The sequence below is a fragment of the Suncus etruscus genome, chromosome 5, assembly GCF_024139225.1.
Source record: "Suncus etruscus isolate mSunEtr1 chromosome 5, mSunEtr1.pri.cur, whole genome shotgun sequence".
Lineage (NCBI taxonomy): Eukaryota > Metazoa > Chordata > Mammalia > Eulipotyphla > Soricidae > Suncus > Suncus etruscus.
In genome coordinates, this window is record NC_064852.1 from 96,575,265 (window position 1) to 96,837,764 (window position 262,500).

The window sequence follows — 262,500 nt, forward strand, 5'->3', positions numbered from 1 at the left end:
CAATATTAATATATATATATATATATATATATATATATATACACACACTAGGTATATGTCAGACTCATTTTTTTTGTTTTTTTTGGGGGGGGCCCACACCCATTTGATGCTCAGGGGTTACTCCTGGCTAAGCGCTCAGAAATTGCCCCTGGCTTGGGGGGACAATATGGGACACGGGGGGATCGAACCGTAGTCCAGATCCTTGGCTAGTGCTTACAAGGCAGACACCTTACCTCTAGCGCCACCTCGCCAGCCCCTCATTTTTTATCTGTCTAGTGGTTGATACTAACATTTCTTCTTCTTTGTGCATTAATGTGGCAGATTACATTGATTAGCATTTAAATGTTCACCAATCCTTCAATTATTTTAAAAAAATAATGCTGTGGTCATAATTTGATATGAAAATTTTCAAATAAAAGTTGAGAACTTCCAGATGCCAGCACGTCTATCTGACTGTCTCCTGTGCTGTGCTGCATTCTCTGCCTGATTTCATTCTGTGGTGGCTTCATCTGTGGACGGCTAGCCTTCCCTAGAGCCTTCCCTGGAGGTGAGTTGATACACCCAAAAAGGGGAAGCCACTGAACTCTGCTAAAACTCTGATGCCAGCACTTCTATCTGACTGTCTCCTGTGCTGTGCTGCATTCTCTGCCTAATTTCATCCTGTGTGTGGCTTCATCTGCGGATGGCTAGCCTTCCCTGGAGGTGAGTTGATATGCCCAGAAAAGGAGGAGCCAGAAGAGCGCGGTCACATAGTGAATCACTTAGCCAATGAATACAACCAAAACACATAGAAAAAACCCACAATACAAGTGTGACAATGAGGAAACAATGCAGGCTAGCATCAGACATAGAGAATGAAGATGGCAACTCTGATGACCTGAACATGGCCAACCAACTAGTCAGCCTCTCAGATAAGGAGTCGCAATATGGAAGATGTCCACAGAACTCAAAGAAAGTATAGAAGAGAACACTAATAAGAATCAAAATATATGAAGATAGAAATAAATAAACTCCAAACTGAAATTTCAAGTCAAATAACAGGTCTGAAAAAATCAGTAGATGAATTGAAGAAAAAAATGGATGAGCTTTCCCACAGGTTAACAGCAGCTGAGGATAGAATTAGTACACTGGAAGATAAGATGAATAACAACTCGATACAGCAGAAGAAATTGAAAAAAAAAAACCTTAAAGCAAATGATCAAACAGTGGAAAAATTACTCAAAGAATGTGAACAGATGAAAATAGAAGTCAATGATAAGCTCAACAAAAACAACAGAAAAATCATTGGAGTTCTAGAGACCCCAGAAGAAAATCTCCAGGAAGAATCAACAACCAAGAACATCATTAAAGAGAAACTACCAGAGCTAAAGAATACATGTGACCAAATACTGCATGCCTGAAGAGTACCATCTAAAAGAGACCCCAGAAAAAACACCTCAAGACACATCCTAGTCACAATGACAAATCCCATAGATAGAGACAGAATTCTGAAAGCAGCTAGATCAAAAAGAGAAATTACATTCAAGGGAACATCCTTGAGATTTACTGCAGACCTGTCACCAGAAACACTCAAGGCCAGAAGGCAGTGGTGGGACATAGTGACAAAACTCAATGAAATAAATGCTTCGCCTAGAATACTGCATCCAGCAAAACTCACTTTCAGGTTTGAAGGAACAATACATGGTTTCACAGACAAACAACAGCTCAGAAACTTTAGAAACTCAAAACCAGTTTTAAAAGAAAAACTGGAAGACCTACTATAAGACAAGACTGACCAACAGACAACCAAACTTCGAGATAAAGATGCTACTAAATCCCAGGACAATTCTTTCTCTCAATGTCAATGAACCAAATGAACCAGTTAATTGACACAGAGTGGCTAAATGGATCAAAAAACTCAATCCAACCTTCTGCTGCCTACAAGAAACGCACCAGAATAGTCAGAACAAACATAGACTCAAAATAAAAGGCTGGAGGAAAATCATCCAATCAAACAACACCCATAAAAAAGCTGGAGTGGCCATACTAATATCAGATGATGTAAACTTTATACATAGGAAAGTTGTAAGGGGCAAAGATGGACATTTTGTATTAATCAAGGGATATGTACAGCAGGAAGAAATCACTCTCCTAAACATATATGCACCAAATGAGGGGCCAGCAAAAAATTTAATACAATTTCTGACAAATCTGAAAAATAATACCAATAACAACACAATAATTGTGGGAGACCTCAACACGGCATTGTCAACACTTGACAGGTCAACCAGACTGAAACCCAACAAGAATATACTAGACCTGAAAAGTAAAATGGAAGAAAGAGACCTAGTAGATATATATAGGACACTCCACCCCCAGAAGCCTGGATACACATTCTTCTCTAATGTACATGGGACATTGTCCAGGATAGACTACATGCTAGCACATAAAACATAGCTCCAAAATATCAAAAGGATAGAAATTTTGCTGGCTACCTTCGCTGACCACAAGGCCCTGAAATTATATGTGAACTACAAAGGGACACAGAAGAAAAACTTTAATACCTGGAAGTTAAACAGCCTAATACTGAATAACCAGTGGGTCCGAGATAAAATCAAAGAGGAAATCAAAACCTTCCTGGAAACAAATGACAATAGAGACACAAACTATCAGAACCTATATGGCACAGCAAAAGCAGTACTGAGAGGAAAATTTATAGTTTTGCAAGCACACATCAAGAAATAAGGGGCATACCTGAATAGCTTAATGATGCAGCTCATAGAATTAGAAAGTGCTCAACAAAAGGAACCAAAAATAGGGAGACAGAAGGAAATAACAAAGCTGAGAGCAGAAATCAATGAAGTGGAAACACAAAATACAATCCGAAAAATCAACAAAAGCAGAAGTGGGTTCTTTGAAACAATAAACAAGATTGATAGACCACTGGCAAAACTAACAAAGAAAGAGAGAGAGAGAAACTTGATAACTCGTATTAGGAATGAAAAAGGAGAGATCACTACTGATATGGTAGAGATTCAAAGGGTAATCAGAAACTACTTTGAGAAACTCTATGCCACTAAAAATGACAACCTGGAAGAAATGGATAAATTCTTGGACTCTTAAAATCTTCCACAGTTGAATGACGAGGATGTAGCATATTAAACACCCTCATCATTATTGAGTAAATTAAGACAGTAATCAAATGTCTGCCCAAAAACAAAAGCCCAGGCCCAGATGGATTTACTAATGAATCTTTCAAACCTTTCAAGAGGAACTACTACCAATCCTGGCAAGACTCTTTCATGAAATCGAAAAAACAGGAACGTTTCTGAATAGCTTATGAAGCAAACATCACCTTGATACCTAAACCAGACAGAAATGCTATGAAAAAAGAAAATTACAGACCAATATTGCTGATGAATTCAAATGCAAAGATCCTCAACAAAGTCCTGGCAAATAGGATTCAATGCCTCATTAAGAAGATCATCCACTACGATCAAGTAGGTTTCATCCCAGGAATGCAAGGATGGTTTAACATCCGTAAATCTATCAACATAATACACAACATCAACAACAAGAATAATAAAAATCACATGATCATATCAATAGATGCAGAGAAAGCACATGATAAGGACCAACTCCCATTCTTGATCAAAACTCTCAACAAGATGGGAATGAAAGGAACTTTTCTCAATATAGTTAAGAACATCTACCACAAGCCAGTGGCAAATATTATCCTCAATGGAGAAAAACTAAAAGCCTTCCATCTAAATTCTGGTACAACACAAGTCCACTCCTATTCAACATAGCACTGGAAGTACTTGCTATAGCAATTAGGCCAAAAAAAAAATATAGCAAGGGAATCCAGATAGGAAAAGAAGAAGTCAATCTCTCACTGCTTGCAGATGACATTATACTCTACTTAGAAAACCCTAAAGACTCTACAAAAAAGCTTCTAGAAACATGGCAACATGGCAGCTACAAAATTAACACACAAAAATCAATCGCATTTCTATACACCAATAGTAATAAGGAAGAAATGGACATTAAGAAAACAACCCCATTCACAATAGTGCCACTCAAATATCTTGGAATCAACTTGACTAAAAATGTGAAGGACCTATACAAAGAAAACTATATAATCTGCTCCAAGAAATGAGAGGACACACAGAAATGGTAACACATACCCTGCTCATGGATTGGCAGGATTATCATCATCAAAATGGCAATACTCCCCAAAGTGTAACTCCACCCTGGATTTAGGTGTTCCTATCTGAGACCCACCCATTTCTGGGAGGGGTCTTGGGAACCGGATATTAGGTGTAACCTTACCTGCAAGACCTGGCCCATTCCTGGGAGGGGTCTTGGAATAGGTAGATAAACCCTGGAGCCTGGGGATGAGGGGCTCTCAGGAAGATGGCTGAATTATAAGATGCAGGGCTAAGAATGGCCGAATGCTTGAAAGGTTATGAGATAGGCCACACACCTGTGGTGGTCAGGGCATGAATAAAGATGATGCTTCCTAATGCCTGCATGTGAGTGAGTGATTTCGACTATCACCTGGGCCTGGGACTCGCCGGCTGGATGGGGTTGTGGAGCCACGTGGTCTGGGATGGCAGAGAGAAATCCATCGCCATCCACCGCCATTCAGCCCCATCGTTGATTATTTAATACAACACCAAAGCATTGTACAGATTTAATGCAATCCCTCTAAAGATACCCATGACATTCTTCAAAGAAGTGGATCAAACACTGTTGAAATTCATTTGGAACAATAAACACCCTAGAATAGCTAAAGCAATCATTAGGAAAAAGAATATGGGAGAAATTACTTTCCCCAACTTTCATCTTTACTACAAAGCAATAGTTTTCAAAACAGCATGGTATTTGAATAAAGACAGGCCCTCAGATCAGTGGAATAGATTTAAATACTCAGAGAATGTTCCCCTGACATACAATCACCTAATTTTTGATAAAGGAGCAAGAAATCCTAAATGGAGCAAAGACAGCCTCTTCAACAAAGGGTGTTGGCACAACTGGCTAGCCACTTGCAAAAAATTGAACTTAGACCCCCAGCTAACATCATGTACAAAGGTTAAATCCAAATGCATAAAAGACCTTGATATCAGACGTGAAACCATAAGATATATAGAACAACACGTAGGTAAAACACTCCAGGACATTGAGACTAAAGGCATCATCAAGGAGAAAACTGCACTCTCCAAGCAAGTGAAAGCAGAGATTAACAGATGGGAATATATTAAACTGAGAAGCTTCTGCACCTCAAAAGAAATAGCACCCAGGATACAAGAGCCCCCCACTGAGTGGGAGAAACTATTCACCCAATACCCATCAGATAAGGGGTTAATCTCTAAAATATACAAGGCACTGACAGAACTTTACAAGAAAAAAAACATCTAATCCCATCAAAAAATGGGGAGAAGAAATGAACAGACCATTTGACAAAGAAGAAATACAAATGGCCAAAAGACACATGAAAAAATGCTCCACATCACTAATCATCAGGGAGATGCAAATCAAAACAACTATGACGTACCACCTCACACCCCAGAGATTGGCACACATCACAGAGAATGAGAACAAGCAGTGTTGGCGGGGATGTGGAGAGAAAGGAACTCTTATCCACTGCTGGTGGGAATGCCTTCTAATTCAACTTTTATGGAAAGTGATATGAAAATTCCTCCAAAAACTGGAAATCGAGCTCCCATATGACCCAGCTATATATACCACTCCTAGGAATATACCCTAGGAACACAAAAATACAATACAAAAATCCGTTCCTTACACCTATATTCATTGCAGCACTATTTACCATAGCAAGACTCTGGAAACAGCCAAGATACCCTTCAACAGATGAATGGCTAAAGAAACTGTGGTACATATACACAATGGAATATTATGCAGCTGTCAGGAGAGATGAAGTCATGAAATTTTCCTATACATGGATGCACATGGAATCTATTATGCTGAGTGAAATAAGTCAGAGAGAGAGAGAGAAAAACACAGAATTGTCTCGGTCATCTATGGGTTTTAAGAAAAAGAAAGACATTCTTGCAATAATAATTGTCAGACACAAAAGAGAAAAGAGCTGGAAGTTACAGCTCACCTCATGAAGCTTACCACAAACAGGGATGAGTTTAGTTAGAGGAATAACTACATTTTGAACTATCCTAATAATGAGAATGTACGAGGGAAATAGAAAGCCTGTCTAGAGTACAGGCGGGGGTTGGGTGGGTAGGAGGGAGATTTGGGATATTGGTGATGGGAATGTTGCACTGGTGATGGGTGGTGTTCTTTACATGACTGAAACCTAAACACAATCATGTGTGTAATCAAGGTGTTTAAATAAAATATATATATATATTTATTAAAAAATAAAAGTCAATGAAGCACAAAAATAGTTGAGAACTTCCAATTTCAGTTAGTAAAAATACACATACTTTCTTCTGTATTATTGCTCATCCTTATCCAAGATTTTCTTTTAAACATCTCAGACAACATCACTATTTCCTATGTTTCCTGTGTTGCCCCAGAATTCTATCAAAATATTGTATTTGTTTATATGTGTTCCTTATACATAACTATTGTTGGTTATCTGTTTAGTCTGACCAATTTTTTCTTAACTCAGTTCAGATCATTTGCATTTAACCTCTAACTATTGTAACTATGGATTTAAATTAACACCTTCCTACATACATACATTCCTACCTACATTTGTTTGGTTTTGGTTTTTGTGAAACACATGGTAGTGCTCAGGGATTACTCCTGCCTTTGCATTCAGGGATCACTACAGGACATCAGTGATCAAACCTCATTGAGCTTCATGCAAGGCATGAACTATCATTCTGGCCCCCTTCCTACATAACTATTTTGTATTTGCTACATTTCTTTCTCCTTTCTTATTTGGGGTTGGTTTCCTATTATTCTAGTGTTTCTAAGCTATCAGCATTGGTTGTGGAAGCTCACTTTTCCTGATACTCTCTTGTTCTTTCAGCATGAACTTGTTTTCTTTCATTTGAAGGGAATTTCCTTAATGGCTTTTCAACTTTCTCATTTTAACTAATTTTTGATAAAAGTTTTTGTTTGTTTGTTTGTTTTTGGGTCACACCCAGTGGTGCTCAGGGGTTACTTCTGGCTCTGCACTCAGAAATCGTTTCTGGCAGGCATGGGAAACCATACGGGATGCCGGAATTTGAACCCACTGTCTGACCTGTGTTAGCCGCGTGCAAGGCAAACATGCCCTACCACTGTGCTATCTCTCTGGCCCATAAAAGAAAATTATATGAATAGTACAGAGATCCTATATATTCCTCATAGTTCTTTTCCAAGTCACATGATCATAGCAAAATTATCTAAATCAGAAATCAACATTAATACTATTAACTAGAGCTTATTTGAATTTTACATTTTATCACTAATTCCATTTTTGATATCAAGATCTTGTCCAAGATTTCACACTGAATTTGATTCATTTTCTTAGTCCCTCTGACACAGTTCTTCAATATCTTTCATTTTAACACTTTGGAGAATATAGATTCTTCTGTCGAATTCCTTTAGCTGAGTTTGTCTAGGTTTTGCAGGATTGTAATAAAACTATGAACTTTTTTACATAAACAATACTTTTCATTAAATTAAATAATATTAAAGGATTTGTGAAGTCTATATGCTTTTACTGGTTATACTACCTTTAATCGCTTGGTTAAAATGTCCACCAGGTTTCATTAATACAGTGTTACTTTTCCTTATGCAAATACTGTTCTTTCTTCAGCTTCTGCTCACTTGTTTCATTTTATTAATTTTTCACCAGTGAGTGTGGCTCCGAATGACTCCAATCTCTGGTCTCTCCTGGTCCCTCAATATACCAGGGTTGTTAGGTGTGACAGAACTGATCATAAGTTGATTGTAAGGTTATATTGTAAAGACACTGAAGCTTTTGTCTTGGGTGTGCTTTTATGTAGTCTAGCTCTCTCTCACTCTCTCTTTCTCTCTCTACATATTATATATATATATATATATATATATATATATATATTCTCCATCCATAGATAACAATTCTGATTTAAGTCACATGCTGTACTTAAGAGGCTTTGAAGAAGCCTTGACACAAAGCCTGCTATTTAAGGGTGAACTCATGGGCAAGATAATCAGTCCCATTCCTGCCTCTTACCTTATGTTTTATATCTCCTGAGCAGTATATCTCACAGTTATACTGAGAAAGGGAATCATGGTATTTTCCAAAGGCCACCTAATAGTACTAAGGTACAAATATGCTGGAAACAGGCATCTGCTGCTTAATGATGGGAAATACTTGTAAAAGAAACTTTTGACTTATTTTTCTGCCTGGAAAACAAAATTTGTGTAGTTATCTAGCAGCCACAAGAATAAATGCTATTATCAAAGAGCATAGAAAAGGAAAACCAGTGTTGGGATACATGACTCCTTTACACAGCTGCCTCCTCCCTACTCTATTAAATTCCTGGCTTCTTCAAGGAATCTATTGATTTCTCAAGCTATGATTTTTCAAGTTTTTGGTTGTTTGAAACAGTACTAAGACATATGAACAACAAACTAAAGTGAAGTAATTCAAACTCAGATTCACTGACTTCAACTCCTAGATATCGATGGTAAACACAACAAACATGAATAAAGCAAAACTGAAAGTAGGTTTGGAAGCAAACATGGTCAGTTGTCATAAAAACAAAAGAATTATGTTCTAATTATTCACTTTAAAGTTAATTTCTAGTTTTTCATCCCTCTTTCACATCCCCACTCCTAAACACCCCCATGTCTGTTCACCAACATTTTCTTTTAGGAAAAATGTTCTTTTTTAAATAAACTCAATGGTTTCTTAGCTCTCACTGTCTTTTTTTTTTTTTTTTTTGGGGGGGGGCCACACCTGGCGGTGCTCAGGGGTTTCTCACTGACTGTCTGCTCAGAAATAGCTCCTGGTAGGCACGGGGGACCATATGGGACACTGGGATTCGAACCAACCACCTTTGGTCCTGGATCGGCTGCTTGCAAGGCAAACGCCACTGAGCTATCTCTCTGGGCCCAGCTCTCACTGTCTTAAGCTCTCTGTGGCAGGTATATTTACAACTTTTTCTTTAAATATACTTCAAGAAGTTAAGTTTCTCTCGTCTCCTAATAACTTTTCTTCTTATCAGTCTTGTTTGTTCCTGGGCTCATCACCTGTTTTTTTGTTTTTGGTTTATTAATTTATAAAAAAAACAAACAAACCAAACTGACACATTCACTGTTGTATATAAACTTGGTGAATATTTTCATTTCTCCTTTTTTTCAGAGGTTGCATTTCTTTTTCGTTTTTTGGTTTTATTTTTGTTTTTGGGCCACACCCATTGACGCTCATGGATTAATCCTGGCTATGCGCTTAGAAATTACTCCTGGCTTGGCGGGACCATATGGAACTCCGGGGGATCTAACCGTCTTAGGCTAGCGCTTGTAAGGCAGATGCCGTACCTCTAGCGTCACCACTCCATCCCCAAGGTTACATTTTTTTTTATTATATCTTCATTTAAACACCTTGATTACAAATATGATTGTAGTTCGGTTTCAGTCATGTAAAGAATAACCCCTTCACCAGTGCAACATTCCCATCACCAATGTCTCAAATCTCCCTTCTCCCCACCCCATCCCCGCCTGTACTCTAGATAGGCTTTCTACTTCCCGCATTCATTCACATTGTTATGATAGATTTCAGTGTACTTATTTTTCTAATTGCACTCACCACTCTGTGGTGAGCTTCATTTCGTGAGCTGGAACTTCCATCCCTCCTCTCTTTGTCTCTGAGAATTATTGCAAAAATGTCTTTTATTTTTTCTAAAACCCATAGATGAGGGAGACTATTCTGCATCTATCTCTCTCCCTGATTTATTTCATTCAGCATAATAGATTCCATGTAAATCCATGTATAGGAAAATTTCATGACTTCCTCTCTCCTGATGGCTGCATAATATTCTATTGTGTATATGTACCACAGTTTCTTTAGCCATTCATCTGTTGAAGGGCATCTTGGTTGTTTCCAGAGTCTGGCTATTGTAAATAGTGCTGCAATGAATATAGGTGTGAGGAAGGGATTTTTGTATTGCATTTTTGTGTTCCTAGGGTCTATCCCTAGGAGTGGTATAGCTGGATTGTATGGGAGCTCAATTTCCAGTTTCTGGAGGAATCTCCATATCGCTTTCCATAAAGGTTGGATTAGATGCCATTCCCACCAGCAGTGGATAAGAGTTCTTTTCTCTCCACATCCCCGGCAGCATTGCTTATTGCCATTCTTTGTGATGTGCACCAATCTCTGTGGCATGAGATGGTACCTGCATTTCCCTGATGATTAGTGATGTGGAGCATTTTTTCATGTTCCTTTTGGCCATTTGTATTTCTTCTTTGTCAAAGTGTCTGTTCATTTCTTCTCCCCATTTTTTTATGGAATTAGATTTTTTTTCTTATAAAGTTCTGTCAGTGCCTTGTATATTTTGGAGATTAACCCCTTATCTGATGGGTATTGGGTGAATAGTTTCTCCCACTCAGCGGGTGGCTCTTGTATCCTGGGCACTATTTCCTTTGAGGTACAGAAGCTTCTCACCTTATTTCCGTCTGTTTATCTCTGCTTCCACTTCTTTAGAGAGTTCTGTTTCCTCCTTAAAGATACCTTTAGTCTCAATGTCATGGAGTGTTTTACCTATGTGTTGTTCTATATACTTTATGGTTTCAGGTCTGATATCAAGGTCTTTAATCTATTTGGATTTTACCTTAGTACATGGTGTCAGCTGGGGGTCTGAGTTTGCTTTTTTGCAAGTGTCTAACCAGTTGTGCCAATACCACTTGTTGAAGAGGCTTTTCTTGCTCCCTTTAGGATTTCTTGCTCCTTTATCAAAAATTAGGTGAATGTATATCTGGGGAACATTCTCTGAGTACTCAAAACTATTCTACTAACCTGAGGGTCTGTCTTTATTTCAATACTATGCTGATTTGATAAGTATTGCTTTATAATACTGTTTAAAGGTGGAGTAAGTAATGCCCCCCATATTCCTTTTCACAATGAATTCTTTAGCTATTCAAGGGTGTTTATTGTTCCAAATGAATTTCAACAGTGTTTGATCCACTTCTTTGAAGAATGTCATGGGTATCGTTAGAGGGATCGCATTAAATCTGTACAATGCTTTGGGGAGTATCGCCATTTTAATGATGTTAATTCTGCCAATCCATGAGCAGGGTATGTGTTTCTATTTCTGCGTGTCCTCTCTTATTTCTTGGAGCAGATTTTTATAGTTTTCTTTGTATAGGTCCTTCACATTTTTAGTCAAGTTGATTCCAAGATATTTGAGTTTGTGTGGCACTATTGTGAATGAGGTTGTTTTCTTAATGTCCATTTCTTCCTTATTACTATTGGTGTATAGAAATGCGATTGATTGGGCCCAGAGAGATAGCACAGCGGCGTTTGCCTTGCAAGCAGCTGATCCAGGACCAAAGGTGGTTGGTTCGAATCCCGGTGTCCCATATGGTCCCCCGTGCCTACCAGGAGCTATTTCTGAGCAGACAGCCAGGAGTAACCCCTGAGCACTGCCGGGTGTGACCCAAAACCAAAAAAAAAAAAGAAATGCGATTGATTTTTGTGTGTTAATTTTGTAGCTGCCATGTTGCTATATGAATCTATTGTTTCTAGAAGCCTTTTGGTAGAGTCTTTAGGGTTTTCTAAGCAGATTATCATGTCATCTGCTTGACTTCTTCCTTTCCTATCTGGATTCCCTTGATATTTTTTTCTTGCTTAATTGCTATAGCAAGTACTTCCAGTACTATGTTGAATAGGAGTGGTGAGAGTGGACAGCCTTGTCTTGTAATCAGAATTTAGAGAAAAGGCTTCTAGTTTTTCTCCATTGAGGATAATATTTGCCATTAGCTTGTGGTAGATGGCCTTACTTATATTGAGAAAGGTTCCTTTCATTCCCATCTTGCTGAGAGTTTTGATCAAGAATGAGTGTTAGCAGCTGGGCTCAGAACACTCCGCATGCCAGGATTTCTGGGTCTTTGGTATGTTGGGGGCTCTGGGCAGGACAGCTAGCCACAGGCCCCCTGGGCTGACCACCTAGTCCAGGGGACCAAGATCCCCCCAAACCTGGTGGGTCTTCAAGGCCACGCCTGGTTAATCAGGCCCTGGGGGGAGGGGTGGAGAAATTCCTCCCTATGCATCCAAAAACTACAGAACCGCGAGGGGGCTCGCGCCCCCGCGCGTACTTCATGTATGAAGAGTATTCCTTATGTTTATGTTATGTTTTACGTATCCAGAATCTTCATTTTGTATTGTGCCCTTTCCCACATCCCTACAAAGCTCTTTTTTATTCCTTTACTCTCTAACCCCCCCCAAACATCTCTAATCTACATTACTGTTTTTAACTTCAGTAGTGTACAAGCCTAATCACAAACCAAAGCCGTGTATTTTGTGTAACAACCCCAAACTGTTTCAAGATACATAAAATGGACACGTATTTCTTTAGAATATTTTGTGTTTTTTCTCTGACAGCTATAATTCTTACTAAATGTTGTCTTATATAGTGACGATTCTAACCACTTTTTATCTTCTCTTTTTGAGCTGTTTAACAAGGAATCTTAGAGAAAGAGTCCCCCAGATTAATGCTTATGATTTAACCATATCATGGGAATCGTTGGAATTGTTCTTATCACCCCCATATGCGCCAAGAACACCATGTGGCATTGCTCCTTTTTTGCATAGGCACATTAAAATGGGAAAATACTATACTTACAAATAAGATCCTATCTAATAGAGATTGGAACAGACAAATCTTATAGTGCAAAGGGACCTTACACCCTGAACATTGACATAACGACCTGGCAGAGACCTCAGAAGAAAGGGCATTTCCCTGAACCAGGGAAGCCATCCACAAAACATCCAGGCTGGTCTATAGCATCACCTGGAAGCAATCCTCTACCAAGGAAAACCCTACACTGCTCAGACATTGTCCTGCTCAAAAGAGACTTCCATTAACACTGAGAAGACTTAACAACAACGACCTGCTTACAGGACAGGGCTCCCTGCATTGCCCTTTGATTGTGAGGTGAAACCAGAGGACGCTCCACATCCTGACTTCAATGTAGGATATACAGATTCCAGGATCTTTAATACAGAAGCTTGATACCAACAACAGAGACTGTGTGAAAAATAAAAGTGTGTTGGCACTACAGACAATGTCTTGGATTGGACGATCTAGTTTGCCTGGAGCCTAGAGTTGGTCTTGTGCCAGGAACCTTGAGGGGTCGGGTCTTTTTGTATTTAGGCCAAGGTTATTTCTTTCCATGTCCCTCATATTTTGGTGGGCCTATGCAAACAACAATTGCCACTCTAACACCATTTTTACTGTGCTCCTTTGACTCTAATCCTTAAAAAGAACCCACTTAAGATTTGAGGTTAACTTAAGCTAATATGCATGAATATGGAAATGTAAAAAAATGCTATGCCTGTAATGTTTAAGGAGTTATGTAAGTTTTAAGGCTCTAGATTGCCTTATGTGCTGTTAAGAAATATTATAGTGTGTTACAATCTGGGGACTTGAGGGACAAAGTAATTGTACATGGATTCTGTTTTATTTATCTTAATGTTCTTTGGATGAAATTTCAAAGTTAAGATATCAGCAAGGGGACTTCTGAGAATTATGTTATGGATTGTCCTTCCACTGTAACTTTACCTTGTCCTCTTTCTTTGCATCCTTGTTCTCATAATTAAAAATAAAAAAAAATATATGGGGGAAGGATGAACAGAAACTTTCTCAAAGAAAACATTGGAATGGCCAAAATGGTATATCATAAAATACTTTGTATCATTTATCATTATGGAAATTCAAATCAAAATAATAATGAGATAGTTAAAATAAAATGAGTGTTAGACCGAATCAAATGCTTTCTCTGCGTCTACTGATATGATCATGCCATTACCTGTTTTCTAATGAAGACTCTCCTTTAAGATTTCTTCACAGGCCCTTGTCTCCTCAGAGGTTATTCATTTCTACAGCTTTTGTTAGAATCTGCAAATGAGAACTCTTCAATCTACATCTTTGTTCCAGAGCTTTATCCTGTATCCCCAGACTTCAAGTCCGACTGTTAAGACAGATGAACATTTTCATCACCTACTGGAATCTCACATTCAACATTATCAAAATCCCAACTTCACACCTTCTTCTCCAACTTTTTTCTTTCTCTTTTTTTTTGGGGGGGGGGGAATGGGCACATCCAGCGGCACTCAGGGTTACTCCTGGCTATCTGCTCAGAAATAGCTCCTGGCAGGCACGGGGGACCATATGGGATGCCAGGATTCAAAACAACCACCTTAGGTCCTGGATCAGCTGCTTGCAAGGCAAACGCCGCTGTGCTATCTCTCCGGCCCCCTCCACCTTTTTTTCTAACACATGAAACACATCACCAATCATCAAGCCAGAGAATGGTAAGTGGCTTCTGTTATTCCTCTGGCATAAGCCATCTTTATGTTATATGGCTTGTTTCACTTTTCAATCTTCTTGTTCTCTGCCCATTCTCAATTATCAACAGCTGACTGCTATAGCCCATAACTAGTTTTTTTTTTAATAGACACACACATTAATTTGTCTCTGGATGCTTTTGCATTACAATACAGAATTGAGTAACAGAAAATGTTTTGTCATTTGGAGAAAACTTTTGTTGGCCTCTGCTCTAAACAGTATCCCAATGGTCTTTATCAGTACTGCAAGCTGCCTGCTTATTCACTGTGCTTTTTGTTATTGTTATTGTTGTTGTTGCTAGAAAGTCTGACTTTCTCCTATAACTATCTTAGGACTAAAATTCTTAGTGTGTCTACAGATATCTGTATCTGACTATACTTCATGCGTTCTCTCCTGACAAATACACTCATTGCTGCAACTACGCTGCATCTCTTTCAACTTGAGTGGACTCTGCTCATGCTTATTTCTTTTTTTTTTTTTTTTTTTGGTTTTTTTGGGCCACACCCGTTTGACGCTCAGGGGTTACTCCTGGCTATGTGCTCAGAAATCGCCCCTGGCTTGGGGGGACCATATGGGACGCCGGGGGATCGAACCGCGGTCCGTTCCTTGGCTTGCGCTTGTAAGGCAGACACCTTACCTCTAGCGCCACCTTCCCGGCCCCTGCTCATGCTTATTTCAATGATTGTTAAGTGCTTCTCACTTAGCTCCTTCCAACCCAATTTATTTTTTTTAAATATTTAGATTCCATAGTTTAGAATAATAGTAAGATTTCCTGCATAAAACATTCCAATACCCCACCCTTCACTAGTGCCCCAGGGCTTCCGCTCTCAATCTCATTCCCCACTCCCATTCTTCTCCAACCAAGCTTTTTTATATCCCACACAAGAAACATTCTTGTCTGTCTCTTGTAAATTCACTCAGCATAATACTCTTCAAATTTATCCAGGTACCAGCAAAATACATTTAATATTTTTCTTGTTTGTTTTTGGGCCACACTTGACAGTACTTAGGAGTTGCTCCTGGCTTTGAGCTCAGAAATCTCTCCTGGCAGGGTCAGGGGTCCACATGGGATGCTGGGAATCCGGGTTCGTCCTGGGTTAGCTGTGTGCAAAGAAAAACACTCTACCCTTGTTCTATTGCTCCAGCCCATTTCATCTTTTCTTATAGCTGAGTATTAAGTATTCTGCAGTCCACTGTGAATATGTACAATAGTTTCCAGTCATCTGTTGTTTGGCACTTGTTTCCAGGTTTTGGCTATTATGAATAGTGCTACAATGTACAGAGTAGTGCAAATGTCCTTTCTGAATAATTTTTAGGCCCTTGCAGTAGATACCAAGAAGTGGAAACTCAATTTTTTAAAGTGTTCATAAAAACCATTTTTTAAAAGTGTTCATCAAAGTTTTCCAGAAAAACTTGACATTTCCATTAGCAGTGAATAGGGGTCCTCTTTTCCTCATATCCACACCACTAGTTGTTTTTGTTTTGTCCAGTCTCTCTGGTGTGAGATGATAGCTTCACTGTTTTTATTTGCACTTTCCTGATGATGAAAGCATTACTAATAAAAGTAAAAAAGGACATGAAAAAGTGGAAGCAAATGGATTAGTTGAATCAATATTGTCAAAATAACAATTTTACCCAATTCAGATTCAATGGGATCCCTATAAAAAAACACTCATGGAACTTTTTTTTTAAAGGCATAGATCAAACATTAAAATTTATATGGAATAGCACGAATAGTCAAAACAATCCTACGAAAAAATAGGAATTGTCTTTTTTTCCCCCATTTCAACCTATAAAAAGTTGTATTAATTAAAAAAATATGGCATTGGAACACAGACTCAGACCAACAGAACAGAATCGAGGGTCCAAGAGACAGATTCTCTGGTATATAAACAGTTCATTTTTGATAAAGGGGCAAAAAAAAAAAAAATAACATGAAAAGGAATAAGGAAAGTTTCTTTAACAAATGGTGTTGAAAAAAACTGATTGGTCACAAGTAAAAAAAATGAATTCAGACCCCGTAACACCAGTACAAAAATCAAATCAAAATGGATTAAAGACATTAGATTTGAATCCAGATTATATGAAGGAAAATACATATAAACTTTTTTGACAATGAATCTAGAAGTATATTCAATGATTCAATACCATTGGCCAAGCAAAGGCAACCAAAGATAAGTGGGACATCAAAATAAAACTTCTGTACCATAAAATAAATGATGCCCAAAATAAAAAGATGCCAAAAGTGAGAGAAAATACCTGCCCACCATTCATCTGATAGTTAATATTCAAAATATAAAGTACTGGTAGAACTTTACAAAAAAAATTAAAAATGGGGAGAAAAGATGAACAAAAACTTCATCAAAGATATAGAGTTGGGACTGGAGTGATAGATAGCATAACAAGTAGGGTGTTTGCCTTGCATGTGGCCAACCCTGGCATCTCATATGGTCCCTCAAGAACCATAGGAATGATCCCTGAGCGCAGAGTCAAGAGAAATGAGCACTGCCACAAAAAGAAACAAAAGACATAAAGATGGCCAAAAGGAATATTAAAAATGATTTCATCACATCATCAGGGAAATGCAAATCAAAACTCATATACCTTTAATGACATCACCCCAAATCAAATGAGTTCATTGATTCTTACTAACTTTCTGATTTACTTATAATATACCAAGTGTTATTTTCCACTAGACACTAAAAATTTGTTTTGTTGAATGTGGTATCGCCAGCATTGAGCTTAGTATTTTGCCCACAATTGGCAATTAACATCCCTTCCTCTCCTGGGCCCTCTCTGAATTCCCTTCTATGCCACAGCTCCCTCCAAGCTGAGTCAACCGATCATGTTGTGTTTTAACTCTTTAAGTAACACCAAGATGATCTTACCACTGAGGACTTTTCTCCAGTGTTGTCAGATTGACTTTCCAAATATGCGAATCTAATAATTGTCACCCTAAAAAGGCTTCCCAATGCTCTCCAAACAAAGCCTAAAACCTTTCGAAGGCTTAAAAACAACTTTAGTTTTTGTCCAGATCTCAAATTTCAGAGTCAGAATGATTCTCTTTCAGGCATGTACTCATTCAATTCAAGATATCTGCTATTCCCTTTACCTACCTCTACACACCTCTTGCACTCAGGTAATTTACCCAGTATTTCAAGAACAACTTCAATAAGTCTGGTTTGACGGCAGTTAGTCCACACCCCAAAATGCACATATGCATCACCACTCACCAAGAAACTAAAAGAAGGGACGAATCTAGCTTCTTTTCTACTGTATTCCACACAGTATTTAGCACATAGCTTGATCAATATTTATTGAATAATTCAATTGCTTTTACACTACAGCGATTTCTTTATAATTTCAAAACTTTTTTTTTTTTTTTTTTGTGGTTTTTGGGTCACACACAGCAGTGCTCAGGGGTTATTCCTGGCTCCAGGCTCAGAAATTGCTCCTGGCAGGCATGGGGAACCATATGGGGTGCCGGGATTCTAACCGATGACCTCCTGCATGAAAGGCAAACGCCTTACCTCCATGCTATCTCTCCGGCCCCATAATTTCAAAACTTTTGATGATTCATTTCTAAGACCTCTCCACTTCAGCCCTAATTCTACTAGAAGTAGGGAAGTTTCTATTGCAGCTATCTAATACTCAAGCCAACAACTGGGGTCATAACCCATAGTGCTCAGCGATTATATATAGCTCTGTGCTCAGAAATCACTGCTGTGCTGTGTTTAGAGATCAGTACTGAGCTCCCTTCAGTACTCAGGGGTCCATGCTATGCCAGGGACTGAACTAGAGTCAGCTGCATCCAAGGTAAGCATTCTGACCCCTATATAATCTCTCTACCCAATTAATAGTTTAATTCCTATCCTTCAGATCCTAAACTGTTTATTTCAGGCAGCATTAAGTATTATTGCCTCTAACTAGGCCCTCACGATGACTCTGCTATGACATTCTCATTCCTAGCCTGTCTAAACCCTTACTGCCTAGCTCAAGATCCCATATTCACAGTAGATCTGGTCACTCTCAGTTGCCAACCCTGCTCCTCTGTCAAGACAAAAAATGAATCAAATAAGAATCTTGTCTATTTTAGACTTGTTTTTCCTTTATATCTTCTTTTTTTCTTTCCCTGAAGCCTTTATCTGTGTTCTTATACCTATTATTTTATGCCTTCTGTGGCCTGGACTTGGGCTCTGTCACATCTTATATTAGTTGAACTCACACATAAGGTTCTATTATAACTCTTCTTTGTGTTGGATCAGCTACAGCCATATTCGTTCCACTGCTGGCTGATTGCTATACACTAGGACAGTAAAAAATAAAAAATAAAAAAAAGGCTTTCCATGCTCATACTTAATGTGGTGCCACATTAGCAAGGTAACTTAAATCATAAAAAAAATGTAATCATGTTACCATTCTTCTGCCCATTCCAGTTCATCCCCAATGAACAAGGCAGTATTTGATACCATCCCAACAGACCATAGAAAAGGCTAAAGAATCTTTCTGCTGTGAATGAGATGGAGACAGTGACAAGTATCGCATTATCAGTGATCATCATGTGTCAAGCATAAAACAGGATATGGTTCCATCCTGGTGACTGAATGCTAGTGATTCAAACCATGCTGTTTGTTTGTTATTCCCAAACATGATTTCACAAAGAAATCAATAACGGACTTTGATAGTTAACAATAATGGAGACAAAACAGGAATTATTGGGCCATATTGCTGTCAAACAATGGTTTCTAAGCTTTAGTACTTTTGATCAGCTTCTTCTAAATATTAAAAATCAATCCAAAAATACATTTAAAAAAAAAAGGTGGGGGGCCGGGCGGTGGCGCTGGAGGTAAGGTGCCTGCCTTACCTGCGCTAGCCTAGGAGACGGACCGCGGTTCGATCCCCCGGCGTCCCATATGGTCCCCCAAGCCAGGAGCGACTTCTGAGCGTATAGCCAGGAGTAACCCCTGAGCGTTACCGGGTGTGGCCCAAAAAAACCAAAAAAAAAAAAAAAAAAAAAAAAAGGTTTGAAAATACAAAAAAAATCCAAGCTGAAAACTAGCTGGTGAGCTATAGGATGGCAGGGTAGGGGCAAGGATTGTCAAATCAAAGAAATCCTCACACAGTGGGACCAGAGCCCTAGCATAGCGGTAGAACGTTTGCCTACCAAGCTGCCCACACAGGACCAATCAGGTTCTATACCCAGCATCCCATATACATGAGTGGGGCGATTTAATAAATTTGTGTATTCAAACAATAAAATCAGTGTTTAACTAGGGAAAACAAAAGGAATCCTCACACAAAACAAACACTACAACAAACGACTTTAGACTTCTAAGACTAACTAGGAATTTCAGAAACTAGCAGAACCATAGTAGTGTTCATCAGATCTTATATGCCCATTTCCTTCTCCACTCCCCTGCTAAAATTAAAGTTTTGTCTTTTTTACGCAATATGGACACAAGAAACAGCAGCTAGTTCTTCAAATGTACGTTAAGAGGAAAGCAAACCCTTTATATTTAACTTAAGCAACTATTTATAATTATTAGCTATGTTCATTTACATATAATACTTCACTACCTTGGGGGGGAGGAGAACCAGGTAAGTATCAAACATTTTAAAGATTTTTCACAAACCAATGACAGCAGGTTTTTATTAACATATCTTACAATGTGATTATTCCTAGTTTCATCATTTCTGCTTAATTATAAAGATTGATTTAGCTTCTACAGTAATGTACTGTATTTAAATGATCATTCATACAAGATATCACACCAGTACATTTTTCTGAATAATATACACACATCACTCTAACTTGGACCTGTTATTTTTAAAAGTGGGTTTATAAATGGGACTTATAAAAGTTATGGGGGGGGATTAAAGTTCTAATTTAGCAGCATGCATGTATGTATTCAAGTACAATTTTCAACCAAGTGCTTTTTTAAATTTACTGGTGACTAATTCACCAATATCAAAATAAACACTATCCAAATTTTAATGTTAAGGCTAATATTTTCACTTCACATCCATATGCACAACCATAAAACATTCCATTTTAAATATGTAATAATCAAAGTCTGAATACATTATACCATGTATTTATAGCATCAGAATTCCAAACTGTAGAATTATTCAAGGTCATGAGTCCTGTAACAGTATATACTAGAGATGTAAATTAGCATTTTGCTCTTCAACCACATGTACAAATGGCCTGGTATTCATAAAGACCAATGCAAAAAATGACAGGCTCAACTTATGATACAGTAATTTAAAAAGTAACAATGTGTTGGAAAAGACAGCTATGTAGTGAAACAGAATAATTTTAGTCTTTCAGAAAGTTATCTTAATGTTTTGGAAATGTATATAAAAATAGCAAGCTATTTCCATGTATCTTATTATAGTACTACAGGCAATTTTTTTACTTTTGAACACATCTGAATATTTGCTGTTCTCTCTAAAGCAAGGTCATTATTTTATGTCCATTTTCTATATGGAACGTTCCATATGTGATTATGTCACATTATTAAATAATTTAAATCATAAATTTGATTTTATTTTTGTCATTTGATGTCCTTTAGTTATTTTTACATGTAAAAATGCAATTTTATATAACAAGCCATGAAGTCCAAAGTACCAGGAATTGCTTGATAGCACTAAATATGAAATCATCATCAAATTCTGAATTATTTGGAGTAAAAATCTTGGTAGCAAGAGATAACATGCTCTTCTGTGATTTTTCTTCTCTACTTATAGAGTGGACAGATTTTAGTAGCTCAATCATTCCCATTCTTTCAGAATGAAAACCCCTACAAACATAAATTGCTTTTCCAAACAGCTTCTAAAAAGAATGCTAACGCACCACAGCTCATTCATCAGGGGCATTACCACTGAGACTTTTTCCCCTTCTGAAAACCAATCAGAAATAGCAGTGATTACACTGCACAAATACAATACAGATGAAACTCTTCAATGATAGGAAAGTTCTAAAACTATGCCTCATTAAAAGGGAAGTCTGAACATTTCCCAGCTAATCATCTGAACAAACACATGTTTCCTACCAAAAGGTGGGCATACACAAATCTGCCTGCCATGCATGCGTATGTTCTCAAACCTTTGATTGATCAAAAAATCTGTTACCACCTCTAGTAATCCATCCAACTAAAATGACAAATTTTTATTTTAAGGACTCCCCTCCCCAAACATTTGTCCACCCCTTCAATGTACTGTATTATATTAACAGTAGCTATCTACTTATTTTACAACTATTTTAATTATTTACCTGGGGAAAATATTTATGAAATTCCTGAGAATGAATTAAGTTTTCAGCAAAGCCTTAAACTTTTAACAGATTCCTCACAATAAGAAAAAATTTAAACTTCTACTATTAGACCAACTTTTACTATACAGTATTTCACATAAATCATGTTTTACATTTTTTTTCTAATTACATACAGCAAAAATCTCAAATCAACACCAGAATGGCAGGGGGAAAAGATGCATTATGTTTAGCAGATGCAAATTAAAACACACAGATATAAAGAAGCAATAAAACTTTAAATAAATCACACCCACTCTTAGAATCAATGAGCAACTGATATGCTTTGCTGGGAGAATTAATTTCAAATGATTTTGTAAAGAAGTTGTGCTTCTCAATTGTGGACTAACAAAAATGACCACAAAAGAATAATTTCATTTGTCGTTATGGTCTCCAGATATTTAAAAACAAATTATACCATTAATGTAATTACCAAGCACCTAATTTTGTAAAGGCTTTATAACATATATCTTTTTCCCCCTCAGCAAAAGCATTAATCCCCCAAATTAAAGCTTATTGTTGATAATTCTTAATGAAAATGATGATATAATGCAATGCTGATGTGACGAGTCACAGTCCATTGTAGTGTGGACCCCATCTTTTATTGATGTGGTCAAAAGTATGCGAAATCCACTGCTGTTCAAGAACTTTGTATCGTTCCTTACAAATATACAGAGGTTTGCCTCGCCTAGAATAAAAAGGAAAGAAAGTATTAAAAGTAATATAATGATGACTTCATATACATACTTCAAACTATAATTTTTTTATGGAACCAAATCTTCAAAGAACAGTTTTGGTTTTCTTCCCCATGTTTCCTTGGCAGGCTCTGGTAAAAGTAACTTAAAAATCAGAATCAGCTCTAGAGTAGCAACTTGTGTGTGTGTGTGTGTGTGTGTGTGTGTGTGTGTGTGTGTGTGTGTGTGTGCGCATGCGCGTGTGTGTGTAACTTCAACTTTAGGGGTGTGTATCTATATCTATATACATATATAGTATATATTATATCTATTTTTAATATATTACATTACTGGGGCTGGAGCCATAGCACAGCGGTAAGGTGTTAGCCTTGCATGTGGCCAACACAGGATGGATCCCGATTTGAATCCTGATATCCCATATGGTCCCCCGAGCCTGCCAGGAGTGAGTTCTGAACACAGAGCCAGTAGTAACCCTCAGCACCAAAAAAAAATTTTACATTACTATATTTATAGGATAATACAGTACTCTGACAAAATTTCAATGCAACACCAATGCATGCATGCACATCTAACCTCAGATCCCGGTCTTCTTCTCCATGAGCATCCAAGTACACGGAACCCCACAGACAAAACCGGTGGCCACGGATGATGATAATCACTGATGCGTTGATCAAAAGGAAAATTCCTGTTCCAGCACCACAGTTCTGAGAATGCTAAAAATTAAAAATACATCAATGAGCCTCAATGTCAAAAGAAATTTATAAGAAAGTCACAACTATCTTCCAGTGTATAAGATGACTGAGCGTATAAGACAACTTTCTACTTTTCCTGTTAAAATACAGGGTTTGGGCTATTTTCACCATATAAGACTGCCTCTCTTTTAATGCACACCAAATGGAAATTAAAAAGTGTAAGAGAAAAAGAGTACAACCCTCAATGGTTAATAAAGCTAGACTTTGAAGTATCAGCAATCATTTTACTTTTGTCATTTGTAGTGAGTGACTGTGATTTTTTTAACTGTAATCTACATTGAGAGCAGGGAGAGGGGGCTCCTCCAAGAGCAGTTTACTGGGGTGCAGTGATTAATAGGACAGCTAGAGGAAGACAGAGTGCCTCCTCTGTGTCCCATAAAAGCTGAACAGAGGACTGAGCACCAGAAAGTAGCATACCCGGTGGCTGGATGAGATTTGGCGCTTGTTAACTCAGGGCCTGTGTGACCTGAAAGACGAATCAGGACAAGCAGAGGACTGAGCACCGGAAAGCCACAGACCAGCGATTGATACCTGGCGGCTGGATGGGATGCACCATTTGATAGCTCAGCTCTTCTGTGTGCCCTGAACAAGCAGAGGGCTGAGTGATGATGCCTGCAGCTGGATGGGATGTGCAGTAAGAGGGGGGTGGATCATTCATCCCTGGATGAATTTCAGCAGCTGGAATTTCAGCATGCCGTATACCAGCATTTAAGATGACTCCCAATTTTTAAGAAGTTTTTCATGGGTTAAAAAGTCATCTTATATGCCGGAAAATATGGTAAATTATCTTCTAGGTAATGTAGGGTTCTTTTAATTGTAATAAATTCCAAGTTAAATTTATTTATTTGGTTTTGGAGCCACACTTGGTGGTGCTCAGGGATTACCTGCTGGACTATCACTCCAGCCCCCATGTTAAATTATAATTTCATTTGTAACACCTTATTAATAATTTATTAGGAAGAATATGGATAAGGATTATTGCAATTAAAAGCCAATTAAACCTAATTCAAAAGCCAGTAAGCACAACAATATCTATGACTAGTGTTTCATAGCTTAATACTTAAAAGTATACACCAATGAAGACTAGCGGGTCTAGGGAGAGAAACTGGGGATTGCACTTAAGGAAGTTTTTACTCACTTAAAGTTTCAGGACTTTTAAAAGCTTTCTACTAGATTAAAATTAGGAAAACAATAAATAAAGGAAGAATTTGTGGGATTGGAACAATAGTACAGTTGGTAGGGCACTTGCCTTGCTTGCAGTCAACCCAGATTCAATCCCCAACATCCCATATCATCCCTTAAGCACCTCAGGGAGTAATTCCTGAGTGTAGAGCAAGGGGTAAACCCTGAGCATCAACAGGTGTGACCCAAAAACAAACAAACAAACAAAAAGGGAGCAGAATTCCTGTGTATGTAGTATATTTAATCCAAAGAGTAAAGTTGAAAATCTGGTTTGAGTATATAACCATAATGTTATGTGATCTGAGTTTTACTAGACTTTGTATTATTTACTATTGCTTACCAATACACATTCACAGTAGCTTTGTTGCTTGCAGCAGAGTCCTTTCAGGCAAACAAAAGTGCCACAAACAAGACAAACAGCAGGATCTTTAGGCACCTTGGTGCAGACACTGCAGGTTTTTCTATGGTAGTACTGAAAAATGGTGTTATAATTTTCAGGCAACTGTAAGAGGTGTGGTAATTTCCATCTTGACTCTTGGATAAGCAAAGCCTAAAACATTCAAAAATTATTATTAGTCCAACACATTTTTTATATCTGTACTTAAGCACCATGATTACAAATGTTTGTAGTGGGGCCAGAGAAATAGCATGGAGGTAAGGTGTTTGCCTTCCATGCAGAAGGACGGTAGTTCGAATCCCGGCATCCCATATGGTCCCCTGAGCCTGCCAGGAGCGATTTCTGAGCATAGAGCCAGGAGTAATTCCTGAACATTGCTGGGTGTGACCCAAAAACTAACTAACTAAATAAATAAATAAATGTTTGTTTCAGTTATAAAAAAAGAACATTAACCCATTCACCAGTGCAACCTTCCCAACACAAATGCCCCTATCTTCCCCACCCCCAACCCTGCCTGTATTCAAGACAGGCATTCTATTTCTCTCACTCACTGCCATTGTCATGATAGTTGTCAGGGTAGTTATTTCTCTAACTGCACTCACCACTCTTTGTGGTAAACTTCATGGGCGGGTCCTTCCAGCCCTCATCTCTATTGTCTCTGGGTATTGTTACAATAATGTCTTTTATTTTTCTTAAATCCCATGTGAGTGACACTACACTGTGTCTATCTTTCTCTCTCTGACTTATTTCACTCTGTATAATAGTTTCATGTCCAACACATTTAAAAGCTACTTATTACTTGTTTGATATAGTTTTTTTAAGTACTAAAGATTCAACCCAGAAAACATTCTTAAGGCCTCAAAGAAAGGAAAAGCATATCTGAAATGCTTTTTTTCTTTACTAACATTTATCTCCTTCCCATTTTACCAATAACCAAAGTGGTAATTCAATGATCACCCTCAATTTAAATGCAGTTTCGTTACTACATAAGGTATTCTTTTTTTTTTTTTTTTTTTTTTTTGGTTTTTGGGCCACACCCGGCATTGCTCAGGAGTTACTCCTGGCTGTCTGCTCAGAAATAGCTCCTGGCAGGCACAGGCACATATGGGACACTGGGATTCGAACCAACCACCTTTGGTCCTGTATCGGCTGCTTGCAAGGCAAACGCCGCTGTGCTACCTCTCCGGGCCCTACATAAGGTATTCTTATGTATTAAAAGCACCTACATTTAAACATTATTTTAAAAGAAGAATATTAAATATAACTAAAGATGAATGGAAAACACATCTGCATGTACGTGTATTTAAATATGCTAAAACTACATATTTTTTAAAACCAAGTTTTTCTATTGATGATGTATTGAATATTTCTTTAGGAAAAATTGTAACTATAACTCATTTTTATTCCAACACTTACTAATCTACTTACTAACTTCCTACAAAAATTTAAACATCCAGTGATTAAGATCATATATATATATATATATATATATATATATATATATATATATATATATATATATATATATATATATATAAATGCCAAGATTATAACTTTTTTCCCTTTTATTTCTTTGGGGGACACCCCTGGTGGTACTCAGGATTTTTAATCCTGGCTCTGGGCTCAGGGAATACTCCCAATGTGGAGGTGGGGCAGATTATGGGATGCCTGAAATTGAATCTGGGTTGACAGCATACATGACAAATGCTACGGCTACAACTCGTGATAAATTTCCTGAGGTTCATATGAAGGTAGAATTTTAATTTCCACACAATATTGGTTACTCATTATTTTTAATTTCTAAAAAAATATGGTCAAGGACAGTGTTTAGTGGCAGAGCACTTTATTTGTAAACGAGTTTGATCCTTGACACTGTAAAAAAATATTGATAACAACATTAACTTTTTTTCTAGCTGCTATATTTACATTAGATAATACAGAGTTTGAATCTGGAGAAGCCACAGCTAAATTGGTACTTAACCCAAGTAGATCAAGTATCTGAAGCCTCCTGAGGATGGGGTCGAACAAGTCCCACCCTCTTATTAGAAGGCCCAGAGCTTCACCACACCTGACTTCCATATAAATGGCATATAAATGCATATAAATGGCCCAGCTGAGATTCCAAAGTGCCTAATCATCCCAGTTCTACAGCTCCTGGATTCTACAGCTCCAAATTCCACAGTACAGTACTGACAGCACAGTAGGAGCACAGGAAATTCGACAGAAAGTTACACAGAAACCCACTTGGCTCAACAAGTGAAAACAACAGGACAGAAAGACTCAACTAGGGGCCGGAGAGGTGGCGCTAGAGGTAAGGTGTCTGCCTTGCAAGTGCTAGCCAAGGAAGGACCGTGGTTCGATCCCCGGGAGTCCCATATGGTCCCCCCAAGCCAGGGGCAATTTCTGAGCTCTTAGCCAGGAGTAATTCCTGAGCATAAAATGGGTGTGGCCCAAAAAACAAACAAAAAAAAACACAAAAAAAAACAAAAAAGAAAGACTCAACTAACACCTAACAGCTTCATAAATTCTTGGACAATGACCTTAGTAACACCATCATAAGATATATGTTGTAACAAGCAACGTCAAGTCAGTTATTTTGTGCCTGCTAAGGAGGCACTTAACTGGGAAAGGGTAACTGGGGACACTGTTGGAATGAAGATTAGATTAGTAGGGGACTGGTGTTGGAACACTGAAAATTTGAAAAGATTGTATAATGAACAACTTTGTAAATTACAGTATTTAAAAATATTTTCAGGGCCCGGATAGATAGCACAGCGGTGTTTGCCTTGCAAGCAGCCGATCCAGGACCAAAGGTGGTTGGTTCGAATCCCGGTGTCCCCCGTGCCTGCCAGGAGCTATTTCTGAGCAGACAGCCAGGAGTAACCCCTGAGCAATGCCAGGTATGACCCAAAAACCAAAAAAAAAAAAAAATTTTTTTTCAATTTTCAAACCTTTTTTTTTTTTGGTTTTTGGGTCACACCCGGCAGTGCTCAGGGGTTACTCCTGGCTGTCTGCTCAGAAATAGCTCCTGGCAGGCACGGGGGACCATATGGGACACCGGGATTTGAACCAACCACCTTTGGTCCTGGATCAGCTGCTTGCAAGGCAAACACCGCTGTGCTATCTCTCCGGGCCCTAATTTTCAAACCTTTAATAAAGTAAAAAAAATAAAAATAATATCTTTCTGTGGGAAAAATATATATAAGATGAATCTATTACCTGGGAGGCTCATAAGCAGTTAATCAGGAACTTTGTCTTATAGTTCTTGTTTTGGTTACATTCTACTGATTTCTATTATCAGTATCAACAGCCAGATTTTCTTTTTTTTTTTTTTACGGCCAGATTTTCATCACCTAAGACCTCTCTCTCCTCTCTCCCTCTCCCTCTCTCTCTCTCTCTCTCTCTCTCTCTCTCTCTCTCTCTCTCTCTCTCTCTCTCTCTCTCTCTCTCTCTCTCTCCCTCTCTTTCTCTCTCCCTTTCTCTCTCTCTCCCTTTCTCTCTCCCTCTCTCTCTCTCCTCACTTCAATTAACCTCTTTTAGAAGTCACCAGAATTCCCTAAAATTATATTTTGATCAGATTGTCCCATTTCTCAAAAACTACCGTTCTACCTGTAAAATCTGATCGTAGCATTCACAGCCATCTACTGCTTCCCCTATTCTACCTTTTCAATTTATTCGCTTCTAACACAAAACCTTTTACTAGCCAAGCTGGTTGTATAGATCCAGTAAAAATTTTAAGTTAAAAACATGATCTGTTGAACCTACTATTCTAAATCTTAAAGAATTTTATATGACATTTTAATTAACAGTTCTTCCCTTAAACATATACATTTCTTGTCTATTGAAAAATTCCTGGCATCTTAAGCTTAGACTTACCTAGCTAAGCTGTATGATCTCTCTGGTCCCTATTAAAATTATTTAAGATACCTAAAGAAAAATCTATTAACATATCACCACTATAGCAAGGAAACACTAATCATTTTCATACCTTTCCTTGTTCTGCATGTTTTTCAGTAAAAAAATTTATCTCACAACACCACTGAGATATAATATCAAATGCTGGTACTGGCCAATCCAGACAGGAGGCACTGATGAATGGATGTTCAGTTTGATAAAATGTTGGCAGGAGTCCCAGGCAGTTAGAAAGAACTGAAAATTCTTCTTCTTCCTTTTAGACATGAAAAAAAAAAATTATCAATACAATTTTCCCCATTATAGATATCTTCAGTGTCATCTTCATTAATTACTTATAGACAGCAAAAAACCTTCTTAAACAAGTCAAATAAAGTAAAGTAAGCAGGAGGAGGAAGAGAAAGGACCACAGAGGAAGAGAAGGAGAGAGAAATAACAGTTTTATATGCTACTATATCCAAATAACCCTGTAATATTATTTCTCTTTAAAATTTAACTTATAGGGACCGGAGAGGTAGCATGGAGGCAAGGCATTTTCCTTTCATGCAGAAAGACAGTGGTTCAAATCCCGGCATCCCATATGGTCCCCTGTGCCTGCCAGGGGCGATTTCTGAGCATAGAGGCAGGAGTAACCCCTGAGCGCTGCCAGGTGTGACCCGAAAACAAAAAACAAAAAACAAAAACAATAAAATTTAACTTATAAATACTATAATGCTTCTTTTATGCATTTACTTATTTATTTTTTGGGTCACACCGGGCAGTGTTCAGGGGTTCCTCCTAGCTCTAAACTCAGAAATTGCTCCTGGCAGGCTCAGGGGACCATATGGGTTGCCGGGATTTGAACCACCTGCAAACACTCTACCTCCATAAAATTTACAAGGCAGTGCTAAAAATTTGTCTATACCCTGAATAAGTATGAAACAAAGTTCATTTTTAAAAAGGGTTTAAAAAAACTGAGGGCCCGGAGAGATAGCACAGCGGCGTTTGCCTTGCAAGCAGCTGATCCAGGACCAAAGGTGGTTGGTTCGAATCCCGGTGTCCCATATGGTCCCCCGTGCCTGCCAGGAGCTATTTCTGAGCAGACAGCCAGGAGTAACTCCTGAGCAATGCCGGATGTGGCCCAAAAAACAAAAAACAAAAAACAAACAAACAAAAAAAAAAACTGAGAGAACTAAGTGACAAGTAATCCAATGCTTTATTTAGGAACATTATAACCAAAATTATCTTGGAAGATGATATTTAAAGTATGTTAGCCTCATAAATACCAATGTATACTATCTAATCCCTCTTTATTTAAATAGAGACCATTTACAGGGCTGGAATTTTTTCTTTTCCCTATCCACTGGGTTAATTCCTATCATATTTCCAATTTCAACCCCATAGAGCAGCCTTCCATAATATCACTTAACATGGTCATAGACTACCAGTTCCATTTAATTTAAACCCTGCCTATACAAATGCAGTAAAAGATCACAGGTTTAATTATTTTGCTGCTGTAACCTACTATTGACAGATTGATTCTTTCTCACCCAGCAGAGCTGAACATCTAAATTTTACATGTATCCATCTGACTAATCACTATAAAGAGTCAGGCTTGGGGTTTACTAATTTTCTCTATTGTTTCTCTATCACTATTCCGTTGACTTCTGTTATTTTTATAACTTCCTTTCTTTCACTTGATTTGGTCCAATTTGTACTCTTTCTAGTTTTATAGATATTTAGATAAATGATTTTAGATATCTCTACTTTAAAAACAGAAAGCCAGAGTGACAATGCAGTGGGTAGGGTGCTTGCCTTGCACATGGCTTATCTGAGTTCAATCTCTAGCATCCCAATTAATATCCCCTAGACACAGCCAGCAATGATCCCTGAGCAGAGCCAGGGGTAAGTCTTGATCACCACTGGGTGTAGCCCACAAACAAATAAATAAAAAATATATAGGCATTTTTAAGCTGTATCTATCCAAGAACTACTTAGCTGCACTGCACTTCTATTTTATGCTTTCATGTCCACACAGTTTAAATATTTTCTCATTTCTATATGATTTCTGCTTTTTTTTTTTGATGATGATGATTTCTGCTTTGATCCAGGTCTATTCTACTGGACCAAGTACTGTCAGAAGTAACTTCCAAGACCCAAAACACCATTTGGGGGCTTTCAAATGACATACATTAAAACTTCTGTTCCCAAAAGGGTAAGGTATTCAAACATAAAACAATATCTGCAACAAATACAATGCACAAAACAAGAGCAAGATAATGACAGAAAATCTAATTATTAAAAATGAGTAAATAGACATAGAAAATATACAGAAAAATATTTTAAAAAACTAATAAGTACATGAATATATGATTGATTTTATTTATTATTAGAGATTGTGTACCCAACCATACTGTGCTACGATTAAATCCAAATTTGAAAAAACCTAATAAAGTATAAGAGCAAATAGCCGTATTTATAAATTATACATATATATTAAAAAACAAAATAATTACATACATAACAGAGTAAAGTTCTAGCTAAATCCTAATTTATTTTTCTCAAATCAACCGAATATAGCCACTTAAATGATCCCATTCTAAAAATTCCTAATGTGAATACATGCAAAATGCCTTCATTTCTTACCATCAAACCTGCTCCATTTTTCTTCCTTTTATTAACTGTATCATAAAAGTACAGGCCTGCCAGTTTCAAAAGCCAAGTACAGTATTTTATCTTTCTTCTCCCTTGATTCCTACATGGGTTTGATTCCCAGCACCACATATGATCCTCTGGGATCACCACCAAAAGTGAACCCTGTCTCCAGAACCAGGAATAAGTCCCAAGTACAGTCAAGGGTGGCCCCCAAACAAAAAACAAAAACACTGAAAAGGATAAATATACCAAATAGTGATAACTCACATCATGGATAGCATGACCCTGCTGTTTGAAATACTAACCATTTATGACTACTCAACTATCAAATATTTGTAACAGTATAAATGGATGGCACTAACAAATACAATAATAACAGTAAATACTCTAAATACTCCTTGATTTAGACTGACACATGTTCGTATGGTAGTTGTATACATAGATCAACTATTATATAGTATAGAAAATAGGGCTTTATTTAATTATAAAAATATATTTTCCCTACTTTCTACCCCAAATTATACCTGGCAGCTAGGTAAATCTTCCCCAAAAAGATGGTGCTGAAGAAGGCTGGAGATTCTGAGGAAAGGTAAGCAGAAGTCCTGTAAATATTTTTCCACAGATTCAGGAGACCAAGCAATCGGGCTAACCTACAGTAAAAAATAAATCAGAATAATTCATTCTATAATAGCGTAAATCTTATAATCATACCTAAAACAATACATTTTTTCTAAATAACCATTACATTTAGTTTTAAAGAGAACATACCATTGTACACTCCTGTGTTCCTTCTTCATGATATAACTTTCCTTTAGATAGCTCAGTTATTACAAAGCTCAACAATACTTCATAAGACTTTTCTGCATCACATGTATTCTAGAAAAATTAAAATGTTTCATTAGTTATACATTGGAAATAGCATTTTAATGAGTCTTTTAAATAATTGATAACTTTGTTTTCAAACATGTAAATTTCAATTTCCCAAATCTGTGTACAACAGTATTTCTCTGGATTTATCACTTAGGAAGAATGACTGAAACAATTTACATAGGTCTTTTTTGGGGAAGATGAGGCACACCTGGCAGCACTCAGGGGTTACTCCTGGCTCTATGCTCAGAAATCGCTCCTGGCTTGGGGGACCATATGGGACGTCAGGGGATCAAACCATGGTTTGTCCTGGGTCAGCCGCGTACAAGGCAAACACCCTACCACTGTGCCTTCGCTCCGGCCCCCCAATTTAGATAGTTTTAAGAAAAATAGCATAGTGGTGCCTTTCTTAAAATGGTGGAGGGAAGTGGCCACTTGGGTGGAGAGTTTAGTGCTGAAATGTTTTCATGTGTAAAACTTTACTAATGATAGTTTGTAAACAAAGTAAATAATTTATTTTAGGGGTTCACAGAGCTATCTCTGTGATGGGGCAGAGCCCGATGCTTTTTAGCAGGAAGCCCAGGTTCAATCCCTGCAGCAAAGCATCTCCCTCAAGCATCACAGGAATGACTCAAGTGACAAGTTAGTAGTAGTACCAAAATGTCTGGCCTCAAAACAAAACCAAAAATAGACATTAGTATATTGAATTTATCTTAAGTTAAATAATAAAGCACAAATCAAAATATGAGAAAGGTTTTGTTTTTTTTTTAACTAAGGCACTTTTTTTTTATTGAAACTTAGATGTGAGGGAAAGGAAAGGGAAAATGTACTCAGAGCACAGAAACATAGATAAGCGAATGAGATACATGTATGTTCAAGGAAAATGGGGGCTTGAAATATAAGCTTCCTGGAGGAAAAACATCTTTTGACTCTAGGAAAATTTTCCTAAAGAAATAATTCCAAAGGAAAAAATAAGCTAGAATGTAATACATTCATTGAGACATAGTAATTGTGAAAAATTAAAAATGACCAACAAAATTTAAATTAAGGTATATCAATGGACTATTTTGTAGACAATGAATATGATACATTTGAATAAAATAAAAAAATGTTTATAACACAATGTGAAAAAGCCACCAGAAGCATATATACACTCAATATAGTAATAAAAATTTATACATAAAATATAAAAATATATGGGTCATAATTTTTTACAATTTTCCAAATTCTTAAATAGGACTTGTTAAAACATTTGAATGTTAAAATAAAATAGGGCAGTATATTTATTACAGAATTTATAGATAAAAATTACATTAATTATACAAGTCAATCAGTTTAATAGCATATTTTATAGGAAAGTAGAAGTAATATTTATGAAATTTACTTCAAAATCTTTATGATCTTTACACATAAATAAGTATGCCTCTTTTATGTGCACTGAGATATTAGAGGTAGCTGTATATTACAAAATGTATATTACAATAAACCATAAACTGAGATAAAGTAATAACTGTTTATCATGTTTTTATTCTATCATTAACTCTACTTTCTATTTTTATTTTAAAGTATTTGGGGGCAGAGGTTTCTAGTAGTTCTCAAACCACTTCCAGAGATAAATTTCAGCCTTTTAGTGCAGTCCTGATGGCTAGGAACTTTAGGAACTTGACTGGTGGAGAGGAGGACACCAGTATAACACACAACTGGTGTGAAGGAAGGCACATGGTGCTGAGGTCAAATAAAGGAGCAAGCAAGGCCTTTAATTTAGCTTTTTGAGCTTACCTACAGACGAATGCTCCTTTTTAATTGGAAAACATAAGACATTAGCAAACATAGAATACAATTGTATCTTGAGATTTTACCACCTGAGTCTGAACCACAAGAGTTTTATTTGATCTGCACTTCCTCACTTTCTCATTATTTTGGTTTCTTACTAGATTGTAAATTCTAAAACATCAAGAACTAAGTTTTTCATTTTGCATATATCAATTCTTTTCCAATAAGCATCAGAGCAAATCAATGCCTCTTTTTATAAATTCTTATATTAGAATCTGCCTTAGAATTTAGAAATTCTTACCTTAGATAATCAATTACACCTCCCCTTTCTGCTTCATTCAGTCATGCAGTATCCTCAATTTCTATTTTAAACTACAAAAATGATACTCTAAAACCATTTTCCATTAAGTCTTGTACCTTGTTCCAATATAGACTAACAGGATTGTCACTTGTAAAATACAACTTGTATGTTACATAGCACTTATAAAAATAGCCCACTGAATATAAAAATAGTGATGTGATATTGTAAAATGAATTAAACAGAATAGTTCTAAAACAAACAAAGTTTGCTTGAACTCAAATAATATCAGGGATAAGCTAATTAGGCAAAATTCACTAAAATGCAAAATATTACTGAAGAGGCGGGCTAGGTGGAAGTGAAACTGAGGGTACTGGTGGTAAAGGGAAGTGTATACTGGTGAGTTGGAACACTGTACACCTGAAACTCAATCATGAATAACTATAAGTCACAGTGCCACAATTTAAAAAAACACAAACAGAACAAAAAAGCCTCTAACCTTTTTGAGAGCACCTGTGTTTTTCCAGGCTGACCTATCATCCTCAGTACATTTAATTGAAAGTGCCGTAAGAGCTTGTGTGTAAAGCAGGGTAAAAAGCACCTTTACAATGCAGGTAAAGTGATCTACAAGTGAAAGAGAAGATCGTTATTTCTTTCAAATCCAAATACTGTGTTCTAAGGTAATTTCAAATTTACGCCTTCTTTGCACATTTAACTGGATATTTTCCAATACTAAGATTACAATATATTGTACTTGCCACCCAACAAACCTGAATTAAGAAAACAAAGTAGTATCTTTATTCAGAATATGTAAATAAGAGGTACTTGGCATAGTAGAAAGTATGCTGTTTTAGAAAATAGGAGTGCTAATGCCATTCAGCTTTAAAACAGCTTATTACCCTGGAATCCCTTTACTGAATATCAGCTGAATAACAACATTGTCTGGCAGTATGAGTGTTTAATATTTCACCTACTTCTGAAATGCTGTTGATCTTATAAATACACCATAACATAATGTAATATGTAATGAAATAATGTTAATGGAATATAATACAATATAGAAGTTTCAATTAAATAAAGAAACCTGAATATTTCAGGCACTATGAATCTAATTTTTAAGAAAATAATGCTACATTATAATTTTATATATGCATTATTACATATGTAATATGCATTTTACATAAGTATTAATGAATGTCAACATGTATATATAAGCCCAAACCTTACCTACCATTCAATCTACTCTTTGCTGATTTACCTTCCCCTCTTCCCTTTTGGTAACCATAACTAACTGATCTCAGACTCTAAAGATGATTTTTGTTTTATTTAATCCATCCATTTTTCCTCTGTATTAATACTTAGTTGCAGGTGATAAACAGAAAGACCAGTGGGATTCAGAAACCCTGGTAATTTTTATATACATTTTATACAAAATCCCATTTTTATAAACTGTCTTTTGTTTGTACTGTTTTTGTGTTCTGGGCCACAACTTGTGGAGCTTAGGGTTTACTCCTGTTTCTGTTCTTAATGAACATTTTTAGAGTGTACAGAGTAAACCTTGACTACTACAGGGTGTGGCCTCAAAACAAAGAAGGTAAAACTATATTATAAATATGATTTCTACTATGCTAAAAAAATGTACTCATGTTGGGGCTGGAGTGATAGAACAGAGAATAAGACACTTGTTTTGCCTGTTCAATCTGGGTTTGAGCCTCGGCACCACATATAGTTTCCCCAAGTCTGTCAGAACTAATCCCTGTGCACAGAGCCAGGAGGAAGCCCTGAGCACTGTTGGGTATGGCTCAAAAACAAAACAAAAAAAGTGCACATATAAAAAAGGCTGAAGGAATTTAGGTTGACAGTTCATTCTATATTCATATTTTTACATTAATGTCATTTTTAGCAAGCACCCAAGCAATCAATGATCAGGGGGCCTGGGGTCAAATCCAGAGATACTCAGTCAACACAAATAACTGGGCAAAAGAGTTCAATATTCATGCCTGGCAATGCCATGCAGATTGCTGAACCACCAAGGTACCCCAAACATGCCAGAGGTCACCTGGACTATACCTAGAACAACATTGGGGAGCTACATGGAACTGAGGATAAAACTCACATCTCCAGAATGCAAGACATGCTTTCAGTCCCTTTAAACTACTTCTTCAGCCCCTTGATGATGATAATGATGAATAATGTTTTGAGGACACTCCCAGTTGTGCTCAGGGCTAACTCCTGGCAGTGCTTGGAAACCATAGGTGTTACCAAGGACATAATTGGTTTCAGTCATGTGCAAGGCAAGCTCCTTACTATCCCCTGTACGAAGTCTCTCGCCTCTGATAACTTGTCTTTCATTAAAAGTTTTCAATGATTTCTCTATGTCTGTACATTTTATAAAGCAGAAAAATCTTAAAAGACAAAAATCATTTAATTATCTTCATCTTTAGCTAGAACTAGTATTACTATGAACAGATAAAACAATCTACCTAAAAACATTTCCCTCAGGCTGAAGCTGTATAAATCTATGTCAACAAAATTTTAGATATTCATTTAAATATTCCATATAACCTAAGAATGAAAATAATGAACAAACCTTTTCGTAAGGGTTGTGGCATCATTAAGATTTGAATGAGAAGAAGGGAAGTAACATCATGATAAAGAATTGGAACTTCAGGCTGTTGCTCTTCATTTCCCTGTCTAAAAGAGACACACACACATTCACTATACAGCATTGTACACCCGAATTCAGTTTTTACTTAACATACATCTATACGGAATAGAAATCACTTTCAAAATCAACTGCAAAATTTGAGAAAAAGGGGCCATCATTTTATCAAAAATATAATCTCTCAAACTTATTTCCTTGACTCCCCCTGTTACCCCCACCCCCTATTCTTCCTGTAACCTTACCTCCTAGTAAGACCTGCCCATTTCTGGGAGGGGTCTTTGGGAAGTATGAATAGGATTACCTGAGGGGCAGGAGGAGGGATTGATTGGGAGAATGGGAGAGATTGAGCAAGAAAGAAGCAGCAGGAGAGGAGATGGCTGAAACATGTTACCATGACAGGGCCAATAATGGAGATGGCTTGAAAGGTTATGATAGGCCACACATGTTGGCCAGGGCTGAATAAAACTGATGTCTCCTGAAACCCAACTGCAGTGGATGATTTCCTCACCGCCACCCTGAACCCTCAGACCTGCCGGCTGAAGGGCATTGGAGACAAGTGGCCTGAGCTAGCAAAGAAAGGCCTCTTCCCTCCATCCATCACCATCCAGCCCCATCCAGGGCTCTTATACTTTAAACTTCGTTGCTATGGGAATATTAGGTTCCCGCCTTTGGCTATAGGCGGAAGCCAGGATAACAACGGATAACCTATGCTTATTTATTTATTTATTTATTTATTTTTGTTTTTGTTTTTGGGACACACCCCATGGCGCTCGGGGGTTACTCCTGGCTATCTGCTCAGAAATAGCTCCTGGCAGGCACAGGGGACCATATGGGACACCGGGATTCGAACCAACCAACTTGGGTCCTGGGTAGGCTGCTTATGCTGCTGTGCTATCTCTCCGGCCCCAAGCTCTTTTATTTTTATTTGCTTTAAGAAAGGGGCAGAGGGGGCCGGAGAGATAGCATGGAGGTAAGGCGTTTGCCTTTCATGCAGGAGGTCATCGGTTCGAATCCCGGCGTCCCATATGGTCCCCGTGCCTGCCAGGAACAATTTCTGAGCCTGGAGCCAGGAATAATCTCTGAGCACTGCCGGGTGTGACCCAAAAACCACAAAAAAAAAAAAAAAAAAAAAAAAGGGGCAGAATGTTACCCCATCCCCCATTCTTCCTTTGTAACCTTACCTGCTAATAAGACCTGCCCATTTCTGGGAGGTGTCTTTGGGAAGTATCAAAGGGTATTATTGCCTCAGGGGCAGGAAGGAGATCGATTGGGGAGGATTTGGAGGAAAGATAGAGAAAGAAGGAGCAGGAGAGGAGATGGCTGAAAGGGGTAGAATGCAGGGCGAATAATGGAGATGGCTTGAAAGGTTTTAAAGCTTAGGAGCCACACATGTTGGCTAGGGCCCTGAATAAAGCTAATGTCTCCTGAAACCTGACTGATGTGAGTCTTTCTTGCCACCACCTTGAACCCTCAGATCCGCTGGCTGAAGGGGGATTGCAGACGCATGGCGTGGGCTGGAGGAGAAAGACCTCCATCTGGCCCCATCCAGGGAGGTTATTCAACATCCCCCAAATATAAAAACATTACACAGAAAAAATAGATTTCTTGAGTTTAAGGATGATATGGAAGTAAATATTTAAGAAAAATAAATTTGTACCCAATTCTGACATGCCACCTCAATAATTAGGAATCCTTAATAAACTCAGCAAAGTGTAAAGCACCAAACCAAGATATTTTGTTTTGTTTTGTTTTTGAGCCACACTCAGCTATGCCTAGGGATTAACCCTGGTTCTGCACTCAGGGGTCACTCCAGGTAGGCTCAAGGAGCAATTCATGGTGCCAAGGAGCTCTTCTGCTCTGGCCAAAAATTCTTTATTTTAAATATTTAAATATTTCGGTGATTTTTTTTAGTAATGTTATACTAGGTTATCTAGTCTTTTAATTGAGTTTACTACCTTAGATTTAGAAATGATCAAAAATCTTAAAAAAAAAAAACTTTAGATTTTACTAAAGTAAAAAATTGGAAAGTGTTTTGTTTATATTTGGTTTGGTTTCTTGGTCATACCCAGCTGTACACAGGGCTTACTCTCAGCTCTGTGCTCAGGGTTCAATTCCGGAAGTGCTTAAGAGACCATAAAAAGGTGGCCTCACTGCCATCAATCATGTACAAGGGAGCAGCCTTAATCCTTGCATTAGCTCTCTTGCCCCAGAAAAATTTAACTTTGATTTTAAAATATGGGTTATAAATACAAACATCAGATTATGCATGGAATAGGTAGGCATTCAAAGTATGAAAACTAGAAAAAAGTCTGATTTGTCTACATAAAATATTTTATCATTTGGAGCCACACTGCCAGACTCAGGGTTTATTCCTGACTCTGTGCGCAGGGATCACTCCTGGCAGTGACCATTTGTGGTGCTAGGGATTGCATGGGAGCTAGCTGTATGCAGGGCAAAACCCTTAACCCCCATACTATCTCTCTACATCTCTATCTCTACATAAAAAGTTCAAATGACATTTAAAAACCATTATAAAATTTTTAAAAATTACCTTTATCTTGTAAAAAATGTTAACTTTGATGATCTAATATTTTAAGTTATGTAGTATCATTTTTCTTGAAAAATATTAATCATCTGATAAATCCAATCAAGCCAAGAATGTGGCTCAGAAGTAGAGTACATGTCTCACATTCAACTTCCAGAACTGTAATTAATCCCTTAATACTATTTATATTGCAACAAGGCCCAGAAGATGAATAAATAGTTTAAAGTACGTTCCCAGCAAGCACAAGGTTGTGAGTTCAAACCCCAGAGTCATCAGTACTTAGTGAGACTATTCTGACAACTCTAGTGTTAAAGATCCCTGTTGAGTGTAGGGCCTGGGTAGCCTGTATGAACACCACCCACCATGGCCCCAGAATGGCCAGGAATGGTCCCTTCTCAGCACCTTACTAAAAACGGCTACAAAAAAGAAAAAGTGAAGAAAAAAGTATAACATTGTAATCTTATACTGTATAACAAACACAAGAACTCAAAATCTTCCTAATTCTTTCTTTTTAATATATTTTTTATTTAAGTAGCATGATTATAGTTGGGTTACAGTCACAAAAAGAACACCCCCCTTCACCAGTATAACATTCCCCCCTCCCAATGCCCCCCTCCCATCTCCTGCCTGTATTCAAGACAGGCATTCTACTACAGTTATTTGTTTTTAAGTTCAGTAAATTGTTTTTTTTTTTTCCTTAAAGGATAAGGGTTAAAGAAAAAATATTAAAGGTCTGACAGTGGCAATCGCTGTTGTTTAAATAGGCCCAGGAAAATATGGGGAAAACGGAAAAAAAAATCCTTGGCCTGATTACAAGAAGGCCTCACCCCCAAGGCATAAGACCGACTCTGGGCTCCAGGCATACCAGTCTGTCCAACCCGAGTCATTCTCCGTGGTCCCAGTGTAATTTTTTCACACTTTAGCTGTTGTTGGTATCAGGTTCCTATAAAAATCTTCCTAATTCTGTCCAGTGAAATGATGACAAATGACCTACACACTACCCAGTATTTATGTTTACTCACTTAATACTCAGAGTGTGATTTCTGAATACCCTGTTCCATTAAAAGAACTATATGAATAAATGATTAATTCAGGGTATAGAGTAGAAAATGTACAAAATAAATATGGGTCAATTTGCTATGACAGAAAGTAGGGATATCCAAGCTACATAAAAAATGTCAGAGTAAAAAAAAAAATGTCAGAGTAAACCAACCTACAAGGAGTCCCACTAACTTAAAATAAATCAATTCCTATTAAAAACAACAACTGAAATGGAATGAAACACATTTAATACATAAAAATTCATGAGCTCATAAAATAAACAACCACAACTTAATGACCATCATTGAAAACTGCTAAGGCATCAACTAATTTATTGGAAAATTTATAAGCTGGCAAGATATAAGCAGTCAACCTGCTAACGTATATTCAAAGTAACAAAATAGTGGATATAGAGAAATTGTCCATCATAAAAATATTTTAAAAATAAATCTTTTAGGGGCCAGCAAGGTGGCGCTAGAGGTAAGGTGTCTGCCTTGCAAGCGCTAGCCAAGGAAGGACCTCGGTTTGATCCCCCGGAGTCCCATATGGTTCCCCCAAGCCAGGGGCAATTTCTGAGCGCTTATCCAGGAGTAACCCCTGAGCATCAAATGGGTGTGGCCCCCCAAAAATAAAAACATAAAAAATAAATAAATCTTTTATTTATTTTGAGTCAGGCCCAACAAGGTTCAAGGCTTACTACTGGCTCTATGATCAGGGATCATTCCTGAAGTGCTAGTGACCATACATGTGCCAGAGATTAAACCCAGATCAGCCACATGCAAGGCAAGGCAATAATCTTATCTGCTGTACTACTGCTCTGGCCCAGGAAATAACTCTTATGAAACATGTTTTTAAAAACTATATTGCCTTATCTAATGAAATATTGAACTATGGCAAGAATCCACAGGGGCTGCTAGTACACTTGTCATTTTTATTTCATATTTCTATGTTTCATAAGGAAAAAAAAATCACAAGAATTTCTGTTCTTGAGGACAACTTTTACTGGGACCATGAAGTAAGACTTTGGGGTTAGACAACTCAATATGCCTGGAGCCTATAGTTGGTTTTGTGACATACTTCATGGGTAGGGTCTCCCTGTTTTAGACCAAAGAGTTTTCCTTTCTATTTTCCCCAACTTTTACTGTGCTTATGGAAAAAAACTGCTCCCCTTTTTTTCTTCATCTTTTTAATTTTTTCTTTTTTATCTTTTAAATAGGGGCTCTTACCTTTTTTCATAAAACCTTGGGACACAAATTACTTTGTTTTATACATTATGCCTGCATTTTTCTATAAATTAAGAAGAGAAAAGAAAGCATGGGGGCCAGGATCTAAGTAGTCTCAGGTGCATTGGTGGAGAAAAAAAGACAGAACTAAATATTCAAGCCAAATTCAACAACAGTAGAATCAAGAGACCTAAACTTTAACAATCTAAACTTAAATGAACCTGTTATACTGGCAGGCCAGGGGGCAAAAGATGGTGGTATAGGATGCACTCTTGGGAACATTGGAGGGAGGTCGACACTGATGGTGAAATGGCTCTGAGTCACTGCTTATCTGAAATTCAACTATAAGGGGCTTTGTAAATCACAATGATTTCAATAAAATAAAATAAAATAAAAAGAATTTCAATCCTAAATTCATATTTAAAATATTTTTCAAAAGAGCTTTAATTAATTTTAATCTTTCAGTACTTACTGTGAACTCATCTCTTCTACTAACTGTGTAAGTTTTCTCCAGGGATTGTACTCAGAATCAATGCTATAAAGTCGCATATGCAAGGCTAATACATGAAAAAGCTGATCTAAAAAAGAAAACGTAATTAGAAAGTTCACAGAACTCTTCCAGAACAAAATTCAGACAAATTTTCTAGTTAACTCATTATAAAATGTTTCACAGCATTAATTATAATTCATCAAGTATGACTAAGTTAATGTTTTAACAGCAGACTAAAATATAAATACAATAATTTTTATTAGAATTTGACTGTCCTGGGCCCGGAGAGATAGCACAGCGGTGTTTGCCTTGCAAGCAGCCGATCCAGGACCAAAGGTGGTTGGTTCGAATCCCGGTGTCCCATATGGTCCCCCGTGCCTGCCAGGAGCTATTTCTGAGCAGAGAACCAGGAGTAACCCCTGAGCACCGCCGGGTGTGGCCCAAAAAACCAAAAAAAGAATTTGACTGTCCTTATGCTGTAAACTTTATATAAGGATAACTTTTCAAATCTTTTTGCAAATATACTTTTCTTTGCTTTATTGCTTCAACCTTGCCAAGTTGTGCTACTCAAAACTGTGGTCTCAGGGCCGGAGCGGTGGTGCAAGAAGAAGGGTATTTGCCTTGCATGTGCTAACCTAGGACAGACCTTGGTTCGATCCCCATATGGTCCCCCGAGCCAGGAGCAATTTCTGAGCGCATAGCCAGGAGTAACCTCTGAGCATTACTGGTGTGGCTCAAAAAACCAACCAACCAAACAAACAAAAGACTGTGGTCTCTACTTAATCAAAGTTTGTTAACACTTTTAACATACCAGTCAGAATAATAAAGACAACATGGGGCCAAAGTGATAGAACAGCAAGTAGAGCATATGCCTTGTATGCAGCCAACCTGGGCTTGATCCCTGGCATCCCATATGATCCTCTTAAGCCCTCGAGGAGTTATTTCTGTGCACAGAGTCAAGAATAACACCTGAGTGCCTCTAGGTGTGCTCCTCCAAAAAGACAACAGCATTCATAAAAATGATTTTAGGTAAAGTTCTCTCTTTGCTCATATTTTCCTCAAAATTATCTTTAAATTGACAGGGCTAGAAAGATAGCATGGAGGTAGGGTGTTTGCCTTGCATGCAGAAGGACTGTGGTTCGAATCCTGCATCCTATATGGTCCCCTGAGCCTGCCAGGAGCAATTTCTGAGAGTAGAACGAGGAGGAACCCCTGAGCGCTACCGGGTGTGACCCAAAAATCAAAAACAAAAAAAAAATTTTTTTTATCTTTAAATTGAATGATTTTTAACATCTTTTGATTCAAAATGAGAAAAATAAAACATAAATTTCATTTAGAATTATTCTATTTTTTATCTATATCATTAAAGATATCTACAGTTAATTTCACTGGTGATATTTAGAAGAAAAACTTTCATTTAAGAATTTTAATTACTAAACAAAATCCCGTTTTTCTTTCATATAAATGCTTCTTTTGGCATGAATGAAAAGGATTTGATTGGGTTAGTCTGACACATATATCCCAACTATTAGTCAATCAAAAGTCATTTTCAAGATAGTATCTGAAGTATCTGACATGACTTAAATTGATTATTTTAAATGATGAAAGCCAAAGAACACAAATATATTGTCATTCATTTTATAAACTAATGAAAACTAAGATTTTATATCCCTGGGCTTAAAATGTAGCTATTTGATTCTTTAGGGACAGGAGCAGAGGAAGAGAGAAAGCACTGTTATTATTGTTTTAGGAAGCTCTCTTAATACACATGAGAGGCTGTAAAATTAGAAAAGAAATCTATTCAGTAGGGTAGGCAGATTCAGGGGAGCCAGATCCTAATAACTTCTATGACAGACATTTCTGTCCATTTCAATCTCATTTTTCTATGACAACAGAAGAACTAAACGCCAAGGCTGGAGAGATAGCACAGTGGTAGGGTATTTGCCTTGAATGCAGCCAACCCAGACGAACATGGGTTGGATCCCTGGCATCCCATATGGTCCCCCAAGTCTGCAAGAAGCAATTTCTGAGCGGAGACCAGGAGTAAATTCTCTCAATTGTATCCTATTAATGGCTCACACTAGCTGAATATATATTACATGCCAAACACTGTATTAATAGTCCCATTACATGGGCTGGAGAGATAGCATGGAGGTAAGGCATTTGCCTTGCATGCAGAAGGACAGTGGTTCGAATCCCAGCTTCCCATATGGTCCCCGGTGACTGCCAGGGGCGGTTTCTGAGCACAGAGTCAGGAGTAACCCCCGAGCGCTGCCGGGTGTGACCCAAAAATAAAATAAATAAATAAATAAATTAGTCCCATTACAGAATCCGTAACTCAACAGGCTGAATACATCTACATGCATATGATCCCCTCAAGGACCCCCCGGGAGCTACACCCAAGCACCAGGTGTGCCCCAAACACAAAACAGAAAAGTGACTTTACGTAGGTCAAAATTAATTTTTATGAAAATTCCACCAGGTAAGTAACATTGTTAACTCCAGTTTTAAATTGTTTCCAAAGTTTCCACTGTTTTCAATAACGTGTTCCACTGGTAACACTGAAATAAGAACATTTTTAGCTAAGAAACTACATGCAGTTGTGCACAAGGATGACCTGAGTTCAATCCCTACAACCATATATAGTCCCCTGAGCACTGCCAGGAGTGACCCCTGATCATGAAGCAGGAAGACTATTCCAAAGCACAGTTCCAGGATTAAGCCCTTAGCATTACCAGATGTGACCACCAAACAAAATTAATTAAATAAAACAAATTTGTTTGTTTTGGGATGCTTGGGGGTTATTCTTGGCTCTGCACTTAAAATTACTCTTACTGGTACTAGGGGTACTAGGGGTAATATAGGATCATGGGAACTGATTCTGGATTGGCCACATGTAAACCCCAAATGCCCTACCTACTATACTATCACTTCTGCCTCCAAACTAATTCTCCTTCAGAAAAATATCAAGATTAAGCCAAATAGCAAGGCAAGAAGTTTTGTATTCTTTTCATGCAGCTAGTAACTGAATGAAATCTTTATTTCAATAATTTCCTTCAAGAATTTCTTGAATTATACCTTCAATTACCTAGAAGTTTATCTGATTTTATCAAAAGCACAAAAGATGCTATCTTAGTAACTTGTTTTGTATTGAATCCATGGCCAGCATAGAAATGAGTTTGCAATGTGCCTATTTTCCTAGTCTCTAATACAATTTAAAAAACGTAAATGTTAGAAAGAAGGGATTTGAGAGATAGTATAGCAGGTAGGATGCTTGCCTTGCACACGGCTGACCCTAATCAATTCCTGGCACCCGGATTTTGGCCCCTAAATGCCACTGAAGTGATCATTGAATGTGAAGCCAGGAGTAACCCCTGAGCATTATCAGATATGGGGACCCCCACAATTAAAAATTTAACATTCTTTCCTTCTACAAATTAGAAAGTAGGTGCAAATTCTGATAGGAAGCATTTTGTTAGGACATCCCAGAGTTTATTGGAAAAGCTACAAAAAGGATGCAAAATTTGCTGTTTGCTAGTTATTTTTTTTTTTTTTTTTGGTTTTTGGGCCACACCCTGTGACGCTCAGGGGTTACTCCTGGCTATGCGCTCAGAAGTTGCTCCTGGCTTCTTGGGGGACCATATGGGACGCCGGGGGATCGAACCGCGGTCCGTCCTAGGCTAGCGCAGGCAAGGCAGGCACCTTACCTCCAGCGCCACCGCCCGGCCCCTGCTAGTTATTTTTCCCACTCCAATTCTACCTAAGGCTCTCAGATTTCCTTTTACATACACACAGCTTTACATTTCTACAAAAAAAAAAAATGAGATTGGGGTCAAAGCAGTAGAACAGTAAGTAGAGAGTTTGCCTTGCACATGGCCAACTCAGCTTTGATCCCCAGCATCCCTGAGCCTGCCAGGAGTAATTTCTGAACACAGAGCCAGAAGTAACGCCTGAGCACTGCCGGATGTGGCCCAAGTACCAAAACAAACAGACAAAAAACTGAGATTATAACCAAAAGCATCTTCTACAGCCAATTAGTACATAACAAAAGTCTTTATATTGTTTTTAATTAGAACTGCATAGTTACATATCTACTTTTAAACTTAAAAGATAACCTCAATAAAGAAACTAAAAGTTGGACTACTAACAGTATTTTTCATTGTTTGTAAAATTCACCTTGTTTTTCTTATCAAAACTTAGTCTATAAGCCCTATCAGTGGGAATGAATTTAAAATGTACTAAACAAATATAATTGTACATATAGGAAGAGGAATACCTATAATCATGTTTTAAAAGTTACAAACTAAATAAAACACAATGAAAAGTATATTAAACTATGAGTACGAGGTTCATAAAGTAAAACTAATTTTATAAAGGCATAAGATTTTAAAACAATTACTAATACTTTACCCCATCTAACAAACTTCACCTTCAATGTAAAATTAAATTTTACAATTATGAATAAATTATAAACACCTATTATTTTGCTTGAAGTTTAGTTTTTGAAGTCTATAAAATCATCCAGCATACCTGAGTTCCAGCACTTTTAGCTATCACCATGGCCCCAAAGTTCAGAGGATTTTGTTTTGTTTTTGTTTTTCTTATTTTTTGGGGGGGGAGGGCCCACACCCAGCGGTGCTCAGGTCACTCCTGGCTATCTGCTCAGAAATAGATCCTGGCAGGCACGGGGGACCATATGGAATGCCGGGATTTGAACCAACCACCTTAGTTCCTGGATCGGCTGCTTGCAAGGCAAACACCGCTGTGCTATCTCTCCGGCTCCTTTTTCAGAGTTTTTTTTAATCAATTCCTTGCTTTGAAATAATTCAGATGTATACAATTATAAATGGTTTTAATTACTAGGCTTTTAGCATTTAAAAAATACTTTGTCAATAAATTTAAATTTCATTTTGCATTTCAAACAATTTTTATTTTGTTATCAATCACATTAAGTAGTATTTTAATTCCAATGATCTGCGATCAGTAATTAGCTCTATGTGACTGTAATACTAATTCTATAATTCACATTACTTCTGAGTAGATAGATGTATAGATAACAAAGACAGTGATAGTATTAAATATGTATATAAAATATCTACTTTAAGTTCCAAATTGACCTCATATCAAATATACCCTTACAAAATATACTGGGGAATAGATGCTCATTTTACAGTATAAGGAATATCCATTAAAAAAGCAAACATCTGGGGCCGGGCGGTGGTGCTAAAGGTAAGGTGCCTGCCTTGCCTGCGCTAGCCTTGGACGGACCTCGGTTCAATCCCCCTGTGTCCCATATGGTCCCCCAAGCCAGGAGCGACTTCTGAGCGCATAGCCAGGAGTAACCCCTGAGCGTTACCGGGTGTGGCCCAAAAACCAAAAAAAAAAAAAAAAAAAAAAAGCAAACATCTTTGCCCCTTGCACTGGCATGTGGTGGGCACTGGGCTGGACAGCTAGCCAAAGAACCCCCCGGACTGCCAGTTAGTCCGGGGGGCCAGATTGCCCCACGCCAGAATGGTCTTCATGGCCACATCTGGTAACCTGGGCCTTGGAGGATTGGATAGGACAGCTAGCCAAAGCAGATTTATCTCAACCATAGCAGCCCTTCTGCAGGGCTGGTGTCCTTTTTTTTTTTTTTTTTTAACCGATAACGATTTTCAAAAGCGCGCCGGCGCATTTGCGCCCACGTGACATATACCCTCTTTAACATCATTCAAAAATATTCTAATTCTTGATTATTTATAGGAAAGGAAATGGAATATCCTATATATGGAGGATAGCACTCAAATTGACCTCTGAAGTCAGTGTCTAAGTGAACGTTACTTTCTATACAGTTGTCCTCTCTGACTGCCAAGCCTTATCTAATATTTCATCTATACAATGTATATGGCCCCTCTTCTAAATTGCCTTTCCACACCCAAAGACCTTTCTACTCCCCCGATATCCCAACCTGAATTTGTTATCTCCCCCTTATTTAACCCTCTTTACCCTCAATTTTTAACCTGTTAGGCACCAAGACCGACCTCCTTCCCAACAGACCACCATCCAGCTCCTCAATGAAAGACACCCTCTCGATCCCTCATCTTGTGTCTCAGCAAGAAACCACAACCAATAAGCCTCTTGACTCAAGCTTGTGACCCCTCTCACCCCCATCAAATCGTGGACAGTTGCATACTGGATTCAGCTACAGCAAAACCTCCAATTCAAGGACACTACAGGACTCTGAAATGCCGCAAATCATATCTTAAACTCTATACCAAAGTCTATGATACGAAAAAGTACCTTGGCTTTCACTCCCCACAAGAATATCTCAGAAGACCTAATTGGGAGGCCTATATTGCCTATGTAAGCTTAATACTTTATAATAATGTATCTTAAGATAATGTATTCCTAAACATACAGACAGCCTCCCCCATTACTTTCTTTCTTCAAATACCTTTTTTTCCTTCTTTTTCTCAATTTCCTTTCTTTTTTTTTAATATCTCAATTTCATCTATATATTCTATTTATATACACACACACACACACACACACACACACACACACACATATTTTCTCTACCCTCACCAGTTTTGGTGCTGCTTTGTACAAAATCTAAGAAAACGTCTTGCTTGGGACAAAAGCTCAAACTATACCACAGATACTGTGTGTGTAGCCTGTCATCCTTATTTGGAATAGCACCAGCAATACAAAAGGACACCATATGTTTTTGTATAGGCACAGTTAATAAGGGGAAATCATGGACTCAGGCACAAGATCTTATCTTCTAAGGATAAGAACTCACACTTTTTATACAAGGGTGCCTCTCATCCTGGACATATGTCATGTGGATACAACTCAGTCTCCACAAGATTGGACAGTGTTAGTTCATTCTCCAATCCCAGATCCCAGACGTAGAACTGAAACAACCCCCTGCAACAATACCAGGAACTAAGCTCCGTTGGGAGATATACTTGTGCCAGTGTTAATATGACAATGAGGACAGCGAGGAAATGACAACTTGACCTAAGACCAGGAGGTCCTATCACATCACCTAACACTAAGTGGAAATCAGAAGATGTATCGTCCTTTGAACTATGAAAAGTAAGAGCGCTAACTACAGAAAACTGACTTTGACAACTGTGACTGGGCAGAACGTACCTTGAGACCATTAAGGAAAACCCTACCCTAAGCTATAGCCCAGGTCTCCTACAAAAATCAAGATTTCTTAGTGCAGAGGCCCAATTCTGACAACAGAGACTGAGCAGAACCTTTGGAACCATAATTTCCTAGACTTCGGCTTAGGGAATGAGCAAAAACAAGGAGCACATGATACAAAAAACGGAACACACCAACAATGTTGGAACAGTACCTCTTAGCCTTAAAGACTCTATCCTAGGCCTTGTCCTAGGACCTGTGCAAATACCAAGATTGCTTGCTACAGTGGCCTTATTTTCTTATCCACAACTGAGAGGAAAGGTTCCTGACACCACACACACAAAAAAAAAAAAAACAAAACCCTGGGACATGGCAATGAGAAGGTATGGAGCCAGTAGTTGTTCCCATGACAATATGCTTCAAGAGTGGAGAAACCCTGAATCTCTTAGGCCACGGGAATTTCCTTCCTTCCCCAATACTTACTGTGCCTATACAAAAAAAAAAAAAAAAAAGGTGGGGTAACACCAAGTCCTGCCACTGCACCACTTTTTCTGGTTTTGTTTTGCTTTATTTTTTTGTTTGTTTTTTGATATTATCTCACTTCTCTTTTTTCTTCCACTTTTTTCTTTCTTTTTCACTTTTGTGGATATTATGTGGTGATCTTTTTTCTTTCTATTTTAGTAGTTGATACCAAGTTTTTTCTTCTCTTTTCCTTAACCTTTTTATCTCCAACAGAATAGCATAACTTGAATCATTCAGCCTCATAAATTGAGGGGGGAAAAGAATGATACCAGGACCAATCATATGAACACGTAGTGTAAATAAAAAATGACCAGACTGGAACACCAAACAGAATAGATACCCAACCTATAACAAGCTGTAAGGTGGAGACCAGTTACACTAGGATTCTGGGGGGTAAAGAAGGGATATGTGGGAGACAAACTGGGAACAGGAGTGGAGGGAGGACAACATTGGTGGTGGGAAAGCCCTTCATTCACTGTCACTATGTACTGTAAATAATTCTGTATAATGAACTTCAGTCACAATAAAGAAAAAAAAGAAAAAAAAAGCAAACATCCAATTTTAATTTTCACAGCAAAATATATTGTGAATACCTTCATAAATAATAGCTCTCTCTATATAGGAAATTTGCAAGTAACACAAATTGCTTTTGGAAAATCTCCTTAAATCAAAGCATTAGCAAAATTATTTAAAATAATTAAAATTTTAATAGCTGGAAATAATAAATATTTTAATTCTGAATCAATGTAAATTGGATCAATTACGATATTTATTTGCCAAGTAATCACAGCAGAAAACAAAATACAGAATTTTTCTTGTTTTTGTTTTTCGGCCACACCCAGTGACGCTCAGGGGTTACTCCTGGCTATGAGCTCAGAAATTGCTCCTGGCTTTTGGGAACATATGGGACGCTGGGGGATCGAACTGAGGTTCGTCCTAGGCTAGTGCCTACACCTTGCTGCTCCGAGCCACCACTCCGGCCCCAAACTACAGAATTTTTCTAAGTACAAAACTGATCATAAAAACATTTAACCACTATCAAAACTGACACAAATATAATTTAAAGTACAATAAAAATAAAAAGCACAAATATAATGTGAAAGCAATTTGTATGCACATATTTTCACTAATGACATAATTTTTAGAATTTTAAATAAATTATAATTTTCAAATTTGAATCAGCACTAACACTTACTTAAACAAGACCTTTTGCCAGATGTGCTTGCACCACCTGAACATAAATTGCCTCCTCTGTGAATTAATTCAAGTTCCAAATTGGTTCTGTAAGAAAGCATTAAAATTACCTCAGTGATTAGGCTAAAGTGATATTTTTTTATTTTATTAATGTTTGAGCATCCTAATAAGGTTGAAAACTTTATTATTTAAAAGTTTGCTTGATATTAGTAAGTCATATTCTATCATACCTAAAACATTTTAGTGGAAATTTTCTATTATTATTCATATGTTCATAATTACTCCTGAAAAACACTGCATATATTACAGTATATTTGTTGCCAAGTTTTAACTGTTGGCAAAATATTAAAAGTCTCAGACTTTAGGAAAAGAAGGGAAATGTACCGTTTTTCATAAATCAGCATTATATATTATATATTATATATATTATATGTTATATGTTATACAAAGAATTTGTACCCCACACATTGCCACTGGATAATCACATCTAAATTCAAGGGCATGTCAATTTTTATCATAGAAATGGTTATCACTCATAGGAACTTAGATTGTATCTAGGAATCAAAACTAGCATTTGAAAATCATTTTAACATAAAATAGCTGTGAAAAACACATGAAATTAACAGCAATTTTTCATAAAATTTTAAAATGACAATTTGATGAAAACACTGTACATTGACATTGCAAAGCATCAGTATTACTTATACAGATCTAAAATGTAAGATAATCAGCAATCACTAGCTTACAGAATAGCATTTAATAAACTGACACTTTAATTATCAATATTTACCCAAAGATATAAACAGCAAAACAGATCATTTTGCCCAAATAAAATAAAATGAAAGTTCGTGATCATTTAAACTGTATTTAAAAACAGTATTAGTAAATTAAACACACCTTATCTGCCACAACTAAAACTGAATAAGCTGGTTTATATTCAAGATATGCATCTGATGCTAATTGTGCCTATCTTTAAAAAAAGGCAAAAATTTAAGCTTATTATTTGCAAGTCAATTCAAGAAAGATTATTAACCTTTTTAAAATTTAAAATAAAACATTTGAACTGTTTTTGGCATCACTTGGACACAATATTTTGAAATTTTATTTTCATATAGTTACGTATAAATGAATATTGTTAAAAATATTAACATTCCTAAATTTGTATGTTTGCCATCCTTTTCTAAAGGAATGCTTTAATCCTCTTTACTCTGGAGGGAAAGCAATTTAACATTGATAATGTTCCTGCTTAGAGCTCCATCTGGTTGCTGCTGATAAGGGCATCTGTGTGACAAGGGAATTTTCCACCCTTCAGGCGATTTGCATTGCTCACTGAACTTCTAAAAACCTACCAGCAAGGAAGCAGGGACAAGGATTTCATATTAGTGGACAGAAAGCGAGCGGAGACCAGCATGTGTTCCTTCATCAAGGGAATATAAATGAGATCAATACATTTTGTTTTCACAAATCTTCTGTTGCCTAATCTGTAGAAAAAAATTAATGGCTATATTCTCTTATAAAAACTAATATTTCCTAGACAGTACTTTCAAAAGAGCTAACCAGAAACACTGTCAATTCTTACAAATGTCAGAATTAGAATGCATCTTTTATTTAACATACGTTGTAAAAATATTAATTAAAATATAAATACAAGAACAATTCTGCTATTCCATCATCAACTATGACACTTTAAAGGATGACAAACATGTTACTAGGAATTTTAAAGATACATGAAAGAAAACTACTCAAAGTAATTTTTTTCAAATTTTGGTTGGAGTATCTCCTATACAACAATCTTTCTGAATTTAGGGGGGAAAAGTTAAAACTACCTCTCCAAAAATTTAGTAAGAGGTAATAGTATCTAGGATCTTTAAAAAAAAATCAGTTCTTAATCATTTCTACAGTCCTAAATATTGATTTTCCATATTTCACATCATCAAAATTGGGTCTTCAATTTGAGAATTGCTAGAGAAAACACAGAAATGGGCCATATCTGATCTTCCCCAAGAGAAAAAAAATCATAGCATAATATTTTATTTCTACCCTCCTGATTAGAGGATATGAAATAAACGGTGTGCTGTCAGCCTTTTTGTTCTGAAGGAAACTAGACTGCTTTCTATGTATTTTAACAAAGTACAGTCAGATTAGCTTGGAAGAAAAATGAAGAAAAAAATTTTTTTGAAAATAATAATTGAAGACTGCTGAAAACTGTCAGTCTGGACATCAGGACACACACACACACACACACACACACACACACGTGCAGTCAGAGTTGAAACCTACCACTTACTCAGCCTGAGTTTTGCAATTTCCCAAAGGAAAAACAATCTTCATGAAAACTGTCAGTCTGGACATCAGGACTGTCCCAAATATAAATCCTGTAACTGTTCTCTGGTTTCTTTTTGCAAACTATGCTTTCCCTTCTTCACTTCCTCCCCTAGATTCTAGTGTCAAGATTTAGATTTAGAATGATTGGAAACACACACACACACACACACACACACACACACACACACACACACACACACACACGCGCGCGCGCGCAAGCAGTCAGAGTTGAAACCTACCACTTACTCAGCCTGAGTTTTGCAATTTCCCAAAGGAAAAACAATCTGCATGTATTCCACAGTCAACTTTTAAACTCATCATGACCTCATCTGAGGTAACATTTTGAAAATTTTTTTGTAAAATAAATTTATCCATGACTTATTATCAGTAAGTGTTATACTTATGCTCCTATTTTATAATGTATATCTCCAGGGTTATGTAAAAAATTCCTTAGGCAGAAAAGGGATAGCGAGTGGGGGGGTGTGTGTTCTGTTTATTACTAAAACCCTACTACACTCATGTTTGTAATTATGGTGCTTAAATAAAGATTTTATGAATGAAAAAAGATAATAAAACTCAAGAATTTTTAAAAAATTGAAATTGAAGAAACTTAAAAAAAAAGAAGTCCTGTTGTACAAGACTCAGTTTAACTGAATCTCCTCAAGGATTTAAAGAGATCTGCAGGATTTGCTGGAGAAAATATCAAGCAGTTTCCCCACACACACCCCCAGTGGAGAAGGCCAGTTAGACCTGAGGACATGGTATGTTGGCTCACACCATAAGTGCCATGAAGAATGACTGCAAATGAATAAAGAACAAAAATGAGGGGTTGGAGAAATAGCATGAAGGTAAGGCATTTGCCTTGCATGCAGAAGGATGGTGGTTCAAATCCTGGCATCCCATAAGGTTCTCCGAGCCTGCCAGGGGTGATTTCTCAGTGTAGAACCAGGAGTAGCCTCTGAGCGCTGCTGGGTGTGACCCCCCCCCAAAAAAAAAAGAACAAAAAGGATGTCGGCCCATACCTTAAGTAATAAAGATGGTCATGAAAACCCATCTGAACTGCTTGTAGGGGAGATGGGAACTTTTAAGTGCCAAGAACACATCAGCATATACCTCTTCCCTGCCTTTTCCAGCTAGATGTAAACTATATAGATATAGATATAGATATAGATATAAAATCCTATTGTAAGCTGCCAGCAGGAATAATTCTGGCTTGTGAATAAAATTGATATATATTGTATATAACATTGATATATAATGAGTATTAGATTGATATATATTATTAGTTTTATCCCTCCAACTAAAAGTTTAATTCCGGAAGAACTGGAGTAATTTTCAATAAACCTTCTAAATTCTTTGTGATATCTAGTAAAGTACTCAAAAACTAATTAAGAACTAACAACCTGAGCCCAGAGAGATAGCACAGCGGCATTTGCCTTGCAAGCAGCCGATCCAGGACCAAAGGTGGTTGGTTCGAATCCCGGTGTCCCATATGGTCCCCCGTGCCTGCCAGGAGCTATTTCTGAGCAGACAGCCAGGAGTAACCCCTGAGCACCGCCGGGTGTGGCCCAAAAACAAAAACAAACAAACAAACAAACAAACAAAAAGAACTAACAACCTCTGTTTTGATGTGTAACCTAATGATAACATTCTCTTTAGTGCCTGAAACTCTCTTCCTTTTCAAAGACCTACTGCTATTATTTTTAACCCAACAATAACCTCCCCAAAGGAGAATTTCCTCTTTGTATGAAAGAATATGTTTTGAAAAGTTAATAATTTGGTATTTTAGCAACTATTTCTTTTAAATTTCAAACAATTTAATAATACAAATAGGATATAAAACAATATTTTTACTCTGTTAAATGTGATTTGGAAGTATCTTGTGTTGAGGGACAGGGATACAGCTCAGTGGCAGAACATTTGCTTTGCATGTGTCAGTACCACCAGAAGCAAACAAACAAAAACTATTAAAGATGTCTTATGACTCAAGGATATCGCTCCACTATATCTGTTACTCATGTTCTATTTTCTCTAATTTTGATGTTCCTTACTACACATAGATCAAATGCTACTTAATAATATCTCTTGGTGAGAAGATAAATGTCTGTCATAGAGGCAGACCAGGAAGCAGAGGGTTGGGAGGGGAAGTGGGGACATCGGTGGTAGTAAATGTGTGCTGGTGAAGGGATGTGTTGAACATTGTATGATGAAATCATAAACAACAAATCATGAAAAACTCTGTAACTATCTCATGGTGATTCAATTTAAAATTTTATTTAAAAAATATTTCTAGGTTACTTGTAATGGCTCCAGAATTCTTAGAAAAAAAATAAATTCATAACATTATTGTCATTCTTTGTTTCAATAATAAAATAATTTTTTATTAAAATGAATATAGCCCCCAAGTTGAACCTTTTATATTTAACTTGATATTAATATTTTCAACAGAAATTTTTGGAGACACATTAAAAGTTGCAAAAATGATTCTAATTAATTTTAATTCAACAAAAAGGTATCATTCCAACAATATCTTCTTTACTGTCCTCAAAAAATCCCCAAGACCTCATTATGTGAATAAAATTTTAAACAAAGGTATAAGAGTAGGTGGGACAATGAAAATGTAATTGGAGAAACTGATGGCAGAATATAAACACTGGAGATGGGATGGGTGTTGTGAATATTGTATGACTGATATTCAACCATCAACAACTTTTTTTTTTGTTTGTTTTTTGGGTCACACCCGGCTGTGCTCAGGGGACCATATGGGATGCCAGGATTCAAACCACTGTCCTTCTGCACGCAAGGCAAACGCACTACCTCCATGCTATCTCTCCGACCCCTCATCAACAACTTTTAAACTCTGTATCTTATGGTAATTTAATATAAAGAAAAATATATGTATATATAGTCAAATAACAAAAAACTATAAAATAATTATAAAAGAAAATAGCTTTAAAATCTGTTAGGAATACTTCACTTTTAAAAATAACTGCTTAAACTCCCCAAAGAACAAAGAAAATTACTCAGCTAGGAGAAACTCAATTCAGAAACCCTAGCTGCTGTGTTCTGTTCTAATTACTCAAGACTATATATGAATCAATTTACATGGTCCAATGAATACACATTTAATAACCATACATGTATGGTTACAAGTTATTTGATTTAAATTTTATTTCTAAGCTATTTTACTTAAATATTTTAAAACTTTAAATATTCCATATATTTTATGTCTACTTTTTAAGCATTAAAATAATCAGAGCCTATAATTTTTTGTATCTATGAAATAAAGTTTTATACTATATAAGAAATTAAGAAGACTGGCTTTCTATTTTGAGAAAAATTACATGTGCTACAAATAAAATACAACATACTTTTCCCTAAGTTCACTTTGTTTGTTTGTTTTGGTTTTGATTTGGGGACCTACCTGGTGGTGCTCAGGGTTTACTCCTGACTCTGCATTCAGAAATTACTCCTAGGAGGCTCGGGGGGACCAATGGGATGCTGAGGATGGAACCCGGGTTGGCTATGTGCAAGGCAAACATCCTACCTGCTGTGCTATCACTTCAGCGCTCTTTTATTAAATTTTGAGTCAACTGTTTTTTGTTTTATTTTGTTTTGGTCACACCTAGCAGTGCTAGAATTTAAACAGTAACCTCCAGGAGTACAGAGAGAAAATATTGTGGTGTAACCCAGGGATCCCACAAGCAAAGCATGAGACTTTGGTCCTTTAAGCTACTCCCCAGGCCTTACTTTCTTGTTTACGACTAAGTAAAATTTAGAGATGGCATGCAATCTGAGAATTTTACAAGCCTATATAACAGAACTAAAGGGTAGTAAGGTGTATTTCACTTTCATAATGATTATATTGCTGCCTTAAAATTTATCAGTAGGATCAGAGAAAGACAGAGCAAGAGAGAATTTATCTTACTTCTTCTCTACATACAATAAGTTAGTAATTTTACATCTGTCATAATTTGCTATTAAAAAATCCTAAAGATATATTGTTCAAAAAGACTATTATCATAGCATGCTTTAATGTTAATTTAACTCAATAAACAGGTATCTAAATTTACCACTAAAGTAAATTTGAATCAAAATATGTATCAAGCAATATTAAAATTTAACATTAAATTATTCCCATTCAACCAGGATGTCCTTAAAAGGTCAAATATAATTAAATAAAATTAATAGACCCAGAAGAGATGTAAATGCATTTTATGTATATGTATATATACTAAGTATAATTAAGCACACACATATATAAAGCATACTAAATTGTCTAACATTTATCCCAACAATCTATAACAAAGTTTTATAAAATCTTGAGACCTTGGAAAAGCTAAATGATATTCAATTTAGCTTTTACAGATAGTGTACTTTATTGCAGGATGCAGTAACTGGTAACTCCCTAGAGACAAAAATGTTAATTGCTATATCATCCTCCAAGTATTCCGGATAAATAACAATAGTCTAGAAATGTGCAAACCACAAAGTTACTTCCCAATTTATTAGATTCTTTTAAAACAATCCATGATCAACATTTTCATTCTCAGATCAAAGATTAATGATTCATTATCTTGAGCCCTAACTTGTTTCCTGTAATTTTTCTGTTTAGTTCCATTTTTTCCCTGGGTTCTAAAGACTACAAATAGTTCACTTTCTCTTGTTACTCTTTATTCTTGAGAATGGGGCACGATGAGCTGCATGTAACATTTGACTTGTAAAGCTAAACTCAGAAAAAGATAAAAGGAAGATAGTAATTGAAAGAATACTAGAACCAAAACAGATGTAACTACTAGTCATACTCTTAACACTAATCTGCTGTATGATTTTAACGCCACATTATCTAATCTTACCTCTTGTATAAAACACAAAAATAAGAAAGAATTTAGACATACACAGAACTCTACAAAATCATTGCCACAGAATATATATATGTTATTATGCCAGATCCTGACCCACACTTTTACTTTTTTTATATAAAGTACAATATATTCATTCAACTAACTAGTAATTCCAAAACCTCTATTTGGAACTATTCCTGAAGTTATGAATCCCTACTCATCTGGTTAGATTGATATTACCTGAAAAGTGAGTGTATATACTTTTATTTTCTTGCAGCTAGCTACTGAAAGAGTCTTAGAATCTTCCCCTTTCTTATTCGATTTTTCTAAAAAAAATCTTCCCCTTTCTTATTTGATTTTTCTTTGGGTCTTCTACAATATTATTAGATTTTACACTAGTTTAAAACAAGTGCTTTTTAAATGTTTCTCGAAAAAACTCTTCTATAGAGTGTTTAACATACTACATTTTAGTCCTCAGAACCAGTACAGTAATTTCTTAGTAACACATTCCTTTACATGCAAAACTCACATGTTGTGAGGGACATAACAGTTGCAAATGTTCATAAAGGACTCTTATCATCAGTACTCTCCAATGAATCATTAAAACTTCAGAAAATAAAGAAAAACTATACATTTAAAATGCTTCTCAAAGGTTCTATAACTAGTAATAACTTCAACACGAAAAGTATGCATCCTTTCCCCAAATAAATATCAATAGAAAAATAAAACCAACTATGAAGTAAATATGAAGGTATGCACTATATACCTACCTAGCAACAGAATACATAAAGAGAAAATCATTGTCTGGTGAGCCTGGAGTCTTGCTATAGTCTCTGTATTTCTTCTGAGTAGTATTTTTTATATCTTTCATTACAGATTCCATTTCTTTACTTAAATTGGTTTCTGACTGAAAAGAAATAAAAACAGAAAATTTATATTCATTTTCTCCAATAATAATCTCTGTGATATTTAATATATGAGTGCACTAGACAATTAAAAAGTCAAAATAGATGTACATTATCAGTGATATTTAGTGCACATAGACTAACAGAAAAATATTTTCTCTAATTTTAGAAAACTTTTATCCTAGTTCTATTTTGTGATCAGTAACATATATAATCACTCACTAATGGTTGATCTATATCTAAAACAAATAAATAGGTGTCATAAAAATATTTTAGAAGTTTCCTGACTTTTTTGTTTTTTTGGTTTTTGTGTCACACCCGGCAGAGCTCAGGGGTTACTCCTGGCTCTATGCTCAGAAATCACTCCTTGCAGGCTCAGGGGACCATATGGGATGCCGAGATTCAAACCACCATCCTTCTGCATGCAAGGCAAACACCTTACCTCCATGCTATCACTCTGGTCCCAAAAATTTCCTGACTTTTACTCAGTTTTTTCTTTTTCTTATTTTGGGGGAAGAGGGGTTGTTTTTAGGCCACATCTGGCTATGCTCAGTGGTTATTCCTGGCTCTGTGCTCTGGAATTAGTTCTAGCAGTGCTTCAGGGACCCCAGGGGATGCTAGGGATTGAACCTGGGATCAGACACAAGCAAGACAAAAGCCCTGCTGATGCTATCATTTTGGCCCCATTAATTAATTTTTTAAATACTTATGGTGTCCCTTTATGCATATTTTTCAATGGATGAGATTAACAAAAGAAAAAATGGCATATTGATTCTATAATTAGTCTTCAACTAAGAAAAGGAACTTCCATGACAGGAATCGTTCTCCTCAGATTTAAATCATGGATTACTTGGGGCTGGATAGATAGTACAGTAGGTAGAGCATTTGCCTTGCATGTGGACAGTGCGGATTCAATCCCTAGCATCTCAGATGGTCCCCAAGCACTGCCAGGAGTAATTCTTGAGTGTAGAGCCAAGAGTAAACCCCAAGTGTCACCAGATATAACCACCTCCCCCCCCAAAAAAAAACAACTATGAATTACTATTTCAAAAGCCAAATATTCATAGTTTCCATTAGTTTACTGCATAAACTAGACACAGCTATCACTATTTTTTTTTCTGGTTTTTGGGCCATATATGGCGGTGTTCAGAGGTTAGTCCTGGCTCTATACTCAGAAATTACTCCTGGATGGCTTGGGAGAGCATATAGGCTGCTGGAGATTGAACCCGATTAGCAAGGCAAATGCCCTATCCGCTGTACTTTCGCTCCAGCCCCACAGCTATCACTTTTTATACTATGATTTTAAAATGTGATGCTGTGATTTTACTATGATTTTTTTTACTGTGATTTTAAAATACTACTAGTATGGTTTAGTATACTAGAATACTATAGTATGGTTTCATATACAAAATATTTCAGCACTGCAGCATCCACCACTTCCCTCCACCACTGCGCTAGTGTCTTCCTCACTCCAAACCACTCCCCTAGTCCTCCTGCCATTGTATATCTATCAAATTTTTGCAGGATCTATATGATAAATAAAGATGAAACATCAAACTTTAAATTTTTTTTTTTTTTGGTTTTTCGTGCCACACCCATTTGATGCTCAGGGTGTGGGCATCTGGCTAAGCACTTGGAAATTGCCCTTGGCTTGGGGGGACCATATGGGATGCCGGGAGATTGAGCCGCGGTCCTTCCTTGGCTAGTGCTTGCAAGGCAGACACCTTACCTCTAGCGCCACCTCTTCAGCCCCAAAACTTTAATTTTTTAAAAATAAAATCCTGCTACATAGTGCTGGGTTGTCTTACACCAAATCACACCATAAGACAGACTGACATAGTTAATGGTCTAATCAATAATATAATATTGTTACAATTATACACAGATACATGTATGTTTAAATACAAAATTCCATATATACAAAGTATGTGTGTTTTAGAGTTTTAATATATTATACTAAAATACCTAAGGGGGCCAGAAAGATAGCACAGCGGTAGGGCACACAGCCAACACAGGACAGACCCTGGCTTGATTCCCGGCATCCCATACGGTCCTCCCAAGCCTGCCAGGAGCTATTTCTGAGTGGCATAGTGTGTGACCCAAAAATAAAAAATATATATCTACATGTTCCTAAGGGATATATATTTTTAAATTAATAGAATGTGCTTAATGTTTCAAGATAAATATATATATATACACATATAATTTAATTTTGTTTTAAAATATTTCAGCACCCTAAAGATTATGGAATTTTATAATCTAGAAATGCTTCTTAGAATTTTAGCCATTTGGGGCAGGCATGGTGGCGCTAGAGGTAAGGTGTCTGCCTTGCTAGTGCTAGCCTAGGAGAGACCTCGGTTCGATCCCCCGGTGTCCCATATGTTCCCCCAAGCCAGGAGCGACTTCTGAGGGCATAGCCAGGAGTAACCCCTGAGCGTCAATGGATGTGCCCCCCCCCCCAAATTTTAACCATTTGGGCCAGAGCAATAGCACAGTGGAAGGGCATTTGCATTGCAAATGGCCAACCTTGGATGAACTCCGGTTCCATTCCTGGCATCACATATAGTCCCCTGAGCCTGTCAGGGGCAACTTCTGAGCACAGAGCCAGGAGTAGCCCTGAGTGCCACTAGATGTGACCCAAAAACAACAACAACAAAAAATTTAGCCATTTATACCCTTCAGTAATTACTTTTTCTACTACTCTCAATTTGTTTTTAATAACCACAAACTGGAAGAAAAAAATCTAAAATCAATTTCCCCTAAAAATATAAATATCAGAGTAACAGAACAAAACAAAAACTGGGAATAGTTGAATTAACAGATATTTCTGCCTTACACTGATGCTTACTGGGAAAGCTCCCGGCCGGCCCTGCAGGTCTTTTACTTCCTTTATGAGATCTTGTAAGCTTTTGTTACTGGGACGTTGCCAGAGGTTATTTTCCATATTGCTTCCAGGGTAACAAGGAAGAACACTGTTAGCAAATTGCCTACAGAGAGGACATGTGAATTCTCCTTTGTCCACTGAAAAACCCTGGAGAACCTGGTCATTCTAAAAGATAAAATAAACAGAACTATGACATAATACTTCACAAAAAATAAAACTTGTACAACATTTATAGTAAATAAATGAATCATATAAAAAGGTGTCTTTAATATGTATCACAAAACCTAACACAAAGTCTCTCATTTATGTTACAGCTTATCAATTAATTTCCTCCATATCACTTATACCTCACTATTCAGTATCCACCTCTTGATGATTCAAGATTATTACTCTTACATTATGCTCTCTTTGTGACTCACCTCTCTTAGTGATATCCTTTTCCTGTTACCCATCTCCCTCATTACTAAGTTTTGGTATCTAGATGGTTCTCACCATCCCAAGCTACCCATTCTCCTATACATCTACCAATATGTCAGTACCTTAACCTTATAAATTCCTATTGCTTTGGACAATACTCCAGTACCTGTATGCCATAATACCCTTGTTCATTAATGACCCCAAATGATCTATATCTGAAAATATACTAAAACATTTTACATTCTAACTTCCAAATCCTATTTCCTTTACTCAACCCGCAAGGTTTGAAAGGTGTATCAATAATCTTTCCTATCCTGCCTACACACCATGAGTTACCACTTCAAAATATTTCAAGCAACCTTAACAAAATTTTCATTTGAAATGAATCCAGTGTGAAGCTCCCAATTCTGTACTTTGAGTGCTATTAAGGAAAATTGAAATAAGAACTTGCTAAAAAAAAAAATTATTTTCAACATCGACTAATCCCTGAATATTCCCTGGGAATCTTTCTCCAAAAACCTATGAGATTCCAAAATGTTTTTCCTAAACCTTCTCCATGTCAAACCTTCTCCTTTATCTACCCCCAATCTTGCCCCTTCACTCTGAGAGTTTAAAGCTCCTGCAGAAAGATGACTGTCTTAGAAGCCCATTTAGCTTTTTCCCTTCTCCCACTCCACATAACTACGGACAACTAATGAAAGAACTTCTACCTCCTTCCTTGAGTTTTCTTTGCTAACTTCTCCTAACTGGTTCATACCAGATACAGGGTAATCTGCTTAATATGAGACTTTGTGCCCACTAAGACCCTTTCAATAATCACCATCATTTCATCTTTCTTCTTCCCCCATTAAGTTCAACATGCAATCTCTCCCCAAGTCTAGAAGGCCCTTCTTCTATATATACTTCAAATGTTTAATTTCTCCATCATATCCTGGATAAGATTAAGTCCAAGCTGCCATCACCTTTTACCTCTAAAATGACAACCAGAAATATTCAGTTACTCTCTTGCAATTTCACATCAATCCTCTGCAATTAACACCAGCATTCTTCAGTCTTTTTTTATCTGTAGAGTGGCACTGCCCTGCATACCAGTATAGACCGGCAGTTATAACTAAGGTAATAGACCAGAGGTTTCCAACCTTTCTACAGCTGCAAATAAGTACCAGTTTATACATGGACCAGTAGCAGAAGAGCAATGGTCTACACAACTGCAGAGGAAGGGAAAGGGTAAAAAGAGTAAGGGAAATATGTGACTACACAGTTCAGAGAGTGATCAAAATTCACCCAAGATAAACTGGGATGCATTATTAAAATGTTTACTGTCTAGAAAGATACATAGATCCTTAAAACATTTCAATCAACTTACCCGTAATGATTCCATGTAAGATTTATGACAATCTATATGCAGTGTGTGACCACAGGTTTGTACATAAACACCTCCTTCCCAGCCAATTGACACTGCCAAAAGACACGAACTCTTTAAAAAAAAAAGAAAAAAATAATTTAAAACAAGTATATTTAAATATGTTCACATAAGCTCTTCACTAAGTCATTGCCATATTAATGTAAGGTTTATATTTTTATAGTATAAAATGTCTAAGACAGTCATAAAACATTATCTCTGCACTTAAAATGACATAAAGGTTTAGCACTCAAATACTGAAAATAAAAGAAAATAATTGTGTTTTTCCTCTCCATTTAATAAAACTCTAAATGTAATACTCTAAAAATTCATGGTACATTGTATTACACTTTATTATACTGTCTTTTCTATATGCTACTCTCTCTGTGATATCTGACATTTCCTTCTGAAAATGTCTCCTCTCATTTCCACACTACTACTCTCTTGGCTTCCTTCCAATTCTCTTTTCCCTTTTATTCTTTGTTTTCTTTATTTTTTTAACTTTTGCATAAAGTTTTATTAGAGATTCTCAATGAAAGAACACAACCATCATTCCAGGGACACTTGAGACTCTGCTCACCACCAGGTTTCAATGAAAATTGGGAACACACCTAGGATTGGGGGGGGGGGGGAATTGAAGAAAGGATAATAGGACTGGCTGGATAATTTCTATATCTCCAATAAGGGGCAATTCAGTAGGCCCACCAGATGAATTTTCTGAATTTTCCTGGTGCAGATAACTTGATAACCCCACAGAATTCCATCAAAAGGCCTGCTGCGGAAGCTTTACTCCTACGTGGAGAGTTGAGGAATTCCAAAGAGATATTTCTGAAATTCATGTCATGGTACTGACAATACATTCCTTTCACATTATTCGGCCTAAATGTTATTTCTCCCTTGTATATTTACCAGTCAAAATATGGCCTCAAACAAATTCTTTTGCCCAGAGAACTTTCAGTACCAAACAAACCAGACAATTTTCTTCTCTCTGTTATCCTTATTTACAACAAAAAGCCTGGTCAGAAAATTAGCTCTGAGTCATCAAAAATCCTAGCCAGGTACAAAATTTACATTTCTTTGACCTGGCTCTCTCTTGCTCAAAAGCAACTTTCCCCTGCTAGTCTGCAGGACCTGTCATACTGGTTTTGCTCCCAAATATCAGTCAAGCAGTTTCTGCTTTTTGATATGCTAATGTTCTCCCTTCTAACTCTGGACTTCTCAAATAGATCCTTTTCACCTGAGCTGCCTAGCCAGTTAAATTTTTTTGTATATCCAACAGGCCTGCTGTTAACATTTCTGTTTTTCTAAAACTCTTGCTCTTTGTCAATGCGGAAATTCCTCTTATGCCTAAGATTGTCATTTTACTCTTTAAATACTCCTAGCATGGAGATTAAATTTTGAGACGTGCTTGCCAGAATGTGTTTCCCCATACATTCATTGTGTGGTCTCATTTCTTCATATTTTTCCATACGCTGGCCTGTGTAATGCCCACTCCCTAAAGCAGATTCACTGAAGTCCACTGGCGTTGCAAGACAAAAGCCACCTGCAACAGTTTTTGCTTTATCGTTAGGGATAACTAACATGATATACAATATTGTTAATTATACTTTTCATATACACATTGACTCCACACTACACCCACCAGTTTGTTATCATATCCCCAACTTCCTGAATGCTCAAACCTGCCCACACCTAGGATAGGGGTGTATCTTGAAGAAAGGATAATAGGGCTGGCTGAAGAGAGTAGAGAGGGGAGACGCAGCTAGAATGAGTGGAGGGCAGTGAAGGAAACTGCTTAAAAAACTTAGAAGTTGGGGTAGAAGTGGTGGCACAGCAGTAGGGCATTTGCCTTGCATGCGGTTGACCCAGGATGGACAGCAGTTTGATCCCCCAGCATCCCATATGGTCCCCAAGCCAGGAGCGATTTCTGAGTGCAGAGCCAGGAGTAACCTCTGAGCGTCACCGGGTGTGGCCCAAAAACAAACAAACAAACAAACAAAAAGTTTAGAAGCTTAAAAGCCATACGGAGAAATGCACATGGTGGTTAGGGTCATGAAATAAAGCTGGATATGTCCTGAATCTTCAACTGATCTTTTTCTCTGCCATTACTCTGCAAACTTCAGACCTGCTGGCTGAAGGGGCTACGGCGCCGTACCATGCTGAGAAAGGCTTTACTTCCCACTACCCTAGCACTCTATTTTATATTAAAACAAAAAGTTTCCTCTAATCTTTTTAAAGATTTGGTTCAGACCTTCTTTTAACACTTGTCTGTCTTCATCTGCTCCTTCAAATTTATATGGGGCTTATTTATCTTGGGGCTTCTTACACACACACACACACACACACACACACACACACACACACACACACACACACACACACACAGTGGTGCTCAGAGGTTACTCCTAGCTCTGTATTCAGGAATCACTTCTTTTTTTTTTTTTTTTGGTTTTTGGCCACATCTGGCAGTGCTCAGGGTTTACTCCTGGCTATCTGCTCAGAAATAGCTCCTGGCAGGCACGGGGGACCATATGGGACACCAGGATTCAAACCAACCACCATAGGTCCTGGATCTTCTACTTGCAAGGCAAACACCGCTGTGCTATCTCTCCGGCCCCTCAGGAATCACTTCTAACAGGTCCAGAAACCATACAGTATTTCAGGACTGAACCGAGGCTGGCTGAATACCAGGTAAATGCCCTACCCACTGCATTGTCTTTCTGGTCCTCAGGATTCTCTTCTTTTACAAAGAATTATCTATAATGGTCTTTAAATGTATATAACTAACAAAAGAAAGATTTAGCTTTTAGAAAAAAATATTTTTTATTTACAAGTTTATAAAATTTAGATTGGTTTTATTTTTCTATATGTGTATAGGTGAAGAGAAAAAGAAGTCTATATATGTGAGAAAAAATAAACAATAAGAAAACAACAAATGGTTAATGTCATAGAAACTGAGGAATTTGTCTATCTGACTGAGCTTATATAAGGATTGTGGGGACTGTGAGGGGTCCTTGGGCCACTGGTGGAGATAAGTATGCTCTCTGTTGATATATCCAATATTAGAATGATGTATACATGCTAAGTGATTAACAGTATTGTAAATCCAGTACTTCAATAAAAAATAGCTAAATTGTAAAATTTTCTTCTTTTCATCAAAGCTGAACTCCAGGAGTCAGAGATACAGTATAATGTATAAGGCAGTTGCCTTGCATGTTGCCAAACTGGGTTTGCTCCCCAGTCTTCTAAAAGGTTCCTCATGCCTGCCAGGAGTGATTCCTAAGTGCAAAGCCAGGAGTAATCACTCAGCATCACCAGGTGTGACTCCAAAAACAAAAACAAAAAACCGATTTCCATGAGTAATTAAATAGTATTTTCAACTATCCTCCAATTGACATAGATACCAGAAAGAAATATTCAACTGATAACCAGAAATCATCCATTTGATATCCCTCAAATATAAAAACTGTCAAAATTCATATTTCTTTCATTAATTTATTTCACTCTTATTGTAAAGACATCCAATTTATTGAGTCACTAAACCAGAAAGCTAAGAATTGTTCTACTTTGCACTCTTTCTTTCACAGTAGATACCTGTTTCTAGATACTGTGTCCTAAATAACTCACAATTGTGATTCTTCATCATACCATACTCATGAAAATAATCACTGTATCATTTGTTATGCTCTAAATTAAAGCTTAATTGATCTAACTGACACCAATTCCTTCTCTCTAAATTCAATCATAAGGAAATTTTCTAAAAATTGTCAATGTTTGCAATAAGGAATAGATCCACATTATATAAGCAAATTATACCATTATATGAGATGTTTTAAAGAGGCTCTCAGCGCTTCCTCCTAGAGAGATCCCTACAGAACCAGAAATAGGCCCTGAAAGATACCAGGTGTGGTCCAAAGGTTATAAAAAGTTTTAAGTGGGGCCGGCCAGAGCAGTAGAACAGTGGACAGTGTGTTTGCCTTGCATGAAGCCAATCTGAGTTAGATCCTCGGTATCTCATATGGTCCCCCAAGCCTGCCAGGAGTGATTTCTAAGCACAAAGCCAGGTATGAGAGCCACTGGGCATGATCCAACACCAATAAAATATTTTTAAGTTACTTTCATCTCATCTTTCTCTTACATTTTCAATCACCCTTTTGCCAATTGCTTCCCTTCATCCTATAAAAAGTAATTTTCTTTAAATTTATATTTGGCCTTTATCAAATATCATCTGGGCCTAAACTTAACTATCTAAGGTCTGTAGTAAATAGATGACAAAACCACAACAACATTAAGCACAAGTTAAGTAAGGAGTGAAAGATTTGAGAAAGACTTGGTTAAAAGACTTGAGAGTCACTCTAAGTGAACAAACCATTATTTTTATATTGGAAAGAAATTCTTAAATTGTAAAAAAAAAAACCAAGTTATCTTTATAGTAAAAAAAAGTTTAATATTAAACCAAAACTCTTGATAAGCATGTGGAAGTGCAAAATTCTTCTCAGCTCGAATCAGACACCCATGACAGGAGAGCTATGGAGTCATTTCCACCATTACAAATAAGAAAACAACAGGGGCCTTCTCTTCTTTTCTCTAGTTCATGTTTCGGAGCTACTTGAAGCACAAGCAGATTTGGTTCTTGGCTCATTTAGAATTAGTTGGTCTTTGGCAATGTATTATTAAAATGTAATAAATTTTTCTTTTTAATAAAAGCAGCTATTGCTTAAAACTAAAAATATTAAGATAGCTATACAACTGTTACATGCTTTTATTTTAATCTTCTAGGGGGAGAAAAAAAGCAGGACATTTGTAGTTCAATATTAATGTTTTAGGATTTTGACTATGTGAACTAAGTGCCCACCACTGGGCATGAGCAAGTGCTTATTTGTGAATCAGCAGAAATCTCTGTTTATTAAAAACATCATGTAGTTTTTTCTATAATCTCTCTAGACAAGAAAATAAAATAAAAGGAAAGTTTATCAAGGCATAGATCAAATAATAAAAAGTTGGAGTTCAAACGCAAACCTGAAACCAAAACTCAGTTCCTTCCCTACTTGTCTATATGTAGAGATATTTTTTAAAAACTACATATTATGTGTATGTATATATATAAACAAAAACACTTCCAGGGACCAGAAAGATAATACAGGGGGTAAGAAGTTTGCCTTGAATGTGGACGAACTGGTTTCAATACCTGGTATCCCATATGGTCCTCTGACCACTGCCAGGAGTATTCCTGAGTGCAAAGCCAGAAATAGCCCCTGGGTACTGCTGATGAGGCCCAAAACAAAACAAAACAAATGCAATTCAGTTTCAATAGTAAATATGTTGCTTTATATCAGAATTCTTTAAATATTTTATAACTGTGGACCAGGGAAAGTAGAAGAAATGTTTTGTAGACCAGATGACAGTTGACATAAAAGCTCTGGAGGAACATAATCATCAATTTTGAAAAAAAATACAATTTGGCAAATAGAATACTTACATCTTTAAAATAACGCTGTAATAATGAAAGCCTCACATCATGAACTGCTGCACATGTATCCCAAGGGTAAATCTGCTCCTCTTCAGTGATAGGCAACTTTTTTGGTTCTATGTTGTCACGGCATTGCCCCAAAACTAGATTAACAGAAGTAAGAGTTCATTAAATAGCCAACATATAAACCTAATCATCAAGAAATGCTGAGTTAATCCCCACAAGCAACATTAAATGGTCCACTATTAGAAAACTTTTGAATAAATAGTGAAAAAAAAAAAGTAGTGTTCTAGTTTTCTTGTATAGGTAGAGACAGAGCTTCAAATACGCTATTTGTTTTTTAAATAACAGAACGAGAGCAGTAGTAGAGCAGGTAAGGAGCTTGCCTTACACAAAGCTGACCTGGATTCAAATCTTGGCAGCCCATATGGTCTCCAAGCATCACCAGAAGCAATTCCAGAGTGCAAAACCAGGAGTAAGCCTGGGTGTGGCACAAACACCAACAAGAGAAAAACAACCCACTGAAACAATGAGCATGACTGAGAATTCCCAGTGGGACCAGGGGCCTCCTGAGTCCCCTTGTTTGTGTTTTCCTTTACTGAAATACACACAAAAAAGGCAAAACAATATATATCTGGGGGAGCTGGGAGATTATTTCAAGAGATAGTGCAAGTTTGATCCTTAACACACAATGTCTCAATGAGCACCACTTGGTACAGGCCCTGATGGCTTCCAAACACCATATTGTTAGGCCTGAGCAATGAGCCATGAGGCCCACAACACAGGTCTGATCATCAGTAAGAGTTATAACCCCTAGCATTCACCCCATCGGTGCTGGAGGTCACCCCATTTACAAAGACACATAAAATTAGAAGATGGAAGAACCTGTAATAAGATGTCAGATGTAATTAATATTAAAACCCTTACATAAAATCACATACTATGGTTGTATACATTATACTTGTGTTATTTGAAAGGTATGACAAAGGAGTAACAAATAAACATGATTCTCATTATCCTCATACTAAAGTCAGATGAAGATGCCGCAAAAAAAGAAAATGACAGACCAATAAGCCTCATAATACAGATGCAAAAATTCTCAGCAAGATCTCAGAAATCAAAATCGAGCAACTAATTAAAAGTATTATATATAAGGGATAAACATAGTTCAGTAACAAGCATCAATCTCCTTGTTCTTTTGTTATTGCTGCTGTTTTTATCATTCTCAGTAAACTGAGTACATGCAATGATATGCCTAAATTGCCTAAGAATGACTCTTTCCCTGCATACTGCATCTTATATGGCACTATAGGTTAGTTACCCTCACCTCCCACCCAGCCTGCCTCTTTCTTTTTTTTTTTTTTTTTTTTGGTTTTTTGGGCCACACCCGTTTGACGCTCAGGGGTTACTCCTGGCTATGTGCTCAGAAATCGCCCCTGGCTTGGGGGGACCATATGGGACGCCGGGGGATCGAACCGCGGTCCTTCCTTGGCTAGCACTTGCAAGGCAGACACCTTACCTCCAGCGCCACCTACCCGGCCCCACCTGCCTCTTTTCTTAATAGTCACATTTTGAAGTTTGCTTGTTAGAGATTGAATCTCATGTTTTCAGTGTTCTATACAAACACCAGTGTACACCACCAATGTACCCAAGTCCCCTATATGCCTAAGCTCTATTACTTTCAAACTCTCTTCTACTGGGGCATCCCAGTTGATTTTGTTCCTTCTCATTTCTATGTTCTGGAGTTAAGCGAGATCTAGATATCACCTTTTTTTTGTTTTTTGTTTTGGGGCCACACCTGGTGACACTCAGGAATTACTCCTACCTATGCACTCAGAAACTGCTCCTGGCTTGGGGGACCATATGGAACACCGGGGGAATCAAACTTTGTCCATCCTAGTTCAGCTGTGTGCAAGGCAAACAGCCTACCACTGCGCCACTGCTCCAGCCCCAGGTATCCCCTTTTTAATACATTTATTTCCTCATCCAATTATTCTAATAGAATATATAAGCTACGAATTACTATCTCTAAGTGCAGAGCCAAGAGCACCACTAAATATGGCCCAAAAGACAAAATAAATATATATATATACCGTATTTTCTGGCGTATAAGACGACTTTTGAAACAAAAAAAAAGTCAACTAAAAATCGGGGGTCGTCTTATACACCGAGTATATCCCGAAAAATGTTTCAATATGCCGCTAAACGAAAATTGTCTGAATATTGCCACAAAACGAATTTTCCAACTTGATCCTACACCAATCACTGCAAGGCTGTTCGGACTGCCACTCTAACTCAGCCAATCCAAGCAGGCTTTTTATGCATACATATTATACAGTGTTCTGTACCCGAATCTACACTGTAAAAAGCCTGCTCAGATTGGCCAGAGTCAGAGAGGACGTCTGTTACAGTTTAACCTTGGACCTTTGCTTGTTGTGATTGGCTCACTGTGGTACATACAGTTGTAGCACAAGAACATTCGGACTCATACAGCAAATATAGGCCTAACCCTATGTTTTAACTGTAAAATTAGGGGGTTGTCTTATACACCGGAAAATAAGGTAAATAAAATATTACTAGGGGGTAGGAGAAATGGGAGGAAACCTGGAGAGACTGGTGGAGGGAAGTTGACACAAGTGATGGGCTAGAACTAAAATATAGAACTAGAGCTTTGTAAATCATGGTTCATAAATAAAAAATGTTTAAGATAGGAGCCGGAGAGATAACATGGAGATAAGGTGTTTGCCTTGCATGCAGAAGTTTGGTGGTTCAAATCCTGGCGTCCCATATGGTCCCCCGAGCCTGCCAGGAGCGATTTCTAAGAATAGAGCCAGGAGTAACCCCTGAGTGCTGCCAGGTGTGACCCAAACCCCCCCCAAATTTTTTAAGATAAAACTTTAAAAGGTCTTAAAAGAAAAAAATTGTTCCCACGGAAAAATTTACTCTGATATTACCTGAAGATGCTTGTAACAATACAACCAATCCCGTAGGTCGGTCTTCAGAAGAGGGGCCACTCTGTCCACAAATAACACAATCATATACTGCCTCGGAAACCTGTGGCTCTGCTGTGGTGATCTCCATAGGAAGATCATTCTCAGGAGAATCTGAGGTGGAAAGTTAACAGGTTTTTATTCTTAAAGGGAAAAAACTCTTATAAAAATGCAACCCAAAAATCAAGCATAAATAATATTGATCTTCAATATTAATAAACCTATGGAGGAAAATTAGTTTGTTAAGTAAAATACTCTCAAAAAGGCAGACCTAAAAAAAAGTAGTATAATAAAACTCTTTAATATGACTAAAAACACTTATGCTAACATTTATATGAACTTACATGTTAAGTTACATGTGTTCAAAGTGAAAACAAAGAGGCAGCAACATAGTGTCAAAAAGAAAACTTAAATGTAATATAATTTAAGGAAATAAAAGGAAAACCTATTTTAATTTATTTTTGTAAAGTACCTCAAAAGAATAATTTTTGTTAACAGAAAAATTCTTGGAAAGAAATAAATTTAAGTAGAAGTTAATCACATGTGACCATATACATTAATAAAAAAGTATTTGAGAAAATAATAATAAATCTCAAATAATCATTAACAACAAGTAATAAATTTAGCCAATTAAAATTTCATTATTTTACAATTCCATACCTTCAAACTCACATATATGTCTAAATTCATAAAGCACTGTGATGTAAGAAATAAGTAGCAAAGAAAAGAAGATGGAAAGCATTGCATTCCCTAACTTAAAACTATACTATAAAGCTAATGTGACAAAACAGTATGGTGCTAGAATAAAAGTGGACTCCTATACAAACAGAATAGAAGTGAGAACCCATATTTAAAGAAAGCTAATTTATGACACAGGATCCAAGAACAAAATTGGAGAAAGGGAAAGCCTCTTTAAAAAATGGTGTTAGATACTGATTAGCCACATGTAAAAAAATAAATAAAAAAAGAAAAGAAACTGGATCACTACTTCATATCACACACAAGAGCCAATTTAAGAAATTAAGGACCTTGATGTTAGACTGGAATCCACAAAACAAAATGAGGGAAAATACTGTGAGGCATAACTCTTTCCATGATACTGACTTCTCAATCATTTTCAATGATTCAACTCCATTAGCAAAAGAAGTAAGGCAAAAGAAACAAATGAATGGCCTCAAACTAAAAAGTTTCTTCACTAAAAAACTAAGGCTAAAATAATAAGTCTTAATAAAAAGGAATAAAATATCTGCACACATTTCTAACCAATGAACCCCACCACAACATGCAGGAAAAACCACACTACAAGTGTGACAATGGGGAAACCTCGCAGGCAAACACCATCCACAGAGAATGAAGACGAAAGCTCGGATAACCTAATAAATTCCAACCACCTGATTAACCTCTTAGATAAGAAGTTTAGAATAGAAATATGGAATATGTTCGTAGAACTCAAAAAAAGCATAGATTGATCTGAACAGAACACAAAGACAGAAATCAGAAAACTCCAAACTGAAATAACAGATCTGAAAAACACGGTTGCTCAACTGAAAACCTCAATGGATAGTCTCGCCAACAGGGTATCAGCAGCTGAGGAGAGAATCGGAGTACTGGAAGATGTGATGCAGAAAAACAACATAACAGAAGAAATTGGAAAAGAACCTTAAGTCAAACGAACAGGCAATGTAAAAAGTACTCAAGGCATGTAAACAGATGAAAATAGAAGTCTTTGATAAACTCAACAGAAACATAAGAATCATTGGAGTCCCAGAAACCCAGGAAGGACATCTCCAGGAAGAATCAACTGTCAAAGACATCATCAAAGAGATACTCCCAGAGTTAAAGACTACATGCAATCAAATCCTGCATGCCCGAAGAATACCAGCTAAAAGAGATCCAAAGAAAAACACCCCAAGACATATCCTCGTTACAATGACAAATCCCATAGATAGAGATAAAATACTGAAAGCAGCAAGATCAAAAAGGAAAATTACATTCAAAGGAGCATCCCTAAGACTTACAGCAGACATGTCACAAGAAACTCTCAAGGCCAGAAGACAGTGGCGGGATATTGTGACAAAACTGAATGAAATGAATGCCTCACCAAGAACACTGCACCCAGCCCAACTCACATTCAGGTTTGAAGGAAGAATACACAGCTTCATGGATAAACAACAGCTCAGAAACTTCACAGATGATAAACAAGCCTTAAAGGAAAAACTGACAGGTCTACTCTAAGACAAGAGAGACCAACAAACACAGCAAACTTATCTACAAAGATGACATTAAATCCTATGACAATCATCTCCCTCAATGTCAATGGACCAAACTCACCAATTAAAAGACACAGAGTGGCAAAAGGGGTCAAAAAGATGAATCTAACCTTCTGCTGCCTACAAGAAACACATCTGAATAGTCATAACAGACAGACTCAAAATCAAAGGCTGGAGGAAAATCATCCAAGCAAACAACACCCTCAAAAAAGCTGGGGTGGCCATATTAATATCTGATGACACCAACTTTATACTCAGAAAAGTGGTAAGGGACAAAGATGGACACTATGTACTAATCAAGTGATATGTGCAACAGGAAGAAATCGGACTATTAAACATATATGCACACAATGAGAGACCAGCAAATTATGTAATACAATTACTGACAAATCTGAAAGAAGAAATCAATAATAACACAATCATTGTGGGAGACCTCAACACGCCCCTATTAACACTTGATAGGTCAACCAGATTGAAACACAACAAAAACATACTAGCCCTGAAAAGAGTTATGGAAGAAAGAGGACTAGTAGATATATACAAGACACTCTATCCCAAAAAACCTGGATACACATTGATCAGTGGAATAGGCTTGAGTTCTCAGAGAACGTTCCCCAGACATACAATTACCTAATTTTTGACAAAGGAGCAAGAAATCCTAAGTGGAACAGAGAAAATCTCTTCAACAAGTGGTGCTGGCAGAACTGGTTAGCCACTTGCAAAAAAGCGAACATAGACCCCCAGTTAACATCATGTACAAAGGTAAAATCCAAATGGATTAAAGACCTTGATATCAGACTGGATACTATAAGGTATATAGAACAACACATCGGTAAAACACTCCATGACATTGAGACTAAAGGCATCTTCAAGGAGGAAACTGCATTTTCCAAACAAGTGGAAGCAGAGATCAACAGATGGAAATACATTAAATTGAGAAGCTTCTGCACCTCAAAAGAAATAGTGCCCAGATACAAGAGTCACCCACCGAGAGGGAGAAACTATTCACCCAACACCCTTCAGATAAGAGGCTAATATCCAAAATATACAGGGCACTGACAGAACTTTACAAGAAAAAAATCATCTAATCCCATCAAAAAATGGGGAGAAGAAATGAATAGACACTTTAATAAAAAAAAAGAAATACATCTTCTGTGGTTGGTGATCTTGGTCTTTGCCCTGAATCTAGGATGGCATCTAGGATAGCGTCTTTCTTTGTGCTTCCAGAAGCCCCTTTCCGTTACAATTGTCTCTGCCGGACCTTTGGGACTGGGGATCATGCTTATTGTGCAGGTCTTAGTTCAAACCCTAGACTAGGGCTTTTTTATTGGTCCCAAGATGTATACAGTCTGGTCGTGGTTCTAGTATCCAGTCATCTGTAAATCACGATCTTGGCTTTTGGACCTACCAAAGGGTGCCACGTCTTCTGGTTTTGTCTTGTCGTTAGCTGGTGAGGTAGGCTAAACTGCTCTAAGGTCAAGTTGTTCACAGTGACCAAGATCACCAACCACAGAAGATGGATTAAAATGGCGCTGAGGTAACAGAACCTCTAGATTCACAAAGACTGACTTCACCATAAGTCCCACCTCAGGATCTGTACAGATACTGAGACCTCTAAACACAGAGCTCTGATTGTATCACCCTGGACAGAGCAGAAGTCTTCCACACACCAAAAAAACAAAAAAAAAACCAAACAAACAAAAAAAAACAAACAAAAAAAAAAAGCAAAAAAATAACACCCACCACCGGAAGAGTAATGATCCTGAGCAAAGACTAGAGCTGATCCCATGACAGTTTACTCCAAGGACGGAGAAACCCCATATCGCATAGGGCAAGTGAATTCCTTTTCGAATGACCCCAATATTTACTGTGCCAGGGCAGGAGGGAAAAAAACAAAAATACAAAACACACAAAACCTTGGACATTTATATATATATATATATATTACCTTCATTTATTATTGTTATTATTATTTTTATTTACCTAGCTATTTTGGTCGATTTCTCTGTTTGGATGTGATTATTGAAATTGTTGTCCCCAATTATCCTTATTTTTTTTTTTCTCTTCCTTTCTTTTCTTTCGATATGTGCTATGCCATGTTTCTTATTTCAAGACCACGGCGTGTTTTTTTGTTTGTTTTTGTTTTTTGTTTGTTTTGTTTTGTTTTGTTTTTTATCTGTTTTTTTTTTTGTGGTGCTTATCGATATAGCTGGAGTCCTCACTGGATATTTGACACTTCTTTTGGTACTGGTGGAGTGTTTCACCTTCTTTTTCTCATTCATTTCCCAAATCGATGATGAGAACCTCTAGAAGGATTCAGCCCATTTTCGGGGTATTAGACTCTTACCCCCAGTTTATTTATTTTCTCTTTTTCAGGCAAAACCACGCAACTTGAACTAGCTAGCCCTGCCCCCACTTAGAGGGGGAAATAAGGGAGGCATCAAGACCAAACTGATGCAAGACTACTAAGTAGTAGGTTAGATACAGAGGGGACCACATATTCTAGACGCCCTGGAGGTGAGGGAAGAGGAAATGGGAGGTAGGACAAAAACGGAGGAGTAGGGAGGACAATTTAGGGATGGGAATCCCCCCTGATTTTATGTAAATATATACCTAAAATATTATTGTCAACAATATGTAAGCCACTATGATCAAAATAAAAATTATATTATTAAAAAAAAAAAAGAACAATGTAGTTGAAAAAAAAAAAAAGAAATACAAATGGCCAAAAGGCCCATGAAAAAATGCTCCTCGTCACTAATCATCAGGGAGATGCAAATCAAAACAATGATGAGATACCTCCTCACACCACAGAGATTGGCACACATCACAAAGAATGAGAACAATCAGTGCTGGCAGGGATGTGGAGAGAAAGAACTCTTATCCACTGCTGGTGGGAATGCCATCTAGTACAGCCTCTATGGAAAGTGATATGGAGATTCCTCCAAAATCTGGAAATTGAGCTCCCATTTGACCCAGCTATTCCACTCCTAGGGATATACCCTAAGAACACAAGAATACAACACAAAAACCCCTTCCTCACACCTATATTTATTGCAGCACTATTCACAATAGCCAGACTCTGGAAACAACCAAGATGCCCTTCAACAGACGAATGGCTAAAGAAACTGTGGTACATATACACAATGGAATATTATGCAGCCGTCAGGAGAGATAAAGTTATGAAATTTTCCTATACATGGATGTACATGGAATCTATCATGCTGAGTGAAATAAGTCAGAGGGAGAGAGAGAGAGAGAGACGCAGAATAGTCTCACTCATCTATGGGTTTTAAGAAAAATAAAAGTCATTTTTGTAACAATCCTCAGAGACAATGAGAGGAGGGCTGGAACACCAGCTCACTCCATGAAGCTCACCACAAAGAGTGGTGAGTAAGCTATAGAAATAACTACACAGAGAACTACCATAATCAGGTGAATGAATGAGGGAACTGGAAAGCCTGTCTGGAGTACAGGTGGGGGTGGGGTGGGATGGAGGGAGATTTGGGACATTGGTGGTGGGAATGTTGCACTGGTGAAGGGGGTGTTCTTTATATGACTGAAACCTAATCACAATCATTTATGTAATCAAGATGTTCAAATAAAGAAGAAAAAAACCAGACTATCATTAAAAAGAGATAGGAAAGCATATATATTTTATATTATATAATATCATCATAAATGTATGTATATAACATAATTATTGTATTATATAAATATTATTAAAATATTATATATTACTCAATATATTTTATTAGGCATTCCATCTCTGTATAAATTCAGTTCTACCAGTGAATTTTAAATGTTTTGAGTTTTACATAATGAACATCATGAGATTAAATCAAGCACAAGGAAAAATGATGCTACCAGGAGACCTGGCAAAAACAAGAAGCTGATTATAGGGCTATTGCCGATATTAAATGTTGGCAATCACTAGGCAATAGACATTTTGGAACCACTGAATATGTGGTTTGGTGGTGACCAAAGAGTTAACTGCACAAGTCTGAATGACTCTTCCTTCCAAAAGGTCTCATAAAGTAATACTAACTTTTTTACTGACTACTATTAGAAATACAGCCTCAATACTATCTGTGACCTAGAGTTGTACTTCAGAATGACTAAATAAAACAAGTCATGCTCTCAAAAAAAAAATAAGAAAGAAATATCTGCACACTACATACCTGTCAATGGACTAATACCCAATATACATCATGCTCTCATAAGACTCAAAAACAAAAATAACCCCATCTAAAAAAAAGGGAAGAAAAGCTGACGTATATCCAAAGAAGACAGACAAATGTCAAGACTCCTGGGAATATTGATGATGAGTGTCATGCTGTATGCCTGAAATATAAATACTACTGGAAATAAAGATACCTCATTAATTGTCAATGAACTATATCTTCCCATCTTACGAGAAAATCACCTGATATTACGGAAATACAATAACCATTAATTTTAAAATTATTTACATGAAAATTATATACTGAACATAGACTTCATGGTTTATTGTTAGCCAGTATTAGGCTGAATCTCAACTGATGCTCTCTTCATACCTTTTTTTTTTTTTTATGTTCATGAGAGCTCTGTGAACAAAAGTGCAGGAAAATGTGTCTCTGAAAGTACCTATGTGTGCATACTTAAATAAATACACTGGTTTTAGCACATTTTTGTGAGCAAGTTGTCCCAAAGTAAAGAATAAGATTTATTAAGTGCAAGTAGTCACAAGGGCAGAGTAACCAAAGACAGAGGTTAATTGAGTCTTTACTGTTTATAAAAGATATAGTAATCTACCATCACAGAGGAAAATATCAATCCCTCTCACCGCACAAATTCTATTTCCCAATGAATGTAAAAAAGTGTTCCAGATTTTGGGTGGTAGAAGTCATTAAAAGTATTTTAAAACTATAGTAAGAATTTTAGGCTAAATGGCAAGGGCTATAAAATCAAAACTTAATAAATGGAACTACATCAAACTAAAGTTTTTGTATGGTAAAAGAAACACAGGCTAAAATGAAAAGACAACTGAATAGGAGAAAATATTTGTACCTAATACATTAGATAAAGGATTGATATCTAAAATATACAAAGTACTCACAAAGGTTAACCTCACAAAACCTAACAACACCATCAATAGATGGGAAGAAATGAACAGAAACTTATCTGAGATAGATCAATACATGGCCAACATGCACATGAAAAAATGCTCATCATTACCTATCATTAGAGAAATTCAAATCAAGACAACAATAAACTATCATCTAATACCAGTAAGGACTCTCATCCACAGCTAATGCCTGGTCAAACTGATATGAAAAATAGTATGGAGGGTTCTCAGTAAATTAATAATCGATCTGCCATATGATCCAGCAATCTTGCTTTTGGATATCTATCCCCAGGACAGAAAAACAGTGATCCAAAAGGAAGTATGCACACTGCTATTCATGGCTGCATTCAGTACCATAGCTAAGAGTTGGAATCAACCTAGATGTCTAACAACATACAAGAGGATCATGAAGATATGGTGCATATATACAATGTATACTACATAGCTGTATAGAATAATGCAATCAGGCAATCTGCCACAACATGGATGAACTAGAAGGTATTATGTTAAATGAAGTAAGCCAGAAAAAGAAGGATAAATACAGAATTGCATCACTTGTATGTGATATTTAGAATAACTGCATGAAGAAATACAATGGTTTAAACAGGAGTTGATAAGAACATTCAGACTCCAGAATATAGTGAGGAGAAGGAAAGAAATTGAAGGAGGAGAAACACAAAGATGAAAGGATGGGGGACAGGAGCCAAGAGATATCAAGTGCATTAGTACTAAGTGTTTTAAAAGGATAGAACCAAATATCCAAGCCAGAGTGAAGAACAATGTAATCATGAGAGCCAAACTTTAACAATCAAAATTTAAACAGGCCTGTTATGCTGGCAGGCTGGGGGCTAGGGAGTGGTAGCATGGGATACACTCTGGGTACACTGGTGAAGGGAGATCGATATTGGTGGTGGGACTGGCCCTGAAATATTGTATGTCTGAAACCCAACTATAAAGAATTTTTTAAATCACAATAGTTTCAATAAGAAATTAAAAAAAAAAAAGAACTTAAGGCTAATCTCACAGGAAAACATCAAAGTAAGTCACCTTACCATTGCACCTCATAAATCTAGTGACAGAGGGAAGAGGACACTATATTGCTATCATCGATAAGTACTTTATAATTTCTGCACAACTCAACAACAGAATGGACTGTCATTTAAATAAAAACAAAAATAATTTCTATTACGTTGAAAGCTAATTTAAGATAGACTAGATCATTCATACGGTAATATGCAATTATGTGAGTTCTACAGTAATAAATTTTTACTTACCGACATCCATGGCAGTTTCCATGAAGCTTTTCTGTCGTGAAGCAAATTCTGCAAGCAATTTCTGTTGTCTCTCCCTAGCCTTTTGTCGCCTAGGTTAAACAGAAAAAGTGGTATGGGCTCGGTGTGCCTAAGATTAATCTGCCATCTTTCAGAAATATAAAATGTATAAAAAGTCAATGTATAAAAACTCATCTGAGATTAACTTATTTTCTGTTTTCTTAAATTTTACATAAGATGTGATTGCCCTTTAAAACACTTAATGCCTGAAATGACTGTATTATAATTTATTATTGGTAAATCATGGTGTTATAATAAAAATTAAGAAAAAAAGAAAAAAAGATGTGATTGCCTCCGAGGTTAAGGTGCTAGCTATTCAGGCAGTTGACCTCAGTTTGATCCCAGAGAGCACATGGTCCATCATATACCACTAGGAGTGACCCTAAAGTAGAGCCAAGAATCGCACACAAAGAGTCCCTGAGCAACACACACACACACACACACACACACACACACACACACACACACACACACTATCAAGAACTCAACAACAAAAAACAAGCAATCCCAGCCCCTGTCAAAGAAAAAAAGAGAACTGGGGAAGGGAAGAAAGGTGGAAAGAGGGACAGGGAACAAATTCCAGACTAGAAGAGACAGAGACAAGAGACAGTGGAAGGCAGTATGGTGGTGGTAGGGCTTAGCCTAGCAGTGATGGCTAACCTTTTGAGTCCAAGTGCCCAAACTGCCGCACAATGCCCAGTCCTCTCAATGGCCAGTCCGGCCCTGTTGCCAGGTGAGCTGCAAAGCAGACACTGGAACACTTGCCTCCCGCCACGCTGCATAGCTTAATTGCAGACCCCTTTTCGCATGCCAGCTGCAAGGCCTTCACATGCCACGGCTTTTGCCACGCATGCCACGCGTGCCATAGGTTCACCATCGAGGGTTAGGGTTTTTTGTTTGTTTGTTTGTTTGTTTGTTTGTTTCGGTCACACGCAGCAGCACTCAGGAGTTATTCCTGAATCCATAATCAGAAATCGCTCCTGGGCTTGGGGGACCATATGGGATGTCAGGATTCGAACCAATGACCTTCTGCATCAAAGGCAAACGCCTTACCTCCATGCTATTTCTCTGGCCCCGAGGGTTAGGGTATAATAACTTTAACATTGTTGTAGAGCTAACTAAAATTAATACATAACATTTTTTTCCTTTGGTTTGAGACCACACCTTGTGATTACACAGGGGTTCCTCCTGGCTTTATACTCAGGAATCACTTATAGTTGGCCCAGTAAACCATACAGGATACTGGATTGAACCTGGGTTGATTATACACAAGGCAAATACCCTACCCATTGTATTATAACTCTAGCCCTATATAAAATATTTTAATAAGATTTTTAATGAAGACATACATGAAAATAATGATCCATTACTACTTACCAGAGATATACAAATCGAAGTCCTGTCACTTCACATCTGCAAGAGTGACCATCTCAAACACAAGCCCAAAAACAACCATTAAAAGTGAGTATGTGAGGGGCTGGAGAGATATCATGGAGGTAAGGCATTTGCCTTTCAAGAAGAAGGTCTGTGGTTCGAATCCCAGCATCCCATATGGTCCCCCGAGCCTGCCAGGAGTGATTTCTGAGCATAGAGCCAGGAGTAACCCCTGAGCGCTGCCAGGTGTGACCCAAAAACCAAAAAGAAAAAAAAGTGAGTATGTGAGATGAGGGGATGTACTTATGATCTCACTAGCTTCTTTTCAAGTAATAGATTATTGTGTAGTCAGATTATGTTTTTATTAAATTATATTTAAATTTTATATATTATTATATAATTATGTTATATATAAAAGATTATGTATTTAAATATCTTATACTTTTATGTCAATTATATACCAATAGGGTTGATATTTGATTTCAAAGGCTAAATTTTATATAAGATGAGTAAATACAATAATGTTGAAATTTTTTTATTTATTTTTATTTATATTTATTGGTTTTTGGGTCACACCCAGGAGTGCTCAGGGTTTACTCTTGATTCTGCACTCAAAAACCACTCCTTAGCAGGCTTGGGGAACCATATTGGAGGCCAGGAATCAAATCAGACCTTTCCCAGGTCGGCCATGTACAAGGCAAATGCCCTACCGCTGTGCTATCTCTCTGGCCCTGCAATTATTTTAAAGAGAATTTACTGCTTTTAAAATATCATTTTAGGTCTTAGCATAGACATACTTTCTTTTTTTTTTTTTTTTCTTTTTTTTTTTTTGGTTTTTGGGTCACACCTGGCAGTGCTCAGGGGTTATTCCTGGCTCCAGGCTCAGAAATTGCTCCTGGCAGGCACAGGGGACCATATGGGGCGCCGGGATTCGAACCGATGACCTCCTGCATGAAAGGCAAACGCCTTACCTCCATGCTATCTCTCCGGCCCCAGCATAGACATACTTTCTAAGAGAATTTAGTTAGAAAGAAAAAATTGACTCAGAAATGTCGATTTTTGTTTTCCCAATAAATGAAACTTTATATAAAATACATTTGCAGGGGCTAGAGAGATAGCATGGAGGTAGAGTGTAGACCTAGGAGTAACCCCTGAGCGCTGACAGGTGGGACCCAAAAACAAAAAACAAGCAAACAAAAAATACATTTGTAAGTGTGAGGTCATAGATTTGATCCCTGGCTCTCACATACAAAAAATGAAATAAAAAAATTGTAAAAAAAAAAAAATTGGAGCCAGAGAGATAGCACAGTGGAAGGGCATTTGCCTCGCAAGAAGATAACCCAAGATCGACAGTGATTCAAATCCCGGTATCCCATATGGTCTCCCATGCCTGCCAGGAGCGATTTCTGAGCACAGAGCCAGGAGTAACCCCTGAGTACCGCCAAGTGTGGCCCAAAAAAAAAAAAAAAACAAAAAGAAGTTAGAAACTGTGGTTTCAAGTTTGTACATATATGAGTATTTGGGCTGAAAACTCTAGGATAGTCTTAGAATAGGGTGGCTGGGTTTCCCACACAACCTGCCACTGGGAAACCCAGCAGCCCCCACTCACATCCACCATTTTTCTTATCAAAGAAAAAAATAGCCCAGCTCCACAACTAAAAGGCATGATGATCACAGACTCTTCCCAGATAGAGTGAATGGTCTAGACTGACAACTCTGGGGCTTTCTTACAATGGGGCCAACAGATTCCCTTTTTCCTGCCTGAAAGCACAGCAGCCCCCAGGCATACCCATCACCCTCAGAGACATCCAGTATAGAACTGGCCCAGCTCCACAACTGAACCTTATAAAGCTGCCAAGCACCGAATTGTTTCAGATCTATAGATCCAGGATCTTGTGATCACATATGAGGCCACACAACACCTCACGGTAGTGTTAGCTCTTTATGATTATAACAAATCAGATGAGAAAGTTTTATAGAAGAACACTAAACTCAATAAACCTAAAGAATAACTATAAGGCTCAACTAGTACCTACCAGCCCAATAAATCCTCAATGACTTTAGTAACACTACTGAGAGATAGAGCAATTATTACAAACTGATTCTTATTGATCTAATTTTAATAATTCAACTTGCCTTTGTGTTGTAACAAACAATATGAAGTCAGTTTGTTTGTGCCCCCAGGAGGGATGTGGGGGTACTGGTAGAAAACTGGGGACATTAGTGGAAGAAAGGTTACACTGGTGGTGTTGGAACATTTAATACCTGGAACAACCACATTATGATCAACTTGATTAATCATGATGTTAAAATTAAAAATAATTAACATATGACTAAAATTTTGCTGTGGCACATTTACATTTTTAATGTAGTTGTTCTATATTTTTCAAAAGCTGAAATGCCTAACGTAACCAAAAATATATAAGAAATGGATAAATACAGATGCATTGAGACTTGATTCCACTGATTATTACTTTGTCTATATTTTTTTAAGTAAGAAGAAATTACTTCAGAAAATATCTCTAAAATACTTCAGAGATATTAAATGTGTATTGCGAGAGTTACTATTCATAGGGAAAAGGAATGATAAAAGACAAAATTCCTAATTTATGATAACACTGAGATGATCCCTTTAGAATCATAAAATTGCTGCTTTAGTAGAAAATTTTGTTTTAAATAGTAGAGATAGCAAACAACTAACATTGTATCATATAGGACTTGAGCAATCCCTATGTTGAATTTCATCTGAAAATTTTTTAATGTAGTGGACCATTTTATTTTTTTAATTAACTTTTGTTTTTGTGGGGAGATTGAGGTGGTCACCTGGCAGTGTTCAGGGCTTATTTCTTGCTCTGTGCTCAGGATAACTCCTGAATGTGCCCAGTTATAGGACCATGTACAAGGCATGTACCTGATCCCTGCATTGTCCATACCATCCCAAGCTTTTGTTCAAATGCTAAAAGGTATGCTTTTCATATATATAGATGTAATATAAATACAGATATCAACAGTTATAAATATATAACAATCACTGACACTTTGACAAGGGTTTGACAATTATCCTGTTTCATTCTCTCAAGGTTCACATATCACATTTATGAGAGCAAGGTAGGCAATGTTGGCAAGGCTCTTAGGAAACAACTGGTGACAAAGATAGTAATACAATGACTTTTTCTACCAAGCAATATAGCTAAAGTCATACTACATTCCCTTTGGCCCACAATTTGCTTACAAATATTTTCATGGCAAGAATATAAGAATATTTTGAGGGGCCGGAGAGATAGCATGGAGGTAAGGCGTTTGCCTTTCATGCAGGAGGTCATTGGTTCGAATCCCGGCGCCCCATATGGTCCCCTGTGCCTGCCAGGAGCAATTTCTGAGCCTGGAGCCAGGAATAACCCCTGAGCACTGCCAGGTGTGACCCAAAAACAAAAAACAAAAAAAAAAAAAAAAAAAAAAAAAAAAAGAATATTTTGAAATATTATGATTTAGAACATTATAAGCAACCTAAAATTTCCAAAGCTATAGCCATAAATTTTGTTTAAAATGAGATCTTTTTGGCTGAATTAATGAGTACATATTAGAGAGATTGAAAACACAAAAAAGAACTAATAGCCAACCAGTCAGATTTTTATTTTGAGAAATCTCTTATCTTTTAATTTTTCATTCTCAATCATACTGAACTGGCAATAGTTTTTTAAATAGTGGAAGAGAGGGGATGGAGTAATAGCATAATGGTAAAGCATTTGTCTTCCATGCGAAAAACCTGGGACAGACCTGGGTTCAATCTCCAGTGAAATCCCATATGGTCTCTCGAGCCTGCCTACCAGGAGTGACTTCTGAGTGCAGAGCCAAGAGTAAGCTCTGAGACCACCAAGTGTGGCCCCAAAACCAAAAATAAATAAATAAATAAATAACAGAAGAGGAGTGAGATTGCTCTACAAAATTGAGTGCATATTTTGTATGTGTGAAGTCTCAACTTAAAAAATGAGCATCAAATGGCCCATTAACATTGCTGAATGAGACCCAGGAGGTCCCTAGCACAGGGAACAGTATATGATCACCAGGTGTAAACACTGAGCCTTCAGGTTCCCACATCCAGGGAGTGTTAGGGAATCTGAGCAGGCCCTGGGGTCACTGTTTGTGAGGACCCAAGAATGAATGAATAAATAAACAAACAAACAAACAAAAATAAATAAGTTTAAATAGCAGGGGAATTTTTCAAACCCCTCTCTACCTAGTTTTTGTCTTTAGTTTTGGGCCATACCTAGCAATGCTCAATGGTTATTCCTGGTGGTACTTAGGGAACCATATGAAATGACAAGGATTGAACTTGGATCAGCTGCAGGTAAGACAAACACCCTACCCTCTACTATTACTATTGCCCCTCAACCTCCACAGTTTTTTTTGTTTTTTTTTGTTTGTTTGTTTGTTTTTGGGCCACACCTGGTGGTGCTCAGGGGTTACTCCTGGCTATGTGCTTAGAAATAGCTCCTGGCAGGCACGAGGGACCATATGGGATGCCGGGATTCGAGCCAACCACCTTAGGTCCTGGATCGGCTGCTTGCAAGGCAAACGCTGCTGTGCCCCAACCTCCACAGTTTTTTTTGTTTTGTTTTGTTTTTGGGGGCCACGCCTGTTTGATGCTCAGGGGTTACTCCCGGCTAAGCGCTCAGAAATTGCCCCTGGCTTGGGGGGACCATATGGGATACCAGGGGATCGAACCGTGATCTTTCCTTGGCTAGCGCTTGCAAGGCAGACACCTTACTTCTAACGCCACCTCACTGGCCCCAACCTCCACAATTTTAACGGGCAAAAAGTTTTCCAAGGTTAAGGCAGTAAATATAATGTCTGACTTAAAAACTCTGACCCTCTCAAGCCACAACTAACTCAAGCATTTTATATATATAAGCACAAATTGTAGGTTCTATTTCTCTTACAAACTTATCAGACTGCTAAATATCCAGATGCTTAGTCTCACATAGCAAAAAAATAATAAGAATAATAATAAAAAGAGGGGAGGAAAGATAGCAAATCTACACCTCTACCAGATAGGTTGAAAACACTACAAATACAAATACAAATTACCTTTCTTCTTTATCCAATGTTTTCTTTTCTGCAGCAGTGATTTTCTTGGGTGGCACAGGAGGGGTTACTTTTCTACATATCTCTTCAATGATGCGTTTATTCATTCTGCTTTGCAATGCAGATTTTAGTAAAATTCTTTCTACTGCAGTTATACCATCTCCATGACTGTATTTAGGACTTTCTGGTTGTATTAAAACTTCTATGTCATCAAGCCAAGGAGGATAATAGGAGTTCTGTTTTCCTGAGAGTTTGTGGTGAAGTTTAATTAGCAAAGACAATATGCTCTCTTTAATTTCCAAAATAGCAGTAGTTAACTGTGGAGCTGAACCAGAAGCAGACCATTTACTTGAAGATTTGGGACGAACCCCCTGGTTTGCTTCACTGCTGCTGCGATTGATGATCTCCTGAAACTTCTTCCTACGTTCTGCTACTAAGCTGAAAACTTGCGCTGTGCCAGAATTCTACCATTCAAAAAATAAAAGAAAAATCCTGATTAGTCATTCAACATCAAAATATTAGTACCGCATTTTACAAACAGCATGTTTAAAGTTTCTATGTTGATTTAATCCATTTACACTTTACGTAAATCTATCCCTTTACCTCTCTTCTCAAATCCCAAAAAACTCAGTTCCAAAAAACAGCAGTGAAAAGAAAGATCACTCACATCATCTCTTTTGCAATTTTGACTCTACCAGGGGGAGGAGGGAGAAAATGAGAAGTGTGCCAGAAGGATATCACAGCCAGTAAGGTGCTTGCCTTGCATGTAGCCTACTCGTGTTCAAGAATCCCATATGGAGCCCCTGAGCACCACCAGGAGTAATTCCTGAGTACATCAGCAGGAGTAACCCCTGAGCAGCCCAAACCTCCATCATCACCCCCAAAATTGAGTAGTATATAGTCATATTTTAAAAGAATAAAAATAGGGGCTGGAGAGATAGCATGGAGGTAAAGCATTTGCCTAGCATGCAGAAGGTCGGTGGTTCAAATCCCAGCATCCCATATGGTCCCCTGAGCCTGCCAGGAGCGATTTTGAGCGTAGAGCCAGGAGTAAGCCCTGAGTGCTGCTGGGTGTACCCCAAAACAAAACAAAATAAAAACAAACAAACAAAAAAGAAATGCTCTCTTAAATAAAAAAGAATAAAAATAAAGCCGCTCATCAGTTTAAAGTATGATAAACTGTTCTAATGAACCTCATATAGGAAGCTGCTACATTTTCTATTTAAGAAAACTGTTAAGTTAATGGTTTCAACAGATTAAATTAACTTGGAGGATGGTCCGAAGGTACTTAACCCAGAGCGTCACATATGCAAAATGTACTCCATCATCACATTACATCCTATCTGGATTTCATTAATTTTTAAAGCAAAAGTAAAGAATATAATCTAGAATCAGTTAAGCTTTCTGAGATAGTTTTAATACGTATTATTTTTTAACATTTAATCTTCTTTTCAAAGTATACCAGCAGAAGAGGAAAAGCTGCCTCTGACAGAGATTCCAATATTCTAATCAAAATTCTTCACGGTACTCACAACAAACATAATGACAAAAAGAATATCCTACCAGTGGGATATTCAATATTCTCTATTCACACACACACAAAAAAAACTAAGTAGCTTATTAACTATAGCTACTTGATATGACATTTCAAAATTTCATTTCTGCTTTTTAAAAATTAGTTAATTTGCTACATGCAATAAGAGCTGACTTTTCAAAATGAATTCAAATACTTAATATAGAGTACCAAATATTTGTAGGCTTTTTTCCTCATAAGTAATTAATTGCCTAAAAGCAAAATAATTATAAATAGGCATGCTGCCAGCAATTAAAGATTACATTTATTTTGACTTAAAGAATAGTCATTCTTTTTCAAAATGTTAGTAACACTGCTAAATATAAACATACCCAAATGTTTTGCTTATAATTGATCAAAAACGTTCTAACAACAACTTTTAATATCCACCATTAAGTACTACCGTATTTTCCGGCGTATAAGACGACTTTTGAAACAAAAAAAAAAAAAGTCAACCGAAAATCGGGGGTTGTCTTATACGCCAAGTATATCCCGAAAAATGTTTCAATATGCCGCTAAATGAAACAACAACAACAACAACAACAACAACAACAAATCAGGCCGCAGAGTTTCCAAATCTTTTTCTTGGGGGCTCCCAAACAGTACTCAGGAGATCTGGGGGCCACTTCTGGCAAAACCCAGCTAACCTTGTTGGTGGTTCAGTGCTAGGTCCGAGGATGGGGTGTTGTTTGGTTCATGTAGTGGGGGAGATTAACTGACACCACCAGGGAATTGCCAGAAAAGGTGCCTATGATAAGGGACCAATCACTGCAAAGCTGCTCGGACCGTCTCTCTAACTCAGCCAATCCAAGCAGGCTTTTCATGCATGCAAATTAGACAATGTTCTGGACCCGAATCTACACTATAAAAAGCCTGCTCAGATTGGCCAAAGTCAGAGAGGAAGTCTATTACAGTATAACCTTTGAACCTTTGCTTGTTGTGATTGGCTCACTGTGGTACATACAGTTGCTGCACAGGAACGTTCTGTCTGATACAGCAAATACAGGCCTAAACCTATGTTTTAAAGGCAAAATTAGGGGTCATCTTATATGCCCAGTCATCTTATACACCGGAAAATATGGTAAGTATTAATATCCTTTCAACAATATGATTTTGTTTAATGCCTAAATTACCATATAAAAATCACGCACAAATGAACTTTTTAACATATTAATTGAACACACACACACACACACAAACAAGTATTTCATTTTTGTCCCATTTTCAGTTAAAGTCACATTGCTAGTTAATGCAAATGTTATATACATCTACCTCTCTTTGAAGAACTTTGGGCCGTCGTGAACTCTGGCAGATTAAAGGAAAAAAAACTAGTGAGACAGAAGTTGCATAGATATATCAGAAGAAATAAAGCTAATTTTGAGTTATCTATAACCATGATTACTTTTCCTTAGATATACACTGTAAGATAATCTAAACTATATATCACATCATAACATAATGCTTTTTTTTTTTCTCTCCATTATTCTTACTTGAGAAGCAGCCAGATTATCAGAGCTGGTACTTGCAGGTGAATCTCTCTTCACTTCTGGGGCAGTCTCTGGAACTCTCACTCTAACATAGTTTATAAAGTGGCGCATGTTTGATACTAAGTTACTACCAGGAAACCAACTGTCATAGCAACGTTCTGGTCCACACACAGTCACCTAGGATATAAGCAAAAATGATTATTAAAGCTTGCCAAGTCAGACCTAAAGTACAATGAAGATATAACAAATCCAAATAATCATCCATTGAATGTTATATTCCTGAATCCCTACAGATTCATCAACATATTATGAAAGAATTAAAATGCCAAATACAAGCCTAAAATACAAAAGTTAGTTTCTCAGTACTAATATTTATTTCATTTAACTAAGTGAAATTTAGCTAAATTTCTCATAAAAACATATGGGCAACCTAGAAACAATTTATAACTTAATTTGTCAGATGATTTGCAATAACTGTGGAAAAATCTGAATAATCAAACAAAAGTTAAAACTAATATTTGAGGAATTATTTGGGGAGGGGAGCTATACTTAGCTGTGATGCCTTGGACCGAATTCAGATCAACCATGCAAGGCTGGTAAATCCTGAGCACCACTGAATAATGCCAAAAATATGTAAAACAAAATAGCATCCTACTTTTATTAAGGTATATCATAACTTTAATATTTTATTCGGGGGGGGTTTGTTTTTGTTTTTTGTTTTTGATTTTTGGGCCACACCTGGTGATGTTCAGGGGTTATTCCTGGCTCTGTGTTCAAAAATCACTCCTGGCTTGGGGGACCAGATGGGACACTTGGGGATCGAACCACGGATCATCCTAGGTCAGTCGCTTGCAAGGCAAACACCCTACCGCTGCACCACCACTCCAGCCCAAACTTTAATATTTTAAAGTAAGTCACTCCTGGGACTAGAACAATTGTACAGCAAGGTAGGGCTCTTGCCTTGCATGCAGCTGACTTGACTTCAGTCCACAGCCTCTCATATGGTCCCCCAAACCTATCAGCAGTAAGCCCTGAGCACCACAAGGTGTGTCCCCCAAACAAAAATAAATAAAAATAAGATACTACTTACTTCTTCATCTGATTCTTCTTCTGCTGAATTTTCAAGTCCTAATTCAATCAGATATAAAACCATGCAGAGAACATGCTCTGACAGATTTTGGTGATCCATCAAAATCTTCAAAAAGGAAAAAGATGTACATGAATGTTTTCATAAAATATATTTCATTTAGGACCCAAAAAATACTTTAAGTAAAAAAGCAATATATTTAAATGTATTTTATATTATACAATTATAAATACATAAAATGAAGTTATGTAAGTCAAGCTAGATCTCAGTTAAAAAATAAACTAAAACATGGGCCTGAGATATAGCAGAGAGGTAGGGCATTAGCTTAGCACGTGCCGATATAGGTCAGACCTGGTTTCAATTCCTAGCATCCCATATTGTCCCCCGAGCCTGCCAAAAGTGATTTCTGAACACAGAGCCAGGAGTAAACCTTGAGTGCCACCAAATGTGGCCCAAAACAAAACAAAACAACAAAAAAAAAAAAAAAAAAAAAAAAACAAGAGAGATAGCATGAAGGTAATGCGTTTGCCTTGCATGTACAAGGTCAGTGGTTCGAATCCTGGCATCCCATAAGGTTCCCCGAGCCTGTCAGGAGCGATTTCTGAGCATAGAACCAGGAGTAACCCCTGAGCGTTGCTGGGTGTGACCCAAAAACAAAAACAAACAAAAAAAAGTAAGTAAATAAATAATAAACTGAAACAAAAATAGATTCCCGCTGAAGACTGAACAATGATTTATATACTTTTTTCCAGGGGGGCCTCCAAAACAATGTTCAAGCAGCCGGGGAGGGGAAGGGCTCTCCTTGGCCAACCAAACCAGACAGTTCAAAGACCCCAAAGGAGTGGTACCTCTAAGCCCCAGTGGGGCTTGGAATCACCAGAACTGACAGCTACCAGACCTCATTGGCCAAGAATCACCAGTGGTCCCCCCAGATCTCCTGTATACAGCTGATGTGAACTGTCCCACCAATATATACAAATGATGCAAGACACTATTAACCAGATGACACCAAAAATATTGTGATAGGGGGGCCCGGAGAAATAGCACAGCGGCGTTTGCCTTGCAAGCAGCCTATCCAGGACCAAAGGTGGTTGGTTCGAATCCCGGTGTCCCATATGGTCCCCCGTGCCTGCCAGGAGCTATTTCTGAGCAGACAGCCAGGAGTAACGCCTGAGCATCACCGGGTGTGGCCCAAAAACCAAAAATATTGTGATATAAAATGTAGCCTTGGGGCTGGAGAGATAGCACAGCAGTAGGGTGTTTGCCTTGCATGCAGAAGAACAGTGGTTCAGATCACAGCATCGCATATGGTCCCCCGAGCCTGCCAGGTAGAGCCAAGAGTAGCCCCTGAGCGCTGTCGGGTATGACTCAAAAACAAACAAACAAACAAAAATGTAGCCTGGTAGCTATCACCAAAAAACCAACTGTAGATGTGGCTCAGAAAAAGAGCTTTGTAACCTGGAGACCTAATTTGATCCCTAATATCAAACAGCCCACTAAATCCCAAGCATCTGGCACTACTGGGTGTGGTATTCACACAATAGTAATAATAATGTTAATAATAATATAATAATAATAATAATCTGGCAAATGATGGAAAAAGAAAAGGAGATTCTAGAGGGTGAGGTATTATCAGCTACAGGTGAAATTGCAGGTGGTGGAAAAGAGGGCCACAGAAGCTGAGCTTCACAAAAATTGGACAAAGGGAGGGCCGTAGAGATGGCACAGTGGTAGAGCATTTGCCTTGCAAGTGGCCAACAGGTTCGGGTTCCATATGGTCCCCTGTGCCTGCCAGGATCAATTTCTGAGTAACCCCTGAGCGCTGCCAAGTGTGGCCCAACAAACGAAAGAAAAGAAAAGAAAAGAGAAGAGAAGAGAAGAGAAGAGAAGAGAAGAGAAGAGAAGAGAAGAGAAGAGAAGAGAAGAGAAGAGAAGAGAAGAGAAGAGAAGAGAAGAGAAAGAGAGAGAAGAGAAGAGAAGAGAAGAGAAGAGAAGAGAGAGAAGAGAAGAGAAGAGAAGAGAAGAGAAAAGAAAAGAAAAGAAAAGAAAAACTGGACAAAGGGCTCTAAGAACACAGAAAGCAAAACTAACAATCTAATACATTGTGGCTCAAAAACAAAGACTCAATTCACAATGCCTTTGTATTTATTTTGACGACACACAGCTTCTCCATTCATCCTTTTATGGGGTATGATGGTGAGAAGCAGACTTCCACAACAGTATTATACCTGACTTTTTAGCTACAGCTATTTGAATTTGAGCAACAGACTCCAGTCTTTGCTTTTGTTTGTTGGGGAGACAGGTGGCCTCCTGCGCACAGATTGTGTATCCAGCTCTTTGAGCTATGTCTCCCAGCTCTGATCTTAGTTTTCTGACCAGAGTACTATGATTATTACATGAGTTAGTATTTGTAATTTGCTAGTCCAGAGTCTGCATGTGGTGTTCAACAGTAATAAGTAGTTGAACATGGTGTGAGTAGTAGAAAGAGCCAATGGAGAGAATTGAAGGCTGAGAGGAACAGAGGTAATTTTTTCTAGACAACTACTTTACAGAGAGTAAATCAAGGTTTGGCCAGGTGGAGTTGGTGTGTGGCTGAATAGATATCAGGCTTTTAAAACCAATCATTACTGTACTCTCCCTCTTGATAAAAAAAAATAAATAAAATAAAACTTAAAAAAACATTACTAAATTCAAATAATTTGGGCTTGATCCCAGTCACAATAAAATTTGCAACTTTAAATGAGTAGCTTTTACTCAACAAACAGTTTTGTTGACATGTTTCCTCACTTAAACATAGTCTACATTAACTTTTTATATATGTAAGAGCCTCCTCCAGACATAGTTATGGGGCTAACCCCCAGGGATGCTCAGGAGTGATGTGGACCTAACAGTTGAGAGTTCAACCACAGAAAGTGTGGTAGTCAGGGACCACCAGAGCCATCCCTGGGGTGAGGGGCAAGGTGAGGATTGTGAACTGAGTACCTTGGTTCACACTAGGCACAGGCTCGGTCATCTGAGCGAATTCATCTAATAGACCCTTATGTTGTGGTTTTTTTTAACACTAAAATGGCAGGAGATTATATGGTAAACTAGAATTGATTTTGAGAAAGTTGATTTGTTAAATGTAATGTGATTTAAGTTTTTCCATTATGAGAACAAGGAAAGCAATAATAAAGTTGAGATTTGGGGGGGGGGTTTGGGGCCACACCCGGTGATGCTCAGGGGTTACTCCTGGCTATCTGTTCAGAAATAGCTCCTGGCAGGCACGGGGGACCATATGGGACACCGGGATTCGAACCAACCACCTTTGGTCCTGGATCGGCTGCTTGCAAGGCAAACGCCGCTGTGCTATCTCTTCAGGCCCAAAGTTGAGATTTTTAACACTATAATAATGATAAGAGGAAAATGGTCACTCTGGACAAAGTTTGGGTGCTGAAAGGAGGTAAAATAGTATGCTTGATGTACTATCAGTAACAGTATTGTAAACTACAGAGCATAAAAGGGATAAAGAAAAAAGTGCCTTCCATACAGGTAGGATAGGAGGTAGGAGGAAAACTGGGGTCATTTGGTGAAGGGAAGTAGACACTGATGAAGAGATAGGTGTTGAAAAACTGTACACCTGAAACCCAATCATGCATAATTTTGTCATTTACAAGAATTAAAAAAATTTAAATATACATTCAATTGGTAGAAATATTGGAATATCAACTCTGCAACTATAAAATATCTTTAATACAATTTTAAATGATGATGCTGCAATAAAAAATAAAATCATTTAAAATTAAATTAAAATCATGTTGGAAAATATATAAAATGGTTGAAAGATATAGACTAAAAACCAAAAGAAATTGTGGTCTTTGGTTATTAAATCATGTCCTTTACCTATCATTTATTATAGTAGTACTCATATCTTATTCATCATTTGAACACTAACTTTAAACCTCAATAGCTAAAAAATAATAGCAATTTTTATTTATAAATATTTTTTCTATAATTAAACAATGCAGTATTTATTTAAAATAAAACCTGGTAGTTTTAAAGTTTACTTAAAAAGAAATACGTGTGCATGAGAAACCATTATTAGTAACACTGTAAACCATAGAACATCAAGTAAAAAATAAAATAAAGTTGGAACTGGAATGAACAACAGCACAGGGATTAGGGTGTTCGCCTTGCACATAGTTGATATGAATTTGATAATAGCAAAAATATTCTAAACTATTTATTGCATGGAAAAGATTAAGAAAGAAAACTAAAGGAGCCGGAGTGATATTGAAAGTGAATAGGGCGTTTGCCTTGTGCATGACCGACCAACCTGGGTTCGATCCCCGGTATCCCATATGGTCTCGAACCTGCCAGGAGTGATTTCTGAGCAGAGGCAGGAGTAACCCCTGAGCATCACTGGCCGCTCGGTGTGGTCCAGGAACAACAACAACAAAAAAAGCCTAAAATGCCTACTTAACTGAATTTATATTTTAAGTAGATTTTAAAAGTTATTGGAAATATATAACATGAAATATATTACAAATATTTTTCATTTATTTTAATTTTCCAAATTCTAGTTTAAAAAAACATCAAATTATTTTTGTACCTAGTTGTACAATATTTGTATCTACTGTTTATTTTATCTATGTAACAAGTATGGGCTGTCTTTCATCCCATCAGTATTATATAACATACCTCTTTAGTATATTGTATTTATGTGTCTATGTGCATATTTTATGTACATAACTCCTGAATATAAAATGTTAGCCAAGTAGACAACTGAGAGTGAGAATTCCCTAAAATAAAACAATTACAAGGTAAAAAATAATGTCATATTTGAGTTTCTAAGATACTTAATAAAGCTTAAGTCCTTAATGGTGCCACATACGAATTCAATTAAACCAACCGCTCCATGTCACATTACTAATCAGGGAAAAAGCCAAGAGAACAATCCTAAAACTAATGGTCACTGCTCCTCATGGATGCCATCTAAATTTTGCAATTTCAGCAGATTTCGTGGTATTTTAGTCTTTTTTTTTGTGTGTGTGTGGTTTTTGGGTCACACCTGGCAGTGCTCAGGGGTTACTCCTGGCTTCATGCTCAGAAATTGCTCCTGGCAGGCACAGGGGACCATATGGGATGCCAGGATTCGAACCGATGACCTGCTGCATGAAAGGCTAACGCCTTACCTCCATGCTATCTCTCCGGCCCCTATTTTAGTCTTCTTTTCATTTCATTTATCCTCTAGTTTCACAAGAGTTCAGTTACTTTACTCTATACACCATTAATAAATATTCCTACTGGAAACTGGATTAAGATGACCTTATGTGGCGGGAGAGATAGCACAGTGGTAAGGCGTTTGCCTTGCATGTGCAAATCCCGACATCCCATAAGGTCCCCCGAGCCTGCCAGGGGCGATTTCTGAGTGTAGAGCCAGGAATAAACTCTAAGATTGCCGGGTGTGACCCAAAAACCAAAAAAAAAAAAAAAAAAAAAGACCTTATCCAGAAAGAATAGAGTACTATTATTATATATAAACACTACCTTTGGAAAATTATGTAAATAATTTTTTGCCTGAGTCTTCCTATTTACATTGCTACCATACCTTGTAAAGCAGAGTGAACAGCACGATGTGTAAAGTTTTACAGTGCAAAAGTCTCATGAGACCTTTATAGCTGGGATGGAGTGGTGTTCTTTTCTTATAGGGAGGCCAGGGATTTCCTGGGAACTTCCCACTTTGTTTTAAACTGTGAAAATAAAAATAAAATAGTATTAGATGACAGGCTTGAAATTAAACTGAGATTTGTATAAATTAGTTTTGTCACACTTTTCTATGCAGTACTATTTTTAAAATCAAATTGTTTAGAAATGCCAAACAGAGCACTATTTTCTCCACAGTGAATTTATTATTTCCTATCTGAGAAAAATAACTACAGAGCGCTAAACTAAAAACTAGTAATATAAAAGGGGTTACCAAAAGGAAAAACAAGAATACAAAATCAGTACTAAACAAATTACAACTGAAACAGTTGAGCAAAATAAAAATTCTTCCATTCCAATAGCAGGAAAAAGTAAATAAAATATAAACTATACTATTTTAATGCATGCTTATACTCATAAATAAAATTAAATTTCACGTGTATAATAAAAAGAAAAGGAATTAATAAGCTCTGATAGTCTGTCAACAGTTTTAAAGACGTTAAACAGGTACTGAGCTCACACAGTACTGAAAGACAGAACTAAGATCTAGAGAAAGCTGAAACTTTCTATAAAAATTTACTTACTTAGGGAAACAACTTAGACTCCAGGGAACTAGACACCGACCATCCAGCCTTGACTCCTGGACCCCAGACATAGAAACAACAGAGTTCTCCACAACAGCACCAGGAGCCCAATCCCCTCTAGGGCATTCATAATGATGCTCTGACGCCAACATGTGCCAGTGCTAAATTGATAACCTGACAATGAGGAAATGGGAACAACTTGATCTAAGAGCAAGTTGTCCTTCCTCATCAGCCAACGATAAGACAAAATCAGAAAACATGTCACCCTTTGATCTGTGCAAAAGCCAAGATTGCTATATACAAATGACTGGACGTTACAACCAGGACGGGAAAGTACACATCCAGGGACCACCAACAACAACAACAGCAACAAAAAGCTCTAGCCTAGCTTTTGGTCTACGATCTCTTCAACAAACAAGAGCTCCAATTCCAGAGGTCTGACAGAGATAACCGCAACTGAACCGGTCTTCCAGAAACAACGGAAGACTTTATCCCAGGCTCCATCCTAGGAGCAACATAATGACCAAGACCACCAACTACAGAAGATGGATTAAAACTACACTGAAAAAGCAGAACTGCTAGAACCACAAAGAAAGACTTCGTCTTATGACGAAGCTCCATTACTTGAGCTGCACAGTCACCAAGATCTCTAGATACAGAGGTCTGATTTTACCATCCATGATGAAGCAGAAGTCTTCCATACACCACGAAAACATCGAGGGGAGAGTAAATGATCATGCAAGGAGTCTATAGTTAATCCCATGACAGTACACTTCAGGGGGGGGAGAAACCCTGTATCTCCTAGGCCAAGGGAATTCCCTATATAATATCCCCAATAGTTACTGTGCCTATGCAGGGGGAAAAAGAAAGAAAAAAGCACAAAACAATCATTTTTCCACATATTTATTTATCGATTGATCAATTTTTTTGACATCTTTATATTAGTGTAGAGATTGAAGTTGATGTCTCCAATATTATTTTATTTTATTTTATCTTATCTTTCTCTTTCTTTTTGCACTCTAGCATGAGTTGATTTCAGAACCGAGACTGTTGTGTGGTGTTTGTCTTTATAGCTATGGTGCTCACTGGATATTTAATTTGATATTTCTTTCTGTGTAGTGGTGGTGTTTCAATTGCCTTTTTCACATCCTCTCTCAAACTGAAGTTGAAATCCTCTGGAAGGACTCCGCCTATTTTCAGCATATTTGACTTCTTTTTTTTTTCTTATTTTGTACCCCAATCTATTGCTTTTCTTTCCTTCAAACAAAGCCATATAACTCGATTTATCTAGCTCCACTTCTTAAATAGAGGGGGAGATAGGGGAGGGTACCAGGACCCAACAGATATACGATCACTAATAGTGAACTGGACAAAGAGGACAAAGAGGGGTATATGGGTTGCAGAAGGGGAACTGGGATGGGGGGAGGGCAAATTTGGTGATGGGTATTCCCAATTCAATGTTGATATGTACCTAAAATACTACTGTGAAAGATATGTAGGCCATTATGATCAAAATAAAAATTAAAATAAAAAATAATTTACTCACAAATAAAAACAAGGCTAATCAGTCACGGATGTATGAACAGCTCCCAAAAATAATAATTATAAACTTAGATGTAATTAACAGCAGATTCAAAACATAAAAAAGAAAAATCTGAATTACACAAAGAAATCTAGAAAATCACAACCATAATAAAGTTGTAATTATTTCTTTGCCAATAGGAAAAAATTAATTACCTACAATGTTCAAGATTTTACTAAAACAAAAGCACATTTTGAAATTTGAGGAAATCTACGATATAACGTAATCTCTAAAATTAACGAAAGAGCTGATATATGGGTCACAGCTATGTCTCATAAAGCAAATAAAACTAGAAAATGGAGCCAGAGAGACAGTATAGCAAGATAGGGCATTTGCCTTGCACTCAGCCAACCTAGGTTGGACCCCTGGAACTCCGTAAGGCCCCTTAAATCTGCCAGGAGTGATCTCTAAGAACAGAATCAGGAGTAACTCTGAGCACAGCTGAGTGTGGCATCAAAACAACACAAAAATAACAAAAGACCTAAAAATCAACTGAAAAGATACCCAAAACTCCAGCCATATAGATATTCTAAGTGTTTTACATTCTAAAACCCAAAACTAATTATAAATCAATGGAATTTTAAATAATTAGGATTTAATCTATAAAGGAAAAATGTGGCGTATACTGAAAGCAATACTTAAAAGATTGTTGTCAACACTTTTAAAAAAAAAAAAAAAGTATGCATCTGAAAAAGGAGACAAAATGCAAATGAAAGTGAGGAGATAATGAAAAAGGTAAAATAAAACACAAGGGGAGTCTAGCAGGAGGGGGTTTGGCAGGCCACTGCCAAGCCAGAGGCCTCCTTAACCAGGCCTAGTGGGAGTGCGGGACTTGGGTAACCCCAGCACCCCTCTACCACCTTGCTCCAGATCTCCAGGGCTTCCCCGGGCCACATGCCTGGGCAAGCCAGTGAGTTGGGCCCCTTGGTGGAGCTTGAAGGTATTCTAGGCATTCCCCCATTATCCATTAAGCTCCTTAGGGAGGGTCTGGGTGGGGCCCTGAACTTCTGGCCTCCCAGCTTCTTGAAGTCACTGGTAATCTCTGTCCAGTCTATATTTTCAAAATCGCGTGGGGGCGAACATTAATAGTACTCACTATCATTGAATTATGTTTTTATGTATGCAGAATGTCCATTTTGTACTCTGCCCTTTTGCATACCACTTCATAAGATCATATTTCTCATTAACTTCCTTAACTCCTATCATCATTACTCCTCATTTACCCTTTCTAACTTAAGTACTGTAGAGTCCTAAGTCACAGATCAAAGTGGTGCCCTGGAGTTAACACCCACCCTACTATTTTAAAAGGCATAAAAAGGACACTTATGTCTCTTCAACATTTTATGGGTGTTTTCTTTGACGGCTATAACTTTTGCTGAATATTTTCTTATACAGTGACGATTCCCCCCCCCCCATGTTTATTTTATCTTCTCTTTGTGAACTGCTCAATATGAAATTTGGTGTGAAAGAATCCCTCAGTTTAATGCTTATGTTTGAACCAAGCCATGGATATTGTTGGAAATGTTCTTATGCCCCCATATATCTGATAGCACCACATGGCTTTATTTCTTGTTTGCTTAGGCACACTAAAATGGGAAAATACTATACATACCAATAAGTTCTTATCTAATAGAGATGGGAACACACAAATCTTGTAGTGCAATGAGACCTTACACCCTGAACATTGACATAAAGACCTAGTACAGGCCTCAGAAGAATGGGCATTCTCCATTCACCCCTGATCTAGAGAAGACATCTACAAAACATCCAAGGTTGTATATAACATCACCTGGAGGCATTCCTCTACCAGGGAAGACCCTGCAGCTGCTCTGACATCGATCTACTCAAAAAAGACTTCCCTTAACACTAAGAAGACTTAACAAAAACAATGACCTGCTTACTGGACAGGGCTTGCTGTATTGCCCCTTAATTGTGAGGTTTGTCTATAACATCACCTGGAAGCAATCCTCTACCATGGAAGACCCTACCACTGCTCAGACATCGTCCTGCTGAAAAGAGACTTCCCTTAACAATGGGAAGACTTAACAACGACCTGCTTACAGGACAGGGCTTCCTGCATTGCCCTTTCATGGTGAGGTGAAAGAAGACACTCCACATCATGACTTCAATTTAGGATATGCAGATTCCAGAATCTTTAATACAGAAACATGATACCAACAACAGAGACTGTGTGAAAAGTGTGTTGGCACTACGGACAATGTCTTGGATTGGACGATAACTTGCCTGAAGCCTAGAGTTGGTCTTATGCCAGGAAACTTCAGGGGTAGGATCTCTTTGTATTTAGGCCAAGGTTATTCCTTTCCATGCCTCTCATATTTTGGTGGGCCTATGCAAACAACAATTGCCACTCTAACACCGTTTTTACTGTGCTCCTTTGACTCTAATCCTTAAAATGCACCCACTTAAAATTTGAGGTTAAATGCACCCACTTAAAATTTGAGGTTAACTTAAGCTAATATGCATGTACATGGAAATGTAAAAAATACTATGCCTCTAATGTTTAAGGAGTTACGTAAGTTTTATGGCTTTAGATTACCTTGTGTGATGTTAAGAAATATTATAATGTGCTACAATCTGGGGATTTGAGGGACAAAGTAATTGTACATGGATTCTGTTTTATATATCTTAACGTTCTTTGGCTGAAAGTTCAAAGTTAAGATATCAGCAAGGGGACTTCTGAGAATTATGTTATGGCTGATTGTCCTTCCACTGTAACTTTACCTTGTCCTCTTTCTTTGCATCTTTTGTACTCATAATTCAAAATAAAAAAATTTAAAAAAATTAAAAAAAAATAAAACACAAGAAAAAAAATTATCCTTTAATAAACAAAATGTAGGGGCCGAAGAGATAGCATGGAGTTAAGGTGTTTGCCTTGCATGCAGAAGGACAGTGGTTCAAATCCTGGCATCCCATATGGTCCCCCAAGCCTGCCAGGAGTGATTTCTGAGCATAGAGCCAGGCAGCAGTAACCCCTGAGCACTGCCGGGTATGACCCAAAAACAAAACAAAAAGAACAAAACAAAACAAAACAAAACAAAAAAAAAGAATAGAATGTAAAAAATGCAGAAGGACTTTTAATCATTATGTACATACAAATCAAAATATTTCTTAGAGGAGCTGGAGTGATAACACAGAGGTTAGAGTGCTTGCCTTACAGATAGCCAATCTGGATTCGAAATGCAGCATCTCATATGGTCCCTCAGGCACAGCCAAAATTTATTCCTGAGCAGGCCAGAGCGATAGCTTAGCACACTGCCGACCCGGGATGAACCCGGGTTTGGTCCCTGGCATCCCATATGGTCCCTGAATCTGCCAGGAATAATTTCTGAGCACAGGGTCAAGAGTAACCCAAGTGTTGCCGGATGTGGCCAAAAAAAAAAAAAAAAAAAACACCCTAATTCCTGAGGGCAGCGCCAGAAGTAATCCCTGAGCATTGCCGAATGTGGCCCAAAAATAAAACAAACTAACAAACAAAAAATGATTTCTTAGAAAACTATAGCAGCAATACCCCTCAAAATGAATCACTAAGCTTAAATTACAAAAGACAAAAAATATATATATCAAACATAGGAGAGTCAACAGTTTAGCTCTAACAAAACTTTAAAAAACATGAATAAAATTGGGAGGATGAGGAATTAAGCTAAGGTAGTTTAAACCCATCAAATGCCAACAATTTCTTTTCCCCTTGGCAGAGCCAGAGCTCAAACCCAGCACATCACTCATGCAGGATATATGCTGTAAGAAAAAAAACAATTTCCACTTGACCCAGAAATTCTGCCTACATTACCTTTGAAGACAATAATTTGAAGACAACATTTGAAGACATATGATTTTCAGGTGTGAATCTTACCAGGCCAAAAGAAATTTCTAAAGAAAAAAAAGGCCTCAACAAACCTTCCCACTCAAATCACCCTACATTTTAGTTCAGAATCACGAAGCTCCATTAATGCACTAAATTCTTAAGCATAAGCAGGCAAAATGATCTAAAGAATGTCACAAAAATAGAAGCTAGTCTAAGTATTTTTTTAAAAAAATCAACTTAAAGGTAACAAATATATCAGATGGGCGAGAGAGAGCTGACTTTTAAAACAATGATCACTGGGCAGGAAGATGTCAGAAGACTGGAATGACTGCCTTGAAGTCAGAACCCCAGGGTTTAATCGCCAGCACAACATAGAACTGCAAGGACCACTGTAATGCTGGACATCCTGATCAACTTTAGCCTGAGTTAACATCACACTGCCAGGTCAAACTAAGACTTCAGGCCTGCAATGGGCCCTCAGAGCAGTTTTGGAAGTCCCTTATAAAAAGAAAAAATACCATAAAAACCATTCTTCGCATTAAAAAACAAATTGCTTTCTATCACAATACCATAGTAATTACATGTTTATTTTGAAGGATAAGATGATAGTTATTCTATTTCAGTTAGCATAAAAGCATTTTTAGATTTCATTTTGTATCTTTGTTTTCATGAAGCACCAGTCCTTAAAAATGCAACACCTAGAATAATAAAGTGTTCTGAAATAAAGGCTATATATTTGTTCAAAGCAGTAGATTATACATCATTTTGACTGCCCTTTTCAAATTATTAATGGAATAATGCAAATGAAATGCTATATGACAGGGAAAAATAAGTGACTTAACTGGCATCTAATTATTGACTAGTCTGAAACAAAATGATATATAAAAACTCATATGTCATACTTCCAAAGACAGGGCAGCAACCATTAACCTTCAAGGATGGGAAATGAGAAACAACAGAAATAACCATTATAGTATACATACATGAAATTTTCCTATACATGGATGTACATGGAATCTATTATGCTGAGTGAAGTAAGTCAGAGGGAGAGAGAAAAACGCAGAATGGTTTTACTCATCTATGGGTTTTAAGAAAAATGAAAGACATTTTTAACAGTATCTCAGAGGCTAGAGAGATGAGGGCTGGTAGGTGCAGCTCATGACATGAAGCTCACCACATAGAGTGATGAGTGCAGTTAGAGAAATAACTACACTGAAAACTATCATAACAATATGAATGAGGGAAGTAGAAAGCCTGTCTTGAGTACAGGTGTGGGTGGAGTGGGGAGGAGGGAGATCTAGGAAATTGGTGGTGGGAATGTTGCACTGGTGAAGGGGGGTGTTCTTTACATGCCTGTAATCATACAACTATAAACATATTTTTAATCACAGTGTTTAAATAAAGATAATTTTTAAAAAATTGACTTTGCAGATGAATTTAAAACAGACACTGTATTTTTTGTTTGTTTGTTTTGGGGCCACACCCGTGACACTCAGGGGTTACTCCTGGCTCTGCACTCAGAAATTTCTCCTGGCTTGGGGGACCATATGAGACTCTGGTATCAAACCGTGGTCTGTCCTGGGTCAGCCATGTGCAAGGCAAATACCATGCCATTGTATGCTCCAATCCCAACACTGTATTTTTATTTTAATTTTTAATCTCATTTGTCTTTTTGAAAATGGCCCAACCTATGTTGTTTTATCACTGCAAATGATAAATTTCACTAAGTTTCACTAGGCCACACTATGAACTGAGTTTAGTGTTACATCCCATCTAAGGAAAGCTCGCACCAGACGTGGTCTTTTCCTTCCCTGGTGCAGGGCTTTCCTCTTCTAAAAGAATTATTTGCCAAAAGGCCCGCTTAGCGAAGTCAATCATTTGACCCTTTGCGTGGATCGTTGGCGGTAATTCCAACATGGCTGTAACATTACATCTTTCTCTATTTGGCCACTATAGAAATCTAGCCTCAGCTCTCCTATAGACAAAGAAATGTCAGTACCAAAGCCCGCCAAAAGTCTCCTGCTGAGCTCTTCTGTGATCTCTCTCTCCCCCCATTTCCTTAAAGGTATCTGGTTTCTCTTTACCTGTCTCTTCATATGCTAATTCTAGCTCTGATCTCATTGGTTCATCCCCTTTTCTTTTCTCCCTGGCTACGCCCCAAAAATCTGTCTATATAAGGCCGGATTAAAGAAATAAACTCTGGGCCGGAGAGATAGCATGGAGGTAAGGCATTTGCCTTTCATGCAGGAGGTCATTGGTTCGAATCCCGGCGCCCCATATGGTCCCTCGTGCCTGCCAGGAGCAATTTCTGAGCCTGGAGCCAGGAATAACCCCTGAGCACTGCCGGGTGTGACCCAAAAACCACAAAAAAAAAAAAAAAAAAAGAAAAAGAAATAAACTCTCTCTGGCCTCTTTCACCATGTAATTCTGTGTGGTTTCATTTATTTCATATTTCATAATTCATATTTCATATTCGTCCACTTGTGCATCCGCTTGATTCCCAGTGGAAAAATAAACCCACTAAGGTTTGCTTCAGGGACTTTTATCTAATCATGATAAAAGTCCGCAACAGTTTAGGGTTTCAGTTGAATTAATTATGAACAGCTTTCAAACTACTGATTGCTTTGTTGTTTTTTCTTAGGGTTTACTCCTGTTTACAGCTCATTCTTAGGGTTTACTCTGGTCCTGAACTCAGGGATCACTACTGAAGGGCTCTGAGGACCATATGTGATATCAGGGATCCAACCTGAGTCAGCCTCAAACAAGGCAAGTGTCCTACCCGTTGTACTATAGCTCCAGTCTCTTGTTATTACTGTCTTGATTTTGTTTTCTGTTAAAGAGTTGACTGCCCCACTCCAGAATAATAATGAGTGCAGGAAGCCGGATAAGCCATGTACATTCTCTCAGGCTTCCCCTGGGTATTGCACAAATCTTCTCCAAAGGCCCCTTAGTTATTTATACAGAAAGATAAAAAGATCTTGAAAGATTCATCAGGAATGTAGCTAAGGTGGCAGAGATGTAGGTAAAGGTTTTGCCTGGCATACAGAACTGGGTTCAACTGCTGTCAGCTGTCATAGCAAAAAAAAAAAAGGCGAACAAACAAAAAATATCCCCAAAAGATCTTGAAGGATGGGGCTGGAGTGGTGGCACAAGCAATAGGGCATTTGCCTTGCACGCACTAACCCAGGACGAACCGAGATTCGATTCCCCAGCGTCCCATATGGTCCCCCAAGCCAAGAGTGATTTCTGAGTGCATAGCCAGGAATAACCACTGAGCATCACCAGGTGTGGCCCAAAAAGTAAAACAACAACAACAACAACAACAAAAATAAAATCTTGAAGGATATTAATAGCACTAAGAGCCCAAGATCCTGAAACTCCAATAATTACACCAAATAAGTAGGTTGATTTCACTTACATTCTCTAAACAAAAATTTGAGGGAATTTATCTTTCATATTTAGGCATTACTGACTGTCCATATACCAAGTATCTAGCACAATCCTAGATTTTGAGAAGTCAAGAAATTTTATTTGTTCAAACACTTTCATTATCAGCCTTCAAAAGGTTTTTATTTGTTGTGTTGTTGTAAATATATATATATGTGTGTGTATATACACACACATATATTTATATTTATATTTATATAATCACATTTGGGGCCACAATGATAGTATAGTAGTTAGGATGTTTGCCTTGTACATGGCCAACCCAGATTCAATTCCCCAACATCCCATAAGGTTGCCTAAAACCTGCCAGGAGTGATCCCTGAGCCTAGAGCCTGGAGTAAGCCCTGAGAAAAAGATTCACACTTAGGGGCCAGAGTGATAAGACATTTGCCTTATATGTAGCTAACCCAGGTTCATTCCCCAGCTTCCCAGCTGGTCCCCTCACCAGCATGCCAGGAGTGGTCCCTGAGTGCAGAACCAGGAGTAATTACTGAGCACTGCCAGGTGTGGCCCAAAACTCAAAAGGAAAGGAAGAACAAAAGGAACCCAGATATGATTCAGTGGCAAAAACTCACACCTTGCAAGCCTATACACTGAAGCTCAATTGCCAGCACCTTCCATATGCACTTAGCACAGTCCTAGCATCTCAGCTGTTTAGAATTCCTGATGCCATAACAAAAATGTGCAATTTCTAGCATGTCACTGACAAGTGTGTGCAATCGCTTGTGAATCAATCAAAATGATAATGAGATATGCTCCACCACAGTGAGAATGGTCTACATCAAAGAGTTTGGAAACGTGCTGGTGGGGATATGGTTAAAAAAGAATTCTCAAGCCAGAGAGATAGCACAGCAGTAGAGCGTTTGCCTTAAATGCAACCTAGCTGGGAGGGACCCAGTTCGATTCCCGGCATCCTATATGGTCCCCCAGATTGCCAGAAGTGATTTCTGAGTGCATCGCCAGGAGTAACCCCTGAGTGCTGCTGGGTGTGGCCCAAAACCCAATCAATCGTTAAAGTTAAAAAAAAAAAGGAATTCTTATTCACTGCTGGAAGGACTGTAGATTGATTTAGCATCTTTGGAATATAGTTTGGAGTCTTTTTAAATAATTATAATTTATATCATGATACAGCAGTTTTACACCTGGGCCATATACCCTAAGACTCCAGCCAGTCGGGTGTTTGCCTTGCACACAGCTGACCCAAGTTGGATTCCAGACATCACAAAATGGCCCCCTGAACCTGCCAGAAGTAATTTCTGAGTGCAGAGACAGGAGTTCTCGAGCCTTGCCAAGTGTGCCCACCCCCCAAAAAAAGTGTTCTAAAAGAACATACATATTATTACGTCCATTACAACGCTAATTACAATAACCGAGGTCTGAAAACAACCCAGACTCCCAACAACAGATAAAAATAAAGAACTGTGATACATACACAATGGAATACTATGCAGCTTTAAATAAAGAGAAAAGTTTGCAGTGTACTACAAGTTGAAAGGAATTGGAGGGCATAGTGATTACATTAAAAAATAAAAGACAATCAGGCCGGAGAGATAGCATGGAGGTAAGGCATTTGCCTTTCATGCAGAAGGTCATTGGTTCGAATTCCAGCATCCCATATGGTCCCTGAGCCTGCCAGGAGCGATTTCTGAGCATGGAGCCAGGAGTAACCCCTGAGCACTGCTGGGTGTGACCCAAAAAAAAAAAAAAAAAAAGACAAGTACAAATATCAGATGATCTCATTAATTAGTCCATTATAAGAATCAAGGATAGGGACCAGACAATCCCCAGTGGAAACAAATACTGAGCCATGATCAATGGAACTGGAAAGTGAGGAGGCTATGGGCCCATGGGTCAGTAGTAGAGGGATCTTGAGACTGGAAAGAAATTGGTAGCAGTATTGAAAATGTAAACATTGTAAACTATGATACCTCAATAAAAATAATTTTTAATTACCAATGTATGCAATCCTTGGCAAGCACTGCAGTCAGAATGTATTCAAGCACCACAAAAAAAAAAAAAAAAAAAAAAAGAGTACAACTTGTAGTGAGTACATACAGAACTTGAAATCAAGTGTGTGTGACCTCCAGTAGTCATAACAAGAAGAGCAGAAAAGAGTAATGAGATTTTTTAAATATATATTTCAGTCAAGGAGATAGTCTAATTAAAATCTACTAAAAACATTTTTTAATCACATGAAAAGCATAAAAAGTAGGTTAAGAAAGAAAAACCTCAAATTATTTCCCTTAGTAGAAAAGTAATAGCTGAACTAGATTTTTCTTTTTTGTTTTTCTTTGTCGGAAACAGAAAGAAGGAAAATACTAAAAATCTTGATCATAAACTTTCTCAGCTATATGTGTAATGGATTTTAAATCCAACATATGTACTGTTGCTGAGTTGGCAAAAAAGAAGTTTCAAGTATATCCTATATCTATAATCCATAGTAATTTATACTTTATATTTATCTGGACTATTTTCTCATGATCAAAGACATTTGCATTATTCTAACTTGTATTATTGAAAACTTGTATTTACAAATTTTAACTTACTCTTTTTTTTAAACTTTATTTATTTATTGATTGATTTTTTGGGGGGCCATATATTGGGCAGTGCTCAAGGGTTACTCCTGGCTCTGCACTCAGAAATCACTCCTGGCAAGCTAGGGATCATATGGGATGCCTGGAATTGAACCGGGTTCCTCCCAGGTTGGCCGCACACAATGCAAACACTCTACTGCTGTACTATCTCTCCGGCCTCTGTTTAACTTATTCTTAGAAAATCACAAGTAAATTCCACCCAAAGATATTTAGCAATATATACTTACTAGTAAGATTTGAAAATATATAGAAAAAATACATTTAAAATATTCTACAATAACATCCAAAACTGAATTTTTCATAAAGCAAGTATCCTTCAGAACATTTTTCTTACACTCATCAACATTTTAACCTACTACTAATTTGATAAACATTTATTTTCTAAAAATGTTTTTCTTTGGTGAGGCCAGAGAGATAGCATAGTGGTAGGGCATCTGGCTTGCACACAGAAGGATGGTGGTTCAAATCCCAGCATCCCTTATGGTCCCCCGAGCTTGTCGAGGGCGATTTCTGAGCGTAGAGCCAGGAGTAGCTGCTGAGCGCTGCTGGTGTGACCCAAAAAACAAACAAACAAACAAAAACTTCTGTTTCTTTGGATGTTTCCTGGTTATAAAGAACAATCTCACCACACTTGATGTAGATAATGATTATCTCTGATGTCAAACGGCTCATTCTCTTTACTTTTGCCTCCTCTAGTGGTCTAACAGTGTAACACAAGAAAACCAAACAATTCCTTTGGTCAAATGGAAAATATATAAGCCTATTACTTTCTAATTTATATTTGTGATTATGTATTAAATGATTTATTTTTAATCAGATTAACATCAAATTTTATTCTAACTGAAATCATAAACCTCAGCTGGATAATTTTTTTATCTGAAATAATATATTTTTCTCTAAAGAGCACATATGTTAGAGCATTTGTAGTAATTGATATTTTTCTATGCAAAAACAAAACAGCTATTTTATACTAATCAACATAACAAACTTACAATGCTGTATATCTGTCCATTGCAGACTGCACATCTCTACGGTAAACTGTTCGAAGAATGACCATGACAGGGTCGAACTCCTGATCCCAGACTTCAGCTATTTAAAAGAGAGACAGAACACTGACTTCTTAGAAATAAATCTCTAATTACTATTTACATTTAAGTATATTAAATTTAAACAATGGGGGGTTTCCTTCATTCTATCATTGCTTTAATAAATTTGAGGTTTTGGCTAAATTTCTAAGTAAAAAGTTAATGCCATCCTTACAAATGTTCCAAATTCATCAAGAACTACTGAGCAAAAAGATTTTAGAATATGATAATGCTTCATTTCATAACAGAAATTTTTATTCACTGAGATTCTTTTCTAAAAATACCAACTGGGGGGCCGGGGCAGCGGTGCAAGCAGTAGAGGCGCTTTCCTTGCACGCGCTAACAAAGGATGGGCTGCGGTTTGATCCTTTGGCATCCAATATGGTCCCCCAAGCCAGGAGCAATTTCTGAGCACATAGCCAGGAGTAACCTCTGGGCATCATCAGGTGTGGTCCAAAAAACAATAAATAAATAAACAAATAAATAAATAAATAAAAATACTAACTGGAATATAGAAAAATAATACTTTTTGACATTTTCAAAAATAAAAATGTTTTATTTCAAATTAAAAACTAAAAGTTAGGGGCCGGAGAGAGTATGGAGGGAAGGCATTTGCCTTGCATACAGAACGTCAGTGGTTCGAATCCTGGCATCCCATATGGTTCCCTGAGCCTGCCAGGAGCAATTTCTAAGCATAGAGCCAGGAGTCACCCCTGAGCGCAGCCGGGTGTGACCCAAAAAAACAAAACTAAACTAAAAATTAATAAGCTATAGATTTAAAAATGTCACTTTACAACTTTTTTGTTTACAGAGTATCTTTTACTTTGCAAAAATGAATCATTCATCTCCTGGCCAATTCAATTAAAAACTGCAATCTGTGGGGGCCGGAGAGCTAGCATGGAGGTAAGGTGTTTGCCTTTCATGCAGGAGGTCATCGGTTCGAATCCCGGCGCCCCATATGGTCCCCCATGCCTGCCAGGAGCAATTTCTGAGCCTGGAGCCAGGAATAACCCCTGAGCACTGCCAGGTGTGACCCAAAAACCACAAAAAAAAAAAAGAAAAAAAAAACACAAAAAAAACTGCAATCTTTGGGGCTGGAGAAAAAGTGCAGCAGATAGGTCACTTGCTTTACATGTAGTCTACCTTTGATTGCTGGCATACCTATGGTATACTAAGCACTGACAGGAGTATTCCTGAGTGGAGAACCAAGAGTAACTACTGAACATCACTGAGTGTGGCCCCAAAACCCTTCAAAAAATACATCTTATGTATAAGTGTACCATAATTAATGGTACATAGGTTGCTTCTTTTTTGTTTGTTTGTTTGTAATGCAGTTAGGCCTTATACCCTGAACACTGGTATAATGACTTGGCTCAGGCCTCAGAAGAATAAGCATTGCCCATACACCCCTGAACCATTGACCATCTACGAAAACAACCACAATTGTCTACGATATCATCAGGAAGTAAACCTCTACCAGGGAAGACCCTACCGCTACCCTGGTATTGACTTTACTCCAAAAGTGTTCCCTTAATACCCAGATGATTCAGCAACAGCAACAATTTGCTTGCAGGGCAGGACGCGCCGAATCTAATGGTGAGGTGAAACTAGAGGATGCTCCACATCCTGACTTCAATGAAACTCAGAAACCACAGAAACCAGAACCTTTCTGGCACAGAAACCAGAATCTTTAACTACAGAAACGGGACACCAACAATAGCTAATGTGTGAAAAAATTTCACTGTGACCACAGAGAATGACTCAGAGGCTGGACAACCTAATATGCCTAGAACTCAGAGTCAGTCAGTCTTATGCCAGAAAACTTCAAGGATAAAGTCTCCTTTAGGCCAAGGCTTTTTTTTCATCCATTTTACCCATATTTTGCTGGGCCTATGTAAACAATTGCCTCTCTCATACCATTATTACTGTATTTTTTTAACTCATATCCTTAAAAAAAAAAAAAAAGAAGGGCCCGGAGAGATAGCACAGCGGTGTTTGCCTTGCAAGCAGCCGATCCAGGACCAAAGGTGGTTGGTTCGAATCCCGGTGTCCCATATGGTCCCCCGTGCCTGCCAGGAGCTATTTCTGAGCAGACAGCCAGGAGTAACCCTGAGCACCGCCGGGTGTGGCCCAAAAAAAAAAAAAAAAAAAAAAAAAAGAAGAGCTTACTAAACTTTCTGCTGATGCTTCAATGAATTCATTGTGAGTCAATAATTTTCAAAAATATTCTTTCCTTTCCCTTCCATCTCTTTAGTTTTTCTTTCAATTTTCTATTTTTTTTTAAAAAAAAATACGTTGCTTTTGGTCTTCCTTAAAAATGTATTATTATCCGTTATGTCAACTATGTGATGCATTTTCTTTAAATAAATTAATTAAAAAAAGAAAGTGTAAAAAAAAAGAAAATATAGTAGCCCTATATACTGCTATAATTTCAATTTCCTGGCATGATAAACTATTAACTTCTTTACTTTTTATGTTACAAATTAATCATCTTAAATGTGGATGTTATTGATCTTAATTTTAAATAATTTAATACTTTAAATATTTTAAAATATTAAAGTATTACAGGCTTTCAAAAATCTTTTATTATGGGGGCTGGAATGTTAACACAGCAGTAGGGCTGTTTGTTGCCTTGTACACTGTTGACCCAGGATAGACCCAGGTTCAATCTTTGGCATTCTATATGGTCCCCTGAGCCTGCCAGGAGTGATTTCTGAGCGCAGAGCCATGAGTAACCCCTGAGCGATGCCAGGCACCAAAAAAAAAAAAAAAAAACCTTTATTATTTATATTATTCAATTTAACTTATAAATTTGTATAATTAAAATATCAATGTTTTTATTGATTTTGGGGGGGGGGTCACACCCGGCGGTGCTCAGGGGTTACTCCTGGCTGTCTGCTCAGAAATAGCTCCTGGCAGGCACGGGGGACCATATGGGACACCGGGATTCGAACCAACCACCTTTGGTCCTGGATTGGCTGCTTGCAAGGCAAACACCGCTGTGCTATCTCGCCGGGCCCTTTTATTGATTTTTATAACGAATCACTTTAGTTACCCAAAACTAAAGGTTTGTTTCAACTTCCTTTTTTGCTTCGAGATTTTATCTTTATTTTTAAATTTGGTTTTGTGGCCACATCCACAGGTGCTCAGGGTTTACTCCTTCCACAGGTGCTCAGGGTTTACTCCTTCCAGGTTCTGTGCTCAGGAATCACAGTAGCTGATGCTCAGAAAAACCATAAGCATTGTCAGGTGTATAGGCTACATTCAAATCAAGCACCTTGCTAGCAGTACCATCTCTCTACCAGGGGCCTCAAACTCAATTTACCTGGGGGCCGCAGGAGGCAAAGTCGGGGTGATCCTTAAGTGCAAAGTCAGTAGTAAGCCTTGAACATTGGGGGCGTGACCCAAACAACTAAAACAAAACAAAACAAAACAAAACAAAAAAAAAGATTCCTCTAGGGCAGGGCCACAAAATGTTGTACAGAGGGCCACAAACGGCCCTTGGGCTGCGAATTTGAGACCCCTGCGTCTAGTCCCATTTTAACATTTTTTACAAAAGCTTAAAACCAATTCATCTATTCCAACTTCCTGACTTACAACTGACTTACAATTAGGTCAAATCCAAATATTATAAACCTAATTTCCCTAATATCACACAACTAATACAATGCAGTAATGCATTTAATGTATTTAAAAGACTCAGAATTTTATGACTCTAGTGCTCAGTGATTCATCTCAGTGTTCCAGTATTTACTGTACATGATAACCATGTGAACAGAGCATAGTTAAAAAGCAGATTCTGCGAACTGATCCCCAAAAATCTTCATGGAAGCAAATTAAGAGTTAAGCAAATTAAGACATAAGAGCCTGTATTTTTAATGAGAGCAGTGAGTTTGACAGAGCTAAACCTCACATTACACTTTATTTAATACTACCTGCACTAAAATGCCATTTTATGTCAAAATTCATCTAGATTTTGGGTACAAAACGGTCTGTGCAGTGGCCAGAACAATACAGTGGGCAGGGCACTTGCCTTGCATGAAGCCTACCCGGGTTGGACCTCTGGTATCCTATATAGTCCTCTGAGCCCAGCAGGCATGATTCTTGCACACAGAGCAGGAGTAACCCAAGCATCACCAGATGTGGCCCAAAAAATAACCCCCCCCCAAAAAAGATATGCACAGTGCATTTTCTTTAATAGACATTATTCCAATCAAAGATTCTAAACTGATCTGGCTAACATTGTTAACTCCCAAAAAATTTCAAAATGAGGTTTATATTTTGCTTAACTGTTACATGATACTTATCATGCTTCAAGTAGGCATTGGCTCTCATTTTTAAGCAATTAAAGACATATGATTCAAACATATAATTACTATTTTTTAAAATTATATTAGTAAAAACATAAAAATATGGGGCCAGAGCAGGGGAAAAGATGTTTGCCTTGCAAGTAGCCAACCCATATTTGATCCCTGGTCCCCCAAGCCTGACAAGAGAAATTTCTGAGTGCAGAGATAGAAGTAACCTCTGAGCACCAATGGGAGTGGCCCCCCCAAAAAAAAAATTCACTAATTATGAGGGCCAGAAGGGGTCTTAGGTGCTGTTATGAAAGGTCAAAACTAAACATCCAAAACAGAGTCAACAATAAGATCATGAGACCCAAACTTTAGCAACCACAATAAAATGGCGCCTGTTATGTTGGCTGGCTGTGTGGAGCACGGGGGTATGGGATGGAATCTAGGAACATTGGTGTAGGGAGATTAACACTGGTGGCAGGATTTATCCTGAAACATTGTATGTCTAAAACCCAACTATGAATACTTTGTAAATCACAATGGTTTAAATTTTTTTAAAAATTTCTAAAGAAAAGGGCAGAAAGATAGCTCAAGTGGAAGTCACATGCCATGTACTTGCAAGGCAAACATCTTCAAATTCAATCCCACATTGCAAGCCCTACCCTCAGCACTGTAGGACTTAAACCCTCAGGTCCTCACTAGCAAAATTAATAAGGAATAATGCTTCACCCTTCATCCCATCTCTACATTTTTGGGAGTAATCCCTTAAAAAAAGATCTGTCAAGTCTTTACCTACTTCTGACTCTAATCAAGTATATAAAGACTCAATCTGCCATGTACATGGATTAGTTTCCCACAACATTAAGTTGTCAAATTTAATTATTTTCCTGGAGAAAATTTTAAGCTAAAAGAAGGATGTATATGCAAAGTTCTGAAGAGGTGGTATAGTGATTGCTAGCTAATGTTTTGGAAGGATTTATACATTAACTTCTTGCCTCTTTTGTCTGTTTTACATCAATAAAGCTCCCACTGATTTTAGATTTGTGCTATTCGGTGTGAAAGCAGAGGAAAACTGCTTATTAGCAGGAAAACTTTCGGAAAATCAGGTACTTATTAAGACAAAGTTTTACATGTATCTACACAGATGAAACATATACAAAATATATTATTGTCAAAGTACATAGATTGTAATTTTAACTATTTCAAGTTAAAATTTGCACATTGAGTTCTATTTGGAAATCAAATGTAGACAGCAAATACAGTAAAAATTTAAATTTACATACCAATATAATTTATGTTTACTAATATAAATTTCATTTATAAAAATGAATTTATATGTAAATTTCATTTTCTGTTTTAAAATCACTGTGAAGCACTAACATTATAGTAAACCAGAGATTGTTTTTAGTAAGTTGATCCAATACCACTATTTTCCATTAAACACATACATTTATAAGGAAGTTAGGCTGGGGAAGTAGCAGAGCTGAATTTAAAAAAGCAAAGCATTTTGAGTATATCAAGTCTACTTAAAAAATTATATATTTTAATTATTTACATAAACTTACCTTTGGGTGTATACATGCCTTGTTGCATTGAACCTCCAGGTTCAAAAACTGGAGCCTTAAAATCAGCTACAGCTGATAATACTGATTCAAAGCTGTAACTGCCTGGAATAATGCCACTTTTTGGATTTGGGTTTTCTGGAATATGATGCATATGTCAAGAAAAAACTTTTGGTAATCAAAAGCCAGTTCTATAATTTTACCATAGCACTCCAGCTTGGGGTTTTGTTCAAATAGTGATTGATTATACAAAGTTGACCACAGGAGGGCTATATAAACAGTTCAATAATAACTTTAGTATTTCTTCAATATTTTAAATCTAGAAGCCTACTAACAATTGGGAGGTTCCCAAGTACATTTCCTGCAAAATCAAATTTCAGAAAATAGGGCCGGAGAGATAGCATGGAGGTAAGGCGTTTGCTTCTCATGCAAAAGGTCATCGGTTCGAATCCCGGCGTCCCATATGGTCCCCCGTGCTCGCCAGGAGCGACTTCTGAGCATGGAGCCAGGAGTAACTCCTGAGCACTGCCGGGTGAGACCCAAAAACCAAAAAAAAAAAAAAAATTTCAGAAAATAAAGAGGAAACATTTTTAAAATAATGCCCATTTTTAATGTGTAAACTTATACCTCATTTAAAAAGTCAAAGGGGCCAGAGAGATAGTAAAGCAGATACAGCATCTGCCTTGCATGTCTTTCGATCTCCAGCATCCCACAAGTACCATCAGAAATAATTCCTGAGAGCAGAGCCAGGAATAATCCCTGAGCACTGCTGGATGTGCCCCTTCCCCCGAAAAAAAAAATGCCACAGAACCCTTCCATTCCCTTTCCCATCAGAATCAAACACTGATCTTGGTGTTCATAAAAGGAGAAACAGTAATACTGAAGCTGGCATCAAGGGGACTCAGTCTGCCATATAGTACATAGGTTAGTTTTACACAATGTTAAATTGTCAAATTTAATTATTTTCCTGGAGAAAATTTTAAGCTTAAAAGAAGGATGTATATGCAAAGTTCTGAAGAGGTGGCATAGTGATTGCTAGCTAATGTTTTGGTGGGATTTTTGTATTAATTTCTTGCCTCTTTTGTCTGTTTTCAAAGGCCTACATCAATAAAGCTCCCACTGATTGTAGATTTGTGCTATTAGGTGTCAAAACAAAGAAAAAGTGAAAAATATAACAGGATATATCTATAATTAGTACCTTTTGGGGCTACAGCTCTTGTCAGGGGATAAACAAAATGAGTTCCTGCACTTTTAGGGGACTGCTAATACTGGCATATGACTTCAAAATGTAATTAAAATAATTAAAATAAAGCACTAAAAGTCAAAGGGGGGGGGCAGTGCAGTGACGCAAGCAGTAGAGGTGCTTGCCTTGCACACACTAACCTAGGATGGTTCAATCCCCTGGAATCCCATATGGTTCCCCAAGCCAGGAGCGATTTCTGAGCACATAGCCAGGAGTAGCCCCTGAGCATCCCTGGGTGTGGCCCCCAAAAATAATAATAAAAACAAGAAAAGTAAAAAAAAAAAAATCTGCTAAGAATTAGGCAAGATTTTATGAACAATTGATTTTACAAAAACATATATATTCTCAAGAAAAAGGAAGAAAAGGGCTATGAACCTCTTCCCACCCCATTGCCCCTGCTCTGTGCCATCTCCCTGGGTCTCCTGAGCCGAGGAAGCCACCACAACCAGGCTTTAGAACACCAAATTATACATACTCATTACAATTCTTCCCCTCCAATCCCAACAACTGTAGGGGTTGTTAGGTTTTGATATCTTTTTTTTGTTTGTTTGTTTTGGTTTTTGGGCCACACCCGGCAGTGCTCAGGGGTCACTCCTGGCTGTCTGCTCAGAAATAGCTCCTGGCAGGCACGGGGGACCATATGGGACACCGGGATTCGAACCAACCACCTTAGGTCTTGGATCGGCTGCTTGCAAGGCAAACACCGCTGTGCTATCTCTCCGGGCCCAGGTTTTGATATATTGCCTCAAATATAAAGCAGACCTAGTTGCTGTAAGAGAATATAACTTCACTAATACTGCTGTAAGTCAGATTCTGAGGTGCCTATTGATATCCAGCCTCAGGTCTGACCATGAGTCTAAACCAAGATCTAATAAGGGCTTCTGAGAGGCAAAAATTAGAATAATGAAACACTTAGAATTCTTTTTCTTACTATCTTAAAATTTCAAAAATAATTTATTTAAAAGTTGATGTAGTAACTTTAATCATAAAAATTACTATTTTCTTTCCCCCAACTAATAGAAAATAAAACCTTTAAAAGGATATAAGGTCCAGCAATGAACTATGTGTCCTGTCATTCATACAGAGCTGAGCTACCATCTCTGCCCTGAGAATCTCATCATCAGACATTCCTGTAACAATGAAAACAGAATTATAAATAAGTGTACATGTAAAAGTTATAAAGAAACAACTTAGGACTGGTTTTGCTAGGCTTTTTATTAACCAAAATATGAGATGTTTCAAATATTAAAGAGAAAACAAAACTATGCCAAGTAAAATTGCAATTTAACTACCTTGCTATCTGCCATCTTGTTAAGTAGGGTATTTTAAAGGATATTCAGAAAGGAGTACCAATTATAAAACATTATCACGAGGTTTAAATAATGCTTAAGTATATTCATATGTTCCTTTGCTCTACAGGTCAGTTACTGATTTTTAGTCAGATATATAAATAAAGTCCTACAAATATAAATGAGACTCAAAAAGTACATTTGCATCATTAAATTGACTTACCTGTAACAGGTACAACAGGGACAGAGGAGGAGAACAATTAATGCCCAAGTATAAGTACTAATGATTTTTACCTAAATGTAAACGAAGACTCAAAAGAATCACAAGAAATGTAAGAGCGCCTTCTAACATGGATCTCTCATGCTCAGCGTCAAGTACTGTGTTTTGATGTTGTGAAGCCATTGTCAACAAATCCACTACCTTAAATCTATAAAAAGAAATATTTCAGACAAATTGCTTTAAGTTAAAACAAATTAATGTAAATTCCATATACTTCCTAATAGCTTTAATAAATGTATTCATACCTTTCAAAGACAGATGAAATAAAATAGTCTGGGTCAAGTCTAGAAGCACAAACCTTTAAAAGACAAAAATCCTTTATTTTTCAATATTCAGTTTTACTTCTTGTATTAATGATATTTTTATTTTCTGTATGTTATAATGTCTGATTGTCTTGGGAGGCCTTATAGACCTAATACACCCCTTCTCTCTTGAGCCCTTCTCTCTCCATTTTCTTTCTTTTCTAGAGTTTATTTAACTCCTAAAGAGAAGAAACACTTTAGAGCACATCTTTCACATGCAAATCAAAGATCAGTTTAAATCAGGGGTCTCAAACATTTGCGGCCCTCCATACAACATCCTGCCCTAGAGGAATCTTTTTTTTTTTTTTTTGGTTTTGTTTTAGTTGTTTGGGTCACACCCCACAGTGTTCAAGGCTTACTACTGACTTTGCACTCAAGGATCACCCAGACTTTGCCTCCTGTAGCCCCCAGGTAAACTGAGTTTAAATCTTACTCACAAAGCCAATATTATCCAATCTCCAAATCCTACCCTACTCAGAGGTAGATAGTGGATAGAAAAAATACCCTGTCCCTAAACCCTTTAGAATTATGTAAAGTATCCAACCCTAAAATGTACCCCTGTCCTACCATGCCTTTCCCATAGAAACCAGTTAAGGATCTTGCAAAACCTTTCCTCTCACTCTTGCTTCTGCCCCAACCAAAAGGAAATACATCTCCTGTGGCTGTGCAGTTTGTCTGAAAATCTCTGACACATTTGAAAATCGAAAAATTAGGGGGCCGAAGAGATGCCATGGAGGTAGAGCATTTGCCTTTCATGCAGAAGGACAGTGGTCCCCTGTGCCTGCCAGGGGCGATTTCTAAACATAGAGCCAGGAGTAACCCCTAGGCGCTGCCATTAAGATCCTCTAAGAACAACTGTAATACATCTAATGTACATCTGGGGCTGGAGAGATGATACAGCAGATAAAGCATTTGCCCTACAAACAGCTAACCTGGGTTCAATTCCCAGCATCCCATATTGTTCACCAATCACTTCCAGGATTAATTTCCTGAACACAAACACAGGAGTAAAACCTGAACACAGCTGGGCATGACACAAAATAAAAATAAAAAAATTAATAAAAATAGTAAACTAAAACATCTGCACTATCAAGATGGCACTCACCTGTAATAGGTAAATGTCAGGGTCAATCATGGAATTACAGAAATGAGACTGGACATAGGTCATAGCTTGTCCCTTGATTTGCAGACCATTTCTCACCCACATATTGCTGTGGATTTCAGCAAGACTTGCCTGGTAAAATCAAAATTAAACAAATCAAGACAAAGAATTGAAGACATTAGACAAAGACATTTAGATATGTTTGTAAAACTATACTATACTGAAATATCATTCTAAAATATTTTACAACTTGGAGCCAGAACAATATTATAGCAGGTAGGGCACTTGCTCTATGTGTGGCCAACCAGGCTTCAATCCCCAAAACCTCATAAGGTCCTCCAAGCCCACTAGGAGTGATTCCTGAGCACAGAGTCAGGAATAACCCTTGAGTACCACTGGATAAGAACCATACACACACACACACACACACATTAACCATAATATAGACATTCTAGCCAATGTTAGCTTAAAATATTCAATGTAGAACCAGAAAACTTAAAGAGGGGAACAGAAGCTTTGCATACAGAAGAACCAGCCTTTGATCCCCAGCACCAGATGGTCTTCCAACACTACTGCAGGTGGCCCCAAAACAAAAATGGTCCATGCAAATACACATTCTTAAATTTTAATCAGTGACAACTATATTGGCGCTTTCCTCCTCAAATAAAAAAAAGCATTTACAGTGTTTTAAAAACATAGGAATAAGCAAAAAGCAAAGCAACTAGTCAATGAATATAATTAGGAAACTAAATATCAAGTATGTACATACTCCAAAGAACTTAAGTATGTAACAGTGCTAGCAGCCACAAGGCTAAAATAAGTTGGACCAATAGTAAAATTCCTCTTAAGTAACAGAATTCTGGATAAATCATAACTAAATGTAAATCTCACAAAAGCCACCCAAAAATAACCTACTGGTAGCATTGATATAAGTACTTAATCTAAAATAAATGTTTTGAAACATTTTGGGCCCAAAGCAATAACATGGGTAGGACATTTGCCTTACATGACCAGTCTGGATTTGCTCCCTAGTACCCATCAGATCACTGGAGCTGTCAGAAGTGATTCCCAAACACAGAACCAGGAATAAGCCCTTAGTGCTGCTGGGTATGGTCCAAAAACCAAAATAAGTAAAGAAATAAATAAAACATTTTAATTAGAATAAGAGAGAGAAAGGTATATAAATAAAAAAAATTTTTTTGGTTTTGGTTTTTGGGTCACACCTGGCGGCGCTCAGGAGTTACTCCTGGCTTTGTGCTCAGAAATCTCTCCTGGCAGGCAGGGGATGCCAGGATTCGAACTACCGTCTGTCCCGGATCAGCTGCTTGCAAGGCAAACGCCCTACAGCTGTGCTATCTCTGGCCCCATCTAAATAAAACTTCAAAAAAAAAAAAAAAGGTTTCAATCAAAGATATCAATTGAAAACATTTTTCCCTCCCCCAATTAAAACCATTTTAAAACTTAAATACATACTTGAATTTGGAGTGGGTGAATCATTAGTTTCATTAACATTTCCTGATCTGGTAAAACAGAATCCAAATCTAGTTCTTGACATTTCACAGCCTAAAAATTATGATGAAAATGGTTACTACTTCAATACTTACTTTCTATTGCTAAAATGAAAGAAACAATTATTTAATGACTGTCTTACCTTACTCAAAAACATAGCATAGTAACGATGTAGTGGCAAATGAAAAGTAACTTGGTTAGGTGCTGGCTAAAAGAAACAAACAAAATTACAAGTCAAAGAATGTTTAGAGAGTACAAAGGCTTTAAAATTCTAAAATCATACTTTCACCTAGACTTTATTCCCATACTTTTTAATCAAAACTTCCATTTTTAAAAGATAAAGAATTTTTTAAATAACTATATACACTTAAATACCAAAATACAAGTTCCTTGAAGGTAGAAATTATGTCATACTCAACTAAATCCAGATGAAGAAGGATAAATACAAGATGATACCACTTATATGTGATATTTAGAATAACTGCATTAAAGAATGCAATGATTTAAATGGGGGGTTGTCTAGAACACTCTCAGCCCCAGAGTATAGTGAGGAGAAAGAAAGAAATTGAGTGGAAGAGGAGAAAGACAGGTGTAAGAAAACGGGGATAGGGCCAAAGGGACTCACGTACATTAGTGGTGTTAAGGATGGACAGAACGAAATATCCAAACCCAAACCACAGAGTCAACAATAATGAGATCATGAGACCCAAGCTTTAACAACCAAACTTTGAAAAGTGCCTGCTATGATAGTAGGCTGAGATGGGAGAGAGGTATGGGATGGACTCTTGGCAGCACTGGTAAAGGGAGGTTGACACTGGTGATGGGATTGGTGTTGAAACATTCTATGTCTAAAACTCAACAATGAATAACTTTATAGATTACAAAGATTTAAATAAAAAAATAATTATTTTGAAAATATACCATGTTAAGGATTTTAGTCCCTAAATCCTAGTAGGAATTCTATGGACTAGAACTATTAATGTTCCCATTTTATAAATTAAGAAATTCAATCTTTTTTTTTTGTTTGTTTTTTTGTTTTTTTGGGCCACACCCGGCAGTGCTCAGGGGTTTCTCCTGGCTGTCTGCTCAGAAATAGCTCCTGGCAGGCACGGGGGACCATATGGGACACCAGGATTCGAACCAACCACCTTTGGTCCTGGATCGACTGCTTGCAAGGCAAACGCCGCTGTGCTATCTCTCTGGGCCCAAGAAATTCAATCTTAAGCAAACCTAAGTTAGCAAATAAATTAAGGAGCTAGTCTGGACTACACTGTTATAGTTAGCAAAAAACTGACTATTGCCCTAAACTAAGTTTTGAGTGAAAATCATAGCGAGGTTCCTTACAAACTGGTTTAGCTGCTCCCCAAATCAGAACCAAACACACTATCTCCACAGGAACACAGTACAGTATATTAAAGGACCACTGGTACCTTGTCAATTCTATAAAATTCTATTTCAAATATAAAAATCCATGAGCCAACCTATAACTATAGGGCAAAACTCTAACAAGATGATAAGAGGCGGTGGCTCAGCCACATAGCACAAGCTTGCATATATTGTGTAAGGTTCTGAGTTTGAGTTCCAGCACTACAAAAACAAACAAGAAAAATAGAATAATGCATTGATATTGTTATTAATAGCTAAATTAATAGTTAAATAATTCTGTGACATCTCTTAATCTTTAGCATATGATAATTTCACATCCTTCTGCAGTTCTGAATTCCAAAGTTCTTCTTAATGTAACCTAAGAGATGAATGCTTAGTAAATTCTTTTTTTTCACGCCTATATCAGTGGTCTTTCAATTCTATTCTCAACATAACTGCTCTTCTGCTCTTTTCAGATTCATAGCTTTAGCCAGATTCATAGCTTCCACCTAACCCAGATGACACCCATATCTCAGCAGAAATCTCACTCTTAAACTCCAAACATTACATTCAACTGTCTACTTAACATCAACAAATACTAAACCTGTGGGGGCTAAAAGTACAAAGTTTGTAAAATAAAATCAGCATCTTAGCTTTGACACTCAATTTTCTTCACAATGTTCCCAGCTCCAAATTCCCAGTCATTGAAATCTGAAATGCAAATTTGGTCCTTCTTATAAGCCTCCTATCCATTTGATAAAGCAGCAACTTTTTTTATGATTTTCTAAGTATTTCTAAACTCATCTTCCTTCTCTCTTTCTACACTACCTCTAAATTTACCTTCAATCCAGTGTTCAAATGTCAACAGTAACACCTGCTCTTCCCCTCTCTGAGACCTTCTGTAGAACTAACTACCTAGTTCATAAACATCTCCCTAGTCTAAGAACATCCCTCTACTCTCAACTTCCCAAACACATACACACAGATACTGTAGCTTGGCAGTTATGTTTTTTGTTTTGTTTTGGTTTGGTTTGGTTTGGTTTTGGTTTTTCGGGCCACACCCATTTGATGCTCAGGAGTTACTCAGAAATTGCCCCTGGCTTGGGGGGACCATATGGGATGCCAGGGGATCGAACCGTGGCCCTTCCTTGGCTAGCCAAGGCAGATACCTTACCTCTAGGGCCACCTCGCTGGCCCGGCAGTTATGTTTTAACAAGCCCAATTTAGGCAATCAAGTTCCTTCTTGAAAACTTGAACTGGGATTCAAACATGTTCACTGAGATTCATGGAGTAAGCCTAAAATTTTAACATGAAGCAACTGAAGAAAAAAAAAAGTGCCAATCTACATAGAAGAAAAACTGAGACAGATAAGGCAAAGCAAATACAAGAGACAGGAGGTTTTTGGTCTTGCTTTTTTCTACTTTCCCACAGAGATCCTCAGGTCCAATTTTCCTAAATCCAGTTTTCTGATACCGGACGTAATCCTCATATGCACAATAAATAGCCTTTCCCTTTTTGGTTCAAATGCTTTTTTCTTGCATACAAAATAACTGTCTTCATTTAAATCTCAGTTTGTTGCCAGGAGCTTATTTTACTAAAAGATTTAATCTTTTACTTCCTCTTTTCACAATCTTTTAATGGTTCCTGACATTTATTTTCCTAATAATCTTACATATCTTGCTACATAATACACCATAGTAAAGTGATTTTGTACTTTTCAATCCTTTTACCACAAATGCCACACCACTTTTCACATTGAAGTAGAGTATCTTTATTACTGCAGAAATGACATTTCTAACAGAAAGTTTCTCCTAAGAGTCTCAGGCAAACTGCCATGTTATGTTCCACCCAACTCAAACCCTATATCCTCTTCACAGAAGTAGTTACAGCTTTATAGAAAGTCAAATTAATTGTTTGCTTGTCTTCCATTTCCTTAAATTAGAACTCTTTTATTACTGCATTGCTAGTACAAAATTATGAACAATTAATAAATATTTCCTGGATGAATGCATGTTCTATTTTCCTCTTATCAGGGGATTCTAGTCAAACTACCCTGCATATATATTCTTAATTGGTGGCCTACAGTATATTATATACTTGAGAATTCTTTTTTTTTTAATTGATCTGTGGCCTATAAAATAATTGTATGAGGAAATGTAATTCAGTAAAATGTGTAGATAACCCTTGACTCTAGCTCCTAGAGAGGGAAAGGACAGAGAAGAGAAGAAATCAAGGAGGGAAGAGAATGTGAAAGGGAAGGAATAAAAGAACAAATGTTCGGACTTTAGTTACTGTACTTTCCGGCATATAAGACAACCGGGTGTATAAGACAACTCCCTAATTTTACAGTTAAAACATGGGTTTAGGACTATATTTGCTGTATAAGACAGAATGTTCCTATGCTGCAACTGTATCTTCCACAGTGAGCCAATCACAACAAGCAAAGGTCCAAAGGTTAAACTGTAATAGATGTCCTCTCTGACTCTGGCCAATCTGAGCAGGCTTTTGACAGTGTAGATTCAGGTACCGAACACTGTATAATTTGCATGCATGAAAAGCCTGCTTGGGTTGGCTGAGTTAGAGAGGCAGTTCGAGCAGCCTGGCAGTGATTGGTGCAGAATCGAGTTGGAAAATTCGTTTTGTGGCAATATTCAGACAATTTTCGTTTAGCAGCATATTGAAATATTTTTGGGATATACTCGGCGTATAAGATGACCCCCGATTTTCGGTTGCCTTTTTTTTGTTTCAAAAGTCGTCTTATATGCCGGAAAATACGGTATATTGGGGATGTGGAAGAATGGCATAGCTATACATCCATCGAAAGTACAGACTCGATAACACTTAAACTATGAAATATAAGCTGAAAACAAAGAACTATAATATGCCTGCCAAAGTGGCAGGCAGGGGTATACTTGAGAATTCTTAAATAATTACCCTTCCAGGGAATCTTATTCCGATCCTTGTTCTATTTGAGTTGGCTTACATTTAGAAAATCATATTGGAGTGAGGGGGCTACACCCAGTTGTGTTCCTGGCTTACTCCTGACTCTGTAATCAGGGATCATTCCTGTGGTACACTTATTTAGGGGCCCATAAAAGGTGGTAGAAACCAAACCAGGTTGGCCATATGCAAGGCAAGCACCTTACTTGCTGTACTATTACTCTCACTCTAGCAAAGAAAACAATATTTTTAATCTCTAATGTATTACTAAAATAACTTCTGAAATTTATTCACAGAAATGGAATATTTACTATACATACAATATATCTTAGTCAACCCTCACTGAAAATATTATGATCCAGGGGCCGAAGAGATAGCATGGAGGTAAGGCGTTTGCCTTTCATGCAGGAGGTCATCGGTTTGAATCCTGACGTCCCATATGGTCCGTCCCCGTCCCCGTCCCCGTCCCCCCCGCCTGCCAGGAGCAATTTCTGAGCCTGAGCCAGGAATAACCCCTGAGCACTGCCAGGTGTGACCCAAAAACCACAAAAAAGAAAGAAAGAAAACATTATGATCCAAAATAAACATTACTAGATTACAGATGGACTGACAATACTAACTTTCTTTAAAATCTGTTCAAAACCATGTAACTACTTGTCATAAATTACACTAAGGCCTTCCTAGCTACAGGCTCTATGTACTTGAAAGAGCCAGTACAACAGAAATAACAGAAAGAACTTGAGATAAGGATTCTGAGCTTTAAACTATCAGTTATTTGCTATATAACTACATGCAAACATTATTATCTCTATTTCTTTTTTGGGGGGGATTTATTTTTGGGTCACACCTGGCAGCGCTCAGGGGTTACTCCTGGCTCTATGCTCAGAAATTGCTCCTGGCAGGCTCGGGGATTAAATGGGATGCTGGGGTTTGAACCACCATCCTTCTACATGCATAGCAAACGCCTTATGTCCATGCTATCTCTCCGGCCCCTATTATCTCTATTTCTAATACGGAACTATAAAAAGTGAGGTATAAAGTATCTTGCCATGGCATGCATAAACTTTTAGGGAAGCTCAGCCCACCAGATGTATCCCCAGATTTTCCTGGTGGGGAGAACTGAAATAACCCCCATGGGTTCCTCAAAAGGCCTGTTGTGGATGCCTTTTTCCCCCTGTGTGGATAGTTGAGGAATTTCCAAAGGGACAAATCTATGCTTGGTATTACATTTTCTGTCATTATTTGGCTATCTCTCCTTTGTAAAATCTCAGGCAAAATTATGGTCTCTATCAAATAATTTGGCTCATAAATTCTAGCACCAATGATTACTAAGAGAACCACTTTTCTGAATAACATTTAGCACCTAAAAGCAAAGACAATATTTTTTCTCTTTTTCAAATATGTCCTTGCACCTGCAGTTTCTGGTAATCAAGGGTGTAACCAAAATGCAGATCCTGGGCTATTGACTCTTAGAAAAAGGGAACCACACTTTAGGGGATTTGGCTCCTTCCTTTACTTGACCTCTAAAACAATAAAGCCCAGCTCAGCAAAAATCATGTTCCTAGATATTTTCTACTTCCTAATAATCCCTGATTTTACATTTTGAAGTAAGCTTGCAAAGAGCCGCCTTGAGTTCTAACCTTCTCCTTTGTAACTCAGAATCCTTATAACTCATACCCATTGCTCAAGTATTGTTTACTGTTAAACTTTGCTTTGTGATTGTAAACATTCTTCTCTATACCTATGACTGGGTTTTTCCCCTTATAAAGCCCCCTGCTTAAAGATTAAACTTGTCGCACTCCTGCCAGAAGATGTATTGATCCCATATACTCTGTGTGTGGTTTCATTATTTCATATTTCATATTTCACCGCCTGTGCAACCCACTCTCCCTGAAGTGGATTCATTGAAATCCCACTGATGGCTGTAGGACAGAAGCTGCCTCCAGCAATATCTCCCCTCAGGGTAGAAGTGCAAGTACAGCAGTTAGGGCATTTGTCTTACTGCCCACCTGGCATTCCATATGGTCCCTAGAGCATCACCAGAACCTAAGTGTAGAGCCAAGAGTAACCCTTGAGCATCACTCAATATGCACCCCCATCCAAAAATAAAAATTGTATTTCTATTGGATTGGGCTATTGTTCTGAGGAACAATAGTATATAGAAAGCATTTAACTTTTTTAAAGGGGTGGGTTTGTGCCACACCCAGCAATGCTCAGGAGTTACTCCTGGCTCTGTATTCAGAAATTACTCCTGGCAGGCTCAGAGGACCATACAGGATACCAGAAATTGAACCTGGGTCCATTATATGCAAGGCAAATACCCTACCCGCTGTGCTATCACTCCAGCCCCCCCAATCTTTTAAAACACCATTTTAAAAAGTATATAGCATACTAAAATATATACATAACATACTGTCTGTTTCCTTAAGTTCTGCCTTTATTTTATTTTCTATTTAAAACTGAAGTTCTTTACATCTGCAATCATCTTAAAATATTTGTGCAAAAAATAAATGTACTATTTCAGCTGCTCAATATAATAAACAAGACTAACTGTCCTTAATTTTACCCAAGTTCAAATGTGCATTAATTTTATGTCAAATTCTACATAACATTCTATGTACAATAAATTTTTTCTGCTTCAATCTGCCTGGCTATTTTATCATTTACTTATAATTTATACCATGTACATATAATTAAAATTTTCAAATACTATTGATTGAGGGAAGAGCCAGCTTAAGAACTAATTCTAGGGGCCGGGCGGTGGCGCTGGAGCTAAGGTGCCTGCCTTGCCTGCGCACGGACCGCGGTTCGATCCCCCGGCGTCCCATATGGTCCCCCAAGAAGCCAGGAGCAACTTCTGAGCGCATAGCCAGGAGTAACCCCTGAGCGTCACAGGGTGTGGCCCAAAAACCAAAAAAAAAAAAAAAAAAAAAAAAAAAAAGAACTAATTCTATATGGAGTAAAAATAAAAGAAAAAGTAAAGTAGTGAATCGGGTTAAAAGTAAGATGGGGACGGGGGGCGGAGAGATAGCATGGAGGTAAGGCGTTTGCCTTGCATACAGAAGGTCAGTGGTTCAAATCCCAGCATCCCATATGGTCCCCTGAGCCTGCCAGGAGCGATTTCTGAGCATTGGGCCAGGAGTAACCCCTGAGCGTGGCTGGGTGTGACCCAAAAAACAAAAAAACAAAAACAAAACAAAAAGTAAGATGGGAAAGATGGGAAGCCTTAACAATAGTTGAAGAATGTTTCTTCTACTCAGTACCTAGCTACTTAGGTAAAACTAAGTTCAAATGTAAAAATCAGCAGTAAGACGAGAATCAAAGTGGTTTCTTAAAAACAGAATCAGAACTTGTGCAAAGAACCCAAGAGGGGAAATCAGAAACCACACAGAAAGAAAAGAACATCCCAAAAGGAGCATGGCATGCATGGTATAGGAATTTGAAGCACCAGAGGATAAGAAATTCATCCCCAGGGGCAGTCCAAGATGGGCAGTCAGAGCCCAAGCAGTAAGAAGAAAGTATTTACATAAGCTGGGGAGGAGGTACCAGAAAGCTGGGAAACAAGATATCCAGGCACAGAGGGGAAAAAAGAAAATTGAGATAAGAAATTTGTTTCATAACAGAGTTCAGAGATAGTAGAGTATATAAGGCGCTTTCCTTGGATGTGACCAATCAGGACTACATATGGTCCCCTGAGCACTGTCAGGCGTAATTTCTGAGCACAGGGTCAATAGTGAACCTTGAGCATTGCCAAGTGTACCGCCCCAAAGAAAGAAAATCCCCTTCAAAAAATTCCCCAAGAGGGGCCGGAGAGATGGCAGGGAGGTAGGGCATTTACCTTTCATGCAGAAGGTCATCGGTTCGAATCCCAGCGTCCCATATGATCCCCCGTGCATGCCAGGAGCAATTTCTGAGCACGGAGCCAGGAAAAACCCCTGAGCACTGCCGGGTGTGACCCAAAAAACACACACACACACACACACACACAAAAATTCCCCAAGAAATCTATATAATGAATATTTTTGTCTATAGAACTGAGCTTGCTTGGGTATGTGGGGGCAGGAGAATAGGTGTTTGGGAGGGACCCTTGAGACTGGTGGAGGGAGAGTGATGATAAAGTAAGCACAAAAGTTGGATTTAAAGTATGTAAATCCCAGTACTTCAATTAAAATTATAAGAAAAAATGCTTGAGACATTTTCATTTAATTAAATGTGATACTTTATTCTGTGTTTATTTGGATTCTTACTTATCTATGCAATTATATTTGTTTTATATTTGTAAGTACTGACTCATAACCTAGTTTCTTATAGTATTAGTTTTATATTGAATTTTCCTACTAAAGCTTAATTTTAGTGTCATTTTGATTACTTTCAGGTAGCAACTAGAACAAGAAAGTAAAAAAGAAGAATTCTCTGGCACAGAAGTAGCATATCATTTGGTATCTTATACCTATTTGCAGTTAATGGTTGGCTTATTGGGCCTAAAATTATTGCCTTTATTACTGTCTTCATTTATTTTTTTTAAGAAGGAACACTATGGAAAAAGTGACTAATACAAAGTCTTCATAGATTTTCACTGCTGTTCTAATGGCTTAACTGTGAAGCAGTGACATGAATGGAATCATTTTTTATCTTTTTTTCATTTCAGTAATTACATAACTGCTTTATAAACTGTGATATGTCAGGAGTTAATTTCTTAGGGCTCTATAAAAATAACATAAATTTTAATTCTGCTTGAGGAATGGGACAAAGGAAGTTTTGTTTTGTTTTGCCTAACATTTGAGCAGTATTTTTTGCTAATAGGCATAAGTCAACAACTTAACTCTCAAATAGCTCAAGAAAAGAATGTTCTTTGTACTTCCAATCTTTCAATATTTATGGCTGCATCAAAAATTTTTTATAAAAACAAAATATACAAAAGTCTCCTTCTGATCCCAATAAATTCCCTTCCAATCCCATCTACCCAAGGTTCAGAAACAAATGGGAGATTAAAATTATCTCAAATATATGACATTTTGAGCCAAGTTAAGGACATGAATAAAAGCAATTCTGTAGCTGATCAATTGAAAGTAATTTCCTGTTTAATTCAAACAAAGCATGTTCTTCACCAACTCTTCTCAATTTATTATTAATAACAATCAGATTTGTCCAAGCCCATAGAAGAACACTAACCATTAAGTTGTGATATTCTTCCCATTAATTTCCTCTATTCTATTCACAATTGCACTGTCACTTTTCTTCAAATGAAATTTTCACGCCTGAGAAATACTGAGACATAACATATTTAGTAAAAAAAGAAATCATACCTTTCTTTAGGAAATATGCAAACATGATAATGCACTATGGAATTTCCTAAAGGCCAAAGAAATGGTTTCCTCTATCTTCTCTTTTAAGTCTAAAGATATTAGGTAGTCTAAAGATATAATATAAGAGTTAAAGCACTTGCTTTGCATGAGTGACCCCAGCTCAATCCCTGATATCACATATGGTCCCCTAATTATCACCAAGAGTTATTCTTGAGCACGAACTCAGGAAAAACTCCTAAGCACCGAGACCCAAAAAACCCAAGAAGAAAAAACAAAGTCTATTGATATTTTGTTCATTCTGACTTCTTTTGCTTGTCTCAAAAAATATATACTTTTCAGTGTTAAAGGAAATCTAACACTTTTCTTAAGTGTTTTTACATATATTTATTTAAAAAATACATACCTCATCTACAAAGTTAATAGCATCAAACCAGTCCTGAAGTGCTTCAAGGCAGTATCTAACAACATTTCGAGTGTATTCTTGAGTTTCCTAAAATAATAAGTAATATATTTTACAGTATAAAAATAAATATTTTCAACTAGTTATATACAATATATTCAAATAAGTTATATAGTTTTATAATATTTTATATAAGCATCATGGTTATTTAATTGTCATAATTGGTTGTAATTATTGAATGTACACCACCCCTCAGGAATACAACTTTCCCACCACCACTGTCCTCCATTACCCTCCCAATCCTTCACCCTGCCTGTCTCTGGGACAGGCATTTTGTGTTTTTTCTTCTCTCCCTCTTTTTTCTCTTTCCCCTTTTTTATACTGTGTTTTAAACTACTGTTGATCAAGGGATGCCATGATTGTCTTAGTAGACCCTTCTGTACTCTTAGCTGCATAGTTTTGAAATAACTACTTACTTTCTGAAGAAATCATCCTTTACAAATAGTAAAATACCAACAATTATGAAAACTAAAGAACACAGTATGTTCTGAATTTCTAAAAATGAATATAAGCTAAAATAAATTAGCTTCTTCCTACTGAAAGAAATGCCAAAAATGGATAAGATTGCTGTTCAACAGGTAGAGTAGCTGCTTTGAGGAGCGATTTAGATGAAAATGTTCTGAACATACATAATGGTGGTATTTGCATATTAATACATGTATTAAATGTTAGGATTGTATACCTAAAACCAGCTGACATGGTAAATTTCACATGATGAGTATTTAAAAAGGAGGTCAGTGTTATTGTTTAGTTGTTTATTGTTGCTGTTGTTTTTTGTCATTGCATGTTTTTTTCCTTCCCCTTTCTTCTTTTAAATTGACATTGATAGCTCTTAAATGAACTCCTCCCAGCTTTCTTTTTTTTTCCCAACAGAACCAGAGAGCTTGAATCATCTTGTTTTGCCTCATAAATTGAGCAGAAAAAAAAAGTGGATGGTACCAGGAGCAAACAGTCCCATGAACATTGAGGTAAAATAAAAAAATGATCAGACCTAAATACCAAATCCAACATCAACTTCAACAGAATCAAGATACCCAATCTACAACAAGTTGTATACAAAAGGGACCTGTTATACTGAGTCCAGGGTACAAAAGGGTGGGGGGTATGGGATGCATGCTGGGAACAGGGGTAGAGGGAAGGCAACACTGGTGGTGGGAATGGCCCTAATTCACTGTTACTATGTACCTTAAATGTAACTGTGAAAGACTTGTAATTCACATTGGTCACAATAAAAAATTTTTTTAAAAAATTTGGGTTTTTTGAGTTTTTTTGTTGTTTTGTTTTTGTTTGTTTTTTTGTTTCTTTTGTGTTGTTGCTTTGTTGTTTTTGTTTTGTTTTGTATTGCTACTTTTTCCCTCTTTTTTTCCCTTCTTCTAAATTGATATTTATAACACCTAGACAAACTCCTTCCAGTTTTTTTTTCTTTTTATGTCTAACAGAACCACATTGAATAATCTTATTCAGCCTCATAAATTGAAGGGGAAAAATAAATGGTACCAGGACCAGACAGTGGTATGAACATTTAGTGGAAATAAAAATGATCAAACTTGAACACCAAACCAAAAGTCAACAACAACAGAATCAATACCCAATCTACAACAAGCTGTACAAGTGGGGAACAGTTACACAAGCATTCTGGGGGGTAAAGGAGGGAGGTATGGGATGCATGCTGGGAACAGGAATGGAGGGAGGACAACACTGATGGTGGTAATGTCCCTCATTCATTGTCACTATGTACCTTAAATATTACTGTCAAAGATTTGTAATTCACTTTGGCCACAATAAAAATTTTAAAAAAAAGAAGAAAAGAAAACTATTTCAAAAGTATCATCTTTTAAAACATGGCATTTTCATAAAATGTAACTTTTGTGGAAGGACTGGGAACATCCTCAGCTATATCTAGTATTGCCCAAAGCTACTCCAGCAATATCTGGCCTGACTATGTGAGTATGATGGCTTAGTGCTCAAATCCTGAGTGGTACTACTGCTCGGGGTCATCTTGGTAAAAAGCTACCAGGGCAACACAGGTGGGGTGGGAGTACATGGTCCAGGGGGTCAGTGAACCAAGCAGGGACCAAACTCAAGCTTCACACACAAAAAGCAAACATTCCACTCCTTTGAGCTATCTCCATAGCCTCCTGACACAGCTTTTTATGATAGTAATATTTAGACCCTCTGTCCTTCATTCTCCACCATTAACACCTCCTCCCATTAAAAAAAAAAATCGCCATGCATTCTAACTACTTACTACTTTTATAATCTTGAGCAAATTACTTATAAATGTCTTGAGTCTCAGTTTCTCCAAATGTGAAAAAAATGGGTAAAACACCACGCACCTCTTAATACGGTTAAAAGAAAGAAATGGAAATAATGGATGGTGAAGTGTTCTGTCATGGTCTAGTACTAACAGGAAAGCCCTCCCAAGAGCGTCAGATTTCTGACGTCTGCAGTAATCTAAAACTGCCACTAGGTGGAGACTTTATAGCTTAGTCATTTTGTTCTGGAGAAAAATTGGCTAAAACCCTAAAAAGTGTATCATCCTCTATTTAATCTGTACACTATTGAATTAGTGTTGCTTGATTAACTATGAATTATTCAAAAACCTCACTCTAAGATATAACAATCTTTCACAAATTCTTTTACTGAAGGTTTTTTATTTTATGATAATTCCATTACCATTTAGTTGTAACAAGCAACGTAAAGTAAATTACTTGGTGCCTACCAAAGGGACAAAGACTTGGAGGTGGATGAGAGACTGGAGAAAATGCTGGAGAATTGTTATACTGGTGGTGGGATTGGTATTGGAACATTGAGTGCTAAACAATTTTGTAAAATTGTTTAAATAAAATCATGTTTTGTTTTGTTTTTTAAAGAATATTGGTTAATTAAATTTTGGTAAGAACTATCTTCATTCCCTGAAAGACAAGAAGCATTAAGTAACAAGCCATGAGTAAAAGAAAACAATAAAGATGAAAAGAGAAGATTTATAAAGCTTCAACAACTGTTTCTATCTTTTGATTAGAAAGATCTGAAAAGATCAACTTGATTAAGTTGATTAATCAACGTGATTAAGAATGTCTTTGGTCACCTTTCAACTCAATTTTAAACTCAATTTTAACACTGCTCATTATTATATATGAATAAACAATGTTTACACAATTTTTTTCTTAATTCTTTTAAAACTAAGAAAATGCTAAAAAATTAACAAAAAGACATTTAACATACCCTGACTTTACAATGTGATAAGAGCCCCCACATTGGCTGTGCACAGGCCTCAAGTTCAGCAGCAAAGGCAGCATAGTAGGTCTGAGATTCAAATTCCACATGCTCATTTAGTTCTCGCTTGTTCAAGTTCATACCTTGCAAAAGTTAAAACAGATATAAGCCTTGAAAAATAAAAGCTATTACTTATATAAAAATAAAACAATTCCTACTCATACTTATATAAAAAATAAAACAATTCCTACTCTTAAACTATTTTCATGCAAGCAAATCATTAGATGATTCAATCTGTATAGAATAATTGAATTATTAAAATAAAATAACCTAGTCTTTTCAGAAATTGTTATATTTAGGTTTTCTTATATAGCATAATAAAGTATACTAAGAAAGTTGAAATATGGAGCCAGAGTGATAGCACAGCAGTAAGACAATTGCCTTGCATGCTGCTGACATGGGAAGACCCGAATTCAATCTCTGGCATCCCATATGGTCCCCCAAGCCTGCAAGGAGCCATTTTGAGCACAGAGCCAGGAGTAACCCCTGTGCACCATTGTGTATGGCCAAAAATAAAAAAGTTAAAATATTTATAAAAATGTAATGAACCTTTCTTATAGGATAAATTTTTTAAAAAAAATTTCGGGGGGGGGGTGTTTTGTGGGCCACTCCTGGTGACACTCAGGGGCTTAACTGCAGTCCATCCTAGGTCAGCCACGTGCAAAGCAAACACCACCACCGCTCTGGCTCCAGATTAAAACTTTCTAAGTGATATAATTAATGCTTTAAAAATAACATGTTTCCTTTTTGTTTTTTTTTATTTTGTTTTGTTTTGGGGGGGGGGCATACTGGGCAACACTCAGGATTATTCCTGGCTCCTTGCTCAGAAATTACTCCTGGCAAGCAAACTTGGGCCAGCCATGTGCAAGGCAAACACCCTACCTGCTGTTCTATTTTTCCAGCCTCATTTGTGTTTCCCTTTTAATAATTTACATTTTTCGTAAGTCTCTGGTATAGTTTCATAAACTCAACATATCTGTGAACTAATTAAGTCATTACACATGTAACCAAAGTAGATGCTATAATCTATTCACTAGTATTTAATCATTTTACCATCAGGCATTATGAAATTTATTTTTAATTTAAAATTTCAAGTACGTTACCTTGAAAGAAAGACACAAAGTTCATCCATGTAACTAATAAACCATGATCCTCTAAAAATCTCTTCGCCACACTTTGATGAGAAAGAATATTAATAAAATCACTAACAAGAGGCCAATAGGTGTTATTCTTCAATAATGCTTCTCCACAGTTCACTACTACATGTAAACTATTTTCTTCATCTAAAACAGACACACAACCCAAAATTAATGTCTAATAGAAGAACGTTACTGGTGATTTAGAATAACTAATATATGATTTTAACAGAAACATGTCAAAAAGAAATTATAATAATCTTTAAAAAAAACATCTTGATATGTATAGAATGGTAATATATCTATACGAATACTCCATTAGTATCAAAGAAAACAAAAAAAAATATCCCAAAGTATAATCTTTAGGAAATAATATCAAATTTTCTTTATAAGTATTTTATAATATACTAAAGTTTTTTACTTGTTAAGAAGAATTTTAGGGCTCTTTATACAAAGTATTCTAGAAATATAACAAGAAAAATAATTTTGACTTTACCTTGAAGCTCACTTTTGATAAGGCAACTTTCCATCATGTATAAGAGCACAGTGACCATAATATCTAGTAGCTGGCATTCTTCTGTTACTTGTCTGGCTAGCTCTTCATTGCTAAATAACTGAACACTAATATGCACAATTCTGTTAGACATTGTATCAGATTCATGACTTTTCTTCAATGTTTTCATAATAAAAGCATAATGCTGAACAAAAGTTTTTGTAAAGGCGACCTGTAAAAGTTTTTAAATAAAAAGAAAAAAACATTAGTTTCATTTTCAGTCTCATAACACATTTTCCAATACATTAAATAAAAATTTTTTTTTGTTTTTTTGGTGACGCTCAGGTATTACTCCTGGCTATGTGCTCAGAAATTGCTCCTGGCTTGGGGACCATATGGGACACCAGGGGATTGAACCACGGTCTGTCCTAGGTTAATGCATGCAAAGCAAATGCCTGCAGGGGTCCTCAAACTTTTTAAACAGGGGGCCAGTTCACTGTCCCTCAGACCATTGGAGGGTCTGACTATAATAAAAACAAAACTTATAAACGAATTCTTATGCATACTGCATATATCTTATTTTGCAATGAAGAAACAAAACAGATACAAATACAATATGTGGCCCGAGGGCCACAGTTTGAAGACCACTGCGAGCTTGCGCCACTGCTCTGGTCCCTAAATAAATATTTTTAAGAGCATAATAATGTCTAAAATAACTGAAAAAAATAATTTCAATGATACTTATAGTCAGTCTCTTATGACCGAGCATCCACAACTTAAGTCTGGATTCCTTAGAGAGTACAATTACCAAGTGTGGGGCTTCTGTCATCACAGTAAAAATTTAAAAATAAAAATCTTGGGACCAGAGTGATAGCTCAGAGGGTAATGCATTTGCATTGCACACAGTCGACTGAGTTCAATTTCTAGGATCCCATATAGTCGCCTGAGTCTGCCAGGAGTACGACTCTGCCAGGAGTAATTTTTGAGCACAGAGCCAGAAGAACCTCTGAGCACTGCTGGGTGTGGCCCCAAAACCAAAATAAATAAATAAATATAAAAAACAAAGTCTCACCTAAAGAACAAAAGGTATTAATATAACTAAATGAGTAGATATGATTACCCCCAAAACCAATTACCATATTTGTCGTACCATAAGACACACTTCTCCCTCCCCAAAAAGATGAAGGGAAAATGTCTGTAAATCTAATGGAGCGAATGCCACCTAGAGCTGAAACCTGAATGAAGGGGAGGAGAGCATAAACTAATCACTTGACATCGCAGCATTATGCCCCCTTTATTGCACAGACATACCACATGGTATGAGCAATCAGGTTGACACACTGTCATCGTCACACATAGAGCTTTTGTTTAAGACTATTTGCTGTTGAGACTGTTTTTTTTTTATATACATAAAAATGTGTGCTTGAAAGGTAGCCTCCTCCACTACCACCACCACCTTTTTTTGTTTTTTTTCTGGTTTTGGTTCTACTTAGTAAAAAAATTCTAGTAGAAAAGTCTTGCTTAGAATAAAAGCTCAGGTCAAAACCAGGACACAGAGATTGTAAAGACTGTCATTTTTTTACATATATTTTATTTAAACACTTTGATTATATACATGATTGTGTTTGGGTTTCAGTCATGTAAAGAACACCACCCATCACCAATGCAACGTTCAAGACTGTCATTTTTACCCCCAAATGCACCAACAATATAATAGAGCATCCTTCCTTTTGGTGTAGGCACACTAAAATAGGGAACTCTTATGTTAGAAACAAGCTCTTACCTACAAGGGATAAAAACCCATAAAATAGGGCTGGAGAGATAGCACAGCGGCAAGGCATTTGCCTTGCATGCAGTCGACCCAGAATGGACCCAGATTTTATTCCCAGCATTCCATATGGTCCCACAAGCCTGCCAGGAGTGATTTCTGAGTGCAGTGCTAGGAGTAACCCCTGAGTGTAGACAGGTGTAACCCAAAAACAAACAAACAAAAAAAGAACCCATAAATTTTATAATCCAGGGGCGCCTCCTACCCTGAACATTTGTCATGGGGACTTGACTTAGACCTCATGTGATCATACATTGACCATCCAACTCCAAGCCCCAGATCCCAACCTTAGAACTGATAGTTCACTGTAACAGCACCAGGAATCAAACTCCTCCCAGGGGAGCCGTAATACCACCTAATACCAATCTGGCACCAATTTGCATCAGACTAGATTCATCAGACCTCCTGATGATAAGGAAACAGCAACAACTTGATCGAAGGGCAGGTTGCCCTACCTCATCACCTAACAGTGAGATGAAATCATAAGGCACTCCGTCCTTTGATCTGTATCAAAACCAAGATCACAAATTGCAGAAAACTGCCTACAACAACCGTGACTGAGCAGAACTTTTGGAGCCATAAAAAAAAAAAAAAAAAAAAAAAAGACTATATCCTAGACTTTGTCCTAGGATCTGTGCAAAAACCAAGATCTCTAAATACAGAGGCCTGACTTTGACAACCACAAATGAGCAGAATGTTCCCTGGCACCATAAAAAGACCTCTGGGTTGAACAGTGAACATGTCCGGAGCCTGTAGTTGATCCCATGACAGTATGCTTCAAAGGTGGAGAAACCCTGTATCTCTTAGGCCAAGAAAATTTCCTTTCTAATTTCCCCAATACTACTGTGCCTATGCAAAACAAACAAACAAAAAACAAAAACAAAAAACTCACACCAGTACCCCCACCTCCCTTCCTTTTAATTTTTCCTTCTCTTTCCTCTTTTATATTTATATTTACAATTTCTAGACAGGGACTCTTCCATTTTCTTTTTTTTTTAACAAACCATAGAACATGAATTATTTTATTCTACCTCATAAATTGAAAAAAAATAAAGTGGATGGTACCAGGGGCAAGCAGTCTCAAGAACATTGAGTGGAAATAAGAAAATGATCAGACCTAAATACCCAACCCAAAGTCAATGACAATAGAATCAAGAGACCCTAACTACAACAAGCTGTCCACAAAAGTAACCTGTTACATTAGCAGTCCAGAGGGCTAAGGGTTGAGATATAGGATGCATGTTGGGAACAGGGGCAGAGATAGGGCAACACTGGTGGTGGGAATTGCCCTAAATCACTGTCACTATGTACCTTAAATATAACTGTGAAAGACTTGTAATTCACATTGGTCTCTAAAAATTATAAATAAAAATTGTTGGTTTAAATTTTCTGATGTGAAAAAAAAAGTTAGGTAAATGTGTTTAACCACGTGTGGACCGCATATTGTAAATATACTTCAGCCTTGCAGGCTGGTTGTTCCCAGCTGCCATCTCCTGATGGCATCTCGCCTTGCATTTATTAAATATTTTAGTACAGTATTTGCTTCAGAATATTTATAAAACTAGAATTTTTTTGTTTTCCTTGTCTAAAAACTATGTGCATCTTATAGAGCACAGGTGTGTCTTATAGAGTGAAAAATACAGTACTTCTATGAGTCAAAGAAATCGCACAGGTGTTAAGTTCAATCCCCAAAAATGCACACAAAAAATACTCATAGAAATTATGTAGCCTTCCCAATAATTTGTCTATTTCAGTTGTAGATAAAGTTATGTGGCTTTCCACTTTATCCCTGATGACTTCTGTCTTCCTAAAAAAAGTTCTTGTCACATCTAATCCACCAATTTATGGACCTGTTTAAAATAGATTTCTGGTAATGGGATTGGTGTCAGAATATTAAATGCCAGGAACAACTGTATTTTGGTTTTCAGGGGTTGTTGTTTTTTTTGTTTGTTTGTTTGGGGAGCCACACCCAGCAGCACTTGAGGTTACTCTTGGTTCTACACTCAAAAATCATTCCTAGGGGTCACAGAGATAGCATGGAGGTAGGGAGTTTGCCTTGCATGCAGAAGGATGGTGGTTCAAATCCCAGCATCCCATATGATCCCCCAAGCCTGCCAGGAGCGATTTCTGAGCGTAGAGCCAGGAGTGATCCCTGAGCGCTGCTGAGTGTGACCCCCCCCAAAAAAGTAATCACTCCTGACAGGCTTGGGGGATCATATGGGATGCCGGGATTGAACCTGGGTCCATTCAGGTTGGCCATATGCAAGGCAAACACCCTACCACAGTGAGATTGCTCTGGCCCCAACAACCATATTTTAAATATCCTGTTAAATAAATGTTATAAATAATTAAGAATAGAGGACCAGAGCAATAAAATAGCAGTAGGACATTTGCTTTGCATGCGGCCAACCTGGGAACAACCCAAGTTCGATTCCAGGCATCCCATACGGTCCCCTGAACCTGCCAGGAGTGATTTCTGAGTGCAGAGCAAGGAGTAACCCATGAGCTTTGTAGGATGTGCCCTCCACCCCCCCAAAAAAAAAGAATGAAAAAAAAAAAAAAACACTTCAGGCAAAATTGGAAATACATAGCTCTGAGTACACTTAACAAATAGAGTTCAATTTATCTCACATAGCATTATTAAATAAGTTTTTAACAACTCAGACTTTAAAAAGTAGTTTCATAGCCATAGTCTTAAAATCTGAAGTAAAAATACTGAAATGTTTCCATGTGAAAGATTTTTTTTATTAAATCTTTACTTAAGCACCATAATTACAAGCATGATTGTAGTTGGGTTTCAGTCATAAACAGAACATCCCCTTCACCAGTGCAACCTTCCCATCACCCAATGCCCCCCTATCTCCTCCCTCATTCCTGTCTGAATTCAAGACAGTCATTCTCTTACTCATTAACATGCCATGCTAGTTGTTAGTGTAGTTATTATTTCCCTAACTGCACTCACCACTCTCTGTGGTGAGCTTCATATTGTAAGCTGTTCCTTCCAGCCCTTAACTCTAGTGTCTCTGTCCTTATTACAATAATGTCATTAATTTTTTTAAAACCCATAGATGAGTGAGACTATTCTGTGTCTATCTCCCTCGGACTTATTTCACTCAGCATAATAGATTCCATGTACATCATGTATATGAAAATTTCATGACTTCATCTCTCCTACAGCTGCGTAATATTCCACTGTGTATATGTACCACAGTTTCTTTAGCCATTCATCTGTTGAAGGGCATCTTGATTGTTTCCAGAGTCTGTGTGAGGCAAATGAACTACCACTGTGCTATCGCTCTGGTTCCCTCTTTTGTATTTTTAATCAAGTATGAAGACACAAAGTAAGTCACTTTTTCATAACCATACAATAGTAACAGCTGGGTTTATACCCTGATATTTATCTTCTTACATGTGTACATAACTCAGTAATTACCCATTAAGGTAATGGAAACAAACTACTGATCTTCTAATCCTTAAATCCACAATCTGAATGCAGTTGGCAGTTGCCATCACTGAACATTTTTATTCCACACTGTACCTCTTCTCCTTAAAGAATTTTCAATTTGCAATTACATATTTATGTACAGTTATGACCTCAAGCATTACTTATGGCCCATGTTCCACAAAGAAAAGCAACCCTTAGAAATTATTCTGAGTAATATAAAACTGTCTCAGATGTTCTCAGATCTTTGTGCAGCACCATATGTTGGCAACAGAGAAAGTTAAAGGTCGTTCACTTTGCTAACATCAAGAAAATGCAATACAATAGACTACGGCTGAGAAATAAATCAAGAAAAAGGAAAAAGAACAAAGTTCAGATAATAAAGGGGAACTGTAGATACCTTATACTCTTGATCTGGAAGCATATTGAGTAAGAAAGTCACCATCTTCTGGGGAAACTCATACTTTATAGTCCAAAATAACAGTTCTTCCAGAAAACTTTTATGTTTCAAAACATCCATTATGGATTGATCTGCATAAGAAAACAATTTTATGATTATTCAAGGTGATTTAATTACATAAACCACCAACTGAGGAATCAGAGAGGTAATACAGAAATAGTATGTAGTGCCAGCAATCAAACCAAGACATTATCCTTATACTACCTCTCTGGCCCCAACTTTTTTCTTTATAAGATTCAATCATCCTTCATAAATCACCCTTTATAAATGAGACACTAACATCATAAAGAGGACAAATTATGAATGAATCGCTTACTCTGACATGTAAAGCATTTGCTTTTTTCTGATCAGAATATATTTTTAACATAGAATTAGAATATACACCCTTACACAAAACTCAACATGCCTCTATACTTAGAAAAAAGAAAAATGGATGTCCCTTTTAAATAAATGTCATCAAAGGGGGCAAAAATTCCTCCTGGAAGCTTCTTTCTGTTGCAGAAGGCAGCTCCTGATCTCTGCACCCTTATCACATCCAGCCAAGAAGTGTTTCAAACAAGAATATACTAAACTGATTATCTTTTTATTTTTAAACTGATTATCTTTAACAGTTGGCTATCAATTTTAGTACCTCTATTTTATTAGAAATGACAAATTATAGAGGCCGGAGTGGTGGCACAATCAGTAAGGCATCTGCCTTGCCCGTGCTAACCTAGGACGAACCACGGTTTGATCCCCCGGCATCTCATAAGGTCCCCAAACCAGGACCGATTTTTGAGCACATAGCCAGGAGTAACCCCTGAGCATCACCAGGTGTGGCAGAAAAAAAAAGAAATGAACTATAGATGGGGTCACCAGAGCAAGAGCACAGTTGTAGGGCATTTGCCTTGCATGCTGCTGACCTGGGACAGACCCGGGTTCGATCCCTGGCATCCCATATGGTCCCCCCAAGCTATCTGGGAAAGATTTCTGAAAGCAGAGCCAGAAATAACCCAAGTGCCGCCAAATATGGCCCTCTTCCAAAAAAAAGAGAGAAAAAGAAATAAACTAGAGATAATGAGGAATATGGCTCATGGTATGGCAAATGCATCACAAGTGTGAGACCCTGGGTTCAATACCCTGGTACCACAAGAAAATATAAGAATGAGAGAAGTATGGGGCTGGAGAGATAGCATAGAAGTGGGGCGTTTGCCTTTCATGCAGAAGGACAGTGGTTCGAATCCCGGCATCCCACATGGTCCCCCGTGCCTGCCAGGGGCGATTTCTGAGCATAGAGCCAGGAGTAACCCCTGAGTGCTGCTGGGTGTGACCCAAAAATAAATAAATAAATAAAGAATGAGAAAAGTAGAATGCCTGTCTCTAACACTGGCAGGAGTGGGGAAGAGGGGCATCGGTGGTGGGAATGTTGCACTGGTGAAGGGGAATATTCTGTTAATGACTGAAAAACAACTACAATCATGATTGTAATTATGGTGCTTAAATAAAGATTATATATGTGTGTGTGTGTGTGTGTGTGTGTGTGTGTGTGTGTGTGTGTGTGTGTGTGTGTGTATTTAAAAAAGAATGATCAGACTTAAACACCAAACCGAAAGTCAACCCAAAGTCAATAACAACAGAATCGATACCCAATCTACAACAAGCTGTACACAGAGGGAACCAGTTACACTAGCTGTCTGAGAGGCAAAAGAGGGAAATATAGGATGCATGCTGGGAACAGGAGTGGAGGGAGGACAACACTGGTGGTGGCAATGGCCTGATTCATTGTCACTATGTACCTTAAATATTACTGTGAAAGACTTGCAATTCATTTTGTTCACAATAAAAATTAAAATATATATATATATATATATTTTAGTGATATAAAAAAAATAAAGTGACATTCCTGATTCTTGCACCTGATATGGGGCACTTGTCTTTTCATTGGTATTGATGAGCCTTCTCCATTGAATGTGTTTGCTAAAATAGTTGTACTGAAATCTACGATCCAAAAAATAAAAATAATAATAATAATAATAATCTAGAAAATTCTACTAATATCTTATGAAACAAACTGCCTTGAACTACAACTCTAAATATCAAGAGAATGTGTCACCTGTGAATGAAATGGTTCAGTAATGGGACAGGGAAGATAAAGTGGGGAGTTCTCCCAAGCAATAAGGAAGAGGACACTTGCCCAGTGTATTTGGTCAGCAGTACTGGCCAATAGGGACATCCCAATGGTTCTCAAGAAACCAAGCCAGGCCTCCAAATGCCAGGCATGTGCTCCAGCACTTCAAGCCATCTCCCTGGGGGTCCTTAGAATCAGATGCAATATTTGAAAACACAGTATAACCTGCACCAACATTTATACATGTATATACATAGAGACAAGTCAATAATCTTTGCCAGGTTAGCTAATATTCTGAGTCACAGTTTCTTCATTCTTAATATTTTAGGTTTTTAGAATGGACAATTATGTGATTATTTAACAAAATATCTTCCAACTTCCTATTATATTTTATATATATTTATATATAATGTTTTTATTATATATATACATATATATGTATATATATATATACCATATTTTCCGGCGTATAAGATGACTTTTGAAACAAAAAAAAAAAAACTCAACCGAAAATCGGGGGTCATCTTATACACCGAGTATATCCTGAAAAATGTTTCAATATGCCACTAAACAAAAATTGTCTGAATATTGCCACAAAACGAATTTTCCAACTCGATCCTGCACCAATCACTGCAAGGCTGCTCGAACTGCCTCTCTAACTCAGCCAATCCAAGCAGGCTTTTTATGCATGCAAATTAGACAATGTTCTGGACCCGAATCTACACTGTCAAAAGCCTGCTCAGATTGGCCAGAGTCAGAGAGGAAATCTATTACAGTATAACCTTTGGACCTTTGCTTGTTGTGATTGGCTCACTGTGGTACATACAGTTGCAGGAACGTTCTGTCTGATACAGCAAATATAGGCCTAAACCTATGTTTTAACTGCAAAATTAGGGGGTCGTCTTATACGCCCGGTCGTCTTATATGCCAGAAAATATGGTGTATATATATATATATATATATATTTTTGGTTTTGGGTCACACCCGGAAGCGCTCAGGGGTTACTCCTGGCTCTGCACTCAGAAATCGCTCCAGGCAGGCATGGGGACCATATGGGATGCCAGGATTTGAACCACTGTCCATCCCGGATTAGCTGCATGCAAGGCAAATGCCCTACTGCTGTGCTATCTCTCCGGCCCCAATTTTTTTATTATATATTTCTATCTCACTTTCAATCTACCAAACTAATCTTTTCAAAAACTAAATTACTCTCTAAATGTTAGATATCTTCAATGGTGAATCACTGCTTTTTTAACCAACCAGGAATTCTACAAAATCAAAACTTCATTTCTTTGTAGCACATATTTAATCACAAATAAATCTCTAACTCCTTTCTCTCTCTCCCTTTTCTTCTCTCACTCTCCCTTTCTCCCTCTCTCTCCCTTCCACTCCCTCTCAATCCTTTCTTTCTCCTTTTTCCTCTCTCCTTCTCCTCTATCTCCCTCTCTTACTCCCTCTCTCACTCCCTCTCTCTCCCTCCTTCTCCCTCACTTCTTTCTTTCTCCCTTTCACTCCTTTCTCCCTCTCCCTCTCACCCCTTTCTCTCTCCCTTTCCCTCTCCCCCCTCTCCTTCTCTCTCCCTCTTCCCTGTTCCCCCTCTCCCTCCTTCTCTCACTCTTTTCTCTCTTCTTTTCCCCTCTCCCTCTCCCCTTCTCCCTCTTTCTCCCTCCCTGTATATTTTTTACAAGTAGCAGAAGAGACCAATGCCATTTTGGGGCCAGGGAGACAGTACAGTAGGCAAAGTACTTGCTTTGCAGGCAACTGACTCAGTTTGAATCTCCAGCATCTCAGATGACCCCAAGCCAAGCCCCTCCAGGAGTGATCCCTGAAGAAAGCCAGGTGTAAGCCCTGAGCAGCACTTTGTGTGGCCAAAAACCAAAAAAAAAAGGCAAGAAAGAGAAGCCATTCAATGTGATCCAAAATTACATTGGTGGGGGAGGGGGGTTCAGGTCTAAAAGAAAACAAACTTCAACTTTAAGTCTGCATAAAAATCCTCAGTCAGGGAATGAGGACTTAGCTCAAATGTTAGAAAGCACATGCCTGTATTTACAAGACTTTGGGTTTGGATCTCTGACACTGTATGCTCAAACCAAACCCAGGAACAGCCTGGAATAGACCTGGTAGTCTTGCACTGCTGAACCCTAGAAGCAATCACATGGCCAGCCCTAAACACTAAATACTGAACTGTCAAGCCCACACACAGCAGAGCTGAGTATCAATGAGTGACCCCCTACTTGTGAGATTAAAATAATTTTGCCAGAATTTGATCAGGCTTTAGGAATATATGAGTTCTTCCTCATACCATTAAGGTATGGTACTATGTGGACTACCCCAAAGTTCTCAACTGAACTAAGCCTCAACTGAAACTATAAGATATCAGAAATATATTATTTTCAACAAAAATCTTGTATTTATCTCTGGAGACCCAGAAAATAGGTCATGACTTGGAATTTCATGGCAACAATCCAGAGGCTGCCAACCAAAATCAAGTACTCTACAAAGATTGTTAGTAAAGGTCAAGATTGTATCATCTCCAGAATGTTCCACAAACAAATATCTGAGTACTGTGTATGTATCTACCATTCATAGCAACAACAAATAAAGTGGGTTAAGAGCTGGACAGTGATTAAGAACTCAAGATCTGGACCACTCCAAGTCCCCAAGCATCATCCTAGGTATAGCCCCTGAGCTCTATTGAGTGTACATCCCACCACACCAAAAATCAACAAACTAAAACAACTAACAACTTAAACTTTAGGAATTAAGGACTTCTCTCTCATTACATGTAATTTTTACATGTAATTTCTAATACATCTCCCATTTCCTTTCATAAAAGAGTAATAAAAGAACTACTTCACATAGCTACTTTGAGTATCAAAGAATTCAAAGTATCCAAACAAAGAATGTAAAGTACATAGCACAACATCTAACACATACAAAAAAATGCAATAAATAGTACCATTTTTATCAGTAAACTGTTCCCATACTCTGGTATCCCTTCAGACAATATAAATCTTTCGCCTCTTACTAGTAAATCTATTCTCTCACTACACACATATCTACTACTTCTGCCTTACAGTCTCTAGATTGAGAACATAAATGCATAAACATTATCTATCATGTAGTTTATTAATATGCTCTTCTCTTCCATGCTTATCCTCTTATGACTTTAAAAATTATCTACCCCCAAATTTTTTTAATTACTAAAACTTTACAACAAAATGATTGGACACAAAAAAATTTTATTTTTAGTTTTGGGGCCACACCTGGAAGTGCTCAGAGGTTACTCTTGGCTCTGTGCTCAGAAAGTACTCCTAGCAGGATCAGGGGACCATATAGGATACCAGGGATCAAATCTGGGTCAGCTGCATGCCAGGCAAACCCCCTACCCACCCTGTGCTCCTCCTGAGTTCCTGAGCTCAAGCTCCTCAAAAAAAAAAAAAAATTTGGGGGGGGCCACACCCAGAGTTGCTCAGGGGTTACTCCTGGCTGTCTGCTCAGAAATAACTCCTGGCAGGCACGGGGGACCATACGGGACACCGGGATTCGAACCAACCACCTTTGGTCCTGGATTGGCTGCTTGCAAGGCAAACGCCGCTGTGCTATCTCTCCGGGCCCGGAAGAAAAAAATTTTAATTAATAATCTTATCCTTTTCTGGCTCAAATATGATAGCATACACTGTATGAAGAAAACAATAAACAAAATCCTAATTCTAAGAGCTTTACTTGCAGGGCCAGAGCAGGTAGCACAGTTGTTTGCCTTGCACACAACCAACCCAGGTTCAATCCCTGAACCCATATGGTCTCCTGAGCCTGCCAGGCGTAATTTCTGAGCACAGAGCCAGAAGTAAACCCTGAGTGTTGCTGGGTGTGACCAAAAGGAAGAAAAATTTTACTTATATTGTAATCCCCCAATATCACTTCCTAACAATACTTTATCCATCACTAAATTTAGTAATATATCTCTCCCTTCAGAGACTGAGCATTTCAAAAGCCTTTTACACAAAGGAAAAAACAAAATATAAATACCTTTGGTGCTACTGCTTAGTTTGACCCTTTTCCTCTTGCCCAGACCTTGGCTCCCATCCTGATCATCCTGGAGAAAAAACAAAATTAGCATTTTATATATATGTTGCATATTTTATGTAAGAGTATATAATCATGTTCTACATTATTGCTCAATGTTTTACCTTAAAAATTTGCTATATTTAATTTTTTTCCTCCTTTCTGACTAGCTCTCAGCAGTTTCCACACTCAACCTGTGGTATAATAATGGTCCCATACCAGTTCTTGAAGCACACAGTCACATAAGCGGCCATGTAACAAATGTGCTCAATAAAGTACGTTGCTCAATTATTCTTCCTGTCATTTGGTAAGGACAGAGAGAAAAGACAAGAGCAACCCTGACCTAATTTCTCAGCATCTTCCAGAGGATCTAACTACAAAGACTCACCCTCCACCCTAGCACAGCAAGAATACTAGAAAACCAATAAAAAAAAAAAGTAGAAATTCAACACCTAGACAAGTTGGAACAGTATCACCAAAGACATAGAGAACGCCAGTAAATCATCAATGTCTTTAGTGACACTATGATGAAGATAGATGTTCAATGAGTTCAATGAAACAATAGCAAAATTAATTAGCAAATCCCAAGTATAATAGTCTAAATGAAAAACTACTATAATTGGGGGGGCCAAATGATAGTACAGTGGGTAGGGTTCTTGCCTTGCATGCGGCTGACCTGAGTTCAATGTCCAGCATCTCATATGGGCCCCAAGCATCACCAGGAGTAATTCCTGAGTGCAGAGACAAAAGCAACCCCTAAGAACTGCTGGTGCAGCCCCAAAACAAACAAATAAAAAAGTACTTCTAGGGGCTAGAGAGATAGCATGGATGTAGGGCTTTGTCTTGCATGCAGAAGGACGATGGTTCAAATCCCAGCATCCCATATGGTCCCCCAAACCTGCCAGGAGCGATTTAGGAGAATAGAGCCATGAGTAAGCCCTGAGCGCTGGCGGGTGTGACCCCAAAAAACAAACAAACAAAAAACAAAAAACAAAAAAAAAAGTACTTCTACACAATCAAAAGTGATAATAATGAAGAACATGGTAAGTGATATTTTAAAAAGTCAATAAAAGCTCTAAGCAGCATAATAACAAAACCTGGACAAAAGACCAAGATGAGATAGAGGAAACTGCTTAAAAAAAAAAAAAAACAGCAGAAGGTGGAAAATAGTCTGAAAAAAAATGAACAGCATGCCAGAGAACTACGGGAAAAGTTCAAAAAGAATCTTTGGAATCTCTGTAGTACAGAAGTTAACATAGTGAATAGAAAAGTTAGGGAGCCAGAGAAATAGCACACCAGATAGAGTGTTTGCTTCACACATGGTCAACCCAGGTTCAATCCCCAGCATCCTATATGGTCCCTTGAGCCCCACCAGGAGTACATGCCCTAATACAGAGCAAGGGATAAACCCTGAACATCACCAGGTATGACCCCCAAAAAAAAAAATATAACAGTAAAAGAAAACATTGATAAACATTTCCCTGAGTTGAGGATTATAGGCACCAAGATCCTAAAGGGGCCCAGCAAAAATTGACTCAATTAGAAAAACTCCAAGATTCAAGTACTCAAAGTGAAAAAATCCAAAGACAGAGTATACTGAAAGATGAAAGACCAAGAAAGGAAAGTTCCACACAAAGGGAAGCCCTAAAATGTACAATAGATCTATAAAGAAAACCCTGTGATCCAGAAGAATATGGAAAAATACAGTATAAAACCTCAATGAAATAACACCTCACCAAGACACTACTGAGCTGAATTATCACTCAGATTTGAAGGAACACTACAAAGCTTCATGGGCAGACTACAATGCAAGAAATTCATAGCCTTGAAACTAGTTTTGCAAAAAGCATTAAATGAGCTCTCTTAGCCTCCTGGTAGTTACCACATGCTGTGTTACATTAACTACGTAAAAAGGCATCACAGATGCACCTTAAGCTTTTCTAAAAGACAGAAAAAACTTCCCAATATATGGCATTAAGTATGGCACTCACTAAAGGAACATATGATTGCCCTTATTAGATTAAGAAAGGTATGTTTACTCCTAGTTTGTGAAGAGATTTTATAAATCCCATAGCAATCAACCATCACAAACTAATGTATTTATTTTCTGATAATTCCATTTGCCATTCCTTTAAGTTCTGTTGGAGCAAGTAATATAATATAAATGTCATATGCCTCCCACGGGGCCAGTCTGGAGGTGTGAGGGAACCTGGGGATATTGGTAAAGAGAATAAGGACACTGGTGCTAGGACTTGCTGGAACATTATATGCCTGAAACAACTTTGTTATGGACAACTTAGTACATCTCAGAAATTAAAAGAACCAAGCCAGAGTCAACAACAATAAAGTCATGACACCCAAACTTTAATAACCAAAATTAAAAACTGAGCTGTTATGCTGGTAGGCTGTTATGGGGAGGGGGCAGAAATGCACTCTGGTAATAATGGCAGAGGGAAGTTGACACTGGTGGTGGGATTAGTCCTGAAACATTGTATGCCTAAAACCCAAATGTGAATAATTTTATAAATCACAAGGGTTTAAATTTTAAGAAAAAAAATTTTAATTAAAATAAAAAGGTGTTTTTTTCTGAGCCACAGAGAACAAACACAAGGCTTTATTTATCTGAAGCATGGACTCTACCACTATGCCACAATCTTGCTCTTAAAATATTGGGGAGGAGTCCACAATTGGAAGTGATCAGGGACCACACCCAATGGTTCACATGGTTGGGAACATATGCAATGTCTGATTCAAACTACTGTTGTGGATACATGCAAGTCAAGTGCCTTAACCTCTATACTCATCCTATAGACCTTAAAAAGAAATACAAATGGCCAAAAGGCACATGAAAAAAATGCTCCTCATCACTAATCATCAGAGAGATGCAAATCAAAACAAAGATTAGATACCACCTCACACCACAGAAATTGGCACACATCACAAAGAATAAGAACAATCAGTGCTGGCGGGGATGTGGAGAGAAAGGAACTCTTATCCACTGCCAGTGGGAATGCCCTCTAGTCCAACCTCTATGGAAAGTGATATGGAGATTCCTCCAAAATCTGGAAATTGAGCTCCCATTCGACCCAGCTATTCCACTCCTAGGGATATACCCTAAGAACACAAAAACACAATACAAAAACCCCTTCATCACACCTATATTTATTGCAGCACTATTCACAATAGCCAGGCTCTGGAAACAACCAAGATGCCCTTCAACAGACGAATGGCTAAAGAAAATGTGGTACATATACACAATGGAATATTATGCAGCCATTAGGAGAGATGAAGTCATGAAATTTTCCTATACATGGATGTACATGGAATCTATCATGCTGAGTGAAATAAGTCAGAGGGAGAGAGAAAGAGAGATCCAGAATATGGGTTTTAAGAAAAATAAAAGTCATTTTTGCAACAATCCTCAGAGACAATGAGAGGAGGGCTGGAACTTCCAGCTCACTTCATGAAGCTCACCACAAAGAGTGGTGAGTGCAGTTATAGAAATAACTACACAGAGAACTACCATAATCATGTGAATGAATGAGGGAACTGGAAAGCCTTTCTAGAGTACAGGTGGGAGTGGGGTGGGATGGAGGGAGATTTGGGACATTGGTGGTGGGAATGTTGCACTGGTGAAGGGGGATGTTCTTTACATGACTGAAACCTAATCACAATCATATTTGTAATCAAGATCTTTAAATAAAGAAAAAAGTTTCAAAAAAAAAAAGAAAAGATGTTTAAAGAAAAAATATAAAAAACACATACATCTATGTAATGTTGTCACTTTTATTAAAAATACAGAATGAGCGGCCAGAAGGATAGCTCAAAGGGCTGAAGAGCACACTCCGCATATGGAAACTGTAGGTACTGTTGCATAAAATAATTAACGATGGGGCTGGATGGCGATGGATGGAGGCCTTTGTGCTTAGGCCCCAGCCACGTGGCTTTATCCCCATTCAGCTGGCGGATTTCAGGCCCAGGTAATCGGCGTAATCAAGACTCACTCACATGCAGGCTTCAGGAAGCATTAACTTTATTCATGCCCTATTCACCACATGTGTGTGGCCTATCTCATAACCTTTTAAGCACTAGTTATTCTTGGCCCTGCATCTAAACTCCTTTCAGCCATCTTCCCTTTGGGCTCCATGCTGGTCAAAGACCAGAACACAGAAACCCAAAAGCCAGAGCGCCCAGCAGCGCAGAACGGGCAAAGAGCCAAAAGGGCAAAAAGCCAAAAAGGCCCGAATTCCCTTGGTCCAAGCCTTATCTACCTTTTCCCAGACCCCTCCCAGGAATGGGAGGGGCTCGCAGGTAAAGTTACACCTACTATCCGGTTCCCAAGACCCCTCCCAGAAGTGGGTGGGTCTAGGGTCTTAAATAGGTACACCCACAGGTACCATCAGGCATGACGTCAACACAGAGACTACAGTCAGCCTAAACCCAGCCAGATGCAATCCCAAAATCAAAAACATTAATAGATGAGTGTTTATAAATACACACACACACACACACACACACACACACACATATACAATAAAAGCCTTGGGTATTAAAATACAAAAAGCTTTAGGCACATCCCCATTCCATGTCACCCAAATATCAACTTTGGACATGTCACTCCTTATAAACCTTACAGGGTACCCTCAGCTCACTACACCACCTAGAGAACTAGGAAATGTTTAGCAGATATGACTAGAAACAAAAGCACATTCCAATTCATGATATGTCATTTCTTTAACTTCATGGGGTTCTCCTCTGGACTTTCTTGCACACTCATCTTCTCTCTTTTATCCTCTCTCCTTTTTCTCTCCCACCCTCCCTCCTGTTCTCTTCATTATATCCTAAATAAAGCTAATTTACTTGAAAATTAAGTGCCAAGGTGTTTTACCTTTTAGTTTGGGACCACAACTAGCAGTGCTCTTGGCTCTGCACTCTGGCATTACTCCTGTGATGCTCTGAGGACCATAAGGAATGACAGTTCAAACCCAGGTTGGCTACGTGAAGGGCAAATGCTGTACTATCACACCAGCCCTAAAACACAATGGTTTTAATTTGTACTCTAACTACCTTTGCACTTTATTTTAGAGTAAACTCGACTCTTAAACAACTCAAAATGCAAAAATAAATTTTTCTAAGCTTATAAACATATAACATGTTCACTTTAAGTTGAGAGGTGAATTTAAAAAATATAAAAAGAAACTGGCAATTCATTTGCCGACAGGAGCTCCTGCCAATAGTCTGACAAAGCTATTAAAGACTAACAGAAAATGCTGAGCCCTAATGAAGGCACAGCATGTCTCACATGTCACACATCCAGAATTCAATTCACAACATTAAATAGAGTGAAAAAGAAAAACGCCTTCCTAAAAAATTACAAATATCAAAGGAACAAATTGTCCAGGAAACTAGACAGCTCCTTACCATTGTAAATGTTCATGAAGAAGCTAACCAATTTTCAAGAAAGCTGCAAAATCAATTACTGAGATAGAAATCAGTTATTTCAAAGGCCTTCCTTTAAAGGTTTCTGTTGTCTACCCTTAACCAAACATTAATGTAATTTATGTAAATAACAAGTTACAATTAAACGTTATACCTCCAGGGTCAGAACAATAGTACAGTGGATAGCAGCCAATACAGGTTATATACTGGCATCCCATACTGGCATCCCCAAGCACTGCCAGGAGTAAGTCCTGAGCACAGAGTCAGGCATAACCCCTGAGCATTGCCAGGTGTGAACCAAAAAACTATAAAACAGATATATGTCCAAAAACTAACATCTTTTCTTTTTCTTTTTCTTTCATTTATAATTTTGTTTATAATTGTTTTCTCAAGCACTCAGGTGTTGCTCTTGGCAGGCTCAGGGGACCTTATGGGATGCCAGAAATCGAACCCGGGTCCATCCAGGGTTGGCCACATGCAAGGCAAATGCCTTACTGCTGTACTATTGCTCTGGCCCCTTTTTTTTTTTTTACTAACTCATTTATGAAAAGCAACTCTTTTAATTTCAATTACTTGTTTTTGCTACAGATTTTATTAAATTACTTATGACTTATCATTTGGAATATCTTATCTAAAGATAAGAATACTGACAATATATACCTACACAGTAACTTACTTTAATATGCTAAATGATCATTTCTCAAGTATTTAAGAATACATAGAAAAAGAAATAAAAATAAATGAGTATATATAATTGGCAAATAATAGTTTAATGATGGAAGGATTTTTTAAATAATAGTTAAATGTATCAAAGTCCCCAATCAGGGGCCCGGAGAAATAGCACAGCGGCATTTGCCTTGCAAGCAGCCGATCCAGGACCAAAGGTGGTTGGTTCGAATCCCGGTGTCCCATATGGTCCCCCGTGCCTGCCAGGAGCTATTTCTGATCAGACAGCCAGGCGTAACCCCTGAGCACCGCCGGGTGTGGCCCAAAAACCAAAAAAAAAGTCCCTAATCAGAAACCTGAGAGATAGTACGACCCAAGTTTGATCTTGGCATCCCCTATGGTCACCTGAGCCCACAGGAGTAATCCCTGAGTCAGAAGTAAACCCTGAGTACTGTCAGGTATGGTCCAAAAACAAAAATAAAATTGTTTTTAAAAATCACCATTAAGAGATAACTAATCTGACCTTTATCTGATTTATCTCCTTAAGAGATGACTAACCTAATCATTACACACAATATAGACTAACATATAATGATTACAGTGAAATATCTTTCCTTAAAAAGTTAAGTTAAATAACTGTTTTCTTGGGGCCAGAGCAGTGGAGCAGCAGTAGGGTGTTTGCCTTGCATGCAGCTGACCCAGGACAGACAATCCCCAGGTTCCATATGGTCCCCAAACCAGGAGCAATGTCTGAGTGCAGAGCCAGGAGTAACTCCTGAGCGTCACGGTGTGGCCCCCCAAAAAAATTATTTTCTCAAGTAAACAATCTCAAGATAGTAAGCATCCTTTTCCTCAACTTTAAACTATTAATGCAAAGCAGGAATCATTAAAACAGCATGGCTTAATGCTATTTCTACTGGAATAAATAAGTCTTTACTGGAACAAACGCAGATACTCAAATCAATAGAATAGACTTGAATATTATGAGACTAACCCTCAGGTATAAGATTAAGGGCAATAAATATGAAATAGAGCAAATAAAGTCTCTTCAACAAGTGGTGTTATGAAAAGGGTCAATTACATGCAAAAAAAAGTGAATTTAGACCTCTAACACTGTGTACAAAAATCAAATCAAAATGGATTAAAGACTGATATGAGACCTGAAACCATAACATACATATAAAACATAAGCAGAACACTCCATGACATTGAAGCTAAAGTATCTTCAAGATAAAACATCACTGATCAAACAAGTAGAAGCAAAAATAAAGAAATGGACTACATAAAATTAAGAAGCTTCTGCATCTCAAAGGATAGGTGACTAGAATACAAAGACTACCCATGGAATGGGAGAAACTATTTAACCAAAATCTATCTGATAAAGTGTTAACATCTAAGATATATAAATTCCTAGTAGAGCTTAAAACAAAATAACATCTAACCCCATGCAAAAAACAGGAAGAAGAAATGTACAGACATTTCCTCAAAAAAGAAATATAGATGGCCAAAAGGCATATAAAAAATGCTCCACATCACTAATCATCAGGGAGAAGCAAATCAAAACATCTCACACAACAGAGACTGGCACACATCACAAAGAACAAGAACAACAAGTGCTGACATGAATGAGGAGAGAAAGGGACTCTAATACACTGCTGGTAGGAATATAGACTGGTCCAGCCTTTTGGAAAAACAATATGAACATTCCTCAAAAAACTAGTAATTGAGCTTCCATATGATCTGGCAATATTCTCCTAGGAATATACCCTCAGGGTCAAAAAAGAAACAATGCGGGGCCGGGTGGTGGCGCTGGAGGTAAGGTGCCTGCCTTACCTGCGCTAGCCTAGGAGACGGACCGCGGTTCGATCCCCCGGCGTCCCATATGGTCCCCCAAGCCAGGAGCGACTTCTGAGCGCATAGCCAGGAGTAACCCCTGAGCGTTACCGGGTGTGGCCCAAAAACCAAAAAAAAAAAAAGAAACAATGCAGAAAATCCCTCTATATTCCTATGTTCACTGCAGTACTAGTCACAATAGCCAGAATCTAGAAACAACCCAAGTACCTGTGAACAAATGAGTGGCTAAAGAAACTATGGTTTATCTATACAATGGACTACTATGCAGCTATTAGGAAAATGAAGTCATAAAATTCACTTATACAGGGCCCGGAGAGATAGCACAGCGGCGTTTGCCTTGCAAGCAGCCAATCCAGGACCAAAGGTGGTTGGTTCGAATCCCGGTGTCCCATATGGTTCCCCGTGCCTGCCAGGAGCTATTTCTGAGCAGACAGCCAGGAGTAACCCCTGAGCACCGTGGGTGTGGCCCAAAAACCAAAAAAAAAAAAAAAAAAATTCACTTATACATTGATAGATATGGAGAATATTGTGCTGAGTGAAATGAGAGAGAAAGAAACAGACAGAATAATCACATCATTTGTAGAATATTAAAAAAAAAAAAAAGTATGGTAATAATATCCAGAGACAACAGAAAAGAGGACCAGAAGGACCAGACTAAGGTAGAAAACTTGCCACAAATAGCCAGGGAGTGCAATTAGGGCAGAAAAAGAACCACTATCACAATGAAAGTTGGAAATTATCATTCTAGCAATAATTGGGTGCTGAAGGGAGATAAAGTAATGTGCATGATATCCCTTCAATAACAATACTGCAAACCACAATGTCTAAAAGGTGAGAGAGAGAGAGTGGGGGAGGGGAAAAGAAAGGAAAAAAGAAAGAGCAGAGAAAGAGAAAGAAAAAGAGAGGGAAGGAAAAAATATCTCCCCAGAGAAAGGTAGGAGGAAGGGAAACTGAGGTCACCGATTGTGGGAAATGTGCACTGGTGAAAGGTGTTGTACATTGTATGACTGAAACTCAATCACGAACTACTCTGGAACAGTGATAAAATATATAATATATATATAATATATATAATATGAGCCTTGGAACCATGATGTTTAAATAAAGTAATTTTTTAATAAATTGTTCTTTTAAAACTCTACTTGAAGCCATATACTTATAAAGATAAAGGTAATTTTCTTTTGAACTAAACTATCTGGTGATCTGCAGTAAACGTGAAGGAAAAATAGTAACTGTTTTTTTAAACTCACAGTAAAAAAGGTACTTTTGTTTCTGGTTCTATCACCATAAAACATTTTCTACTCTTATTTCATCGGAGTTACACAACAAAAGATTAGGTAATAGTATGAAGAATGATCTGTTGTGTAAAACAGAACTGTTGAGTACATGCAGTCCCATTACTCAAAGGAGAGTGGGGACAAATCTCTGCACAACTCATATAAGTGGTCTGTGCAATCACTCACTGCAAAAAAAAAAAAAATATCCTGCCGTTATCAACAGTTTCAAAAATATTTCTTCATATTTAAAAATAAAGTGGCATGCAGATCCTGGCTTCCAGCTCTCTATCCATCCTCTCTTGAGCTGGAGGCTAGCTCTAGCAGCATGGGGTTTGGGGAGACCCCATGTAGAAGGCCTTCTCCCTAACTTGGGTGCACTGGGAGCCTTGATAGGCCCCCAGTCTTCCCCTCTTCTGCCCCCGGCCTCCAGGCCTTCTGGGGTTCCAGCCCGGGAGGCCAACAATGGTGGGTCTTAACTTGGGGTGTGCTGAGATTTGCTCGGTTGCGCTAAGTTTGTCATTGGCAATTTCTGACTAGTCCACATATGGAAAACCGCATGGGGGCTAGTGCCCCCGCGCCCACTGCATGTATTAAGAGTATCCCTTATCATTATGTTTGTTTTGTGTATCCAGAATGTCTATTTTGTATTCTTCCCTTTCCCACACCCCTACAAAGCTCATTTTTACGCCTTAACTCTCTCACCCCCCTCAAACATCACTAACCCACATTACTCTTTTTCACTTCAGTACTGCACAATCCTAATCACAGACCAAAGCCGTGCATTGTGTGTGACAACCCAAACTTTTTCAAAAGACATAAAATGGACACGTATTTCTTTCGAATATTTTGTGTTTTTTCTCTGACAGCTATAAGTCTTACTAAATATTCTCTTATACAGTGATGATTCTAACCACGTTTTTCTTCTCTTTATGAGCTGTTCAACAAGAAATTTTGTTGTAGGAGTCCCCCAGTTTAATGCTTATGATTGAACCATGTCATGAAGATTGTTGGACTTGTTCTTATGGCCCCCATATGCGCCAATAACGCCACGTGGCATTACTCCCTTTTTGCATAGGTACATTAAAATGGGAAAATACTATATATACAAATTAGATCCTATCTAATAGAGATTGGAACACACAAATCTTGTAGTGCAAAGAAACCTTACACCCTGAACATTGACATAACGACCTGGCACAGGCCTCAGAAGAAAGGGCATTTTCCATTCACCTCTTAACCAGAGAAGGCATCCACGAAACATCCAGGTTTGTCTACAACATCACCTGGAAGCAATCCTCTACCACAGAAGACCCTACCGCTGCTCAGACATCAACCTTCTCAGAAGAGACTTCCCTTAACACTGAGAAGACTTAACAACAACAACGACCTGCTTACAGGACAGGGATCTCTGCATTGCCCTTTAATGGTGAGGTGAAACAAGAGGACGCTCCATATCCTGACTTCAATGCAGGATATGCAGATTCCAGGATATTTAATATAGAAACATGATACCAACAACAGAGACTGTGTGAAAAATAAAAGTGTGTTGGCACTACAGACAATGTCTTGGATTGGACTATCTAGCTTGCCTGGAGCCTAGATTTGGTCTTATGCCAAGAAACTTCAGGGTTCAGGTCTCTTTGTATTTAGGCCAAGGTTATTCCTTTCATTCCCATCATATTTTGGTGGGACTATGCAAACAACAATTGCCACTCTAACACAGTTGTTACTGTGCTCCTTTGACTCTAATCCTTAAAAAAAAAAAAAAAAAACACTTAAAATTTGAGGTTAACTTAATCTAATATGCATGTACATGGAAATGTAAAAAAATACTATGCCTCTAATGGTTAAGGAGTTACGTAAGTTTTATGGCTTTAGATTGCCTTGTGTGCTGTTAAGAAATATTATAATGTGTTACAATCTGGGGACTTGAGGGACAAAGTAATTGTACATGGATTCTGTTTTATTTATCTTAATGTTCTTTGGCTAAAAGTTCAAAGTTAAGATATCAGCAAGGAAGGGGCCGGGCGGTGGCGCTAAAGGTAAGGTGCCTGCCTTGCCTGCGCTAGCCTTGGACGGACCGCGGTTCGATCCCCCGGTGTCCCATATGGTCCCCCAAGCCAGGAGCAACTTCTGAGCACATAGCCAGGAGTAACCCCTGAGCGTTACTGGGTGTGGCCCAAAAACCAAAAAAAAAAAAAAAAGATATCAGCAAGGGGACTTCTGAGAATTATGTTATGGGTGATTGTCCTTCCACTGTAACTTTACCTTGTCCTCTTTCTTTGCATCTTTTTCTCATAATTAAAAATAAAAAAAAATTGGGGCCGGGCGGTGGCGCTCGAGGTAAGGTGCCTGCCTTACCTGCGCTAGCCTAGGAGACGGACCGCGGTTCGATCCCCCGGCGTCCCATATGGTCCCCCAAGCCAGGAGCGACTTCTGAGCGCATAGCCAGGAGTAACCCCTGAGCGTCACCGGGTGTGGCCCAAAAACCAAAAAAAAAATAAATAAATAAATAAAAAATAAAAATAATTAAAAAAAATAAATAAATAAAGTGGCAGATTATTTCTGGGGTTTCTTCCAATTCTAAATTCCAGCTGTGATGTTTTATATATATATATATATATATGTATATATGTAACTACTCTTACACATTTTTAAATAATGTATTAGATTATAAAAATAAAATCATAAAGGGTTTGTCAAAATACACCATGAAGTTTTACCTATAAATCATGTACCGTATTTTCCGGCGTATAAAACGACTTTTGAAACAAAGTCAACTAAAAATTGGGGGCCGTCTTATACACCTAGTATATCCTGAAAAATGTTTCAATATGCCACTAAATGAAAATTGTCTGAATATCGCCACAAAACAAATTTTCCAACTCAATCCTGCACCAATCACTGCAAGGCTGCTCGGACTGCCTCTCTAACTCAGCCAATCCAAGCAGGCTTTTGATGCATGCAAATTAGACAATGTTCTGTACCGAATCTACACTGTCAAAAGCCTGCTCAGATTGGCCAGAGTCAGAGAGGAAGTCTGTTACAGTATAACCTTTGAACCTTTGCTTGTTGTGATTGGCTCACTGTGGTACACACAGTTGCAGCACAGGAACGTTCTGTCTGATACAGCGAATATAGGCCTAAACCTATGTTTTAACTGCAAAATTAGGAGGTCGTCTTATACGCCAGCAAATACGGTATATCTATCCTCTAATCCAAAAGGTATATACCAAGTTCATTAGAAAACTTCCAATAATATAAATACTAAAAGCAAACAGAAATACTATCTGTGCCTAGTGTGAAAAAAATTTTCATATGGCCATAGAAACTTCAGAAATTTATTTCGAGGAGTGGATATTATGAGGTTCTCCACACCTAGGAACACTCAGACCTAGTAGTAATCTCCACCCAAGGCCTCCTGCATAAAAAGTAAGCAGAGTACGAGAAAAGACTTCCTAGAGAAGATTAATAACTTTTCAAACGCTATAATTTTTTTTTTTTTTAGTTTTTGGGTCACACCCGGTGGTGCTCAGGGGTTACTCCTGGCTGTCTGCTCAAAAATAGCTCCTGGCAGGCACGGGGGACCATATGGGACACCGGGATTTGAACCAACCACCTTTGGTCCTGGATCAGCTGCTTGCAAGGCAAACGCCTCTGTGCTATCTCTCTGGGCCCTCAAACACTATAATTTTAAGTACTCTTATTTTTTCATTGTTTTGGTGGGGGGCCACACCGGTATCATTCAGGGGTTACTCCTGGCTCTATGCTCAGAAATTATTCCTGGTAAGCTCAGGGGACCATACAGGATCAAACCTGGGTGGTCCATATACAAGACAAATGCCCTTCCTGCTGTGCTATTAATCTGGCCCCTGAATAACTCTTAATTACTACATTTTCAAGAATTTTTATTATTACATTTAAAGAATTTAAAGTATTATTTCTACATAAACATCAGTTCATGTATTCAAAAAATAAACATTTTGGTTTTAGATCTATACACAATCCTGGAGCTTCACTGTAGCATTTCAGCTTATCAGCTAATTAATCACAGGCTTCTTGTGTTCTATTTTAGGTACATGAAGGAAGATGATATGAGTTTTTAAAAATGAACAGTTGAGGCAACCAGAAGATAGCACAATGGATAGAGTATTTGCCTTGCAGGTGGCCAACCACATTCAGTCCCAGCATCCCATCTGATCCCCCAAGCCTGACAGGAGTAACCTCTTGAGTGCAGAGCCAGGAGTAAATCCCTCATCGCTGACTGATATGGCCCAAAATAAAAATTAAAAAAAAAAAAAAAAACAGTTGAGGGGTTGGAATAATAGTATAATATATAATAGACAGGGCACTTGACTTGACTTGCACTTAGGCTACTCAGATTTAATCCTGGGCACCCCATAGGCACTCTCTAACCACAACCATTAGTGATTCTTGAGTACAAAGTCAGAAGTAAGCCTTGAGCACAGCCAGGTGTGATCCAAAATAAAAAGAGAAAGTTGAGTCAATATAAGACAAAAATTAGGGCTGGAGCGATAATATAGCAGGAAGGACATTTGTCTTGCATACAGCCTACTCAGGTTTGACCTTGGTATCCCCTTTTGGTCTCCAAGCCCGCCAGGAGTAAACCCTCTGCACTATTGGGTGTGGCCCCAAAACTAAAAGACCAAATTTGTTTGTTCTATTTGAAAGCCAAATTCCCATGGCATAGTCATTTCTTTATATGTATCTCTTAATATCTCAATTTCTCCATGAATATGCATAAATGAACTTCTTTTTTAAATGAATTTCTTAATATTTGTTCGTCTTATCTGTATTTTAACACTAACCTCAAAAATTTCAATAGAACAGTTTGGCTTTGTTTTTAAAAATCTGTGTCCAAGCTCTGTCTAGAATAATTTTGGGGGAGGCCACACTCGGCAGCACTCAGAGGTTACTCCTGGATCTATGCTCAGAAATCACTCCTTGCATACTCAGGGGACCATATGGGATGGCAAGGATCAAACCAGGGTTGGTCCCAGGTCAGCTGTGTGCAAGGCAAATGCCCTACCACTGTGCTATTGCAACAGCCCCCTAGATTAATTTTTTTAAAAAGCTTCAACACAGACTATAGGAACACACATAGGAATATATCATCCTTCAATTCAAGAAATTTGATATTAAAACAATCATAAATTTATAAAAAATGAAGAACCTCCAGACTCCTACATAAAAAAAATGACTACATGTCTTTTAAATAATCAAAGCCATGTAATTAACTCATTAATGATAAATGACACTTTGTAAATTATTTTTCTTTTGACTTTGAGACCACACCCATCAGTGTTCAGGTCTGGCTCTGTGCTCTTACTCTTGGCCAAGCTTAAAGGACCATATGCAGTGCCAGGGACTGAGCCAGAATCAGCCATGTGTAAAGCAAGCACTTTAACCCCTCTCTCTCCAGCTCCTGTAATACTTTTTAATTAAAAATCACATTTCAGGGCCAGAGAGATAGCCTGGAGGTAAGGCATCTGCCTTCCAGAACAGTGGTTCGAATCCTGGCATCCCATTGAGTCCCCCATGCCTGCCAGGGGTGATTTCTGACTGAGTGTAGAGCCAGGAGGAACCCTTGAGCGCTGCCTGATGTGACCCAAGAAACAAACAAACAAAAAAATCACATTTCATGGGACTGCTTTGATTTACACGGGTTTGTTCAATGGAACTCCATATGGTCACACCACCAGGAGTAATCCTGAGCACTGAGCCAGGAGTGAGCCCTGAAAACAGCCTGGTGTGATCCAAAAACAACCTCCCCGCAAAAAAACTGTATTTAATGAACCTGAGAAAAATGAGTTCACAGTCATTTCTTTCTAATAAGAATTATAACCAGTTTTGCTGGATACCTGACATGACTCTACTACCTGAGTCAAGCCACTTCCCTAACACCATCACACATTCTTGTGAGTGGGGCCAGAGAGATAGCATGGAGGTAAGGCATTTGCCTTTCATGCAGAAGGTCATTGGTTAGAATCCCGGCATCCCATATGGTCCCCCGAGCCTGCCAGGAGCAATTTCTGAGTGTGGAGCCAGGAATAACCTCTGAGTGCTGCCGGGTGTGATCCAAAAAAACAAAACAAACAAACAAAAAAATACCATTCTTGTGAGTAAAAATACAGAGCTTAGAAAGACAGTATTAATAGCTACTAACCAAGAAGAGATTAGAAGTAAAGCCAGACTATGAATTTTAAGTTTTTCATATTTTTAGTTTTGTTGGGGTTTGGATTTTTTAGTTGTTTTGCTGTGGTTTCGGTTGTAGTTGGAGAAAACAATTAGTGGTGCTCCAGGCTTACTCCTAAGGATGCCTGGGGGACTATATGAAGTGCCAGGAATAGAAACCAAGTTAGCTAAGTGTAAGCAAGTGCCTTACTCAGTATATTATCTCTTTAGGCACGCAATACTTGGATTTTTAAAAAATAATCCCTGACTTAAGTTATAACTTTCTAATAGGATTAGAAAACAGTTATAATTCATTTTTTAATAAATTATGACAGACCTAGCTATTTTTTAAAAATATAATTTCATCAAAATTAAAATAATGGTTTGAATAATTTAGGGAAATACAGCTCTAGAACAAATCTCAATGACTCATTATTTAAATGAGAAAAAAATGTATCATAAAAAAATGTTAGGGGCCAGAGAGATAGCATGAAGGTAAGGCATTTGCCTTGCATGCATAAGGTCGATTATTCAAATCCGGCATCCCATATGGTCCCCCAAGCCTGCCAGGAGTGATTTCTGAGCGTAGAGCCAGGAGGAACCCCTGAGCACTGCCGGGTGTGACCCAAAACCCAAAACCAAAAAAAAAAAAAAAAAAATTAAATTTGGTAGTCAGATTTACTACAAGGATTAAGGCACTTGCCTTGCACAAAAACAATCCAGGTCTAATTCCCGATACTACATATGGTCCCTTGAACACTGTCAGGAGTGATCTCTAAACATACAGCCAGTGTTGAACACTGCCAAGTATGACCCAAAAACCCAACAACAACAAAAATTCAACATTAGTTACAGTTTTCATTTTGTTACTGAGTAACTGTGATCCTAGCTAAATTATTCCACTTTGTACTTCAGTGTCTTTGTCAACAAAATGAGGAATTTAAATTAGTTAGCTACATTCACACATCTATACTGATCTAAAATGTTTTAATTCTATTTTTAAAGTTTTTAATTTAAAATCTCACCTCATCTGAAGAATCTAATTGTGCCAGTGCTCCTGCTGCCCCTGCAAAACCTATGGGAAGAAAAAAAAGTTGTCCCTCAGAATGGTGGCTTAGCTTTACTAAAATTATTTTCTGATATTATAAAAAGCAATTTTGTTCTACAAGATGCCTCATTCTAACAGCTATCTTGACATATTTGAACATTTTTTTTTTTTTGGTTTTTTGGGCCACACCCAGTAACGCTCAGGGGTTACTCCTGGCTATACGCTTAGAAGTTGCTCCTGGCTTGGGGGACCATATGGGTTGCCGGGGGATTGAACCACGGTCCATCCAAGGCTAGCGCAGTCAAGGCAGGCACCTTACCTCTAACGCCACCGCCCAGCCCCTGAACCTTTATTTTTAATAGATTCAGGCTTTAATAATAAATCTCCAATGAAAAGCAAGAGTTTAATTATCACAAATGGTATTTCACAGGTTTTATCTTTTTAGTTTTAAACTGTAGTTTATAACTATATTAAGCAACTAAACCTTTCGGCTACTAACCATTGGAGCCAGAGCAATAGCACAGCAGTTAGGGCATTTGCCTTTCAAGCAACTGATCCAGGTCAGACGTGGGTTCAATCCCAGGTGTCCTATATGGTCCTCCAAGCCAGAAGTGATTTCTGATTTCTGAGCACATAGCCAGAAGTAACCCCTGAGTGTCACTGGGGTGGCCCAAAATCCAAAAACCAAAAAATATATGACATAAAATAAAATAATAACCATTATGTTTTTAATAAGGTTTTTTTTTGGTTGGTTGGTTGGTTGGTTTGGTTTGGTTTATTTTTTTGCTTTTTGGGCCACACCTGGTGATGCTCAGGGGTTACTTCTGGCTATGCACTCAGAAATCGCTCCTGGCTTGGGGGACCATATAGGATGCCGGGGGATCGACCCAAGGTCGGTCCTAAATTAATGTATGCTAGGCAAACGCCCTACCACTTGGGCCACTGCTCTGGCCCCCTTTTTTTTAATAAGTTTTAACTAAAGTCTTAATGATCTAATAGCCAACTTCTATTTAAGAAACTTCATTCTCGCCTTTGACTAATCTATTCTTTATTGCTTCTAATCTTATTACTTTTACTGATTTCCTTCCAAAGAACGACAGAAGTTTCTTCGATATAAGTAAATGAGTACTTCAAAATAAATTACTTCTCTTTGTAAACTTTGGGATTTGTTTCAATATATAAAAGTTACCATTGCTCCAATGTAATACTTAGGCTCACCTTGAACTGTCAAAGTGCTAGTGCCAGCAGATGGCTCCTGTATACCATATACAAGTTTATCATCAGGATATGTAAGTCCGGAGCTCTTCAAAGCTATAAGGTACTTTTCATGACTTCTCTTTGCACACGCATTTTCTCCAAGACCTAATATTTTAAAAAAAAAATTTTATATTTAAAAACTTCATTCAAAATATAAAGTAAGCAATCTCGGTGTATAATTCATACACACACACATTTTTAAGTTGAATATTTTAGTGAAGGAAGATCCCAAGAAAAGTAACATAAAATTACTTCTGAGAGGTTTTTTCTGCTCATCTTGAATTAACAACCGCAGAATGTACACCACTTCTATAATAATGAAATCTTCTACGAAACAGAACATTTAAAATATAACAGGCCCAGGAGACTATATGGCGTACAGGGGATTGAACCCCTGTTGGCAGCAATGCAAAGCAAGTGCCTTACCTGCTGTACTATCTTTCCAATCACTAGACTGGGGTCCGCAACTTGTGGTTCCAGAGCCGGTTTAGAAGCTTTGCCGGCTCCAACATCAGGGCTGATAGCAAGGGGATGGGGAGCGGTATCACTTACCTCTGCTGCCTCCCAATGCTCAGTGTGGCAAAAACTCATTAAACAGGTAAATTAAACATTTTTTTTCTTTTTTTCTTTTTTTCTTTTTTTTTTTTTTTTTTTTTTTTTGGTTTTTCGGGCCACACCCGTTTGATGCTCAGGGGTTACTCCTGGCTAAGCGCTCAGAAATTGCCCTTGGCTTGGGGTGACCATATGGGACGCCAGGGGATAGAATTGTGGTCCTTCCTTGGCTAGCACTAGCGCCACCTCTCCAGCCCCTATATTAAACATTTTAATTGACTATTAATTTGTACAAATATATTTTAAATGGTTAAGTGAAAAAGTTTTTTTTCTTCAGATTGACAGCAAACTGCACAATTCTGTATATAGCATTAAGATAAGAAATGATTGGGCCCGGAGAGATAGCACAGCGGTGTTTGCTTTGCAAGCAGCCGATCCAGGACCAAAGGTGGTTGGTTTGAATCCCGGTGTCCCATATGGTCCCCCGTGCCTGCCAGGAGCTATTTCTGAGCAGACAGCCAGGAGTAATCCCTGAGCACCGCCGGGTGTGACCCAAAAACCAAAAAAAAAAAAAAAGATAAGAAATGATTGAGCCCGGAGAGATAGCACAGCGGTGTTTGCCGTGCAAGCAGCTGATCCAAGACCAAAGGTGGTTGGTTCGGATCCCGGTGTCCCATATGGTCCCCTGTGCCTGCCAGGAGCTATTTCTGAGCAGACAGCCAGTAGTAATCCCTGAGCACTGCCGGGTGTGGCCCAAAAACCAAAAAAAAAAAAAAAAAGACAAGAAATGATGTATGCAGTGCTATATTTGTTTTAAATGCTGCAATGGTTTTGTGGCTCCCCGTTTTTTTTTTTTTTTCCTTCGGAAACAAGTCCAAATGGCTGTTTATGTCTTAAAGGTTGCAGGCTCCTGCACTAGACCATAAACTTTTTAAGGATAGAGATAGGATTACTTACCTGCTTTACTCCTTATCTTCCCCACCCCAAGTTCTAGTGTCTAAACCAAAGACATGCAGATAGGATTTAGTAAATATATGTTGCAAAAATAAGTCAAAAAATCAGATATTCAAATAATTGATGGTTATTAAAACAACAAAATACATAAAAGTTTCGCCACTAGAAAAAAAATATATAAACTTCATTTTCAAAGCCTGCTTGCTGTTCAAGGGCCAGCAAAAAGAATACTGTTTCTAACAAGATTTTCAGTTTTGGTTTTGAGCCACATCTGGCAATGCTCAGAGCTTACTCCTGGCTCTGCACTCAGGAATTATCTTGGCAGTACTTGGAGGGACCATATGGGACACCAAGAATCAAAACAGGTTAGCAACAAGCAAGGCAAGCACCCTACTCACTACATCATCATTCCAGCCCTCTAACAAGATTTTTTAATAATTGATATTATAAAACTTTTAGCCAAACCAAATGTATAAATGCTGAAGTATTTCATATAACAGCATATTATGTGAAAATCTACTCAATTTATTTCCTCTCTGGTTTATATACTAATTACATGTTTGTTTTTTTTAATTTTTATTTTGATCATAGTGGCTTACATATCTTTCACATTAGTATTGTAGGTACATATTAACATTGAATCAGGGGAATACCCACCACCAAATTTGTCCTCCCCCCTTCCCTGTTCCCTTTCTGCAACCCATATCCCCCACCATCACCCCCCCCCCCCCGGCTGCTAGAATAGGTCGTCCCCTCTTTGTCTAGCTTACTATCAGTGATCATACATCTGTTTGGTCCTGGTGCCTTCCCTTGTTTCTCCCTCTATTTGAGAGGCTAAGCTAGATAAGTCGAGTTATATGTTTTAGTTTGAGGGAAAGAAAAGCAATAGAATGGGGTAAAGATTAAGCAAAAAAAATTAAAATAATAATAATAATAATAATAATATGCTGAAAATAGGTGGAGTCCTAGTGGCTATCAGCCTCAGTTTGAGAGAGGACTTGAAAAAGGTAATTGAAACACCATAACAATACAAAAATAAATGTCAAATTAAATATCCAGTGAGCCCTGCAGCAATAAAGAAAAGCACCACACAATAGTCTCAATTCTGAATTCAAATCATGCTGAAGTGCAAAAAGAAAGAGAAAGATAAGATAAAATAATATAAAATAAAAAAGGAGACATCAACTTCAATATCTACACCAAAATAGGACATCAAAAAAACAATCAATCAATCAATCAATATATATGTGGAAAAATGATTATTTTGTGCTTTTTTTTTTCTTTTTCCCCCTGCATAGGCCCAGTAACTATTGGGGATATTATAAAGGAATACATGTTTTTTTTCTAATCGAGTAACACTGATTTAACAACTCCAAGTTTTATAACTTAAATTATTTCTTATTGTAAAATGCTACACCAAACAATTAAAAAAGCTTAGAATACTAAAAATGAAGACACAAAAGTCAATTTTGCTACTATTTGGAGAAGAGGAGGTAACGTATAATTATGAATATGTCACATTAAAAATCAGGAGACCTGGGCTATAGTTTCAATTCCTAAATAAGTGAAGGAAACTTTCTTTCATTTCATTTTTCTAGGGCTCATCTATAAAATTATAATTGTTAAGACATTTCAAAATTTAGCAGTCTATTAAAAATAAAGAATATTAGAAATGAAGAGCTAGTACAGTGGGGGAGGCACTTGCCTTATATATAGCCAACCGAACTTAGATTTCCCCTATGTGGCACCCCAAGGATACCCAGAAAAGTGACGCCTAAGCTCAGAGTCAGGAGTAAGCCCTGAGCACAGTTGAGTACAGCCCAAAACAAGTACAGTTCAAAACAAGGAAGAAAGAATGAATGTGCATTTTACTTTTATATTTTAAAATGCATACTTCTGGGGAGTCAGAGATAATACAGTGGATAAGTACTTGCCTTGCATGTAGCTGATCCAGGTTCAATTCCTAGCACCCCATACAGTTACCCAAACATGCCAGAAGTGATCCCTAAACACAGAACCAGGAGTAAACCCTGAGCACTACTACCAGGTATAACCTAGGACCCCTCCTTTAAAGAAATACATATTTCCTTATATTACAGTAAAATAAGTGAAAGTTAAATTTCTTCTATTCTAACACTTTACTTACCAGAAGTCAGATCTTTGTAGTTTTGCTGGTTTGTCAAAACCTGAGTAAGAACAGAGCGCATTGCTCCGCCCATTTTAGTCAGATCTTCTAAAAAGGAAATTTGAGGTTCCAAAAGCTGAAGCACTTTGTTAAGTTCTTTTTCTGATGGTACATCAGCTGCTTTAAATTAAAAAAAATATATATTAATTAACTTTCTTTAAAATAAATAACAATATTTTACTTTAAAATTATAAATGACTTACATGACAATATTTTATAATCAAAAAAGTTAATGTAAGAACAGTTAAAATGGGGTCAAAGCAATAGCACAGTGGTAGGGCATTTGCCTTGCATACAGCCAACCCCAGAAGAACACAGGTTTGATTTTCAGCATCCCATATGGTCCCCCACATCTGCCAAGAGCAATTTCTGAGCTCAGAGCCAGGAGTAACAACCCCTGGAGAGCTGCTGGGTGTGGCACAAAAACAACAACAAAAAGAACAGTTTAAAATACAGCCATGTATCTTGAAAGAGAGAAAAATATACACATCTGCCCCTCAGTAGGTAGCTCTACTAGAGAATAGCATCATTTAAGACATGATTGGATGAGAAAAGAAATGACTTCATAAGGTATTAAGCATTTAAGAAGCATGTAGACATTAAGATGTGTAAATATAAAAGATAATTTTCAAAATTAGTGTTTTTAAAAATAGTAAGGTCACTTCCTAAAAAGAAACAACTCAAATAGAGTCACAGTTTTGTAAAAATATTAGACAAAATTATGTCAGCACTAAATTTAAACCTGTATTACAAATAACATACTGTCATATTCCAAAAATACAGAATCCTATTACATGACTAAATTGAGAAATAACTACTTTCGAGGACCAGAGAGAGAATTTGAAAGACTGAGCACATGTTTTCAAGCAGGAGGTTAAGTTTGATTCCCTAAACCAAATGGACCCCAGAGTGCCACTGATCCATGAGCAAAGAGCCTCAAGAGAAGAAGTAAGGAAGAGGGGCAAGGTATAAAAGGGGGGAGGGAAAAAAAAGAAAGGTAAGCAGGGAGGAAGAAATGAAAGAACTGTTTTCGAAGCATGTACCTAAAATAATTTATAATTACTAAACAAGATATGCTTATCAGAGCTTTGAAGAAAGAAAAAACTTCAGCAACAACTGAGAAAAAAATTAGTAGGAAAAAGATGTTTTAGTGAAACTAAGGTCTAAAAGTAAAAGTAACTAGGGAGATTTAGAGCTTAACCTAGCTTAGCTTTATGTGTTTAGTTTAAATTTAAAATTAAGGGCCAGAGTAGTAGTACAGTGGGTAGGACACTTGCCTTGCATGCAGCCGTTCGATATCTGGGTTCATATCTGGCACCATATATGATCCCCCAAGCATGCCAGGAATGCTCCCTGAGCATAGAGCCAGGAGTAAGCCCTGAGCACAGCCAGGTGTGTCCCAAAAAAAACAAAAACAAAATTGTAAATTAAAAATAACACATTTAAAAAAAATTTAAACGAACACATATAAGGAAGTTAATAGAGTAATAGGGGCTCATGTATCCAGGAAAGAGGACATTAATTTTACTTAACATTTATTATGCATTTATTATATCACTGTTTCTCAAAGTGGGTGATACTGCTTCTGGGGGTACTGGAACACTGGGGCTGGTGAGATGGGTGGTAGAATGGACAACTTAGTCTTGAGTACAAAAGGGGATTTCATTTTGTTTGTTTGTTTAAAGAAGGTAGATTAAGGGTGGTACTTAGACTCATTTTTCCTTGATAAGGGGGGTGGTAGGAAATTAAGTGAGGGAACCTCTGTACTTAGGGACTAAGAAGCATAGGAACTAAAGCATCATTTCTACTTCTAAAGTACATACATACAGCCTAATCCAAATGGAATTCTAGATAAAGTTCTGAGACCCACCAAAACACTAAATTCACAGTTAGATAGCTAATACTGTATATGATATTCTTCCCCTCCCCCATGATTTAATACAGTAACAGCATTTATTTAATATTTGTTCTTGAAGGGGGCCAGAAAGAATAGGAAAAACGTATGCTTTACATAAAAAAGGACCAGATTTGGATTCCCAGCATCACTGACACCTCAAGGAGTGCGCCTCCCCTTCAAAAATAATTTGTTGGGGCCAGAGAGATAGCACAGCAGTAGGGCATTTGCCTTGTATGCAGCCAATGCAGGACAGACAGTGGCTCGATTCCCAGCATCCCATATGGTCCCCTGAGCCTGCCAGGAACGATTTCTGAGCTCAGAGCCAGGAGTAACCCCTGGGCACCTCTGGGTGTGACCCAAAAACAAACAAACAAACAAAAAAAAAAACTTGTTCTTGTTCTTGGTTTCTAAGTGCTCAGACTTGAGTTCACACATGGTTAAGGAACAGAGGGTGAAAGAAGAAATGAATCACGTCAACTATAAAACTGAAAAACCTACAAAGTTCCATTATCCCTTTTTTTCTTTTGGTTTTTAGGCCACAACCTGCAGCTCTCAGGGGTTATTCCTGACTCTGCCCTCATAAATTACTCCTGGCAGACTCAGGGGACCACGTGGGATGCTGGAGACTGAACCTGGATCAGCTGTGTGCAAGGCAAAGCCCTATCCTATGTGCTACCACTCTGACCTCAAGGTTCTACTATCTTATGTTAGATTATTATTATTACTTCAATTGTTTTAATCAAATTAAACAAAGAGATCCAATATTTTCTATCCTGTACAGACCTAAAAAACTAGTACTTTGGGCCCGGAGAGATAGCACAGCGGCGTTTGCCTTGCAAGCAGCCAATCCAGGACCAAAGGTGATTGGTTCGAATCCCGGTGTCCCATATGGTCCCCCGTGCCTGCCAGAGCTATTTCTGAGCAGACAGCAAGGAGTAACCCCTGAGCAACGCCGGGTGTGGCCCAAAAACTAAAAAAAAAAAAACAAAAAAAAAAAACTAGTACTTTGCACAAGTGGTAGTAGAGGAAAATTTCATGAAGCTCATGAAGCTTATCTTACAGGAAGGAAAAAGGTACTTCCATTCATTCTTTTACGTTTTAAGATATGACAACAAATAATTATCAAAACTATAGCTTTCATAACTAAAATGTCCCCAAGGAAAAAACATATAGTATAATTTTATATAAACTACTCTGATTAATCTAAAAGCAAGTGTTTTGGTTCTCATAATAAATTATTTCTATCAATATGTCTTCTGACACTAGACACATATAATCATAATAAAAGTACACAAAGTCTGCTCACTAGTATAGGAGAAATAATATGGAACTCAGATTCAACATACTAATCTCTAGTTCCTTTATTCCAAAAAACAATTATTTGGGGACTAAGCCAAATTAATGTTCTGTAAGAGATGTACTCTATGAAGAAGTTCTTAGTAAAGGATTGTATATTTTTCTTAAATTACAAAAATAAGAAAGCAATTCCTGCAATGAATATAGGTGTAAGGAAGGGGTTTTTGTATTGTATTTTTGTGTTCCTAGGGTATATTCCTAGGAGTGGTATAGCTGGATCATATGGGAGCTCGAATTCCAGTTTTTGGAAGAATCTCCATATCGCTTTCCATAAAGCTTGAACTAGACAGCATTCCCACCAGCAGTGGATAAGAGTTCCTTTCTCTCCACATCCCCGCCAACACTGTTTATTCTCATTCTTTGTGATGTGTGCCATTCTTTGTGGTGTGAGGTGGTACCTCATAGTTGTTTTGATTTGCATCTCCCTGATGATTAGTGATGTGGAGCATTTTCTCATGTCTTTTGGCCATTTGTATTTCTTCTTTGTCAAAGTGTCTGTCCATTTCTTCTCCCCATTTTTTGATGGAATTGATGTTTTTTTTTCTTGTAAATTTCTGTCAGTGCCTTGTAAATTTTGGAGATTAGCCCCTTTATCTGATGGGTACACCTATATTCATTGCAGCACTTTTTACCATAGCAAGACTCTGGAAACAACCAAGATGCCCTTCAATAGACAAATGGCTAAAGAAACTGTGGTACATATACACAATGGAATATTATGCAGCTGTTAGAAGAGATGAAGTCATGAAATTTTCCTATACATGGATGTACACGGAATCTATTATGCTGAGTGAAATAAGTCAGAGAGAGAGAAAAAAAATGCAGAATGGTCTCATTCATCTATGGGTTTTAAGAAAAATGAAAGACATTCTCGCAATAATAATTTTCAGACACAAAAAAGAGCTGGAAGTTCCAGCTCACCTCAGGAAGCTCACCACAAAGAGTGATGAGTTTATTTAGAGAAATAACTACATTTTGAACTGTCCTAATAATGAGAATGTATGAGGGAAATGGAAAGCCTGTCTAGAGTACAGGCAGGGGTCGGGTGGGGAGGAGGGAGACTTGGGACATTGGTGATGGGAACGTTGCACTGGTGATGGGTGGTGTTCTTTACATGACTGAAACCCAAACACAATCATGTATGTAATCAAGGTGTTTAAATAAAATATATTTTAAAAAAAGAAAGTAATTCCTCACAATAAAGAAAACATGACATTTAGAAAGATGAAATAAAATATAAAATTCCCTCTATTCTAATGAGAAATAACTAGAAGATAAAAATGTGTGACATAGGGGGCCAAAGACATAGCATGGAGGTAGGGCATTTGCCTTGCATGCAGAAGAACGGTGGTTAGAATTCCAGCATCCCAGATGGACCCCCAAGCCTGCCAGGAGTGATTTCTGAGCGTAGAGTCAAGAGTAACCCCTGAGTGTTGCCGGGTGTGACTCAAAAACCAAAAAAATAAAAATAAATTTAAGATTATTTGTAGTACTTGATAGCATAAGTGCTCTAAAAGTAAAACCCACAGGATTGGAGATAGGAACATGATATGCTGAAACTACAAACAACTATGCAAATTGTGATTTGTCTGGATTGTTTTTATCTTTTAATAAATAAATGATAATCTCTTGATATAAAATGCAACAAATATCATTAAATGGTAAAAAAGGAACTGTAGAAGTAAATAAATGTATCTCTTGTATGGATACCTATGATTCATAGACAGAAAACTTTAGCTATGCCTAAATCCAAACATTTAATTCAAGCATATTAATCACAACTATAATTAAATACTAAAAATTGAAGAGTATGTCATTTGCATGCTTTTCTTTTCAACATAACATGATGCTTCTGGGGCCGGAGAGATAGCATGGAGGTAAGGCGTTTGCCTTTCATGCAGAAGGTCATCGGTTTGAATCCCAGCATCCCATATGGTCCCCCGTGCCTGCCAGGAGCAATTTCTGAGCATGGAGCCAGGAATAACCCCTAAGCACTGCCGGGTGTGACCCAAAAACCACACACACACAAAAAAAAACATGATGTTTATACTCCCTACACTTTATCTTTTCATAATAAATTATAGAGGAATGTGAGTAATTTGAGCAATTTGATTTGAGGAAAATTAAAATATAGATAGACCTCTGAAAAATTGAAATGGTAGTTTCTCTTCTAAGATCTAATTTAAATTCAAACATTTCTATGAGTTTACATTCTGCTCTAGCATAACAAAATTGCAAACATTATCACTTTAAGTAAATAAAATAAAAATGTTCTCATCTACAAAAGACTAAGTTTGATTTTAAAAATCTATAATCCTGGGGACCGGAGAGAGAGCACAGTGGTAGGGCATTTGCTTTGCACACGGCTGATCCAAGACAGAAGATGGTTCAATTCCTGGCATCCCATATGGTCCCCCAAACCTGCCTAGAGAGATTTCTCAGCGCAAAGCCAGAAGTAACCCCTGAGCAACACCAAGTGTAATCCAAAAAAAAAAAAAAAAATCTATAAATCTAAGAATACAAAGTGATGAACTGTGTCTCCAATAAATTTTCTAAGAGATTATGATGCTAGTTCTTAGTCCCTATTATTTCATAGAGAAATGATTTTTGTGAGATGACTATGAATCAAACAATGCTTTAAAAATAGTATTTAGGGGCCGGAGAGATAGCATGGAGGTAAGGCGTTTGCCTTTCATGCAGAAGGTCATTGGTTCAAATCCCGGTGTCCCATATGGTCCCCCGAGCATCCCAGGAGCGATTTCTGAGCGTGGAGCCAGGAGTAACTCCTGAGTACTGCGGGTGTGACCCAAAAACCAAAAAAAAAATAAAAATAAAAATAAAAAGGGCCCGGAGAGATAGCACAGTGGCGTTTGCCTTGCAAGCAGCCAATCCAGGACCAAAGGTGGTTGGTTGGAATCCCGGCGTACCACATGGTCCCCAGTGCCTGCCAGGAGCTACTTCTGAGCAGACAGCCAGGAGTAACCCCTGAACACCGCCAGGTGTGGCCCAAAAACAAAAACAAACAAACAAACAAATAAATAAATAAAATAAAAAATAAAAATAGTATTTAAGAGGTTGGAGAAAAAGCTCAATGGGCTGGAATGAATGTTTCACATTCAGGAGGCCCAGATTTGATCCTCACCACCAAATGGTCCCCCAAGAAACACTAAGAGAGTTGAGCCAGGAGTAGTTCCGAAGTACTGAGTTAAGAATAGTCTCTGAGCACTACACAACACAAATTTTAAAAACAAATTTTAAAAAGTGGTAACTAAATGGGGCTGGAGAGATAATGCAACGGTAGGATGTTTGCCTTGCACATGGCTGACCCAGGACAAACCGCGGTTCAATCCCCAGCATCCCATATGGTGCCCCGAGCCAGGAACGATTTCTGAGCACATAGCTAGGAGTAACCCCTGAGCATCACCAGATGTCCCCCCCCCAAAAAAAAAATGGTAACTGAAAATTCACCTCATAAATGCTAAACTTTTGATTGGGCACTTAAAAAGTGTAGTAACAAAGAGTTAATTAAACATACCTGGTTCATTATAGCCTTCTCTTAAGTACTGAATAAGACAAAAAATAAACCTTGGAAGAACAAATTCAGACATCATCAGTAAGTCTTTGGGAACACAGGGAATATTTGAACTTGATTTAATTTGATGTCTTTTGCAAAACCTGTAATACAAAAAGAAAAAAAATAGTGATGTTTAATCTACCAAGAATATATGACTTTTATTTACTAAATCCATAACCAGAATATATGCCAATATCAAAATTAATGTATGATTGCTTTATGATTTTTAACCACCAAGTTAAAATACATACTTTAAATATATATTTTATATTTATAATCAGTATTTATAATCAAAATGCTGCTGATGCATACTTCTTCCTAATGAAGTAATATATTACAAGATGCAAAAAGAATACAAATAGAAATCTCGGGGCTGGAGAGATAGCATGGAGGTAAAGCGTTTGCCTTTCATGCAAGAGGTCATCGGTTCGAATCCCAGCGTCCCATATGGTCCCCTGTGCCTGCCAGGAGCAATTTCTGAGCATGGAGCCAGGAGTAACCCCTGAGCACTGCCGGGTGTGACCCAAAAACCACAAAAAAAAAAAAAGAAATCTCACTACAGATTTTATAAATTTTAATTGTGATTTATTTTTCCCTCTCTATGGGAAAGCGAAGAAGCAGAGCTGACAAAAATCATCCCATCCTGTGTGGATGAGACCAAGGTTTATATTTGCAGTAGTATCACACTAACCTGGCAATTTAAGCCACTAAGCCATTTTCCAGGTGATGTGATTTATTATGATCTGGTACATTATTACTTCCACCCTTTAAAAACCACTAAAAAGTGGTTATTTCCTAAGAACCTGTATTTTCCATTCCCTAAATACAGTGCAAATAGTTTTTAAATGGTCTTTAAATTTAAATTATCTATGAATAATTTTCCCTAATAAAAGATAAGATTGGCTGGATTCACTTATGCTTGATGCTTTTATGTTTTTAGTTTTTTGCATAAGGAAACTAAAAAGCTGTCCGTCCCCCCACTCCCCTCTTAGTTTTAGGGCCACATCCAGCATATCAGGGCTTACTTCTGGCTGTATACTCAGTAATTACCCCTGGCTGTACTCAGGGAACTATATGGGATGCCAGGGTTTAAACTCAAGTCAGCCCAAATGCAAGATAAATACCCTACCCAATAGTACTATCTCTCCAGCCCAAAGTTTTTGTTTTTTGTTTTTTTTTTTTAGTTTTTGGGTCACACCCGGCAGTGTTCAGGGGTTACTCCTGGCTGTCTGCTCAGAAATAGCTCCTGGCAGGCACAGGGGACCATATGGGACACCGGGATTCGAACCAACCACCTTTGGTCCTGTATCTGCTTGCAAGGCAAACGCCGCTGTGCTATCTCTCCGGGCCCCCAAAGTTTTTTTGGTTGGGGTTTTGCTTGGTTTGGGGTTTTGGTTTGGGGTTTTTTGCTTTTGTTTTGTTTAGGGCCACATTCCTCAGAGGAGCTGGAACGACAGTACAGCAGATAGGGTATTTGCCTTGCACAATTCCAACCCAGGTTCTATCTCCAAGGCCCATATGGTACCCATATGGTACCCTAAATCCCCAAGCACAAAGATAGAAGTAGGCCTAAGAAACTCAGGGCTGAGTCCTCCTAAATAAAAACTTTTAATTTAACTACAAGTGACTAAAAATTGCCCAAAGATAAGTATACAGAGTCCAATGAAATACCATATGCTTCCAAGAAACAGAATCAGCATCCCCAAAAACTTTCTTCTTGTCTCCATAGTAAATCTAAATGACTAAAAGCAGAATTCCTGAACTCTGAGAGAGTTAAGAATGGAAGAGGGGGGGCCGGGCGGTGGCGCTGGAGGTAAGGTGCCTGCCTTACCTGCGCTAGCCTAGGAGACGGACCGCGGTTCGATCCCCCGGCGTCCCATATGGTCCCCCAAGCCAGGAGCGACTTCTGAGCGCATAGCCAGGAGTAACCCCTGAGCGTTACCGGGTGTGGCCCAAAAACCAAAAAAAAAAAAAAAAAAAAAAAAAAGAATGGAAGAGGGGGCCCGGAGAGATAGTACAGCGGCATTTGCCTTGCAAGCAGCTGATCCAGGACTAAAGGTGGTTGGTTCAAATCCCAGTGTCCCATATGGTCCCCCGTGCCTGCCAGGAGCTATTTCTGAGCAGACAGCCAGGAGTGACCCCTGAGCACCGCCGGGTGTGACTCAAAAACAAAATAAACCAAAAAAAAAAAAAAAAAAAGTGGAAAAGGGGCTGGCGAGGTGGCGCTAGAGGTAAGGTGTCTGCCTTACAAGCACTAGCCAAAGAAGGACCGCGGTTCCATCCCCCGGCGTCCCATATGGTCGCCCCAAGCCAGGGGCAATTTCTGAGCGCTTAGCCAGGAGTGACCCTGAGCATCAAATGAGTGCGGCCCGAAAAACCAAAAATAAATATATAAATAAATAAAAATAAAAAGAATGGAAGAGAAAGAACAATAATAATATATACAATTATGTAAAAATTTGAATAAAGAAAAAAGGACTAGGGAGCAAAGAAATAATATAGTGGGTAGGACCTTTGCCTTGCTTGAGGCCAATCTGGGTTCAATCTTTAGAATTCCCTATGGGTCCCCAGAACCCACCTGAAATAATTCCTGAGGGCAGAGCCAGGAGTAACCCCTGAAAACAAAACAAACAAAAAACAAAACCCCTAAAAACAAAACAAAAAGGGGGATTCACTAATTCAGTTCCAAAATCTCATATATGCACTCATCTGTCATTTTTTTCTACATGCACAGTTCTAATAAGTATGGCTGAATTAAAGTACAGTTTCATCCCATTTTTAAAACTGTGAGATTGAATGAATAAGAAAAAAAACTTGAGTCCAGAGAGAAAACACCAGGTAGAGGACTTGCCTTACACACAACCAACCCAGGTTCAATCTCAGCATGAGCACTGCTGGAGTAATTCTAAAGTATAAAGTCTAGGAGTAACCTTTGAGTATCACTGGATGTAGCCCCAAAACTTAAGAAGGGAGAGACTTAAAATCGCATCTATATAGGTTTAATATTATTTGATGAAACTAAAGTGTATGAAAAGAAAAACAGGACCAGAGAGCTGTGGTACTTGCCTTATATCTAACTAGTGTGTCAGGAGATGGGGCACTTGCCCACATGTGACAGGATAATATGATATTTGCCTTGTATGTAACTGCAGCAGCCATAAGCCTGATTCAAATGTAAATATTACATTTGTTTCCCCAAGCAATACCAGGGGTCACTCAGAGCACAAACCCAGGAGTAGCTCCTGAGCACTTCTGGTCTGGCCAAGAAAGAAAAAAGACAAAAAAGATGTATGAAAACAAAAGCTTCTTTTGGTTTTGTTTTTGTTTTTGTTTTTGGGTCACACCTGGTGGCGCTCAGGGTTTATTTCTAGCGTTGAATTCAAGAATTACTCCTACAGGGGCTCAGAGGACCATATGGGATGCTGGGGATTGTACTCAGATTGGTCACATGCAAGGCAGTGTCCTACCCACTGTGCTATTTATTGTTCTGGCCCTGAAAAACAAAGTTTCTATATTCAATTGCAGAGTATTTTATAAAATCATATGACTTAAAAAATTGAAAGAAATGTATGTCTTAAATTTATTAAATTAAGTAAATAATTATAAATTCAATATTCAAAGGTTAAAAAAGAAGACAGCTCAATGCCAGTGATGTGACTCAAGGGTTTGTAAAAGCACATGCCATGTATGTGTAAAGCATTGGGTTTGATCCTGAACATTACTAACTATGGAGCTGAAGGCCCTGAAGCACCAGACTGGTTGTCCTCAGGCCCTGGAATGCTATTGCTAGCTGGCAAGTCAAAGTATTGTCAGGAGTGACCCTAACCACCTATTGGAGGTCCCTCCAAAAAATAATTCCTAGTGTTTACTAATGTGAAACTTGATATTACCTTAAACCTCTATTAGCTATTACTCCAAATAACTTTTTTTTTTTTTTTTTGGTTTTTGGGCCACACCCAGCAGTGCTCAGGGGTTACTCCTAGCTGTCTGCTCAGAAATAGCTCCTGGCAGGCACGGGGGACCATATGGGACACCGGGATTCGAACCAACCACCTTTGGTCCTGGATCGGCTGCTTGCAAGGCAAACACCGCTGTGCTATCTCTCCGGGCCCATACTCCAAATAACTTTAAAGTTATCACTCACCACTTTCACAATGAAAAATCAGTAGCATCTCAAGAAGTTCTAAACAGGGGCCAGACCAATTGCACAGCAGTAGGACTTTTGCCTTACACTCACTCAGCCAATCCAGGATGAACCTGGTTAGATCCCCAGTGTCCCATATGGTTCCCAGAGCCAGGAGTGATTTCTGAGTGTATCACCAGGAGTAACCCCTGAACGTCACCAGGTGTGGCCCAAAAACCAAAATAAATAAATTAGGCTATATATAGTTACAGTATATATAACTATATAGTTAACTATACTAACCTGTTTCCCTCTTGGGTTCCTTATTTTGGCTAATGAATGGCTGCACCATTTTCCCAGGCATTCTTAAGTAACTCCTCCCTTTCTCCTTTCAAATGGCTAAACGAATGTTATGTTTATACTAGACCATGATAGCATATAAGGAAAAAAAGACAGTATTAAGGCCAAAACACAGCTACTAACAATTTAAATTTACCAATTCACACAGTGTGTTTTGGTCTAGAGAAGCTCTCAAAGTGTTAATAATCACTCAGAGGCTTACTGATGATTTTATTAGTTGGGAAAGAAGATATTAGTAAATTCACAAAAATCTAAAGAGATCATACAGGTACAGGGGCTACAGTACTTGCTTTGCATGCAACCAACCCCAATTCCATCTCTGGTATGGCATACGGTGGCCAAGCAGAGCCAGGAGTAAAACTTGGGGACCACCAAGTGTGGCTCAAAAGCAAAACCAAAAATCAAGAGCCCATGTCTCTTTTAGAGAAACCAACATTTTTCTGTGCAAATTAAATATATGAATTTGTGGCATTGAGAGTCTTTTTTGTTTGTTTGTTTGTTTTGGTTTTGGGTCACACCTGGCAGCACTCAGGGGTTACTCCTGACTCTACGCTCAGAAATAGCTCCTGGTAGACTCAGGGGACCCTATAGATGCCCGGATTCGAACCACCGTTCTTCTGCATGCAAGGCAAACGTCCTACCTCTATGCTATCTCTCCAGCCCCAGCATTGAGAGTCTTAACACTGACTCTGTAGAGCATGAATAAATAAAAGTGGTATGTTCCAATAAATTTTTTTTACAAAAATAATTCTACACCACACTAACTCCTACTGCTAACTCCTAGAAAAGTCAAAGGAACCTAAAGACAAAGAACATAAAATGTAAGTTATCTATTCCATTAGTCAAATCAATCCATTAATCTATTGGTTTCTTTTTTTTTTTTCTTTTTTTTTTTTATGGTTTTTTGGGCCACGCCTGTTTGATGCTCAGGTGTTACTACTGGCTAAGCGCTCAGAAATTGCCCCTGGCTTCGGGGGACCATATGGGACACCGGGGGATTGAACCGTGGTCCTTTCTTGGCTAGCGCTTGCAAGGCAGACAACTTACCTCTAGCACCACCTCACCTCTAGCGCCACCTCACCGGCCCCAATCTATTGGTTTCTTAGTTAAAGGAGATAAATATCTTAGACTGTAAAGAAAGTATATTTAAAATCAGAATCACTGCTTCAAAGAGCTAAGATTTTATCAACTAAAAAGTAAACAATTGGTAGTAAATTATGTCCAACATATGTCCTAGCACTAAAATTCTATGTCAAGACAAGGGATATGAATAAGAAAAAAAGTACTTACTTTCACATGCCTATGTGCTAGTTTCAATTCCGAACACCATTAAAAAAAATTAGGTGGAGGGGAGGCAGAGCAGTGGTGCAGTGGCAGGGCATTTGCCTTGCAAGTGGCTGACCTAGGACAAACTGCGGTTCGAAACCCCCCCCCCCCCCCGCGTCCCATATGGTCTCCAAAGCCAGGAGCAATTTTTGAGCACAGAGCACAGAACAACCCCTGAGCATCACCATGTGTGGCCACCCAAAAAAAACACTATGGGGGTGCAAAATACAGGCAAATGAAAGTGTGCTGGAAAGGTGGTTGGTTCGAATCCCGGTGTCCCATATGTTCCAGGAGCTATTTCTGAGCAGACAGCCAGGAGTAACCCCTGAGCACCACTGGGTGTGGCCCAAAAAAAAAAAAAACCGAAAGTGTGCTGGCTCAGCTATCTAAACAGTGGTTCATGTTTCAAACTAGTGTTTCAAACTCGACACATATACCTGGAAGATTTATGAAGTTTAGCTATGCAATTACTAACTCATTGAGTAAAACACACTCTTAGCCTTAACTTCCTCATCCATAAAGAACATGAGGACAGTGATATAAACCTTAAAATGTGTTGAGTGGGATACAGGATTAAAAAATGAAAAATAGGGGCCGGGCGGTGGCGCTAAAGGTAAGGTGCCTGCCTTGCCTGCGCTAACCTTGGACGGACCGCGGTTCGATCCCCCGGTGTCCCATATGGTCCCCCAAGCCAGGAGCAACTTCTGAGCACATAGCCAGGAGTAACCCCTGAGCGTTACTGGGTGTGGCCCAAAAACCAAAAAAAAAAAAAAAAAAAATGAAAAATAGGAAAATAGAAAGAAGCAAGATAGTGATGTTAATAAAGCTATGAAGAACTATAGTAAATGTGACTAGGCAAAGTATGACACATGTGCTGCGTGGGTACACAGTGCCTGAGCATGTTACCCATATGTCCCCTCTTGAGATGTGGACCTTCCTACTTTCATGTTGGGTTGTATACCAGGATTCTACCTTTGGAGAAGCCCATGTTCACTCTTGACCATGTTCCTCATTACTCTATCCTTCTCTTTCTTGCTTATCCTCTTCCTCCCCTTCCTCAGTGCATCCAAATAAAACCAGTTTTTTTACTAAAAAAAAAAAAAATAAAATACGTAAGCAGAGCATATCAATTAAAAAGATGAATTGTCTGGGGCCGAAGTGGTGGCACTAGAAGTAAGGCGTCTTCCTTGCAAGCGCTCGCCTAGGACGGACCACGTTCAATTCCCCAGAGTCACATATGATCCCCCCAAGCCAGGAGCAATTTTTGAGCGCATAGCCAGGAGTAACCCCTAAGCATCACCGGGTGTGGCCAAAACAAACAAACAAACAAAAAAGATGAATTGTCAAATGGGATTGTCAAATAAAACACGCAAAATCCAATACAGTCTCTCTACAGATGTACTTTGACATAATTTTAGCTTCAGGTAATAACATGATGACTCATGAAAGTTGACTTCTGAAAGGTGACACCCCTTCTATAAAAGAATAAAGCACTCCCCCAAATTAAAAGAACCAATAGATTTTCTGTGAGCACATACACAGAGAAAGTTCCCTTTTAGGTGACTGGCCAAAAATAAGCAAATCAAATAAAAATTTGGGGTCAGAGAGATAGTACAGAAGGTAAGGTACTTGCAATATAAGCAGTAGGCCTGAGTTAGATCCTCAGCATCCCATATAGTCCCTAAAGCCTGCCAAGAAGAAACCTGAATACAGGTTAATATTCAGCACCTCATGGCTCCCCAAATAACACCAGGTGTAATCCTGGAGGCAACTGAGCACACGGTCAACCCAGGCTCAGTCCTTGTCACCCAAATAGGTTCATAAAGACCCCTGTTTGATTCCTGAGCTCAAAGTCAGGAGTAAGCCATAAGCACTGTTGGGTGTGGCCCAAAAAGAAAGAAAATCAATGCAACTAAAGTTCATAGTGCAGAATTCTTAAAAAAAAAAAAGAAAATTGAATTCCACAGAGAAATCCCAGAACTACACATAGGATGCCCCTGAGTACTCATCAGAGATCAGTGCAAAAGTGTGAGATTAGGACAGCTTCCAAATTAAAAATGAAGACTGAAGGCAAGAAGTAAAACTGTCTTTATACAGTCAAAAATCAAATCAGTTATAATCCAAAGTGGGTAATAATGCCCTCCCCAGGGAGTACTGGAACAATGGTGGAGAGGTAATTTTATTTTGCCCTTTCTGAAATAGAACAGAAGGTCAGATAAGTTTGGGAACCTTTGATATAAATAGAAAGTCTAATAAGATCTACATATGGCATATAGAACAATTTAGTGAGATTGTAAGATACATGATCAATATACAAATCTCAGTTGTTTCTGTAAAACTAATAATCAAAAATTGAAATATTTTCAACTACCTTTTACAATAGCAGAAATAAATATGTAAAATCTGTAGACTGAAAAACATAATAAACATTACTGAAAAATAAAATCTAAATAAATGAAAAGATTTATCTCATTTGTAAATTAGAAGATTCAGTAACTTTAAAATGTCAGTTATCCCAAAATCAATCTACAGATTCAATTTTAACCCAATTAAAGTTCCAACGTGTTTTCTTGTAGAAATTGACATTTTACTATTCACATAGATGGGCTAAAATAATAGTACAGCAGGTAGGGCCCATCCCTTGCATGCAGCTAATCCAAGTTTGATCCTTGTCATCCCAGGTGGTCACCAAAATCCACTCAGAAGTTATCCCTAAGCACCACAAAAACCAAAATAAATAAAATGATCCAAAAACCAAAATATAAATAACCAAAAAATAAATTAAATAATCCAAAAACCAAAATAAATAAAATTCACATAGCAATTCAAAGGTGTAATAACAGTAAACTTTTTTTTTTTTTTGGTTTTTGGGCCACACCCAGCGGTGCTCAGGGGTAACTCCTGGCTGTCTGCTCAGAAATAGCTCCTGGCAGGCACGGGGGACCATATGGGACACCAGGATTCGAACCAACCACCTTTGGTCCTGGATCGGCTGCTTGCAAGGCAAATGCCGCTGTGCTATCTCTCCGGGCCCAATAACAGTAACCTTAATATAAAATATAAAATTAGAATGCTCACACTATCAAATTTCAAATCATGCTATTAAGCTTTCATAATGAAGAAAATTTGACTGTAGCATAAGGAAATTCAGAAAAATATCCACAACTATATGAAAAGGCTAATTTTGCACCACCAAGGGTGTAAAGATTATTGAATAAAGAAAAAGTTTCTGGGCCCGGAGAGATAGCACAGTGGCATTTGCCTTGCAAGCAGCCGATCCAGGACCAAAGGTGGTTGGTTCGAATCCCGGTGTCCCATATGGTCCCCCGTGCCTGCCAGGAGCTATTTCTGAGCAGACAGCCAGGAGTAACCCCTGAGCACCGCCGGGTGTGGCCCAAAAACCAAAAAAAAAAAAAAGAAAAAAAGAAAAAGTTTCTCTTTACATGACTGAAACCCAAACACAATCATGTATGTAATCAAGGTGTTTAAATAAAATATAAAAAAAAGAAAGAAAAAAAGTTTCTCATAAATGGATATCCATATGCAAAATTATGGACTTTGATTCATACCTCATTTCATACATGGAAATGCTGATTCCTGTGAAAGACATTTTTGTTTTGTTTTTGTTGGGGGACCCCCATCTAAACAGTGCTCTGGTATAACTCCTGACTACTCTGCTCTCAGGGATCAGTCCTGGTGGGACGTAAGGGACAATATGAGGTGCTGAGGGTTGAACCCAGGTCCATCACATGCAAGAAAAGTGCCCTCCTGTTGAACTTTCTTTTTTAAAACAAAACCTGAGTGAAAACTCTATTGCTTGTCTTGTCTGTATTGAGTCAAAGCTTTTTGGACTAGGATCAAGGAGTGTTGCTTATTGATGGAATCTCTTCCCTTGAATGTGTGAGGGCCTCAGTCCCATCCAAGCACCATAAAAAAGAAAGAAAAAATTAGAACACACAAAAGTGGGGGGGTTGTTTGTTTTGAGATTGTTGAAGTTGTTTTGTCATTATTGTTTTTGTGTTTGGGGGAAAAGGAGCTGGTTTTAATTTGGAGCCACATAATAATGCTCGACTCTGGCAGTGCTTTGGAGACTTTATGGTGCTGGGGATCACACCTGGGCTCACCACCTGCATACCAGCCCTTTGAATTATTTCCCCAACTCTAAAGCACTTGTTTTTAAAAATCATTAAACGGGCCCGGAGAGATAGCACAGCAGCGTTTGCCTTTGCAAGCAGCCGATCCAGGACCAAAGGTGGTTGGTTCGAATCCCGGTGTCCCATATGGTCCCCCGTGCCTGCCAGGAGCTATTTCTGAGCATAAATAAATAAATAAATAAATAAATAAATAAATAAAATAATCAGGGCAGCAGTGATAGCACAACCGGTAGGGCATTTGCCTTGCATGCAGCCAACCTGGTTTCAATCCCCTGCATCCCATATGGTCATCCAAGCATCACCTGTGCACAGAGCAAGGAGTAACCTTGAGGAAGGATGGAAAGGAAGAAGGGAGGGAGGGAGGAAGGAGAAATGCAGCACCTCTACATGTAGTTCCATGATTTGCATGCATGAGACCAGGTTCAACCCCTAGCATCTATGTCGTAGTGAGAAGCAGCAGCAGCAGCAGTAGAAACAGTGTTGTAGGGGCTGGAGCAGGTGTCGGCAACCTGCGGCTCCGGAGCCGCATGCGGCTCTTTTGAAGGCTTGCCGCGGCTCCGGAGCCGATGTCAGAAAAAAAAAATACTGCTTTAATCTCAGCTCCGCTTCTCTCCGCTATATCTATAGCAGTGAGGCGGAGCTGAGGAGCGGAGCCAATGGAGGCAGCCGTACCTGGTGACGTATATAGCATTAAGGTAAGAAACAATATATGCAGTGTTATATTTGTTTTAAATGTTGCAATGGTTTTGCGGCTCCCAGTTTCCTTCGGAAACGGGTCCAAGTGGCTCTTTATGTCTGAAAGGTTGCAGACCCCTGGGCTGGAGAGATAGCATGGAGGTAAGGCATTTGCCTTTCATGCAGAAGAACAGTGGTTCGAATCCCAGCATCCCATATGGTTCCCTGTGCCTGCCAGGGGCGATTTCTGAGCCTAGAGCCAGAAGTAACCCCTGAGCACTGCCGGGTGTGATCCAAAAAACAAAAAACAAAAACAAAAACAAAAAACAAAACAAACAAAAAAAAAACAGAAACAGTGTTGTAATGGTGGTGGTAGTGGTTGTGATGGTGATGGTGGTAGCAGGAGTGAGCAGTTATGATTTTAGGTACAGTAATGGTATAGCAACCACTAAAAAATTTGGCAGTTTAAATTAATTACATCATTTAAAACCATTTTAAGACAAGTTCAATGACAATAAACATATCACAATATTGCTGAATTTTTTCATTTCCCAAACTTAAACTCAGTTCCTATCAAACACTATTTCCCCATTCCCCCTACTGCAAGACTCTGGCTCCATGCAGTTTTTTATATTTTTGGTTGATATTGAAAATAATCTTTAAGGGTGCTAGCAAAGTTTAAAATGCTCATTTGAGGGGCTGGAGCAATAGCACAGTGGTAGGGTGTTTGTCTTGCACACAGCCAACCTGGGACGGTCCAAGTTTGATTCCTAGCATCCCATAAGGTCCCCCAAGCCTGCCAGGAGCAATTTCTGAGCACAGAAATGAATGCCATTAATGTGGCCCACCCCACCCAACAAAATCTCATTTAAGGAATTGGAGAAATAGTTCAATGGGCTGTGCATATACTCTGCACGTGTGAGGCCTGAATTTGATTCCTGGCACTACACAGTCTCTGAGCACCACCAAAAGCAACACCCAAGCACAGAAGCAGAGTAGTAGCCCCTGTCCTCAACCAGGTGTGTCCCCTAAAAAAAAAAGATTAAAAATTGATATTTCTGGGGCCAGAGAAATAGCACTGTGGTAGGGCATGTGCCTTGCATGCTGCCGACTCAGGATGGACCCAGGTTCAATTCCCAGCATTCCATATGGTCCCCCAAGCCTGCCAGGAGCAATTTCTGATCGAAAGGCCAGGAGTAACCCCTGGGCACCGCCAGATGTGATCCAAAAACAAAACATAACAAAAAAAAAAAAAAGATATTTCTTTTGGAGCGGGTGGGAAAAAAAAAAAGATATTTCTTTTAACCAAGATGTAACTGTACAATGTGCTGTTCATGCACAAGACAAGAAACAATTCAAATGCCTATATAGTAATGAACTAGTTCAATAAACAACATAAAACATAAAAATATGCAATGGAGTGGAATACTATTTAACTCCTTTAAAAGAAGATAAAATAGGGGCCAGAGCAATAGTGCAGCAGGTAGGGAGTTTGTTGGCAATGCATACAGTTGACCCATATTCCATGCCTGGCAAGCTGTATGGTCCCCAATTCCACCAGAAGTAAAGCCTGAGTGCAGAGCCAGGAGTAAACCCTGAGCAGTGCTAGGCTTTTAATATGGCCCCAAAATTAAAAAATTAGTTCACTAATTTTAAAATAAATAAATAAAAATAAGATAAAAGAGGATCAGAGAGAGTACAGCAGATAGAACCCTTGGAATGCAAATAGCTGACTAAGGTTCCATTCTCTGTGATTCCTGAGCACAAAAGTATAAATAAGCCCTCAACAAAGCCCATTATATCCTACCTCTCCCCACTCCAGAACAAAAGAGAAATCAATTCTTTCCTAAAAAGGAGACAGTGTTTAATAACTATACCAATTGAGGGGTGAAAGCAAAGTACAGAAGCTATGATAGTATTCAACCAAAAATTCATTACTTTCATTCCTGCACTTCTGCAAACCAATAATCTAGACACTTCCCACAAAATATCTAGAAATGTTGTCAAAATTATAATAAACACCTTTTAGGGCTGAAAGATAGTACAGAAGGCACTTGGTTGATTCTGGTTGTTTTTAGTTTAATCCCCACACCACATATGGTCTCCTGAACAGCACAAGGGATCATTCCTCTTGAGCAGAGTTAGGAATAGCTGAATACTAACCATCTGGTGTTGCCCAAATATGATCATTTTAAGCCATCTTTTAAATGTATAACTAAGTCCCAAAACATGGGGAAATCTCTCATGATTGAGTGGAATGAAAGAATCTTTACAAAAGGGGCCAAAATATAATAGCTCAGCAGGCAAGGTATCTTATATGGTCTCCTGAGCATTGTCATGAGTAATTCCCAAGTGCAGAGCCAGGAATAACTCCTGAGCACTGCCAGGTATAGCCCCCCACAAAAAAAAAAAAAAAAAAAAAACAGCAAAAATCTTTGGGGACCAGAGCAAATTAGACAAGATACACCTGCCACATTCAGACAACAGCTCTGTATTTCAGATAAACACTACTATATTTAATTACTAAGTATGAAATCACCTAAGATTGCCTGTCTTAGAGAAAATAATTATCTACATAATGTGAGTAAAGACACATGTAACAGTTTTGGATGTGGACTACGTATATGTATATATACATATACGTCTATATGTATACACCACTCTGATATTAAAGCATCAAACTTAATCTAAATAAACCTGGTAATTATCACTGTATTCCAAAACTCAGGAAGCAATCAATATAATTTCTATTTTCTTTTTCCTTAGAGATCTCCTAAATGCTAGTCTAAGTAGAGTAAAAGTTCATAAGAGGCAGCAGTAGGGTAAATGGGGATCCAAGGAAAAGGACAGACATTAAATGCAAGGACACTTGGTTTCCATCTCTTGTACTTCAACAAGAGGGGCTATTGCTCCAGCCCCTAAAAATCCTACTTTTGAGAATTTATCCCTTCCATATTCTTCCACAGGTGTGGAAAGAGTAGTATAATAACTTTTCAGCTTATTAGCTGAAAAATATTGTTTTAAAATTTTGTTTTAAGATTCTTGTTTAAATAAAAAAGCTTTTAAAAAGAAAAACTAGGGGCCGGGCGGTGGCGCTCGAGGTAAGGTGCCTGCCTTACCTGCGCTAGCCTAGGAGACGGACCGCGGTTCGATCCCCCGTCGTCCCATATGGTCCCCCAAGCCAGGAGCGACTTCTGAGCGCATAGCCAGGAGTAACCCCTGAGCGTCACCGGGTGTGGCCCAAAAACCAAAAAAAAAAAAAAAAAAAAAAAAAGAAAAACTAAGGGGCTGGAGCGATATCACAGCAGTGGGGCATTTGCCTTGCAAGCGGCCGATCTAGGACAGACCTGGTTCAATCCCTGGCGTCCCATATGGTCTCCCTAACCAGGAGAGATTTCTGAGACATAGCCAGGAGTAACTCCTGAGCATCACTGGGTGTGGCCCAAAAACCACAAAAAAGAAAAAGAAAAAATAAGACACAAATAAGAATGTTGCATATTGCATATACACACACATATACACACATATACATATACACACATACATACATACTATATACACATACAGATTCTACACACATATACATATAAATTTTATTTTTTCAAGACAAATTCCATTATTAAGCAGAAATACTAATGACAATGCTACTTGTACAGTAATAGAAGTATTGAGCATTCAAGTTCTGTAGCCAGCATCCCTACTTTACTGCCTGTTTGTAATCCTAACAAATGTTTTTGTGTTCATTAATGAGTTTTGATTTTTTTCTACTGTGTGGGGAAGCATTGCTCCAGCCATGCTTTTGAAGTATGAGGGTTAAGTCCAGTACTGCTTCCGTACTCCAGCTCTTTTGACTCATCTCCCTAATCTCTGAACAAGTTTTTTTAAACTGTAGTCCAGAGTCAGAGCCCGAGGAGAAAGAATATGCAAAGAAAGCTTTGTAAGCAAGAAACCTAGGTTCTATCCCCAGCTATGAACAGTCTTCCCAAGTTCTACTAAAAGTTATCCCAAACACATGTGGGGGCTTGAGGGTAGGATTGTGAAGGAACATAGCACTCTGACTTCTGGAAAGGATCAACACTGTAATATCAGATTGCTGAAGATTAAATCAGTTAAATCATGTGAAGCAGTTACTGTTTGATCACTATATAGTATACCAAACAAATGTATTAAAATCCCAAACTATACAAACATATACATTATAAACTGTTGAAAAACGTACACTTAGTTACTTGCTAACCCTTATGAAACATAACCTAGAAATCCGACTTTTTTTTTTCTCTTTGGTTTTTGGGCCACACCCGGTGATGTTCAGGGGTTACTCCTGGCTACGCACTCAGAAATCACTCCTGGCTTGGGGGGGCCATATGGGACACCAGGGGGTCGAACAGCAGTCCGTCCTAGGCTAGCGCCAGCAAGGCAAATTCCCTACTGCTTGCACTATCGCTCCAACCCCTAGAAATCCCACTTTTGAGAATTTATCCCTTCAGTATTCTTCACAGATGTGGAAAGAGTAGTATAATAATTTTTCAGCTTATTCGCTTGGATTTGTTTTCGTTTTCCTTTGTTTTATTTTTGATGTTAGAGAATGACCGTATGGCGAGTCTTCTACCATTGAGCTAAATCACAAGCCTATATTGGGTTTATTTCTTTATTTTAATAATATTTTATTTAAACACCTTGATTACAAACATGATTGTGGTTGGGTTATTTCTTACAATAAACTCACGTGTTTATGAAAGCGATAACTAAAGAATGGCAAATTCATAACATGAGGGGCTGAAGAGATAGCATGGAGGTAGGGCATTTGCCTTGCATGCAGAAGGACAGTGGTTCGAATCCCGACACTCCATATGGTCCCCCAAGCCTGCCAGGTGTGATTTCTGAGCATAGAGCCAGGAGTAACCCCTGAGTGCTGCCAGGTGTGACCCAAAAACAAAACAAAAAAATTTCATAACATGAACACTGTGTAGCAGTTTGGGGGCTTTGTTTTATTATCATTTTTTGTAAAGAGAAATTGTACATTGACTTACTAACCGGAAAGAACCCTCAGATAGTGAAAATGTGTGTAAACAATGTATATGCAATGCAAACTTTTCCAAAAAGAGACTTAAATATTAAAATATAAGCACGTGTCATTTATAGACACTTTCTGAGTGACTGAAAATTACTTTGTTAGACTATTTCCCCAGTGTGTCTATTTCACCGTGTTAGTACACAATTCTAGGATAGTCTATAATACCTGGTAGACAGATACTGACTACTGGGACCACTGTGGAGTATGTGTTCCAATTTTGAAACACCTCCTGAGCAAAAATGACTGTATACACTCATCTCTGTTTATTTTTTCACTAAAAGAAAGTATGGTGAGATATAAACTAGGTAGATGGAAGACACAATGTGAGGGAAACGTCACAGGTGTTATGGGTGTTTGGGGGGATTTTTATCAGGAAAGCAGAAGCTTTTTAAGCTATATAAATATTTTACCTATCCAAAATAGATCCTCTTACATTGTAATTGTTAGGCATACATGTTTAAGTTCTGAAATGTTGACTATTGCTATAACTATTGTTATGAGTATTATTATCAACAAGCTCAAAATACTTTCCTAAATCCCTTTTCTTAAGTCCTCTAGAGGAGAATCTCTTCTAACTCTTGGATTATCACTTTCTACTCTAATGCAGCCTACTGGGTAGGTCATTTTCTTTATCATTTAAAATGTCTAGGAGTCTTGCTTGTACCCACTACATCCATACATCTTGAAGCGGTGACCATCTATAAAGAGATTATATCCAGACATGAACTGAAATCTTGAGAAGCTGGATTTGCTGACATAACACTTTCGGTCAAGACAAAAATTCATTTATAGGGGCCGGAGAGAGAGCATGGAGGTAAGACATTTGCCTTGCATGCAGAAGGACGGTGGTTCGAATCCTGGCATTCCATACGGTCCCCCGAGCCTGCCAGGAGCAATTTCTGAGCGTAAAGCCAGGAGTAACCCCTGAGCATTGTCAGGTGTGACCCAAAAACCAAAAAAAAAAAAAAAAAAAAAAATTGGGGCCGGGCGGTGGCGCTGGAGGTGAGGTGCCTGCCTTGCCTGCGCTAGCCTAGGACGGACCGCGGTTCGATCCCCCGGCGTCCCATATGGTCCCCCAAGAAGCCAGGAGCAACTTCTGAGCGCATAGCCAGGAGTAACCCCTGAGCGTCACAGGGTGTGGCCCAAAAACCAAAAAAAAAAAAAAAAAAAAAACCATTTATAGATTATTCTTTTCCCAGTCCTTCCCCTGACACTGACATGGAGTTTCAAGCCAAGACACTATATGGACCAAATCACACGTAGTTAAGTCATTTACTGCGACCTCTAAAATGTGTGTTATACCTGGTAGTCCTGTCTAGGCCAAAAATACCTGTTTAGCGTCCACTTTTAGATACACACGCACCTATTAGTCACCTAAAGTGCCCTGTTATGGGGGGAAAAATTCCCTCGGCGGCCTGTCCAGTAGCCCAAACTCTAGCTGTCATTCCAGTACTCTAAAATACTCCAGTGACAGCTCAGCAGTCACTTTTCATGCAGGCCCCTCCCCTTCACTCCTCCCGCCAGCCCCTTCATTTCCAGAGAGAGAGCTTCTGCCAGACGGTTCAGAAGTCCTTTCCCCCAAAAAACTGTCCTTCCCAACAGTTGCAAGACCACCTCCACCGCTCTGGACTCCAAGACCCTTCCCCACCCTCTGTGGCAATACTAATCAGCCTGTGCACAATCTTTTCAGCCAGCAAGGAGACTGACAGGTCGGTGCACCTTCCCTCCTTCCATCTCTTTCCCTCCCCACACACACAGGCTTGCTCCCTCTCTACCACTCACCCACTCCCTCGCCCACCAGGCATGCATCCTGGGCAATCCACAGGCTTGGTTGCCTCTTGTCCTCTCGTCCCCCCACTGACAGCTCCGTCCCCTCCCTCCATCCATCCATCCCCCAAGTGGCCGCACCCTCCTCTTGCCTCCCCAGCCCTTCTTCCCCTTGACAGCTCGGGGTCAGCTCCCATCGGCTCTGTAGAGATGCCCGGGGTGCCCCCTCAAGTCGTGATCACCCTCGATGTCCCCCCGCCCCGTCCACTCACCCGCTCTCCCGCATCACGTTGCTGTCCCCGCAGTCGCAGGCGCCCCCGGCCTGGCTGCGGAACATGTTGAAGTCGTGGCCGGTGTGGTCGCCCTGGTGGAAGCACTCGGCGCACAGCGACATGCAGGGCGAGATGCCGCACGTCCGGCAGCGGTAGGCCACGAAGTTGGCCGTCCACACCAGGCCGCACAGCGCCGCGGGGTCGTAGGCCCGCACGGCCGCGCAGAACTCGTCGTAGCCGCCGCCGCCCGCCAGCAGGCACTTGCACCACTCCAGGGCCTCCTGCTCGGCCGAGCCCGGGCCGCCCGCCGCCGCCGCCGCCGCCGCCGCCGCCTCCTCCCCGCCCGTGGCCGTGGCCGTGGCCGTGGCCGTGCCCGTCGCCCCGGCCAGCGGCCGCTCGGCGCTCAGCACCCGCTCCAGCAGCGCCCGCAGCTCCTCGGCACCTGCGCGGTTGTCCGGCCGGCTCAGGGCCGCCTTCAGGTGCGCCGCCGTGGCCGCTTTGTCCAGCACCAGCCCGGCCGCGGGCGCCTCTTCGGCCGAGGGCGGCTGCGGACCCCCGACGGCCGCCGTGGCCGTGGCCGTCGCCGCCGCCGCCGCCATGATGAGAGCTCAGAATTGGGAGACCAGGCCAGGCCCAGGGCCGCCGCCGCCGCCGCCGCCGCCGCCGCCGGGCCGCCGGGAGGGTGAGGGGGGCTGACTGACTGGAGGCGACGGCTCGACCCGCCCAACTCTCGCGATAGCCCGAGCTGCGAGCGCGCCGCCTCCTCCTCCTCCTCCTCCTCCTCTTCTTCCTCCTCCTCTCGCCTCCCCGCCTCCACGCACGCCCCCCTCACGCTGAGGTGCCCGCTCCCCCCCTTCCACCTGACAGGGAAGGGAAGGGAAGGGAAGCGGCCCCAGGCCTCCCACGCTGCGTCCCCACCGACTCAACTAGAGACCTACTGAAAAAACAGAGGCTCTTGAAATCTGCTTCTTGATCTAGCGACCTATCTATCCATTTATTTATATATTCATTGTTATGTATTTCTAGTTTTCTATTTATATGTATTTAGATATTCATTATATATCCATTTATTTATATATTCATTGTTATGTATTTCTAGTTTTCTATGTATATGTATTTAGATATTCATTATATATCCATTTATTTACATATTCATTTTTATGTATTTCTATTTTTCTATGTATATGTATTTAGATATTCATTATATATCCATTTATTTACATATTCATTTTTATGTATTTCTATTTTTCTATGTATATGTGTTTATGTATTCATTATATATTCATGTTTATGTATTTATATTTATCTATATGTATTTAGATATTCATTATATATTCATTTATTTAAATATTCTAGTACTTATTTAGCCTGGGCAATTTATTGAAAATCTTGCATCTGCATGATTTTTCTCTAGGCCCTGGGACTAGAGGAATTAAACAGATTTTATATGTATTTTAAGTACCTGCATGTCTTTTTGAGATGTGGGTTCCCGCTGTTAGGAAACCCTTAATTACTAGCTACTACTATTATTGCAAAACCTCCAAATTTTTCCCCTCAGTCAATTCTTTTTATTTTTTCCCCTTCCCCCTCAGTCAATTCTTACCTTCATGTTTTTACCAGGTTAATGTTCTAATTATATATATATATATATATATATATATATGTGTGTGTGTGTGTGTGTGTATATATATATATATATATGTAGAGAGACAGAGAGAGAGACATGTATACTACATATACAACCCTATGTATGTTGAACCATTATATGCTATCAAAAAGTATTATATGATTATATAAAGTATATATCTATGCTTTAGAAAATTAGGGTTCACTCTTTCACTCTTCAGGTCAAAATCTTTTGTAGAAATATAGACTTAAACATCAATTTCTCTCAGAGGCCTACCTGTCTTGCCCTCCCTTTCTCCTACTACTAATACAGATTCTCTGTTTGAAAGACTCCCCCCACCCCAGACTGTTCATTGCTTTCTGAAGAGGCTTCATCATTTCCTGCTTCTGAGTTTTTATTGTTTCTACTTCCCATCCTACTCCACCCCACAGCTACTCTATAATCCTGTTGTAACAATGTTTGTCCAAGTGATTTCCTTTTCTTGAAAATAAATAGCACTGGGGCCGGAGAGATAGCATGGAGGTAAGGCGTTTGCCTCTCATGCAGGAGGTCATCGGTTCGAATCCCGGCGTCCCATATATGGTCCTCCCGTGCCTGCCAGGAGCAATTTCTGAGCCTGAAGCCAGGAATAACCCCTGAGCACTGCCGGGTGTGACCCAAAAACCACAAAAAAAAAAAAAAAAAAGAAAAGAAATAGCACTGAATTTACTGATATTATTGTCTTTGCATTGTAAATCTCCTTCCCACATGACTTGGAGGACAAAGAATAAGTTTCATAATTATTGATAAATAATGTGATATTAATCTGATTAAGATAAACATCACTATAGTAATTATAATTTTGGTGTATATTTATTATGGGTTCTGTTCTTTATACATTTATTGTTTTCAAGTCTCTCAATAAGACTATGAGTAATTCTTACACTTAAGTACTTTTACTATTGGGCACTAAAAGTTGAAATAATTTATGTACCCCTAAAAGGAGGAGCTAATAATTTAATGACATTATTAGAAACCAGGAACATCTGATTCCAAAGCCCTGCTCTTTCCACCACACCAAGAATTAGCTGAAGCTCTAATTACAGATATCCTCAGATGTAAAAAATCAAATTCCCTAGACATTATAGAGCCTCACTTAGCAAAATATGAATCTTGAAAGAGAATATCTTTCCGACTCTGAGAGATAATACCTCAGGTAAGAAGCTTGCCTAGAGGACTTTTGGTTCACTTGCAGGTACTCCATGTATATTAGAACCAATGTGTGTTCACAGATGAGTAACTATGGGTTAAAGCAAACAGATGATAGCTCTCCCGTACTATTCTTTTGGGGAGAGGAATATGCTGATGTGTGCTGGTTCTGCCAAATGTAGTCTTTTTCATGATTCCAAAGTGATCTTTTCACAAACTCTTAAATTTCAGTAACAACCAAAAAAAAAAAAAGTTTAAATACCACACTCTGCGTTTACTTGCATTGACATTGCAACACATGTACAGAAACCAGGAAGTTTGTCACATTTGCTACCTATTCTGCTCATGAGAATATCACAACTGTGCAAAGTCAGTCATTAATAATAACCAATAATGGGGTCGGAGAGATAGCACAGCGGCATTTGCCTTGCAAGCAGCCGACCCAGGACCTAAGGTGGTTGGTTCGAATCCTAGCGTCCCACATGGTCCCCCGTGCCTGCCAGGAGCTATAACATTTTTGAGCAGATAGCCAGGAGTAACCCCTGAGCACCGCCGGGTGTGGCCCCCCCAAAAAAACAACAAAAAGGGCCCGGAGAGATAGCACAACGGTGTTTGCCTTGCAAGCAGCCGATCCAGGACCAAAGGTGGTTGGTTCGAATCCCGGTGTCCCATATGGTCCCCCGTGCTACCAGGAGCTATTTCTGAGCAGATAGCCAGGAGTAACCCCTGAGCACTGCTGGGTGTGGCCCAAAAACAAAACAACAACAACAACAAAAAAGAATATATTTATAATCTAATTTTAAAATGCATAAAAGAGGGGCCAGAAAGATGATACTGTGGGTTATCTTCATGATAATACTGTGGTATCATCTGCCTTGCATGCAGCTGATTTGAGTTAGATCCTTGGTATTCCATATAATTCTCAAATTTTGCCAGGACTGATTTGTGAGTGCAGAGCCAGGAGTAAGTCCTGAGCAGCGCCAAAAAAAAAAAAAAAAAAAAAAAAAGCTTAAATGAAGTAAAAGCTCAAAGGGCTGGAGGCATGCCTTTTATGCAGGAACCCCAGGTTCAGATTCAAGCAATGCACCCAGGAGTAGCCCCTGAGAACTGACAGATGTAGCTCAAAAAAAAAAAAAATGCAGAAAAATTTTACATGGGTTGAGTTGACTCAAAAGCACATGCTTTTGCATTAGGAGATTCTAAATTTGGTCCCTTGCACCACCCAAGTTCCCAGAGAACAGTACAGTAGCCCCCCCCCCAAACCCACACAAAATAATTACAAAAGACCTATCAGTTTATAAGTGTGGGGCTGGGAAGATAGCCCGAAAGGCAGAAGCATACCTTACAAGTGAAAAACCTGACTTGGACCCCAACACCAGATGGGTTTTAATAATTTTTGGTTGGATGCCCTGTGTGATTCTCAGCTCATTGTTAGGCCAAGCAATAAACCTTCAGGCCCCATGGTCAGACCAAAAATCATTAGAAATAACACATATGGGCCCGGAGAGATAGCACAGCGGCGTTTGCCTTGCAAGCAGCCGATCCAGGACCAAAGGTGGTTGGTTCGAATCCCGGTGTCCCATATGGTCCCCCGTGCCTGCCAGGAGCAATTTCTGAGCATGGAGCCAGGAGTAACCCCTGAGCAGTGCTGGGTGTGGCCCAAAAACCACAAAAAAAAAAAAAAAAAAAAAAAAAAGAAATAACACATATGCCCCCTAAACACTGCTAAAGTGGTTCCCCTCTCCCAAGAAAAATTTGGAATCAGAAAATTAACAATAAACAGAAACACAGTACTAATATGTGCTACAAAAAGGATGAACTCCAAAAACCTTGGTTTAGGACTAAAGAGATTGTACAGGAGTTATGTAAGGCACTAGCCTTGTACATGCTAGCTGGAGTTCGATCCTTGGCACCATGTTTGGTCCTCCAAGCACTGCAGGATTCACTTCTGAAAACAGACCAGAAATATTCCCTGAGCACCACTGAGTATAGCAAAAATAAATAAATAAATAAAAATAATATGTAAAAAATAATATGTAAAGTCATGGGCCAGTGCGGATCATGCAGGGGTCTCAAACTCAATTTACCTGGGGGCCACAGGAGGCAAAGTCGGGGTGATCCTTGAGTGCAAAGTCAGTAGTAAGCCTTGAACATTGGGGGGTGTGACCCAAACAACTAAAACAAAACAAAACAAAACAAAACAAAAAAAGATTCCTCTAGGGCAGGGCCACAAAATGTTGTACGGAGGGCCACAAACGGCCCGCTGGCCGCGAGTTTGAGACCCCTGATAGAGTGTTTGCCTTGCATACGGCTGACCCAGAACAGACTGAAGTTCGATCCCCCGGGGTCCCATATGACCCCCAAGCCAGGAGTGATTTCTGAGTGCATAACCAGGAGTAACCCCTGAACGTTACTGGTGTGGCCCAAAAACCAATAATAATAATAATAATAATAATAATAATAATAATAATAAAAGCAATGACATAGAGTGCAGCAATATAGCTATGGTAGTAGCTCTACAATGATAGAGCATTGCCTTGCATATATGAAGCCCTTCATTCAATCTCTTAACATTGTCAAAATTAATCTAAGACTTAGATTTACTTAGATTCTAAGTAAATACAGGTGCTCAACTACTTGCTCCTTCTATTCTATTTTATCATTAAGATCCAGAAGTATGAGATTTTACTTTTGCAGTATGTTAGAGTCAAATAAAAACTCTTTAAATTCGGGGCCGGTGAGGTGGCACTAGAGGTAAGGTGTCTGCCTTGCAAGCGCTAGCCAAGAAAGGACCACGGTTCTATCACCCGGTGTCCCATATGGTCCCCCCAAGCCAGGGGCAATTTCTGAGCACTTAGCCAGGAGTAACCCCTGAGCATCAAACGGGTGTGGCCCAAAAAAACAAAAAAAAGAAAAAAAGAAAACTCTTTAAATTCTTATTTGTCAATTGTTTCATGTTGAATATCTATAATGATATTTCTATGAAGAAAATTCAATGAAATTCAGCTGAAAACAATTTAGGTTAGTAGTGTTTATTTCTGAATAGCTTTTTAAAAGACTATTTTGGACACCATCACAGTCTGAGTCTAGAAAAGAATCTATAAGAAAAAGTTGATGCAATTTTCTTTCGTTCTCTCTCCCTCCTGCCCTCCTCCCTCTTTCTCTCTTCTTTCCTTTCTTCTTTCTTACTTTCTCTCTTTCCCTCCTTCTCTCCCACCCTCTTCCTTTCCTTCTTTCTCTTTCTCTCCTTTTTCTCTTTCTCTCTTCCTCATTCCTGCTCACTTTCTTTCTCTCCCCCTTCCACCCCTCTTTCTTTCTGTCTCTCCCTCCCTCCCTCTTTCTTTCTCTTTCCCCCTCCTTTCCCCTCCTTCCCTCCCTCTCTTTCTTTCTGTTTCTCTCCCTCCTTCCCTCCCACCCTCTTTGCTTTCTCTTTCTCTCCTTTTTCTCTCTTCTTCATTCCTGCCTACTCTTTCTCTCTCTCCTTCCACCCCTATTTCTTTCTCTGTCTCTCTGTCTCTTTCTTTTTCCCTCCCTCCCTCTTTCTTTTTTCTCGCTTTCTTTCTCTCTCGTTTTCTCTCACCCTCCTTCCCTCCCTCTCTTTCGTTCTCTCTCCCTTCATCCCTCCCTCTCTTTCTCCCTCTGCCTCCTTCCTTCCCTCGCTCCCTCTTTCTTTCTCTTTCATTCAAAAATAAAAAAGAAAAAAAATAGAAAAAGTTGATGCTCTGACTTGCCAGGCTAAATTTTAAAAGCATCTGACCTTACTATTAAGCTCATCTAAAATATGTGAGAAGTGCTAAGTATTTTTATTTGATATGATAATACATCATACTAAAATACTTTTCATTAAGTGAGAGGCACCATTTTAGATACAGAAAACTTTTTAATTAAATTGGCATAATTAAGAACAAAATGGCATAGGGATTACTGCTAGCTAATCCTCGTTTTTTTTACCTTACCATGCTAATGAACACAACCTAAAATACAGATGCCTCTGTTCTTTGAGACAGTAATTTTCTCAATCTCTAGATATGTTAATATAGCCAGTTATATAAATTTGAATAAAAAACTATTCTCCCACAGGTATGCAATGTATGCAATGGCAATCCTTGTTCTTAGAAAGGTGAATGTGACAAATTAAGTCTAATTTGTCTAATTTTTTCTTTAGAGGGGGCAACAATGGTTTGCACTTGCTGACCAGGAATTATCAAAATTCAAAAAGCTGATCATAGGCAATTTAAACACAAGTTCATCTTATTTAAATCATAACTGTTCAACAAAATTATGCTAACAGCCCACTCAATCTGAATTCTGATAAATGAGATGGATTTAAATAGGATCCACATAGAGAGGGAAGAGACCTATACCACAAAAACTTCAAAACACTTAAGAAAGAAATTTAGGAAGACCTAAGGAAATAGAAAACATTCCTCCATGCTCATGGATTGGAAGAATCAATATCAAAATGATCATCTTACTTAAACTACTATCTAGATTCAATGCAATCGCTATTCAAATTCAGACGACATTTTTCATGGACTTAGAACAATTAATTATAAAGTTTGTATGGAACCATAAAAGACCTAGGATATCCAAATACATATTGAAAAACGAGCAACTGGGAAGCATCTCATTACCTAATTTGAAGCTCTACTATAAAGTTATAATGATCAAAACATTGGTATTGGTATTGGAACAAAGACAAACTTTCAGACCAATGAATCAGAATAAAATATCCTGTGACAAACCCCCAAGTATATGGTAAATTAATCTTTGACAAAATAATCATGAATTTGAAATGCTGGAGCCAAAGAGATAACAATGTGATAGGGCATTTGCTTTGTGAGCAGCCAACCCGGGACAGACCTGGGTTCAATTCCAGCATTGCATATGGACCCCCAAAGCTGCCAGGAGTGATTTCAGAGTGCAGAGCCAGGAGTAACCCCTGAGTGCCGTTAGGTGTGGCCCAAAACAATAAAAAAAAATGAAATGGAATAAAGACAGTCTCTTCAACAAATAGTATTGGAACAATTGGATAACCCATGTGTAAGAATTAAAGATAGATTCATATCTCATATCTTACACAAAGGTCAATTCAAAGTGGATTAAAGACCTTGAGATTAGACCCAACTCCATATAAATTTCACTGAGGAAAACATGGGCAGAACACTTCAAGATTTAGACCTCAAAGAAGTTTTAGATGATAGGATGCCAATGGCAATATCTATAGCATCAAACCTGAAAAAATAGGACTATATCAAACTAAAAATTTTCTGTGTGGAAAAAGAAACATGGGCTAAAATTAGAAGACAGAGAATGGGAGAAAAATTTTGCAATCAATACATCAGATAAAGGTTTGATATCTAGGATATACAAAGTACTCACAAAGATTAACTCCACAAAACCTAAAAACCTTATCAAAAAATGGGGAGAGGAGATCAACAGACACTTCTCTGAAGAAGACCAACAGATGGCCGACAGGCATATGAATAAATGCTCATCATCACTTATCATTAGGGAAATCCAAATCAAGACAACAATAAAATATCATCTTATACCAGTGAGGATGACACATATCAAAAATAACAGTGGGGCTGGAGAGAGAGCATGGAGCCTTGCATGCAGAAGAACGGTGGTTCAAATCCCAGCATCCCATATGGTCCCCTGAGCCTACCAGTAGTGATTTCTGAGCATAGAGCCAGGAGTAATCCTTGAGTGCTGGCGGGTGTCACCCAAAAAATAAAATAATAATAATAATAATAAATAATAATAATAACAATAGTAACAATCTTTGTTGGTGGGAATGCGCTGAGAAAAAACTCTCATCCACTACTAGTGAAAATGCTGCCTGGTCCAACCCTCAGGAAAACTATATGAAGGGTTCTCAGTAAACTCAAAATTGAGCTGTCATGCAACCCAGCAATCCCTCTTTTGGTTATCTATCCCCAGGACAGAAAAACATTTATATAAAAGGCTATATGCACACCACTATTCATTGCAGCACTCAGCACAAGTTAAAACTTGGAATCAACCTAGATGTTCAACAACAGATGAGTGGATCATGAAGATGTGGTATATATACAATGAAATATTATATATACAATGAAATACTACATATATAATGGAATATATTATATAATGAAATATATACAATGGAATATATGTATATAGACAATGGAATACTACATAGTTGTAAGGGATGATGAAATCATGCAATTTGTGACAACATGGATGGAACTAGAAGATACAATGTAAAATAAAGTAAGCCAGCAGAAGAAGGATACAGAATAATACACTTATATGTGGTATTTAGAATCACTGCATGAAGAAACACAGTGGTCTAAATGGGAGTTGTTTTGAACACCCTTGGCCTGAGAGTATAGGGAGGAGAAGGAAAGACACTGAGTGGAACAGGAGAATCACAGATATGAAAGGATGGGGGCCAGAGGCCAAGCAGTCTCAGGTGCATTGGTAGTGTTAAAAAAAAAGGACAGAGTGGGGCCGGTTCGATAGTGCAGCGGTAGGGTGTTTGCCTTGCACGCAGTTGACCCAGGACAGACCTGGGTTTGATCCCCTGGCATTCCATACGGCCCCCCAAGCCAGGAGCGATTTCCGAGCACATAGCTAGGAGTAACCCTGAGTGTCACCAGGTGTGGACCCTCCTCCCCATAAAAGGACAGAGCTAAATATTCAAGTCAAAGGTAACAACAATGTAATCAAGAGACCCAAACTTTAACAATCTAAATTTAAAATGGGCCTATTATATTGGCAGGCTGGCATCAAGGGTGGTGGTATAGAATGCACTTGGGGAACATTGGTGGAGGGACGTCAACACTGGTGGTAGAATTAGTCCTGATTCATTGTATGTTCAAAATCCAACTATGAGGAACTTTGTAAATCACAATTGTTTCAAATAAATATGATCCACATAAAATGTCATGAGACATTTTTATAATAAATAAGGTGATACCATCTTTTTTACTCATTAGTAGTTTCTTTCTGAGATCAGACATCAACTCTGCCCTTTCAGTTTTACTCATTTATTTATTTGTTTGTTTATTTATTTATTTATTGGTCTTTGGGTTTTTTGGATAACACAGCAGCGCTCCAGGGATACTCCTGGCTTTACACTCTGAAATTGATCCTAGCAGGCTCAAGGGACCATATGGGATGCTGGGATTCAAACCACCATCCTTCTGTATGCAAGGCAAATGCCCTACTTCCATGCTATCTCTCTGGCCCCTCAGTTTTATTCTTTTTTTGTAGGGGGGGTCATGCCCAGCAGTGCTCAGAGGCCACACCTGGCTTTATGCTCAAGAATCGCTCCTGGCAGACTCAGTGGACCATATGGGATGCTGGGATTCGAACCATCGAACTTCTGCATGCAAGACAAATGCCCTACCTCAATGCTATCTCTCGAGCCCATTACCTCACATATTTTTGACTTGTTTTCAATCACTGACACCACATGTGGTCCCAGGAGTGATCCCTATGAACTCTGACTGGTGCAAGCCCCCAAAAACAAATATACCAACAAACAATAAATGTCTAATAGCTTTTCAATATTATTTAATGTGGAGAAGAATGCCGAGGTATTTCTATAAGTTGACATTAAAAAGTAATCTAAACCTCACAGTAAAGGAAAATGTTATCAATGATAGATAACATACTTGCTTTCAAAATTAGAAGTCCCTAACAAATTAATGTGAATATTCAAAATTTGTTTTATATATTTATCAGGACTTTCTTTTTTCTTTTTGTCTTTTGTTTTGTTTTAGGGCCATGCCCAGTGGAGCTCAGGGTTTTCTGGCTCTGCTCTCAAGAAAGTACTCGTGGCAAGCAAGGGGCCATAAGGGATGCACAGGATGGAACCCAGGTTGGCTATGTGCAAGGCAAGTTTCATACCTGCTTTATTATCTCTCCAGGTCCACTTCTTCAAGGTTTTCTGGGGCTATCTTTTCTCATTTAAAATCACTCTTTTACAGAAACCTGATTGTGAAGAGCTTTTACTGAAACCACAGAGAAAGACTGGCTTAGACAATTTAGTATGCCTGAAGCCTATAGTTGGTCTTATGCCAGGATGTTTCATGGGATAGGTCTTCCTGTTTTTAGGCTAAAGGTATTTTCCTTTCTATTTCTCCCTATTTTGCTGTGCCTATGTGCATGTGCGCACACACACACACGCACACACACACACACACACACACAACTGCCACGCACACACCTTTTTATTATTTATTTTTTTTATTATTATTATTAATTTTTCTTGGCTTTTAGGGTTACACCCTGAGGTGCTCAGGGGTTTCTCCTGGCTCTGCACTCAGAAATCGCTCCTGGCAGGCTCAGGGGACCATATGGGATGTGGGGATTTGAACTGGGATTTGTCCTGTTTTGACCACGTGCAAGGCAATCGCCTTACCCCTGAGCTATCGCTCTGTCCCTGATTTTATTATTTATTGCATTTTTTTATCTCTTATCTTTTAAATTGGGGCTCCCCCCTTTTTCAAAGAACCTTGGGACACATATTATTTTACCAAATATTCCTGCATTTTTCTATAAAACTAAGAGGAAATAAATAAAGACTGGAGGCCAGTGGTCAAGTGGTCTTGGATGCATTGGCAGGGAAATAAATAAGGACAGAACTAAATATCCAAGCCAGAGTCAATGATAAGAGAATCAAGGGACCAGGGACTGGAGAGATAGCATGGAGGTAAGGCATTTGCCCTGCATGCAAAAGGACAGTGATTCAAATCCCAGCATCCTATATGGTCCCCTGAGCCTCCCAGGAGTGATTTCTGAGCGTAGAGTCAGGAATAACCCCTGAGCTCTGCCGGGTGTGACCTCCCCACCAAAAAAAAGAATCAAGGGACCTAAACTTTAACAATCTAAATTCAAAGGAACCTGTTGCACTAGCAGGCCAGAGTCAAAGGGTGGTGGTATAGGATGTACTCTGGGTCTATTGGTGGAGGGAGGTTGACACTGGTGGTGGGAATGGCCCTGACTCACTGGATATCTAAAATAGGACTCTGTCGATCACAATTGTTTCAATAAAATAAAATAAATCACTCTCAAGTGAGATAAGAAAAATGTCTGCCACAGAGTCAAGGGAGTGGGGAGAGGCAGGACACAGAAGAGAACCTAGGACACTAGTGGTGAAAAACATGCTGTTGAGGGGATGCGTGTTGGAACATTGCACAACTAAAACTCAGTAATGAACAACTTCATGTGTGTCTCATGGTGATTAAATTAAAAACATTTTTTTGTTTTGTTTTTGGGCCACACCTGGTGACGTTCAGGCGTTACTCCTGGCTCTGCACTCAGAAATCACTCCTGGCTTTGAGGACCACATGGGGCTTGAACCTCAGTCTGTCCTAGGCTAGCACGGGCAAGGCAGATGCCTTATCGCTTGCACCACCTTATGGGAAGCTAGGATTTGAACCGATGACCTTCTGCATGAAAGGCAAACGCCTTACCCTCCATGCTATCTCTCTCCCCCTCCCTAATTTTTTTAAATCACTATCTTGGGGCTAGAGTGATAGATAGCATAGTAGGTAGAGCGTTTGCCTTGCTTGAGGTCTACCCAGTGTCTATCCCCAGCATTCCACATGGTAGTCTGAAACTGTCAGGAGTAATTTCTGTGTGCAGAGCCAGGGTTATTACCCTGAGCGCCACAGGGTGTGGCGCCAAGCCACCACCAAAATCAGCTGAACTCATTTATTTGTTTTCCCAGATCTTTACACTTTTTTCTTGTTTTGTTTTGTTTTGTTTTGTTTGGTGCTAGGGGCTTGGGTGCTACTCCCAGCTCAGAGTTTGGGGCGTGGAGTTCAATGAGGGGTTGTTCCTGCTGAGCTTAAGGGGCCACACAGTGCCAGGGACCAATCCTAGAGGTTATGCATGTGAAACATGGATTCCAGACTTTTGTTATTGTTGTTGTTGTTGTTGTTGTTTGTTTTTGGGCCACACCCGGTGACGCTCAGGGGTTACTCCTGGCTATGCGCTCAGAAATCGCTTCTGGCTTGGGGGACCATATGGGACACTGGGGATTGAACCCAGGTCTGTCCTAAGTTGGCCACTTGCAAGGCAAATGCCCTATCGCTCCAGCCCGGGTTCCAGACATTTGAGTCATTCTTCTGGTCCCTCTTTCTTTCAAACCATAGAAATGTTCTCTTATCTGCATCTCTACTAAAGACTCAAAGATTGTCACCACCTTATTCATGTGACAAATAAAAAAAAAATTGTTGAGTTCTTCCTTGGGGCCGAAGCCTAGGACAGACCGCAGTTTGATTCCCCTGGTTTCCCCAGCCAGGAGCGATTTCTGAGCTCATAGCCAGGAGTAACCCCTGATCATCACCGGAGGTTGCCCAAAAACCAAAATGTATATGTATATATATAGTTATATATATATAATATATATAATATATTGTTGAGTCCTTACCAGTTGCTCTAATGCAAGAGCTGAAGATAGTGGACAAAAGTGACTCATGGCATGGACTAATATGGCCCAAGTCCAAAAAGCACATTCACAAAGAATACAAAACTCCTGATAAATTTTATAGACTGATAAAAGCATATTCTAAATTATATAATTTGTAAACACTCCCTTATACTCCTGGCTATTTGTTTAGAGATTACTGCTGGCAGAGCTCAGGGGACCAAATACAGTGCCAGGGATCAAACCCTGATTGACTGGCTACATGCAAAGCCAGTGACTTACCTGAAATTATTTCTCCAGCCCCTGTTGTAGCGATTGTTATGAATTCTACTCTTTGGTGTAACCAGAGAGCTGCTGTGTTTTGTTTCAGTTGCTATGCCAAGAGTTGAGCATAGGACTAAACACACACATGGCAAGTACTCTACCACTAAGGTACAAGAGAACAGTTTTCATATTATAAAGCACTACCATAAACAATCAAAAAAAATAGGGGCTGGAGAGAGAGCACAGAAGGACAGTGGTTCGAATTCCAACATCCCGGGAGCCTGCCTGGAGCGATTTCTGAGTGTAGCACCAGGAGTAACCCCTGAGTGCTGCCGGGTGTGACCCAAAAATAAAACAAAATAAAACAAAATAATGCATTAGGATGCAACCAAGGTGGTTGGTTAGTGAAAATTTGTGTTTATTTTTATCCCGTAATGACCAAAAACCCACATCAAAACTTGGGTTGATCTACACAAAAACTAATCTCTATGATGGACTAGATTGCCGAGAAAGCCTAAGGTCCTAGTTTGAATCCCTGGCACCGCATGTTCCATGATTACCACTAGGGGTCACTCCTGAGCACAGAGCCAGGAATAGCCTTGGAACATCACTTGGTGTGTCCCCTCTCACCTTACTCTACCCTCCCCCAAAACAAACACCAGTAAAATAAAAATTTAAATAATTTTTAAATATCTATGAAGAAATAATGTCAAATGCATTTGAATACATATATATTGGCTTCACAGGCCACACTCTGCTGGTATGTCAGGGAAGGACCAGTGTGTTTAAGGTGGGGAATGTCACTCTCTGCAGTGATAGGGATTGAACATGGTCCTAGCACCATTCAGCCCTATAAGCTATTTCTCTGTTCCCATATGTATTAAGTCCATTTGAATTTATTTCAAAGATTTAAATGGTCGGGGGCCAGAGTGGTGGCATAAGCGGTAGGGCGTTTGCCTGGCACACGCTAACCTAGGACGAACACATCATAGAGATTAGTTTTTGTGTAGACCCCCTGACGACCCATAAGGTTCCCCAAGCCAGGAGTGATTTCTGAGCTCATAGTCAGGAGTAACCCCTGAGCATTACTGGGTGTGGCCAAAAATTAAAAAAAATTATTGGAATTATTATACAATTTACAAATGTGACATCTAAGAAGTAGAATGGATCTATAGCCAGAAAGAGTGGCACAAGATCATAATTAGTGAAAAGGAATACTAGGGCTGGAAAATAGCTCAATGGGAGAGCATCTGCTTCTCATGTGTGAGGTCCTGTGTTTGATCCCTGATAATTAACTATAGGGTCCCTTACTTCAGTCAGAGCAACCTCCAGAGGGGAAGGAGTGAAAAGTAAAAGGGTGATCTTAGTGCTGACCTAAAACTGCAGTTAGGTTAGGTAATATGTTTTTTTTTTCTTTCTTTTCGGGCCACAACCGGTGATGCTCAGTGGTTACTCCTGGCTATGTGTTCAGAAATCGCTCCCGGCTTGGGGGACTATATGGGACGCCGGGGGATCGAACCGTGGTCCATCCTAGGTTAGCATTTGCAAGGGAAGCACCCTATTGCTTGCACCACCGCTCCAGCCTCAAGTTAGGTAATATGTTTTAATGGAATCCTCATGAATGACTATTTTCAGCCTGCTGTTTCTTTCTTTCTTTTGTATTATGATGATGCTAATGCCAGGGATCTCATTCTATTGTGGTTCAGGGCCTCACACATGCAAGTCATTTGTGATCTGAGATACCATCTTTGCTTCTTCCTCTTTCCTCCCTCCTTTTTCTTTCCCTTTCTTCTCCTTTTTTTCCTTGACATTAACTATTTCATCCTCAGAAGTTTGAATCTTTTTTATACAGGAATCTATTATATACAGGAAGTAGAAATCTTAGATATCAGTTCTCTAATTTCTCTAGATCTACCCACTCTTTTTCCTTAATAACAAAGAGACATCTATTTTTTTGTTGTTTGTTTTTGTTTTGGGGTCACACCTGGCAGCGCTCAGGGGTTACTCCTGGCTCTACTCTGAGATTGCTCCTGGTAGGCTTGGGGGACCATATGGGATGCTGGGATTCGAACCACCATCCTTCTGCATGCAAGACAAATACCTTACCTCCATGCTATCTCTCCGGCCCCACAAAGAGACATCTTTTTTTGGGGGGGGCCCACACCCATTTGATGCTCAGGAGTTACTCCTGGCTAAGCACTCAGAAATTGCCCCTGGCTTGGGGCAGACACCTTGCCTCTAGACCACCTCTCCGGCCTCTGGACCAATTCTTTTTTTCTTTTTCTTTTTCGTGTGTGTGTGTGTGTGTGTGTGTGTGTGTGTGTGTGTGTGTGTGGTTTTTGGGTCACACCCGGCAGTGCTCAGGGGTTATTCCTGGCTCCAGGCTCAGAAATTGCTCCTGGCAGGCACGGGGGACCATATGGGACGCCAGGATTTGAACTGATGACCTCCTGCATGAAAGGTAAATGCCTTACCTTCATGCTATCTCTCCGGCCCCCACAAAGAGACATCTTTTTTTTTTAATTTTTTTTTTACAAAGAGACATCTTAAAGTTAAAAACAATCCTTTGGTTTTACAGCAGGATAATACAGCAGATAACACAGAGATAATACAGCAGGTAGGGCACTTGCTTGCAAGCATTCAATCTGGGTTTAGTCCTCAAATCCCTGCCAGGAGTGATCCCTGAGTGCAAAGCCAAAAAATAATCTGGTGTGGCCCTCCTCACAAAACAAAAATAAATAAAAGCAATTCTTTTAGTGGCTGGAGTGGTAGTACAGAGGGTAAGGCACTTCCCTCGGAAGTAAGTGACAGGGGTTCAATCTCCAGCACTGCCAAAAGTGATTCCTGAGTATAGAGCCAAAAGTAAGCCCTAAAATAAACTCAATTTTATATCCATATATTTATATTTATTACTCTATAGCTTTTAGCTTTTATAAATCCCATTTATTCTGTCAAAATTTAGGTAGATCATTTTTCTTCTCATCATCAAGAAAATACTCTTAGACATAATTACATACAATCATCTATTCTCATCCCTCTTTTCATAGTCATTTTTTTTTCTGATTTTAGGGTCGAACCCAGAGCCTCAAAAATGCTAGTCCCAGGCTCTCAGGCCCTATAGCTGAGCAACATCTCCAACTCTGTAGACAAGTAAACATTGTTCACATTTACTTTCTTTCCTAAATGTTCTGCCCTGTACGAAAGCTTGACCTCTTTCCAGCACTTGATACCACGACCCATTCCTTCCTTTAAACTCTCTGGTGGTGGGAAGGTGAAGGGGTTTGTACTTTTTATATGATGAAACGCAACTAAAAGCCTGTTTGTAACCATGGTGCTTAAATAAAGATATTTAAAAAAAAACGAAATGAAGACAATAGGGCCAGAGTGATAGTATAACAGGTAGCTGACAGGAATTTGATCCCCCTGTTCTCCATATGGTCTCCCAAGCCTCGCCAGGAATGATCCCTGAGCACAGAACCGGAACAGCCAGTGTGGCACAAAAAAACCCCACATTTATTTTATGCATTTTGGGGACAGGAGAGAGGAAGTTATTGAGGCGAAGAAGGCATCAGGGAACTCCTCCCTTGGCTTCCATAAATTCCTGTCTTTGGTTTGGGGAGGGAAAGTGAGGGCTAGGATGAGTGAGAGCAAGCACCTGACAATTCCAGGGGCTATTCCTGGCTCTGTGCTCAGGAGTGACCCCTAGTGGTGCTCAAGGGACCATATGCAGTTCCAGGAATGACCCCGGATAAGTGGATACCCTAGCCACTTGCAATGCCTGAGCTTTTGTACTATCTCCCAGGCGCTCCTCCTCAGCACTCTAGGTACTGGGACCAAAATAAAAATAAAATAAAATAAAATAAATTCTCTTTGGGATGCTGGAATCACACCCTGTAAGTTGAAGTGAGCGACACTTGACCTAAAAAAAATTTTTTTTTTAAATCAAGGAGTGCAAGCAAATGGCCAAGGAAAAATGAGTAGAGATCCCCCTCTACTTTTGTGGATAGAGAAAGGAGGCAGGAACCACATAGGAACTTCAGAAGTGACCATGACCTTTCACCATCACTTCTATCCTCTAATTTTCCCCTCTCTAAGGGAGCCAGCAGGTGCTCAAGGAAAAAAGCTAGAGAGTAAAAATCCACCAGTGAGGGCGGACCGAGAGCTGCAACTCCGCCAGATGGCTGGGAAAGAGCGTTTAGGATGGCGGAACCTTTGCAGCGTGGGACCTTAGTTGTACTGGGACGCTGTTGTACACGTGTGCGCGTGCGTGGTGGCACTTCCGGCCGAGGCCAAGAAGCGGGCGATTTTAGGCACTTCCGGGATCTCCGCGGCGCGAGGAGCTAGCTCCTCGGTGGTCCCGGCTTCCGGTTCCGGGTCGCCGCCCTCCGCTGGCTTGCACGTCCAAGCCTAGACCCGCTGTGTCTTTGCTCACCTTTCCCTACGGGACCGCTGGGCTGCAGCGCTGCCAAGAGTGGCGGTGGGAGGGGCCGGAGAGACAGCACAGCGGTAGGGCGTTTGCCTTGCATGCAGGACAGTGGTTCGAATTCTGGCATCCCATATGGTCCTTCGAGCCTGCCAGGAGCTGTTTCTGAGTACAGAAGCCAGGAGGAACCCCTGAGAGCTGCTGGGTGTGACCCCAAAACAAATAAAGAGTGGTGGTGGGAAAAAGCTAGTTTTGATAGGTTTCTTGTACTGTTGGGAAATGAAGAAATTAAAACTCAAGGAACTAGAGAGTCGCCTGCAACAAGTAGATGGGTTCGAAAAGCCCAAAGTACTTCTAGAACAGTATCCGACCAGGCCGCATATTGCAGGTAGGGCAGGTAGTGCTCATGCCCTGGCTTAGAGGATTAGCTCTCTCTCTCTCTCTCTCTCTCTCTCTCTCTCTCTCTCTCTCTCTCTCTCTCTCTCTCTCTCTCTCTCTCTCTCTCTCTCTCTCTCTTTCTCTCTCTCTCTCTCCCCTCTCTCCTCTCTCTCTTTCTCTCCTCTTTTCTCTCTCTCTCCTCTCTTCTCTCTCTTTCCTCTCTTCTCTCTTTCTCTTTCCTCTCTCTCTCCTCTCCTCTCTCTTTCTCTCCTCTTTTCTCTCTCTTTCTCTCTCTCCCCTCTCTCCTCTCTTCTCTCTTTCCTCTCTTCTCTCTTTCTCTTTCCTCTCTCATGATTAAGAATCAGTTTCCTGTTGGAATGAATTTACAACCTCAAAATAGTTCACTTTTCTACTGTAGATAACTTACACCATCAAATATATTTCAACATCAAAGGAAAGTGATAATGTGCGTGGATAGCATGGGGAATAAGTATTATGTGTTGTATTTTTATCTTATTCTCAGTTTACCTCAAAAATTTTCTTATGGGGCCTGCGCGGTGGCGCTAGAGGTAAGGTAAGCCTTGCCTGCGCTAGCCTTGGACGGACCGCGGTTCGATCCCCCGGCGTCCCATATGGTCCCCCAACCAGGAGGAACTTCTGAGCGCATAGCCAGGAGTAACCCCTGAGCGTCACCGGGTGTGGCCCGAAAACCAAAAAGAAAAACTTTTTTTTCTTATTCTTGGCATTGTCCACAAACTAGTTTTAGGGGATCACTGGTGCTGTTATCCTCCTTTGTGGTGTGGGGATGTGCCTACTACATAGTTTGTTATACCTTATAGTGCTTTTTTTTTTTCATGACCTAGAAGTGCATTTGAGAGAAATAATAAAGTTGTTTTTAAAAGTCACTTACGCAAACTGGATTTTAGCCCTCAAATTGCATACTTACTTTCTAATGTCTTTTTTTTTTTTTTTTTAGCATGTATGCTCTATACAATCCATAATACGTTTGATGACATTGAAAATAAGATGGTTGCAGATCTAGGATGTGGTTGTGGAGTGCTTAGCATCGGCGCTGCAATGTTAGGAGCGGGGTAGGTCATCAGTATATACTCAATGGCAATGAGAAAGAGAGAAGTGTAAATAGCAACAATTGAATTATATTCAGGGGACTGCCGTGAATATAAAGAACAAGAATCTGAGTGCATTTTTTTGTTTTTGTTTGTTTGTTTTGTTTTTGGGTCACATCCGGCAGCATTCAGGGGTTACTCCTGGCTGTATGCTCAGAAATTGCTCCTGGCAGGCTCGGGAGACCATATGGGATGCCGGGATTCGAACCACTGTCCTTCTGCATCTAAGGCAAACGCCTTACCGCTGTGCTATCTCTCCAGCCCCTCTGAGTGCATTTTGAATGGGAAAAGTAAAAGCCAGCAACAGTGGCACTTGCTTCCCTTTTATACAAACCTGAGTTTCTACCTTTGCTAGGTTGGTAAACCATGCTGTTGAATGACAGCACACATTTTAATTTTGCAGACAGGACTAATGTTTTTTTGTTTTTGTTTTTGTTTGTTTTTTTGGGGGGCCATGTCCTCAGAAATCGCTCCTGGCTTGGGGGACCATATGGGATGCCGTGGTCCTTGGTCAGCCTTGTGCAAGGAAAGTACCCTATCGCTGTGCTACCGTTCTGGCCCAGGACTAATGTTTTATGTTGTCTTGGTTCCGTTTTGTTTTTGGGCCACACCCAGTGGTGCTCAGATTTAACCCTGGCTCTGCATTCAGGAATCTCTCCTCACAGGTTTTGGAGACCATCTGGGTCTCTGCACACAGGGTCAGCTGTGTGCAAGGCAAGCACTCTCCCAGCTGTACTCCTACTCCAGCCCCTTACTATTTATTTAGTTACTTAAGGCTAGATATGTAGCTCAGTGGTGCAGCACAAGCTTTGCAGGACGTCCTGGGTTTGATACCTCACACAACGGGAGGAACAAAATTTATGTGCTACATTATTGTTTTGACTCTAGGACTATAATAATTCACTGTATTTTGTTGTATTTCCAGATTATGTGTTGGATTTGACATAGATGAAGATGCACTGGAAATATTTAGTAGGAATCTGGAAGAGTTTGAGTTAACAAATGTTGACATGATTCAATGTGATATGTGCTCATTATCTAACAGAATGTCTAAGTCATTTGATACAGTAATTATGAATCCTCCCTTTGGAACCAAGAATAATAAAGGTTAGTACTAAGAATCATCAGGTACACTATTATTTAAAGAAAAGCAGCTTTTTTTTTTTTTGGTTAATATTTGTATACCTGGCTAGGAATTTCTAGGTTATTTTTGTTTTTGTTTTTGGGCCACACTAGCGCACTCAGAAATCAGAAACCACTTGCTCAGAAATCATGGCAGGCTCAGGGTACCATATGGGATGCCGGGGATCAAATCCAGGTCAGCCATGTGCAAGGCAAATGCCCTGCCCGCTGTGCTATCACTCTAGCGCACATATTACAGATTATTCTGCCTTTTTTTTTTTTTTTTGCCTTTCTCTTTTTGAGCCTTACCTATTCCTTGTGCTATTCTCAGAAGTGACCCCTGGCAGTGCTCTAGGAACCATCTATAGTTCTGGGTATCAAACTGTCCCTAGCTACATGCAGGCAAGTGAATCTTAACCCCTATATTCTTTCTCTGACTCCACATTTACAGTTTTGATTACTGCACCTTCACTCCCACCAAAATCACCAAGACTCTCTACTCTACCCTTAAGTCAGTTCTACTCTGCCTTGGTTTTGCTCCTCACTGCTTGGTAATGTTTTTTTTTGTTTGTTTTGTTTTTTTGTTTGTTAATGTTTTATAATACAGGGAGTTTGTCATCATGCATTGCTGTCTCTATTTCCTTCTATATTTTTTTCTCTGTATATCACAAATGAATGAGATAATACAGTATTTTCCATCTCTCTTTGATTTATTTCACTTAATGTGATATCCTTCAGTTCTATCCAAGTTGCTGTAGACTCTAATATAGTCTTTTCTTATAGCTGCATAATATTTCATTATGCATATATACTACAACTTTTTTATCCATTCACCTGTCATTGGACATTGGATTGTTTTCATATTATGGCTATTGTACTTAGCACACAATGACATTATGTGTGTATATTATGTCTTCAAGGTAAAGCGTTTGTGTTTTTGGAGTGGTTGCAAAGAAGTAATATTGCTAGGTGTAGGGAAGTTCTATTCTTTTTTAAAATTTATTAAAACACCATGATTTACAAAGTTATTTATAGTTGAGATTTAGACATACAGCGTTCCAGCACCAATCAATCCCACTAGTGTTAACTCCCCTCCACTAGTGTTCCCAAGACCCCTCCTACCCTTTCCTTTTTTCGATTAGTCTCCAGAATGTTTTCCAAGAAAGCTAAACCAAATGACACCCTCTCTCCTTCAGTGATAAAGACTCTTCTCACCACATCTCACCAACACTTTCCAGTCTTTTTATATATGAGATATATATGGGATATCTCATTGCCACTTTGATTTCCTTTTCCATTATAAGTGATGAACAGTTTTTATGCCTAATAGCTATCCATATATCCTCTTTGGGGAAATGTCTATTCATCATAATGCATTAGCTCACACATTTTTTGTTTTGTTTTGTTTTGTTTTGTTTGGTTTTGGTTTTGGGTCACACCCGGCAGCACTCAGGGGTTACTCCTGGCTCTAGGCTCAGAAATCGACCCTGGCAGGCTCGGGGGATCATAGGGGATGCCGGGATTCGAACCACCATCCTTCTGCATGCAAGGCAAACACCTTACCACTGTGCTAAATCTCCAGCCCCTACCTCACACATTTTTTTGAAGGGGTTATTAGCTTTTTTGTTGAGCTTTTTGAGTGGGAAAAGAAAGATTTTAAAGCCTTTTCTGGGGGGAGTGTCATGCCCAGCAGTGTTCAGGAGTTACTTTTGGCTCTGCAGGCTCATATGGGGAAACATATGGATGCCAGGGATCAAATCCATGGTGGCTGTGTGTAAGGCAAATGCCCTACCCACTTTGCTATTTCCGGCCCCGTAAAAACCATTTTTATGGGCCTGGAGAGATAGCACAGTGGTGTTTGCCTTGCAAGCAGCCGATCCAGGACCAAAGGTGGTTGGTTCGAATCCCGGTGTCCCACATGGTCCCCCGTGCCTGCCAGGAGTTATTTCTGAGCAGACAGCCAGGAGTAACCCCTGAGCACCGCCGGGTGTGGCCCCCAAAAACAAAACAAAACAAAAAAAAACCATTTTTATGCTATTTGGGTAAAGTGATTTTATCATTTTATGAAATTGCCTCTTAACTATTCAGTTTTACAAATTTTTCTTTTCTTTCTTTTTTTTTGGTGTTTTGGGCTACATTCAGAGGAGTTACTCCTGGGATCTGTACTCAGAAATTATTCCTGGCTTGGGGGACCATAAGGGATGCCGGGGATTGAACCCACATCTATTCTGGGTTAGCTGCTTATAAGGCAAACGCCCTACAACTGTGCTACCACTCTGGCCCCACAGTTTTACAAATTTTAAGTTTGGGTTTTGGATTACACCCATTGGTGCTCAGGGATCAATCACTTCTGGCAGTGATTAAGGGACCATAATACAGTGCCAGGGGTCAATCCAAGTTAATCACATGCAAAAAAAAAAAAAGTACCCTGTCTCCTGTTCTATCTTCCCAGTCTCTTAAAAAAAACAATTTTAGGAGCCGGAGTGATAAAGCACAGAGGTAAGGCATTTGCCTTGCACGTGGCTAACACAGGACACGGACCCTGGTTTGAATTCTGGCCTCATATGGTCCCCCGAGCCTGCCAGGAGCAACTTCTGAGCACAGAGCCAGGAGTAACCTCTGAGAGCCTTCGGGTAACCCAAAACCAAAAAAAAGAAAAGGGCCAGAGCGGTAAGGTATCTGCCTTGCCGGCACTAGCCTAGGATGAACCTCGGTTCTATCCCCCAGCGTCCCATATGGTCGCCCAAGCCAGGAGCAATTTCTGAGTGCATACCCATGAATAATCCGAGTATCAGCGGGTGTGGCAAAAACAAACAAAAAAACTAATTTTGTACTACACATGTTGCAGAAAGAAACTGAAATGCATTTTCAGTTTGGGTTTTTTAATGTTTTTAAATATATCTACTTAATCTTTATTTTAGTAATAGGTAAACAGGAGTAGTTTTTTTTTTTTTTTTGGGGGGGGGCCACACCCAGTGATGCTCAGGGGTTACTCCTGCCTATGCGCTCAGAAATCACTCCTGGCTTAGGGAACCATATGGGACACCTGGGCATCCAACCTTGGTCCATCCTAGGCTAGTGCGGGCACGGCCTTACCGCTTGCACCACCACTCCAACCTGTTTTGTTTTGTTTTGCTTTGCTTTTGAGCTACTCCCAGCAGTGCTCAGGGGTTACTCCTGGCAGGCTTGGGAGACCATATGGGATGCTGGGGATCAAATCCAGGTTGTCTGTATGCAAAAAAAATGCTCTACCCACTGTTCTATCACTCTGGCCCCTAAATGGGTGTTTTTAACTTTTTACAGGGACTGATATGGCTTTTCTGAAGACTGCTTTGGAAATGGCAAAAAATGCAGTTTATTCTTTACACAAATCTTCAACTAGAGAGGTAAGTTTAGATTATCACAATATTATTCTATAGTTCTAAATGACAAGTTTGATTTACTGACGTTGGGATCACACCCTGCACTGCTTCTGGGTTGGCCCCCTTTCCATTTTCCAGGGCAATATGCAAAAGTATGCATTCCAACCCTTTGAGCTATCTTCCTAACCTCTTATGAAAGTGTTTCAAGAAATTCCCATAATGAATTGAAGTGATAGTATGATGGGTAGGGAACTTAACTTTACACATGACTACCCAGATTCAATCACCAGCATCATGGATCATCACCTAAACCTTCGATGGCGAACCTGTGGCACGCGTACCGGCTGTGGCACGTGAAGGCCTTGCAGCTGGCACGCGGGAAGGTCCACAGTTAAGATATTCAGGAGGCGAGTGTGTTGGTGTCTGCTTTGCAGTTCACCTGGCAACAGGGTCCGACTGGCCATTGGGAGGACCGGGCATTTTTTTTTTTTTTTTTTTCAAAATAAGCTGATTTACTCAAACTTAAAGATTGATAAAGGAATTCAAGCCTAGTTTGACCACACACTATTTCCATTCCTCCTGTTGCTCATGAACAAGAGGCTATTTTTTCCCAGACTGCTTTTAAAATACAATAATGGAGGCTATTTTCCACAAAAACCATAACACAATAAAGTTTTATTTACAGTAAGCAAATCAGGCCAGTTCTGCAGGTTCAATGTAATCATAATAGGACAAGGACACAATAAGGCTTTTTTAAGTGACTGTTACCAAGACACATCTACTTTTAGTAGCTTTGCTATAGAGTAACTTGCAGAGGTTGACATCGCCTTGATTTTCTAAATCTTTGCTATTGTGTATTTGAAAGGAAAAAAAGGCGGTTCCCTTAATTACTTTTTTTATAGAATATATAGTGTTTTTTTTTTATAAATTATCTTTATTTAAACACCGTGATTACAAATATAATAGTAGTTGTATGATTACAGTCATGTAAAGAACACCCCCCTTCACCTGTGCAGGATTCCCACCACCAATTCCCCGGATCTACCTTCTCCCCACCCCACCCACACCTATACTCGAGACAGGCTTTCTATTTCCCTCATTCATTCACATTGTTATGATAGTTTTCAGTGTAGTTATTTCTCTAACTGCACTTATCACTCTATGTGGTGAGCTTCATGTCATGAGCTGCACCTACATGGGAAGATGGGGGGAAATAAGGGTTGGGACTGAGGCAGTAAAATATTAGAAATGAGATTTGTAGGGTAGTATCAAGGTCACAATACAAGATGGATATTATAGATATATAAAATATATGCATATAATACTATCAATAGGAAAACAAGGAGAAAAAAATTTCCAGTGACTGTCCCAACATAAACCAGTGCTAGAATGGCCCGCCCTCCTCCCAAAGCGCAGTGTACGGAGAGGTAGGGGGAAAGCCTGTTGACCCCTATAGAGTCCACCTAGACCGGCGCCCAGGGAAGGCCTGGTGTCAGGGGAAAAAGACAAGGACAGCTGGGGGCCTGCCAAGCCTCCCAGCACTCCCCAGGCTGGGGAGAAGGGCTCCGGTAGGACTGGGCATTTTGCCGCAGTTTGGGCCCTCGGGCTCAAAAAGGTTAGCTATCACTGAGTCCTAAACCCTTCTAGATGTGAGCCCTGAGCAGAGCCACAGTAAGCTCTTGAGCACCACTAGATGTGGCCCAAAAAAAGGAAAGAAAAAAAATTTTCCCAAGATGTTTTTCCTTTTTAAAACTTGTGGTACTTAGAAATTGATATCCTCTTTTAACTATTATGATTTGGTTTCTTCTGGCTTATGTTGCTTTTCATTATTAGCTGGGGAAATAGACCAAAAAGCTTGCATGCATATCACAAGGCCCAGGTCCAATATCCGTATCCATGAGCACCACACCATGTGGTCCAAAGACCAAAAATAATTTCTGTTTTGACTTGCTCTTCCTAGTTTCCCTCTAACAAGTATTTTGCTACTTATCTCTGTGAATCATTGCTTGCTTCTTCCATTCTGAAGAAACTCAGGTTTTCTTGAATATATACTTCATCTTTCTCTCCCCTCTTATCTTTCTAGTTTCATTCAGTAAAAATGACCTTGCATCTATTTTAAAAAAAGAATAAAAGTAATAATTAGGGGCCGGAGAGATAGCATGGAGCTAAGGTGTTTGCCTTTCATACAGAAGGACAGTGGTTCGAATCCCGGCATCCCATATTAGTCCCCCGAGCCTGCCAGGGCCGATTTCTGAGCATACAGCCAGGAGTAACCCCTGAGCGATGACAGGTATGAGCCAAAAACCAAAATAAATAATTAGTTATGTAGTTTCATTCAGTAAAAACTACCTTGCATATATTTAAAAAAAATAATAAAAGTAGTAATTAGGGCCCGGAGAGATAGCACACCGGCGTTTGCCTTGCAAGCAGCTGATCCAGGACCAAAGGTGGTTATTTCGAATCCCGGTGTCCCATATGGTCCCCTGTGCCTGCCAGGAGCTATTTCTGAGCAGACAGCCAGGAGTAACCCCTGAGCATCGCCAGGTGTGGCCCAAAAACCAAAAAAAAAAAAAAAAAAAGTAATAATTAGTTTTTGTTAAGGTAGTAGCTATTACTAAGAGTAGAGAATTCAGGAGTAGAGATGTATCATATAACAAGGGTTATATATGGTTTGACTGGGTACATTAATTAATCATGTCCCTGCAATGGGCTTGTATGCATAAAGAAGGAAATAAGTTCTGGAGGGTTTTTTTGCAGGGGGAGGGGGTTTGAGCTACACTCAACTCTCCTCAGAACTTCTAGCTCAACACTCAAGGATCACTCCTTGAGAGACTCAGAGGACCATATGGGGTGCTGGAGACTGAACTCACTTTGGTTGTGTGCAAAGCAAGCACTTTATCCACTGTACTTTCTCTATATCAAATAAGTTCTGGTTTTTAAGAACATCAAACCTGGAGCTAAACAGGCTGGAGCAATAGTCCAGCCAGTAGGGCACTTGCCTTCCATGCTGCCACCTGGATTCAATCCCCAGCATCCCATATGCCCTCCCACCCCCAGCCCACCAGAAATAATTCCTTAGTATAGCCAGGAGTAACCCTTGGGCTTTGTCAGATGTGGCCCCAAGATAAAACAACCTGGTGCTAGAATTTGTTCTGTTTTTACTTTGGTTTCCTGGCCACCCCTATTAGTGCTCAGGGGTTACTCCTGGCAGGCGGGGGAGAGGAGGGAGCAATGTGAGATGCTAGGAATTGAACTCAGGTCCTATAAGGCAAACACCCTGTCCACTGTACTATTGTTCTGGAACCTTCACTTATACATTTAAAATGAAGATAAAATATCTTACACTTTATAAGATTATAGAGAATTAAGTGAATTCAATTTTACAAGGCACGTGTTATTTTTTTTTTGTTGTTGTTGTTATTTTTTTTTTGTTTTTTGGGGTCATATCCAGCAGCGCTTAGGGGTTTACTCCTGGCTCTATGCTCAGAAATCGCTCCTGGCAGGCTCAGGGGACTATATGGGATGCCGGATTCGAATCACTGTCCTTCTGCATGCAAGGCAGATGCCCTATCTCCATGCTATCTCTGACCCCATTATCATTTTTTAAAATAACACATTTTAAAGATTTTATTTTGCAGAAGTATACCCTGTGTCCTCAGGGGCTGTTCCTAGCTGAGTTTAGATTGATCCCAGGTTGGAGCTCAGGGATAGAGCATAGGTCTGCATTATGCAAGGCAAGGACCTTAATCCCTGTATTTCAGATTTTATAGGAAAAGTATTTATGTAAATTCATTGTATGACCACCAGAAGTCATCCCTGAGCACAGGGCCAATAATAAGTCCTGAGCACTGCTGGGTCTCCCTCCCCGAAAAAAAAAAATCTGTGTATATTAGTTCATCTGAAAACAAGTTCTGTGGTAATAGATCTCAGATGAAAATATATCTATTTTTTAAGGGCCGGAACAATAGCGCAGCGGTAAGGCATTTGCCTTGCACACAGCTAACACAGGATGAATCCTGGCATCCCATATGATCCCCTGAGCCTGCCAGGAGCGATTTCTGAGCACAGAGCCAGGAGTAACCCCTGATCACTGCTGAGTGCAACCCAAAAAAGAAAAGAAAATATATCTATTTTTTCAACTAAAAAGAATTCTTTGGAAACCATATTCATATATACATCCATAAGTATCTCAAGTAGATTACTTGAATTGCATATTTTGGTTCATACTCTAAACTGTTTTGGGGTTTTCCCCCTAACTTTAAACACTGGTTTACAAAGTAGTTCATAATAGTTGTTTTCCCACCTACATACAGCTATCCCACCAGTATGACCTTCCCTCCACCACTGTCCCGTTTCCCATGTTCCCCCACTTCTCAGTCCTGTCCCCTAACAGACACAAAATAACTTATTTTATATTGCTTGTTACAAGATGGTAAATGGGATTACAAAAAAATAGTTCAGTAAAAGAAAACTTGTGGAAATTGTTTCACAGTGGTATTAAAATAATTTTTAACACTGTCTATTCATTTTGAAATTTAAAGACCTAAGTACTAATGAAAGTTTTAATGCTATCAACATTAGTAAAAATCTATTTTTGAGTAAGTTTTTATTTTGGGATCATACCCAGTAGTGCTCAGAGTTCCGCATTCAAGAATTACTCCTACTAGGCCTGGAGATTGAACCCCATTTGGCCCTGGGCAAAGCAAGCACCTTACCCACTGTACTATATCAGTCTAGCCTGAGTATTTATAAACTAGCTCACAGTAACATATTCTTTCTGTTCAGCACATTCAAAAGAAAGCTGCAGAATGGAAAATCAAGATAGACATCATTGCAGGTAAGACAATTTAAGTTTCCCACAACAAAAAATACAAGTCCAACTTTAATTACTTAGTAATATCAACTTGGGTTAGCTACATTTCTTTCTCCAGATACTAAAGATAGAAAACATTCAGTGTTGGCAGTGTGCATGGCTCTTAATGGATTGGAAATGGAATAAATGCACTGTGTCTCAGACTGTCCTAATATGTATTTTATTGAAAAAGATTTTTGTCTTTTTGGGCCACACCTAGCAGTGCTCAGGGAACTGTATGGAAATTCACTCATTATTCTTGGTCTCGATATCCTTGATAATTTTCTGCATATTCCTAGAAAAACATTGCATTTTTCTTTTATTAGGATATGATATAATCTGTCCACACTAGTAAGTCATTTTGATATTTCTATTAGTAAATTAGGTGTTATTCACAAACATCAAAATAGGAAGGCATGGGGCCGGGCGGTGGCGCTGGAGGTAAGGTGCCTGCCTTGCCTGCGCTAGCCTAGGACGGACCGCGGTTCGATCCCCCGGCGTCCCATATGGTCCCCCAAGAAGCCAGGAGCAACTTCTGAGCGCATAGCCAGGAGTAACCCCTGAGCGTCACAGGGTGTGGCCCAAAAACCAAAAAAAAAAAAAATAGGAAGGCATATAATTAGAACTTACTATGATTCAAATAATTTTTAAAAACCTCAATAGTGTGATAGTTAAATACTTCTCCAGATTAATAAACTGACTACAGTCTAAGGGCTGACGAGTTTCCGTTTTATCACATACGTGTCACTAATGTGTCAAAGATTTATCAGTCTTGGCATTATATCAGTATAGTCATTCTATAATTTTAGGTATAATATATAAGTCATCAACACCCTTCAGAAGACTTGCAGAATTTCAGGATCTAGTTACACCAAATTTTTAAAATCTTTATTTCAACAAGATTCTGGCTCAGTGGCACTTAAACTTTGAAAGCGGGGTCCAGAAAGTACAGTTGGAAAGGTGCTTGTCTTGCCAGCAGCCAATATAGGTTAGATCCACAGTCCCACCTGTTTTCTTGAGCACTGCTAGAAGTGATCTGTCCCTGAGTAGAGTCAAGAATAAGTCCTGGGCAGATATGTGTGGCCAGAAAATCAAAACAGCAAAAAACATGAAAGTTGTTTAGTGGGTTATAATTTTTCGCAAAATATGAAGCATAGATTTGTTTTCCATTCCTCTGAAAGTGATCATTAGTAAATTTGGGAAGTATTTCTTTCGGTGGGCGGGGTAGAACACTAGCTTTGTGTGCTCATGGTTAGAGCAAGTTACTCTATTTACTCCTCAGAGATTGTACCCAACTGGTCCAGAGGTTTAGTGCTAGGGCCCAAGGATGCAGTACTACTTAAGACTCTGGTGCCAGGGACTGTCAGGCCCACAATGGCTTCAGGACTGCATCCAGCAGTTTTTGGAAGGTCTTGGTTGTGGAATTAGATAGACTGGCCACATGCAAGGCATAATATCCCTCTACTATCTCTTCAGCTATTTTTACTTTTAGTTACTTATTACAATTACTAAATCCTGACAAAAGTTTGTGTTTGGGGGTTTTGTTTGCTTGATTTTTATATGGGCTGGTATAAATGACCAAAATAGTGGGAACACCAACCTGGTGTGCTACCACAGATCTTGGGAATCAAAATCAATTCTTGGTAGTTAAGTCACCGGTCCTAAATGTTCAACTTACAAGCAATTTAGTAAGGCCTTAATTTGGGTATGTTTAAAGGATGATAAATTATTTGGAAATAGAATTAATCTTAAAATGGCCTTTTGTTTTCTAGAGCTTCGATATGACTTGCCAGCACTGTATAAATTTCATAAAAAAAAATCTGTAAGTCTTGATTTTCTGGCTTTTCTATATTCAGTACTAAAAAATTACAATAAGTAATTACTTCTAATTGTATAAAGTTGCCCAGATAAACACATAAAGCCAGGAGGATATAGGAATATCTTAAAGATACTGACACTTTTTTGCAATGTATATTAAAACTACATTTACATTATACTAAGTGTGCCCTTTGTCTAAAAAAAAAAAAACACACACATACACCACACAAACATCCACTGAACACATACCTTAGTTGCATGGCAGGTGATACAGATGACACAACCCACAATTTGTAAAAACCATAATTGCAGTATCGTTAAGTGCAGTAAAACAAAGTATATCTAATTAACTGAATGCTTTGGCTTTACAAATACTTTCTCTTTGGACATAAAAAGAAAAAGCTTTTAAGTTTTCTCTATTTTACAGTATATATTTTATTAGTTTGTAGTAATACATTTTCCATATTACAAAAGCAATTCAGTGAAAGAATTGTCTGACATTTGAATATCTGAAATAACACAAACAACTATACATAAAAAACTCACTTAGATAACAAAAAAAAGGTTCAATTTTTTTCTTACAGGTGGACATTGAAGTGGACTTAATTCGGTTTTCTTTTTAAGTCTTCCAAAACAAGCTGCATAATAACAAATTAAAGTGAATTAAATTTTTTTTGGTTATTAAACTACTGGTCTCCAGCACCATTTTCTGTTTTCTTTTGTTTCGACGCAGGTTCATCTTTGTCGGTGTCTTCTCTTGCTCTTTTTGCAGGTCCTATAGAATAACAAAATTTGAAATAAATTCATTGCAAGCAGGGCCAGAGTGAATTTAGTGGTAGGATGCTTGGCTTGCACACATCCAACCAGGGTTCCTGCTTCTGACCAGGAGTGATCCTTGATCACTTGAGCAGGGTGTCAGAGCCCTGAGCACTATTGGGTGTGTTCCCAAAACAAAATGAAGACACGGGGGAGGAGGGCAGAAAGATAGTACAGCAGGTATGGTGCTTGCTTTGCACATAGTCAAACAGGTTCAATCCTTGTTATCCCCTAATTAATGTCAAAAGCGATTTAATACAGAACCAAAAGTAACCCCTGAGCACCACCAGGTATGAACCAGAAACAAAAAAAAACCCAAACAGAAAGGCTTTTCCTTCAGCTGAGTTCTTATCTCTAAACTTAATTTCCAGATACTATTATATTCATATTATTTGTAACATCATTTGTTATTAATATAGTTACATATAGATGAAATCATTTATACTCAAATTAAGAAACTATATTCTGGGTGGGGCTAAAGTAATAGAACTGTAAATAGGGCAGTTGCCTTGCATGCAGCTGACCCAGATTCGATCCCCAGCATCCCAGATGGTTCCCCAAACTGGAGTGGCCCAGAAAAAAAACAAAAAAAAAAACTACATTTTATTCTCTCAAAATTATTTTCCTCTAACTTACAGACAACTCAGATAAACTTACCAGATGCTCCATTCTCATCACGTTCATTATCACTATCAAATTTAGTTTTCTTGCCCTGAAATTGTACTTTTCCTTTAGCAGACCCAGCCTGGGCTTTATTTCCCTTTCCCTTTCCTTTAAATTTGCGACCTAGAAAGACAAGATAAAGAAATATTTAAAATTTTGTCAATATTTTCAAATGTTAAAATTTTGTACTCTAGGGGCTGGAGAGATAGCATGGAGGTAAGGTGTTTGCCTTTCATGCAGAAGGTGATCAGTTCGAATCCTGGCATCCCATATGGACCCCCGTGCCTGCCAGGGGCAATTTCTGAGCATGGAGCCAGGAATAACCTCTGAGCACTGATGGGTGTGATCCAAAAACCACAAAAAAAAAAAAAAAAAAAGAAATTTGTACTCTAGCAAGTAAGGCAAAATAATAACCAAAGTATCAAAGAGAACTCAAACAAATGACCTTTTGATTTCCATTTACTTAGGGATTCTTGTTGATCTTCTATGATTTTTTTAAGTGCTTCTTTTTCCACATCTCCTTCAAGAACTTCCCACGTCACATCTTTATTCCTTAATTGCAGGTTACCATTATTTGCATCTTTGGCTTTATCGAGTGCATCCTTAGCTTTTTCCTTGAATAGAATTATTCCCTATACCAGAGACAAAAGTCAAAGTCACAAACTTAAGTTTTATGACAGTTAATTTCTTTGCTCAAAGTAATTTTTTCTACTCTGCAATTCTTCCATGCCATTATAAATTTCAATTTTTACCCAACGTTAGTTATAAAACTTGCAGTCATTAAGTTATTCATAACATAATTCAGTGTGTTAGCCACAATGACAATAAGAAACCGAAAGTAGGGCCGGGCGGTGGCGCTGGAGGTAAGGTGCCTGCCTTGCCTGCGCTAGCCTAGGACGGACCGCGGTTCGATCCCCCGGCGTCCCATATGGTCCCCCAAGAAGCCAGGAGCAACTTCTGAGCGCATAGCCAGGAGTAACCCCTGAGCGTCACAGGGTGTGGCCCAAAAACCAAAAAAAAAAAAAAAAAAAAGAAACAGAAAGTAGAAACCCTTCATAAATAGCTACAATGCTTTTCTATTTTTATTTTGTAATAGTTAAGTTTATATGGTTTATTTGGACAACTGCTAAAACTTATGAATTATCTACAAACCTCTTTTGCTCCTCTGACAAAGTCTATCCATTTTATTTCACCATGATTTGAGAAAAGGATGTGCAAATCTTCTCTACAGGTCTGATCATCTAAATCCCCTGAAAATTTCAGCAAGCACCCAATCTTTTCTTCTAGAGATTTCTGTAGAATATACAAAGAAGTCAGTTTCTTAAAAAGCAACAACTCTATTACACAAGAATAAAAGCTAGAAAATTCAAACGCTGACTAGTATTTTTTTTTTTTTTTTTATTAAATTGGGGGCATACCTGGAGGTGCTTAGAGGGCCATATAAGTGGCTCGGGAATGAACCTGGGTCATCTCATGTTAGCAAGTGCCTGGTCCACCTTATTATCATTTTCCTTTCTTCTACAATGGTTTCTGACTTCACTATACACAATTTATCCAGTAATATACTTAGTTTTAAAACATTTCACTTTTCTCCATATCTAAGAAAAATAGCTACAGGTCTGTTTTTCTTTTAGTGGTAGGGATTAAACTGAGGGTCTCTTACATGAATAAAAAACATTATTTTTACAGTGCCAGGGTTGAACCCAGGGTCACACACATGTATGGCAAGTGAGTGTTCTACTGCTGAAGTATATATCCCCACCCCATATTAGAAATTCTTTAAATTTCAGTACTATAAACTTACCATCTCAGCATTTTCTGCTAATTTTTGTTTTTCCTCTTGCTCTCTTAAAAAAAAAAAAAAAGAGTATTACCATGTAAGAAATTATTCCTAATATAGTTATTCTTGATTATGGTAACTAAACGACTTAATAACCAAAGCTAGAACTCTAGGTTTTTTGATTGTCCAATACTGGCACACAAACACAATATAGCTACCCAACACCAATCACTGATTACCAAGGTAAGTTAAGAGGCCAGTATTCTACCTCTTCATTCTAGTATAAAAAATGGTCTTGGGCCCGGAGAGATAGCACAGTGGTGTTTGCCTTGCAAGCAGCCAATCCAGGACCAAAGGTGGTTGGTTCAAATCCCGGTGTCCCATATGGTCCCCTGTGCCTGCCAGGAGCTATTTCTGAGCAGACAGCCAGGATAAACCCTGAGCAAAGCCGGGTGTGGCCCAAAAACCAAAAAAAAAAAAAAAAAAAAAAAAAAAAAAAGGTCTTACTGCTACTCATTCAAGAGCTCCACTTACCAAAACCACTAAATCTAAGAACTAAACATTGAGGGCCCAGAAAGATAGCACAGCAGCGTTTGCCTTGCAAGCAGCCGATCCAGGACCTAAGGTGGTTGGTTCGAATCCCGGTGTCCCATATGGTCCCCCGTGCCTGCCAGGAGCTATTTCTATGCAAACAGCCAGGAGTAACCCCTGAGCATCGCAGGGTGTGGCCCAAAAACAAAAACAAAAAAAAAAAAACTAAACATTGATCACCTCCGCCTACTTACCGCTTAGCTCGTAATTTGGCTTCTACTTTATTTTGCTTTCTCTCTTCATTTTTTTTTGCAAAGTAATCTTCCCTAAAGAACATAACATATGGAGGCTAAGTCCACGAGAACAAAAATAAAACTACAAATTATTCTGAATTTCATAAAACTGAGCAGAAGGTCACTTGAACACTTACTTGAAAAGTATTAGCAGGTCTGTGTCTTTGTACTTCTGGCCAGGCATCTCCACAAACTTCTTGGCAGATTCACTGCTATCAAACACAGCAAATATTGATCCCTATTTAAAAAGGGTAGAAAAAATTTTTGTAAAGTCACATCTAATTTTCAACTAGAAAAAATACATACGGTCATATCACCATACCTTAAAAGCTTTGTGAAGTGTTCTTCTCATTTGAATATTTAGTACTTGACCTTTATTTTCTAACCATTCTTTTATGTCATCAAGGGTTGCATCAGTTGGGAAACCTTTCTAGAAAGAGAAGGAAGGATACAAATAATTGCAGGTAACCTATTGCCAGAAACATTTACATTCCTTTATCTCATTCGATTTGAAGCCTGGATACATTCAAATTTTCTAGTTAAAAGCTACTATGAAGGGGCCGTGAAGGTGGCACTAGAGGTAAGGTGTCTGCCTTACAAGCGTTAGCATTGGAGGGACTGTGGTTTGATTCCCGGGCGTCCCATATGGTCCCCCCAAGCCAGGAGCGATTTCTGAGCACATAGCCAGGAGTAACCCCTGAGTGTCAAACGGGTATGGCCCAAAAACAAAAAAAGCTATTATGAAGTTTAATGAAAGTAAGTGATTTATTTGGGTTTCACTTCAATATATAACCCAATTAAAACAGAACAGTATGAATCATATGTTAATGACTTTTTTTGTTTTTTGGGCCAAATTCAGGGGTACTCAGGTTGCTCCTGGCAGCCTCTGGGGACCATATGAAATGTTGGGGATTGAACCCGAGCCAGCAACTTAGCCACATGCAAAGCAAACATACTACTCGCTGTCACTGCTCTGGCCCCAGTAACTTTTAATTATATTCTATATTAATATACTTTTATCTGAATTATCCTGAATTTAAAAAAAATCTACCAAAAAGAAAATTTCTTTTGAGTAGGGTAGTTTATTCACTGAGCCCTGGGTTTGATCCTCTGAAGCAACAAATCAGAAACACCTGCCCCAACACTATTGGTTGTGTCCCCAAAACTTAAAATATGCAGACGGTATTAAACAATATATAATGAATTTCTCAATTCTATATATATCAAATATTTTAACTGACTTTAGATAAAGCTTATGGTAGCAATATTAATATTGCTCTGGCCAGAGTGACAGTAACTAACTTAGATGTGATCCCCAGCATCCCAAATGGTCAGGAGTAAACCCCTAAGCACCACTAAGTGTGTCCCCTCCCATAAAAGCATACTGTTCAAAGTTTAAACAGAGAAAGAGGGGGGCCCTGGAGCAATAGTACAGAAGGTAGGGTGTTTGCCTTGCATGTGCCGACTTGGGTTTGATACCTAGCATAAATATGATCCCCTATATACCACCAGGAGTAATTCCTGAGTACAGAGCCAGGAGTAAACCCCAGGAGCACTGCAAGGTGTTGCCTCCTCCATACCTCCACAAAAAAAGAGAGGGACTGCTATGACAAAAACAGAAATGATCCCTCTAGACAAGAACTGGGAATTGAAAAGTAGTACAGAAAAGAAGTACATGCTTCCCCTACAGTAATAGCATTGCAAATCGTAGCACCTATACAGAAAACAGAAAAAATAGAAGGAGGGAGGAAGAACAAGGGAGAAAGAGGAAATATGTCTGCCATAGAGACAGGCTTTGAGTGGGGGAAAGGAGGGAAAGTGGGGAAAATACTGCTACTACTTAACAATACAAGGTAAATGGTGAGGTTGAATTTATAAGCCCTTATTAACATGTTCTTCATAAATGTGACAGGATTAAATGCACTATAGGCTCACTTACAATGTAAACAGATCTGTTTTTTACATCATTTTTATACTCATCCGTTACTTCAGGGAGGGGTTTACTTGGAGATCTTCGGATTTTAGTTTTGTCTTCACTTATTTCCATGAGTTCTGCCTTAGATTTGCTCAGTGCATCAACAATTACATTAAAATCTGTTGTTAGACGATTTAACCTATGTACATAAAAGCACTGTAAGACATAGAAGAACTGCTGCTGCTAAGAATTCTAAAAAATTTTTGGAAAGGTTTTTTTACCTGTTGAATTTTATCATTATCTCCAAAGGCACCCAGCCCTCATCTAGTTTGATTTGTTCCTTTAAAAATTTGTCCCGAGGCAAATTGAAGTCACCAAAATAATACTAAAAAATAATTAAAATATGTTTTAGAGCACTGAGTAATAATCCATTCTAATCTACTTTTTTATCACAAATATACTATCCCTTTAAAAAATCTAAGAGGCAATAAACATTTTAATGAAGCACTTTAATACATATTACCAAAAGCCTCCCATGTTTCCTAAAACAATATAATTAACAGGTGGCTATAAGATCAGAAAACAAAGATTTACCACATGAAAAGCTTTGGTTCAAATCAGTGTTAAAAACAGAATTTGTTGGGGGCTGGAATGATAGCACAGTGGGCAGAGTGTTTGCCTTGCACACTGGTAACCCAGGTTCAATCCCAGCATCCCATATGGTCCCCCTAGACTGCTAGGAGTGATTTCTGAGCCTAGAGTCAGGAGTACCCCTGAATAGCACTGGGTGTGACCAAAAAAAAAAAATGTTTTTTTCACTATTAACACAGAACATTTTAATCTCAACATCTGAGTACTCATGTCAGCAGATCACAAACTATTTTTTTTTTTTTTTTTTTGGTTTTTGGGCCATACCCAGTGGTACTCAGGGGTTACTCCTGGCTGTCTGCTCAGAAATAGCTCCTGGTAGGCACGGGAGACCATATGGGACACCAAGATTCGAACCAACCACCTTTGGTCCTGGATTGGCTGCTTGCAAGGCAAACACCACTCTGCTATCTCTCCGGGCCCCACAAACTATTTTTAAATATGAAAACCCTTAGAGTTGTATCTCCGAGGCCAGAGACATGGTATAGAGATTAAGACACTTGCCTTGGGGCGGGGGAGAAAAAATAAAAAAAGACACTTGCAGCAATCCAGAAGTACATATGGTTCCCCGAGCACAACCACAAGTGATCCCTGAGTATGGAGCCAGGAATAAATCTTAGTATGGCTTCCAACTCCCAAAAGCAAAGCATTTAAGCTAGTATACTTGGGAATTTTATCTACCTATGGGGGGTAATTTGGTGGAGCATACCCAGTGGTGCTCAAGGATTACTTGAGTCTGCACTTAGGAATTGTTCCTGTTGGTGCCTGGGGAACCATATGGGATGCTAGGGATCAAACCAGGTTGGCCACACACTAGGCAAGAACCTTACCCTCTGTCCTATCTCTCTAACTCCTTAGGAATTTTACCTTTATTAAAATGCTTACTAAGGGGGCCGGAGAGATAGCATGGAGGTAAGGCGTTTGCCTTTCACGCAGGAGCTCATCGGTTCGAATCCCGGCGTCCCATATGGTACCCCGTGCTGGCCAGGAGCAATTTCTGAGCCTGGAGCCAGGAATAATCCCTGAGCACTGCCAGGTGTGACCCAAAAAAAAAACCACAAAAAAAAAAAAAAAAAAAAAACTTACTAAGAGGTATAGAAACAGAACTATTACAGCTTAAAGATATGGAAAGAACCTATATATAAAAAAGGAGACTAGATAAACTATTGATGAATAAAACTTTATTCCCTCAAAATGCATTCCATATTTGGTAGGAAAAGCCAAGAAAATTAAAAGTGTGGCATGATCCTTGCCCAATGTTTGAAAAGGTATATACCATGCTTTTAAGATTATTCTAGCAAAAGGTTCAGATCTGAAAGGTGGCCAGTGTGGGAGGGACATTTTTTTCTTCTCTATATCTTTATATTGTTCTAAATACAGAATGTTTGTTTTATTCATAACTATAAGAAAATGAAACAAAGAAATTTTAACATGAAACATTTTAAACGACAGGGATACATTTCTTTCTTTTTATTTTGTAGTCACACCTAGAAGTGCTCTATAGTTAGGGTACCATATGTGGTGCTGGGATTGAACCAATATCATTATCAACAGTTATTAAGTGCCTTACCTCCTGCACTCTCTCCAGCCTCAGAAGTACAACTTGTAAAAAGAAGAGTTCCAGTTTGCAGAGTTGAGAAAACAAAGCAAAATAAAACAAAAATCCACTATGTAATACTATCTGAAGTTCTTTGGTAAAGACCAAGAAAACAAAGGGGTAATTAACTATCCCAGCAGTTATTACTGACACTGTAAATCTTCAATTTATATAATGTGCCCCCCCCCCCCAAAGTGTGGCTGAGGTGTAGAGACAGACTCCAAAACAAATGGAAACAACCTGTCTGGACTTCTGCTTGTACTGTAGCACATCTGTCCCCACACAGCATGAAGCGGCAAGGAATGGGAAGATTTAAGTGCTCAGTATGTCAGTTTTTAAAATGATATTGGAAACCAAGACTTTGTTATGCAAAATATAAGAAAACCAGGTTCTGGGATATCATTTCCTTCAGTATCAGCTGGGATTTCCCTCCACCTTGTCAATGTTACAGCTATCTGAAATAAAAATCTGCTGTACTTTGACAAAAGTGGACTTTTATAAAACTAGAGAAGCTAAGGATGTAACTCAAATGGTGTATCTTGCACGTACACCAAGGCTGAGCGGCCTCCAAATTTTAAACAAAATAAATCCAGCCTACTAGGGCTTTCAAAATTATAAATATTATCAAGTTAAGTATTTGGGGCTGGAGCAGCAGTGGGTAGGGTGCTAGCCTTGCACACAGTTGACCAAGTTTCAACACTTGCACCCCACATGGTCTGCTCAGCATCGTCAACAGTAGCTCCTGAGCATTGTCAGATTAGGTGCCAATATAAATTAAAAATAAGTACTTTACACAGGGCTTTTCTTTTCCATGGGGATTGGGTCAAATCCAGTAGTGCTCAAGGCTTACTCTTGCTCTGTGCTCAAGAACACTACTGGCAGGATAAGGAGACCTTACAGAGTGCCAGGTACTGTACCCAGGTAAGCCGTATGCAAGACAAGCACACGGGGCTTTTCTTAAATGGACTCATGGAAATATTACCTTTTGTTTTTAGCAGGATGGAGCCCAGAGACTAATACATACAAAGCATACACTTTACTAAGGAGTTAAAGCCTAACATTTTATTAATTAATGTGATTCTCACAATCACTTCATGAAGGACAATACCCAACTTATATACTAAAAAAATGTAAAGCAGGGGCAGGATAGTAAAAGGCTCATATTGAAAGCTGATGGCCGGGCCCGCACAGCGGCATTTGCCTTGCAAGCAGCCGATCCAGGACCTAAGGTGGTTGGTTCAAATCCCGGTGTCCCATATGGTCCCCCATGCCTGCCAGGAGCTATTTCTGAGCAGCCAGCCAGGAGTAACTCCTGAGCACTGCAGGGTGTGGCCCAAAAACCAAAAACCAAAAACCAAAAACCAAAAAGAAAAGAAAGCTGATGGCCACTGGGCCGGAGAGACAGCACAGCGATAGGGCATTTGCCTTGCACGCTGCTGACCTGTGACAGACCCTGGTTTGATCCCTGGCATCTCATATGGTCCCCCGAGCCTGTCAGGAGTGATTTCTTTCTTTCTTTTTTTTTTTTTTTTGGTTTTTGGGCCACACCAGGTGGTGCTCAGGGGTTACTTCTGGCTGTCTGCTCAGAAATAGCTCCTGGTAGGCACGGGGGACCATATGGGACACTGGGATTCGAACCATCTTAGGTGCTGGATCGGCTGCTTGCAAGGCAAACACCGCTATGCTATCTCTCTGGGCCCCAGGAGTGATTTCCAAGCACAGAGCCAAAAGTAACCCAAGTGCCACAAGATGTGGGCCAAAAACCAAAACCAAAACCAAACTAAGCTCAGAGCTAGGAACAGTGCCCGAGCTCCCAAGTTTATGGGGCTGGAGTGACAGCAGTGCAGTAGGACATTTGACTTGCACATGGCCAAACCTGGACAGACCCTGGTTTTATTCCCGGCAACCGATATCCCAAGCCTGCCAAGAGTGATTTCTGAGCGAAAAGCCAGAATTAACCCGAGTGCTTTCAGGTATGAATCCCCCCCCCCAAAATAAAGGCTGGTAGCTAGGTTTTGAGCTTTGGCACTGCAGAGAGTATTAGGCATCAGCAAGAGTGATCCCTGAGCACAGGGCCAGTAGTCCAGCTGGGTGTGACTCCCAAAATGAAAGATGATGACAATAATTTTACAAAATAGAGCAAAATAAAAAACCAATATCCAGGGCCCGGAGAGATAGCACAGCGGCGTTTGCCTTGCAAGCAGCCAATCCAGGGCCAAAGGTGGTTGGTTCGAATCCCGGTGTCCCATTTGGTCCCCCGTGCCTGCCAGGAGCTATTTCTAAGCAGACAGCCAGGAGTAACCCTGAGCACTGCCGGGTGTTGCCCAAAAACCAAAACCAAAACCAACAACAACAACAAAAAAAAAAACCCAACATCCAGGGGCTGGAGAGATAGCAGAGAGGTAGGACATTTGCCCTGCATGTGGCAGATCCAGGACAGACAGTGGTTTGAATCCTGGCATTCCATATGGTATCCTATGCCTGGCAGGAGCGATTTTTGAGCACAGAGCCAGGAGTCAGCCCTGAGCGCCAATAGGTGTGACAACCCCCCTCCAAAAGAAACCCAACACCCAACATCAATCATTTGAAATGTTTACAGTTCTTGGAATTAACTATACTAAGTTATAGAAATCAAATACTATATTCCTCTAATTTCAAGAATCAAAAGCAAGCTTAGTAAACAGACAAAATACTGACTAGATATTCTTTCTGCATTTGTTTTTAAACCCTAATTTCCTTTTCAAGGAGCCAGTTTTTACTATTAATAGCACAATCATACCTCAATCTGATGGCAGATTTTGGCTTCCAGGGCCGCCATTTTTTCATTATCACCATTTTCAGCCATTGTGGCTATCTGTAAATTTTTCCCAAATTGGCACAAATAGGTTATTTTTCCCACAGAAATGCGAGACCCATAAACATATTTTCCCTGTTAGTACCCCTTTTTCATTTAAAATCAAGGATTTAAAAAGAATGAAATTTGGGCCTAAGTCATAGCACAGTCATAGGGCATTTGCCTTGCATGATGCTGACTTTGGACCAACACAGGTTCAATCCCCTGTATCCCATAAGGTCCTCTGAGCCTGCCAGGAGAAATTTCTGAGCGCAGAGCCAGGAGTAACTCCTGAGTGCCGCTGGATGTGGCACAAAAAAAAATCAAGCCAAAAAAAAATAAATAAATTTACAGGTTCAATTTACTCTGAGCAAAAAACTTTGGACTGTGTGAACTTTTGATAATCCATACCCATTTCAATAAACTCACTGTCCCAGATTGAACCCACCATTCCATCTTCTATAACAAATTCAGTGTCTCTTTTCCTTTAAGGGGTCCAGAAAACTGAAGGGGAAAATACCAAACACAATCAGTACTTGGTTTCAGGAGGAAAAATCCAGCAATGCATAGTACAATGGATCTCCCTCCTATTTATTTGATGTGGGTCCCATTTCTTTTTAAAAATCAGTAATAGCTGTTTTACAGAAACTTCTGATCAAAGTAACCTAATGTTTTAGGGATCGGAGTGATAGCAAAGTGGGTAGGGCGTTCGCCATGCATGCAGCAGATATTGGTTTGATCCCTGCATCACAGATCGGCCAGGAGTAACCCCTGAACTCTGCCAGCTGTGGTCAAAACCCCAAAAATATTAACAATAACAATAATAATAAACAAATTTCAAGGTGACAAAAAATTCAAACAGTTCACCCAAGATTAGATGAGATGCTTTCTTATATAAAAAGGGAAAGTATACGAAAATACTCCTTCAATTCTGTAGGGACACCAAGAGTGGGAGTGTTCTAAGAATGCCCTAAAGTACCAGTCTCTGACACGAACCAGGGAGGGGGATTCAGTGGGTTTACTAGAAGTCACACACCACAGCAGAAGACTTCAAAGGAGTGATCCCCAGGAGCTACTAAAATTTCCGGTCAAACATGCTGTACAAAAAGAAACCGCACCAGGGCACCTGCCAATCCTGGTCTTCACTTAGCCATCACCTCTACTAGAACACTCTGGAAACATCTGGAACTGCTATGGTCTAATCGGATGGGCCCTAAACACACCTATAGAACATCTGTCAAATCCTCTCCCGGCATAAAGCACAAAGAGAGAAAAACAAACCACCAAAAAAAAAAAAAAAAAAAAAAAAAAAACCACCCGACTCAGGGGCTGGAGATCTAGCATGGAGATAAGGCGTTTGTTTGCCTTTCATGCAGAAGGTTGGTGGTTCGAATCCCATATGGTCCCCTGAGCCTGCCAGGAGCGAGTAACCCCGAGCGCCACCGAGTGTGACCCAAAAACAAAAACAAACATAAAACCGACTCTTGGGTCTCTCCAATCTTGCAACTTGGGTTTCACCAGATGGTCTTCCAGAAAATACAACTCGGCAATGCAAATGCTAAGCCCCCCCCTTTTTTTTTTGCAAACGCTTACACACAGGGCCTTGCAAATAAGTGAACGAAGACTTGGGAATCTCCCCCATCCCAGGGTGTGTGTACAGGCCCAAATTCTTGGGCCTACAGTGGTGATAGCTCAACACACCTTTGGTGTCTAAACCTGCCCTCGCCAGGAGCTTACACGGAAGGAGGAAGATTCCCCCAAGCCAGGGGGAATCATGGAAAGCCGTGGAGGCGAGGCGAGGCGAGGCGAGGCGAGGAACCTCCAGGACCCGGGAGGCCTGCGGCGTCCTCCGTCCAGAGGCCCCCCAAGTCCTGCTGCAAACCGGCCACTGGCCCGCCCGGATCTCGGCTCGGCCACGTGCGGGAACCAGCTCCAGCCTCCCGCGCTGGGCACCCGCCCGGCCCCGCGCCGCGCCGCGCCTCGCCCCAAGCACAGGCCCGGGGTGCATGCTCGGAGTCTGGTGGGGAGCGGGCGGGAAGCAACGCGCCTCCTCCCGGAAAACCCTCTGCACCTTCTGCTCGCCTTCAGGGTCCTCCCAGTCCCGCGGAGCCGCGCCACAGGAAGGCCGAAGGCGACGGCGACAGCGACGGCTCGAGTGCTCCGCGTTGCCGGGTGGCCTCGAGCGCGGAAAGATGGGAGCCGTCCCGGCAGCCTTTGCGGGCGAGTGGGCGTGGCTTCGGCGGGACTCTGTAGAGTGGGCATGCGCACCAAGTCCTGTTCTTTGGGCCGGTGGCGTCCCGCCTCCACTCGGAGGAGATTGGGTTACATTTATGGCTGGAGTCTCATTCCTGGTATTCCCTGGCTTTCTGGTGTGTAACCTAAGTGGATCCCCAGCTACCTGGAAGGCCTCTTCCCATAGAGTAATATTTAAATTGGGCTGTACAGAAGTATGACTATAACTTCTTTAGATTATATCTTGATTTTAGTTGCAGAAACTCATTCATAGGATATTCTTTATCAATTATTTGTTGGTAAAAATATATATAGACTTTGCAATATTCTAGACATGAAAGATTATACAACACCAGGTGTGTTATTTGAAATGTTTCTCTGTCCCCTATTTTGTTATAAACTGAAAATTATGTACAGTGATTTAATAAGATTCAAGATACATGTTTAGGGAGGAACACTTCTTTTTTGTTTGTTTTTGGGCCACACCCTGCAATGCTCAGGGGTTACTTCTGGCTATTCATTCAGAAATTGCTCCTGGCTTGGGGGACCATATGGGACACCGAGAGATTGAACCGAGGTCCATCCTAGGTCCATCCTAGGTCAGATATGTGCAAGGCAAATGCCCTACCACTTGTGCCACCGCTCTGGCCCCGAGATGAATACTTCTTAAGTGCAGTTGTGTTCTTATTGCCTTCCAGAAGGAGGCTGAAATGTTATATTTTGGTATATTGAAGTTAGTGTTCACATTAGTGCCACACAAACTCATATACGTTTGAGTCAGCTAATGAGGTGAAGGACCTATACAAAGAAATCTACAAAACACTGCCAATAAATAAAAGAGGACACATGAAAATGCAGATACATACCCTGTTCATGGATTGGGAGGATTAATATAATTACAGTACAGTGGCAATATTTGCCAAAGCATTGTACAGATTTAATGTAATTCCTGTAAGGATACCCATGATATTCTTCAAAGAAGTGGATCAAACACTCCTGAAATTTATTTGAAACAATAAACCCACGAATAGCTAACGCAACCTTAACCTGTAATGAGAAATAAAGCAACACTGAAGACAAGAGGTCAATCAAGAAGTTCGGGTATGACTCTAAACAGAACCTCAGAATGAATCACTGGAATTTTAACTTTGAGGAAACTTAAAAAAATTTTTTTTCTGAGCACAGAGCCAGGGAGTAACCTCTGAGTGTGGCCAAACACACACACACACACACACACACACACACACACATTAAAAATATTATATTGAAACCTTGTGATTTACAAAGTTCTTCATAATAGGGTCTTATACATAAAATGTATCAGGGCCAATCCCACCACCAGTGTCAAGCTCCCTCCATCAATGCTCCCGGAGTCCATCACCCTGCCCTCAGTCTGCCAGGAGTAAGGCCCATTTAAGTTTGATTGTTAAAGTTTGGGTCTTATAATTTCATTGTTGTTGACTTTGGCTTGAATATTTAGTTATGTCCCTTTTTTAACACCACCAATGTACCTGAGACCCTTTGATCCCTGGCCCTATTATTTCATTTTTGTGTTTCTCCTCCTCCACTTAATTTCTTTCCTTTTTCTCGCTATACTCTGGGGCCAAGAGTATTCAAGACAACTTCCACTTAGACCATTGCATTTCTTCATGCAGTTATTCTAAATACCACATATAAGTGATATCATTCTGTATCTATCCTTCTGGCTTACTTCATTTAACATATCTTCTAGCTCCATTTATGTTGCAGCAAATTGCATGAGTGCATCATTCCTTACAGCAAAGTGATATTCCAAATTGGAAAAAGGAGGCCAAAGCTATAGTACAATGGGTAAGGTGTTTACCCATTGCAAATCAGGTTTTAATCCGTGGCACTGCCTCTGTCCTCCATGCACACCAGGAGTGATTTCCAAGCAGAATCAGGAGTAAACCTCAAGTACTGCTGATGTAACCCAAAAACCAAATCAAATGAACCAAAACGTGGGAGAAAGAGGTCAAGATTTTTTTTTTTTTTTGGTTTTTGGGTCACACCCGGCAGTGCTCAGGGGTCATTCCTGGCTCCATGCTCAGAAATCACTCCTGGCAGGCATGGGGGACCATTTGGGATGCCAGGATTCGAACCACCATCAGAAGATCAGAAGGCCAGAGAGATAGTATGGAGGTAAGGCATTTGCCTTGCATGCAGAAGGCTGGTGGTTCGAATCCCAGCATCCCAGATGGTTCCCTAAGCCTGTGGGGAGTGATTTTTGAGTATAGAGCCAGGAGTATCTCCTGAGCACTGCTGGGTGTTACTCAAAAACAAAAACAAAACAAAACAAAACAAGATTTTATAATTAAAGGGAAAGCCAAATAGCCTTTTGCTAAAAAAAAAAAAAAAAAAAAAACAAACCTGGTGCCAAGAAACAAACCCAGGTCTTAAGCATGTAAGACATGCACTTTACCATTGAGTACATCTTGGTCCTACAACAGAATATTCAGCAAGTCAAAGAAACACTGGATGAGAGACTTTTTGCTTTCTCTGTACTATCACTCTAGAACAGGGGTCCTCAAACTTTTTAAACAGGGGCCAGTTCACTGTCCTTCAGACTGTTGGAGGGCCAGATTATAGTAAAAACAAAAAATTATGAACAAATTTCTCTGCACACTGCATATATCTTATTTAGAAGTGAAGAAACAAAATGGGAATAAATACAATATGTGGCCCGTGGGCCGTAGTTTGAGGACCATTGCTCTAGAACATTAAGAAACTTGGATAAAATTGAACCCAAATGTTAACAGGCAATATAGAATTATAGTAGTTAGGGGCTGGAGAGATAGTTCAGTGGGTAGGTTGCTTGCCTTGCATACAGTCAACCTGATGTGATCCCTGACACTCAATATGATCCCTTGAGCACTGTCAGGAATAATTCCTGAGTGCAGTCAGGAGTAACCCTGAGCATCACCAAATCTGGCCTCAAAACAAACCAACCGGGGCCGGGCGGTGGCGCTAAAGGTAAGGTGCCTGCCTTGCCTGCGCTAGCCTTGGACGGACCGCGGTTCGATCCCCCGGTGTCCCATATGGTCCCCCGAGCCAGGAGCAACTTCTGAGCACATAGCCAGGAGTAACCCCTGAGTGTTACTGGGTGTGGCCCCAAAAAAAAAAAAAACCAACCAACCAACAAACCAAAAGTATAGTGGCTATTGTTCACCTTACTGTTATTAATTCTATATGGCATGTCTATGATGTGTTTAACCCTGAAGATACCAAAGAACATAAACTTTGGTATGTCTTCTTTTTGCCTTAGAAAACTAACTCAGAGTCTATGAAATTTGCTTAATGATCATCTTTATAGAAGATGGGCAAGGGAAAAAAAGCAGGAAACATAGGCTTGATATTTTTTGTTTTGGGGTCATACTTAGCGGCACTCAGGGGTTACTCTTGGCTCTGTGCTTAGAAATCACTCCTGGTAGATTCAGTGGATCATATGGGATGCCGGGATTCAAATGGCTGTCTGTCCTGGATCGGCTAAGTGCAAGGCAAATGCCCTACCACTGTGCTATCTCTTTGGCCCCATAATTTGAAATTTGTAATAAAGCTTATGATGATTAATTTCAGGTTATTTTGATCACCTTTTGATCTCTTTTGGTTTTTCCTCCCTAACCCACCCTTTCTCTGCTGTTTGCTTTAAAATAACACTTGGTGCACTCAGTGTGTTTTCATTAAATGGATGTGTTTACTTTGAAAACAGAGCCAAGAGTTAACAACTCAAAGGATTCTTCCTTCTTAGTCTTTAGACAAAGCAATTGTTGGGTCACACTCTGAGGATACAAAAAGTTTGTTCTGGTTCTTAAGAGTCAGAATGTTAGATAGGGCAGTTGATAGAAATAGGACTCAATGAACAATTTTTAGAATTTTAGGATTCATAGTGGAGGAAAAGGGTGAGCCTGCTTTATGTAGACTTTCTATAACTCTAAATTCTAGGTTCATCTGAAGAAAACAATTTTTTTTTTTGGCTTTTTGGGCCACACCCGTTTGATGCTCAGGGGTTACTCCTGGCTAAGCGCTCAGAAATTGCCCCTAGCTTGGAGGGACCATATGGGACACCGAGGGATTGAACCGTGGTCCTTCCATGGCTAGTGCTTGCAGGGCAGACACATCTTACCTCTAGCGCCACCTTGCCGGCCCCGAAAACAAATTTGTTTTTATAAAATTATATCCTTTGCATTTCTTGGTAAGTTGCTTAATGAACACATGGATTTATAAAGGAATTGTTGCATAACTTTGTAGATAGTCTAAAATAATTATACTTGGAAAAATTCTTTTGGATCATAAGTGTATTGCTCTTCCAGTACACATTTTAGGTCTTGTATTTTTCCAAAGTGCTGGTCCCTCTTAATTTAGGCTTTGGTATAAATCTCACCCTATCTGAAAGGCCAATACTGGCCACTCTTGATCTAAAAACAGTACCTCCCTCAGTTATCACTATCATCACCATCCAGATTTTTTTTTTGTTTTGGGGCCATACATGGCTGGGTTCAGGTCTTACTCCATTCTCTGAGCTCAGATATCATTCCTGGTGGTGCCACGGATCGAACCCAGGTCAGTTTCATGCACTACAAGTGTCCTACCCACTGTACAATATCTCCAGTTTTCTAAAAAAAATTTTTGTTAACGTAGTTTACCAGAAATCCTTTTGGAGGAATTCATAGTGGCTAAATCTGGCTGTCATTGGACATGTAGAACATTGTATGTTAACAATTTCCAACCTTCTCTGGCTCCGTGCTAAATTTGACTTGCATTTTAGATATTGATTTGAAAACAAAGGCTGTATCTTCTCTCTTCACTGCTTTATGCCCAATGTCACCAAATGATGCTCAGCAAAAAGGGTCTTATTCTATGTGCTTTGGACATTTTGTTTTTCACAAGAATTTAACTCAGGTAAAAAGAAAAACTCTCCTGTATTAGCTATTCTGTTCTTATGCTTTATTTTCCTTTTAGCATTATTCTTTTTTTTTTTTTTTTGGCTTGAAGTCACACTCGGAAGTGCTAGGACAGCTAATGACAGTGTTCAGGGGGTCGTATGGTGTGAGGACCAACTCAGGTCTCCCACATGAAAACCATGTGCTCAGACTATTGAGCTATTTCTCCAGATCAGGAACTTATTATCATTATTACTATCACCATTTCCTTTCATTTTTAATTTAGGCATTTTTGTTTTGTCTTGGGGTCATACCCGATGGTGCTCAGGGGTTACTCCTGGCTCTGTGCTCAGAAATCGCTCCTGGCAGGCACAGGGGACCATATGGGATGCTGGGGAATCGAACTGCGGTCTGTCCTAGGCTAGCACGCGCAGACACTTTATGCCCTGCACCACTGCTCTGGCCCCTAATTTAGGTACTTTTAAACGATAAAGTTTCAAGAATATAATGTTCTTCCAACACTACACCCACCATTAGAGTGATCAGTTTCCCTCTACCAATGTATCAATCTCTCCTCCTAACCCCACCACTCACTCCACCTCCATCATAAATTAACTTGTTTTGAGGCCACACCCAGAAGTACTAAGAGCTAAATCCTGGCTCTATACTCAGGGATCACTATGACAAAGTTTGAGAAATCATATGGGATGTTGGGGATCAAACTAAAGTCAGCCATGTGCAAGATCAGCATCTTGCTCACTGTACTATTATTGCTCTGATCCCTCACTTTACTCTTTTACTTTATTGAAATAATGTGATAAACATAATCCTTCATAGTTGAATTTGAATTAAACAATGAGTCAGGGGCCCTTCCCACCACCAGTGTCAACCTCCCTCCACCTATGTCTCCAAAATACATCCCATATCACCACCCTTCACCCCCTGGCCTGCCAGTATAACAAGTCTCTTTAAGTTTAGATTGTTAAAGTTTGGGTCCCTTGATTCTATTATCACTGACTTTGGCTTGAATATGTAGTTCTGTCCTTATTTACTTCCCCGCCAAAGCTTCCAAGATCACTTAGCCTTTGAGTCTTCTTAGTTTTATAGAAAAATGGGGAATATGTGGTAAGATAAAGTAATCTGTGTCCCAAGGTTCTATGAAAAATGCAGGAACCCCAATTTAAAAGAGATTTTAAAAATCCAATTAATAAAAGATGGTGTGTGTGTATGGCAGGTTTTTGTTTTGTTTTTTGTTTTTTTGGTTGTTTGTTTGCATAGGCACAGCAAAATATGAGGGAAACATAAAGGAAAAACCTTTGGCCTAAAAGCAGGGAGAACTTAACCTGGTATAAGACTAACTACAGGCTCCCGGCATAATAAGTTGTCTAACCCCAAAGTTTTTCTCTGTGGTCCCAGTAAAACTTCACAATCACTATTGTCATGGTCAGGTTTCTGTAGTTAAGAGATCCTGGTTTTGGGGCCTGCGAGGTGGCGCTAGAGGTAAGGTGTCTGGCTTGCAAGCGCTAGCCAAGGAAAGGACCACGGTTCTATCCCCCGGCATCCCATATGGTCCCCCCAAGCCAGGGGCAATTTCTGAGCGCGTAGCCAGGAGTAACCCCTGACATCAAACGGGTGTGGCCCGAAAAAAAAAAAAAAAAAAAAGAGATCCTGGTTTTGGTACAGGTTTTATGTCAGTCAGGGTGACATAGAGTGTCTTCTGGCTTCATCTCACTGTTAGGTGGCAATGCAGGGAACCCTGCCCTGAAAGCAAGTTGTTGCTGTTGCAAGCAAGTTGTCAGGGTGTCATATGAACCCATTCTGGAGCAAATCAATGACAGGACAGCATTAGGGCTGACCCTAGTAGAAACTGATTCCTGATGATGGCCTCTCTCTCTCTCTCTCTCTCTCTCTCTCTCTCTCTCTCTCTCTCTCTCACACACACACACACACACACACACACACACACACATACACACACGTAGAAACTGATTCCTCATGGCCTCATACACACACACACATACCCCACATACCACACACCCCACATACCACACACACCATGAATTAAGGCACCAATTCTTTGCATTTCTTCCTGAAATGTTTTATAATAGAAAATGTGGGCCCAGAGAGATAGCACAGCGATGTTTGCCTTGCAAGCAGCCAACCCAGGACCTAAGGTTGTTGATCAATGGCGGGTGTAGCCCAAAATCGAAAGAAAGAAAGAAAAGAAAGAAAGAAAGAAAGAAAGAAAAGAAAGAAAGAAAGAAAAAGAAAGAAAGAAAGAAAGAAAGAAAGAAAGAAAGAAAAGAAAGAAAGAAAGAAAAAAGAAAGAAAGAAAGAAAGAAAGAAAGAAAGAAAGAAAGAAAGAAAGAAAGAAAGGAAGGAAGGAAGGAAAGAAAATGTGTGACTTTTCTTTTTTTTTTTTTGTGGTTTTTTGGGTCACACCCGGCAGTGCTCAGGGGTTATTCCTGGCTCCAGGCTCAGAAATTGCTCCTGGCAGGCACGGGAGGACCATATATGGGACGCCGGGATTCGAACCGATGACCTCCTGCATGAGAGGCAAACGCCTTACCTCCATGCTATCTCTCCGGCCCGTGACTTTTCTTTTTGTGTGAATTTGTTGCTACAAAACAAATTTTAGGGAGGAAACTCCTAAATTTTATTTATATCAGTGAACATAAAGACGTATTATTTTCCTTCGTTAAGTTCTTGGATACCTGACTTCCACCCAGGTAAAGAATTCCCACCATTGGTGAAAATCCTGGACATAATTATGGCACCACTTAAACAGTTGAGGAAAAAAGGCAAGACTTCACTCAGCAGCACTGATAGACTCAGTGATAATGGTTGCAGGTTCCTACTCAAGGCTAGAATGTCTGGACCAGTTGATGAGCAGGTATCTTGAAAACAAGTTCATTGGCCAGCAGGATACCGGTAAGGTGCTTGCCTAGAGGGTAACCAACACTAGTTAGATTCTCAGCACCACATAGGATACCCCTGTCTTCCAGGAGTAAACCCTGAGCACTGCTGGATGTGGCCCCCAAAACCAACAAACCATGAAAACAAGTTCATCTGTCCAACAATATCCCTTTTCTGAGCACAAACAGCTTCATTAAGCTTGCTTAATCTCTTAAAGTGAACAAATTCATTTCTCTGCCTTCTACCTCCGAGGATGACACGGTACGGAACAGCAGGGTAGTGGAGGGCTGGGTTAATGTGTCCACTGTGCTTGGGGGGCAGTGTTGGGGGTCCATCTGCTCGGAGAGACGCTCCTCCTCCTTTTCCTTCTCTTCCTCTGTGCAAGTTTGAGATTGCTGTTCAGCTGAGGCATACTGGTGCTCAGAGCCAGGCTCCAAGCCTGGGGGGCAACTCAGATCCATATCATAAGGACTCAGATCCCCACAGATAACATAGGGCACTATGATGCGAGTGGGATCACTTAAGTGATTGAAATCGTAGGAAAGGTCGGGCCAAAATGTGTTCAGATCGGGCAAGGGCCCCGGCGGGGGTTGATAAAGTTTGCAGACCACGAAGGCTTCGATGCTGGACTGGCGGCTGCTGGGGGGCTTGGCCCAGACCACGCTGGGAAAGAAGACGCGCAGCTGGCTGTGGATGAGGGTGGCATCCCAGCCTCGGAAGATCTTGGCCACGAAACATCCGCCGGGCTTCAAGACGTGCGTGGTGATGTTGAGCGCGGCCAGGAGCAGCTGGGCCTGCAGGAACTGGTCCACGTCATGGAGACCCGTGACGTCTGGGGCCCCGTCACACACGACGAGGTCAGCGGGGCGGCCCTGGAAGTGGCGGCTGATCTCCCGGGCGGTGGCCAGCTGGGTGATGTCGCCTTGGATCTGCAGCACGCCGGGCACCGGGGCCATGGCCTGCACGTCCACGGCCACCACGCGGCCCCGCCTCGGCGCCCCCAGCTTGCGGCTCAGCACCTGGCTCCAGCTTCCCGGCGCCGCACACAGGTCCACCGCGTGGCTCACGCCCTGGAAGAGCTGGAACTCCTCGTCCAGCTGCAGCAACTTGAAGGCACTGCGTGCCCGCCAGCCCTGGCCCTTCGCCAGGCGGTAGTAGGCATCCCGTTGGTCCTTGGTCGTGCGGCCCATCGCCTGCGCTCTGGAGTTTTACGGCACCGGAAAACCGCCAGCCGGAAGTGGTGCATGGCTTGAGCTCCGTTTCCGGTCCGTGTACAAAGACTCGGTTGCACTTTGGTTCCGGTTGGTTCCTAGTCTCTCTTGAAGCTTAAGAGAATTCCACTGTGGCATAGCATTTTTTTTTTAATACTTTTTATTTTGACCAAAGTCTGATTACAAATATTTTACACTAATATTTAAGGTACATAGTGACATTGAATCAGGGGCATTCCCACCTAGACTAGTGTTGTCCTCCCTCCATCCCTGTTCCCAGCATGCATCCCATATCCCCTTCATTTGACCCCTGGGCTGCTAGAATAAGTGGTCTCCTCTCTGTCTAGCTCAGTGCTTCTCAATTATTTTCTGTCATGACCCCCTAGGAAGAAGAAAAAAATTTTTCGCCCCCCCCCCGCGCGATTGTAAATAGTATGTTTATTTAAAAAATTAACTTGCAAAACAAAAATATATAGAATAATTTGAATTGATTTTTTTTAATTTTCTTTTTCTTTTTTTCTTTTTTTGTTTTGTTTTTGGGCTGCACCCGGCGGCGCTCAGGGGTTACTCCTGGCTGTCTGCTCAGAAATAGCTCCTGGCAGGCACGGGGACCATATGGGACACCGGGTTTCGAACCAACCACCTTTAGGTCCTGGATCGGCTGCTTGCACAGCAAACACCGCTGTGCTATTTCTCCGGCCCCTGAGCTGAATTTTTAATCAGAGGTGATGTCTGGACTAACGACTACAATGAGCACGTTTTGCAATGTACAGCTTTCAAAGCGGGTTTGAAGCAGGACACAGCAACTCTCAGCTCTAGAGACATGCAGAGACATAAACATTGTGCGTAGCTTGTTATGACAGTGTTTGCCGAGATCAAACGCGCCTCCCTTTACAGAGCCTCGTGCTCCCCCCGGGGGGGGGGGCGCCCCACTATTTGAGAAGCTAGACCCTAGCTTGTTTGTAGATTGGGTATCAATTCTGTTGTCGTTGGCTTTGGATTTGGTGTTTAAGTCTGATCATTTTTCATTTCTATTCAATGTTCATACGACTGTTTGGTCTTTGTACCCTCCATTATTTCCCCCTTAGTTTGTGAGGTGAAACAAGACGGTTCAAGTTATGTAGCATAGCATTTTAATAATAATAATAATAATAATAATAATAATAATAAAGCTCAGCACGGGCATTTAAATTGCATTCCATTTTTGTTTTGTTTATGTTAAGCTATATACACCCCTACTCTTAGTGTTCAAGAGTCAAACCTGATTGATGCAAGGGTTGCCACTTCCCTTTTGCCCCTATCCCATTCATGAGCTCCAACCCTTGCAACTATTTCCCATCCCAGGTTCTAGTATTTTTGCTACTACACTGAAGTGACAACAAAGCACCTTGGTGTCTATTGCATATTACGCATATGTAAGTATATCTCTAAAATAAATTTCTAGGTCTGTCTTTGGGTCCTTACACAACTAACTAAACTAACTGGAAAATAAGACAAAAGAATTGGATGGGTATATTCAAGATTATTGACTTATTGATTGAAGAGTGTTAGCTTACTTTTAAGATGAGAAGATCTCCTCTAATTCTGCCTTTTTGGTTGTGTGATTTTGGGTCACACCCAGTGATGCTCAAAGATAAAGTTATCCCCAGCTCTTCACTGTGACTCCTTTGACTCCTTAGGAACCATATAGGATGCCTGGGATTGAACCTAGCTCAGCCATATGCAATCAAGTATCCTACCCACTGTACTCTATCCAGCTTCTAATTCTGCATTTCTTTTCATTTACTCACAGACAGTATTGACCCATTCTGGAGTCTTCCAGAGCAGGTTTTAGAAAGAGAAAGGATTAAATGGAGTCTTCCAATTCCTTAAAAAGTTAATAATTAGAAAAACTATCTCTTCTCTATATAGCAATTTATATATTCTTCATTCCCACCCCACTTCCATTTTGCTGTTTTTATATTCTGATTGGAAGAGCCCTATTTCAGTGAGGTACTAAAAATCTGATTGGTTTTAAAATAGACCTATCAGATCACTTCTGACAAATACTATCCTGATGGTAGTTTTAGAAGTGCCTGCCTCATTTTCACTATAACAGAGTCACTTCCTCTTTAGGAATATCTCAAAAGAAGAGAAAAAAAAGTATTCCCACCCAAAATAAGTTTAGATCCCAAAGGATTTTTCATTAGTAATCTTTTTGTTTGGTTTGGTTTGGTTTTGGTTTTTGGGCCACGGCTGGCAGTGCTCAGGGGTTACTCCTGGCTGTCTGCTCAGAAACAGCTCCTGGCAGGCACGGGGGACCATATGGGACACCAGGATTGGCTTTGGTCCTGGATCGGCTGCTTGCAAGGCAAACGCCGCTGTGCTTATCTCTCCGGGCCCTCATTAGTAATCTTAATGCAGGTTTCTCAGTTGTCCTCGGGAATGTCTCCGCAAATTGAAAAGCTGGGGCGCTATAGAACTGGACAGGGAACTTTCTTTTCCCCAACTTAAAATCTTCTAAGTAACTAATTTTTACAGAAAAGGATGGAGACAAGGAAGAAATCTGATGAGAGTTTTCCTCATCCTTGATTTATGAGGCAGGATGCTCTACTGGAAATATTTTATTATATTTTTGCCGTTGTTTTGTCATTAAACTTTGAGCTTCCTTTCTCAGAAATGATTTCAAAGTTTTGGCTCATCCATTGATGACTAAGAACAGCTTTATTTATAATTTATAGAATGAAAACAAAAGTTCAAAGACAGAGGCTGTGACTATGGAAAAATGCCAGTTAGAACTTTTCAAAATATTATAGATATGCAAGATGAAAAGCTCAAAGGCACAAAATGTAATTGAAGATTGGAGTTCTAGTCAGCCAAGAGAACAATGATGATTTTTATTATAAAATTTTGGCTTTAACTTCCACTAATTTCATAGACCACATATTACCTGTGATTTTGGAAAAACCGTGTAAATATTCAGACTACAGGGCTTCAACAGTATCTAATCTCTTCTTCAAACCATCATAAAGAAATTTCCTAACTTATTTTATAGGCAGATATTGTAAAGGACAAAAATATATAGAGACCAAGGAAATAACTCAAAAGATGCACAGGGGACCATATGGAACAACAGGATTCGAACCAACCACCTTTGGTCCTGGATCGGCTGCTTGCAAGGCAAACACCGCTGTGCATATCTCCGGGCCCAGAATTCTTTATCATTATTTTCTCTTACTAAAAACCAGGTCCTGGGTGTTATTTTGGCCAGTTTCAATCTAATTGTCTCTGCTTTCTATTCAGCTTTATCTGTTATGCCAGAGATCAAAAGCAAGGCTTTACACATAGGCAAGCATGTATTCTAGCACGAAGCTAGATTCTCAGACTTTGCTCAGAATTTTGAAGAGATCCACAATTGTTGAAAATTTATACTTCCTAATCGACTACCTGTTAGTCGATTTTGGGGGGCGTTTTGATCATACCTGGTGTATGGGGATTATTCCTGGCTCTATGTTCAAGAGTCACTCCTGGAAGGTACAGGGTTCCATATAGGATGCTGGGGATCTAACCTGGGTCAGTCACTTGCAAGGCAAATTCCCTACCCACTATATTATTGCTCCAACCCCATATATTTATTCTGAGAATGATGTGTGTGAAATAATGCAAATTAGAATATATATCATTACAATTCAAAGTTATTATCCTAAATTGACTTAACATCTGTTACATCAATGCATCAATTTGAACACTACTGTAACTATATTACCTAAAGTAAAGTAAAAATAATCTCTTACATAAATTTTTGAAGCCAAAGAGATAGCATGGAGGTAAGGCATTTGCCTTACATGCAGAAGGTCAGTGGTTTGTATCCCGGCATCCCATTATAGTCCCCTGAGCCTGCCAGGAGCAATTTCTGAGCATAGAGCCATGAGTAAACCCTGAGCGCTTCCGGGTGTGACCCAAAAACAAACAAAAAAAAATTTTTTAAAAAAAGAAACCACAATGCTACAATACTTTTTGTTGTAAAGACAAAAATAGATATCAGTCTAGAAGAGGTCAGATATACTCTGAAGTGCTTTTATTGCTTCCCGAACAATGCTAAGACCTTAGAATTTTAGTTTTTTGTTTTTGGTTTTTAGTTAGTTTTTGTTTTGCCTCACCTGGCAATGATCAGGGGTTACTCCTGGCTCTGCACTCAGGAATCAATCCTGCCAGACTCAGGGAACCATATAAAATTCCAGGGATCTAACTAGAGTTGGTTTTGTACAAGCAAGTGCCCTACATGCTGTGATATTGCTATGGCCCATAGGAATTTAGAAAAATTTATCTCTAATCACCCCTCCTCTGCCTTTTGTGTTTTGATTTTTGTTCTAGTGATAATGACAGTAAGCAATCTAATAGCATAAGCATCCTTAGCACCCATGCAATAGTCTTCAAATAACATTGCACACTAAAAGAAACCAGGCTGGAGAAATGCTAATTTTAGGTTTGTGGCAGTAACTGTATGAGATGAGTCAGGAGTGTCTTGTCACATTAGATGGCAAAGAAGCTATCAAAAGTGGTTGGGCTGTGCCTAAAGAAATTGGCAAACAATTTGCAGAGGCACCCACTGATTCAAGATGGAATAAATTAGTCTTCGATAAGAGTAACAGTAAGAACTGACACAAGTTATGTACATTTAAATCTATGAATTTATAATGCTTTCTGTTTTATGTTTTGCAGTGCTGAGTATAAGACCCAGTTCCTCACATGTGCAAGGCAGGTAGATGCTTTACCACTGAGTAATATCTCCAGCCCCTAAGTCTACATTTTTATTATTTTATTTGAAACACTCTTGTACACTGCTGGTAGAAATGCAAACTTGCAAAGCCTTCTTGGAGATGATTTAAAAAAATTTAGAAATACCACATGAGGGGCTGGAGAGATAGTATGGAGGATTAGGTATTTGCCTTGTATGTAGTCACCTCCTGGGCATCCCATATGGTCTCGGAAGGACGGAAGAAGGAAGGGAGGGAGTAAGGGAGGGAGGGAAGGAAAGAAGGGAGGGAGGGAGGGAGGAGGAGGAGGAGAAAGGGATGGAGACAAAGGGGGAGAGGGAGGGAGAAAGGGAGGAGGAGGAGAGAGGGATGGAGAAAAGAGGGGGAGGGAGAAGGAAAGGAAAAAAGAAAAGGAAAGAAAAAGAAAAGAGAAGAAAAACTATGATCTAATATTCCATTTCTGGGTAATAATATGAAGAATGCAAAAAAAACTGATTCAAATATATATGCACCCCATGTTCATCTCAACATTATTCACAACAAAGTTGGAAACTATATAAATGTTAATAATTAAGTGGGTTAGAAATATATGGTAAAATGAAATTCTACCATTTGCAACCACTTGATTAGAACCAGGTGATTTTATGCTGAGTAAAATTAGGTTAGATGGAAAAACACTAATATTGTATGATTTCACTCACATGTGATAGATATAAGTGAATAAACAAAACAAACTACAAGAACAAAATAGTGGTTACCAGAAAAGAAGAAAGTTGGAGTAATAAGGTTAAAATAAACATTATTTGCAATCTGAGCAATAGCACAACAGATAGCATGCTTGCCTTTCACGTTGCCAAACAGGTTCAACTCCTGGCACAATATATGGTCCCTGAGACTGTTATGGGTGATCTCGGAGCACAGAGCCAGGAATAGCCTTTACCACTGCTGGATATGGCCCAAACACAAAACCAACCAACCAAACAAACAAACAACAAAACAAACACCCACTGTGTGGATATAACGTTTGTGTTAATTTTTATTCTTCAGTTTAATACCCAAAAGTTGGGTCATTAGATCATATTGCTGCTCTATCCTTAAGAAGATCCACTGCATTTTCCAGATGTTTGCACCGATTTATATTTCCACCAACAATGCAGGAGAGTTCCCCCTCATTTAATATTGATTATTGTTACTTTTCCATCAATAGTGTGAGATGCTATCTTGCCATGAGCTTAGTTTGCATTTTCTGTTAAGTAGTAATGATTTGTTTTCATTTACCTAATGGCTATCTCTACATTCTTTTTGAAGAAATGTCTGCTTAAATCTTCTACATATTTATTGATTAGTCTTTTTTGCTGCATATGTTATTTGAGAATGCAGGTTTAGGCCACACCTAGTATTGCTATGGGACTGTTCCTGATGATGCTCAGGGAATCTTGTGGAGCTGGGCTTTGAATCTGGCCTCCTGCATGCAAAGTATGTGCTCAGTCCTTTGAACTATCTGCCTAGCCCTGTATAAATTTTTATATTTTTAAAATATTACAGTGTATGATGGGCAAATAAATATCCTTTCCCATTCAATAGTTTATATTTTCTTTTTTTAAATTGAAATTTTTCTTTATAATTTTTTAACTGAATGACTGGGAGATAGTTTTAGTTGTGATGGTTGAATTTCAGTCAAACGTTCTGGTATCATCCCTTCACCAGAGTACGCTTCCCATCATCAATGTCCCCAGTTTCCCTCCTGTCCTGCCCTGAAAAATTTAAAAGTTAATGCAGGGGCCAGAGCGGTGGTGCAATCAGTAAGGCGTCTGCCTTGCCTGTACTAGCCTAGGACGAACCACGGTCCGATCCCCCAGCGTCCATATGGTCCCCCAAGCCAGGAGCGATTTCTGAGCACATAGCCAGGAGTAACCTCTGAGGGTCACCATGTGTGGCCCAAAATCCCCCAAAATAAATAAAAATTTAAAATAATAAAAGTTGGGCTGGAGAGATAGCATGGAGATAAGGCGTTTGCCTTGCATACAGAAGGACATTGGTTTGAATCCTGGCATCCCATATGTTCTCCCGAGCTTGCCAGGAGCTATTCTGAGTGTAGAGCCAGGAGTAACCCCTGAGCACTGCCGGGTGTGACCCCAAAACAAAACAAACAAAAAATAAAAGTTAATGCAAAGCTATTTGGGGGGGGGGGGCTTTTTGGGCTACACCCAGCAGAGCTCAGGGACTACTCCTGGCTCTGTGCTCAGATATAGCTCCTGTTAGGCGCAGGGGTGACTCTTAGAACAGGCAGAAAACTAAGCTAAAAAGCAGGGCCTTGTGACAAACACATAGCTAAAAAGCAGGACCTTGTGACAAACACAGAACTATGATAAAAGCAGGCAGCCTTGAGAATTGAATGTAAACATTTAAGATTTAAGGGCAACAAACAGAGCTATAATAAAAGCAGGCAGCCTTGAGAATTGCGGACCATATGGGATGCCAGGAATCAAACCGGGTCCAAGGTCGAATGCGTGTAAGGCAAACACCCCACCACTGTGCTATCTCTCTGGCCCCAAAGCTAATTTATTTTTTATTTCCTTTTTGGGGGTTGAGACCAAAGATTTAATGATAATGTCATGGGGGGCCGGGCGGTGGCGCTGGAGGTAAGGTGCCTGCCTTACCTGCGCTAGCCTAGGAGACGGACCGCGGTTTGATCCCCCGGCGTCCCATATGGTCCCCCAAGCCAGGAGCGACTTCTGAGCGCATAGCCAGGAGTAACCCCTGCGCGTTACCGGGTGTGGCCCAAAAACCAAAAAAAAAAAAAAAAAAAAAAATGATAATGTCATGGAACAGTTCACCTATGCTTTTCACTTTTATCTTCTATGTATATTATTATTTCAATTGTTATATTGAGGTCATTAATTATATTTTAAATTCCAGTTTTCCTAGCACCACCTTTTTTTTTTTTTAAAAAAAATAATGTCTTTATTTAAGCACCATGATAACCAAACATGTTTGTAGTTGGGTTTCCATCATAGATAAAACATCTCCCTTCACCAGTGCAACATTCCCACCACCAATGGCCCCTATCTTCCTCCTGCCCCACCTTCTGCCTGTATTCAAGACAGACATTCTTCTCTCACTAACATTGTCTTCATAGTTGTTAGTGTAGTTATTTCTCTAATTGCACTCACCATTCTTTGTGGTGAGTTTCATATCATAAGCTGGTCCTTTCAGCCCTCATCTCTATTGTCTCTGGGCATTATTACAATAATGTCTTATTTTTCTTAAAACCCATAGATGAGGGCCCGGAGAGATAGCACAGTGGTGTTTGCCTTGCAAGCAGCCGATCCAGGACCAAAGGTGGTTGGTTCGAATCCCGGTGTCCCATATGGTCCCCCGTGCCTGCCAGGAGCTATTTCTGAGCAGACAGCCAGGAGTAACCCCTGAGCAATGCCAGTTGTGGCCCAAAAACCAAACCAAACCAAACCAAAACAAAAAAAAACCATAGATGAGTGAGACTATTCTGTGTCAATCTCTCTCCCTCTGACTTATTTCACTCAGCATAATAGTTTACATGTCCATCTATGTATAGGAAAATTTCATGACATCATCTCTCCTGACAGCTTTATAATATTCCATTGTGTATATGTACCACAGTTTCTTTAGCCATTCATCTGTTGAGGAGCATCTGAGTTGTTTCCAGATTCTGGCTATTGTAAATAGTGCTGCAATGAATATAGGTGCCAGCACCAGCTTTTGAAAAGACTCTCCTTATTGTTTGTTTTATAAACTAACTAGTGATAAATGTCTGCTCTTTTAGCTCCAATTAACTGATGGCTTGTCCATTTTTTTTTAATAAAAGTTTAGGGCCTGAGAGAAAGCATGGAGGTAGGGTGTTTGCCTTGCATGCAGAAGGACGGTTGTTCAAATTCCAGCATCCCAGATGGTCCCCGAGCCTGCCAGGTGTGATTTCTGAGCGTAGAGCCAGGAATAACCCCTGAGCACTGCAGGGTGTGACACAAAACCAAAAAAAAGTTTAATTACTGTCAGATTGAATATAATTTGAAGTCAGGTAACATAATGCCTCCATTTTAGTTTTTCTTACTCAGTATTGCCTGATCTGGCTGAAGTCTTTTATTATTCCATGTAAGATTGTTTATGACTATATACACTCTATTTATTTTTGTTCTAAATCCTTTTAAAATACCACTGAAAGTTTTATTAGAACTGCATTAAATTTGTTGCTTTTTCATGAATGGACATTTTGATTTATACTAATTCTTCTCATCCATGTACATGGAATGTTTTTACTTCTACTTAAATCTTGGTTGTTTTTGTTTGTTTGTTTGTTTGTTTTTACCAATGCCTTGTAGTTTTGTTACATAGAGCTTTCATCTCCATTGTTTAAATGTATTTGATTTTTTGTACTGAATGGTAAATGGAATTGCTTTCTTTTTTTTTTTTTTGGTTTTTCGGGCCACACCCGTTTGATGCTCAGAGGTTACTCCTGGCTAAGCGCTCAGAAATTGCCCCTGGCTTGGGGGGACCATATGGGACACCGGGGGATCTAACCGCGGTCCTGATCCTTGGCTAGCGCTTGCAAGGCAGACACCTTACCTCTAGCGCCACCTCACCGGCCCAGGAATTGCTTTCTTAACTTCTTGTTCACTATTTGCATATAGAATTGCAACAAACCCTATACACTGATTTTTAAAGTGCCACTTTGCTGTACTTATTTCAAATAGATTTGAGAGGGTGCTTTTGGCCCACATTGACGGTGCTTAGGAGTGACCCCTGTAGGTACTTAGGGCAGCACAAGTGGCGAATTCAGAGTCTGGGGAATTCAGCCACTGCAGCCACATGCAAAGCAAGTGCTTTAATTCTAATACTATTTCTCTAGCCCTTCTATTGCTTTTTAAATAAAAAATGTGTTACTTCCTCCACCCTCACCCTTCATTACTGCTGTTTTTATTGCAATAACTGTGGGTTGCACACACACCTGACTGTGCTACTTGCACATTTTTAGCTGTAGTATTTGATGTAACTTGGACTCCTTTAGCTCAAATACACAAATTATATTTATGATACTTGCTAGGGGTCACTGCAGCACTCACACATGAACACTACTCAGAGTTCATACTTCCTGGCTGGATCACTCACATATCTTTCTAGCTGTGCTATTTGCTGGGGCCACACTCCTTTCTAGTAGGCAGTGCTCCCATCACCCTACTTGTAGTGCATGGCCTTTATTATCCTGAGATGTTTCTTCTACCCTATTTTTGAGTCTTTAAAATAGTTACCAAATTTTGATAAATGCTTTCTTTGCATTTATTGCTATTCTAATTTTTGTCTTTTATTGATTTGATGATTGAGTGGCATGTGTTCAACTAGTCTTGTATAACTGCAATAACCCATACCCTCTGCTCTTGATATATGATATATATGGTATATGATCCTTTTGGTGTATTGCTGAATTCACTTTGCTAGTTTTGTTGTTTGTTTTGGGGCAACACCTGGTGGCACTCAGGGGTTACTTCTGGCTCTGAGCTCAGAAATCACTCTTGGCAGGCTCTGGGGACCATATGGGATGCCAGGAATAAAACCCAGGCCTGTCCTGGATAGGCCACATAAAAGACAAACACCCTACCACAGTGCTATCACTCTGGCTCCTTTGCTAATGTTTTTCATTGAGAAATATGCATCTATAGTCATAATGACTAATGGTATATAGCCAGCCTTCTTCCCTCCCTCTGTCTTCCCTCCTCTTCTTCCTCCCTTCCTTCCTTGTTTAAAATCAAGGTAATGTTGATCTCAAAATTCATTTGAAAATATTCCTTCTGTAATTTTTTTTGGGGGGGCCACACCCATTTGATGTTCAGGAGTTACTCCTGGCTAAGCGCTCAGAAATTGCCCCTGGTTTCGGGGGACCATATGGGACGCCAGGAGATCAAACTGCTGTCTTCCCTTGGCTAGCACTTGCAAGGCAGACACCTTACCTCTAGTGCCACCTCACTGGCCCCTCCTTCTGTAAATTTTAGAAGAGTTTGAAAACAGTTCTTTAAAGCTCTTTAAACTTTTGGTAAAACTCAGTAATAATGGGGCCAGAGAGATAGCATGGAGGTAGGGCATTTGCCTTGCATGCAGAAGGACAGTGGCTCGAATTCCAGCATCCCATATGGTCCCCCGAGCCTGCCAGGAGCGATTTCTGAGCACAGAGCCAGGAGTAACCCCTGAGCGCTGCCGGGTGTGACCCAACAATTAAAACAAAAACAAAAACAAAAACAAAAAAAAACAACTCAGTAATAATTTGGTAAAACTCAGTCTGGTCCAGGACTTTTGTTTTGGGCAACTTATTTTTAAATTACTGTTTAAAAAGCTAGAGAGATAGTACAGTGTGTAAGGCATTTGCCTTGCACCTGGATTTGATCCTTGGCATTGCCTATGATCTCCAGAGCCCCACCAAGAGTGATCCTTTAGAGCAGGAGTCTCAAACTCAATTTACCTGCGGGCCGCAGGAGGCAAAGTCGAGGTGATCCTTGAGTGCAAAGTCAGTAGTAAGCCTTGAACATTGGGAGGTGTGACTCAAACAACTAAAACAAAACAAAACAAAAAAGATTCCTCTAGGGCATGGCCATAAAATGTTGTATGGAAGGCCGCAAACAGCCTGCAGGCCGCGAGTTTGAGACCCCAGCTTTAGAGTATTATGCTGAGCAAAATAAGGGGTTGGGAGAGAGAGGGGTGAGAGAGAGAGAGAGGGAGAGAGAGGGGAGGGGGGAGAGGGAGTGAGGGGGGAGAGAGAGAAGGAGAGAGGGGAAAGAAAGGGGCGAGAGGGTTCGGTGAGGAGTGGAGAGAGAGAGAGAGAGAGAGAGAGGAGAGAGAGAGAGAGAGAGAGAGAGAGAGAGAGAGAGAGAGAGAGAATTATGGCACTTATTTGTAGAATATATAAAAAGGCTAGTATGGTAATAATATCCAGAGACAAGAGAGATGAGGGCCAGGAGGATCATGGGGTAGGAAGTTTGCTACAAATAGTGGGGAGTGCAGTGAAGGCAAAAAAGGCATCACTATGACAATGATAGAACTGATCACTCTGGACCAGAACTGAGTATTGAAAGGAGATAAAGTGATAGGCATGATACCCCTTCATTTGCAAACCAGTGTCTAAAAGAAAAAAGAAGTAGAGAAAGAGAAGAAAATTGTCTGCTTCAGAGGAAGGCAGGAGGAATGTGGGAGGGAAACTGAAGACATTGGAAGGGGGAAATGTGCACTGGAAGTACGATTGATTATATGATTGAGACTCAATCAGGAACAACTTTGTAACTGTGAAAAAGAAAAACAATTATATTATAAACAACCTTGTGTAGCATGGTGTTTAAATAAAGTAATTTAAGAAAGTGATCCTCGGGGCCGGGCGGTGGCGCTCGAGGTAAGGTGCCTGCCTTACCTGCGCTAGCCTAGGAGACGGACCGCGGTTCGATCCCCCGGCGCCCCATATGGTCCCCCAAGCCAGGAGCGACTTCTGAGCGCATAGCCAGGAGTAACCCCTGAGCGTCACCGGGTGTGGCCCAAAAACCAAAAAAAAAAAAAAAAAAAAAAAAAAAAAAAAAAAAAAAAAAAAAGAAAGTGATCCTCAGAGCCGGAGAGATAGCATGGAGGTAAGGCATTTGCCTTTCAAGCAGAAGGTCGGTGGTTCGAATCCCAGCATCCCATATGGTCCCCCGACCCTGCCAGGGGTGATTTCTGAGTGTAGAGCCAGGAGTAACCCCTGAGCGCTGCTGGGTGTGACCCAAAACAAAACAAAACAAAACAAAAAAAGTGATCATTGAGTAGAGATCCAGGAGTAAATCCTGAGCACTGCTGGATATGGCCTAAAAACAAAAAATAAAAAAAATTGGGGGGGGGGGGCCGGAGAGATAGCACAGCGGTGTTTGCCTTGCAAGCAGCCGATCCAGGACCAAAGGTGGTTGGTTCGAATCCCGGTGTCCCATATGGTCCCCCGTGCCTGCCAGGAGCTATTTCTGAGCAGACAGCCAGGAGTAACCCCTGTGCACCGCCAGGTGTGGCCCCAAAACAAAAAAACAAAAAAATTTTTTTAAAAATTACAATTTCAATTTCCATATTGTGACAGGTTGATTTATTCATTATGGCCTCATATAACCCTTTGTATTTCTATAGTTCAGGGCTTTCTCCTGATTCTGCACTTAAGGATTATTCCTGGAAGTGCTCAGGGGACCTTATGGTACCAGGCATCAAACTGGGGTCAGCCATAGGCAAGACAAGCTCCTAAGCCCTTCTCCTATCTTTCTCTCTTTCTCTGGCCTCATCAATTTGATTGCTTTAGAAGCAAAACAGATACATTTTATTGATGATTTGAATTTTTCTTAAATTTATATTTCACTTATTTCAACTTTGATTTATTGGTACTGTTATTGTTTGGGGGAGAGGGATCCTTCCAAATAGTACTTAAGGAGTAGTTCCCAGATGATGGGCAACCAAGCATTTTCCATTATGAAATCCAGGGTTTCAGCATGCAAAGTTGAAACCATCTTAAGTCCCCTTCACACTAGTTTTTATTGTTTCTTTCTTTCTAAAAGCTTTGTGGTTACTTTTCTAGTGGCTTTAACTGTAAAGTAAATTATTTGTGATTTTCCTTGTGGAATCCTTATAAGGCTTGTGTTCTTATAAAGCTTACTATTAACTTCCATCTTAGGTTGTATCACATAGGTTCTGACAATATTTATTTTCATTTGTTTCCTGGTGTCTTATTTCCAGTTTAACTTCCTGTTGACTCTGTGGTTAATGAGAAGCATATTGTTTAGTCTCCAGAAGTTTGAGGTTGTTCTGATTTTCTTTTTGTAATCACAAAATTCTAAACTTATAGCATGGTAATACAAAATATATAGCATAATTTCAATCTACATAACTCTATTAATACCTCTTTTGTGTCCTTATATATGATCCAACCCTGAAACAGTTCTCAGTGTGCTTGAAAAAAAATGCAAATTGCACTGTTTGGGATGAAATGTTCTAGACTGGTCCATTAAACCCATTTGTTATGCTTCATCATTTAAGGCTGTTCATCTCTTATTCTAGTTAGTTGTTCTGTCCAGTTAGTTATAAGTGTGGCTTTAAAATATCCTAATTAGGGCTAAAGCAATAGCATAGCAGGTAGGACCTTTGCCTTGCACACGACCAACCTGGGTTTGATCCCTGGCAGCCCATATGGTCTTTGGAGCCTTCCAGGAGTATTTCTGAGTGCAGAGCCAGAAGTGACCCCTGGGCACCACTGGATGTGACCCAAAAACCAAAAAAAGAATCCTAATTAATATTACTGTGAATATCACTTGCTATTGTTGATATGTTTTGGCACTCCTTCAGTTTATGTATTTATATTAACATAAGATTATATAATATGGAGTAACATATTCTGTACCCAATTCTAGATCATTATATATTGTTTATATCCATCTACTACTTTTTTTTAAGCTGAAAATTTGTTCTCTTACATAAGTATAAACACCTACTGACTGGACTGATTGATTGGGCCACATCTGCTGGCTACCTGGTGGCAAGATTTAACACTATGAGTGGGATGAGATGCTGTAAGTGTCCCAGAGGCAGGGGATTAAGACAAGGTTTTTGGGAGAATCAGGCAGAAGCAAGCTTGGGGTGTATCTATCATGGCCTAAGAAATGAGGCTGTATTTGTAGAGGCTCAGTCATAATCAGAATAACAAAACGATGTTTCATCTTACTTTCTATGTGTGTGATGGGGCTGGAAGTCAGGCAGTTGCTAGTCTGGCTGACTCAGTCTTGGCACTGCATCAGATAAAAGATTAGATCCTTTGTGGACTAGATGAGTCAGCTCAGGCTGACATAACGGTCACAGATTGGGTACTAGAGCTACAGA

The 262,500-nt window shown here is 39.0% G+C and overlaps 4 protein-coding genes and 2 non-coding genes across 7 annotated transcripts; 2 read left to right on the forward strand and 4 right to left on the reverse strand.

Annotated features, from left to right (window-relative positions):
- Positions 1–20,122: 20,122 nt before the first annotated feature.
- Positions 20,123–195,552, reverse strand: UBR3 (ubiquitin protein ligase E3 component n-recognin 3). The gene is made up of 39 exons (XM_049773377.1): positions 194,954–195,552; positions 177,164–177,303; positions 170,337–170,495; positions 166,646–166,789; positions 165,405–165,454; positions 148,913–148,979; positions 142,717–142,847; positions 137,050–137,278; positions 136,521–136,700; positions 135,367–135,500; positions 132,085–132,171; positions 122,213–122,278; positions 122,035–122,124; positions 120,565–120,693; positions 119,403–119,455; positions 119,172–119,305; positions 118,631–118,718; positions 116,349–116,488; positions 110,396–110,492; positions 97,279–97,420; positions 91,692–91,796; positions 90,605–90,778; positions 87,545–88,005; positions 81,026–81,114; positions 72,339–72,488; positions 69,394–69,527; positions 63,879–63,989; positions 62,048–62,260; positions 59,077–59,213; positions 51,139–51,224; positions 42,270–42,375; positions 36,914–37,017; positions 34,823–34,947; positions 32,154–32,261; positions 31,910–32,035; positions 28,828–29,007; positions 24,783–24,992; positions 23,082–23,221; positions 20,123–22,501 (listed from the first exon to the last, which is right to left on the reverse strand). Exons 1-39 carry the CDS (start codon positions 195,550–195,552, stop codon positions 22,384–22,386), a joined length of 5,736 nt encoding a protein of 1,911 aa, XP_049629334.1. The 3' UTR covers positions 20,123–22,383.
- LOC126010005 (small nucleolar RNA SNORA61) lies at positions 117,155–117,286 on the forward strand. The gene has a single exon (XR_007496149.1). It is a non-coding gene; the product is annotated as a small nucleolar RNA SNORA61 (small nucleolar RNA).
- Positions 195,553–213,081: 17,529 nt separating the features above from the next.
- Positions 213,082–226,248, forward strand: METTL5 (methyltransferase 5, N6-adenosine). The gene is made up of 7 exons (XM_049773514.1): positions 213,082–213,272; positions 214,239–214,353; positions 215,315–215,496; positions 218,815–218,897; positions 223,659–223,710; positions 225,498–225,547; positions 226,128–226,248. Exons 1-7 carry the CDS (start codon positions 213,164–213,166, stop codon positions 226,164–226,166), a joined length of 630 nt encoding a protein of 209 aa, XP_049629471.1. The 5' UTR covers positions 213,082–213,163; the 3' UTR covers positions 226,167–226,248.
- On the reverse strand, positions 225,977–238,820 carry SSB (small RNA binding exonuclease protection factor La). Of its 2 annotated transcripts, XM_049773455.1 has the most exons (12): positions 238,691–238,820; positions 236,566–236,640; positions 231,823–231,926; positions 231,566–231,740; positions 229,949–230,056; positions 229,764–229,864; positions 229,588–229,659; positions 228,827–228,869; positions 228,175–228,315; positions 227,468–227,654; positions 227,017–227,145; positions 225,977–226,318 (listed from the first exon to the last, which is right to left on the reverse strand). In XM_049773455.1, the coding sequence occupies exons 2-12, from the start codon at positions 236,629–236,631 to the stop codon at positions 226,230–226,232; spliced, it is 1,215 nt and encodes a 404-aa protein (XP_049629412.1). In that variant the 5' UTR covers positions 236,632–236,640; positions 238,691–238,820; the 3' UTR covers positions 225,977–226,229. The 2 variants fall into 2 exon arrangements, with proteins under 2 accessions (XP_049629412.1, XP_049629413.1); XM_049773456.1 differs by lacking the exons at positions 236,566–236,640; positions 238,691–238,820 and adding an exon at positions 233,760–233,808.
- Positions 233,979–234,106, reverse strand: LOC126010010 (small nucleolar RNA SNORA55). The gene has a single exon (XR_007496153.1). It is a non-coding gene; the product is annotated as a small nucleolar RNA SNORA55 (small nucleolar RNA).
- An 8,048-nt stretch (positions 238,821–246,868) lies between the features above and the next one.
- Positions 246,869–247,855, reverse strand: LOC126008635 (putative tRNA (cytidine(32)/guanosine(34)-2'-O)-methyltransferase). The gene has a single exon (XM_049772879.1). The coding sequence runs from the start codon at positions 247,853–247,855 to the stop codon at positions 246,869–246,871; it is 987 nt and encodes a 328-aa protein (XP_049628836.1).
- Between the last annotated feature and the right edge of the window lie 14,645 nt (positions 247,856–262,500).

What these genes read in the sequence shown, in the direction of transcription:
- SSB (XM_049773455.1), bottom strand. Translation starts at nt 236,631, where the DNA reads ATGGCTGAAAATGGTGATAATGAAAAAATGGCGGCCCTGGAAGCCAAA. An exon ending in TTGTCAGAGGAGCAAAAGAG is followed by an intron (nt 227,655 to 228,174) that starts GTTTGTAGATAA and finishes TCTCTGGTATAG; the next exon opens with GGAATAATTCTATTCAAGGA. An exon ending in AAGTAAATGGAAATCAAAAG is followed by an intron (nt 227,146 to 227,467) that starts GTCATTTGTTTG and finishes TTGTCTTTCTAG; the next exon opens with GTCGCAAATTTAAAGGAAAG.
- UBR3 (XM_049773377.1), bottom strand. Translation starts at nt 195,552, where the DNA reads ATGGCGGCGGCGGCGGCGACGGCCACGGCCACGGCGGCCGTCGGGGGT. An exon ending in ATAATCTGGCTGCTTCTCAA is followed by an intron (nt 88,006 to 90,604) that starts GTAAGAATAATG and finishes TTTGAATGGTAG; the next exon opens with AATTCTGGCACAGCGCAAGT. An exon ending in TTTATGTATTCTGTTGCTAG is followed by an intron (nt 51,225 to 59,076) that starts GTAGGTATATAG and finishes GCTTTCTTACAG; the next exon opens with AACCAATTTGGAACTTGAAT.
- METTL5 (XM_049773514.1), top strand. Translation starts at nt 213,164, where the DNA reads ATGAAGAAATTAAAACTCAAGGAACTAGAGAGTCGCCTGCAACAAGTA. An exon ending in TGGAACCAAGAATAATAAAG is followed by an intron (nt 215,497 to 218,814) that starts GTTAGTACTAAG and finishes AACTTTTTACAG; the next exon opens with GGACTGATATGGCTTTTCTG. An exon ending in CAAGATAGACATCATTGCAG is followed by an intron (nt 223,711 to 225,497) that starts GTAAGACAATTT and finishes TTTGTTTTCTAG; the next exon opens with AGCTTCGATATGACTTGCCA.
- LOC126008635 (XM_049772879.1), bottom strand. Translation starts at nt 247,855, where the DNA reads ATGGGCCGCACGACCAAGGACCAACGGGATGCCTACTACCGCCTGGCG.